Source organism: Cololabis saira, chromosome 11 (genome assembly GCF_033807715.1).
Source record: "Cololabis saira isolate AMF1-May2022 chromosome 11, fColSai1.1, whole genome shotgun sequence".
NCBI classification, from domain to species: Eukaryota; Metazoa; Chordata; class Actinopteri; order Beloniformes; family Belonidae; genus Cololabis; species Cololabis saira.
The window spans coordinates 32,344,669-32,589,426 of NC_084597.1; the positions used below are offsets into that span (position 1 = coordinate 32,344,669).

The 244,758-nt window shown below is 39.3% G+C and overlaps 6 protein-coding genes across 12 annotated transcripts; 2 read left to right on the forward strand and 4 right to left on the reverse strand.

Moving 5' to 3' along the window:
- Positions 1–1,410: 1,410 nt before the first annotated feature.
- On the forward strand, positions 1,411–31,075 carry LOC133455373 (chondroitin sulfate proteoglycan 4-like). The gene is made up of 22 exons (XM_061734368.1): positions 1,411–1,601; positions 3,926–4,089; positions 4,645–5,739; positions 5,828–6,235; positions 6,323–6,444; positions 6,575–6,683; positions 7,582–8,907; positions 10,947–11,039; positions 11,349–11,846; positions 12,862–12,996; positions 13,388–13,561; positions 13,721–13,903; positions 14,489–14,665; positions 16,416–16,614; positions 16,715–16,846; positions 17,248–17,423; positions 19,011–19,200; positions 19,296–19,467; positions 21,384–21,783; positions 21,986–22,138; positions 24,627–25,211; positions 29,727–31,075. Exons 1-22 carry the CDS (start codon positions 1,538–1,540, stop codon positions 30,828–30,830), a joined length of 7,659 nt encoding a protein of 2,552 aa, XP_061590352.1. The 5' UTR covers positions 1,411–1,537; the 3' UTR covers positions 30,831–31,075.
- A 2,665-nt stretch (positions 31,076–33,740) lies between these two features.
- LOC133455375 (sorting nexin-18-like) lies at positions 33,741–50,340 on the reverse strand. Its single transcript, XM_061734369.1, has 4 exons — positions 49,131–50,340; positions 47,341–47,634; positions 45,783–46,165; positions 33,741–36,334 (listed from the first exon to the last, which is right to left on the reverse strand). Exons 1-4 carry the CDS (start codon positions 49,892–49,894, stop codon positions 36,102–36,104), a joined length of 1,674 nt encoding a protein of 557 aa, XP_061590353.1. The 5' UTR covers positions 49,895–50,340; the 3' UTR covers positions 33,741–36,101.
- Positions 50,341–55,429: 5,089 nt separating this feature from the next.
- On the reverse strand, positions 55,430–57,602 carry inip (ints3 and nabp interacting protein). The gene is made up of 4 exons (XM_061733445.1): positions 57,316–57,602; positions 56,542–56,638; positions 55,726–55,813; positions 55,430–55,622 (listed from the first exon to the last, which is right to left on the reverse strand). Exons 1-4 carry the CDS (start codon positions 57,338–57,340, stop codon positions 55,524–55,526), a joined length of 309 nt encoding a protein of 102 aa, XP_061589429.1. The 5' UTR covers positions 57,341–57,602; the 3' UTR covers positions 55,430–55,523.
- Positions 57,603–62,286: 4,684 nt separating this feature from the next.
- Positions 62,287–73,335, forward strand: snx30 (sorting nexin family member 30). The gene is made up of 9 exons (XM_061733447.1): positions 62,287–62,543; positions 64,606–64,821; positions 67,441–67,551; positions 67,645–67,803; positions 68,025–68,214; positions 69,472–69,671; positions 70,444–70,533; positions 70,729–70,881; positions 71,888–73,335. Exons 1-9 carry the CDS (start codon positions 62,415–62,417, stop codon positions 71,963–71,965), a joined length of 1,326 nt encoding a protein of 441 aa, XP_061589431.1. The 5' UTR covers positions 62,287–62,414; the 3' UTR covers positions 71,966–73,335.
- A 4,152-nt stretch (positions 73,336–77,487) lies between these two features.
- Positions 77,488–86,632, reverse strand: LOC133454723 (solute carrier family 46 member 2). Its single transcript, XM_061733448.1, has 7 exons — positions 86,124–86,632; positions 81,918–82,088; positions 81,522–81,737; positions 81,107–81,278; positions 79,861–79,944; positions 78,005–78,161; positions 77,488–77,859 (listed from the first exon to the last, which is right to left on the reverse strand). The coding sequence occupies exons 1-7, from the start codon at positions 86,583–86,585 to the stop codon at positions 77,739–77,741; spliced, it is 1,383 nt and encodes a 460-aa protein (XP_061589432.1). The 5' UTR covers positions 86,586–86,632; the 3' UTR covers positions 77,488–77,738.
- Positions 86,633–88,976: 2,344 nt separating this feature from the next.
- Positions 88,977–202,806, reverse strand: LOC133455376 (PALM2-AKAP2 fusion protein). Of its 7 annotated transcripts, XR_009783497.1 has the most exons (18): positions 202,620–202,806; positions 183,335–183,386; positions 164,795–164,875; positions 154,834–154,955; positions 138,398–138,512; positions 137,873–137,894; positions 135,540–135,665; positions 132,805–133,635; positions 125,363–125,448; positions 103,852–104,070; positions 99,702–100,064; positions 97,851–97,949; positions 97,648–97,749; positions 96,070–97,510; positions 93,990–94,168; positions 93,248–93,286; positions 91,464–92,012; positions 88,977–91,372 (listed from the first exon to the last, which is right to left on the reverse strand). XR_009783497.1 is itself a non-coding variant. In XM_061734371.1 (17 exons), exons 1-17 carry the CDS (start codon positions 202,661–202,663, stop codon positions 91,851–91,853), a joined length of 4,071 nt encoding a protein of 1,356 aa, XP_061590355.1. In that variant the 5' UTR covers positions 202,664–202,806; the 3' UTR covers positions 88,977–91,850. The 7 variants fall into 7 exon arrangements, 6 of the variants coding, with proteins under 6 accessions (XP_061590355.1, XP_061590354.1, XP_061590356.1 ...); XM_061734371.1 differs by having other exon boundaries at positions 88,977–92,012; positions 93,260–93,286; XM_061734370.1 differs by having other exon boundaries at positions 88,977–92,012.
- Positions 202,807–244,758: the final 41,952 nt, after the last annotated feature.

The window sequence follows — 244,758 nt, forward strand, 5'->3', positions numbered from 1 at the left end:
AAAAATGCATGTGAAAAGTTTAACTCTTTTTCAAATTGATCTCCAAATAATTCTCGATTTGGCCTTTTATCTGCAAGTTGGCTGTAAAGATTTTTCCAGGCCAAGAGACAGAAGTGTAATCCTCTCAGCGTGGGATCTGGGCTCATTAAAGCCCACCACCACTCCCACCCGGAGAGGACCCGTAACCAGCTGAACTGTGACCCATTTTGGGAGTGACTCTTTCATTTAAGAAACAGGGCGGCAGCCAGGGTCTGTTATTCAGTATCCTGGGAACTAAACCTATACACAGTACCCATCTCAAGGGTAAGCCAAGCTGAGTTTGAATGAGCTCTGATTCACATATTTCCATCAATCAAAACATCCATTGTGCATACTCTCTTATCCTTTTTTGAAAGGTTACCAGAGCTGGACCCCGTCCTAGTTTACACTAGAGAAGAGACACTATATCCTTAATTATAATAACATTTTGATGGAATTTTTTCCCTGTGTGTCAAAGCAGAGAGAGAAAAAAACTACTAGAACAGATTTCATGACATTTGGTATAGTGCAGATAGGGGAACAAGATGTGGCTGCACAACCTGGTGGGTTTTTTTTAATTATTATTATTAAAACACCTAAATATGGCATTAACCAACTGGCGATGTTGAATGAATATGGAGTAGAAAAGGAAGATAATTGATCATAAAAGGAAATTGTAGTGTACTATTGCCTTTAGAATCAGAATCAGAATCAGAATCAGAAAAGGGTTTATTGCCAAGTTTTCACACGAGGAATTTGTTATGGGGATTGGTGCAACACAATACAAATATAAAAACAAATATATAAGAGATAAAATAAAATGAAATGTATAAACAATAAAAAGTATAAACAGTAAAATAAAATGTAGACCGGAAATGTACAAAATGAGGTTTTAAAGTGCCGGGTGAGTCTGTACAAAAGTGACTTAGGAACTTAGGATAGGTAAAAAGTATAGACAGAAATGTACAATGAGGTTTGTAAAGTGCCGGATGGTGGTTTTAAGGATGGTGTGTGGGAAATTCTGTAAAACAGAGCAAAGAAAACACACTGAACAATGGTCTTCTGTCAATGATGTATGTTGTTTCTCGCAGCACAGAGAGCTTAGACGCACCGGGATGTCTCCAGCAGTCAAACACCACCTGAGATCCGGTTACAGTCTGCCTGAAACAAGACATTCTGTCATGTAAACAAAGCGTGTGTATTCCTGTGAACCCTCCTGTCCCTGCGAGCTGCAGCACTCCCCTCTTGTGTTTCTGTCTGGTACTGACCGCCTCAGATGTGATGGGAGGATGTAGGCGGAGCTCCACCTTGATTCTGCTCTGCTCACACACCACAGGCAGGTAGATGGTTTGAAAAGCTGTAATCCAAAGCCAGCTGAGCACATACGAGCAAGTTGTCATTGATGGGAATGACGTGTAGAGCCAGAGTTGTACGCTGAAGATAATGGACTGCACAGTCAAGCAGCCAGATGTTGCTCTCAACTAAATCCAAACTGGAATGAATAAGAATCTAACTAACAATGAAAGCTTTCTTGGCTGATCTGTTTCTACTCCTGCTGCTCTCTTCAGGACAGGTTTATGGAGGTAAGGTGTTGCAGAGAGAGGAAAAAAGTCCTTCCCCTGCTTTAAACTGCTATACATGCATGCATTTATTAACTATTACACAAGTTGTTGTTGCTTTTCTAAAGTGCATTATATTAAAGTCTCCATAAATGCAATGGCAGCATAGTTGTGCAAGTGTTATTAAATTCCTTCGACTTACTTAAAATTTGTCAGACAGTTGTCAGCTTATTGTTTAATCCGGTCTGTTAGTGTAGACTGGTGACATATGGCAATACACTGGATTATATTTTGATTTAATGCATGCATTTGCTTGTTTTGATCCAGCAATATGTCTTGGAAGCATGCTTCACCTTTCCCTAGCTACAACTGTGACATTTTGTGAAAAAGATGTGGAACAGAAAACATCTGTCTTGTTCTGCCGATGTAAAACCACACATCTCATAATGCAGGGGATCATGAAACCACCATAGGTATTGGTTGGGACAGGGGGGGCATATCACTCTGTCATTCATGCACCGGACGCAAAGGGCCTGCATCCTCATTCAAGGTGTCTGTGAGTGTAGGAAGATTATTAATAATCCAGTGTCCAGATTAGAGATTCATGGGCCCACATTGGTTATGTGCTACGGTGACAGCGGGCTTATGGGTTTATGCAGAGGGGGCTGCTGACCGAGTGCTTCTCTTCTACACATACTAACAGAATTTATAACACACGTGTAGTCCTTGCAAGCAATCAACTTCTAAACTAAAGATAAGAAGGTGTTAAGAAGGACAAGAAAAAAGTGAAAAACAAAACATACGGTAAAGGATACCAGTGCAGGGTTTTCTTAGCAGAGAGAGCTTGAGTTTTCACAGGGAGGAAAAGCGTGTTTACCATTCTATTACTACTGATAAATGGTTTAGATTTACCTGGGAGTGGACGTCTGGTTTGTGTAACGTGTGAATGAAATAAATAGTTTTCTCATGTGTGCACAGAAACCTTTCATAAGTAATCATTTATTTTGGCTTCAGTTTACTAACTATATTGTTTCACTGACATATCAATACAGAAAATAGTAATCTACTGGGTTTTTTCTGTTTTTTTTTGTTTCTGTTTCTTTATTTGACTTATTTAATGCGCCTTAAACTTCTGTATTGTTGTTGTTATAACCCCTCTAAAGTGTTATGCTAATTGTTTCTATACCGTTTATTCCCTTGTAAAACCATCCTGACGGACACACACTTACACATCTCTCTGACCTCTATTTGCTCTGCGCTTCCACCAATTGACCATTGTTTTCCGCATGCTCCATTACTGTCGTTTTGTAGGTCATATCAATAAAAATAATGGCTTTACTTTTTTATTTTTCACAGTTAGTGTAAGGTATACCAGCCTAAATGCTTGATGCTGTACGCGTGCAATTTTATTGCATACATACACCATTGTAAAACTGAAGTGTTGATGATTTGTAACAATTTTACACGACCAAAGAGTGCTTGATAAATAGATGGAAATGCAGGGGAAATATTTTCTGCATCACACACACTGTAGTGCTCTACCTATGATCATTTTCTTCCTGCCACTGCTTTGGTTGAGTATTAAACATAACTGACATTGATCATCTTTGGATGATGTATCCTAATGATTTTCAAGACATCTAAATCCAACTTTTTTGTGCGCCATATGTCACCTGTGTGCCAAAACGGAGACGGACAGATGGATTATTGACTTAAAATCCCCAAAAATGTTGGATGGACGAGAATGTGGTTAAGACAATCAGATTCTTCTAATATCGTAATCTAGTGAATATTTCTGTTTTTACCATTTTTTTCCACATAAATTAAATGTTAACATGGTAGAGATTGAGTTCATAACACCTGGAGAAAAAAAAACCTAAATGCTTCGCAGGTTTGCAACTGTTGCAAGGTGATGTGCTTCCACAACAAACTTTTGGCTTTTAACGCCATCACTATGACAAAGACACCCTTTTATACATATTTGAGCTATGATTTTCTCATTCAAGTTCAACTGCAACACCCAGATAATGAGGTTTTAATTGTACTTTGCACAAGTGAAAAGGTTCATTCGCGTAATAAGGGTCAATAGTGAAGCCTAATTGGCATCAGGACATTTCAGTAGAAGCTGTTCCTGAATGCATTAGTTGCCATTAATTGAATTCAGATAAATGCTACAAAAGCACAAAGTACACCTCATTGACAAGTTAATCAATTGAGACTGATCGATTAGCGACTGACAAAATAAACACTTTTGACAAAATCACTGCATTGCAGTGGACTGAACGTGAGCTGGTCACAACTTTGACCTGAACTTCTCACCTACAGTATGTCCCTTTGCTTTGTTGCAGTTTCTTTCTATGGCAATGGCTACGTTCACCTGCGTACAGTGGAGAAGTCCCTTCAGACGTTTATCCATGTACGATTTCGTACTTCTAGTCAGACTGGAATGCTGTTTCTGGCAGCAGGACGCCAAGACTACTTGCTTTTGGAGCTGATCTCTGGACACCTGCAGGTATGGTAACACACACACACAAACAGGATCGTTTTTTTCAAATGTCCCAAACATTATGAGAGGAAATACATCACAACTTGGTGTCAGATTGCTTGCAGACAGAGAAAAAAGGCGGGAAAACCCCTGACATTGCCTTCATTTCAGAGCAAGTTCCTTCATGACTGAGGTTAAACAAAAAACAAAACAGAACTGCTAATGAAAGCTGGATTGTATTTGTGATTAAAGATCTATTGTTTAATGTTGGGTTAACAATTCATCTGATTCTCTTCTTCATGTGCACACCCAAGAACTCCATCCATGTGATATAATCCATGTGCTGATTTCTTGCCTCTTTTAGTCTTACAATTGTATTTTCCAAATTTGGCCTTTTGGGTAAAATAAATGTCTGACATCTATGACTCGTGACTGCCCAATTAAAGCTCACAAATGTTTGCTTAGACATTTCCTTAAGTGCATTCGCCATGCTTGACATCCCTCATTAATGTTGAATACCCTGGACAACCACAGCCCGATTTAGCCTCTAAGATTATTTATTATGATCTTTGTCTTCGTTAGGTCCGTCTGGACCTGGGCTTAGGTGAGCGTTCTCTACGATCAGTCAAGGGAACTCAACTCAACGATCTGGCATGGCACACGGTGGAGCTGAACCACACACAACATAATATCATCATGACTGTTGACCAAAACTCTCGCACAAGCGTCAGAATACCAGGACCAGATCTGGAGCTGAGTGTGGAAGATGGGCTGCTTGTTGGTGGGACTGCTGGACTGAACCATTCCTACCTTCTCAGTACCTCAAGAGGGTTTAGGGGTTGCATAGATGAAGCTATCTTCAATGAGCATAGACTACTGTCCAGCCTTAGGTCATATTCTGGGGACAAAAACATCAGCAAGGTTTCTCCTGGCTGTAGTCCACAGTTTTCTGCAACAGTAGGAGATCCTGTGGGTTTTTCTAGCTCTAAATCCTTCATGTCTCTCCCTCCATGGGAGGTACTTCAAGAGGGGGTGTTTGAGTGTGAACTTCTCCCTTCTGTAAAAGAAAATGGCATCGTCCTGTACAGCGCGGGTAGCAAAGGAGGATTCGTAGCTATTGAGATCAGAAATGGTCACGTGGTGGCTTCAGTGGCAAATGGAGAAGGGAGTAAAGCTGAACTGCACTCTCTTACGTACGTCCACGGAAACCACACCTGGTACCCCATCCAGCTGCACCTGCTGCCTCATAGTGTCCAGATGAAGATAGACAAGGAGTTGGTGAGGGCCAGCCTGAGTCAGGAACTTCAGATCAGCCAGCTCAAAGGGCCTCTCTTCCTCGGTGGACTGAATGAAGAAGCTCTTGTAGAAGCAAGCCGCGCAGGAATGTCTTCTATTCCACCTGAAGGGGGGTCCTTTAGAGGCTGTCTCCAAAAAATGAGGATAAACACTCAAAAAACTGGCTTACCACATGCCACGGTCAGCGAAGACATTACTGTGGGCTGTAAAATAGAGTATGGTCTGAAGACGGGGACAACTTCAAGTCCAACATTGCTTCCTGAGGTTGAGGTTACATCTCCACAAGCAAATACAGTCAAGAAGAAACCTAACTTTTTGTTGCTTAGAAAGCTGGAAGTAGCCGAGGGAGGCCAAGCGCCACTGGAACCCAAACACATGAAGGTAAAGCGTTTCTTCAGATTGTATTTTTTGTTACATCTTCTTGGATATTATTTGATAAACCTTTGATTCTGTTGACAAACTTTGCCAGGTCAGTCTGGACTTCCGTAAACTGGGCATGCATCCATCCCAGTTGATGTTCCGGATCGTGGAGCAGCCGGCTCACGGCCAGATCCGGTTGCTCAGTCCAGACTTGGATGGGACGCTGAATGAAGGACAGGAAAGGACTATAACAATAGGAAAAGCTGAGAACGACCAAACGTTCAGTATGCTAGACCTGTGGCAGGGTCGAGTGATGTATGTCCACGGGGGTTCAGAGGACCACAATGACTCCTTTATATTTTCAGTCTTCTCCAGCAATAAGAAGGAACTCCCTATATTTCTGAAGAGCAACCAATTGCACCAATTCGATATCAGCATAAGTCCCGTAAATGATGCTCCTGTCCTCAGCCTACCGAAGGGACACATGTTTACTTTGCTAGAGAAGTCCAAACGACAAGTAGGTACATCAAGATGACTGGATCATTTGACTATTTTTTGTAAATTCAGTATAAGAATGATCAAAATCAATCTGCAATGCCCACAGCTCACAACAGACATATTGAGAGTGTCAGACCCTGACAGCAGCCCTGATGAGCTTGTATTCAGCTCCATGGGGAACCAGGACACTGAAGCTGGGTACCTGGAGCACCAGGATTTCCCTGGCAGGTTGGTGTAATATAAGTTGGTAACTGCAGATGGCTGTGTCAATGCATGTAACGAAAAAGAAGGCGTGACATAAAAAAGCAACTTTAGGAGCGAAATATGGAAAATAATAGGAATGCATCTTTTTTTCTAGGCCCATCAACTTGTTCTCTCTAAATGATTTAGAGGAAGGTAAGATCAGCTTTGTCCACACAGGGGTTACTGTCTCCAGACTGGCACTCAGGGTTAGCGATGGGCAGAAGGTGAGTAATATAGTGGCTTTCCTAAGATGCTGTAAACTCAGAACTACATTCGACATATGCTTATTATCTTTACCGCAGAGAATGTTGATATTTTTAAAAGGAGGCTCAAGACACACCTTTTTAGTTTGGCTTTTATCTGATCTCATTTACCTAGTCTTTTTAGCTATTTATTGTGTCTACTTCTTTAGCTCTTTTATTATCTTTAAAACTTTAATCCATTTTAGTGACTTTTTACTTTATGTTATTTATTATTCATCTTAAGTTTTATATAGATTTCTCTAAAATTTTACACTTTTAGGCATTTCTTACTTTCTTTTAATCTTTTAGTTTTTAGCTCCAGTGTTTCCTCAGGGGGGTCGTCCACACTGGGAGGTGTGCCTGCTCCGCCCATGGGGGTGTCGTCATGGGGGTCCCTCAGGCCTGGGTAGCTGGGGGGGGGACTCCACCTTCTGTGTGGGGTCTGTCCTGGTCTGTCCGGGTTGGGGGGGTCCCTGTGGCGATGCTCCTTGTGGTCGTGGTCGGTGGAGCCTCTCAGTGTGGACGGCCACCCATAGGTAGTGTTTTCGTCACCTGGATCGTTAGTGCTAAGCCATGTCACCAGTCCACTTACTGTGTGTGTGTGTGTGTGTGTGTGTGTGGGCGTGTGAGTGTGTGCACATGTGTATGAGTGTGAGTGAGTGTGTGTGTACGCGTGGGGGGGGGGGGTCGTATGGAATGTTTTAAATTGTGTTTTTTATTGTTATTTTATTCTGCATGTAAAGCACCATGTGTTGCATTTATATTGTATGATTTGGTGCTATACAAATAAATAAAGTTTAAGTTTACAAATGGCATTGCAGAAGAGCCCAGACATTTAACTGATACATGGTTTTGCCCGTGTTTCCTCTCTTTTCTGCAGGTGAGCAACACAGTGGTTTTGAAGATCATGACAGTAGCGCTTGAACACAAACTGGTGAATAACACCGGACTAGAGGTGAACCAAGGCGAGGTTTCCACCATCACCAGCCGACACCTCGCGGTACAAGTCAATGTGGATGACGACACAGTAGAAGTCTGGTATGACATCATAGAGTTCCCCCAGTACGGAGAGATTCAGAGGTTGCACTCGAGTGGTGAGTGGAAACCGACAACAACCTTCCCTCAGAAACTTCTGGAAAAGCAGCGGATTCGATACATGAGCACCTATAACGGTCTTCAGAGTCAGGGCAACGTCACTGATCATTTCAAATGTAAAATCATCATTAATTCCCAGGCCAAAGAGGAGGTGGTTTTCCCCATAGTGATACGGCTGATTCATTTTAAGGTAACGCGAAGTAAGATGGAAGTGAATGGCCTTCAGACTGCTGTTTTAACTCCCGAGGACCTCCATGTGATTTCTAAAGGCATTAAACTCAGTGAGAGAGACCTCTACTTCAGGTTGTTGACATTACCCAAGAAAGGACAGCTTTTCCTGAACGGCAAACCTCTTCAAAAGAACTCAACCTTTAGCCAGAAGAACATCACTGATGGGTTGGTGAAGTATGAGCTGTTCAACAGGCTGCACGACGACACGAGAGACTCATTCAGCTTCCAGCTGTTCTCCGTGCAGGCCACCTCCACAACCTACGACTTCAGAATCAACATCAAAGCTGAGTCAACTGCCATCACTTTTGTAAACAGAGGCCTTTCAATCCTGGAAGGAGCAAGTAAAGTCATCACCAAAGACACTCTGTTCACTCACACAGCAAGTAATCGGGAGGTCCACTACAACATCACCGTGAGCCCCAAGCACGGACAGATAAGAAAGATCAACCTCTCCAACTCAACTTCAATTAATGATAATATTCTAACATTCACAAATCAGGACATCACAGAGGAGCGGATCATGTACGTCCATGATGACAGTGAGACGAAGCAGGATTACTTCAGCTTTCAGATCATTGTCTACAAACCACACAAACACACAAAGAAGGAGGAGCGAATCACAGCAGAGTACACCTTTAATATCACGGTGCAGCTCGTCAACGATCAGAGACCTGTCAGGGTTGTAGATAAAGTTTTCCATGTAGCCCGTGATGGCCAGAGGTTGGTGACCCTGAATGACCTCCGCTACCATGACGATGACTCTGACTTTGAGGACAGCTGGCTGGTGTACACACGCAGGGGGATTCCCATGGGAGAGCTGGTGCTGGCCGCTGATCCCAGTCACCGGCTGTACGAGTTCACTCAGCGCGACCTCCAGCAGGTTAGCAGTTTGTATCCTTGTGTGAAACCTTTGCTGATTCACGAAATAGAATCATTAAGTAAAGGTTGTATGGATTTATGAAGGCAAACAAAATGTCTGTAGTGAAGTTTGCTCTAAGATTGGGGGGAGAGGATGAGTTAGCCCCACTTTTCCAGGGTATCCTGTGTGATGTATGTGCTATTCCCAAGTATTTGATTTGATTTGATTTGATCTTTATTCATCTTGAACAAAACAAAAAAAACACACCATGCATCAACAACAATAATAAAGCACAACCAGTTTTGTTCAAGAAGGGACAGGAAGAAGCAAACGCTTATCTAGTCCGGCCCCTTCTTGCAATATAAGAATATCCGATAGATAAAAGAATAATAATAGCAATAACAATAATAATAATAATAACAACAATAATACATATATACAGTATTTACCCTTCTTCTTGACATATAAAAGTATATCAATATAAAAGTAATTAAAAGACAAGTGAGTCAATAATAAAAGTAGCTAAAACGAAAGGCATCAAGCACAGTAGCAAAGAAAAAAAGTCAATGAAAAAAAAAAAAAAAACAATCACCATAATAAAAAGTAGCTAAAAAAGAAAGAAAAGCATCATGCACATAAGAAAAAAGAGACAATGAAAAAAAATAAAATAAAAAATCATGGTCATTATAACATCAAATGATGGTAGTTCAGTATGAGAATCTGCTTATAGCAGCGTTTGAATAGCCTGATGTTCTTGCAGACCTTCACACTTTCATCAAGATTGTTCCAGAGTGTTATACCATACACTGAAATGCACATCTTTGATAAGTATTAAGTTATTTTACGACCTCCAACCCCAAATTCAATTTTAAACCTATCCAGTTCATATTTAGATAGATTTTGTTAACAATCTGAGGAGTAGGAAACTATGCTGAAATGCACATTTTCCAAATCTGATTTAAATAACGTATGGAAGTGGTTTCAAATGTATTTGCAATCAGATCTTCACAGTTGTGTCCCAGCGTGAATGTCCTGAGTCGTGCATAATGCGACACAAACATAAGCTATGTCTACCAGGACGACAGCGTGATGGCTTCTGAGAGTGAAAACTACTCAGTTCTGTGTTGATCCATGGTCTCCACCTGCCGGACGGTAGATTCCACAACAATAGTCCAAGATTACACAAAACAATACAGAGTAGCCTTGTCTTTCCTGTAACTTGTAACTATTTGGAACAATGGCATCTCACTGCCTTCTCTTCCTGGCTAGTTTACATCATTTCTATATATGTAGGTTACCATAGCAACCATGTCAATTAGGCAACGCCAGAGAGGACACACAGATCAGATCTGATCGCTTGCATCATATAATGGAAATGGTCAGTCAGGAAGATCAGATTCTGATTGGATATACCAAAAATAAATCAGATTTAGGCTGCCATCTAAACAAATCCTTACTCTTACAGGATTATTTGTTAGCCATATTTATGCAGCACAAGAGGGAAACTTAAGCACGTTCCCTTGCTCTGTGTTTGACTCTGTAGTCATATTGTAGAATGGTAAACATGGTCACATGGCTATATTTACATTTAAAAATGACAATATGTCAAAGTTTGGCATGACATGAAACAGCCAGAAAACCTGTTGCATTACTCTGCATGCTTCAAGATCCAAGTCTGGGCCTCCTCTCAACAAACTTGAAAAAACGAAACAATTTCTTCACTTTTGCCTTCAGTTGGTTAAATTCATACATTGAAATATATATTTTAGTATTGGAATTAAGAAAAAATGAAATATCACAGTCTGTATTGTGACCCAAGGACCATATGACCCTCAGGAATGTAAATGTTTAAGAACATGTTGGAGGATTCCCTCCCTAATGGTTTCATACTGCTCATCTTTGCTCATCTTCACTCACCTGCGCGGCTGGCTCTGTCACATTACCAATTTATGTAAAGATGAAAGAATGTTCTGTTCAGTACTTAAAGAATAATGACGTTTTTTGTAAAGATTGAAATCTTGAGAACTTTTCATCACTACTTCCTTTTTCTCTCATCTCAGAACAAAGTGTTGTTCATCCACAGCGGGGTGAGTTTTGGACGTTTTGTGCTTTTCGTAACAGATGGGAAACATTATGTTTCAGCGCTACTGGAGGTGAATATGATTTTTTAGCCTAATGTATTTGTTATATATTTGCCATTTATATTTTTGACATGAAGTGAGGCCAGAGTGATGACTCATGATGGAAAAGAAAGGAGAATGAATGTGGGTCTAATGACTGAACATCAATCGCTTTATTTCTATTTCATATCTTAAAAGGGTCATTGATTGGCTTAATTGTAGGGGGTTATCTGTTTGTATCAGTAGCTATATAACTAGATGTTATCTTAACCATTTGCATATCAATAAAAAGTAATGTGTTACAACTAATTGTCTTCCTCTTTGCATACCTGGCTGGTGCAGGTGATGGCTCAGGATCCGTACCTGCAGGTAGAGAACAACACAGGTCTCATGGTCCAGCAAGGTGGGATTACACTCCTGACTTCTGCTAACCTCAGCGTCATCAGCAACCTCGACATCCGAGACCCCAAGGAAGTGACATTTGAGGTCTTCATTCCACCTAAACAGGGCGTGCTCTGCTTTAGCGATGGACAGAAGGAGACCATAATAGGAACAGATGCCATTTCAGTTTTCACACAGCATGACTTGGTGGCAGGGCGCCTGGCGTATCACCACAGTGGAGGCCATGAGCTGTCAGACGTTTTTAACGTGACATCAAGAGCAAGAGAAAGGGAGCCTGTAAGGCGCCTGGAAAGAGGGAGGAGGGATGTACATCTGGATATTGGAGTGCCAATAAAGATATACCTGGAGAGTCATCACAGGCCGCCAACCGTCAAAATTAACCGTGCCGTAGTGGTGGCAGAGGGAGAAAATGTTTCAATTAGCAGGAATCATCTAGAGGTGAGAAAAAGTGGGTTTGTTTACATTTTTGCACATAACTGTAGTATTACTACTACTTTACTACATATTTTGTTCACTAAAGTTCACTAAAAAAATTTACAGTATTTTGTGCCATACTCACCGTTTCTTACTATTGTCAGTACTCGAGTTGTAAAAAAAAAATCAGGGGGGATGGTGGATTTTATCATATGGGGACAGATAATTTGTGCTGATTACAAATAATATATTACAAATAATATAATATATTACAAATAATAGCAGTGACCAAAACACCTGTAGAAATTCTGCAGGAATGACATAGCAGCAGTTAAATGCAGCCTTCTGTAAGCTTTAAATATCCACTGGGCTTACATCAAATACATCAAAACACAACAATAAAAACAGTTTTCTGAACTTATCAATATGACTCTGTCCTTCACAGGATAAATAAAATGGATCACTGCAAAAACTCAAAATCTTAACAAGAATATTTGTCTTATTTCTAGTTAAAATGTCTCATTTTAGTAAAAAAAATCTCATTACACTTAAAACAAGACTCATCACTGGAAAAAACAACAATTTTCACCTGTTTCAAGTAGATTTTTACTTAAAATAAGTAGAAAAATCTGCATGTGGAACAAGATTTTATTGCTTGTAATGAGAAGATAAATCTTGTCCCATTGGCAGATTTTTCTACTTATTTCAAATGAAAATTTATTTGAAACAGGTGAAAATTGTCAAATAAGTTATTTTTCTGGTGTTATTCTTCTGGTGATGACTAAATGTTGAAATAGCAGTAAAACCACATTCATTGATGAAATGACATAAGAGATGGAAAGGGGGGATGGCAGTTTTACAGGGGGATGATTTTGACCGTTTTTATTTCAGGGGGGATGCCATCCCCCCTCATCCCCCCTCAACTCCAGTACTGACTATTGTTGCTTAATGATGTCATGGTGAAATATCATTTCTACTGTAAGAGGAATGGTTTGTTTCTTCTGTAATATTTGCAGATCTTTTTTTTCGCCCCCACCAGGTGGTTCATGTGGACAGCCAGCCTTCAGATATAGTTTTCACCATCCAAAAACCTCCCGTGCTGGGCATCATTCACAATTCATCCCAGAGAGAAAAGCTTCAAAACATGAATGGAGAACAGCAGCCCCTCCATAAGGTACAGTCAATGGTGACCCCACTTTAAATAGGTTTAAAAGCTGGGTCAATACGCTTTAAAAGCTGGAAACATTTCAAACGTACCCTGCATGGAACAGGATACAAACTTACTCTGTCTAAATCTGTCAGTGACAATTTGGTGCTCAGTAAATACTGTACACAGTGATCAGAGTGACTTTGCTGCAATCAGCTTCATACACAAATAACAGGTGTAGGAAGAATTTGGATAGGAAAAAAGTGAGTCGTGGAGAAAAAACATGTAATTGTGGTACTTCAAGTTGATCTAGCAAGCCAAGCCAAGCCAAGAAAAGTTTTGCGGAGCAACACTAATGCTTTGAATAATTTGCATAGATAGAGCACACCATGGATTTCTGCTCTCTTCCTCTGTGCAGGATATCGGAGAGTCTTTCACCCAGGAAGACCTCAATCAGGGATTGATCATCTATCAGCAGCAGGCTGCGGGAGGCACCAATGACTCTCTTCTCTTAGATGCAACCAATGGCGTGACAAAGGTCGGACCGATCAAGCTGGATATTGATATCATACCGCTCCTGCTTCCTCTACAGGTATAAAATATTTGCATAGATAATCGATGAACCACATACTTGCATGAAATGGGGGCGAATTCATTTTCCAATTCTAAAAACATTCTTTAGAGGTCAATTTGCCAGTCGACCCAAGAGACCTAACTAATCTGTATTGTCCTTTTCCCATTGACTCTGCAGTTGTCTGACTTGACTCTTGATGAAGGGTCATCCCTTCCTCTCACACCTGACATCATCAAGGTTGGAAGTCATCACTTTGCAGGGATGAACTTCTTGTACCAGGTCATCATTCCACCAAGATTTGGACATTTGGAGCACAGCCGGATTCCAGGGATGCCTATTACTGCTTTTACACACACTGAGGTAAGACCAGGGACCCTGAAACCACATCAGATTACATCTGATGCACATAACTCAATGATTCTTACTCTTATTTTGACTGTTACTTCATTGAAGACAGCATGAACTCCTGTCTTATCCACTGTATTGTTCAAAGCAGGACAAAGGAGTCTTTTCCATGTTAAAATATAGATTTTTTTTATTTTATTCAGGCCAGTCCAGGATATAATGTATATTAAGGCAATACATGACAAGACAATGCATATCTTCTTTTAATTTGCCTTTTGCATACCAACTTTTAGTGATATGGGGTTGCATAATATCTAATGTTTAGTTAACATTAAGTTACATTTCATTTCTTCGTGTCAGTAGGTCTACAGAACAGCTCAACACTTTTTTTAAGCGGGTAAACCAGATTTAATCATTTTTTTATGTTAATAAATAAAAGAGGCTATACACATAACGCACTTTCCTGATATTGATACATTACAACCAGGAAACTGCTGTTAAAAATGTGCAGATTTTTTAAAATATGATTATTTTCTTATCCAGATCACGTTGCAGTCAGTATCTGCTATTTTGTACTTACCCACCAACATCTGTTTCCAGGTTGAACGTGAGTACATTTCCTATGTTCACGATGGCAGTGAGACGCTGAGAGACAACTTCACCATTGTGGCCAACCAGACAGAGACAAAGAAACACAGCCTGCCGTCCACTGTTCATATCAACATCATCCCCGTCAATGACGAGACTCCCGTTGTTACTGTCAACCGAGGCCTGAAGGTGAGAAATATCACTAGAGAACCATTTATACAAGGTCTACATTTAATGATCTTTTTTTTTCTTTTGTTCAGATTTTCTAAAAGGAGAAGCAAAATGTTGAGACTTAATGATATATTTCAGATTTTATCCACATTTTGCAGTTCTGACATCAGTTTAATTAAACCCAGATTCAATGGGACAGGTTTGAATATATAGAGAAAGAACATCATGAGACATAGTCATTTTGCATTATCATTGTTTGGATAAAGAAATTCTGGATAATACCGGTGTTCAAGTCAAAAGTGAAAGGAATACCAGTATTGTAGCTGTGATATTCTGAGGTTGAAAACAATATATTGCTTCAGGAAAACAAAAATACAATCAAATAAAAACACACATGAACAGAGCCATGGATGCTTCTGCAAATGTCTGAACCACAATACTGAACAATTAACAATAGTAAGGGGCTTCCAATGTTTTACATTGGCACCCCTCAATCATGTGAAATAAAGAAGTTCACACATTTTATTCTAAGGAATTATGTATTAGAACGTCATAAAATATTAACAAGTCCTCACCAGGTCCTAAAGTTGGTACAGTCCTTTACACTGTGGCAAATGCAGAAAGAATATGCTAAAACATTTCATTTCACATTAGAGCCAAGAATGAATCCCAGATAGTTTCATAAAAGTGGTGTAATCTATAAGCCTGAAGGGGGGCCCTTTGAGTTCATTTGTGCTACTTCAAGCTTCCTTCAGACCTGTACTGGGTCACTGTACTTCTTGATTTACTTCTTCAGTCATTTGCTTGTGAGCTTGGGATCATTGTTTTGTTGCATGATCAAGTTGATGACCAAACAAAACCTACTGGACAGATGTTCTCACTTTTGACTCTAGAATGCAAAGGAGTTCATGATCATCTAAATAACTGTAAGGGGCCCTGCTCCTACGACTACAAAAAAAAACAAAATAATTTCCACTCAGCTTTGAAATTTCCCATTTGCTATAGATAAATAAATAAATAAATAATTGCATTACAATGTTGTTTTTTTTAACGTTCCCTGTGTCTGCTGATTATTTAATTGGAGCTACAAAGTTTGTGGGTGTCAGGGTGTTCCCCTGCCTCTCACCTGTAATGAGCTGGGATAGACTCCAGCAGACCACAGTGGCCCTGCAATGGATAAATCGGGTATAGAAAATGGATGGATGGATGGATGGATGGATGGATGGATGGATGGATGGATGGATGGATAGATATTCCAGGTGGCAAAGGTTTTTTACGTTTTCCTTTTTTTTAAGCATAGGAAAGATTGAGTTCATTACAAGATAAAATCAGAATAACATATAAATCATCCTTCAAAACAACTGACTAAAAGAAGATGTGAGATCTGGAAAATGTGTCTCTGTTCTTTCATTTTTATTTATTTGGCATCAAATTAGAAATTATTAGATATTTGGAGAACCCAATCTATGTTTTCTTTCTAATTATGGAACATGAAACCAAACAGATGCTCGTTCACTGAAAATGAAGGAAAACTCAGTGGCTGATTAGCTTAGCTTAGCATAACATCACAACTCCACATTAACTTATCTTTTTTCTGTTTGTGTGTAATGAAAAACCCAAATAAATCATGGGTCTATATTATAACATCTGGAATTGCTGGTTACTTTATTTCTGTTTAGGCTAAGCTGATTTGCTGTATGCTTTACCTCACACTTCACAGAAAATAAGCTTTCTATAAACCCTATTAATTGGGTCTTTGTTTTTTCAGGTGTGGATGAATTCGGTAACAGAAATAACTACAGATGACCTGAGTGCGGAGGACTCTGACACTCCACCTGACGGGCTGGAGTTTGTCGTCACACCACCCAGTAATGGGCACTTGGCCTTGAAGAATGCTCCGTCCAGACACATCCTGAACTTCACCCAAGACCATGTATTAAGCAGACAGCTAGTTTTTGTGCATAGCGGTAAGCAATTCCAATTGGGGTGTCACTTTCCAAAGAATCTTTAGTTGTGGCCGATGAGTAAACGAGTCTTGATGATCACTCTGTCCTGTGTCCTTTGCAGGTGCATTATTGGGTGGGTTTCACTTCCAAGTGAATGATGGTGTTAACTTTGCTCCTCGCCAGATCTTCAGTACAACTGCTCACTCTCTGGTCCTCACTCTGCAGAGAAACCACCCTTTGGTGGTCTATCCAGGTACAGCTTCTCATTTCAATTGTGACTGATGCTTGGATCTGCAGGCCAAACCTAACAGTTATAGTTTAATCTGATGACCAGTCAGTTATGAATAAAAAGACATTTGGAAAGAGAAGCGTTGCTGCAGAAATGTAGTATTTGACATTACCACTAGGTGGTCTTGCTACTTTTAAAACACAGCCTCATGTTTCTGATCCAAACTGTGCCGCTTACGCCTATTGGTAATGGTTGTGTTGTTACTCTAACTGTTATCAGTCACTGTGATGTTCAACAATTGTTTTGTTTGTGTTTCCACAAACTTTCAACAGAGTAATCAAGATAATTTATGTATACATGGCATGGAGAACTGAGACTGTGGTCACTGTTGAGAAACTATTTAACTGTTTCTGTTACTATTGAAGGCTCTGTGACACCAATCTCAAAGCAAGACCTTCAGGTTGTAACCAACAACGTCAGTGACATCCAAAGAAACCAGTCCCTGGTTTTTGCACTAACTGCTCCTCCCAAACTCGGTCGCCTGGTCCAACGGATGCCTGACAACTCCACCAGAAACATTCACACGTTTACACAAAGCATGGTAGGGATGTGTGTGTTTGTTTTGTGTGCTGCTGAGTGTATATCAAGAGGACAAACAGCAAAGCTGGAGTCCCTCAGTGTTTTAATGTCTGTTATGGTTTTAGTATTGATAGAAAAGCTTTGAAATGTCACGCAGTGACTTTCAAATTCACAAACAAAACTTTTTTTTTTAACTTTTTTAAAATCACTTTAAATCTTTGCAGTCTGACTGGCTCATAGCAGCACATATCATTTTTTTAAAAGCCACTGTTTTAAACTCAGAATTGCATCTATTTTGGAACCAGTCACAATCAAGCACTAACATTGGCCTTTTAACCTTTCACAATTCAGAACTAGCCAAACGGACTGCAGAAAAACAATGGACAAAGGAATCTTTTTGAACATACTTTGTGCGCAAACTCTTTATTTTCCTGCTAAAATACAATATATTTGACAATATACAGTTTACAGTTGATGATTGATAAATTGTCTTCAATTTTGAATATTTGAAATAAGAAATTATGACCAGTAATTAGTACTTGGGAGATACCTGATTTATCATTCTAAACGTTGATTATGATAATTAAAGCTTCTGCCTCGGAATCTTGGTCCATAATCATTGTTGTGATTTAAATTGAATATGTAGCTGCACTTTCAACTCACTTCTGAAATGTGATGTGTGATTTTAGAGCAATGTAGAGTCTGTTCAGTTACTATCATTATTATTGAGCAATAGCATATCAGATATTTGCCATTAAATTATTACTGGTCATAGTTTCTCATTTCAGAGATCCCAAATTCAAAACCTTTATGGAAATATCCAGAATGTAATTTTGCAAATACACACATACATTTTAACTTGTATAAATGTCATCTAGAAATTCACAATTCATCTTATGACTTGGCAAATTCAGGGTAAATTTGGGGGCACAGCTGGTGGTGCAGCTGGTGGTGCAGCCGCCTCACAGCTAGCCGGGGATAATGTGGGTGTTGAGTCCGTGTTTACTTCCCCATGACTGCAGCACCCACACCCTTTCTGTGTGGAGTTTGCATGTTCTCCCCGTGTTCCCTTGGGTAGCTAATGTGAGCTACCCTCACAAAAACATGCAGCAGTGCTGGGCTACACATGCCCCCTCTGGCCAGCTGGGGGACAGATGGGGTGGGGAGGATCTGGCTGGAATAACGTGATCCTTCCACGCGCTACATCCGGCCGGAGAATCCCCACCCTGTCTGGTGAAAAGAAGCGGCCTGCTCACTCCTCAGGTTAAGGAGGAGACCTGAGCTCAGTGCAGGGCCCTCCCGGGGTTGGAAGAGGGAAAGCAATGCCCAGGACTGACTTAGGTAGGAGCACTGGGTGATAAAATGGGAAAAAAATAAATTAATAAAATAAAAAAATATTTCCAACTGGAATAATGGCTACAAATAATGCAGGTACTGATATCCACAAATGTTTTCTGGATATTTATTAAAAGATAAATGTGGAATATTTCAACATGAAGGGGTTTAAAAGTTATATTTCAAATATATAAATGACCATTTCTCTATGTCCAAATGAAATTTCTGTTTAAGTGTTAACCTTTCCTCATGTGATTATGTTTCTCTGCCTCAGGTGAATCATGGGGTTGTCCTGTATGATCAGAATAAGCCGGAGTCTGTGGGGTGGTCGGCTGCAGACTATTTTTCTTTCACTGTGTCTTCTCCACCTGCTTTCCTTCCATCACACACCTTCACCATTTTAATCTCCTACCAAGCAAATGCACCTCATGACAACCCCAAAACCAGACTGCTGAACAACGCAGGTACATTCTCACTGTCAGATAGACATGCAGCATCTATACTACCTGGAAAAAATAAGTTCAAGAGGTACGTTTTTCTGTCTGAATTTGTATATCAGGTGCGGTGGTTGCCGAGGGAGGCAGGGTGACTATTGACAGATCCAAGCTCGATGCTTCTAATCTCCTGGCAAAAGTTCCAGAAACCCAGCGGAAAGACCACCAGATCATATATCGAGTGATTTCTCAGCCGCGACATGGAGTTCTGTCCATACGAGGACATAATCTCACCAGGTGCAAGGCTGTTCTCTTTGTGTTTTGCTTAGTAAACTAAGACCAACATTGAAATATAAGTTTTAAATTAATACCAGATCCATGGCAAAAATAAAATTAACTTAATTTCCAGTACACCATTTTAGCACCCAACATAAGCTCTGCAATAACACCTGCTGGTTATGGGGTGTAAGAGAAAAATAATACAGCACAGCAGAGTTATATTTTTAGTAGCTTTTATTTATTTTTTGTTTAAGTTGTTTGATTATTACAGTGTGGCCTTAGTTAGTTTGTCAATTTTAGTTTTTAAAAAGGTATTGACTTACAGATACTGACAACAAATCTAGGACGAACAAACCCCATCCACAATGCCACACAGTACAAAAATACTTTATTCTTTTTTTTGAGTCATTAGAAAAAATAATTAGTGACAAAAAAGAATGGCCAAACTTTAAAAAAAACAAAGCAAAAAATATGAATGTAAACAAAGTCAATTAATATATATATATATATATATATATATATATATATATATATATATATATATATATATATATATATATATATATATATATATATATACATTTTAGCTGCATTTCTATTTTATTTTACTCAGTTTTGCAAGTTAATGTTTGTTTTTGTTGAGTTTTTATTTTATAAATGTTTTTATTTTTTATTCTTATTTCAGTTAGCACTGAAAAGATCTTTTTGATAAATATTATTTGGGTCTTCCATGTACGTCTGTACTATATACAGTGGGGCAAAAAAGTATTTAGTCAGACCAGTTGTGCAACTATGAGAGACAAAATGGAAAAAAAAAAAAATCCACAAAATCACATTGTCTGATTTTTAAAGATTTAATTTGCAAATCATAGTGGAAAATAAGTATTTGGTCAATAACAAAGGTTAACTCAATACTTTGTTATACACCCTTTGTTGACAATGACAGAAGTCAAACGTTTTCTGTAAGTCTTCACAAGGTTTTCACACACTGTTGCTGGTATTTTGGCTCATTCCTCCATGCAGATCTCCTCTAGAGCAGTGATGTTTTGGGGCTGTTGCTGGGCAACATGGACTTTAACTCCCTCCAAAGATTTTCTATGGAGTTGAGATCTGGAGACTGGCTAGGCCACTCCAGGACCTTGAAATGTTTCTTACGAAGCCACTCCTTTGTTGCCCGGGCGATGTGTTTGGATCATTGTCATGCTGAAACACCCAGCCACGTTTCATCTTCAATGCCCTGCTGATGGAAGGAGGTTTTCACTCAAAATCTCACGATACATGGCCCCATTCATTCTTTCCCTTACACGGATCAGTCGTCCTGGTCCCTTTGCAGACAAACATCCCCAAAGCATGATGTTTCTTCCCACCGAGCTGCTTACCTATTGCAGATTCAGTCTTCCCAGCCTGGTGCAGGTCTACAATTTAGTTTCTCACGTCCTTTGACAGCTCTTTGGTCTTGGCCATAGTGGAGTTTGGAGTGTGACTGTTTGAGGTTGTGGACAGGTGTCTTTTATACTGATAACCAGTTAAAACAGATGCCATTAATACAGGTAACGAGTGGAGGACAGAGGAGCCTCTTCAAGAAGAAGTTACAGGTCTGTGAAAGCCAGAAATCTTGCTTCTTTGTAGGTGACCAAATACTTATTTTACCGAGGAATTTGCCAATCAATTCAGTAAAAATCCTACAAATGATTTCTTGGATTATTTCCCCCCATTCTGTCTCTCATAATTGAAGTGTAGTTATGATGATAATTACAGGCCTCTCTCATCTTTTTAAGTGGGAGAACTTGCACAATTGGTGGCTGACTAAATACATACATTTTTTGCCCCACTGTACATATGCATTGTTTTATTTTATTTCTATTTTATAAAACACAAGCTTGCCAATAAGTGGGAAACATTAAGAATGTCTTTGTGCTATTAACTTTTCCCAGGAACCAACCAGATTTCTCACAGGCCACCCTAAACAAGTTCGGCATCACATACGTCCATGACGACTCCGAGACAACGAGGGACAGCTTCACCTTTCGGGCCTGGGTGGCTCCTTTGGATTCCTCCTCCTTTTCCTCCTCCTCATCCATGTCTGCTTTTCCCTCTGATTCCTCCTCCTTCTCCACTTCATTTCCCCCTTTATATTCTGCCTCATCATCTTCCTTGTCATCGCTGGAAGCTGTTCCTCATCGCCATCGTGTCAAAGAAAGAGGGGCCGTGACAGAGATGTTCAATATCACGGTGACACCCGTTAACGACCACCCGCCGCTGATCAGGAGCCTAGCCCCCAGTATGAAAGTTGTGGTTGGAGAGAGAGTTGTACTTGGACCTGACACTCTACAGGTAGGCGTGTGCATTACATTCATATCATTACCAGTTTATGTATTGTGTTTACTTAAAGCGAAAAAAAAATGTATGAATCCTAAAAATGCTTGCTAAAAAGCTTGATGTGCACAAATGCTAACCAAATGGTTTTGGAGAAGTGATCTCCAAAAGTACAATCTTCACCAAAGTCCTGTCAATCAATGATTCTCCAAATGTCAAGGTTGAGGATCATGATACACCACCAGAGGAGCTGCACTACCTTGTGATCAGTAAACCCAACAATGGCTACCTCACGCTTGGAGAAAGACCTGAGCCAGTGACCTCCTTCACCCAGTATGACGTTAACCACGGCCGGCTGCATTTTATACAGCAGGTGAAAGACACTTGAATGCCTCAGCTCTTTGGGTAGTCTTGTATAATAATATATATATATTTTTGTTTAAAGGTATTGTGACATGAAAAACACATTTTTCTTGATTTTTTGTGTTTTGTTGGGTGTCTTGACATCAATTACACCCAAAAAACAACGAACTTTTAACATTCAGTGTATTGTGTGCTTTCTGGGATGTGTGTGAAGACGGCAGAAGTGTGTAGCGGTTGGTTGGAGGAGGTTTGGCGGAGGAGCGGCGCAATGATTGACAGGAAAGGGGGAAAAGGAAGCATTTTTCACGGCGCAAAAAAACACTGTCATAAAAAGCCAGGAATGGAGTACTAGAGTGAAGTTTTTCTTGTTACACTCTTTTAGACACATTTGAGGGATGTTGGCCAAGACTTTTAATAGTGTTAAAAGCATGTTAAAAATGATGTCACAATACCTTTAAGGGTTGTCCCTCTGTAGCTATTGCTGGAAAGGAACATAAGGGACGATCTGGCAGATTTAAAATATTTTTTTCGATTTGAAGTGATTTTTTTTTGATTGAAGTGAAAGGTTTTGTGGCAGCCTACATCAGCTGAGCTTAGACTCTTATATATTGACTGTTATGCCTCGGGTATTGCGCAATACCAGCAAGAACGCATCGTCTCAAACTGACAACAGAGCGTTCTGTGTGCTCGTGATACTGCGACCTCATTCTTCCAAGAACGACTAGCAAGAACATTCTCCCCAAGAACACACGTCTATTCTTTGCGTTCTTTGTTTTGAGAAAGGCCCATAGTCTCTCCAGCGTGTCCTGGGTCTTCCCTGGGTCTCCTCCCGGTGGGACATGCCTGGAACACCTCCCTAGGGAGGATCCATCCATCCATCCATCCATCCATCCATCCATCCATCCATCCATCCATCCATCCATCCATCCATCCATCCATCCATCCATCCATCCATCCATCCATCCATCCATCCATCCATCCATCCATCCCTCAGCTGACTCCTCTCAATGTGAAGGAGCATCGACTCCGAGCTCCTCCCGGGTGACCAAACTCCTCACCCTATCTCTAAGGGAGCGATATCTTAAAAACTAAAGCAGCACATTTCAAGATATAAAATTTAGTTTTAATTTACAGAACACATCTTTCTTTTTTCTACTTGCAAATTAGGGCTGCACTTAAGGCGCAAGGTGTAATTTTTTTTTTTTTTTTTTAGGTCCAAGGGGTGGGTTTGGAAGGGGCTGAGAATGTGTTAATGCTTGTTTAAAATCATTGTGGATGCCACCTTTGATAAGAAAATCATGAAAAATAAATAAAAACATTTGATCACAAAAAAAAAACTAAAGCAGCACAAACAAAATTTCTTTCTGCACAAACCCGCGCAAACAATTGAGAATATTTTCACTGAGTTTTGCGTGGGGTGGCGGGGCAGCTTCACGCAGGTCTTGCGTTGTTAGTGTAGACTCTTAGGGAAGCATCCGCCCACTGCGGGATGTTTGTGTCAAAATGATTCAATCAAAACAAAATCACCTCAAACCGAAAAAAAAATATTTTAAATCCAAAATAAAAGTGTTTAAATGCAATTTTTTGGGTCTCAAATATTTCTTTGCATTCATACACTTTTTTTCTTTGATTGAAATTTTTTTTTTTATTGAAGTGATTTTTTTTTCATTGAAAATATTTTTTTTTCCTTTTTGAAGCAACTTCCTTTTTGATTAAATGATAAAGACACAAATGTCCTACCCATAATATGGCCCAAACACAAAAAAACTACTTCAATCAAAAAATATATTTTCAATTAAAAAAACCTTCACTTCTATCAAAGAAAACATTTCCAATCAAAGAAAAACAGTGTTCCAATGCATTTTTTTGAGTCTCAAATATTCTTTTACATTCAAACACTTTTTTTCTTTGATTGAAATCACTTTTATTGATTGAAGTGAATTTTCTTTTAATTTAAAATATATTTTTTGATTGAAGCAATCTTTTTTTTGATTGAATAATTAAGACACAAATCTACCTCCATTTTTGGACATGTCGGTTTTTGTTGCATTCTTGGACATTGAGCTTGTTCCACTGATAATGGCAGCTCTGCCTTTATGTAACTGCCTATAATAGTCCGATTACGCAAAGAGTATATAAGAGAAGCACAAGTGAAGACGATAGAAATAAGCTGAATGTCCAGCTGATTGACAGAAAGGGTGACTAACCAGTTCCGTTTGCACAAGTAAAGTAGTTGGTTATGTCTTTTTTTGTGATCTAAAACAGTTTTTATTTTAATTGTAAAATACTTTGGTAATTTGGTTTTATGAAATTTTCAGTGTGTTGGTTTTAAAAGCAATTACAAAAGATTTTTTTTGTATTCTCCTTGCAATAATCCCTTACTCCACCTTTAAACAAAGGAATCAATTACTATTTTTCTTTTTCACTTTGCTTGTTAAAATTTGACCTCCTTTTCCATACGATTCTTTTGTTATGCCTTTCTGTCTTTCCTCTGTCAGGGAGCGCCCTCAACAGGAGTTTTCTACTTCAATGTAACTGATGGCCATCACCGTCCTCTCTACAAACTGTTTAGTTTGGAGGTGATCAAACCTTCTGTATCCATGGCAAACAATACTGGCCTGTCATTGGTTCAAGGTCGCACCGCTGTGGTGCTGACGACCCACCAGCTGGCAGCACAAACTAACGGTCAGACGCAGGCTAATATCTCCTACACGGTTACCACACACCCTCGGCATGGACGCATTGCTATCAACGACCAGGAGGTCACCACCTTCTGCCACGAGGACCTCCAGTACGGCCGCGTTGTCTATCACATGACAGACCTCAGTGAGTCAGAGGACAGCTTCCAAATCTCAGTGTCAGCGTCCTCTCCCAGTGTGAGAGACTACGGAAATGTACCAGACCAGACGGTCAAAGTGACTGTGCGGCCTCTGATCTACTTGAGGGAGCCAGTTAGAGTTCCCAGTGGCATCGCCGTGAAACTGAGCAAGGCCATGATTGATGCCTCTGAGCTGGCCAGAATCAGCAGAGCCAACCCGGTCTTTGAGGTTCTCTCTCCACCAAAACATGGAAAACTGGTCAAGGTAAAGCTGTTTGATGCTATCTTTGACAGATTTGCTTGCTGAAATTTCTCTTATCATATGAACAATTCTCTTGATTGCAGTGCCTCATTACGATATAGCTAGGGTTGCCACCCGTCCCGTAAAATACGGAATTGTCCTTTATTTGAGAAAAAAATGTTGCGTCCCGTATTGATTTGTACCGTATTTTCATTAACTTTTACACCATATTCTAGTTGAATTATTGAAATAAATTAACTTTTACACCATATTCTAGTTGAATTATTGAATTAAGTTAACTTTTACACCATATTCTAGTTGAATTATTGAAATAAATTAACTTTTACACCATATTCTAGTTGAATTATTGAAATAAATTAACTTTTACACCATATTCTAGTTGAATTATTGAAATAAATTAACTTTTACACCATATTCTAGTTGAATTATTGAAATAAATTAACTTTTACACCATATTCTAGTTGAATTATTGAAATAAATTAACTTTTACACCATATTCTAGTTGAATTATTGAATTAAGTTAACTTTTACACCATATTCTAGTTGAATTATTGAAATAAATTAACTTTTACACCATATTCTAGTTGAATTATTGAAATAAATTAACTTTTACACCATATTCTAGTTGAATTATTGAAATAAATTAACTTTTACACCATATTCTAGTTGAATTATTGAAATAAATGAACGTTTACACCATATTCTAGTTGAATTATTGAATTAAGTTAACTTTTACACCATATTCTAGTTGAATTATTGAAATAAATTAACTTTTACACCATATTCTAGTTGAATTATTGAAATAAATTAACTTTTACACCATATTCTAGTTGAATTATTGAATTAAGTTAACTTTTACACCATATTCTAGTTGAATTATTGAAATAAATTAACTTTTACACCATATTCTAGTTGAATTATTGAAATAAATTAACTTTTACACCATATTCTAGTTGAATTATTGAAATAAATTAACTTTTACACCATATTCTAGTTGAATTATTGAAATAAATTAACTTTTACACCATATTCTAGTTGAATTATTGAATTAAGTTAACTTTTACACCATATTCTAGTTGAATTATTGAAATAAATTAACTTTTACACCATATTCTAGTTGAATTATTGAAATAAATTAACTTTTACACCATATTCTAGTTGAATTATTGAAATAAATTAACTTTTACACCATATTCTAGTTGAATTATTGAAATAAATGAACGTTTACACCATATTCTAGTTGAATTATTGAATTAAGTTAACTTTTACACCATATTCTAGTTGAATTATTGAAATAAATTAACTTTTACACCATATTCTAGTTGAATTATTGAATTAAGTTAACTTTTACACCATATTCTAGTTGAATTATTGAAATAAATTAACTTTTACACCATATTCTAGTTGAATTATTGAAATAAATTAACTTTTACACCATATTCTAGTTGAATTATTGAAATAAATTAACTTTTACACCATATTCTAGTTGAATTATTGAAATAAATTAACTTTTACACCATATTCTAGTTGAATTATTGAAATAAATGAACTTTTACACCATATTCTAGTTGAATTATTGAAATAAATTAACTTTTACACCATATTCTAGTTGAATTATTGAATTAAGTTAACTTTTACACCATATTCTAGTTGAATTATTGAAATAAATTAACTTTTACACCATATTCTAGTTGAATTATTGAAATAAATTAACTTTTACACCATATTCTAGTTGAATTATTGAAATAAATTAACTTTTACACCATATTCTAGTTGAATTATTGAAATAAATTAACTTTTACACCATATTCTAGTTGAATTATTGAAATAAATTAACTTTTACACCATATTCTAGTTGAATTATTGAAATAAATTAACTTTTACACCATATTCTAGTTGAATTATTGAAATAAATTAACTTTTACACCATATTCTAGTTGAATTATTGAAATAAATGAACGTTTACACCATATTCTAGTTGAATTATTGAATTAAGTTAACTTTTACACCATATTCTAGTTGAATTATTGAAATAAATTAACTTTTACACCATATTCTAGTTGAATTATTGAAATAAATTAACTTTTACACCATATTCTAGTTGAATTATTGAATTAAGTTAACTTTTACACCATATTCTAGTTGAATTATTGAAATAAATTAACTTTTACACCATATTCTAGTTGAATTATTGAAATAAATTAACTTTTACACCATATTCTAGTTGAATTATTGAAATAAATTAACTTTTACACCATATTCTAGTTGAATTATTGAAATAAATTAACTTTTACACCATATTCTAGTTGAATTATTGAATTAAGTTAACTTTTACACCATATTCTAGTTGAATTATTGAAATAAATTAACTTTTACACCATATTCTAGTTGAATTATTGAAATAAATTAACTTTTACACCATATTCTAGTTGAATTATTGAAATAAATTAACTTTTACACCATATTCTGAGTTGAATTATTGAAATAAATGAACGTTTACACCATATTCTAGTTGAATTATTGAATTAAGTTAACTTTTACACCATATTCTAGTTGAATTATTGAAATAAATTAACTTTTACACCATATTCTAGTTGAATTATTGAAATAAATTAACTTTTACACCATATTCTAGTTGAATTATTGAAATAAATTAACTTTTACACCATATTCTAGTTGAATTATTGAATTAAGTTAACTTTTACACCATATTCTAGTTGAATTATTGAAATAAATTAACTTTTACACCATATTCTAGTTGAATTATTGAAATAAATTAACTTTTACACCATATTCTAGTTGAATTATTGAATTAAGTTAACTTTTACACCATATTCTAGTTGAATTATTGAAATAAATTAACTTTTACACCATATTCTAGTTGAATTATTGAAATAAATTAACTTTTACACCATATTCTAGTTGAATTATTGAAATAAATTAACTTTTACACCATATTCTAGTTGAATTATTGAAATAAATTAACTTTTACACCATATTCTAGTTGAATTATTGAAATAAATTAACTTTTACACCATATTCTAGTTGAATTATTGAAATAAATGAACTTTTACACCATATTCTAGTTGAATTATTGAATTAAGTTAACTTTTACACCATATTCTAGTTGAATTATTGAAATAAATTAACTTTTACACCATATTCTAGTTGAATTATTGAAATAAATTAACTTTTACACCATATTCTAGTTGAATTATTGAAATAAATTAACTTTTACACCATATTCTAGTTGAATTATTGAAATAAATTAACTTTTACACCATATTCTAGTTGAATTATTGAAATAAATTAACTTTTACACCATATTCTAGTTGAATTATTGAATTAAGTTAACTTTTACACCATATTCTAGTTGAATTATTGAATTAAGTTAACTTTTACACCATATTCTAGTTGAATTATTGAAATAAATGAACTTTTACACCATATTCTAGTTGAATTATTGAAATAAATTAACTTTTACACTATATTCTAGTTGAATTATTGAAATAAATTAACTTTTACACCATATTCTAGTTGAATTATTGAAATAAATTAACTTTTACACCATATTCTAGTTGAATTATTGAATTAAGTTAACTTTTACACCATATTCTAGTTGAATTATTGAAATAAATTAACTTTTACACCATATTCTAGTTGAATTATTGAAATAAATTAACTTTTACACCATATTCTAGTTGAATTATTGAAATAAATTAACTTTTACACCATATTCTAGTTGAATTATTGAAATAAATTAACTTTTACACCATATTCTAGTTGAATTATTGAAATAAATTAACTTTTACACCATATTCTAGTTGAATTATTGAATTAAGTTAACTTTTACACCATATTCTAGTTGAATTATTGAATTAAGTTAACTTTTACACCATATTCTAGTTGAATTATTGAAATAAATGAACTTTTACACCATATTCTAGTTGAATTATTGAAATAAATTAACTTTTACACTATATTCTAGTTGAATTATTGAAATAAATTAACTTTTACACCATATTCTAGTTGAATTATTGAATTAAGTTAACTTTTACACCATATTCTAGTTGAATTATTGAAATAAATTAACTTTTACACCATATTCTAGTTGAATTATTGAAATAAATTAACTTTTACACCATATTCTTCACCTGTAGGCTATATTACACCTTGGCTGATGTGGACATACATAGCATAGGAGGATATTTCAGCTGCTATATGGTTGGCTGTCTGTACAGTCATGCAAGTTCAATTTTTAAACTTTAAACTTTAAATCAAAGCATTTTGTTTTTTCATATAAAATAAACACATTTTTATTCAGTTTAGAAGTTTTGAGGCTTTTTTTTGGCTCCTGCGCTGCTGAAATCGGGGCGTCCTTTATTTCTATTTCTGAAAGGTGGCAACCCTAGATATAGCACTGACAGAAAAATGAATGATTACATATATGGTTTTGTCCCAAATGTGTCCTCAACTCCTGTTAACTCTCTCCTCCTCTGTGTCTGTGCATGTATGCAGATTACCTATGATCCCAACCGAGCATTAGAGGTCCTGAAGTCATTCACATTCAGAGATGTTGTGCAGGGTCGAGTTGCCATCGAAGAGACTCTGAGCGACAACCAGATCCAAAATAAGTCTTCTCTGACAACAGCTCGAGGCCATGCGCCTCTTACACCTCTCAATGATTCCTTTATCTTCTTGGTGAAGGCAGGAAATGTCCAGCCAGCAAAGGGTGAGCTTCACTTCACCATCTTCCCCCACCACCAGATGCGTCAGGCCTCAAGTGGTTTCAGTAAAGGAGATGGTGGAAGTCTCGAACACACCACCGCCCGTGTCCGAACACACAACAGGACAATTGCAGGAAGCGAACAAGGAGGGTCCATGATGCACGGGGAGGTCAGGGAGCACCCCCACATTTTGTCACATAAAAACCAGAACAGGACGCAGCGTACGAAGAGGCCTCAGAACCGCCGGGGGAACCGAACACACAGCGGGAGTCACGGAGGAAGATCAGGGAACAGTGCAGAAGGAGCTGGAGAGGAGAACAATCAGGACCCGATGCCTCACACTCCTCCGGTCCCAGCGATGCACGGCCCAATAAACCGTCCTGATATTGAACTGGTTCAAGTTGAGGTTCTCCCTCGCCCTGCCGCTGACCCTCTGCTCATTATCTTACCACTGCTAGCCTGTTTACTCCTGATTATAATTCTTGTCATTTTAATTCTGGCGTTCCGTCACCGCAAAGAGAAACAAGCACGGCAGCGGCTCATGCATGAACTGGCTTCAGTGCAGTTACCCACTGAGGACGGCCTGTACCAGGGCCGGCCAGAGCGGAGTATGGCTATGCCCTCTGTGATGGTCACCCCACTGGGCTCTGCAAGCGTCCCCACCTCCCCCAGGATAAACATGAGCCCAAGGAGGAGTCTGGCTCCAGGGATGACCTTCTGGGGGCCATTTGAATCTGATTTAGCAGGTGGCGAGGGGAATATGAGAGGGCATAAAAGTAGTGAGAGAGATACAGCTTGTGATAGCGCACTTCCAGCTTCTCCTGCAGGGGTCAAGACCTCAGGGAGATCTCTGTCCCTCACACCAACTCTGAAAGACAACCAGTATTGGGTTTGATGAAAGTCATTTATACATAAACTGTGCCTTAGAGGTGTATTTTTTGGTGCAAAGGTTATTAAGGGTACGGTACTTATGTATGTGCTTACTATGGAGAACAAGTGGTCATCTTAGGTACAGCATACGTGTAGTTCTGTAAAAAGGACAATATATGCAACTATTCTTAGTTGAATAAATGTGGAGTGAGTGGTATGAATTGTATTATATTTCTGTAACTACTGCTGGAAAGGAACATAAACCATACCGTAGATCAGGGGTCGGCAACCCGCGGCTATAGAGCCGCATGCGGCTCTCTAGCGCCGCCCTAGTGGCTCCTGGAGCTTTTTCAAAAATGTTTTACCTTTTTTTCGCTTTCTTTTTTTCCTTTTTTTCTTCGTTTTTTTTTTCTTTTTCTTTTTTCCTTTTTTTCCTTTTTTTCTCTTTTTGTTCTTTTTCTTTTTTCTTTTTTTCTTTTTTAATCTTCTTTTTTTCCTTTCTTTCTCTTTTTTTTCTTTTTCATTTTTCTTCTTTTTTTCTTTTTCTTTTTTCTTCTTTTTTTTCTTTTTTTCTTTTTTCTTTTTTATCTACTTTTTTCCCTTTTTTCTTCTTTTTTTCTCTTTTTTTCTTCCTTTTTCCTTTCCTTTTTAATCTTGACATTTCGACTTTTTTCTCGAAGTGCATAATTAGAAAAAAAATCTTCCCCCAGTTCTAACTAATATAGAAACATGCAGCATGTGTTGCCTTCATTCTAAGGCTGATACAAGACTTTTAATTTTTTGCGGCTCCAGACATATTTGTTTTTTGTGTTTTTGGTCCAATACGGCTCTTTCAACATTTTGGGTTGCAGACCCCTGCCGTAGATGGAGGAATGGTACTTTTATAATAAACCATATACAATTAGATTTGAATTAGCAAAGACCGTTTCTAATAACTGATAATTAAACCTCTGAACTAAAGCTGTTTTATAAGTAACTTCTTGCTAACTTGCACCCATTGTTTCATGTGGTAGATGATTGTTTTGGTTTGTTCTGTACATTCAAGTACTCTACGTTTTGAGGTATATACACACAGAATATCTTATTCATCCTTCATGTATACCAGTATTATTCCCTTTTTTGCACGTTTTTGTGTCCTTTGTCTGGTAATGTAAGGTGGTAAGGCTTCTGATAGTTTAATACAATATTTGCAATACACCGTGAGATGTACTTTCCTCACTTTTTTTAATTAACTTTGACATTTTTGTCATTTTTTTAACCCTTCGGGGATTGATAAAGTATTTTTGAATTGAATTTTTGAATGATATACCTGCATTTCATGCCTGCATCTGTTTGCCATGTTCATATGTGAATAATGTTTTCAATAAAATATATTTAAGAATACTGTTGAGGGTGCACACTGGCTCTGTCGATGTATGTACAGTAGGATTGTGTTAAAGCTTGAGCTTTTGGCTGTTAGCCCAAGATCTGTTCTTTTGTGAGCTACAAACTGGAAAAGCTAACAAATGTTTCTGTGTATAAACCAACCTCCACTTTTATGTGGAAATGTAGGGCTCAGCCAGTAGATCTTTTATACTCCAAGAAAACCAAAAAGGGGGAGTTGTTCCCTCATAGGTCTACAAAAATGCACAAATATTTTTTTGATTTGACCGGATGCAAAACGTGTTTTTAAATGTCCTATTTCTTTGCCACAACACTTGGCACACACAAACAATCCTGATTAAATTCTTTGCAATATGGCAGATGAGGTGGATTCTCAGCCTTGCCTTGTATACAGTCTGGTTTAAATCAAACTGACTTTGTGCATGTAATGTGTTTCAAATTACCCTGCGACCAGCTTCCTTCTAGTTTGCAGCCTTTCAAGTGTAGGTTTTGTGTGATTTTGCTTTTTGCAGGGAAGTCTATATATATATCTAAAAGTATACTCCATAAAACTTATGAGAGGTGGCCAAAGAATAAAAATATTTACTGCTGAAAATGATTACTGAAAATTCACTGACGACAAGAAGGAAGAATGAGTGGAGAGGAGAAAGAGGCAGGACTAAATAATGAAGGGCTTGTGGCTAAAGTAACCTGATCCGCCGTCTGTAAACTGCAGCGTCAGATATCAGAGACACGGGAGCAGCAGGAAGACAAAGTGATCATAGGCATATCTACACGAAAACTTTGCAATGATCGCTCACAAACCACTGATCTTACGATGAATGAATGTCACTCACTACCTTCTGAAAACTACTAGATGGATGGTAAAACTGTTAACTGTTAAATACAGTTGTGGAAAGTTGGAGCGTCCTGAGGATTTTAGAAGAACTGTACCCATGCTGATTTTCAAGAGTAATGTCAATGTGCTTCTGAACCATTAAATGATAAGCTGCAGCATGATCCGGCTGGGATATGTAGGTTCATGCTTGGAGCAGCACAAACGTGACGTGGAGAAGCAGAGAGGCTCAGAAGGAGTTGTATTGTCTCTTGCTGGACACATAAATGCAGTAGAGGCAGCCAAATGTATGAGTTTAAATACTTTGGAGCAGATGTTCAACGCCATGTTTGTGAAGAATGCACTTGAGCTGAAGAGCTCATAGAAGAATTTCAGAGCTGATTTAGTTTAAAATAAGTTTGATCAAAACGGGTCAGAGTCATAACCACATAAATTAAACACGAGGCTGGGGATAAAGTATATTAGGAGAAGAATGCTTTGTTTGCCTACATCACCAAAATATCCATCTGCATTATTCTTATCTTGGGGCTAATGTTTTTTTGGAACATAAATGTGAGTAAAAATATTCTGTTGTTTAAAACAGCTGCAAAAACTGTGACTATGAAATACGCATATTGACTTTAAAGTCAAAAAGTCATAATTATGTATGAAAAGATGTTGTATGAGTGTGCCACAACAACTGAGCAGACTTGCAGTGCATTACACAGGTGATGTCACTGGGTAGAAGATCTTTTTGTTTTTGTTTTTGAGCTATAATATCTGAAAATCTCTTTTTACACTGGGAACAAACAAATACTGAGATGGTCTCAAATACAAAACAAATAACAATAATTAACAGCAGAAGACACAGATATATTAAAGATATATTCCTCAAGTTTTCCACTTTAAGAAAAAAAATGAATATAGTAAAGTCCCCAGATCGATACAAATACATGATACCATGACCACTGGCCTCAAACACTGCACATGGATGAGTAACTTTACAAATATTTAATTTTTCAAATACATATGCCCTTAAAATGTGTGTATTATAATACAATCTACAACTGGCTCTTTAAATCCGAGGTGTCTGTCTGTGACTCAGACTAATATTAAATAAGTACAGATTATAGAGTCATGGGGAAAACTGCAAGGTGACCAGGTCCTGTAGCTGCATAGAAAAAGAAAAGAAAATCATCACCATTGCACTACCATGCTTGACACTGGTACGTATCTACTGAATGCTGTTTGTTATTTGCTATACATGAGAATCAGGTATTAAAAAACATCAATTTGGTCTCATCGATCTATAGGACATTCTTCTGGGATGGTTTGTTCAGATTCCGTTTTGTGAACTTCAATCGTCTTCCTTGGTGGAAGAGACTACAATTCCAAACAAACCACAATTGTTCACTTGTGGAGTTTAACAATTAACATATTTAGTGAAGCTTGTAGGGGCTCAGATGTAGATCTGTCTTTTTTTTTCTTTTCTGGTCTGACCTTGGGGTTTATTTGATGGGAAAGCCGCTCCTGAGAAGACTGGTGACTATCTTGAATGTTTGTCGTGAATAATGTGATTGTACAACATTCAACTCCATTTGTTGTGAAATATATTTATTATTTTCCAGATCACTGCTCGTGTCTTTCCTTCCTTCCGTACTGTGTTAACACACTTCTGTCAAAAACCGTCCAAATGTTGTTTTTTTTTATAGATCTGAACACCTTCTTACATTAATGTATCAAGGGCTGATGATTAGCAGCACCATTCTGCAAAATACCCTCATCAATCCTATAGAAACAGGTTCTTAGAACTGTCAAGATATTTTCACTGTTATTAACCTTTTTGGCTTAATTACTGTCAAAATATGGTGGAGAATTTTATGTTGTTAATCTCAGTTTGTGTTTGCATCTACTTACCACTCAGTACTATCAAATGACTTTAATATATATATAAAAAAAGAGAAGGATTCACTTATTTGATTTGTTAAAAGAAAAGTTGAACGGTTTTTCCCTGTTTAGCAAGAAAATACTGACCAGGAAACATAGTTCTATGATTTTATTTTGGTCGCAGGCTGCCATACCAAGCAGAGCAAACACCACTATGTTGCTTTGTAGAATTTAAACATATTTGATCCCAGAAAGAAATTAGAAATGACACAATGGAAAATAACTAGCGGAGACGCTGAGGTGAATGGACTGACACCACCTTTCAACGCACATATATATATATGTTTTTTAAACAAAAAAAAACAAAAACAAAAACCTTCGCCCTTAAAAGAATTCCAAATATGCTTCAATCACACAAAGAGTTCCCAACATCTTGGTTACGTCTCTTTCAAGCCAGAAAACATCCATCACTAAGCACCGAGTGTCTGACCCCTGACCCCGACCGCTGACCTCACTCAGAGTAAGCGGAGGCAGATGTCACCATTAAGTACTACAATAACACCTGGAAAAAGACAGAACTGCAGAGCTGAGTCTAAATATGCTAAAACAATGCAACATCAGATTATAACTTAGTGAAGGAGTAAAGTATCAGAGTTGTGAGAGCTGTTACACATCAGAAGTACAGAAGGTCAAATTTTAAGTTGCAATAAAGTCCATTCTGGTGACCATACTGACTGGAGCAGCGTTTGCCTCTTCGCCTTCCCTAAAGATCTGCATACTGTAGAATCCGGCAACACTGTGGAGGTCATTCAAGTAAAAATAAAGATGTGGTGAGACTACAAAGATTATAAAAATTCATGTAGCCTTGTCCTTTAATCACCAAATCATTCAAGCAATTTAGGGAGTTTTGTGTCCTTGTTTTCTGTTGGGTTAAACATATTTCCCTGACGGGGGACTAGGAAGCAGTGGATGCAGGGACGCCACCGTTCAGACGTCTGCCAGTCTGAGCTGAGCTGCAGTGTGTGGAGTCTCAGCAAGGTATCAGTAAAGGATACATTCATCAGAGCTGCTCACGTAATCCAGCAAGTTGTCATGTCGAATTTTTCTTTTTTTTGAGTTTTTTTTTCTTTTAAGGAATAATAAGGCACTCAGTACCTGAGAGTGTTCCTCTCAATCAACCCTGTGTGATTCCCTACGCAGGCTTCTTTTAAGTCAAACCTCTCCCATGTCATCATATCTATGCAGTGCATCTTCTAGCTTGGCAGTTATCTTCTGGAAGAAGCTGATCTGCTGCCGGAGGTGGTGCTGCATCTGCGAGCGGAAGTCTCGAACACGTGTGCGGTGGAAGTGGTGGATTTCTGCCAACGTGGCGCAAGATATGATGTTGCACCGGTTGTTGAGCTCACTTTCCTGCTTTGGACAATCCTTCACCTTTGTCAGCGCACCTGGGAAAACAGGGTACAGACTGAAGTTTAGAATTATATCAAGATTTAAAAAGAAATATGAGCCCATCCTTTGTCTATCTCTACTTCGATCTTACTTACAGAATTGATTAACAAGTCAAAACCATTTTGACAACCGTGTTGATGTAAGATGCTAAAAACACAAGCTTGAAATTAAAATCATTTGTCCACACAGAGATGTCAAAATTCACATAATTGCTCAGTTTCTTATGTAGCTGTTTTTAGTGGAACAGAAATGATTTTAGCTATTTATCACCACGTTTCCTATAAAAAAAACAATTACATCCTCCTAACACTTGCTGTGGGTAGCTTAGCTCAAGATTAAAAAACAAAGACATATTACAAAAATGTTGTTATATTCTAAAATATTCTGTTCAGTCTGATGGTTACCCACACCACTCTTGAAACTCGTTTCTTTTTTTTAGGTCATTTTGGAAACTGTATACCGGTCCATACTACAAGTATGTGCTGATTTTGGGTGAACGCAGGATGCAGGATTCAGTATGCTGTATGCAAAAAGCTGCATAATCAATAGTAAGTGAAAAATTCACAAATGGTGATCTACTTCCAGGAAAGTTTCTCATGGACAGAAAGAAGGATCTGGTTGCAGACAGAGAGGAGCTCCATTTTATACTGAAAACATGTGACCTGCACACTAAATAGCAAACTGATTTCTTGTTACATGCTCCACAAGAACAGACATTTTAGACGTTTTCTCAAGGTGGCAAGAACAATAACAACGTTTTTTCTGGCAGGGGCATTTCATGGCAAAATATGAGTGAATCAACGTTGAAATATGGTCAGGCAGAAATATTCAATTCACGTTGAAGCCTGAAATTTAAAGTATACAAAAAGTGGTCGGCAACAAACAGCATGGCATTAAAATTAGACCACAAAATAACATTGATTCAGTGACATCTTTTCAACTTCGGTTAATGCGCTAGAATTGGATGATTGTTTGATGGTTGATCCATTATCAATCTTCAAACTTAACCAAAAATCAACCTTTTTGACCATGATTCAACATTAAATTCACATCTTTTGCTATCTGGGGTGAAACTTGTGCAAAACTACCAGAGATCCTCATATGAATAAGAACAATTTAGTCACAATACAGTGACAATGAAAGATATGGCTGATTTCGAGGTGATGGAAGAGGAGGAGGAGAACATATTTGAAGCAGAGGAGGAAGATTTTTTGTTACTTTTCACAACTGTCAGGGAGATGGAAAAGTGTCTGTGCCAACGGAAAAGCAGGGACTCTGTTTCTAACCTTAACCACGCCCACTTCAAGTTTCCGACCAATCCGACAACAGTTCCAGGAAACAGCACGAGAAAAAAGATGACTTCTTAAGAACAACCTGGGAGTACGCCCAAATCAGCTTTTTTCTTGAAGCTGTGGGAGTAGGAACACATTTCTCTGTTCCTGGGGAGTACGTAGAGATCTTTAGAGCGTCACGTTTTCAGCCCAAAGTGGTTTCACTATATCCACCGCAACCAGGCCATGTTGTTGGCAACTGACCAGTCTACTTCACATGCTCCTATCATGACTGCTTTCACAGAGGCATATTTACCCATGATGACCACCATATCAGTATGAAGTAGATGCAGCTAGCTTATCAGGTTTATTTCTACTTTCTTGCAGAGTTTTTCAAATTTAAATATCAACACTGAATCTTTATTTTTCCAATTTTGGAAAGTATCGGAGAGTATCAGGATCCGTTAGAACTGATGTAAATGCATTAATTGATTTTTTTTTAAATTTATTTATTTATTTTTTTTATTAACATACAGTGCAAACAACAGAAGACGACATCAGTTTGTGTGTGTGTGTGTGTGTGTGTGTGTGTGTGTGTGTGTGTGTGTGTGTGTGTGTGTGTGTGTGTGTGTGTGTGTGTGTGTGTGTGTGTGTGTGTGTAGATAAGGTGATGAAAGTAGATACATAAATTGACAATTTATCATATAGAGTGGTGTAGCACTATACAATGTAGAATAATAATATAGTAATATCCTAATATAATATAAATATTATAAAATATTATAACATATAACCAAATTATATCACCATACTATTATACGATATAATAATACTATATCGTATATATATATATATATATATATATATATATATATATATATATATATATATATATATATATATATATATATATATGTATAATAATACTATAGTTAAACATCCCATGAAATTTCATAACTTAATATAATAATAAACTATGAAATTAATTGATGTTTAACATGATATACAGACTTTCAATTAACCTTTACACTCTAAAAGCCAGCACAGGACGTTGCACCATACTGCATTGCAACTTCCTGTTGTGAGTCTGGAGATGAAGACGTAATATCTCGTTTCTTTAGTAGGGAGTTATTTTACACTGGAATCCTCATTACACAAGGCTGCGGTTTCCAAATGTCACTAAATGTAACACAACCAACCTTATAAAGCATTTACTGTAAAAGGTGGAGTAACCTCAGCAAGAAATCCTTCAGTTCAATGTTTAGGAATGAGGGAAGTTCCTCAAAGAAAGCCAGAAAAAAGTCACATTAGTAACAGACAATATTGTAGAATTCACTGTCTTGGATGTGCAACCCCTGTTGGTTGTAAAAAATACCTCTTTAGTTGAACATTTGGAGCCACTGTATATTTGAATGAAGGACTACTGTCCCAGAGAAGTGGGTGATGCTCTGGCTTTCAATCATTTGACAGTCAATCAACGTTAGAAGTAGTGACCGATTGTTCGGTAACCGAAATTGTTCGGCCGAAAATGGCAAAAAAACACTTTTGGTGTTCGGTGGAATAAGTGGGAAAAAAACCGAACAATTAATAACGGCGTTGTAAAATAAGGAAATAGACTGGCCTCTCCCGTAACGGTTACACCACAAACATAAATCGTTGGCCAACCAAAAAGTAACCACATAAGAATTTTACCAACATTCACCAGGAGGTGGAACCTCATAATGAAACCTCAAAAAAACCTCAAAACAACATAATGCTGGGAAATTAAAAAGTTTTTTTCATTTTTTTATGTTCAATAAATATTTTCTACCTTGTAATTTTGTAAAAGATTTTTTTCTTTTAAAAGCATGCCTAAATCAAATTTATTTGATTTATGCAATGGTGAAAAAATTGGCAAAATAAATGAAAAACTGCTGAAGAACCATGTTCGGTATTGTTCGGTATTCGGCCAAGTGTTTATTATTATTTTCGGTTTCGGTTTCGGCCACAAATGTTCATTTCGGTGCATCACTAGTTAGAAGTAAATATCACAGAGTAAAAAAAGGTGAGGTGAGGTGCAATTGCTCCTGCCAAATCTCAACTGGCTCTTTTTGATGCAAAATGACAGTAGCTTTGGATATGTGAGCTCTGTGCACCATCTCAAAGGTTGAACTGAGCCAGCGTACACAGAAGATGCTTGTACAGCATCTCTGCCAAATCTATTGACCTTAAGTGAAGACTGAAACATGTACCAGCTGGCTCGTTGTGAGCCTTCTGGTTTATGAATCAAACGAAAGAGGAAGTAAAAGTCTGGATTTTCTCTTTCTTGTTTTAGCTTTAAACTGTGCAAAAAAAGAATAATAAGATTGTAAGGGAGGAAAGTAGACACATTCCATGATCCCATATTTTTTTAATACTGCAAGAATGACTTAGACTTTTTATAGGCTTCCTTAATGTTCCCCAAAGCCCAGTCATGTCTCATAATGTTTGATGTGACTCATCTTTAGGGGGGGACTGGGACAGTGGACCGACTTGACCAATGAAGGCAGGAGGGTGAAGAGGAACTCAGAAAAAAACAAGAAAATGGCAGCATGTGAAGGAAATGATGAGCTAGTTGGTCCACCTCTCACCAACCTACATTCTTTCTCCCTGTCTTTCTTACACACACACACAGAAAGATCAGTGCTGAATAAGTACAAGGAAAGAGGACTTTGCTTCCTTCACTGCCAAGGCGATTATAGTGGTGTAATTTGAACTTTTGTACTTTTGTGCTGGTGAGAACTTCTACCACGGGGGAAGGAAGAAAAGACGGAGGCAGGAAAAAGGAGGGGGGGAATTTAATCCTGAGGTTGTTCTATTCTGCATTCCTGCAGTCCCAGGGCAACACCGGACAAAAGCCCTGGGATCTCTACATATTCAAATCAGACGTAACCTTTCCAAATCACAGACAGAAGTAAGACTGTTGATACTGTAAAGACATTACATCAACAAAGAAACACACCTTCACTTCCCATTTTCTTTAATACACTTCAGTGCAACAGTTGCATCTAGTCTGACCGTGATTGGCTGAATATGGCAATGGACAGATATTTATGGAACGCAGAGCTGCAGAAGCAAGAATGAAGGTCAATGTCTTTAACCCCCCCCCCCCCCCCCAGAGTCTGGTTGTTTTTGGTATGCAAAAGTCCTTCCAAGTTCCAAGTGAGACTAAACCATCCATCCATCCATTCATCCATCCGCTCACTTCCAGTTATCAGAGTCTGGGTTGCGAGACAGCACGAATGACCCAAGAAGACGCTATGCCGTCTAGGGTAGCTGCTTGGAGCACGGTACCCCACGGTAAACTGGTCCTGTGGGACGGCCCACACTAAAGACGATTTGATTGACTCATAGAAGGTGAAAAATCAAGACCTTGATGTCCCAAGCAGTCGTCCGTCGGCATCTTTGTCGGAGTTCATTTTGGCCGATTCAACATGTAGAATCAGCCACTAGCCGTCGGCCTCTATGATTAATCTGATTGGGGGAGAGCTAGCCCTTGACTAGCAAATCAGAGTTAACCGCAAATGACGATGGTAAACATACTAGATAAACAGCGATGGCACAGATGCTACACTACACTCTATCGAACTGTGTTTGATTGTATTATATTTTCATTATTAGCCATCAAATTTTCGATCCTTCTTGACTGATGACAGTGGGCTCAGTTCAGAACTCGTGACTAGAGTGATCCATCATTTCCGTTTTTTCTTCTTTTCTTTTCTTTCTGGGTGACATCACAGATTATCTCCGCCTGCAGTTAAGGGGACGTATAACGCTTCGCGCACATGCAGAACATGCGCTCCAGTCGGCGTCCGGTTGGTGTGTTTGGGAGTATTTTTTAAGACGAGAGCCGACTTTCAGTCCGACTGGTTTTCTACCGACGGTCAACCATTGGGTTGGGGTGTCCCGGCCTTTATAAACTTGAGGTCTGGCAAATGTTTGCCCTCCTGGGGTCGCGAGGTATGTCTGGACCTTGGCATGCTGACCCTCGCCTGTTGACATTGACTCTTAAGTATAAACAGCTCATCTTCTGTTATAGGTACAGTTGTAACAGTAAGGCTGCAGCTAACGACTATTCTAATAGTCAATTAGTCATTAACTATTGAAACGATCGGATTATCTCATAATTATTAAGTGGCTCTTATTTGACTTTCAGTGTTTAAATTTTGCATGAAGATGTTTAAATGATGTGCTAATTAACAATAAAAGACAAGAAACATGGACACTTCATTCAAAGATACATCTTGGTATGAACTTTGCTGCCGGTCGCCGTGGTGTTGCATCGGCCGGCGCCATATTGTCTACCTGGCGCTGTACTCCATTGTGCATGTGCAACTGTTCAGCAGAGATAGGAAGGGAGTGAAATGCCTCACTCTGCTGAAGAACACGTGTGGTGACAATAGCGGCTGAACACTATAGCACATGTGTAATTTTCACCAGAGACAGGAAGGAGGACAAAGCCTCTCTGTGTTGGGGAAATTTCAGGTATTTTGTATCAATAATTCCAGTTATAATCATTTAGTTATGAAGTGAAGCAATGTACTAAAGATGTTTCGAGCTAGACTGTTTTGTTTGTTGTAAGAAAGTTAATAGATTGGATTTTCCTGAACAAGGATATTTTTTAAGCTATGGTCTTTTTTGAGTTCAAGTTCAAGTTGAAGTCAGTTTGATTGTCATTCTGCTGCATGCAGGTCATGTAGGTGAATGATACCCCTTTTACACCAAGCTGGTTCCAGGGCTGGTTCTGGGCTAGAGCCAGACTTAGCACCAGATCTTTGGTTTTACACAGCCTAAGCACCGGCTCCTGGCTCTCAAAACTGGTGCTACTGTAGCACCAGTTTTGAGCTGGGCCAGGTCTAGAACCGCTTTACGTCGGGGGCTGGGGGCGGGGCTGGGGACGGTGTTACTGAACAACCAAAGCAGAATAAACACGGAAGAGCGCAGTTTTTAAACAACGGAGCGTTGAAGACGGCGGTTAAGTTAGCAGACTCTTTTATTATTACATCCATTTATTTAATAATGGATGGAAAACAGAAGCAGCAGTGGTCTACGGTACAATCCATCAACAGTAACGTCGGCGGGCGGAGTGGGAGCCTCGCGTCCGAGCCCGCGGGGGAGCGTTCCAGCCCTGGGACGGTTGGACGCGAGGCTGCCGCTCGATCGGCGGGTTCCCGGCCCGCGGGGACGCGTCCCAGCCCGCTCCCAGCCCGCGGTTCTGGTTCCGCGTTACACCAACGCAGGCTCTGCGTCGATGTACGCGGCAACGCGCGCCGTACGCTGTAATTTCTTAGCAGGCGTAGCTACAACTGATAGATTTCATCTATTAAACCAACATTTATCTGCCTAAATGATTTTTTTCATCCAGCGTAATTCTCAACAGAGCTGCAGGTTTCTCCCCCGGGAAGACGGCGCAGGTTGAGCCGGCTGAGGAGCTGCTGTGCCCCGGGGCTGCCGGCTCTCGAGTCAAATTTCTTAACAGGCGTTATTTGGATAAACTGAGCCCAGGTACGGGATCTTAAAGGTTACTTTTAAGCCTGAAAAAAATATTAAAACTTAATAAAGTGCCATATTAACAGCGCTACAGCTGAAATTAAAACAGCTTTTGGCTCTCAGCTTCCTGATCAGGGTGAAAACGAGGGGGAGTGGTGGTGACGTATACAGTAACGTGATGACGTAGCTCTCTGGCCAGCTGCTGGCCAGCACCAGCTTGTATAAAAGCAAACGGTTCTTACTTAGAACCAACCGCAAACCGCCTCTAGCACCAGCACTAGCACCAGCTTGGTGTAAAAGGGGAATGAGATGTTGTTCCAGGACCCTGGGTGCAACACGCACATTACTGATGAACACGGTAGTGTTGGGGGGATGTTTGGGTGATGTTTCAGAAGTAGTCAAGGTTTTTTCTAACAAAAATAAAACCCAAATCCCATTATTTTTTCATGTACAATGGAGATTCTGATGTTAGTGTAAACAGGATGTAGACGTTGCAAACTTCTTTCAGAAAAGACACATGCACACATTACCTCAATTTGTAGTTTTGAAAACAGTAAAAATAACAAATAGGTTTTTACTTTTTCCACTGTGAATTAACCCAGCCATCAGCATTACTAATGAAGGTTTAAAGATAAGAAAACTGAGCTGGTAACAATGGTCTGGAAAATCCCCTAAAATGTAGATCTGTCATTACAATCTGCATCTGTTTTGGTGAAACTTGTGAAGAAATGTTTTATTTATTTTGGCTAGTTTTTTTGTTTTGTTTTATTTTCTGTCCACTGCATGGCTGAGTCACTAGGTTTTATGCTCTTTGATTAGACGACACACAAAGTCCAAGAGATTCTGCAGCGTATCATGCTCCACAGACCTTTCCTTGTAATTAATTACACATATTAGAAAAGTGAAGAAATCTCTTCATCTTTATCTGCAGGACATGTTTGCCAGTCAAAAAATAAGGTGACGTCCAGTCAGTCACAGGCACATTTGCAGCTGAGGTTGTTTTTCATAGTTTGAAGCACCGATTGCATCATGTGAACAGAACTCAGTGAACTAAACGGTGCCTCTGGGTTTGGCAAACGTCTGGACTTTGCGTGCCAGCAGAAACTCCCTCCTCCCAAACTGCAGGGAACTAACAAACTAACTCCTGCTAAAATCCTTTGTAAAGGTCTGTGTGCGTGTGTGTGTGTGAGCATGTGTGTGTTCAAATGAACAGTACAGGCCTCACAGTACCTGGATTGTTACAGTGAACCATGGGTTTCAGTTTGCACTGCAGATTGACACAGTAACTTGGTAACTGAAAACAGATGTTGCTCTTGGTATGGAAACTATCAGAATGGATCTTAGTTCCTTTATGCATATGTTTGGATGGCTGTTATATGTAACAGTTATATGTTATATGGTAGTAATTGTTTTATTTTATGCAAGTAAAAATAAAGACATCTAGTGTCTTGTTTCACAAGTTACAGTCGACAGCAGCGAAACTTGGAGCGAGAGGCTTTCTGTCACTGAACTGGACTCAGAGTCTTCCTGTCAACTCTTTTAGCGTCACTTGAAACTAACCCTTAACTTTCCTATCAAAGCAGAGAGGCAAGCGCTTGAAACCATTTTCCCTCATGCAAACATGTTGAAGGTTTTACACTTTCTTTTTCATGTCAAACTTCCAAAACATACTTCTTTCATTTACTCAACACACGATTCAGGACCAATTAAAATCAAAAAGCTAAATTTAACCCTAAAAAAACTGCTTAACTTGTGTTTTTTTTGTTTTTAAAAACAACTTAATAACACTCAGAATTGCTTAACATTTGAACTAGTTGTGAGAAGCAGAGTGGCCAACATATCAACACACCTACAACTAGGGATGGGCGGTATGGACTAAAAAATGTATCACGATAATTTCTGGCATTTATCCCGATAACGATAAAAATGACGATAAAAAAATACCAATTCAACTCCACCTTTGTAACTATAAATCTATCACCACATTGAGTCTTTGGAGCCAAATCACTGCTCTAAAAGAATATTAAATACTACTAAACGTAATCAATGGGAATCTATCTTTCTTTCTTTCTTTCTTTCTTTCTTTCTTTCTTTCTTTCTTTCTTTCTTTCTTTCAGGCTCATTTCTTTCTTTCTTTCTTTCTTTCTTTCTTTCTTTCTTTCTTTCTTTCTTTCTTTCTTTCTTTCTTTCTTTCTTTCTTTCTTTCTTTCTTTCAGGCTCATTTCTTTTCTTTCTTTCTTTCTTTCTTTCTTTCTTTCTTTCTTTCTTTCTTTCTTTCTTTCTTTCTTTCTTTCTTTCTTTCTTTCTTTCAGGCTCATTCCTTTCTTTCTTTCAGGCTCATTTCTTTCTTCCTTCCTTCCTTCCTTCCTTCCTTCCTTCCTTCCTTCCTTCCTTCCTTCCTTCCTTCCTTCCTTCCTTCCTTCCTTCCTTCCTTCCTTCCTTCCTTCCTTCCTTCCTTCCTTCCTTCCTTCCTTCCTTCCTTCCTTCACGTACGTTGTGCGTGGATTTAACGCAGATCCATAAATCAGTTTTACACAAAAACGTCACAAACAGGAATTTATCGTTTTTACCCCGATATGACAAATTCTTACCGTGGGGAATTTTTTGGACGGTTTATCGTGAACGGTAAAATATCACCCATTCCTACCTACAAGCAAATCCTTACCTTTCTGCACATGGACGATGTCAGGAAAGTTGTCCAGGTGTCCTCTGTAGAGGTCCAGCAGGTCAGAGATGGGATCGAGGTCCTGCCGTGGCTGCTCTGCATAGTACTCTCCTATTGCCTCGTACGCATCGCCGGTGTAGGCCATGGCTTTGTTCAGGCCCACCGAGAAGGCCTGTTGGTCCAGCTCAAACGCCTGTGCCAGAAGTTTGATGGACTGCCCGACCTTCTGGTACTCCTTCTTGAACCCTGTCATCTGTTTGCGGGCAAACTCGTTGATGGTTGTGTTCACGACCACAATGTTCTCATCCATTTTCTTGGTGAAGGTCTTGAAGCCTTCTATTTTGTTTTCGACTTCCTGAAGGTCCAGAGGAACAGCAGGGGGGCTGATGGAGCACACAGGGGAAAAGGTGGTTTTTTTATTGCCTTATTTTGCTTTAATTTAATATTCAATCTATTCAACACATCACATACTCTCACTTAAATTTCTATATCTTGTGTCAGGGTTTTTTTTTATAACGACTACACACGGTGGTTGGAGGGCTGATGGAGGAATGAATCACAGAACTTAAGACTAGGAAACACGAATATGAGTCCAATGACTATTATTTAAATGAAACATGAGGTCATATTTGCCTGCCTTCAGTCTTCAAAACAAGGGAGAATATGTTTTCAACTGCTGGACGTAGATTAAACGAGAGGAGCACATACTGGCTAATATATACTTAATTACATGCTTTAAATCCTAACAAGATAGCTGTATAAGTACTGGAATGTATGAATGGACAAACAAACTATAAAACCAGGAAAAACATGGCGGTAACACCACAAAAGGACTTAATAATATCAAACATGCTTCTTCAGACTGTGAAAGTGTTGCGTGCAACCTTAAAATCACTTGTAAAATTATCAAGCAATGTATAAATTAAGCTTTAGGAAAACAACTTAATCTGGGTCAGGATAGGCCTATTTGATGTTTTACACATTTCAGGTGAGGTACTATTGAATGCTGAAAAGTTAAACTACAGGGCTAAAATTTGAACGTGAACAGGCAAACGTAACATAATAAACAAGTACCGGTAAATGTTAATCTTATAATAGTTCTTATCGCTCTCTCACAGACACGGACACTCCTTGGGAGGAAAGCCCCCCACAGTATTACAACCAGGAAAACTGATAACACTTCCCCTAAAAGGGTCAATATCCACATAAAGCTCCATAAAGGTAGTTACGGTAACTGTTGGTACTGTTGGTAGCGCTGCTGTGTAGAAATATGCCGGATTCATCCGTCATACGTCATGGGTTTATTTTTACAGCTGGTTTAAAGAGTTTATGATTATTGAGAGGAGTGGACCTGTTTTTCCTCACACTAGACAACCTTCTACCCCAAAAAACAATGAGTAAGCTTTGTTCGTTGTATTTCTTTCCGCTATCATCTCCACAAACAAGGGAGAAGTCTTATTCAGGAAGGGTGTCTTCCTTATGTTCTTAGTAAGATTTTAATAATGACATCCAGGGTTTCAACGTCACATCATCCGCAGTAATGAACTCAAGGTCCTACCTGATTGTGAGGAAGAAATTGGCCCCGACCAGGTCGTCCCTCTCAGCCTTCCTTTTGCCCATTTTCCAGGCCTTCTCATCTGCCCCGCATGTTAGGAAATGCTGGAAAACGTCACAGTGGGCCAACACAGGGTGGCTGGTCATGTGGTTCATCCACCAAATCAGACCCTTCCTCCTCTTGGAGATGAAGTCCTCCTCGAAGCGGCCGGTGGCCTGCTTCTCTGGCAGGCGGGGCACTGAGATGACGGGGAAACGCTCCACGAGCCGAGCGTAGAGCCAGTCAAAATGTTTATACCTGAAGGTAGGAAGGAAGAGGATGCCTGTTTTAGAGCTCATTGGTGAAGTTTTGCGCTTGGGCAAGCCAATGACCAAAGGAAGTAGGGAAACATGGAGGAGAATGTAGTGAGGAAAGAAAAAGACATGGAAATAGTTTAAGTGTCACAAGATTTTATGTAAAAGATGCAGAAGAAACAGGAAAGAGGAGCGGTTTCCAGTTAGTCAAAGTCCAAAGTAGGGGTGGGCAAAAATATTGATACGGCAATATATCGCGATACATAGTCTCCCAATACGATATCGATATTCAATGTATGTATATACTGCTGTATCAATATTTTTGCCCACCCCTAGCTGCACTTTATTTTGTGATTTCAGTGTGGGTGAGACACTGCATTTTATTTTTGTCATTTTAAGTCATGGGCAATTAGTAGGGCTGGGCGATATATCGAGATTTTAATATATATCAATATATTTTCTAACGCGATATGGTACGAGACAATATCGTTTATATCGATATAGCTTATTTTGTGACAAATTGACTTGAATGTTTTATTTGAGATTTGCACAAATGTTTTGTTATTTGCACAACTGTCAACCTCAGTGGAAAAGTCTGCCTGTTACTGTCTACGTTGTATTTTTGTACAGTGTATTTTAATTTAATTGTTATGCAGGAAAGGGATATTTGTTTTATTTTATTCAAGAAGCATTTTTATTCTATATATGCAGGCAGTTTATTTTTATTTCATTTGTTTTATACATTTTGATATTGTGCAGACCTCTGTTAATAAAGGAACCTGTGTGACATTTGGCACGAGGCTTTGTATTAAAACTGACAGTTTTTTTAAGGGGTGGCCTCAGAAAAAATGAAGCTAACAGAGATGCTATGCTATAATGCTTTGGGGGAAACCCCAATTATGGCACAGAAAAAATATCGATATATATCGAGTATCGCCATTCAGCTAGAAAATATCGAGATATGACTTTTGGTCCATATCGCCCAGCCCTAGCAAGTAGCTGTACTGTATTTTTGTGATTTCAATTTCAGTGTGGGTGAGACACTGCATTTTATTTTGAGTATTTTGTATCTAAGAATAATGCACACACTGCACTTTTCATTGTGTTTTAGTGTGTTTTTTCATGCAAATATGTTGCATAATTAAAATGGAAAGTTTGAATTACATTGTTTTGACTCAGTCTGTCCAATGCATTATCACTATCATCTGATGTACATATATACAACTTGGATTTTAAGATGTGTAATGCATTTTTTAATTTTTCGGTGAACTATGTAGAATATCGCGATATGTCGGGATATATCGCATAATCGGGACATTGCAATTTGTATCGTATCGTGGCTCAAGTATCGTGATGCGTATCATATCGTGAGGTCCTTCCCAATACCCACCCCTAGTCCAAAGTCCTGTTTTTGTCATTTTGTGGGAACTTTTGTGGGAAATGGATTACAATTGATCTGGTAATGGAAAAAAGGATGCTAAGGAAGAACAAAAGCAGTACCTGCGGTTGACTTGTATATTGGTGTGCGTTGGGGTTAGGCCATAGGACATGTAACTCTTCATGCCTTTGAACTTGGTCTGCTTGGTGGGGTCGTCAATGGTGCACGTGAATGGATAGGGGTCCTCCTGCCACTCAGGTCCATACTTCCCCATCACGACACAGATCTTGTCCCCATCCTTTACGAAAGCCGCGGCCTCCCCAAGAAGGAAGGCCTCTCCTCCAGACTTGACGAAGGTGGAGAACCTGTTGAGGTTCCTCCCCACCGTGGCCGAGCTCTTGGTCTGCTGCTGATGCTGCTGGGGGTTTCCCCGTGATGGAAGGGACGTTGTGACTGGGTACAATGGAGGGGAGGTGCCAAAACCACCCTGAGACGCATTTGCCGCAGGAGAGCTGTCATCCCAGTCGTCGTCCCAGTCGTCATCGCTGCCCTGACTGGTGTGGAAGCTGCTTCCTCCAATGTAACGGACTGCAGGTCCTCTCTGAGCATGGGCGTCAGGAGAGCTGTGAGAGGTGTTGGTGGAGGACTGGGCTTTGGTCTTGGGTGAGGAGAAACCATTGTTATTTGGGCTGGAGGTGATGGTTTCCTTGATAATTTCCACATAAGAGGCAGGGAAGAGGCCAGCCTCCCCCTTGCTGTTTTCCCCCTCCAACCAACCCTCCAGCTCCTCCTCACTGAACAGAGTCACCACCTCATTCTCCAATATAGAGATTTCCCCTCGGTTTTCAGAGTGAAAATCATACAATACTTTGGCCCTTAACGCCATTATTCCAATATGTCTTAGTCCCAGATCGTGCGTCTTTTTTTTCCTTGGAAAGTTTCCTCAAACTTTTCTGGCAGGATGAAATGTTCAAGACGTTTCTCGGTTTAGAAAGCAGCAGCGGCGACAGTTCAACTACTTTTTCTACTTTACTCCAAATTAAACAAGGTTGTCTCCGCGGTCCATGCACAAAACATCAAAAACAGCAGACACACAGCCTTCCACACCCAACACCCTCCTCGACAGTACCTCAGCTCCTTCTCGCCGGGTTCAAATATCATTTGTTTCCATGCAGAAGTCCAAGTCGGAAAAGTGCAGTGTTGTGTTTTATAAGTCCTGTGTTTTATCTCCGCGGAATCATATGGAGTGAAGTTAAAGTTGAAGGCTGTGGAGCATTCCTCCAGATAAAGGCTGCGGAAAGGAAAGGTCCTCCCCCCCACCTCCTCCTCTCTGCCGGAGATGCTTGTTAAAGCCAGGCTCCAGTCGCAACACGTAGTGACTAACGGAGGTGGAGCCAGCACCAGGTCCAGACAAGTCACTCATTGCAGACACGAAAAACCACTAACTGTACAGGAAAAAAACCCACATGAGCTCATACAGTTTGTGTCCTAAATCTGACTGCGTCGTTTTGATTATGTGATGACGTCTCCGACAAGACATCCGTGGATTTGTTCTTCTTTTTTTTTCCTCAGTCATTTTTTCCTGTGTTTTGAAGCTATTTGTGTTAGATGTTTTTGATTTTAAGAGCGCAATACAACCTGTAACTATGTATTAGTTAATTTTTCTGATTATTGGTCATATTTAAAGTCCGCGGTCAAAGCATTCATGAGTTATAATTTATGAGTTATAACTCTTAAGCAGACGACTTTTTTTGTATTTAAAACTGGACCCAGAAATGGAGTTTCTTCTTTGGAAATACTTCAAGTATAATTTGGAAATTATCAACCACGGTTGAATTGGTTTGATATTGGATATTGGATATTATGAATTCAACCCCCAAAAAAAACTTGTGATGTGTTCATGGTCATCTAAACTATATATCACAAAACAGTAATTATTAAAAAAAAAATCATATGTAAGGGCTGATTTAATGTGGTTTAATGAAAACAATCGGTGTTGTGTATCACAAGTTTTATGGGTGTTGAATTCATTAAACAACATTAAATCAGCCCATATATATGATTTTTTAATAATTACTGTTTTGTGATATATAGTCTAGATGACCATGAACACATCACAAGCAATATGACCAAAATCAGTGGTATGTATCACAAGTTTTATGGGTGTTGAATTCATAATATCCAATATCCAATATCAAACCAATTCAACCGCGGTAAATTATCACACTAGTTTCCTCTCGATCAGCTACTTAAATTACACATGTAAAATAATATACTTTTTTTGGCTTGGATTACATTCAGCAAGAACGATAAATAAGTCTAATCAAGCATATAACAAGATGACAGGAACAATTAAACAAATCAAGGTTCTGTGTGTCTTAAAAAAAACAGAAAAGAAGTCATATTATTACTTTTTTCAGCTTTTTTTTTTTACAACTTGGTCACCTTTATATGATATTATATGATATTATATGATATGATATGATTTATATTATATTATATTATATTATATTATATTATATTATATTATATTATATTATATTATATTATATTATATTATATTATATTATATTATATTAATGTTGAGAACTATTGTTTTGTGTTTCTCGTTTCATCCACTAGAGGCCGCTGTTTCACGGCGCAAACAGCAGATGACTGTTGTTGCTACCAGCGGTAAAACCATCGGTGGGATTTAGTCAGAGTAATGTAATGTCACATTTAGTCTAACTCTAATTACACATATATTTTCATCAAACATCATTGGACCTATTTTTACGTGATTGATATATATGTTTAAAACAGAACAATAATAATAAAATTCGCTTGTTGCTGAAATTTACTGAGGTTTACAGTTAATAACATCAAATTGAAAAAGGTTCTATTGGTCTGCAGGGCCCAAGACTGAATGACCATGGTTAAAGCCTGTTCTACCAGTTGTTTCTTTGTGTGTAAGTGTGTTTCTTTTATTACACATCTGTCATGCACGCTATGAATCGGTGTCAGAGTATGAGAGCAGGTGTGATGTTAATGATGACAGGAAATGTCTAAAATAAATTATAACCTGTTCTCAGATTGGGAAAAAAGCATTCATAAATAAGCAAAGAATACAATGAAAATACAATTGTTTAAAAGACACATTTACATAACTCGGTAAAACAAAATTGCATATTTGTCAATATGAAGTAAAATAAAAGGCACTATATAAAAATACACATATGTTTATTTAAAGCTCCTTTAATGCCCAATAAATAAATAAACATAATGTAACATGTTCCCTTCTTTTCTTTTCTCCCAATATTTCAGAAATTGTTAAATTGTTTTGTTAATGTCACAAACCGCCTTGGATCCAAATTAAGTCGAAATGATTGAAGGTCATCAAGATAGAGCAAAGAAAGAAAATTCTTAAGATAAGCATGAGTTTTATTTTCTTAATTATTATGTTGCTTCAAAATAACTTCATTTCATTTTTTTAAGCATATTCATTTCTGAATTTCAGGCTTTCAGTAGGAATGTAGTAGGGGTTGTCTGTCTGTCTCACATTAATCTGTCTGGTATTGATCTGTCCCAAAAAAAAAATCACATCAGTAATGTTTCATTAAAGAGAAAAACCCACAATGGTCACTGAAATAACTGACAAAAGTAATGAGAAATTATTTACTAAAAATTGACTACAGAGTAGCTACAGAGTTCTGTAATTAGGTGCAGAAGACTGAAGCTAAACATTGAGGGGATTATGTCCTGGAGTTTGTTGCATTGGGTGCAGAGTTTCTTGAATCTGTGCAGGTACAAAGAATTCTCAAGACTACCAAGACATTCTGGAGTGAAAAATAGTGCCTAATGTCAGAAAGCTTGGTCTTGGTTGCAGTTCATGTGTCCTCCAACATGACAAAGGTCTGTTAAAGCAATCATTTCCCCCATGTGGGTAGTAGCTTTGATGCAGTGCCATCTAATCAGGGGTGTTAAGCCAAACTCACCTGTGACTACCTGCAAGACAAACTGCTGCCAGGTAAACTGAACTTTAAAAATGCACATGCTGTTGAATTAATTATGTATTTATTTTCCAGTATCTTTTTTCGACTTTGTTTTCAACCTGCTGGAAACCTTGCATGAGGTGATAGTGAAAAAGAAGAATATGGAACTAAACTGCACCATGTAAACTGTCTGTATAATGGCAATAAAAGTTCCACCATACAGCTCACTTTAAAACCCTTTACCCCCTGCCTGATCTTGGGCTTATGTTCTTATATGGCATTTGCCTCCCTGTACCGGGGGCTCCAGCGCCTCTAGCGGCCAGTCGATGAACTGCAACTAAACTAGACGAGGAAGTAAGATGGTTGGCACTTTTAGATACTTCGCTGCTGGGTGATGTCAGTCTGGCACATCTTGCAGTACCACTTTTTTCCCACTAGAGGACATAATTAGGCCCGAGCACTGACAGTGCGAAGGTCCTATTGTATCTGTAGGAATTTTGCACGATATTTAATGGTTTGCATTAATGGGTGAGGCGTAATGGCTCAACAGCGCCCCCTAGAAAACTTTGTGCCTCAATCCCCACAATACGGTTTGACGTACATGCACGAAATTTGGTACACACCTGTATCATGTCGCAACTTAAAGAAAAGTGTCTTGGCGCCATGGCCGAAACCGAACAGGAAGTCGGCCATTTTGAATTAATCGTGTAATTTTGGCGCAATTAATGCCATTTCCCTCAGCCGTTTCTTCGCCCGAACCGTAACGTGCACCCAGGTGTGTTATACATCAAAATGTGCGTCTCGATCCTGCGATGATGGGCATTACCTTTCTCAGTCAAAAGCGTTACAGTGGCGACGATAGACGATAAACTTTTGAATGGTTTGACATAAAGACTCGTGGGTGGTGTCATCGGACTCGGTTTTGAGTCCTTGACCATAATTGGAGCAAATTAGCCCTGCCCCTTCTTCTGATTGGTCGATATCTGATAGTTCCTACTTTCTGCCATAACTTGAATGGTTTGATATAGAGAGTCGTTGGTGGTGTCATCCACTAAACGTCCAGGCCTGAAGAATCTACATGCAAGTCATACAAGCGCTTCCACTGCAGCACGCCTGAACGTGCACAAGGGTGCGAGGGCCCATTCATCGCTGCTTGCAGCTTCAATTACATTTAAAATTTTTGACCCGACATCTAGTCTAGTGTCATCTCCAATGCGTCTTCCTCCACTGAGGTGAGAAAATGATGTTTGTACCAGTCTTTAACAGTTTGTGGTGCTGGGTAGTTGGAAAAAGACACTGCTGGACTGAAATGCGGAGAAAAGTTAACGTACTCTGATTCCTTTGTTTTTTAACTAATACATTTTACCTTATTATTAAATTTGGAGAATGAGAAAAAAAACCATTACCAGTTAAAAAAAACAAAAAAAAAACAATCAGTTGAATTGAACAGAGATGACATATTTATTATCCAGAGATTAATTAAAAAAAATGCCCAGGACTGACTTAGGTAGGAGCACTGGGTGATAAAATGGGTAAAAAAATCGGGGATAAAAATGTAAAAAAAAAAAAAATTATAAATGTAAAAACCGGACCAAATGTGCACCAAATTGTGTTGTCAGAGCCACGATAGAATAGAGAACAAGAAAGCTCTTGCTGGGTTTCTGTGTATGCAGTCTCTGGACTGTCTAACATGATGTTTGACAGCTATCTGGAACCTCTTCCAGGTCTTTGGAAAGCAGGGGCGTCAATTGGGCATGGCAAGGTATGGCAGCTGCCACACCTTGGCTTCAGGGGAAAATGTAAATGTTTGTTTTTTAAATAAATTCATGGAATTACTCAGTGTCTATTTGTATTGATTATTCTATTATTTAATACATATAAAATAACTACAAATGCAAGTCAGAACAACATGATCAATTTCACTAGGTATTATCTTTCCCAACACTTGTACCCCCCTCATATCTTGAAATGTGGTGTCCCAGCGTCCCTGACGACAGTGGGCGCTAGGTCAATCTCGTTTTTAGCGCGCTTTGCAGTGTTACTAACTTACAAAAATGGAAAGGAGGCAGGCAACCCTGCAAACATTTTTTTCAAAAAAAGAAGGCAAGTGATGGGTCCAATGTTGCCCCGGCAGCGGAGGGAGAAGGACCGGGTAGGGAGAGCGGGAGTCAGGCTATTAACGAGGCTGTTAGCCACTCCATGTCCACGTGATATTGTTGCACTGACATAGTGAATGAAGTGAACAGAATGAGTTAAATTGTGTTTGTCAGATACGCTATTTCTGCTCTCTAACTCTGCCGCTTGCTGTCCGTGGTGCCGAAAACGGATGCGTATTGCGTAAAGGTGCATTGACTGAATTAATCAACACTGTTGGAAAGCTCTCCTGAACTCAGCTTGTGTTACTGTAGGTTGTGGGATGTAAGGGGCAAATTCACATTCCACTAAGATGGTTTACAATGTGACAGTCATTTATTAATCAAAAACAGAAAAGTGGAAACTGGGAGAGACATGGTTATCTTGTGCACTGGTGAGCGGGGTCAAAGGTCACGGCTCGGGCTCTAGCCGTGGCAGGACGGGGAGGATGAGGTTCCCGAATGACGAGTCCTGAGTGATGAAGAAACCTGAAGAATGTGCGTGTGCATGCTGAAATAGAAGACATGAGAAACAATTTGCATTACTGGAGGTGTATGAAGAGTTTTACTCCAAATAGTTACCAATTTAAACTGCTGGTGGTGTTAAGTCTTACCTGCAAGGCAGCTTTCTGCTGAGCAGCGATGTGCTGCTGCTCTGCGTTGTCTCTGAAATCCTTCATAATCGGCCTCGACAGTGAGATACTACAGGCAAAAAGGGACAAGTCAAGGCTCAATGACAGATATTTATAGTGTTATTAATGAGACTTTCCTCTGTTTTCACAAACTCAGTAGCACCAGGCCCTATTATGGTCAATGACTACAACTTGTAGTGATTTAATGAGCCTCTTGTTTATATAAGCTGTTACCTCTGTAAAAAGGTAACTGCTTTTAAAGGTTTCGGTGCCATATCTTTAACATAACCAAATGCTTTAGGCCAGGTTTGCAGACGGGCTACCATGGCAATGTTTTTTTGAATGAAGTGAACCTGCTTCTTTGCACTGAAAACCCTGGTTTAAATAAAAAAGCAAAATTTTACAAGGATAAATCTTCGTTCGTACTGCAGTTGTTTGATGTGGCAGACGAATCTTGGTTCTGAGGATATGAAATGTAGATTCTTTCATCTTTACAACATTGAAAAAAAGATCCAAAAGGCTGCAGTGAGAGTTCTGTCACATTAAAGAACTGATAGTTTCATATTTTCCCAACAAAGCACCAAAGTAGAGCAGGAGACAGAGCCTTCGGTTATCAGACCTGATTACAGCAGAACCAACTGTCCCAGGAAGAAGTGAGGCCTCAACCTTCAAGATTACGCTTAAAACTGTTCCTCTTTGATAAAGCTTATAGTTGACTCGGGCACCCAGAGCCAGCCCTTTAGTTACCCTGCTTTAGGCCAAGACTATTGTCTTTCACTGTACATCAGACAACCCCACCTGGCTCCAGGAATGTTCAAGTTCTGATTCTGCAGCAGCCGCCTCCGTTCTTTCTCCAGCTCAGCCAGGATCGCCACCCGAGCCTTGTTTGGGAAGGCTGCAGAACAAAAACAAGGAGTGATGAGGAACAGAGCATCAGCTCTCAGCTAACATCTCATTTAACACTGAACAATGTCAAGTGAGAGTAGATGATGGGTTTGCCTTTAAATAAACAAAAAAAAAAAATCAACCAAACAGCAAAAAACAACTGGTAAATTATAAATACGCAGAAGATATGACAGTGTGCACCCCATAATGTGCAGGATTTAAAAGCAAATATGCTCACCAAAGGGCTCTTTAATTCTGGTCCTGGAGGCCGGCCTCCTGCGTGTTTGAGATGTTTCCCTCCTTTTACTAATTTAATTGTAATTCATGGTCATCATCACCTTGTCACCAAAGTGTGCACTGATGCGGTTAGAGCAGGGAAACACCTAAAACATGCAGGACATGGCCCCAGAGGACCAGAATTGAGGACCCCTTGCTTAACATCTCATTTACAACCAGCTTCTACAAAAAAAAAGAAAAAAAAAAGTATGAAAAGAAAAAAATACAAAAAAAATGTCATTTTTTGGGCTGATTAAAGCTTAAAACATAGTTCGTCTTTCAGAAAACTAGTGCGACAACAGAAAGCCCAGGGTTTCTGTAGTTTGACGTTATGCCCCTGCCGACAGGACTGAAAACCACACAGGAAAAAAATTAAAAGTTACATCGTGTGGCCCAAATCTACAAGTGTACCTTGTCCTGGAGGATTCGTAGCCATGTGAGAAGATACAGGAGAAGGCGCTTCCAGAGTCACTCACAAAGGTGCAGATGACTTAAACTGTGTGTGTCTTTCAACCTCGATAATGTTGCAACACGGATGGGTTACAACGGGACAATATACATTTACTGCTTAACTGTATATTTAGATTGATGTTGATCAGAACAAATTACACACTACTTGCTCGGGAACACCGCTATCAGAGGTTTGGGCTGATTGAAATAATCATTGAACTGGTGTCGCTCATAGCGCTGTGCTGCTCCGTTCAGCTGGAAATCAGAGCGAGAGGTCTCACTCCGCTCCAAAAGTCAGCAAGAGCCACACAAAGTAGCAGCAGTCCCAAAATTACCAATTTAAATTATCTAAATAACACCAAGGATTCCCATTAAGAGGCCGTTTTAGTTTGTATATTCTAACACTAAAATAAATGCTATCTTAGATGTATTTTATATTCTCTGTGCAGATAAGAAACTTGTTCCAAGTGCACAAAAGCTAGTGCATTTTACCCCAAACACCTCACTTAGTAGTACTAAATACAAATTCATCATGAATGGTATTCTTAGCCGCTTTTAATAATATCTCACAAGATTATTAGACACGTTAGCACTGCCAGTGTTAAATGTGTATATCTACATATTTTTCATATTTCAAAAGTCCACGATAACAGAAATACACACAAGACATGAGAAAGGCAGGTAATTTTCATTCATCATCTCATAACGCAGCATTTCTGTACCCTCAAAGAGGGTAGCAGAGAAATGCATGACAGATTCAAAACAGACATTTTTATTCCACATCTCATACATTTGTCACAAATCAATTTTAAGAAATATCTCCTTCAACAACATATCATATATTATTCACTCTTTGCAGGTTAGGCATTTGAAAATAAATTTAAATAGAAAAGAATAGAATGTGTGTCCACCCAAGGTGGATACACATTGCATGAAAAATAAATAAAAAGGATTTTTTAGGTTTGCAGAAATGCTATCAAATATATATACCTGTTCATTTTTATTCTGACAATCATTTAAATCAGTGGTTCCCAAACTTTTTTTGCCAGGCCCCCCTTTTGTACGTAACAGAATTTTCGAGCCCCCCCCCGACCCCAACACAGACACACACATCTTTTGCATTCAAATGCGACTGCAATTGATTTCATATATTGAACATATGTGCGAAAAAACTGTCCATCTCTGTAAAAATTGATTTTCAACCTGACCAGCTCACAGAGATCGAAACAACAACAATACAAACAGGAGCCAAAATCTGAACATTTGCTCTACAAAAATTACACCTTTTATCTTTTCAGTGATGTGAGTGGGCTTGCTTTTTTTTTCCTTTTTACTGTACAATACAGTATGCATTACTTTCAACATATTTTTGAAAAACAGCAGCAACAGCTAAACAAATAATCAAAATTTCAACAATTGCTCTGCAAAAATGTCAGTTTAATCCCCACACCTTTTCAGTGAGTGGGGTAGGCTTGTTTCATGCTCCAGATCCTCTCAAACCGGTTGCAGGTGAGAGATTACCACTTGCATCTTCCTTCCAGTACCACCGGGTAGTTGTGGGACCTGAAGCAGCAGGTCCCCGGTTAGATTCCCGCCGGCCAGACCATTACTTACCCCCTATTTCTCTCTCTCACTGCACATATGTGTTGAAGGCAAAATCTTAAAGAAATAAAAAATCTTTAAAAAAAATAAATAAATAAAAAAAAATAATGAATCTACAGTACCTTCCAACCTCGCTGCGCCCCCCCTGCAATAGCGCCGCGCCCCCCAGTTTGGGAACCACTGATTTAAATGATATGAATTAAAAGAAGACACCGTTGGAGCATAGATTATGAGGTAGAAGATGTTCTGCTGCTGTTATAGTAAGACACTGTCAAATTGGAAGTTAAAGCATTATGGTAATGTTATTTTTACAACAGAAATAAACTGGACGTGCTGCATTTCTCTTCCTTTAGCATGAATAATCAACACTAACCCCCATGTACAACTTGATTGGGTGCCAAATGTCAAAAGTTGAAAATTCTTTAACATTTGACAGAAATATCCAACAATTCAGTTCGTGAACACTTGCTTAGGAAGTCTAAATGTGAGCATATGGTAAAACATCCATCCATCCATCCATTTTCTATTCCCAATTTATCCTTTGCAGGATCACGGGGGTCTGCTGGAGCTGATCCCAGCTCATTACAAGTGAGAGGCAGGGGTTCACCCTGGACAGGTCACTGGTCTATCACTGGGCCACACTACCTTAAATGCATATCTAAATGCATAAGTTACGCCACCTTTTCAACAGCTACTATTTGCAATAAAACACATTTAATTTTGCAACCCAGACATGATGCTTTCTTAGTGAACTTCTCCAAACCTGTGGAACAGCCTGTCGGAGGATCTGAGAGGAGCTGGAAATGTGGACATTTTTAAACGTAGAATAAAAACTCATCTCTTTGGTCTGGCTTTTATGTAGCATCAAATTTTATAGTTTTATTCTGTTTAACATTTTTTAGAGGTATTTGTTTCATTTATTTATCTATTTCTTGTACTGTTTTTTTTTAATTATATTTTATTGTTGTGGGCTGATTATTTTTTAGCCTTTATTCTTGAACTTTTATCATTATTTCATTTTAATTAACTACATTGTATGTCAATGTGCATTGGTCTCCCAGTTTTTATTTTTGTTTTTATTATGCTTATTTTTCAGTCAAAATGTTAAGCACTTTGTATTTCATGTACCTGGATGAAAGGTGCTATACAAATACAATTTGATTGATTGATTGATTGATTGATTGATTGATTGTACAGAAATGTGTCCACAGAAGAGAAACATCAAATAGTCTGAATCCGTTTTGTATCCCAGGCATGTTGTGTACATTGCTATTCTGGTAAAACATTAAAAGGCTTTAAAGACATGGCTAAATAGTGAGCTGTAGTACTAGTACTGTTGGTCACCATCTACTCTGCCATCATCCAGTCTGTTCTCTGCACGTCCATCACTGTCTGGTTTGGATCGGCCACCAAACTAGACAGGCACAGACTGCAACGGACAATCAGGTCTGCAGAGAGGATAGTTGGGACTAACCTCCCATCTATCCAGGACCTGTACCGGTCCAGGACCAGGAAACAGGCAGGTAGCATCTCTGCAGACCCCTCACACCCAGGACACAGTCTGATTGAACTCCTGCCCTCTGGACGGCGCTACAGAGCTCTGTAGCTAAAACCCCCAGACACAAGGACAGTTTCTTCCCCCCAAGCTGCTGCTCTGATGAACTCTGACAACTAATAGTCTCAGAGAAATCCATCACTGTGCAATAATAACAATAAGGCAAGGCAAGGCAAGACAAGGCAAATTTATTTATATAGCACAATTCAACACAAGGTAATTCAAAGTGCTTTACATTGACATTAAAAGCGGCAAGACAATAACAATAATAACAGTAATTATAATAACACTATCACATGCTGTAACAATGCACCTTCCAACAATAATCATGTCTGCCTCATTCTGCTGCACCTTTCACTTAAAAAAAAAAGTTGTATATATTATTTCATTCAGAGCTGTCATTACCATGTCTACCTCATACTGCTGCACCTTTCAGTTTTTTAATTGTATATATGTTAATAAGTGCCACATTTGTTTATTTACTGTTTGCTATTTTTAAATCTGGGCACAGTGAGCGAAATAACCAGAGTCAAATTCCTTGTCGGGCAATGTTCAAACTTGGCCAATAAAGCTTATTCTGATTCTGATGTAACCACACTGCCACACAGCCTCCATTCTTTTATAAATGAGTTCAAAAGTTTTTTTGTTTCTTTAAAAAATATTAAGTCAAATAACTCTAAACTAAAAATGATTAACTGCTATATCAAAGTATCTTCTATTTTAAGTCTCTTTCTGAAATGTCAATGCTATTTGCTTTAAAATGCCTTACTGTCCCTTTGTATTAACTTTACTTGTCTAAACTTATTTTGGTTTATGTCTCTTGTTCATGAAACCTCCAAGATGTTCTTTTTTCTTATTATATTTCCTCTACTAGCAGTTTTGTATAAAGTGTGTTTTTCTTGTTTAAAGCTCCTTTAATGCCCAATAAATAAATAAAACATAATGTAACATTCTTTTCTTTTCTCCCAATATTTCAGAGATTGTTAAATTGTCTTGTTAATGTCACAAACCGCCTTGGATCCAAATTAAGTCTAAATGATTGAAGGTCATCAAGATAGAGCAAAGAAAAAAGATTCTTAAGATAAGCATGACTTTTATTTTCTTAATTATTATGTTGCTTCAAAATAACTTCATTTCATTTTTTTTAAACATATTTATTTCTGAATGTCAGGCTTTCAGTAGGAATGTAGTAGGGGTTGTCTGTCTGTCTCACATTAATCTGTCTGGTATTGATCTGTCCCAAAAAAAAAAATCACATCAGTAATGTTTCATTAAAGAAATGTCAATGCTATTTGCTTATAATGCTTAATGCTTATATATAATATATATATATATATATATATATATATATATATATATATATATATATATATATATATATATATATATATATATATATATATATATATATATATATATATATATATATATATATATATGCTTATATAATATAATGCCTTACTGTTCCTTTGTATTAACTTTTCTTGTCTATCTTATTTTTGTTTATATGTCTGCATATAAATTTCCTCTACTAGCAGTTTTGTATAAAGTGTGTTTTTCTTGTGTTTAATTAAAAAACAAAAAAAAAAAAAGTAAAAAAAAACCCAGCCACACAGCCATCATCTTCTTCATAGACGATCTTCAGGCATGGATGTATTATGTCTTCAGGTCATCATTGGACACTTCTGGTCACGTGACAGCCATGTTTACATCCGGGGTGTGGTGTATTAACATCCGGGGATGCGGCGGTCAGCTGACTGTTGTGATGAAGCAGGGCTGGAACATCTCCTCCACTGACGTGCAGCCGAGCGGAGAGCCGCCTCTCCGGTCCCCGCTGTGAGCCCGCTGTGAGCCCGCTCTGGTCCCCGCTCATAGCCCGCTGTGAGCCCCCAGCCCCGCAGCCATGGCTGCTGCCCGAGGTCTGGCCAGCTCCGGACAGAAGCCCATCACGGAGATGCTGCACCCGCTCTCCGCCGCCGAGGAGCCCCGTCCCCCGGGGCCAGCCGTGCCCGGCACCGCCGAGCCGGACAAGGTAGCAGGCAGCACTGTTTATCTTTATTTTTTAGATTTTGTGAAGCAAACACGGGATAGAGACCAAACTTGAAGCTTGTGGACCATCCTGGTGTCAGACTGGAACCAAGTTAAAGGGGTGGCAGGTTTTTACAGCACAGCATCAGCCAAAAAAAAAAAAGAAAGAAAAAAAAAGAGATGATGATTTATACCTTCGCATCGAGAACAGAAATACGGGGTTTGGGGCAATTGCATATTGAATCTTTAGCACCAGCGGTGTGCTGTGTAAACAAACATGGCCCCAACAAACTAATCTCACAGCTTTCACTTTTACAATTATAGTTACAATGATAGCAGTCGTTTGGGTTGGTGAGTTAATTATTGTCAGTTTCTGTAACACATCCAGCATCTATCAAAGATTATGTTGGTGTGTGGAGTATTTCTTTCCTCTCCACACATGAAAAAGCAGAAAACTGAAGTCAGTCTTCTGATTCTTAAAGAATATGGCAAAAACTTTTTAGTGACATTTTCAGAATAGCCAACGTTGCTTTTACAGAAAGACTGAAACTGAATTAAGTAAATTGTTCAGATATGTATGGCTGGCTTTAACTCTGGTATCACTTTGTCAACAAGAGGTAATATAAGACAATCAAATTGGCGCAAAGCAAATGTTTTTTTTTTTTTTTATATTATAGGACTGACAGATTGTAAGTCTCTGCATGCAGTTTTTTGATCATATCAATTGCTCATGGATTTCTGTGACCCATTAGAAAACGACACATCTAAATGATTGGAAGACGATGGCTGAACTCAGTTTGGCTCTTTAATAGAGCAAAACCATCTATTTTTAGTAGCTTAATTTCTTTCTCTGCTGTTACAATCCATTAGTTTTACATTAGGCTGAAAACAGTTGAAAAACTGCAATATTGATGGGCCATACTTCTCCCAGCTGTGCTGGGGGGACGGGGGCACAAAGGAGAAACACATCAGCCTGATGTTTTGTGACTCCTCGCTGTCTCTGTAATGCATGGCTGTTTTTCTGCTCTGGTTGTTCATTCACAGAGATGTCATCACGAGATGCAATTATCTGAACCGTGAGAATACCAGACCAGGTTTGCACCATAGTGTTAAAGTAACAGAAGGTGTGTGTGTGTGTGTGTGTGTGTGTGTGTGTGTGTGTGTGTGTGTGTGTGTGTGTGTGTGTGTGTGTGTGTGTGTGTGTGTGTTAGGAATGGACGATATTTTACCGTTCACGATAAACCGTCAAAAAAAATTCCCCACGGTAAGAATTTGTCATCTCGCTGTAAAAACGATAAATTCCCGTTGACGTTTTTGTGTAAAGTTGATTCATGGAAGGAAGGAAGGAAGGAAGATATTAGCCAGAAAGAAAGAAAGAAAAGCCTGAAAGAAAGAAAGAAAGAAACAAAGAAAAGCCTGAAAGAAAGAAAGAAAGATAAATTCCCATTGATGACGTTTAGTAGCATTTAGTATCTTTTAGAGCAGTGTTTTGGGGGCTCCCAAGACTGAATGTGGTGATAGATTTATAGTTAAAAAGATGGAGTTGAATTGGTAATTTTTTTATCGTCATTTTTATTGTTATCAGGATAAATGCCAGAAATTATCGTGATAAATTTTTTAGTCCATACCGCCCATCTCTAGTGTGTGTGTGTTTTTGCATGTGCGCGCGCGTGTGTGTTTCCTTTCTGTGTCCACAGCAAATCGGGAGAAGCTGAGTGTTCATGTGTTGCTTCAGCGTCTGTGTGTGTGTGTTTGTGTGTGATGGACTGAGGAAGGAGGGCCTGAGTGAAACTGACTGAACTGGAAATCTGCACAATCTTTCCAACTTCAAAAAGGAAGATTCAAATTGAACTTTAACTTCTTTTAGTGCCTGGTATTTCTACAAACCCTCTGTTTCTCCCCAGCTCTCTGTCATTCATCTAAAAAAGACCATGTGGGTGATGTAGGCTGACAGACTTCTTCAACAAGAGACCTATTTACCCCCAAAAGCTTCACCAGCATCTGAATCCGTCTGTAGCTCTTTGTTTGCAGCATGTGAATGTGATGTCACTATTGTGTTCCTGCAGGAACAAGGGCTGACCAACGGCACTCTGGTAGAGACGTCCAGTCCCGCTGCTACGTCCTTGCTGCTCAGCAGGCTGCAGGTGGACGACACCTCGGAAGCAGAAGTCTCGGATCCCTATTCCTCCACAGAAACCCGTGACCTTTTCGTCACCGTTGACGACCCAAAGAAGCACGTGTCCACCATGGAGACCTACATCACCTACAGAATCTCCACCAAGGTCTGCTATTGGCCGGCTCTGCTTCTGTCCAGTGGAATTATAGTGGTTGTTCTGCAGCTTTCATTTCACCAACCAGTCATCCTTCATTTGTTTTCCAGTTGTATCATGGGAAATGTTTCTCATCCTCAAATCTTTTATTTTCTGGCAAGTTCTGCAAAGCCTCATTCAGCCAGTTTTTATTCTTAGTACACATATCAGCAAACTCTGGCCATAAAAATGGAGCGACCAGCTGGTCGCAGCATTGTGCAGCAGAGCTAAATAAAGGTTGATGTTTGCCAGACTAAAATGCCAGTCTTGTGTGAGTCGCAGCCTTTCAAACTGTGGATTATAAAACTGTTATAAAACTGCTCAGACATGTAAGCAGTAGAAGTGAGCTCTTATAACACAACACAAACTCACCTCCAGCGTGTTCTGGAGGTCGACAGACACAAGGTTGGCGTACTTTTTGTTGTGACATCAGTAAATCAATAGTTTGGGCTGGAGCAGCGTTTCAGGAGCTGCAGACGAGCCAATATTGCAAACCTTTAGGCAACTGAGGAAAAGCTGCTGTAGCTGGGACTTCAGGTCTGCTTTCTAAATGTGTCAAAACTATTTTCACCACATTCTGCAGGTTTTAAATCCAGTCTTCCCTGTTATTGAGCTCGGGTATGTCTGAAAAACAGGTGTTTTTGTGTGGTTGAATGATTAAATAAGAGCTCTAACAGAAATAAACCAAAAGGACTTAGTGCAGATGGTTAGATTTAGAACAATCATAGTACATTTGTTCTCGCTGAGATTATTGTCATAAAAATGTCATATTTTCGTGTCTCTTCTTGTTAGTAATCATGATGGATTGCAGATTTTGGCTTCAGTAAAAAACAGGTGTGTTTCATTCAGTGGATCGTGAATGTCCAAAGAGCTCAGTGCAGTTGGAGAAGTGGAGTTTTACATGCGCAATAGTGTCTGGTCTTTGGGGAAGATTGACTTCACTATGGACAGAGAGGCTGGTCTCCCTGCACCCTCATGACCAAACACGCATCCAGACTTGCTGCTTTTGGAAAGTTGACCCGTTTGAAAACACAAGGTCTCTCTTCAAGAAGCCGGACTAGAATCTACAAACCAAAAACGTTGATTTGATTACTTGATTTCTGCCAAAGATGAAGATATTCAGTCTTAATTCTGCAAGAAAAGTCTTCATGGACAACAAAAGTGTCTGAACGAGGTGCGACCTGCTGACTGGCTTTCAGTCAAATGTTATGTGTGCCATCTCCGTCATTTTTCTTTTCTTTTTTTCTTTTTGGAGGCCATTCTGTTAATTTTTACATAAAAAATATCAGTCTAAGTGAATTAATAACTCGTGTTAACCCAAGTGGATCTGGTTTTCCGCTCATCAAATGTGGGGTTTTGGAGAAACCACAGAGCCAGCGCTCCGTCCGTCTCACCGCTGCTTCATGAAGGACACGGATCCAAAGGAGACGCTGCCTGTGGCCGTTCACGGCTACCATGACGACAGTTGCCATGTGCACTGTTCTGCTCCGGTTCAAAGGCTATGGAGAGACATCCCAGCCCAAAATGAGCATTGTGTGTGTTTGTGTGTGTGTGGAGGAGGAGGAGGGTCTTTTAACGAGAGCTGATCAGAAAGCTGGTGTGTGTTTGAGTGTCTACAGCAGCTGAAGTCACAGTAAACATGAACAGGTAGTAACAGCTGTCCTCCAAAGTGTTGTGCCTTCATGTGTACTGGTGTTAGGTCAAAAAAGAGCAATAAGAATTGTAAATAAAGCGGCCTTTAGAGAATCAACAAACCCACTCTTCATCAAACTGAGAACACTCAAATTCAAGGATCTGGTCGACTTCAAAACTCTACAAAGCAAATCCTCATCAGTTGCCACAAGACGTCCAGAAGTTGTTTCAAATAAAAGAAAATAAACACAATCTCAGGGGAATATGCAATTTTAAAAAACAGCATGTACGAAAAAACATCAAAACCCATTGTGTATCAGTGATGGGAGTTAATCTGTGGAGCAACTGTAAAGATGAAATGAAATCATGCAATTCACTAAGTAAGTTTAAACAAATCTTTAAAATCAATACTCTTTATGGATACAACACGGAAATGGACACATGAACTGACAGCCAGTGACCAAAGTGCCTTGTTCAGCTGAACCACTTTTTCTTTTCTTTTATGCTTTTCTTTTAGAAGTTGTGTGAAATGAAGAAATTGTAAAAAATAGAACATTAGAAGGGGTAGGACTAGAAAAGTTTTTTGAAACTTCATCCTACACCCTTTCAAACAGGAAATATTTATCTACATATAGATTTGTCTCTTTAATTTGCTTTGTTTTGCTTATGTTTTTTTTTTTTCGGTATATACATTTTATGTATTCTGATAATTTTTTTTGTTTTAACCTGTTTGAATAAATAATTAAACGAAACGAAACTGGTGTTAGGTTGGTAGAAACAAAAGAAAACTGAATAAGAACTAAAATACTGTATTCATAAATTAACTTATTTCACCTTTAAAACTTTTTTTTGTACATTTGAACAAAAAAAGAGTGAATAAGCAGCTCAATCAGAGGAAATAAAATGTTCACACCTAAAGTTCTATGCAACTCATGCATGTGTATTTGTCTCCTACTTCAGACAACACGGATAGAGTTTGACCTGCCAGAATACTCTGTTCGACGACGGTACCAGGACTTCGACTGGCTCCGGATAAAGTTGGAGGACAGCCAGCCGACTCACCTCATCCCCGTAAGTCCCGGCGTTGTTGCAGACCACTGTCGTGCTTTCAACGGAGAAACTCCCCATGAACTTTCTTCCCCTTTCACCCGTTTTTTTCTCCAGCCGCTGCCCGAGAAGTTTGTGATGAAGGGTGTTGTCGACCGATTTTCCGAGGAGTTTGTGGAGACGAGAATGAAAGCTCTGGACAAGTTCCTGAAGCGAGTTGCGGATCATCCCGTCCTGTCGTTTAACCCGCACCTCAATGCTTTTTTAACTGCTAAGGTAAGACAACTAAGTGAGGAAATTAGGTTGCAGCAGTAAAATACTTTGATTAAGATCCAGGAATTAAGATGTACGTTTCCACCAACATGTTACAAGTATAACAACAGTAAATATAAGCAGCTTGGAGGTGAATTAGACACTTCTTGACTGAATATTAGAACGTGTGCACTGCAGGGATCTCACTGGGGCTCATCACATCACATGTTTTGTTGCGTCTGCAGGACCTGAACAAGCGCCAGGGCCTGGCCCTGCTGACCAAAGTGGGCGAGTCGGTGAAGCACGTGGCTGGAGGATACAAGCTGCGGGCGCGGCCGCCGGAGTTCTGTGCGATGGGAGAATACCTGGACACTTTCAGCCAGAAACTGGGAACCATTGATCGCATCGCTCAGAGGATCCTCAAAGAACAGTCAGGTATCAGTTTCACTGGACACTTCTCAATGCAGACACAGAGGGACTGATAACAATAAGACATGTAATGAAGCCTGCAACTTACTAACTGGAATTTGATGTTAGATGAATTTTAATTGAAAAAACAGAAGACGATTTAAATTATAATTTAAAAAAAAAGGAGCATCTGGTAGTGTGCGTAAAATGACATGCCATGTCACTTTCAAACTGGGAATAAATCATCTTTATAGCGTTTTAATGGTTAATTCATTGTTGACTCTAGTTTTATTGTTATCAACTTCATGGTTCCACATAACGTGATCCAATTCTTCCGTATCTTACCGTCATATGTTGTGTGGCAGTACGAACAAAAACATTGGATAGATTGTGGAGGAAACCTCTCTGAAGTGAGAGTTTCAAACAAGTTTGGCTCACATGTTTAAGAAACAAGAAATCAACACATAGAAAAAGATATCTGAACAACTTTAAACAACCTAAAAATAAAAAATAAATATTTACAATCTTTAGCTCCCCCTATAGGCGTGGAGGTTTATGACACTAAGATTAACTTTAGTTTCTGTTCATTTTCTCATTTTCTGTTCCACCACGATGTTTTTGAGTCTCTTCTTTGGTTCTGTTGTCCACTGATGCTTTGTGAGCTACGTTCATCATTGCTGATGCGTTACGTAGTGCTATAAGGTGATGCACAGTCTTTCTATTTACTTTAATTCAATACTACTTTATTAATCTTCCAAAGGGAAATGACATAACAGACTTATATTATATGTCTCTAAGAGAGATTTGCACTATTTTAACATGGAAAAAAAAGATCTTTGTGCTACTATAATGCCACTCTTTCTCTTCAAATCGTGTGTGCACATTAGTGATTATGGTTGCAGCTGCATATGTGGTTAGTCAGCAGCTTGTACCGGCAGGGTTTACTGAGGAGGCTGTTTGCTCGGACAAAGAGACCTTTGGGCCTCCAAGGAGCAGGATTGATAAGTGCAGGCCCAACTCATGCGTGACAAGTGATTCAGTAAATACCTGTCATGGGAAATCCTCCTTGTCACCATCTGTTGGCTGTGTTGTGCTGACAGCTTTGACTCCAGTCAGAGATACGATAGGAACCCTGGAAGCTGTGGATACTGAGGTGGTGGATGTACAGTAGATGCTGAGTAGTTAGCTGTAATGACAAAAGGGTTGGCTGTGACTTATTTTCATCTCTTTTTTTTTTTTGGTACATTTCTTTCTTACTCAATTTTTTCTTTTTTTTTTTATTAGAGTACCTGACAGAGGTACGGGAGTACGCAGCGGTTTATTCCAGCTGGGTGGTGTCGGAGGAGGAGCTGCAGCACCCCCTGGAGGGCGTGGCTGGCTGTGTGTCCACGTGCTGCGGAGCGCTGGAGGAGCTGAGTGACAACATGAGCCAGGACTTCCTGCCTGTTTTTAGAGAATATGTTCTCTACATAGAGTCCATACAGGTGAGAGGGCAGGAGGATTCAAACATGCCACAAAACCCCAGTGGTTAGTAGAGGTACTGCAACACAAACCCCCCCAAAATGTCATTACTGAGGCTACATGCGCGTACGTGTTGAACAGGGCAACACGGTACACAGAAAATCAAAGTTTAGTCTTCATAAAAGTTTACTAGCTTGTGTGGAAAGTTTATGGGATCAGTTAGAAGATGCACGGACAGAAACACACAAGTGCTTGTGCAGCTGGCTGCACAACTTCCTGGTAAACCATGAGGAGTTTCAACAAATGATCCAAGGGAATAAAGTGACGAGAGATCAAAAGATGAGGGGTATTTTGAAGTATTAAAAAAAAAAAAAAAAGGTTAAAGCTGGGCACCTGTTCTGTGTAAGCATTTTCAGAAAACATTCTTGAATTTACGAATGTGGGTACAAACATGAATGTGTTTAATAGTTAACCATGAAGTGCTGTTATTTTTACACCGTAGGGATCTAGAAAAGTCACATGCTCTCTCCCTTACACCATTATACAAAGAAATGCATACAAACAGCATATTTTGAATTCTTTTTCTTCCACGCTTTCAAAAGCAGCATCAGCTTTGATGGCGACTAAAGGGACTATCCTCTGAAATCCTGCTCGTCATGTCCTGTCCTCACCCCAGTCATGATTCAGCATGCATCTTAACGATAAAAACCGTTTTTATATTCTGTGTTTCTCAGAACGGTGACGTCATAGTAACGGTGGAAATGAAAATGCTGGATGTCATCTGTCTCATTGCAGAACGTTTTGAGGAAGCGAGACCAGAGTCAAGCGGAGTACGAGGGCCGTTTAGAAGCGGCCGTGTTGCGCAAACAAGAGGAACGAACGCCAGTAAGTGGCTCCTTCCTCTGACCCCTGACACCGTTTCAAAAGCTGCTGTCACTTTGTCACTTTTCTGCTGTTACAATATAGTTTGATCATTTTAAAAGACAAAAGTAGAGTCAAGAGGAGTTAACTGATCTTCATGCCACTGTCAGTGATTTGATCAAATCTTCTCCATCAAAATTCCCTTTTTTCCTTTGGTAGGTTCCAGTGGAGGTGGAGAAATGCCAGGATAAAGTGGAGTGCTTTAACGCTGACCTGAAGGCAGACTGGGAACGCTGGCAGAGCAACAAGAGACAGGACTTCAAGCAACTTCTCATCGGGATGGCTGACAAAAATATCAATTATTACGAAAAGGTGCGCAGGCTGCTAATTAGAGATGTGTATCAGCATTTTTTGTAGCACGCTATTTATTGAGTAGATTTGCTAAACATGACTGCTTGTATCAGAACTTGGAGTTCATGATCATGAACTAGCGCAGGGGTCGGCAACCCAAAATGTTGAAAGAGCCATATTGGACCAAAAACACAAAAAACAAATATGTCTGGAGCCGCAAAAAATGAAAAGTCTTGTATAAACCTTAGAATGAAGACAACACATGCTGCATGTTTCTATATTAGTTAGAACTGGGTCCTCGGCTGCAAATGTAAAAATAAAAATAATATTTTAGCGGAGGAAGATTTTTTTTTCATTATGCACTTTTGAGAAAAAAGTCAAAATGTCGAGAAAAAAGTCAACATTTCGTGAAAAAAGTTGAAATGTCAAGAAAAAAGTTGAAATGTTGGGAAAAAGGTTTTGACTTTATTACTGAAATTGTAACTCAACATTAATCTTGACATTTTGACTTTTTTCTCGAAGTGCATAATGAAAAAAAAATCTTCCCCTCTCAAATATTTTTTCTCCTGCATGGCCCTAATACTCTTCCGTATAAATCTTCGTTAACAGCAACGTTGAAATTTAATATTTATTCTACACATTTTTACAGCATTGGAAAAAGTTCAGAATGTTTGTGTCATGTTTGTCCTCCTACAGAAACCACATTAAAACCAAAAATATGTTTCCCTCCCCATCGATTTCCATTTTCAAATATTTTTGAAAAAGCTCCAGGAGCCACTAGGGCGGCGCTAAAGAGCCGCGGGTTGCCGACCCCTGATCTAGCGTATTCAACATTAGAGCAGCCTGATCTCTCAAGAGTAGGTGGTGGAGGTCCCACATTTCCTTTACGTAGTTTGTAGTTTACACCAGACAGTTTGTAGTGCAGAATATGAAATATGACAATTATTAAACATCATTTGATTTATGGTAGTCTTGATCAATCGTAGTCTCTGTGTCAACTGACTCTTCATTGATCTCCACTCTGCAGTGCCAGGCAGCGTGGGAGTCGCTCATAACTCTCCTCCAGGACAAACAGACTGAGGACAAAACCAGTGAGACGAACTGAAACATTTCTTTACGTCTCAGCCTCCCATTTCTCTGCTTCTGTTCAATTCTTTAATGCCAAGGGAAAAAAGACCAACCAGGAAGCAGATTTTTATCTCCAAAACTTTCCTCCTGCAAGATGCTCGTACGAGGAGGCGTTGTCTCCCACAAACATTGCCCTGTGAAAAGGTAACAATGGTGCATTCAAGAGCAGCTGGGAGAGAACGCGTAAAGACCTTTTTGATTTTTGTTGCTGTTTCTTCTTTGTTCCCAATTAACAGTTTGTTGCCAATGCTGCTTGGGATTGTTTACCCATCGTCCTGGAGAGATGCCTTTTCAGTCTGCTCTCTCTGTTTTCACATCAGCCCAAAAAAGGATAACTCTGGCAAAGATCTTTGCTTTTCATCCAGACGTTGCCATCACACAGGAATACGAAGTGTCTTGAGTTCCAGAGGAAGTTGGTTGTTTTGTTTTCTTCTCCTGCTAGATTATAACAGCCTGTGAATACATGATATTGAAACTTACCACTGAAGCGACAAGAAAAAACATTTTTTTAAAAGGCATATTTTTTTGCTGGAAAAAGCCAAGCAAAAAAAAGATAATAAGTTGAAACTTTAGTTTATTTTTGCATAATACACCATTTAAATTCCACAAACTCTCTCATCCTCGGCTGTTTGTAGCAGAGCTTCAACTTTGTTCCGGTTTCTCTTCGAACGGTTGTTATTCAAGAAGATCCCGCTGCAGAGACTTGCTGGCAATGTGCACCGTGTGTTTGACCAGAGAGAGCAGAGGTGCATTCACAGTTGTCATGGTTAAACCACTGCATTTTTTATTTAAAAAAAGAAAACCTGATGAATGCACTTCTCGTCTTGCCTCCACACCCAGAAACCAAGCTGCGTTTAAACACAACTACAGAAATATGTGCGTGTGACCTGAATGCTTACATATACCAGGAAGGTGAGTCTGTGGAGAGTTGTTAGCAGAGCACAAATTCAAATACACACGTAAAGAGAAGTCACGTGACTTGAGAGGATACAGAGAAGCAGCGCCATCTTGTGGTGATACTCTGGTTTCTCTTGTTGTCAAGGGCATTTTTATCCACTGTAGGGATGTTAAACAGATAAAGATGAACCTACAGGAGAAAAGCATGTCCAACTCTAGCTTGATAATCAATACTCTTTGAATACATGAAATGATCTGACTTTTATTAAGGAAACCTGCGGGATTACTATGTACCACTCACAAAAAGGTCTTCTTGAATAAAGGATGTGACAGCTGTCTACTTAAGAACTGCTGAATGTAGTAAACAGATTCATGCTTCATGCTCAGAGTAGCAAAGAGCACTGAGAAGGTGGATCAATTGGAGAAAAGTCAGCTGAGTTTGGTCTGGTGTGCAGAGCCAAACGGTAGTATGTTTACATCCCACATGTTTCTCTTTATCTTATTGTTGATTTGAAACCCCTCCTCCAAAAAAAGCAACAGAAAACCAACCTTCTTTGCAGTCCCCTTTACCTTCATTTTCTGACTTTTCACCAAAATGGCTTTGAGCCACCGAGGGGAGAATAAGATTTCACCATTATTACACCTAATCTCCCCCTCATTTATACTCCTGGATTGGTCTACTCAGCATAAAGTAAAAAAACCAAACCTGACTAGTGACATCGGGTCAGACTGGGTATTGTGATATGTTATCTAAAGTTATATATTTACAAAGTTAACATCCGGCACAGATGTGCGTTGTAGCATCGTACATATTTTCTGTTATCTGTGATAAGACATTAGGAATGAAGGTGCTGATTATTTCTTTTCCTCCTTTTGCTATGAAGTTTTGTTTTCTTGTGTTTTTTGCCTTTTACATTGAGCATACATGACTGTCTACCCTCCACATGTCCAAATGCTAAACCAAGTGTCTGCCGCTGTGTTAACTAGTTTTAACACTTTTTCTTTCATGTTTTCACTTTAAAAAGCTTGTTGCAGCTACTTGTTCTCCTTATGACCAGAATTAGGGAGAAAAATGAAGGAAAGTTACCTTTTTTCTTTTTGTAATTATATTTTTTAGACCAGATGGATAAAAACTTCTACTAACTATTCTACAGATCCCTTGACACTGAAATGCTAAATGACTGAATTTAATTGGGTTAATAACAAATTTCAAAACGTTTTGTAAAGGGCGAAGAGTCTGAAATATGTAACATGGATTATTTTTATCCCCACACAACTCCAGTAGTTTTAAGTGTTTGACAGTTTTCAATTATTGTCTTTGTTTTATTTAATATTTCAAATGTTCAAAACTGATATACCAACATATTTAACGCTACAATTAAAGTTATAAACAGGATACAAATGAAAAAGAAATACCATACAGACTCTGTTTGGAGATTAACTCCTGTAGGTAGTCCCAATTGAATTAATGATTTAAAAAAGGGAGTAAAAACAGCATCAAGAGGCGAATGTTGTATCAGGTTTTAGCTCTGAGGTGTAAATTTGAGATAAGCAAACATCAATAATGCCTCTGTTTACTCTGCTTACTGTACTCATATCTGTTTTAAAAGCCCCATCTCATACCGTGTGCCTGCTGAATAATCTTTCTTTGCACTATACGTGTAGATGCAGCCCCAGAAAACTGTTATTATTATTACTGTTGGTAACATTTAAAACGTGTCTGTCTAATGTCAAACCGATCAACGCAAACTTTTTGTTTAATTTTGGATTTAAGTGTCACACACTTGAGTCGATTCAGGTGAAATCCTTCAGCAGGGACGGTACATATCTGACTATGTGTCGGTGAGGCAGGGAGAGTTCTGTTTTCTGTGCAAAGCAGGTGTTTCTGAGCTAAATGTCTTCATTTTCTCTTCCCGTCCTCCCTGCTTAGATTCACATGTGAAGATCAAATCTCATTTTCAGCAGCAGCAACCAGTCAAAGCTGTGTAAGAGTCAGATGAGTAATGAACGTGTGATTCTGGCTTTAGTCTTTCTCCTTCTCTTCAGTGTGTACTGTTTACGTTCCTTAATGTACATTTGAATGTTAATAACATTTTGTTGTAATTACTAAATAAGCTTGTATACTGAGGTTTTGATGCAATTTATCTTTACCACAAATGGTTTTTCAGATATACTGGACCAATAATAAAGAGAATAAATGAGTTTGATATTTTTGTAGCATTTTATTTTATTTTGGAATTGAAGTTCACAGAGGTATTAGGATGTAGCAAAAAGTGATAACTTATGAATATTTATTTCCTGCTGTAACGTTGGATGTTAAAACATGAGGGTAGTGTGTAGTGATCAGTTGATGAACTGCAACTTTTCTTATTTACATGTTGGCTTCAACCCTATGGAGGATTTTTTGTGCCAAAATTAAATAAATAAATACATCATTAATTAATTAAAATGGGAATTAAATATATCATTAATTAATTAAATGCAGTTTTACATTTCATGATTCACACGCAACACAAAATCATTAATTAAATGTGTCATTAATTAATTAAATGCTGAAATAATAAATATATTTTTTTACTTAAAATGAATTGTATTTTAATTAATTAATGACATATTTCATTCTAATTTTAATTAATAAAATGACACATTTAATTCATTAATGATATATTTAATTCCCATTTTAATTAATTAATGATGTATTTATTTATTTAATTTTGGCACAAAAAATCCTCCATACAACCCAGATGTGAGAATGTTGGTGCTCTTATGGTTTTACACCCAGGACATGACAGATGAGCTTCCTTGTGACATCCTGCCCCCATGTGGTCACAACTGGTATTGCTACATATGGTGGCTGTGTAGATTATTATTGCTAGAATTATAAAAAATATACAGTGGAAAATTTTGAGAAAATATTTGCTTTAGATTGAAAATACATTTGATTGATTTTATGCAGACAATCCATAAAAATACACAGTATACAATATAAGAAAAAAAATACACAAAATCTATTAAATATCTGCAAAGTGCAGTACAATCATAAGCCAGACTTCAGTGTTCAGACTTAAAAAGTAACAGAAACGATACCAACAGAATAGAAAATAGAACCTAACAGTAATTTAACATGTAAGATGTAATTTTTAAATAAATTATCTTATTCTTGCAGCCTGAACTGCAGACGCGTAACAATCTGCGTGTAATTCTTGTAGCGCTCCCAGATTTCATACAGTTTTGCTTAAACCCATAACAAATGTACAGCTGGAGAGTCAACAGTATACGGCCATCTATGGGTAGGACCTTTGTTAGCACTTATCATTACAATGAGAACTGGATTTGGACAAAATCACCGGAGCAACTTTAACCGCAGCGTCGAGAACAACAGTCCTTGGATCGATGACACGAAAAGGAACTTGTAGCAGAACTATGAGGAAAAAACATTATGGAGTGACAATCTGAAGAATAAATATGATCTGTAGGGTGACTGAAGTTTACATGAACCTCCATGACCAAAAGGACACAATAGGCTATTGTGGAAAAAATAAATAAACTAAAGACTTAAAAACACCCAGATAAACACAAGACAGTAGTGGTAAAGTAAAAAAGAAAAAAGAGAGATTAAACTTTCTTTACGGTCAGTTCTTTGACATTAACAGTAGATGATTATCTCGGGATGATGAGCTCTCTGGAACTCTTCTTCCAATCTGAAAGTGAATTTATACTTAAATTCCAGAAAGCAGTGTCCAAGGTACCTTAAATTTTGTCTTCTACAATTCTAGATGAGCGACGCTTTCAGAGTCACAGTTTAAAAAGTGTTTTCAAGGGTAAAAAACTAAAGGTGATCAATGGAGGTTTGACATTGTGAACCAGTTCAAACTGATCTAAGCAAACCTTGATTCCAGATTTGTACAGATATGTTGGTGCCCTTCAAGCTCACTAAAATACAACTGTCTCACATATACCTGGAAACTAATCAAAGTATGAAAAATACAGCATGACGACAGCTAGAGACACTAAGTTAAAGCCAAAATATCTACTAACAAATGTAGAAGTCTGATTTGGAGCTACAAAGCTCTCATGTTGATGAACTGCAACTTTCCTCATTTACATGTTGGCTTCAACCTGGAAGTTAGAATGTTTGGTGCTTGGTTTTATGATTTTACACCAGATGACACATGACCTTCCTTGAGACATCCTGCCCCCATGTGGTCAGAACTGGTACTGCTACATATGGTGCCTGTAGAGGAGTTGGTGTCGGGACATGTTGGGAGTGGTAGCTGCTAAAGATTGTGTAACAAGATACCAGGCTGCTTACAGTGTGGTCCATGTGGTCTCATTTATTGTATTATATTAAACATTTAGCTGAATTGGTATAAAAGCAAAGTCTAATTTGTGGTAAAACATGGAATAAATAAAAAAATGCCATTAACTTGGAACAGATTCCAGTTATTTTAGAGATATCTGTGGATAGCCGTTTCTTAGTTTCATGAAAGGGTATCAACAAATCTGCTCGGCCCAAACACTTGTTCTTTCTGTGACCCCTAAACGGGGCTTTTTTGTGACACATTCCCTGACAAATGGAATATGTGTTGAAATCACTGTGTTCATCAAATGAGTGTTTTTTGCTGAACCTGAAACAAATTGGAGCGGCTGATGAAATCCCTCAGACATCTGCTTGCCTCTGTCAATAGTTCAATATTTTCACAGAAACCCCCATGTCACCCATCCTCGCTGGCCTCCTTCCAGTGCATTACAGTTGTATTTAACGATGAAAACATTCATATAAACATCAAACATTACTCTGCCCCAACAACAGAGGACGGAACTTTAAAGGCAGTGTTGACTTTTTCAGCACCTCAAGTCTCAGTTCCCGTCTGACTAGTACCAGCAGGAACTTCCTCCAAATGACAACGTGGCTGCTTCCCTCCTTGAGTCCTCACGTGGCACTTTCCCCCAGCTGATCTCCATCCTAAAATACTAGAGAAAACAGAGAAGAAATAGTCTTGAGAAGGCATAACAAGCCACACATTATTAGAGATGTTTGCCAACTCAGTTCAGGTCCAGTTTAAGACTCAGAGGTGAATCATCTACTTAATCCTGAAAATGAATCTGCTCAGAGTACCTGATGGGTATCATTCCAAGCACTGTGAAGATGCTGGAAAGCAGGAAAATGAAGCCTGGGAACCAGTCCAGGGTGTTCTGATAGAGCTTAGTGAAAGCAGGGATGTACGCCAGACCAGCGAACTTCAGAGTCAACTGCAGGAGAGTGAGAGCAGTACCTGATGAAGAGCAGAGAGGAATGTAAGAGGGGAAACTAGACTAACACTCCTATCCTGAGGCAACTGCATATCCATTTTTGATGTACAATTAGGGTTAAAATTACACTCGCTAGTTTGTAGACGGTTCTAAGATTGATTAACTCCACTAACAATCCTTTAACCCAGTTCGTGTGTGCATCATGCAGTGATGAAAAAAGCTGCTGTGGTTTGTGGCGGAGCAGGATCCTGACGATACGTCACCGCTCTGGTATGAACCGGCCTTACGGGCATTACGTGCAGGTTTCCTGCATGACCACTCCTTTATGACTGCTGTCATAAATCTGCTGGAAGCTTAGTGCACACTCCAAAAACAACACAGCTAAAAGGCTGATAAAATCTCAGCAAACTGAGATTTTTCTCTAAATCAATAAGCAACTGAAACCGCATGGTGAGGCATTGGTTCAAACACACATGCTCTGCATCATGCTCAAAAATTTAATTTGGCTTCCAGCTTCAGTGCAGATAACTCTTCCAATACAAACTAACAATCTACAGACTTTTAACTGCATGCTTTTGTCTAGGCTTCGACTGGATAAGCAGTCCTTGTTGAGGGATTTGCCTCAAACTTTTAATTGCCACATCTGGATTTTAGAAGCCACAGCCTGTTAAAGGAGCCTTATGTAAGAGCAATAATAAAACGAATCATAAAATGACCCCGATATGTCAACAGACATTTAAAAATCATGTTCATTTCAAATACTTATGTCACTGACAACAGCACTCAAGCCAGGATATTCCAGTTTAAAAAGAGGAGTTGCAGCCCTCAACTGATGTTTATGTTGTCATTTTTTGTTTTGGCCTGAAGCTCCACCCTCCACCTATCTCCCAATCCCCAAGTCAGTATTGTTTCTGAAGCTCCACCCTCCACTTATCTCCCAATCACCAAGTCAGTATTGTTTCTGAAGCTCCACCCTCCACCTATCTCCCAATCACCAAGTCAGTATTGTTTCTGAAGCTCCACCCTCCACCTATCTCCCAATCACCAAGTCAGTATTGTTTCTGAAGCTCCACCCTCCACCTATCTCCCAATCACCAAGTCAGTATTGTTTCTGAAGCTCCACCCTCCACCTATCTCCCAATCACCAAGTCAGTATTGTTTCTGAAGCTCCACCCTCCACCTATCTCCCAATCACCAAGTCAGTATTGTTTCTGAAGCTCCACCCTCCACCTATCTCCCAATCACCAAGTCAGTATTGTTTCTGAAGCTCCACCCTCCACCTATCTCCCAATCACCAAGTCAGTATTGTTTCTGAAGCTCCACCCTCCACCTTTCTCCCAATCACCAAGTCAGTATTGTTTCTGAAGCTCCACCCTCCACCTATCTCCCAATCACCAAGTCAGTATTGTTTCGGCATCCGGGTTGCCAGCTCGGCTCTAATTATCGCAACCATGGCAGCCTACGTTCCTGCTGCATTCTGCAGCCTACCTGGCAACCTCTGGTCGGGGGGAGGAGGGGGAGGGTACACGCCGCTCAACAATATTTTGAAAGTGACTGCAGTACCAGTTTTGGACATTTCTTACAGACGGCTCCTTTAATCCTCATGTAAAATGATATAAGACCTATTCAATATATAATAGAATATATTTTTCACTTTCACGGGCAAATTAAAGTAAATATTTTGTTACTGTTTTGACACATAAACACAGGTATGGCACTTACCACATGAGGATGGTTGGACCTGCTGTGAGAGCAGAGACCTGATCGTGGGCAGCGGGATCAGTGCAAACAGGTTGAGTATCCGAGCTGCAGACAAATGTTAATATAATATATCATTCTTTTTTTTTTTATACAATTTTCAACCATAAAAAGTCCTGTTAAGCAGTTTTTTCCTCTCCATTGTTGCCTCATGCAGCAGTGCAACAGTGGCGAGGAGTTTATGTGACGTGGCAATGAAATTTTAATTTTGGACTCAAGTGGAATGAATTGAATAATGCATGAAAGTGAATTGAGTTGAATTTCTAGTGACTTTACGTCATCGATACATCATTAAACTGCAGGAATTTCATGTGACATTTGAATTAGTGAAGAAATTAGTTTCTCATTAAGTTCTCATAATTACTATTGATGTAAAGTTTTTTCATGATAATAATCTAAGAAGAAGAATTGGCTATACTGTATGTTCTGTTCAGAGCATCAATTCTGCATTTCCCTCTTATTAGCACGGGGAAGCACCTGACTTATGGTTTTGGTTGCCCCTACTTCCTCATTGTGTTTCCTCAATTTTTTTTATAATTTGTGCTGATAACCTCCATGTCAGTTTTAATTTCAAGATGACGTGAAGCTGATATATATCTTGTTTTCACTAAGTTAAACTCCTAAAATGATGTTCTTTTGTTTGGTTATGGTTGTTTCTCTGAGAAATTGAAGATGAATGAATGAGGGTGTTTTTCTGCTCTGACTGCCTGACAGCAGCACCGTGACACTGCTGTCTGCTCAACACAGTGATTCACTTTGGAGTCATCAGTCACTTCTTTTTTTTTTTTATATTTTTAAATATCCTAGTGACTTCTTTTTTTTAACACAATCGACACATGGGACATTCTTAAAAATACAAACATAGATTTATTTCACAGGTTTCATAGTTACTTTATAAGGTGAAGCAGCCATTTGATTGATTTTTCATTATCATCTTTTGTTAAAATATTTGTTCATGTCTTATCAATAATTTTATGATCAGGCAATAAAACTGCAGATATAGACGAGAGGATGTGATAAGCAACAAGCATCATCTCTTCCAGGAAAGGGTGTAATTTTCACCCTTGTTAATTTCTGCTTTGTGTGTTTGCCAGTTTTGATTAATGTATGTTCTGCATTCGATCCACAACCTGATCTTACATCCCATGACCAAGTTACTTGGTCGTGGGATGTAAATCCTTGAAATGATATTATCATTTTTTTTTCTTACCGATGTAGAAGATATATGTTGTTGTTGCGAAGGCCATCAAATAGATGCCCGAGGCGAATGACAGCATACCAATGAGGATCATGGCTTCGTCGCTGATGCATCGACGGAACAAAATGACCCCAATGTAACTGGTGAGGAAAATCATGCAGCCCGCTGCATTCCCATAACCCACCTGTGACGGGACGAGAACCAAAAGAGATGGATGAAATGATGCAAGGAGAGGCGGAAAACAGAAGACAGCAGGCAGATGAAGTAAAACATAGGAGGAAGGAAAGAAAAAGTAACATTAAATGTGGAAAAAAAACCATATTTAAAATAATTAATTAAAAAAAGCAAACATCTATTCTATCTTCAAATGATTGAAATCATAACTACAACATCTCAATACATGCATAAAAAGACAGGAAAAGGTTACTTGTGTTGGACTCCAGCTGAGCGGCGCTTTCAGCGTGAAGGGGCCTAGCATTCCTATAGCTCCACCCACGGCGAAGTCGTACAGGAACGCAGCCACAAAAAGCAGAACTATGTTCACCAGGTTTGTGCTGACAGAAGCCTCGACAGCAGTAGCGTTAGAGGAGGTGGGAGGAAGGAGGCTCTTCTCCTCTGGCTCCTCGCTGCTCACATGTTTCACCTGTAATTGGGATTGGCATGCACACATCTGCATCATGCCCTGCACAATACTAGTCTCTAGTAATACAGCTGAGGTGTAACTCAGTATCACAGTAAGATATGTATCTTGTTGTTTTTAAAACAAAAGACTGTTAAGTTTTCTCTGTAAAAAGAACAAATTGCTATGTAATGTCACACTGACCTGAAGCAGGACAATAGCGAGTATGAGGCAAAGCAGGTTCAGCAGCGTGCCCACGATGAGGAGAATGGTGCCGTGTCCCAGACTGGCGGTGTACAGCTGGAACAGATGACCCGACACCAGGCTGCCCACCAGACCTGCCAACCCGTACAGCAGCTCCACCCTCATCATCGCCTGCAGGGACATCAGCACCTGTTACTTCTTCAGAAAGTACACCTGATATACCAACGTATTGTAAGGAAACCAGATTCTAAATCTGAAATCAAATCAGATTACACTATATATATATATATATATATATATATATATATATATATATATATATATATATATATATATATATATATATATACATATACATATATATATATATATATATATATATATATATATATATATATATATATATATATATATATATATTATATATATATACACATACATACAGTATATATATATATATATATATATATATATATATATATATATATATATATATATATATATATATATATATATATATATATATATATATACATTTTCAAAGTCAAAGTCAAAGTAGCTTTATTGTCAATTCTTCACATGTCAAGACATACAAGGAATGGAGAGGACGTTTCCCACTTCCCTCGGTGAAACATATAAAGTGCGCAGGCACAACAGATAGACAAGACATTCCTAAAAAATTCACATAAATAAATACAACATTTACTAGTACTAGTATTTTTTTCTGATAATCGGGTTCAATTAGGCAGCTATATTAACATTTGTATGTGTGGCCCATCTGGGGTGGAAATGGGTTGAAACACGGGGTCGCATTAAGAACTGACTCCCATTTTGGGCCCGTGGCCATTCAGCATAACCATAGTGAGTGATTCACATTGGGGCCAGCATGGACAATCTCATATGGGGCCCCTTTTTTTCTTAAAAAAAAAAAAGACTTTCGTCAGATGAGGTACATAAAAATGTATTCCTCATACAGTTTACATGGATGTGAAATCTATTTATGAAGACTAAAACCCTTTTTATAACCACGCCTTAAAAATATTCACTATGTTTGGGAAGTTCAGCCCTTTTTAACATGAAGGTAATTGGTGATTGGCTCGCTTTTGGAACTAGCTCGTGGTAATTCAAGGAACTGCAACTTTTTCCATAGAGCTCCACTTCCAGAAAGTGTTGCTCTGCTCTGATTGATTAGTTGATAAGTCAACAATGATGAAGCACCCGGCTCCATGTGGTGGATTTACTGCTGGGAATATACTGTACTTATCATTTATTACAGTAAGCACACGTATATTGCATCTGTTAAGCATCAATTTCCCACATCACCGACACCACAGAAACACCCTCCCCTCCTTAACCTCCAAATGTTTGATTTCACTAGAAACATGTTTTCTTTGGCTTCTTTCAGACCAGCCAAACATGAATACTTGTGAGTTTCTCATCTTTCCTCTTGTTTGCCTAATTCTGTATCTTTAAGTGTATATTTTACAACAGACAGATTCATTTCTTTTTGAATAAAGTCAAACAGTATTTTGTATGTGCCCATTCTTCTTATAATTCCAGTGATAAGAGTAATTATACGGTAGTATTATTTTTTGTTCATGCAAGTTGCTCTTTTTGTAATTTCTATTGCAATTTGTTTATATCTATGTACCTCTTAATCTGAGTTCAATAAAGGAAAAAAACACTTCCTCTCCCAACCGAGCACAAAGGTTTCACTTTTTGGATTGAAGAGAATGAGGAAGTAAGACAAATTACAGTTCCTCAACTGACTACTAGAGGTGACTTCAAAAATGAGCCAATCTCCACTGACCGATATGAGCCTCGTTCATTTGTGATGTGGCCCGTGATACGAGTGAAAAAGGAGGTCCTGTTGTAAATACTTGCCAGCAGCTCCATAGCCGCTCTGCCTCAGCTTTGACCTGTTCTCTGTGGCATTTCTATTTGTACTGAGACTAAAAACAAAGGTTGATATGTCGATCTATATCACTTATTTCAATATCAATTATTTTATGTATTTGTCAATGAATTAGGGTAGTTCATATTTGCATATAGTATTTGTATTTGCAGCTGATCCAGAACGCTGCCGCCAGAGTCCTTACAAACACCAGAAAACTGGACCACATTACACCGGTCATGAAATCACTACACTGGCTTCCAGTGAGTGAAAGGATAGAGTTTAAAATCTTACTGCTGGTCTACAAAGACCTCAATGGTCTTGGACCTAAATACATGGTTGATCTGTTAGTTCCTATGAAGCTCCCAGACCCCTGAGGTTCATCTGGATCTGGTTTGTTGTGGTTCCAGAACCAGAACCAAGCAAGGTGAAGCAGCGTTCAGTTATTCTGCTCCTCACCGGTGGAACAAACTTCCTGTAGACCTGAGGTCTGCTGCAACTGTCAGCTCCTTTATATCAGGCCTAAAAACATTACTGTTTACTGAAGCGTACTCTTAAATTAAATACTTATGATTTTGAAAACCGCACGAAGTTACATTGGTGATGGATAAGCCCTGAATGCAGGCATAGTGACGTAGAATTGTCAAATTGGTTTGATTCACCGCACAAATCGACACAGATTACTTTTTTAATGCTGTATTTGACCCGGTACGTTTTGACCGTATAGAAACGTAATTCTTGCCATTGTAAGAATGAGATGTGTACCTGCTGTACTCTACTGCCCTTACTTTTTAACAGCTTGGCTTTTTATTATTTTACCTATTTTCTTATCATTTTATTTCTTTTTTTTTGTTATTTACTGTTTAATTATGTCTTGCTGCTTTTAATGTTGATGTAAAGCACTTGTGAATTGCCTTGTGTTGAATTGTGCTATAGCTACAAATAAACTTAGCTTGCCTTGCCTATTTTATATATTTATTTATTTATTTTTTTCTACTTTGTCTGCACACATATTAATGGTTAATACCTGCTGATAAGAACCTAAGGCATATATATATGTGCATTTTTAATATAAAATACTTTATAATAATAATATTTTTTTTAAATATGTCACATATATTTATCGTCTTTATCTTCTATATTTCTAGTTCTAGTTCTGCCTGGTTATCTTCTATATATATATATATATATATATATATATATATATATATATATATATATATATATATATATATATATATATATATATGTATATATATATATATATATATATATATATATATATCTACAGTATATATATATATTTATAATTTATCTTTGCATTCTTTGTTCTCTACACATACACCGGGTTTCAGGACTATAAATCCTACATTTATTTTCTTATCCTCTGGAGACACTGGTATGAGTGTCTCTTGTTGTAGCTGTTGTTTTTATGTATTTATGTTCAGAGGTGGGTAGTAACAAGTTACATTTACTCTGTTACATTTACTTGAGTAAGTTTTGGGAAATGTTGTACTTTTAGGAGTAGTTTTGAATCACTATACTTTTTAATTTTACTTGAGTAGATTTGTGAAGAAGAAACTGTTCCTCTTACTCCGCTACATTAGGCTACATTGAGCCGTTACTTTTCTTTTATCCCTTTTATCCACGTACGCATCAATCTCATGACATCACTGAGTGATTCTTTGGGAAAAATGTTTGTTTTTGCATGTTTTGTCACATTTACACAGACTCAAACACACACAGAGTTTATATGAGTTCATGGGCTTGTTCTAGTTCTGCCTGGTTAAAAAAGAAAAGTACAAAGGCTTGAAATTTTGTGCTACTTAATTTATTTTTTTGTTCTGTTTTATTTATTTTATTATTTATTAATGTACTTGAATTTACTTTAGATTATTTAAATATAAGCTATTTTTTGATTAATTTTAATTTATTTTATTGATTTAATTTGCCTGAAGATGATTATTTTGTACTTTTTTCTGTTTGAATTGTTGTGTTAATAAATCAGACATTACTCAACAGTTACTCAGTACTTGAGTAGTTTTTTCACCAAGTACTTTTTTACTTTTACTCAAGTAATTATTTGGATGACTACTTTTTACTTCTACTTGAGTCATATTATTCTGAAGTAAAAGTACTTTTACTTGAGTACAATTTTTGGCTACTCTACCCATCTCTGTTTATGTTCTCTTAGTGTTTTTATGTGTCTGTATGTTTTTTAATGGACCTTGAAGTCTGCACCAATAAAGTGTATGATAATGATGATGATATGAAGCATGTATTTTAATCATAATTCCTGCAGGAGCACCCACCTTGGCTCGGTCCCCGGCCGAGGAGCGCAGCGCCACCAGGGTCATCACCCCGGACCAGAAGGCGCTGTATCCGCCGCTGAGGCCGAACAGAGCGGCGGCCCCCAGCATGAGCTGCAGCGGGAGGCTGAACACGACCACGAGCAGCAGGCCGAGCCTGGACAGCAGGTACCCGCACAGGGACGACACCACGGGGGCTCTCCTCCAGCCGCGGTCGCTGAGTCTGGCCAGCAGCAGCGACGGCAGGATGGGGGTCAGGCGGAGGATGAGGTTGTAGGTCATGAAGAAGTCCGTCATGGCTTTCTGCTGGCTGTCCTCCCTGGACCGGCCCGGGTCCGTGGCGTTGGCACAGCGGTCTCTCACCACCATCTGCAGGGCCGTGTCGAAGAAGGTGCTGCCCAGCTGCTCCAGCACGATGACCGGCTCCACCCGCCGCAGCGCCGCCAGGGCGGCCCGGAGCAACATGCTTCACTGTCCCGCTCCCCAGCAGCGTGGAGACGTGGAGAAGGAGTTTGCATCCGTAAATAAATAACTGGGCGTTCGTGCATCGGATATAAATGGGCAGGGAGGCGGGGAGGGAGCAGGCTACACTCACTTCCTTGTGAGCTGGTGGCGTGTCAGTGTTTTGGTTTTGAGGAAGCGGCCCCCTCCATCATCCTATGATGCACGGTTTGCATATCTGCAAGGCAAATACTTTACTTCCTTTCAAGAAAACCCTCATAATTATGCGCATTTTATTGTGAGCACGTGACTGGTACCTTAACACTTTGGGGATATTCTTTAATATATTGATTTGGTTTTCTAATTGATATTTATTGTATTTTACAAAATACAACAAATGTCTTATTTTTAGATTGTTATGATTCACTAGGGCTGGGGATCGATTCAAATGTCAAGAATCGATTCGATTCCGATTCTTAAGATTCAGAATCGATTATCAAGATTTGATTCGATCCAATTCCGATATTGATTTGGGTTAGTGTTATTAAAACTGTTTTTTGAGCTGTTGCATCAATTATATGACTGTAGTTATGCAAAATATTACTACTAGTATTATATTGAGATTAAACTGCAAGTATTGGCAGCTAATGATGCTGTAAGGACCAATCAGCTCCCAGAATGCTGATAGAACTGCTTTCAGAAACATCATGGGGCAGAATTATCAAACAGATCCAGGGCAGCAAACAGAGGACAAAAGAAATCGCTTTTATTTTTTCCCACATTCCGTTTTTATTTGTACCATTTTCGGTCTATTTTGGTTTTTAATTTTTGAGCATTTGGTTTTTAGCATTTTTTGCAAATGTAACCTCAAGACAGTATATAAAGTAATGAAATATAGACAATTTATGCAATTATAACCTAACACTTTAATGTTTTCATACCTTAAAAAAATATTTAAAAGCAAAAACATGGCACCAGTTATTCTTGTGTCCAACAAAACATTCCTTTTTTGGGGATAAACAAAAAAATAACCAAAAGTTGTAATGTAATGATGAAAAAAAAAACATAAATAAATAAAAGGAAAAAAAAATCGATCTTTAGACATATGAATCGATTTTTAGGAATTAATATGAGAATCGATTTAGAATTGGGAAATCGATTTTTTTCAACACAGGCCTATGATTCACTGTATGCAAAAACCTTTATTTAGAAAATGACATCTTACTAGTAATTACTTGTTGTTAGTTACTACTAACAACTAATAACTAATAATTTTACTTTTATTTCATTATATTTTAGCTAAAAGACTTGGCACTTGTTTGTAAAATTTAAAAAATGATACACATGATCACCTCCTGTTCTTCAGTTATTGCTGGGAATTAATTATTTATTAATTATTTAATTGTTTTTATTCTCAGAAGTTCTCTGTGTTGTTATAAGTGGTTGCGTTGTTGGTAAAATCCAGTCATACTGCAAGGTTGTCACCACATGAACTGCAAGGTACTTTTACAACTGTGTGCTCACCGCTTACAAATACTTCACCAACAACATGAACCTGCACATGAACATGTGGACATGAGTTAGAGTATAATCATTTGTTTGTTTCAGAGTTAAATACTAGAGTAAGATGACTGCAATGTTTTTTCTGATGTCAAGAAAGTTTCAGTATTTATGATCATTTCTCATGGCCGGAAAAAGTGAAAGGCGCCACTCATGTGACTGAGGGTGTTGAATCAAACACACAGTCATACACAACCACTGAATCCTTGTTCAGCCTTCTAATAGAGCCGTCAAATACTTTCACTTTTAATTTGCTCAGTAAGGTGTGTGGGGTTTGAGATGTAGTGTTTTTGCTCTCTCTGTTTCTCTGATTTAGCCTGACTTTTAGGTACATTTGCTGGGATGTCCATCTTCCGACTGGGAACTGTCTTGAAGTATGAAGAATCTTAACATTTCTCAAAAATAGTTTTATAACCCATCCAGACTTATGTGCAGCAACAATGGCTCTCCCTCCTAGCATTGTGTTAAGACACACATGAATAGAAAAAAAAACAGACAAGCAAATTGCTTAAACATCTGCACACCAGCTGATGATCAATCAAAAGCTAAGTAGCACCTGGCTGGAACTGAACTTGGAGCTACTTTGAATTGCCTATTATCTTTCTTTTTTGAGGGCCCTACTAAAGTGTGAAATGCTGTTTACAGGGGTTGTATTTGCCCCTAGAATGAAGACCGACTGTGATCAGATGATTTTATATTTTGACAAAAATGAAAAAAGGGGATGGTGATTTACAGATTAAAAGAGGAGCTACTTACTTCTTTACATGACTTTAATAAGTCATAATTATACAATACAAAACCAGCACTTATAATGGTTTAAAAATGGAAATAAACAAACCACTCAGATACCCCAAATTGACACGTTTTGCTTTTAATGAGAAAATATTAATAATATGTATTGCAGGAGTATAACTGTGAGCCTTACATATGCGATAAAATAACAAAGCAGAGTATGAGCATACAAGTGGTTAACATAGGAACAGAGGTTATATCATATACTTTATATGATCAGATTGCTTCAACACACACACAGACGGTGTGAGTCCCACAATGAAGCTTTGGAGCCTCTGCAGGGTGGAAAAAAGCCATCAGCATTTAAAATGATAAATACAATCATCTTTGCACAACGAATTCAAGCATCAAAAGCATAATATTAATAATAATAATAATAATAAATCACACAATGCAGCAACTCCTCTGTGTGCATGATGTCATTGTTACCATTTGGAAAAGGTTATAAAATTCATGATTCATGACTTCTTCGTGTCCTTTGAAGCATGATTGAGGGAAGGATGATCTAAAATGTGCTGCACCAACCACAGTAATATAGTGAGTCATAAATAAGTCTGGTGAAGTTTTGGAAAATGTGAGGAAAATGCAAAGATGAGTGCAGCAAATGTTTTTAAAATTGTGTGGCAGCAAAAATCATGTCCTCTAAGTCCAGAGGGAAACCTGGTTGTCCTCCCATTTTGCATTTCTGTCAGTCCTCTGTTGTGGTAACACCTACTGTTGCACCACATAAACATCTCCTGAAAAGGAATGCTTCTCTTTTAAATAACTAAAACAATTACAACAAGGTTTTAGCGAACACATCACAGATGCTTGACTTCTTGATTTTCGCTTTTGATGGTGTTAGTGGCACTTTGTTTTCTTCAGAGAACGCATTACAATACAGTCAAGTCAGAAAATGAACAAGAGCAGCTGGTCTTGGACTCGTCTACAAATATAAGAGCCACTATAGTTAAGGGTTAGTAGTACTGCAGTTCTCTGTGTTTTTGTGCAAACTTACCTCGGTGTGTAGTAACATTTCAGGCATTAAGATGAGGGTTTTATTCAGTAGGTTTTGTGAGCACAGATGTAAGTGCCTTGCTGAAGGACACTTGGACACGACTCATCACCGAGTTGCGACCTTTGGTTTTCAGGGGACTGGTTTCTCTCTGTGCTCCAAACGTTCTGAGAAAATAATTTCAACGGCATCGATGCACAACTGAACAAAGAGCGTATACATTGAGCTACTTTTCCTCTAAAGTGGTTCAGAAATAGTTTGCAGAGCCATTTCAACACATTTCTACTTCTGATCTCAGTCAAAAACGTTCCTCTGGGCACGTGGGATGAACGTCTTCTTGTTCTCTACACCGCAGCATCGTCACAGTCTGTGAGGCTGGTGTCACAACGTTTTCAAGAATCTATTTTCTTTAAACAATCATCATCTGGCAAAAATCATAACTTACAATACACAGCATTAAAAACGGACGTACAAGATGTGCAGGATTCAGTTGGAGCCTCTTAATAAGCGATAGTCAGTTCCTGCTGTCGTGTGCTTGGTTTAGGTACGGAAAGGAGTGTAAAGTAAATCCATGCACACTGTCACTATTTTCTTAAATAGACTTAAGAGCTTAGGCTAACTGGTTTCTCTAAATAACAACATTCTGATTTGGTATAACAATTTTTTATAAAAAGCTTTTTCAATACTTTTCATCAAAGTTTATCCTCAACTTGCAAAGTATAGAGTTGATACACGGCACGTGTTCATACATCAAATACACAGTCCTACCTCAGTATAATACATAAAACAGCTGCTTACATCAGAAAGCACAGGTCCATAAAGCCACGTAGCCAACAAAAGTCAAATAAGTGATTTTCAGAGTATAAAACCCCTGATCCAGCCCTTTAATTAATACACACACAGGCTTACTTTTTGTCTTCCTTGAATACTTCCATCAAAAAGTCACTAAAGAATAGTGATTATAGACAAACGTTCTATCTAATGTAGTTGCTTATTTTGTCTAAGGTCTACTGAAATTGTATTGATACAGGATAGGAGAGGAACAAATACATATTTCACACGGACAACTATTCATGGTCCAAGGCAAGGTTTTGCAGATTTCCTGGTGAGCGTTTAACCACTGAATGAAGCTGACTGTCAAGTCGGCACTTCAGATTTATTACAGACGCTTGAAAACAATGCAAAGGCTCACACCAACATGCTATCCTTGTGTTATATCTGCAGTGTCATGTATTATGACACAAAAGGATGCAGAACAGACTCTGAAAGTCGTGATTCATGGTGCCTTTTGGTTTAGTTCCTCAAAAACATTGCAGTGGTTCTGCAGCATCATCAAAGCTCAAAATGTTCCAGAAATGTCAGATATGGTGAGAATGTTAGTGTATCTTTCATTCACAACTTTTTCTTCTGAGAGATTTTTCTTTTTAAATCCACCTCCTGACACCTGCTTCTGTGTCGTGTCTTCCTGTTGGTGCACAAACATTTTCATCACACAGTCAAAACCTGCATCAAGTCCATGTTTCCAGAATAAAACCGTAGATCGATGAGCAACTCACCAAAGTCATTTCGTGTTTTCCATCTAGTAGAAACATCTTATGTTTAACTCTTGGACATCGTCCTCAAACCACCACAAAAAACTTCCAAAGTGTCTCTTCAATCACTGACTCTTGTGCCTCAAAATGCACCTCGATACTTCAAAAATCTCTCCCATGCTGAGTCACTCAACATACTTTTACACCTTCAATTCACAGGTCCCGAAACACCAACTTAATGCCTCCCATCGATGAACCTCACATGATTATCTGGATACTGTTAGTAAAATAAATACTGTTAAACTCCCTGTCCTGTTTCCTCCTGCTTTCATTATTTTCTTCAGTCTCTTCCTCCTCCTCTTCCTCCTGCTTTCCACTAAGCCACTAAATCGTCTCCTGAGGGGGAGCTGTTCACTCCTCCTCCTCCTCTTCTTCTTCTTCTTCTTCCTCTTCCTCCTCCTCCTCCTCTTCTTCTTCTCCTTTTTCCTTTCCGTCCTCATTGGCATAGATACCCGCCTCCCACTTCAGTGCCATGTTGCTTTTCCTCCTGGTCACTCGAGTGGCCTCCAGAACCTGACAAATACAAGAGATCAAATCAGATACAAGTTCAATCCAAACAACACCATGGGTGCAGAATGCATGCGTTTACCCAGCTTGAGGGATGTAGGAGTAACAAAAATAAACACAGAGCCTCTAATATTACATGCAGTATTTGTTAAACACTGAGGGAGCGTGTCGCTAATGCTTCCTACACTAAATCCTTTACTGCAAATCACTTTAAATAACCCCAGTCCAATAAACTAGCACAGAAAAGCGCACCCACAGTATTCAACAATGGCAACACGCAATTCTTCTCCCTATCAGGGAAAGTTTCATGCTCAAACACTGAGCACCTCTCAAACACACACACACACACACACACACACACACACACACACACACACACACACACACACACACACACACACACACACACACACACACACACACACACACACACACAATGAGGGGCTTTTTGGGGATCAGTTCCAGGTAACGTCAGGATCGGGTGAGGGGGAAATTAATTTTGGGTAAAGGTTTTTGGGTGCTATTAAGTGTGGCAGCAGTTTTTTTCCCCAAAGCTAAGGTCATGTATTGTTCTTGATCAAACAGTGATGACATTATACACCACATCCATGAACTACCGTTCTACGGTATCTAGCACTTTTTAAAGTCAAGAATAACATTGTGATATTTCCTTTTGGTAGAAGTAAAAATAAAAAAGTCTTAAGTGACTTATTATCTAATATTGTTGCCAAAAAATCTGTGCTTTTCATTCTTTAAAACATCAGGATTGTTGTTTTTAGGACCACAATGTTAGAAATCTGTATTTTAACTTTAAATAAGTATTTCCAAACTGATTATGAATACATCTGGTAAAAAGATAGCAAATGTTCATGGTAGGGTCAAAAGTCACACCTAATGCATGAACAAGCACATGCACAACCATCACAACAAAACAAAACAAAGCAGTGACACAACAAGCAGACCTGGGATCAGAAAACAGACATGTTTATGATTCCTTCACAGAAACTAATCTGTCCTGGCTTCAGATAGGATATATGCACAAACTACTGCAGAGTTTTACATGTTTTCCCCTGAGGGGATTAGGAGTATATCCTTAATCAATCTGTTGAACCATGTAGTGTAGTTTCCAAATATAAACAGAAATGTATCACTTTCACTTCTAAGACTGCTCTGAAGTCTGACCCAGGTCTGGGATTAAAAGCTTTTGAGGGTGTGACAAGGTTTTGGGGTGCAACAGGTACCTCAGTGGTTACCTCGCTAGCCAGCAACAAATGGGCATACTGACCAACCAATAGGAGAGAAGCAACAGTAGACCAAGTCAACATATGATGTCATCATGAAATAACAATAACACAAGCAGCAATACAATAACAAAACCCAACAGAACAAAAATGTCTTTAAGTAAAATAGAGCCCAGTCTTGTAACATATAACGCTTTTAAATTTGCCTTCAAGTGTATCTTTTTGCTGTATATCAATACTAAAAGGAGTATAAGCTGCTGATGAGTCATTCCATTAAACGTTTACTCCAATATGTAAAAACTTTGTGTCAAATTGTTTTAGTTTAATAAGTGAAGACAGAAAGCCCCTATTCTCAGTACTTTCTATTTAACTTCCTGCTTCAGGCAGGGAGTTTCCACTGTGGTATTGTGCAGTGCTGTATTAGCTCATACCAACATGACGTCACTCAAACATACTGACATTATCAGCCACATGAGTGAAAATAATCCTGAATGTTTTATGAACTGTTAGGGTCTTTGAAAATCTCCCTCACTGAGATAGTTCTGGAAAAATTATCAATATTCTGATAACGTTTCTAGATCAGGTTTATTTATCCAGGGTGGCAAACAAACTGTGATTTATATTACAGTACTTAATTCATATGTCTGGTGATGAAAACAATTATATATTTATACAGACATTTTATACATTTTAAGATACTCATAAATGGTCTGCTTATTGATCCCCCCCAGGAAATACTTACACTGTTGTCCTCCATTTTCTCCCTCCTCTTCACCTTATGTGTTTCATAGTCTTCCATAAGTGTCTGCATGAAGTTTTTGGGTCGTGATCCTCCAGAGTCCTCACTGCCCGCATCAGACAGAGCTCCTTCAGAGGGCGAGGGGGAGACAGGCGGCGCGGGGCGCACTTTCTCGATCTTCCCTAAAAACCATAAACAAATACCTCAATTGTGTCACTGAAGCAGTTATTTTGACCCACTTTAGTGTTTCCCACTCAGTTAGATCATACTTATTTTGGTACATCTGTACCCTGGGACAGAATCGACTTAAGAAGTGACAGAAGGCCTTTATTTTTCCATTTCTTTTATTGATATTTTTGTTTGTGTGTTGCTGCTCCTTATTCATTATTGTCAAATAGTTAGCCACATTTGCAAGGTCAACTGGTTCCCTCTGAACTGGGAGAACAGGTTTTAAGATCAGCATGCAGATAGAGTCTCATTCTGTATGTAAAGCAGAGAGACAGAAAGTCTTGAACAGAAGGTAATTACTGCTGTTCAAGAGTTTTTGCTGAGTGCTTTAAAACAATGCTTATGGGTCTGAAAAGGTCTAAAAGTTATTATACCTTGTGGGTGACTGAGTGGGTTGTAGGGATGGGCGGTATGGACTAAAAAATGTATCACGATAAATTCTGGCATTTATCCCAATAACAATAAAAATGACGATAAAAAAATATATATATTCAACTCTTTTTAACTATAAATCTATCTCACTCTCAGATCCACCTTCCGCCATGTTTGTTACACACAAACGTCAACGGGAATTTATCCTTATTTCTTTCTTTCTTTCTTTCTTTCTTTCTTTCTTTCTTTCTTTCTTTCTTTCTTTCTTTCTTTCTTTCTTTCTTTCTTTCTTTCTTTCTTTCTTTCTTTCTTTCTTTCTTTCTTTCTTTCTTTCTTTCTTTCTTTCTTTCTTTCAGGCTCATTTCTTTCTTTCTTTCTTTGTTTCTTTCTTTCTTTCTTTCTTTCTTTCTTTCTTTCTTTCTGGCTCATTTCTTTCTTTCTTTCTTTCTTTCTTTCTTTCTTTCTTTCTTTCTTTCTTTCTTTCTTTCTTTCTTTCTTTCTGGCTCATTTCTTTCTTTCTTTCTTTCTTGCTCATTTCTTTCTTTCTTTCTTTCTTTCTTTCTTTCTTTCTTTCTTTCTTTCTTTCTTTCTTTCTTTCTTTCTTTCTTTCTTTCTTTCTTTCTTTCTTTCTTTCTTTCAGGCTCATTTCTTTCTTTCTTTCTTTCTTTCTTTCTGGCTCATTTCTTTCTTTCTTTCTTTCTTTCTTTCTTTCTTTCTTTCTTTCTTTCTTTCTTTCTTTCTTTCTTTCTTTCTTTCTTTCTTTCTGGCTCATTTCTTTCTTTCTTTCTTTCAGGCTCATTTCTTTCTTTCTTTCTTTCTGGCTCATTTCTTTCTTTCTTTCTTTCTTTCTTTCTTTCTTTCTTTCAGGCTCATTTCTTTCTTTCTTTCTTTCTTTCTTTCTGGCTCATTTCTTTCTTTCTTTCTTTCTTTCTTTCTTTCTTTCTTTCTTTCTCTCTTTCTTGCTCATTTCTTTCTTTCTTGCTCATTTCTTTCTTTCTTGCTCATTTCTTTCTTTCTTTCTTTCTTTCTTTCTTTCTTTCTTTCTTTCTTTCTTTCTTTCTTTCTTTCTTTCTTTCTTTCTTTCTTTCTTTCTTTCTTTCTTTCTTTCTTTCTTTCTTTCTTTCTTTCTTTCTTTCTTCTTACGGCTCATTTCCTTCCAGCCTTCTGCATGGATTTAACGCAGAACCATAAATCAGCTTTACACAAAATCATCATCAACAGGAATTTATCATTTTTACTGCGAGATGACAAATTCTTACCGTGGGAAATTTTTTTGACGGTTTATCGTGAACGGTAAAATATCGCCCATTCCTAGTGGGTTGCCAACTATATTTGACTGACCATTATTGTACTTGTATTACTACTGAGTGGGTAACCGACCGTGGTGGAGTTTTACACGTAGAAAGGCACACTTGTTCTGTTCAGACATGCACGTGAGATGGAGGAAACATGTATGCGTGTAAAGTGTCACAGCAAAGCTAACCTGGAGCTGTTTTTGCTGTCAACGTGAGTCTAGTTGGCAGGCTGTTGCTCTTCATCTTATCAGCCGGGGTGATGGTGGTCTGCCGGATTCCTGTCCTCACAGGACCTTGAGTGTTGCTGCTCTGGACAACGATAGAAGGCTTCACCTCTCTCAGCTTCTTCAGCTCTTCTTCTCTCTGCTGCGCCGCTCGGATCTCCTCCTCTATCATGGACAGAGTTCGCTGCTTCTTAGAGCGCAGGCGGAAAGGTCCACTACTCGCCTCGACCTCAGGGGCTCGCGTCGCTGCTGCAGTGCTACGCAGTTCTGCTGCCTCCGAGTATTTACTGAAGTAGCTGAACTCTGGTTTCTCCGGACTGGGAGGAGAAGGGGGACGGTAGGCCGGGGTTGGCCGAGTGACGGCAGCCTCTGCAGTAGTAGCTGGATTTGGAGACGGAGCTGAAGAGGCAAGTGCTCTTGTGTAAGAGGACTGTATTTTGATCCTGGGGCCGCCGTTTTTGGGCCGCTGCGGCGGGGACACAGGCTGAGAATGTGGAGGAGACGGTGCCTGGAGCTGGGGTGATCGGGCTGGACTGGAGGGCTCTCGCTGAGGCCTAGCCTGTACTGGTTCTGCTGGATCCTCTTGGGAAACTCTTACCAGTGACTGTGTGTCCGGCTGTGGGGATGGGTTGGATGGTGCAGGACTGGAAGACACAGGTGACTGGTAACTGAGAGCTCCGCCAGAAGACACAGGCGAGGAAGAAACGGGCATTGGGCTGATTGTAGAAGCAGAGGAAGGGGACACAGGGGCGCTCATCTGTGGAGAGTTAAAATCAGATGGTTGCCACTCTCCATCATTCTGAGCCACAAGGGCATTCTGGATGGCATTCTGAACAAGCACCCCAGCGTGATACTCCAGATCATCTTCTGCTGGACTGCCATTGGTCTGCCCGTAGACCGGGGTGGTGGGCTGGGGGGTGGGTGGTGAGACCGGGGTAAGTGGCAATGGGGTTGGGGGTAAGGAAGCCCCACTGTCTGAAATATTATCCAAGCTGAAGAGAGTAGTGTCCTGAGAGCGGACAGATAACTCATCTAACCCTGAGTCAGACTCCTCCCGGTGGATGAAAGATGAATGAAAGTGACCTTTTCCATCCTCATCATCTGGTAGGATTGTCATTACTGCTCGAGCACACGTGAACTCTCCCGCAGTTCCTTCATCAAACCAGCTCACGTGACTTTCTCCGGTCTCTGCAATAATGTCTCTGTTTCCTGGGCTGCCCCTCGTCACCGATTTTGAATAAGGCTTGGCAGAATATAACTGAAGAGCTACATCCTTTTTGGTAGCATCCCCCAGCAGAAACTGCTTCCTGGCAGAAGAGAAATCGATCTGCTCCTCCACAATATCCTCCTTCCTGGTAAACTCTGGATCAAAGGTTACCATGGTGGGAGGACCTGATATCTGGGACTGCACACAAAGATTAGAGCAAAGAAAACAAAGAAAGTTAGAAGGAAGGTGTAGTTTTGCTCTTTTAAAGAATATGCCCCAGTGCATCATAAAAACCCATGTTGTTTGAAATGAATGCCTCTGTTTTTGTGTAATACCTGTGTGTAGGTGTAGATAGGACTTGATTTCTGCTGTTTTCTTTCCTGGTATTTCTTGAGAGACTCCAGCTGCTCTGCTTCCAGCTGTTCTTCCAGAGGGACCTTCACAGAATGAAACAACCAAATACCAAATCAATCAATCAATCTGTCAGGAAGCCACCAGAGTTCAGTTACAAAAACAATGACAAAGAGCGGGGGTTTACCTCTACTGGAGGATTCCACCAGCGCTGCGCAATCCCAGGGTTCTTCTTAACCGCCTGGTCTTTGATCAGCTCCTGGCGCTCACGCTCCAATTCCTGAACCTGACAGGAAAAATGACAATATAAATATGCACAGAGTACATCCATAAAACCACCAGCAACAATATCATTTTCACATTTATTTACATTATTTATAGCAAGTGATCACATTTGATCTGCGTGTCTTTGCGGATCTTCCCTAATCTACATGGTCACTTTGGTAGCCTACATGCAGAGGTGGACAGAATACTCGACCCCAGTACTTGAGTAAGAGTACAAATACTACTGGTCAAAATTTACTCCGTTACAAGTAAAAGTAGCTCAGTCAAAATATTACTCGAGTAAGAGTAGAAAAGTACTTGCTTTTAAAGGTACTTAAGTATCCAAAAGTAAATGCTTTTAAATTTACTTTAAGTAAGAGTAAGAGTAAGAGTAAGAGTAAATTTCTTATTTTCCACATCAGTAAATTACTATATTTTTTCTAAATTAATTTAAGGATCTTTTCACTCTTGTTTCTGAGAATTCGATGTTGAGTTGTTGAAAGCAGAGAGGTAGTTCTGCTTCGGCAGACACAATAAACATTTGAAAATAAATGTCTGTGGTTTGTCTGTGCCCTCGTTTTTTACTCGGTCGAACTCAAACATTGAGTTAAGATACGGCCAAGGATTTAGTGAAAGTCCCTGCTCCGAGTCCGGCTCATTATCAGACTCAGACGACTCAGCGGATTGTCTTTCTTCTCCTGACGCAGGCGTAGCCATTGTTGCGGCTCTGTCTTGACTTGTTGCGGCTCTGTCTTGACAAACGCAGGCTACTTTGGCGGTATCGTTTGGAGGAGGCTTGACGTATTTCTGCTTTACGTACATCCCAGTGGAGAGCGTGCACTGTGATAGGTCTCCTCCTTTGACAAAAACAGCTTGTGTCCAATAGGATTTTAGGGAAGAAGAAAAAAGAGCAGACCTGAAAGTAACGAGTACTTTTCAGCCTTCCTAGAAACTTACTCGAGTAAAAGTAAAAATATTTGCCTTGGAAATGTATTCAAGTAAGTACCAAAGAAATCTAATACTCAAGTAAAGTACAAATCCTCTGGATATGTACTTAAATACAGTACTCAAGTAAATTTACTCCGTTACTGTCCACCACTGCCTACATGTATAAATGAACTTACATGAACTGATGTAAACAGGTCGAAATAGAGGGTGAAGAACTGGCTTTGACATCTTAACTCTAGTAAATGTAGTTGTTTTGCGTCACATTGCGAATGACGTAAAGGACTATTTCAAATTACACTTGGATCAGATTGAGACACATTGCTGTCACATCATGTCCTCATGTTGCTTAAGGTCATCATCTGGTTTTGGTTTCAAAATGTCTTTCTTTCAGGCTGGATTCTTTGTTTTATGGCAATTATTTTAGAAATTGTGGTTATATCCCTGTAGATTAAATAAATGACAGAATTGAACATTACATTTTACATAAACAGTATTTTTAATTCTACAACTCACTCTTAGACCAAGTCACTACACAATTTCTATGGGTTTTTATATATATTATAGTAGTAATAATGATACTAATTGTTGATAGTGATAGTAATTCTGATTTTCTTTCCATTGTTCAACTTTGTGGGTTATAAATAAGGCACAGCTACAATAAATAAGAAGTTTATCTTCATTTACATTGTGCATATGTTGTAAGATGATAGACTGTACTTGCACAGTAAAAAGCCTTTTCCAGAATAATAAAAAAAAAGACTACAAATGGCTGTGTCTCTGAATAGAGGATCTGCTATATCTGATACATTATCAAACAGACTTTTACCTCTTCTGCAGGTCGTCTCCTCGTCACCCTAACCTGTTGCTCCGCTCCAGGGGTGAACAGCTTTGCTGGGCGTTTGTCCTCCTGAAATGGTCGCAGCTCAAACTTTAGCCTGCTGCGCTCTGACTCCTCTTCATCCCTATGCCCGTTGGTTCGAGCAGCAGACTCCTCGTGGTGGACAAATGTACTTTGTCTTTGTCCCTCTACAATGATCACCTCATGATTGACGGGCGGGGAGGCGGACACAGAGACAGAAGGACAGGTCCCATCGATGCTGATTGCCCTGATGTGCGGTGATGGGGAGGCGTTTCCATTGGTGGGCGTCTCTGAGGCCGCGTCTAACACCTGGTCTAAGTAGCAGATCTCCTAGGAACAAGTGTTTACAGATACAAGTTACTGTATATCATTATACAGATGAAAAGCAAGGAGCATCATACTTTCAGGGTTTATACAGCAATCCTTATGTTAAATTTAATACCAATTTAATACCTTTTTCATTACCTTCAGATTTTTTTTTAAAACTGTCACAACATTAAGTGTTAATCACGGACCTTTTAACATTAATACAGATTTTGACCTATAGAACACTATACAGAACAGATTTATAGACTCATTGATGTTGACCAGATGTTTCACATTTATTTCACTTTGTGAATGACAATAAAATAGACTGCTTAAAATGTAAAAGGTAAAAAATAATACCAATTTTTAAAAAAAATAATACCTCTGACAGTGAATTTAACACTTTTAATGGCCTTAAATTTGGCTATTTTCATTTATCACCTTTTAATACTTTTTAAAACCCTGCGGAAATCCTGTACTTTACAAGCAGAATTGAGAAATCAAACATTTAGGGCCAAATCCACAAAAGGATTGCGCGGCTTTTGCGGCCGCTAAACCGGTGCAAATGAGACAAAAAGAGAGCGTCTAATTCACAAAGCACCCGCAAAGGGCGAATTGCTCCACAAACTGCGCTGCCAAGCAAATAGTGGCATTGTGCGCCTGTGCCATTTGCATGCATGCAAATTAGGTAATATTCATAAATTCGGCTCAAAATTGCCCCCTTTCTATGCAAATAAGCCTCATTGCAAAAAGCGCCTAATTCAGAAAGGCCAGCGCTATTTGCCACACGCAAAAATAGTGGAGCAAATACCGTCTTTCAAGCGTGTATTAACTGTGCGCAAAATCACTCTTCACTCCCCCTGCAGCTCTTTTTCTCTCTCTCTTCAATGTGATTCAAGCCTGTGTGATACTGAATGATATTAAGGGCGAAATCTACATTCAGACATGACTGTAGACAATCAGATCAAGTGGGGTTGTGGACTTATCGGATTTAAAAATAAAAGTAACAGGACGGAGTTCAGGATTCATCCATACATAATTGGGGCTGCTTTATTACAAACAATTCCACCATATAAACATATAAATCTAGAATGTGTGTGTTTAACAGCTGACCTGTAGGTGTGTGTAGCAAAACACAGAACATGAATTACCGTCAGATCCTGATCTGGGACCTCATCTATAAAGCTTGCTTGCGCACAAAAGGGGCCTGAAAGATGCGGCGACGCGCACTGTACGGTGCGCGTTGCTCTGCGTCGATTTAACGCGGAACCATAAATCAGCCTTGAACAGCACTGAGGGAGGAGGGAGGAGGGGGAGCGGGGCTCTTCGCACGTAAATCCACAAAGATCAGATTGCGCCCGCAAATAGCGCTGTGAATTGCGCTGCATTTGCGCCCGCAATTTGCCCCGCTTTAAGGTCCTATTCACAAAAGATTTTGCTCTAATGATATACCGGCGCAAACACGCCCATAAATCTCTGTACCTGAGTGCAATTTGCCCTTTTCTGAGTAGGTGAGCGGAGCTGTTTCCAGTGTTCTCCGTAATTCAGCACACAGATTGGTCCCTAATGAAAACTTCAGAGAGCACAATAGACTCAACTTTCACGTATTTGTACTTCTCTAGTATTTCGCATGTAGCTAGATAGATAGATAGAACTTTATTCATCCCCAAAGGGAAATTCAATCGTCCAGCAGCTCATCAAAACATAAACATAAAAATCAACCACATTTCCATTCAGACAATAAAAGCACATTCATAATATTAAAATAAACATATAAGGTTTAAAAAAAAGAGTGCACTGGCCACCATCGTGTGGTAGAACATAGCCACCATCTCCACACACACATAAAGACCTCAGTTGTATGACATAAGCTAATGAAATTTCAAATGTTAAGAGGCTGTGCGCATTTACGCACAAGGCACAGCACCAGTAACTTCATTAACACTGGATCGGGATCAGATCAGGATCTAATGGTAATTCATGTTCTTTTTGTTTTGCTACACACACCTACAGGTCAGCTGTTAAACACACACATTCTAGATTTATATGTTTATATGGTGGAATTGTTTGTAATAAAGCAGCCCCTTATGTATGGATGAATCCTGAACTCCGTCCTGTTACTTTTATTTTTAAATCCGATAAGTCCACAACCCCATGATCTGACTGTCTACAGTCATGTCTGAATGTAGATTTCACCCTTAATATCATTCAGTATCACACAGGCTTGAATGACATTGGAGAGAGAGAGAGAAACAGAGACAGACGGGGAGTGAGGAGTTTGCGCGCAGTTTAATACACGCTTCTGAAAGACGGTATTTGCTCCACTATTTTTGCGTGTGGCAAATAGCGCTGGCCTTTCTGAATTAGGCGCTTTTTGCAATGAGGCTTATTTGCATAGAAAGGGGGCGATTTTGCGCCGAATGTATGAATATTACCTAATTTGCATGCATGCAAATGGCACCGGCGCAGACTGCCACTATTTGCTTGGCAGCACAGTTTGTGGAGCAATTCGCCCTTTGCGGGTGCTTTAATTAGACGCTCTCTTTTTGTCTCATTTGCACCGGTTTAGCGGCCGCAAAAGCCGCGCAATCCTTTTGTCAGGATTTATCACATATCACAACATATATCAGACTTATAATAAAAATAGCGCTGATCGTGTCCCTCTGTGTTTGAAGCGTCAGTCAGGACTCTGCTGGTGCTGCTGCACCTGCGGTGACACGCCGGGAACCTCCTCCACTGCTTTAGGACAGAACAAATGAGGGGCTTCCTAGAGCGTTTAGGGGCTCCACGGAGCCCCTCATTTCTTCCCTAAAGGGACACAGATTTTTTTATATATATAATGAGTTTTACGCGCGTGAAACCTTTATGTGCGGGTGTAAGCCTAAATTATGGTTCCGCGTCACCAACGCAGAGCCTACGGCGTAGGGTACACGGCGACGCGCACCTACGCCGTAGGCTCTGCGTTGGTGACGCAGAACCATAAACCCGCCCTGAGCAGCTCTGAGGGGAGACGGGAGAGGAGGAGGGGGAGCGGGGGGTGAAGCGGGTCTGCCGGGCCCTTCTCACAGGGTGTGATTTGCAGTTAATGGCTGATCCTACCGTTAGTTTTTAAACTGTAAAAAGTGGGGAGGACAAAAACATGATTTTGAAAAGACGGGGGGACATGCCCCCCCCCTGTTGCGCCGGGGCACTCACGGCGTTCCGCGCAGCAACGGCGTTCTGCTACTCACTCGCTTTATTTTATATTATTTATTTTTCTACTTTTACTGTGACCACCAAATAATGTCGTTTTCCTGTCCTCCACCTCATCCTCAACATCTAGATCTCAGATCTCAGTGAAATTCAGTGGCACTGTGGCTCGACTTTATTTTTTATTTCTGCAGTTTTCATTATGGACCAATCTGTGTGCTGAAATATGGAGAACACTGGAAACAGCTCCGCTCACTCAGACAAGTGCAAATTGCACTCAGCCGCAAAACTTTATGGGCGTGTTTGCTCCGGTATATCATTAGAGCAAAATCTTTTGTGAATAGGACCTTAAAGCAGGGCAAATTGCGGGCGCTAAAGCAGCGCAATTCACAGCGCTATTTGCGGGCGCAATCTGTTCTTTGTGGATTTACCCCTTACTGTTTCAAAAAAACATTTAATTTAGAATTAATATTCCTCAAAAAAAATTCCAAACTTATTCAAATGCAGTCTTTCAATTTTAAATGTATTCAAATAAATCTATGACACTTTCAAATTTGTATAACCCACACAGGTCAAAGTCAGTTTTCGTTGTCCCTGTAGACTAGAGAAATAATCGTCATACCTGTACTACGTCACTGTCAGGAGTCTCTGTTTTCGCACCAGCATTTTGGGCGCAGTTGCTGGGGCTGCTAAGGCAACCATGTTGGATCTGCTGGCTCTCCAGTTCCATGTCTGCAGGTCTGTCAGTGATAAAGCTGACTGAATCCTGAAAGCTCACGCTCTTCTGGGCTCGTTCTCTTGGTGTAGTTTCACTGACATCCTCGGCTGCCCACCATGGCTTCTGTGTCAACAAACAGACAGCTTGTGTTTCAGAGACTCAGATTGTAAGTGCAAAAACAACAATTTAGGTTCAAATTGAGCAACATTTAATTACCAGATTAACTTCAGACTTATTTTCCTACCCTCTCTCAAACACACACACACCCTGAGTGACTACAGACTGTCAGTCTGTCAGTCTGCAGCAGTGTGCACTGCCTGATTTTCACCACCAGAGGGCACTAAATCCCATGATGCTGCTTTAACGTCTAAAAACTAACTTTGATAGTATTTATGTAACTTGGTTAAGTGACTTTCATTGTTGTGAGATATAAAAATAATTCATATTCAGAAACTGATCCCCACACATTTTTATTGATTTGACAACACACCACTATTGTGGGATATTTTTTGCATTTTTGGGTTTTTACAAAAAGTTAAGAAATGCAAGGAAGATTTTTGCAGCTGTGGGTGGCACTGCAAAAAAACTTGTATTCAGCTGCACTCTAAGCAACCATACACTGTTGATTTAATCTTTTTGTTGAGAAGAGAATATACTCAATTACACACATTCTCTTCCCGTCTCTCCTCAACTCTTCTTTACTTGGGGAAGCTCCACTGAACGGTTTTTGAGGAATTGTCTGGCTCAGGACCAGATTAGTTGTTATGAAAAGAATGAACGTGACTGCCAAACCCTACATTTCCCCTTCTGACTGGGTAACAGGGAACAGTTGGACTTGTTTAACTTCTGATCTACACAGGAAAATAAATGGCCAAAATGTGGTGAGATGTCTCTCTGAATGTATCTCAGGTGGAATCAAACCTTTAACATGATTAGTAAACAAACACATTCATGATATTAACAATTAGCCATACTTATAACTTGTATCTGGATAATACTGTCAATTCACAAAAATTGTCTTTCTGGTTAAAAAAAAAGTCCATTCCACACATAATGTCAGTGAGTGGATTCGTTTACACACTTCTTTATTTATGATCTGTATCGTTCTCTGCATGTTTTTCACTCACAAATACTCTACTGGCTTCTCTCTTTAGGGCCTTGTATCCATTATGTCTTTTCCTTCAGGATGCATGCATTTCCAAGAGGAGTTGACTCATGTCTTTGTATGTGTGGAGATTTAATAAAGGTTACTTCAGGAAAATGGTTCACTAGTCCAATTGAATCACACAATGCTATACAGTTTTTGCTCTTTAATGCTCATTGGGGCCATTACTCAACTTTAATTTTGTAATAATTATGGAAATTTCATTGGCCCTTTTCATGTCTTTCCTTCCTTTCGTTTCCTCTCTCCAGTCTCGGATTGTTCAGATGCAGAAAGTGCCCACGTGGGGATTTCTGCAGCATGCCTGTTAAAAATCCTTCTTGTCTCTTTGATAATGAAACAATATTCTCTACACTTTAGCGCCATCTCCTCCCTCCTTTGAGACAGAAATATGTTTTGAGGGCATTCTCGTGAGCCTGGCTCAGTCACATGCAAGTTCTTTATTTTGTGCTTTCTCCTGAGGTTAAATACGATATATACACATACAAAGCATGCTCGGATGAAAGACATTTGATGTACACTTGAAGTATCTTCTGTTACCACTCTAAAAGCTGTCTTTGACAACATTTCTTTAGTTGTTGTTCTGTCACAGGAAAACTTGGTCATAAACCATCGGACCAGACCACAGAAGTGATGAAATCTGTTACATGTGATCCGATAGAGAACATCAGTGTCTGTTGGGGTTGAACAAAAAACAGTGTATGAAATGATAAATCCTGTCAAAGCAATACCTGATCATTTGCGATTGTATTTGCTTAATTTTAGGACCTAACAAGGCTCAGATCATTTCTTTATTTTGAACTGTGCTCCTTTTATATTGTACTTAAATAAGCCAGTATTGAATGGCTTACTTGGCAACGCTGCTTTTTTCCATCCATTCTTTTACTCCTGCTTCCCAAACCATATTTTTGGCATTTCTCACACAACAGAAGTTAGCATTGAAATAACATAGCATAATGTATGGTCTTGACTGTGGTTTCAAATGTGTTTTCAATCAAGATTTATATATATTTTTTATGAATACATGAAAATAAAAGGAATATATAATGTTAGCATTTTACCATTTAGTGGCTCATACAATTGCCAAAAACTACGTTGTCTGTCATTAATGCCATCACAACCAGGAACTAAGCTTCCAACATCAGCTCAAAATTTGTTATTGAATTGAATTGAACTACAGTGTTTGCAAACATTTGTTTTCGAACGATAGGGTTAGGGAAACACCTGTGTCACTTAATTTTGATAACACTATGTAGGACACTGACATAATTACATTCATTGTTCATTCTATGTCTAGGGAAACACACAGTACTTGTGTGGTTAATACTGTGTAAGTTGGAACAATTGTTTTGCATAGGTGTAGTAAGCAACAATGGTTTTGCTTGAAATGCAGCTTTATTTTGCAAAAGCAGGGTATTTCTCTCCTACAATTGGTACATATCTGTAAAAATGATATTCAGGTCAAACCAATAACCTAGACCAGAGTGAAGTCTTTGTTTGACCACACAGTGAACCCTTCTTAAAGTAAATGCTGCATAAGTTTCTGCTTTCCCCCTCATCTCAAGTATCTTTTGTTTTCTTCTTCCTCTCCCACTGTCTCTCCTCAACAAGTCAAATGATTTTTCATCCGTTTAATTACATTAGTGACGATGTGAGACGCAGATGTCTGTTCTGTTCTCACACTTACACTGATGAGGTCTTTTGACTACTATTTGAATCGCTATCTACTCTGAAAATTCACGTGAGTTAATGCGTGGAAAAATTTGTGTGTGCTTGTGTAGGAGTCCATGTCCAGCGGACAGTGCACAGGGGGAGGATATCCTGTTACTGCCTCAGGAAAACAGTACTGAAGTACAGGAATGTCTCATATGCAACACTATTCTCCTTGACACACACGGAAAAGAGTGTGTATGTGACTGTAGCTGTGCACCAGTGCATGTGTGCCACAGTGTGTCCTTCCAAGTGTGTGCATTTGCACAGCAGGTGTGTATTCATGTAAACGTCTTTGACTCTGCCTGAGGTGAACTAACATTCCAGGCATAGCTAGCTGTCTTCAAGGCTCAGACTCTAATACTAGCAAAGAAGGACACTGTATAACCTGCTTGTCCTAAATGGACAATTAAGAGAGTGAGAGTGTGTGTGTGTGTGTGCGTGTGTGTGCGTGCGTGTGTGTGTAAGATAATTCTTGTGAAATGAAACCAAGTAACTTAAAGTGAAAGGAAATAAGAAGAAAGTTATCCTTTCAAATTCCACCTCAGGTCAGATAAGATGGGATAATTAATTATGTTGTGTATTAAAAGGGGTGGGAGAAGGGAATTCTGTGGAAATTCATACAGTTAGTTAATTTGAGTCAGCTAGTTATCACAGTGTCATTTAGCATTTCCATCCAACACATCTGGAGTCACTTAGGTGATGACTGTTATGCATGAAAATCACAGATTGAATTTGACTCAACACAGTGTCTAAACATATGAAACAAGCTGCATGCCTGAGATACTGGGGAGTAGGAAATGGGGGGTTGGGGTGGAGGTTGTACATGGATTCACACTCACCACAAAGAGAATTATCTGAATACTTCCTGACCCGAAAGAGAACCACAATATTTATGTCTCATAGGCTTTACACAGGCTAACTTTTAATATCACGTCACAGCCTCCTGACATAAATTGCAAATCGGAAGTGAAAGTCTAATGATGTACATCTTCAAACACATATGGATGTATGCACAATGCCTCACTGTAACCCATCATGTTAGTTGCTGTGTTTCTTGTCTAAGTACGATCCTGTGCAGTGACTGGAACCAGCTGCAGGTACAGCCTGCTGTTCTCATTTCCAAACAGCCTGGGTTGTGGATCTGGGCCAGGCAGTGCTGTCCGGTGCATATTCATGATTTCAGTCAGTCTGTCCTCATGAACGTTTAGAGATGCTGAATAAGAGTACTAGCTGACAAAAACTGGATAACTGGTTCTTGATGAAACAGATACAGGCGTGGGCTCAGAGAAGGAGCTAACAGAAGAGATGAACATCAGGCCAAAACAGAGGTCAGCTTGCCAAAGTGTGAAGTTTAACAGTATGTTGTAACATCTGGACAAAAAGCAGCAGTACATCAGCACTTAATCTAGAATAAATCAGTTTGAGTGTGTGTCATTGGTTTGGCTACTTTCCTCCTCTTTTCCATTACAGTATTCAGGTTCATATTTGGATTCTTGAGTTGATACTTAAATGGGTTTTAACTTGTACAAGACATATGCTGAGAAGCTGACACTGAAAATATTGCTCTGTCATTAGTTTTTTTGCTGTGCGTTTTATTAGTAGTAGAATTAGTAGAATATAGAAGAGGGTGAAAGATGTCCTACAACTTTTAAAAACAGATTTACTACTCACCTGCTGCCCCTCCAAGTACCAGTGGATTAATCTTTTTCAGTGAGTTTTGTACATCCATAGTGTAGTCGTGAAAAAAGAAATCCTATAACATTAGAATAATTTCTACAATCTGTGTCTTTATCTTCATATGCTTTACTAATCAGTCCTGTCTACTTCAGCCCAGCCCTGGTCCGTCCTGTTCCCAATAGTGGGAGTGCTGGACTTTTCCCCGGCCAAACCTTTTCCTCCTCTCCTTCTCCTCCTTTTCCTCCCCTCCCATCTCTTTCCTCTCCTCCACAAAGCCTCTCCTTTCTGAGTAACATTCCTACCGGCAGCATGGTGAGCTGTGATGTCATGGGCTAAGTGTGTGCATTTAGACGTGTGTGTTTCTCCAGATGCCCACATGCACAAAGACCCCTTCTGTGCAACTACACACACACACACACACACACACACACACACACACACACACACACACACACACACACACACACACACACACACACACACACACACACACACACACACACACACACACACACACACACACACACACACACACACACACACACAGGCCAAAACCATCCACCCTGTGCCTCCTTTCCTTCCTGTACTAGACTTAGTGATGAATACACGTGGCTTTGCCCTTAACCTGCAGCTTCAGACAGAACTGATGACATGGAGAGAAGAGGCAGGCAGAGAGACGATGATGACAAGATAATGACTGAACAAATGGGAGGGGGTGATAACATGATAATGGTATTTTCTTCTGTCGTCAGTATGAAACTGTTGACTCAGTCTTTGATGGGGGCTACAAAGATTTACTGGTTGCATTCACCTTTTAATAAAAAGTAATGAACAGAAGAAATTAAACCAGCTCCTTCATCCTGCCTTAAATCTTCTAAGCCTTAAAATATTTCATTACTGATGTATTCAGGGGAAAATCTAAATGCAATGGGCTTATCTCAGTGTTTATGATGCTTGTCCACCTTGACAGAAATCAAACCAAAATACAAGCATAAACTATTATCTATTGCTAACCTCTGTGCCAAGATGAAGAAATAAGTCCTGATGAATATCGACTCTTTACATGTAAGTGTGACTTTCAGACTATCTGTGTGTGTGTTGGTGTTGGGTTTGAGTGGGTACATGTTGGGTCATTGGATCAGGGTACTAGAAACCAGAGCTGACCTGAGTCATGGTTCACTTTCTCTGTTCACAAACACAACACTCACACCGATGCAGTGAAACTGGAAACACTTTCTTCAAATTTACTAGAGCCATTAGCTGTATTGTGCTTCACAGCTGCTAAATGCTGGAGGACAGTGCTACAAGAGAGGTACTTATAGCAAGAAAGTGGTTGATGGAAGTACTCACTATCACTTTTCTGAAAATTATATTGTATTTGCTTTGACAAGCGACTGGAATAATGTGAATCAGTTGCTGCAAATGTGAAAGGATTTGTGTCACAGTGGACAAAAAAGAAGAGTCAATACTCAAAACTCATTTGAATTGCAATTTTTTAAAACAATTTTCAAAAGTCAGCAGAAAAGCAAAGTAAAAGAAATTATGCATTCTACACACCATAAGCCCAATGTGTAGGACTTATATTCCATCAGGACAGGCCACACAAACAAGTGTCCCTAATAATAACAATAAGAATAATTAATGAACATGCTGTCATTATACTATATCTTGAAGGTTGTGGAATCTCCAGAAATCAGAATGTATATCCTTTGGACTGGACTATTGTCTCTGATGTGTGACATCTGCTCAGACTCCTACACATTATAAACTAATGTTTTAGACACAGCTGATGCACTTTCCATGAGTTTAAAAGTTACAAAGCCAAGGAAGAATGGTAACAGATTTGAAGTGACTGTGTAAGCACTGCTAATTGACAAGCAAGTGCCAAATTCTGGTTTCCTTCAAAGTTTGGCCCCATTTCTTTATTTTTATAAAGTAAACCATTTATACAACTGTCAAATATGTTCTGCTGTGTTTATTTTATAAAATGGATGATCAGCAAGTATTTTAAGTCTCTATGTAGTGTTGTTCATCAAGATTGGCATTAATCTTTCCAAAATATTTAGAAGAATTTGCTTCAAAATCCATAATCCAGATGGTTAATATAGGATCCCTGCATATTCTAGGTGTGAGGACCTTACAATATCTAAAATAACCACATAAATACTGGAATCAAGCGGCTCACACTAAACTCCCTACAACAAAGCACGTTTTCTGTTTTTCTGTTTTCCAGGCTAGAAATAACATAATGAAAAGTAATTGGTCACGGAAAATTGGGACAGTGATCCAATAATGGCATATGCACTGGATCAAGTCCAGGATGCGTTGTAACGCAGCAGTCCAAGGTGGTAATGTCACTGAAGATGATTTATTGAGGAATTAACTTATTACTGAAAGCAAAGTCCACTAATGGACAAATTGAAAGATAAAAAGACAAAGAGATCTACAGATGGAGGAAGACAGCAGGAGCAAATGTGATGTTTTGCTCATGTGTTTGACCCTATGTGGAATACTTGCATCTGGGTCAACTCTATTGAGTCAATAGAGAGCAGTGCCCAGAGCAGTCTCGTTATGGACGTTGATTACGATCAGAGAAGCAACTAATGACGTAAATAACCACTGCAGCATTTCAGAGAAGAGGTGAACGGTTTTTCTCAAACTCTCAGAAGAGAAGGTGTTTCCGCATGTAAAACTAGAGGCACTGCAAGGAAATGTACTTGTGAATCGGTTAATCGACCGATTGATTCTATAGTCTACAATTTGTGATTGTATTTGTATATTGTATGTGAGTTAATGACTAATCTGAAATATTGTAATCTTTTTAACACTGCACTATATTATTCATGTATTTTGTTCTGTATTTTATACAGACAGTTCATTGACTAGGCAATTACCAATTACTGCAAAACGCACAAGTTTTTTAGTCAAAAATATGTGATTTATTTAACTTGTGTGATGAACAAACTTTGCTGCTCATAAGACTATAAAAAAACAAACCAAAAAAGTTTTGTAGAGTTAAAACAGGATTGAACACATAATAACATATGAACTGCTATTGAAGGTACTTCTCAACCCCAATTTCTTGCTCTATATACACATACTGTTTGTACAGAGGAAATATGTTCTGTATAAAACAGGCAACTTAAACTGGGTATTTCACCAGAGTGCTTCACTAAGATATCAGTCCCAAACCTACATTGTCTCCAGCGCTTTAATTTTATCTCAATGAACCAATATTTTATCATTCATTTCATTTGAAATTTCCTATGTGATTATTCTGAATGCCCCCCTTAGCAAATTAAACTGCATTATTTGGGAATGCAATATTCCTCTAAAAACTAGTCCCCCATTACGGAAGCTTAAACATCATTAGTTGTCCGTTCTTTTTAAATACAGAAACATTATACAAGTGGACACTATTGTGATCTCGCTTCCATAGTTAATAGGCTTACCAACTACTGTATGTGTTTGCAATTCATCTCAGTCATGTATGAACATCCTTGATGTGCAGCTTGTGAGAAATAATAAGTGGAAGATGTGAGGTTGGATAAGATATTTCTATTATGACCATGGCACTTCAGTTTGAAATAGATCACCCAAACTGAAAAATTATTTTGGTTCATATTCAGGAGACATTAGACATTTCCAGAACAGGAAGAACGACTTTGTAAGGACGTCTGGACTGAAACAAAACCTGTCAATTATGTATTGTGCGCTCTAATTGACAGAGTATCTGTCTCGAGCAAATTAAAGTGGTTGCAAGCAGTGACTTTTTCCAGGCCATAAAATCCTACAAAAAAGCAGGCTTTTTACAGGGCTGCTGCCAGCCGCTGAGTCCAGCAGCACTTGCAGTTCATTGTAACTGCTTTTGTCCTCTAGTCCCAGTTACTTTAGAAACAATTTTTCAGGGGGATGAAGTTTACTCTCACAAAGTTGGTGCTGAGGACTTTTTAAAACGTCAGACTAAAAGATGCTACAAATAAAGGAAATAGCTAATTGGATAAAATCCTATCAAAACACACAGGTCGTCTAAACAGGAAACCAGGAAGCTGCATTCACTTGAATCTGTGGAAACAGCCCTCAACACGGGAAATAAACTAAAATTTAGAGGCCACCTGCACAAAAACACACACAAACTGATAAAAGATGCTGGGGAAATCAACACTTGTCAACATTTGGCAAAACAACTGATTTGAAAGACAACAACTTAACTCTGACAACTGATTGCCTTATTACCGCCTTGAAACAACATCTATAAACCCAACATCTTTGGGGAGGTAAATAGTGAACTTTAAAACAACTGCACAATAATAATATTCTCTTTATTATCCAGAACCTGTACATATCTCCAGCTATAACACACATACACCCAAATCACAGTGACAGCATACTGCAGCACTTCATAGAATAATAATAAAAGCAATTTTCACCTACCCATTCCCAAAGAGCTTGAAACAACAACCAGAATGAAATCATATCAAGATCCTTTTTGAGGTCTAAGAGTGTCTGGACATGTCTGGACTCAGCATACTATTTGTGTCCCTTGCAGAACGTCTCAACACAGCACTCACGCAAACCCCGACCCCCTCAGACCTCCTCATGGAGCAACAACAAAGGGCCCCACAGGAGCTTCAGTGAGATTCTCTCTCAGCAGAATACTAATGCTCCAGTGCACACACGCACCTCCCCACACAGACACACATGCCCAGAGATGAGGGCTCTTTTGGTCTGGAGTGAGTGGGACTAGTTGTGTGCAGAAGCTCTCTAAACACATGGCAGACAGAAAGATTAATACTCCCAACAGACTTACAAGACAGAATGTTAACACTGAACAGCCTCTTATTGTTATTTATGTCTTCAGGTTAAGACAATGACTGTATTGCTTTAGTGCAGATTGCTGTGTATAATAATAGTTCTGGACAATCTGCTCATTGAAGGTTGCACTGAGTGTGCATTATGTGACAGATAATGACTAGTTAGTCAGCCACCAGTGCAAAAAACTAAGTCTCCCAATGTAAACTACAGGCTATCCTGAGCACCAACAGCTACTATACAGCACTACTAATTTGTCTCAGCATCTTTTACAAAGCCATCCCACCGAAAGAGAGTTAATGTATGCTGCTTTCAAACTGCTTTCTTTGAAAAGTTTTTTTTTTTTTTTGCAAAAAGACCAAACCTACTTTCAATGATCACATTTGCTAATAGCTACACTTGCCTGACATCAAATAACATCCTAAAAAATCTCAAATGTCTTTTTATTTGAAGTATTAATGACATATTGGAATCAAAAACACTTCAAATTAAACATTAGAATTATTGTTTTTTTTAATAATTATTGTTCATATCATTATGAATACATTAGGTAAATATATGTATTTTTATTTAGTTTGTATGAAACATTTTGGGGGCTTTTTTGATTAAGGTGCTTCAAAGGTCTCAGAATACCTATCTGTTGCCATTATAGGTTAATACCTATCTATTGCATTAATCATACTATACATATTGTTTATTAAAAGCAATTTAATTACTAACAAATTAACTTACTGTAGGTACACTGTTATTTGGTCATTCAGTGTAATAATAATCATTGATTAGATTTATTTTTTGTGCTTTTCAAGGCATTCAAAGCACTCACAATGGGTCCATCATTGATTCAGGCAAGGAGGGTTAAGTGTCTTTCCCAAAGACAAATGACTGGGGGAGCATGATTCCTTGAATCATTGGACAACCTACTCTACCACCTGAGCCACTGCCTCCCCCTAAACTAAGCTGATTTGATTAGTGTTTCATCAACAAAATTGACCAGAGACTGCAAAACAGTAATGTAGTTACATACAGAAATGCAACTATTAAATTCAGTTAAATGTAGGTAACCTCAAGCTGCAGAATTCAACAAAGTACAACCACAATATAGACAAAATGCAAAATGTGTTAATTTCATGAATACAAATTTCATTCCAACTCAAAAATATCAAATGACACTGAAGAAATCAGTAAGAAAAAAATATTTGGTAATTTTGATTTTGAGAGTAACAACATGCCTCAAAAAGCTGGTAATGTTTAGCTCTGTGTAGCATCCTCTCTTCTAATAACAGTCTACATACATCTGAAGACTTAATGCTTTCTTAGATTAGAACCCGTTATTATCCCTGGATGAAGAACAGCCGGGTAAATGCAAGACGTGAAGCCAAGATGAAGGGAGGGAACAAGACTAGGAAGGTGTTATCGAGTGATATTACACAACATGGTGGCCCATTGTCTGTTTGTCTGGCCTTTCTGGCTTCACCAACATCAGAAGACCTGACTGATGCTGAAGGTAGAGTGGGTGGCAGATCCATGCTGAATAACAAAAGGATTTACATAGCGACTTCTCCTAATCGTGTTGCACAAATATGACCATCGGTCTCCCTCGGCCACTCTTGCTGTTGTGTTTGTTGACTGCAAATAACCTCTTCCTGAGGCTATTCAGTTTGTTAATGACCTAGGTTTCGTGTCTTATAGAGGTGTATCTCAAACGGTACCAAACATCATGGTTTGGTAGGTACCTCGGTTTTGAGGTTACAGTTCGGTTCATTTTCGGTACAGTAAGGGAAAAAAAACACAAAACATACAAATTGCTTTTCGTTCAATTTTCAACTTTTGCAAACAACGGTTTACACATTTTCTTATAAAACTGAAAAATTAAATTTAAAAAAAGGAATAAAAAATAGAATACTGCTTAAATCTCTTACCAAGTCCTCCAATAAATAACATATTCTTAAATTAAACAAAATATAAAACATGTTATGAACAACTTAGTATGGTCTCAGATTCGCCGCTATAAAAACACAGATGGCATTAGATCTGAATTACTGACAAAAGCCTGTTTAGATGCCAAAGGTAGCAGCGTTGACACGGTGCTGTTTTCTTTCCTTGCAGCAGCGATATTCACATTAGCACAGTGTCGTTTCAAATGTGTTATGAATGTAGGTGTTGCCAGAAACATGCCAGATTGCTGGTGAACAACGTCGGCACACTGCTCTTGTCTTATCTACTTGTCTTTATCCATTGTTGTCTTTCACCGGGAAACCGAAGTGTTCCCAAACAGGAGACTTTAAAGATGAGGGACGGTCTTCAAGCTCCAGCTTTTTGTTCACATCAGCCATGACCTCTATTAGCGGGAAAAAACTCACGTGGGAGTCTGTTGCTGACTACACTACAACTTCCAGTCTGCCACTTAAGATGTCCGTGTGGGAACTCGGATTTGAAATATGCTCTGCACACAGAACAAGGCTGTTAACTAGCTACTGTTAAAATTGTATTCAGATCGGTACACATCTGCACCGTACGGGCAGTCCTGTACTGAAACATGCATGTACCATTACACCCCTAGTGTCTTTCATTTTATTTTATTAGCCAGTTGTGGATTACTGTTATGTACTATGGAGCTTTATGACATCTAGTGGTCCAAAGATTTGGAGCTCCCAGACATCATCGTCTTGTCATCAACAAATCCCACCCACAAATCGCTACCCTAAGTCAGTTCTGTTTACAGTACATTAGTCCTGATCTGCAGTTAAGGCTACGAGGATCAGAGTTATTGGCGGGGCCAGCTCGACCCATCACGTCATGTCAGTTAATGCAAAAAGGGCAGGCAACTCGCTAGATTTGAGTGTTAAATGTGGGGTATCTGCCAATGTAAAAGGGGATTATGAGGACCGGCTGCTGGAGTTTTAGGAGGAGAATGTTGTTCCATTTCTATCGGATATTATAGTACTGGAGCTGCCCAAAGGTCCTGGGTCTTATTTATGATATTTTTCATTTTTTTATGGACAGAATGTTTTCAAATAGTAATAGATGTGGATTGCAGACCCCAGTTAGGCACCTTGAGTCGTCCACTACAAAGTCCTGATTTTATACTGGATGGAGTATGTGGTTTAGTAATTTACTGTTTAAAGCCAGTTATCTGGATAGGCCCATGTTTCTAACCTTGATATACTTTTCAGGATTGATTTTTCCTTTCCAGATGTGCAAGCTGCCTATTCCACAGGCACTAGTGCACCGTCCCATCAGAGATCCAGGTTTTTTAACTAAACATGAATAATAAATCAAATCGTCCCTCTTCTCTTTGGTCTGGAGGATATGGTGTCTATGGTCTCCAAAGAGAATTTTGATTTGTGTGAAGGGCAGTTTTACAATTTACATTTGTCTGTTTAAAATGAAACTCAATTCAGGCAACAATCTTAAATACATTTCACATATGGTTTTGTTCTTGTCAAATATCTGTTGTGAAAATGTGGTATTATTAGATTTGAGTTGTAGAAACAATCCAGTCTCATGTTTAAACTACACTTCTGAACAGAATTAAAACAGTCCCTTATATATATATATATATATATATATATATATATATATATATATATATATATATGTATATATATATATATATATTTTCCCCACAGTTTACTTCGCCTATTACTGGAGGACTGATTGTCCACATCCACAATGGCATTTTCTTTCTGATCAAATTCCAAAACTCAAAATATAGGATTTCTTTTTTTTTTTTTTTTTTTTTTGTAAATTGCCTTTTCCTCCATTTGCTCAGCCTCCATTATCTCCCAGCTGAGTTCCTCCTGTTGTAAATCCAGCAGGGCTCAGATCGCAATGTCAGCTATCATCCCCTTTGCTTCATAATGAATTATAACATTATGCACACCCATTACTAATTTGTGATTAGTCATTGGGTTACAAAACACATTGTTTTATTGCATAAAGACTCACTGTTCCAAAAACATTCCTTCCTCAGCTCATCTATTGCTTTACTTCACTATCTTCAATTCTCTAGTTGTTATTGGAACTGAGCAAAGAAAACTGATACGACTTATCTTCTGTGGAATCAGCCAAAATCAGAAACAATAACTACAAACTGAGCAAGAAGGAGAAAAATTAAATAACAAATCATTAGTGAAGGATCAGGAGACACATGGATGACTGAGTCTGAGGGTTTTGAGGATGTGGTTCTACATATTTGTATCTAGAATGTGTGTGTGTGTGTGTGTGTGTGTGTGTGTGTGTGTGTGTGTGTGTGTGTGTGTGTGTGTGTGTGTGTGTGTGTGTGTGTGTGTGTGTGTGTGTGTGTGTGTGTGTGTGTGTGTGTGTGTTGTGCAAAGAAAAAGCCACGAAAGCATATAATTCTAATCCTATCCCAGCATGATACAACCTACTTTAGTTTTTTGTTCCACGGGACTCTTAGTGCAGAGACCACACAGTGAGGCTAACTAACAAACCAATGAGTTCAGTTTCACCATCCATTTTTGGAACAGCATAATATATGATTAGCATGTACAAATTTTGACAAAATTTGATATGCAGTACATGCACAATTGCTCTGGAGTACATATGAAAACAAATATGTCAAGATTTTGTACTACAACCAGAAAAATGAAACTGACCAGTCTACATTACATGCATTGCATTACTGTTCAAGCCACAGTTTGAACATATTGTTCGCTATGTTCACACCTACAGCACCAAAACTTAAAAACTTGTTATGGCTGCTTTCATGCTCAACATTATGTAACAAATCCAGGAAGGTTAGACTGAATGGAGGATAATGACAACAGCTCCAAAAAAAGGGAAGCACGCAAACGTAGGAAGTACTAAAAAAATAAAGTGAATATTCCGTCAGGCAATGAGGATATCCGAAGAAAGCTGGTGTCAGTATTCAAATTTAACAACTCAAATGAAACATCACAACAAATTTGTGATTGAGACCATACTATGCATCACCAGTGCATTCTTCTATCCATGGACTGATCAATCCTGTAACCACTGATCCCATTCCTGTGAGATTCCTTTCGTGTTGCAAAGTTATTGCTGCACCAGCCCAAGACAGCAAGAGAGCAAACCTGTTCCCACTGATAGCTTATAGCATTAACTAGCGTGGCCTTACCCTGAGAGGTGCAGTCTGCTCATCAGTGCTCTATTTCCGGAAACTAAGTATTAAGTACTAAGACAGACGAAAGAAGCTTCGTACAGGACAAAAAAAGCCTGAGACAACAAGCGTGTCTTATTTTGGCACCTAAACTGTTAAACTGAACTATACATTTTCTCATGAGCATGTTCAGTCTCTTCAACTGGATATTTTACTCATAAGTCTGATATTTATATTTGTATTTCACATGACATTTTCATCCACTTTATTGATGTGTTATTATTTTTCTCAGCCACTGTATGCAATGTTCTCTGTACTGCATTGCCTTTTTAATGTTTATGTACGTGTTTTGTTTGTTATAAACAGAGAATTTGTGCGAGCAGGCGATTTGTGCTTTACTTTGTATTCAGTGAATAGCCTGTGTTGCCCAGTACAACAATAGTCGGTGGATGTTCTAGACAATAGTGGGTACCGGAGGTTGTGTGTTGATGTGGCCATCACATAGCTGAATTGCATTGTTGTGTTTCCTGCATCCCTCAAATTCTCTTCCTCTATGGAACAAAAATGCAAACATAGTGGACAAAATACTTTTCTAAGATGGAATATGGGGAAAAATATCAGGTGTTTGATTGTAAAATGTCTGAATATAAAAAAAGAAGTGATCATTATAAATTATTATGGATTAGATGGTCATAGAACAATGTCATTATAAAGGTTGAACCTGAATTAAAAACTGTTCCTGGTGGGAAAACCTTTAGATGACCAGCATGCCAGGATATCTGCTTGTCTATACCCTGCTGGAGAAGCAATCAAGTTAATCAGAGCTTTGCAGGGAAGGTTAAGGTAATCCCTCAGGTGGGCTAAAAATGCATGAGAAAGCAATTCTGTAAATCAGAGTTTGAAGCAATTATGCCTCAAACTCTGATTTACAGGACTAACAATGAGAGAATGGCTTGTACTGGAGCTTCTGCGCTGACTGAAAATAAGTTTAAAATTACAGAGAATCTTGGTAGAGGGAGCCATGCCCAGTCAGTTAGGTAGGAGCACTGGGTGATAAAATGGGGGAAAAATTGGGATAAAAATATATTAAAAAAAAAAAAAATTACAAAGAATCTCTATTTATTAGTCTTATACGGATGCACCTGCTAAAGACTGATTCATAAAATATAAGTAAGCATGATCAGTCCAATTATCAGGCAGTGACAGGTAAAAAAAAAAAAAGATTACACACTATACTTATTTTCCTAAAACAAGAAAAGCATCTTTTCCCTGAAACAAAAAACAGTTTGTTCTTAAATTATACTTTTTAGGCACACTTGAAACATGATGTAATTTATTAAAACTTTCCTAAAACTTTTATTACTGCCTCCAAGGTAATTCTTTTTGATCCATTATCAAAGTTATGATGAAGAAACCAGAGAAGCACAGACACAACTGTGTCCTTTCATCACTTTTAGCTATCATCCACACCCACAGGCCGGGCAAAAATAGATGTAGTCACAGTCATTCACAGTCCAAAGAACTACTTCACTTTCCATCTATTTCAAACATGCAAAAACATGAAAGGGCTTTGTTTAAATGCTGGGAAATGTAACCATTTTTCAAGGTTCGGTCTAAGAGCTAGCCTGAGGGACATTCACATGACCCATTTTTATGACAAACACCAAAGCCACATGCTGTCTTTCTATTCATGTCATCCACTCATTGTCAGCTGATAGTATACATATTAAACTTGTGAAAAAGGAGAAGATATGTACCATAGCACAAGATGGAGAATCACTGTCTTCCTGCTGGACACCCAGTGGCGATCCGTGAACCAATCAGCCCTATTGCCCAGTTAATGTCAACATGGTTTTGTGGAGTGACGCAAAACAGGCTTCCTACCAGCATCCTCCACCTCTGTCCCTCATGTTTTCCTCACTCTTCTCATATTCTCTGTTCCAACTAACCTTGTCAAATTCACCTGTACAGGCTTTCATGTCCCTCTGTAGCTATTATCTCAATGTTGTGTCTCTTATCCCATTTTTTCCTGCATTAGCTCATTCCTATTCCTACCTACTAGGTCCCCCTGGCTCAGAGAGCTTTAGCATCGTCAAACACACAGCTGTTATATAACCTACGATTGTGTGCATGTGCGTCTGCATTATGGGAAGAGGGAGCAGTCTGGAGGAAGAGAACATCAGTGATAACTTTGTTTTTCCTGTCAATGATCTCACACACTCCACGGTGTTGAAAGGGGTGGAGATGGAAAATGTGCTTCCCTCAAATACACGCCACACTAATACCAAAAAAGCCTGAGTGTTACAGTGATGAACAGTGACTATCTCAATGGGAGATTTAGTAAGTTATATGCTCCTCTTATCATTGAGTGTTCAGTGAAATGGAGAGCTGGCTGTGATCCTGCTATTCCTGGGTCGAACAGAGGATTTGGCAAACAATCGGACTGATTCGGCAGTTTGCTGCTTGGCTTCGTTATTTCCAGAATCAGCTGCCGATTTCAAATGATGACCAAACAAAAAAGCGCAAATGATGAGCTTTTCTAAACAGAGTGAGAGCAATAAACAAGACTTAAACCTCAACCACAACCTAATCAGCTGATCAGTTTTGAAAATTACTAAATGTGACCAGAATATCACCAGCAATGAATTGACTGGTCTTTGTTTTATAAAGATACATCTAATGCATCAAGGTTATGCTCCAAAAACCAACCTGAAAAGTGACTGACAGATTGAGTCTTGCAATGGGAAAAATGACTCTAGCTAATAAAACTAAACTAAACTGAGAATGTAATTCTCAAATGGTTTGGATGATGATTTTGCGTAATTGTTTTTTCCTGCAGGTGGTTGTGTTTGTGCTTGCTTCCTCTTGCCAGGTGGCTGTGTTTGTGAGGCTCTACGAGCTAAACTAAGCTTTCAAAAAGGATAGAATCAAGAAGCGCACACGTCTCTTAAAAGAGCGATCCAAGAATATTCAGGATAAAAGCTTTCGAAGCCTCAACCATCTCAGAGGAATTGAGTGGCAGTTCAGCTGTGCTCAGGCAAAATGTCAGTAAGTCCAACATGAAGAGAAAAAAAAAAATCAATCTGTATTACCGAAAGCAATGAAAAAACTGGGTCAAGTTATTCATACTTGAAGCCACATTAGGAAAATATACAGTATATTTTTAGCAAAGGCGGTAAATAGTACTGATCATATGTTCTAATCAAATATATTAAGGAGCATTTTCCATTTTTGTACCATCAAGGACAGTGGATTTGATTCAAAAGCTCAGCACCAGCCAATACATTTCTGCAAGACTAAAATCCATCCCTCATTGATCATGAACATTGGTAAAGCAAACTGCAAGTTGCTTGGCAACAGCTACGGACTAAGGAATACATTTAAAAAAAAAAAATCTAAAATCAAATTAAATCTGGTTTCCTGTGGCTTTTTCGAAACATGTGCTACTTCTCACACTGGTTTTGATCCCTTACAGCTACTGTGACACACAAACGGAGTCGTGACTGCAATCTACTTTTCATCTTTTCAATATATATGGCATTAAAGGTCAAAATGAAGAAAGTCATCACAGGAACAGCACAAGAAGCAACATCAGCAAAGCTGTCTCCATTCCTCCACCAAATCAATCAGAGAAGGGGATGAAAAGCAGGTTAAGGTCATCCCAATATCTGGGTTAAAGTGATGCAGAGGAGGAGGAGCAGAGAGTCAAAGACATGAGACTACTGCAGCAAGCAGCCTGGTCCACTGACCTGCTTTTGTTGTCTCTGAGGATGCAGTATTCAATGTCATCCCTTCTTTAAAGCCAATCAGTACGATTACAGGACCTGCTTCTATTAACCAAGAGACACACACATAACTATTGCCCATCCAAATCGACCCAAAGGGACCCCCGACTAACACACACGCTCCCTCCATTTCAGCTAACGTTACTCTTCCATTAGATATCCCTTCCTGATTCCTTTTTCCAAAACAAAACTCAACTCAAAATACCTTTATACTCTCCGTGCAAAGGTACTTTCACTTTAATTCAACTTATCCAGTTGTACCTGTGAGCAGAGAGCTGCTTGGCTCAGCGCTGATTCCCGGAGCTCGCTGTAGCCGGATAATTATCCGGGATTAGTTTTTAACAGTGGAAAAGCTAAAAGCGTAACCGACCTGCTGATCTCTTCTTTCTTTTTAGTCCTCTGCGTCCACCTCGAGCAGACCGCAGCAGCGGACGAGCAGCCGCAGGCTCGTAGAGTCAGAAACGGACGAACCAGCCGTGTACTAGGATGACATTGGGCTCCTTTTACAGCCTTTCCAATCGCCAGTCTCCTCCTCCTCCTCCTCCTCCTCGTCCTGTCCCTTCTTCTCCTTTTCCTCCTCCTCCCTTCTCCTCTCCTCTGTATCTCTCTCTCTCCCCCTCTCTCTCTCTTTTTACCTTTTTTGTCTAGGCACGCGCGCTGAATAATGCAGGGCTCGCGAGGTTCCGGGAGACGATCAAAGAGCGAGCCGCCGCGCGAGCCCCAGCCGGACACGGCTCGGGTTACCGCCGTGCTGCGTTTCATTCATTCATTTATTAAGACGCAGGCTAGCCGGGGCCCCCTCTCCTGCTCCAGTACCCCACTGAATACTTCAGAACAGGTCATGTGCAATGTGCAATTAATTAACTTTATGACACTCTTACGTATGGTATATAATAATCTGGCCGTTTTATGTACAACCAACACATTTAGTTTACTACATTGAATGAAACCTGCCAGATATTACGGAAGCGTAGTGCTGCCACCCCAGAAAAAAAAAAAATTATCAGTATCACGTTATAACGTGATATTTTTCACGTTATTACAAAATACAAACTTATCACGTTATAACGTGATCATTTATTGTTAGAAAAATATACTATTTATCACGTTATAACGTGAAACGTTTATTGTCCTAACAATAAACCTTTTACGTTATAACTTGATACTGATATTTTTTTTTTCTGGGGTGGCAGCACTTCGCTTCCGTAAAATATAACTTGCTATGGGTATATTACAATTAAAAAAAATGCCATAACGGTTGACACCACAGAAAATCTTATGAAAAAAATACATATTATGACCCTTTTACAGAAGCTGAAACAGTTTTGTGGGATCTTCATCAAAGTTATTTGACGTATTTTGGTCAAGGTACCACAGGGATAAGAGTAAAAAAGCTCCCCTCTCAATCATATAATAGTAATCTGTTCTAGTATAATGTTCTAGTAATAGTGAGTTTTAGGGGGTGGAGTCACCCACTCAATTCCACCCACTCCCCGATTTGTGGGGATGTCTCTTTTGGAATCAGTGTTAAAGTTTTGTGCTATGCACTTCCAAATGCAGTTTAATGCAGCATAAATGGAAGTAATGGAAAGCAATGGAAAAACTGAATAATTCTGCTCTGGATTTGTGATGTCACAGTCTGGACTGCCCCCTGACACACAACAAGGACTGTGTGTTGGGCTTCATTAACTCGTAGTAGACTCGTTTTATGTGACACACTATATAAGAACTGCACAAACCCCAGATGTTATTTATAGGTACTCTGAAGAATGCTTCTGAAGTCTTGCAATGCTTTTAATGCACTGTACCGTGTTTAAAAAAACAGCAAAAATATAAAAAACATCATGAGCCATCAAAGACAGGAACTTTTAAGATGGAAACCGTCTTAATTTGTATTATGTGAAAATGGGGTGATTTATTTTATTTTATTTTCTCTGTTTCAAAGAGGATTGTAAATATTGTGGTGATGAAGCAGTAGTTTAGCCAGCTACTTGAAAATGCTGAAAAATAAGAAATAAACAGTACAATCATGTAAAAAACAACTTACCTTCCATTTGCAAGGTCTTCAATATGCAGACATTTAATATAAATATAAAACTAAATATATTTAAAAAAATCATATGATCCATTTTAAAATTAAGTAAATATAATTTCTGATGAACAGCAACACATTCATTTTGTACAAAAACTCACCTAAAATATAGAAAGCGTGTGGGAAAAACAAAATGCACTCCATCATGACTCATCGAGGCTGTTCTTTTCCCCAATTTTGTTATAGATTTGAGATCATTGTTTTGGTCAAGCTTCAGTTGCCTGACGAATAGCCTCACACTTGACTTAAGAATACTTCCATAAACATAAGAGATTGTGGTTGACTCAATAACATCCAGGTACTCAGGTTCTACAGCTGCAAAACATTCCCAAACCATCACATCTCCACCACTGTGCCTAACAGTGTGTTTGTGTTAATATGGTGTCTTTGGTTTTTGCTATCATGTACATGCAATTAGATCCTATGTAGTTTGTTTCATTCAAAATAGATTATTACAGAAGTCTCATTATTTGTTTATTTGTAACTCTGTAAATTTAAGCTGGGCTGCCCTGTTCTTTTTAGACGGAGAAAGCGTTCTACTGCAAACCAACAACTCTGCCATACTTGTGCAGAATTTTTCCAGTCGCACTGACAACTATATCTAACTAATATAAGTCGTACTGACAACTTATATTTAACAACTTTTATTTAACACGTTAACAGTAGTGAGATGTGATAACACTGTCTGGCCTACGGTGAAATTACTGGGATGCCTACTCCTAGGAAGGTTAGTGACCATCTTGTATAAAGCAACAGTTTGTTTGTATAAAGGCATATAGAGTTTCTTTCTGAACTCAGTGTTTCACATCAAGGCAAAAGAAAATTTTCAAAAGCAGATCAATGTGACACACAGAAAGCGCACAATTTCCGAGGCTGGAAACCCATAAATTAGATACTAGATAAGCCAGCCACTCATGTAGAAAAAATGCTCTCACAGATAGTTGCAGTCTGTCATAGTTTTTTCCTAAAACCAAACTCCCGCAGAGAGATTATAGGAAGAGAATAATTTCCTGTCCTTAAAAGTACCATGAAATATTTGCATTCATAGATAACTGACAATACATATTACTCACCATGGCAGTCTGGGAATGTGTGCCTGGAATAGGAGCTTGATAGCCATTTGCTGTTGTCCTGGTAACCTCCAATGCTTGACTGTACCCTGAGATCAAACAGAAAAATTGAGTTATTGTTGCCATAATGTATTTAATTAATATCCATTTGGACATTTTTCAAGTATTTGACATTGAGGTCATCATAGACCTTCTCTCCTAGAAATATATTCACCTATCACAGCAATAAAAGCACAGCTGTAATGAATGATATTAACAATGGCAAGGTTCCTTTTAGTGTCTAGTAAACTTTATCAATTAATACATAATCAAACAAGTTTACTGAAATTATAAAAATCAGGCCTTTGTGAAAGTCGTTGATAGCGAACTATATCAGAGGTGCCTTTTTACAGCAACATTTGGCAGTTTTGGAGTACCTGGGAACTGCCTACAATTTTGGATTCACTGAGGACTTTAGGAATCATTGTTGTGTATGTATTCTGGATCTGCTACATATTTCACATTATTTGTATATATACTGCACTGGACATGTATGATTTTAAAAATGTATGAAAAGAATGTTAAAAAAAAATTAGGCCTGATACAGTATATGCACAAATGTGATACTGTGATACACTGATGATGCAAACCTGCATCTGACAATGATGAGTTACACAGTACATAATAATAATAATAATAATAATAATAATAATAATAATAATAATAATAATAATAATAATAATAATAATAATAATAATAATAATAATAATAAAGTTACGGTTCATGTATTACTCTATTTATTCCATTTTAAGCATAAACGAAACATCATCCTACTTAAAAAGTCTTGGATGATCTAATATTTTAATCCTGACGGTAACCACAACCATGCAAAGTTATTCTGCATGTCACTGTTCAGCAACAGCCTCTTCTGTTGATATAGACAATATGCTGATACAACTATGATCATGCATGTGCACAAGACTTTCAACAAATCATTTGTCTTTAGCTCACTTTCTAAGTGTACTTTACCTCAGTGACCTGCTTGCACCTTAGAGAGTTCATCTAATTTCAGATCTTATCACCCACAGCCTCCTGACACCCACACTCACTGCAACACTGATGTAATAGTGAAAATATCCAAACTGATTCCACCACAAGTGCTCCTTCAGAACTGCAAACGCTCTTTCATATATTACTGCAACTGCTGCCATGACCGCTACTACTTCTGTGGAATACCATTACTGCCATTGCTAAAACTACAGTTACTGTGGAAGTCAGGGTGGTAAGTGGTTATTTTACAGGCACAAAATATTATTGTGAATGCAGCATTTGAATGTAGTCTTTGAATACTTGTGTTGTATTTCCACTAATTAACTTCACAATAAATGGTTCACAGATGGAAACATTTTACTTAATTTACATGACTCATTCTAGACATTTTTACTATGTGTATTATAGTAAAAGATAGTTAAAAATAGTAAACCATAATAAAAAAAATCATTAAAAAAATTCTTCTGTTTAAGAAATACAATGAGCAAAACTACTCAACTATCACATGCTACTTAAATCTCAAGTTTTCAGTAATTTTGCTCCTAAGTCATACACATGTCATACTAGTTGTTCTATGAGTTAAATGATTTTTGAGTTTATTTTTTCTTTCTTGGTGGGGCTGTGGGAAGCAGTAGATAAGGTCACATCTCTCCAGTTTAGTGAATCAGAGATTAATTATTTCTAGCTGAAAGTCCAGTTGCTTCTGTTATGATGCATATAAAGCTGAATATGAAGTTGAAGGCTACTCAGAATGATGACCAAAGAGTAGCATATTTTTCCATTTAAAACAAGTCTATTTATGTGCTGTTCAACCAAACAGAGTTGTCATACCATGTCACTTTTCAGTTACATAATGGATTAACACGATCCATTCTGTAACTGTATTTCATCATGGACATTATGCAGTAAAGATTAAAAATGAATGCAGTGACAAAGTAAAATAACCCCTGAGCAGTCACGACAGTGTAAAGACATCTAACACAACATTTAGAAGGTTTAGGTTGTTTTAGATGGAGAAAACCTGCTCCTAAATGACCCTCATTTTGGGTGTCTCACACAGTGATTTCTTTTTTAAACTAAACAGTAAAATAGAAGAAATCAGGGTAGCACGTGTGTTAGTAGTGCAGCATTAGTAGCAGCAAAGTTAAAAGGAGTTCCCATAGTTGCACTAGTACTATAAACACTTAGATAATCACTAGTGTGACTAATGAAAAGTGTCTGATCTCATTCTTGATGAGTACACATGCAATTATACAACTGAATTCTTACTCATCTCTGCTTTGACTTCTTCATTTATGCTTGTTTGCATCAGTCATTTTGTGTCATGTCACATGAAGTCTTGAAGTAATTTCTTAAAAATGATTATTCTATCTCTTCTGGTGATTGCATTTGTACAAAATCCGCACAGATGACTCCTGGCACATGTGCAATATTATCATCCTGTCTTGTGTGTGACTGCAGGACAGTGTCCAATAATTATCTGCGGTCATGGTTTCTGTGAAAGCTACCAGGCTGAAGATAACGTGGTTATTGTTTATTATCATGGAATGAACGCCCATCCTGTGCACTGACAGCAGGAGAGAGAGAGAAAGAGAAAGTGTTTATGCTGTTTCCAGATGCTGGTTGTCACAGTGTGACTAATGTTATCTTTTATCACCTTGTATTATATCTTCTGGGAGAATGTGGCCAATGTTTGTTTTGATGCTATGGATGATGCTTTTCTAAACATCAGCACTTCATCCAAGAGAGACACAAACTCAAAGAGAAATGGCAGTGCCTCTTGTATCTATTGAAAGAATGCCTAAAAGTCTTTCTTTTTGTCTATATTTTACATCAATAATACAGAGCAGAGAACTGATTAGAGTTGAATTCTTTATTGATCCTATAAGGGAATCGGATTTTTACTGGAAAAAGTTATGAAAGAAAAGAGAGGGAGGGAAAATTGCTGTTAAAAAAATGTATTATTTTTTCATTGCAAAAATGCTTTTGTAATCAGATTTTCATAGATGTGTTTCCTGTTGTGGGGATATATTTCATTTGATCACGTTTTTGTTTCTATTTTTGCTGCCCTCTTTCTTGGTTGCTGTGAAGCTAACAGTAAAGTGGGTGGGCAGTGCTAGCTTATGTGTGCACTGATGCCTGAGTATCCACTGGATGACTAACAACAGATTACCTCACCTACAAAACTAAACCTTATCACAGTGATTCAGCTCAATCCACCCTGCTTAAATTAATCTTTCTTCCTTTTGCTCCTTTCCTTCCTTCCTTTCTTTGTACACGTTTCCTCTCATCCTTCCTTTGATATTTCTCTTCCTAAACACTATTCAGTTCCAATTAACACAACGTATAACACATGGTCCCTTATTACAGAGAAATACATGTAATTACTTCTTATGTTGATATTTGATTAAACACAATCCTGTGTTTTTCGTAATTGCTATCATTATATATAATGTATAATATGTAGCGTAAACAATGTGCTTTCATGGACATGAACTATTAATGCAGTATGTCATTTTAAGTTATTTTGATCTGGGTCTTCACATTAGGCATTAATATTACTGCTTTTACATAACCAGGCAATTTGAATACCACCACTGGTTCCACCAGTTAATCTTTTCTTAAGAGTAGAAAGTCATTTGGTACCCCAGACACATTACGAGTCCCCAAGGGAATGTTGCATGGATATTAGAGCTGTTTTTCATGTGCAGTGGTGAGTCACATGCTGCTAAAAGTCCATTAAAAAGCATCCACATCCTAACCTGCTTTTATCTAATCTTAGGGCCTCACACTGTTTAGCAGCGCAGCCATAACTGGACACATTTGAACTTTGACATTGCTGTTGTAACAATAACTGAAATTAAAGTATCTTCTGCATTAAACTCAACTTTTACTTCTCCAGTTATTATAGTATGTAGCCTATAACATTATTTTACAGCTAGAGACATAGAGAAACAAATAAACGTCTATCTGAGCAAAATTAATGGGAAATATTTAGGCCAAAAGAAGTCTTCTGCATCTTGGACGACTGCTGGAAACACAATGTGCGCGCTTTGTTAGTGGCAGTGGGTATTATACCAGCTGGGTTCAGTAAGGGCAGCTTGTGATCTTTTTTGTCAGCAGCCAATGAAAAAGTGAATGTTAGAGACAGATGGAAAGAACAACAAGCAGGAGACAGCAGGGGGGGCACTGGAGAAACTCAGTTTTATTGACCAAAGGTAGAGAGAGGTTACAGATGTCCAAGCAAAGAGAGAGAGAGAGAGAGAGAGGGGAGGAAGTGAGGATGTAACAGAGTGAGAGTGAAGTACAGAGAGAGTGTTTAGAGAGGTGTGGACAATAGAAAATGGCTCCTTTTTTTTTTTTCATACAACCATGAGGGCAGGCAGACATGAAAACAGAGACCCCTACAGAGTGAGAACAGTACTGCAGGCACGGCAGTGGGGCTGGTAAACTCATCATATCTGTTGCACATGTCCTTGCTTTACATAAACACGCAAAAACCCAAACAAACAAACCCAGTGGCTCAGCTTTCATTTTTAAATACATCAGCTTTTGTAACTATAATAATTTTCTTTTTTTGAAGGTATATACTGAAAGTGTTGTTTTGCTCTGGTACTCTTTGTGCAATCATTGCATATAGAAGGAAACAGAACTAGACTTTCAAGAGTACACACTTCTGCATAGTCTTTAAACCCAAGCAGCTGTATAATAAATATGTTTTGTTCAGTCTACAACATTAACTTGGATGAAGTTTTTTCCTGTCCCTAACATACATGGCCTTACAGTCTATTTGTTTCAAATACTTCTCTGTACCATTTCTGAAACTTAACTGCTGTCCCCAAAAACGTGATTAGAGTGAGAAAAGTCATGTGAGGTTAAATGCAAAGGTGATTTCACAGCAAAGCAGTGGTGAGAGAGAATGAAAATACAGTAAGCTCTCATTCATTTGTGCACTTATGAAGTCACTAAATGGCATTGCAGAAGATTTGTATAATTAACTATAAGTATACACAAATATATATATATATATATATATATATATATATATATATATATATATATATATATATATATATATACATACATACATGAAAGAAGTAATCTCAACTAAGTATAATTTAGAGCATATTTACATTCTTTATCTACACAGGACACAGAATACTAAATCCTAGTGTTCTTGCTCAGTGATCATTCAAACGCCCGCCCTGGCTTGATTGACAGCAGCACTGACCAATCACTCTGAAGTATGCATATTTGAAGGATGATGTGCAGTTCTGCACTGACAGGAGCTATGTACAGAGTCACTTTAGGAGATAACTGATTTACCAATAGATACCTCTATGCTGGAATAATGCAGTTTATTGCCAGTTTATTGTATTTCTGTCCCCTATTGTTGTTTTATATTACCAGAGTCAGCAATCAAAAATGAAGCTGTGTTCTTTAGTTGAAGATGCGGATCAACAGAGCATTAAAGTGGTTCACTCCAGAAAAATAAACAGGTTACTGAGACTGTTATGGCCAGTCAAAAACTATATTAGGTCCTGTGTTGGTCAGTGTCTCATTATTCATTTTTCTGGTTTCATGAACTCTTGCTTGAAGTTGTTTCCTATGTTAATGAATAATATTAAGAGCCAGGCTGTATTTAAACTGAATGTATTAGAAACACTTGGTAAACAGCCCTAAATTACATCATTTTGACCTGAGGAGCCTCCTTTACTTCTTTGTAAGTGTTCTTCAGTGCTTTATCGACCTAGCTCTCTGTGTTATGGCTAAACATTGTCACTAACTGCCAGAAATTAGTCCACACAAATCTCACACTGAGCCCCACCATCCTCCATATTCCATCTGACACAGAAAAGACACTTGAAAATGAAGAAAAGTCCTCCAGGACTATTCACTGTCATTCAACAGAATGAGGACGATTGCTGTTTTTGTGAGATTTTCGGAAAACCCAGCCATGGGCAGCGTAATATATACAGAGTATGGTGTTTTAGTGACACCCAGGCCTTGATTATTTGTAGCACCCTTGTAAACTAGTGCCTGGAAGATGATAACAGCAAGAGCTGGCAGTGTTTTCAGTCTCTTTGTATTCAAAAAGAAACAAAAACAAAAAAAACCAACAGATCTCTGGTGGAGTTCTGCAGGAATGAACTGAATTTAATGGACAAAGAAATGATCATGGATTGCATGTAATCTTTTTTCTAAAAGCTCATTTGACCACAACCATCATAATGGTAATTTAGCAATATAGAAGTGATTGTTAAGAGTCATTATTCACATTTTGTGCCCAGGCTGTTTTGTTTCCAATGGCGCAGATATGTGTTCCCTCGCTGGCAGAGCATATCTATTAAGCTGCCATTTGCATCCTGTGCTATATAGTAAACACACTGGAAAAAGTTGGCTGGATAGATCCTACTGGCTGCCAATTGGCGATCCACAGTTTCTTATTGGCTGCTGAGATAGGAAGTACTAGAATAAGAGGAAATTACCTCAGCAGTGGAATAGCTGGAGTTAATGGAGGAAAGAGCAGAGAGAGGCATGGGAGAATAAGAGAATGCTAACACAAGTGTCAAAAAAATGTAGTTTCCCACGGAAACAGGCATCCCAACAACTCAATGGCCTTTTGAGTTTCAAAACAAAAGGAAAAAAAAAAATGTTCAGATTACAACAGCAAACTGAAATAAAAGCCTAATAGAAACATCTAATTATTTTTTCTAGACTTTGTTAGGACTATTAGTGTGGTAGAACAGGCACATAAAGAAAACCAAGGCAACAAGTGCCCACCCCTCCGCCCTCATTAAGGAGAGTCTGTACGAGACAAGGGGTGGGTTGGTTGAGTTCATACATTTGAGTGTGTGGTTGCTTTTGTGTGGGTGTGCGATGACAGCTGGAAGAGGGTTGGCAAAGGAAAGGAAGGGACTGAATAAAAAAATAAACAATCAATGAACCTGCGTTTGTCTGGTTGAAAGATTTGTAAACTGACTCATCAGAGGGGTTGGCGTGGTTGGTTGACCGAGCCAGACGTGAGTTACGGTTAAAGAGCGTGTGTGACTGACTGTCCAGAAAGTCTCGTATATATGGAAAGTTTTGTATGTATCACCATAACTATAGCAGTGCTTGTTGCTGGGGAGACAGCAGATGGGAATGCGAAGCCTCCACTTTGACAGAAAAAAGTAACGAGACAGTAGCGGTGATTATGTGGCTGAGCAAAGAGTCAAAAGTCATACAGTGTTTGCATGTGCATGTGTGTGTGTGGCAGCTGATCAGAGTCCAGAAGAGGAGGAGGAGGAAGGCAGGGCTTCTGTTAGTAATCATCCAAAGACAGAGGAGAGCAGGGTAATAATAAAAGTGTGGAAGAGGGAGAAAATTCAGTCACATGAGGATGCAGCACTGGCAGCGTTTCCTCTTGTCTGTACCTGTGGCGGGGGTGAGGCCGGGCGGGGGGGCCGCGTTGGCTTCCGGATTTGCAGGGGGTGAGGATGCGCTGTCGGGCTCACGGCCGTCGGATGACAGTTCCGTGCTGACGCCTTCGGACGTGGCCGGCCGCCCTGACACGAGGTCGGCCGCAGTGCCGTCGATGATGGAGAGGTCCGTGACCGTCTTCTCTCTCAGGGATTTCTCGTCATCTTCGTCGATGAGAACGACTTCGGCCTTCACGGCACCGTCGAAGCCGAGCAGCCGCCTGCTCTCGCTCGTGTCCTCGACGTCCTGGTAGCCGAGGAACACCATGGTGATGGGGTGCTCCGTGCTAGCTTGGGGTTGGGAGGCGAGCTCGCCGCCCGCGGGGCCTGAGGAGACCGGTTGGGTCGTGATGGGAGCAGGGGAGGGGGGCATCATGCCCAGGCGGGTTTCCCTCTGCAGGGTGACCTGGGCCGGTGGGCTAGAAGGGATAGATGGCGGGGCACAGGAGGGTGGGGACAGATCGTCAACATCTGCCGGAGAAACATAAGCCTGCGGTGCAGCTGGGGTCACTGTCACCGGAGCCCTCCCACCATCTACTCCTCGTACCGCGGGCCTGGCGGCTCGCTGGACCAGCTCGTCAACCTGCTCAGAGCTCCAGCCGTTCTCCACGGTCGTGGTGGACACGCCCCCGGAGGAAGTGACCTCGTAGACCACCTTTCTGCCATCGTCGTAGACTTTGACGCCGCGGGAGGCGGCCTCCAGCGGGCTCACGCGGCTGGCTGACAGGACGCGCTGCTCTCCAGTCTGTCGGTCGTGCTGCACATTGATCTCCATGGCGAACATTGCTGTTAGGAGGAGGGTGAGGGAGAGAGGGGTGGAGGGGCGGAGGGAGTGGGGTAATAGGGAAGGGTCAAAGGGTAGTGGGGGAGGGGTAGGCAGGGTGATGGGAGGACAAAGTGGAGGGGTGAAGCGTGAGGGCATGAAAATAGTGACTTCTAAAAAAGTGATTTACACTGTTATCCGTATAAAGTGCTTCTTATTCAAACTGTTTAATATGCAGTTAGTCAAACAGGAGAATGTGAGTTCATCCAAAAATCTAGTTAGCCAAAGAAAATGGTGTGGAGTGAAAAAATACCTCATCCTTGTAAAGAAAACAAGGAAAACATATATCGTTTTCTGTTAAACTACAATTATCTTACAATCAAACAGGGCAACTCTGGGGAAGCCTGTTTTCCTCTGGCCACATTTTGGTTATGGATTTTCCTGAATGTAAAGGACCATAAAAATAAACACTTGAACTATTTAGTCCAGTACGTACACTTTCCCGACTAAGCACTGCAAATCTGATATTATCACACTGCTCCTAACCCTGTACTCTTATTTTGTAGAGCTCATGGCCAGGTCAGCAGCACTGAAGGCAAAAAACTTACAATTGTGTAAGATGTGGGAATATCACGAATATCGAGGGTGAAAGTACTACTAACCCTAAAAAAAGGGGTTTATTGCCTAAAATGTATCCCATTATCTCACTATTACCAATAAATCTAAATACTTCACTAATAAAAAAACAGCTGTTCCTGATGTCTATTGCTCTTACACATGTGAATATTTACAAGCAAGGGTATCCCGATCCAAACTAAAGAACTGAAATGGGGTCAAGTATCAGAATGTGATCCCCCTTAAAGGTGTTTCTGATTAATCGGGATCACAGTCACCGATTACACCTCAGCTAATGTCTGCTGTTTTACGTCTGCTGCCCTGCAAGATGGATATCCTAAAGAGTTGTGTTGTCAACATGTCTGTTGTGTGGGAATATGTTAAAGTGTAACATGAGAGAAGTCCAACATCCACCTGTTATGTCTGGAGTTCACAAGGTGGCACTGACAGAGCTTCGCTCAATACTACCAGTCTGATTATAACCTGCTTGAGGAAGCAAAAAGGATTATGAAGAGGGGGACTGGTTTAACTGTTTTGGATAACCAACCCTTTGGACTGTTTTCATCATCTATTAGAGCTCCCTGTTTCATAGTATGGCCTGAAATTTGAATTTCTAATGCTTGACAAATGGCGTATTTTCATGTCATATATCATATTGCATACTGGGTTGATACCTATGTAGTGTCTATGTATTTTGGCCACAAGTTCAAATCAGTTTTGTGGACCTAAAACGACAGAGCAGACAATGGAGGAGATCCTAAACAAATGGGATCAGCAGTATGCCTTCACTGTTTTGCGTGATAAAGCATGGAACGAGAGGTAAGCGATGGACAGTGGGCTGCATCCTGCACACACTTCAGCTGGTTTTGCACGGAGCGACTACTTTACCAGCGCAGCATCACAGATGCAGTGGCTAGTTCAAGAAAGATTGTTTGTTATTTCAAGCTTTCACCACACGTCTATGCATAACTGGACAAAAAACTGGATTGATAGGAAAATGTCTTGAAAAGTCAGGAGTTATATACATTCTGCTGTACAATAACAGTTTGAGTATTGGTTTTGGCAGATAAATCACTAAGATTGATCTTGGGAACGAAAAAAAAGTAGCTTCTAAAGTAAACTTTGTTTAAGTGCTGAGATTTTGATGCAGAATTTTTGGCAAACGTGCATATATTTGCTTATCTGTTCTCAATGAAAAAATAAATCTACTTGGACCGATTTGGCTGAGGCCAGACTGTTTTCTGTCCTCCCTCCCTCCCTCTGTCCCTCCCTCCCTCACTCTTCTTTTCTCCTCTCGCTCCCTCAGTCTTACCAGGTCTTGGTACTGCGTGGTCTCCAGCTGCAGATGGGCTGCTTCGGGGGTACGCGGCCGGGACCAGGTGTTTGGGATCGGGCTCCATGCGGTCCGTGAGAGGGGCGGACATGCGGCCGGTCACATCTAGAGAGCAGGAGCACAGGAGGGGAAATGACACATGGTCAGTGGGATGAAGCCGTGAAGGATAATCACACATACACACTTTAACTTCAGCTACGTGCCGATACACAAAACACGCACAGCACACTGTGTATGTGCATGCATGCATGCATGCGCACACACATACACACCTCAGTGATGTGAAACCACACCCTCATACAAAACACACACACACACACAGCCCAGCCTCCCCATAGGGAAACTAACCACACCTCTATCCATCGCTGTTCTACACATGTGCACACACACACACACACACACACACACACACACACACACACACACACACACACACACACACACACACACACACACACACACACACACGTACACCATCCAACGCTCCCTGCTTCCGTGTCCACGGCAGAACTTGTACCCCTGAGGTTCAGTGCTTATGCAGCAGAAGCATGAGTGTGTATGTTTGTGCATTTGAACCTGCTTTATGTCTGGGTTTGTGTGTTTATGTGTGTGTGTGTATGTGTGTGACGGTAGGAACAAAGCTTCAGGGGCTTACGGGGCTTGTTGGTGAATAGTAGGGGGACAAAGCCAGCGACTGCAGGCTGCAGAGTCATGGCCTTGTGTGTGTGAGTGTGTGAGCTTCAATAGTCTCGCTGGGCCAGATTTTGTGAGTGCTTTAGTCCAGTGTGTGTTTGTGTGCAGCTAAACACACACATGCATGTATGTGTATGACTATGCCCGAGTGTGTGTTTGGAGGTTCAAGAGCGTGCTCTGGCTTGCATCTCTCCTACCTCAGCGAGACTATTATCCACACAGACACACACACACACAAGCATTCATGCACCCACAGACATATTTCAGGCATCAGTTTGTGTATATTTTTGTCCGTGTTTGTAGATACGACACTATTGATCCCAGTGGGGAAGGTTTGGATATGTAACTTGTTCTCATTCTCATGTTTTGTGCGAGCCAGTAGCATCTCTAAGAAACACACTGGGTGTCCTTTGTCTTCAGGGTTGTGACGCACCCAAATCGTGCCTTATGATTGAACCACAAAGTCTACATGAGGAGATAAGAGGAGTGGCAGTGGAAGAGGTTGTGCGATGTTTGTCCCAGATTTAGAGCTTAAAACCTATGTGACCACACAGTTTCTTAACTCCATGTGGCCTTTGAGAATCCTGTGAGGATGCACTTATTTACCGGTACTTTTATTTTTGGTTTAGTTTGAAGGAGTGTAGCACCCTATAATGTAACAATTTCTTGAAAATGTAATAACGCCTGAAAATGTAATAAAATTTGCACTTAACTCAATCAAAAATGTAATAAAACCCAATAATGTAATAACTTCCCCAATAATGTAATAAAATATCCTGACGAATATTGTAATAACATTTTTACCGATAATGTAATACCTTATTACATTATTGGGAATTTATTACATGGTACTCAAAGTCTGCAAAATGAACATATATATTACATTATTTGTCAAGTATTACATTATCAGTTTTGAAAAAAAAAAAAAAAAGACCCACCTGAAAATGTAATAAATTCCCAATAATGTAATAAGGTATTACATTATCGGTAAAAATGTTATTACAATATCAGTCAGGATATTTTATTACATTATTGGTGAAGTTATTACTTTATTGGATTTTCTTACATTTTCGATTGAGTTAAGTGCAAATTTTATTACATTTTCAGGCGTTATTACATTTTCAGGAAATTATTACATTATAGGGTGCTACAAGGCGGCATGCTGTAACCTGGATTTAAAAGTTGACACCGTGTCCAGAGTTGTTCATGAAATTTATGACAAAGATACAGTATGAAATCTGTGTTTTCAACCACGTGCTAAGTGATTTGTTGATAACAGCTGCTTTTAGGGGGTGGAGTCAGCTACTCCACTCCAGTCCTGCCCTTCTTCTGGGGGGGGGTCTTGTTTGAAAAAGGTTTCAGCTTTGTGCTACTTACTTCTAAAGCAAAGCACATCCAGCATGATGGGAAGGTTGGTGGAAACAAAGATGGATAATTGGAAGTGACCTAGGTCTAACCTGCAAACCACTCACTCACATAGACAGGCTTGTATCATATAGGTGTTTTATAATTAGGAGTGACTTTGAAACCCCCCCCCCCCTGCAAATTTCTTTTTATGTCTCAACATTGTCTGAGATACAAAATCTACTTAGTCATGTGTGTCATGTTTTTGGCCATACCTTCATTCTGGGTCATTAGACTCTGAAAGAGAAACAGGAGAAAATTCATTTGAGCAATTGCAGAGGGATACATTTCACAATATATCTAAGGTGTGTTATAGCAGCATAAGTGATCTTTGTCACTCTTGTTTGGCAAAGACTTGAATTAATTACCATTAATAGGCCTTTTTAACTAACTTCCCATCTTAGAAAAGTAAATAAGATGACCTTTCAGGTACAAGAAAGTGCTACACAAGTTACGTGACTGAGTATTCTGATCAGTTTTGTGGTGCAATTAAAAGATTAGAAGCTTTGAAAACTCAATAAAGACATCTCTGACTAAAAAAAATCATAATGTTGCAAAAGCAATGACAATACAGTGAAATTAAATTAGAAGCCTGTGAGAAACACATCGTTTCTGTGGTGCTAGACTTCTTAATAAACTACACAAGTCAATGTCAGCAGGTAAAAGGTGTAAAGAATTTCAGTAACGGCATGCTTCTTTCAAACTCAACAAATAATAGGATGACAGGGCTCTTGTAATACCTTCTGCAGGTCTTCTATCGAACGCTCTGTTTCTTTCAGACGCTCTCGAAGAACCTGCTCTTTGGCTGAAATTAGAGACTCCTCACTCTCAAGTGCACCAATTTCAGACTCCAACCTGCAAACACACATACAGACAAAACAAAACATTCTCTGTCAGCATGGGAAAAACAAGAAAGATCCTGTCTTGTACATTAGAAGTGTCTAGTATACACAATTATCCATTTTTACTGGATCTTATTCTCATATTGGTACATTTCCACCAACGCTTTGCAGTATACAATTAAATTAAAATATATAATCTAGTTGATATGCTATCTCTGCTCTGACATTTGCTTTAAACGTTTTCTGGAAAAGAAATCTGCACAGGACATCTTCACCAGTCCTTAAACTGTAACTGAAAAACAGACACACAAGCACACACACATCATATTCAAGGATATTAAAGAGATGGATGTAGCAACAATTCAAGGAAACAGCCTGGGAGGAGGACTCCAGCGTGCTTCCTTGCCTTAGATTATGCTCCTCAGGGACATGAGGAATTTGTGCGTCGGTGTATGTGAGCATGTTTGTGTGAAACAGATATTAAGCTTCAAAACAATACCATCAACAGGCCGTTTTCCCACAGTATTCATGTATCAGTGGAGCTTAAGGGATGTTTTATCTAAAGTGCATAACATGAATGTAAGCACAGAGGTTTTTGCATGTCTAGACCTAATTCAGCTGTGAATTTGACAAAAGTAACAAAAGAAGAACGAATCAGCGACTAACTGAAAAACCTATGATGAACTCATTAAATATGATCAAAGCGGTGGAAAAAAGGCTTTTTTCCCTCTTAAAATATCAGTTTCAATCTTCTTTTTTTAAGAAGTGTTGTCTAGTTCCAGTAGTTTCCTGTCACTTAATATCAGCAAAACCCGCCCAAAATAACTGGACTCCCACCCTGGTCACCCTCTACGTCAACTGCATCATGACTTTAGGGCATTATGTCACAATAAAACATTGATAAAACTAGCTCCCAGAGCTACAGTGGAATGGACATCATGGTAGATCCAAATTAAGAAACTCAAGAAAGGAATGATGAGGGAATGATTGAGCAAGAGACCGAACAAAAGTAAATCTTGGTCAAAATCCTTAAAGTAAACACAAAAAAGTTCCCTTTTGCTGCTTTAAATACTTGCTAAGTTAGCGATCATAAGAAACTGAATAGCTGATGATTCAAGTAACCAATAATAGTTAACTGTAGGCCTGTGTTGAAAAAATCGATTTCCCAATTCTAAATCGATTCTCATATTAATTCCTAAAAATCGATTCATATGTCTAAAGATCAATTTTTTTTTTCCTTTCTTTTATTTATTTATGTATTTTTTTTTCATCATTACATTACAACTTTTGGTTATTTTTTTGTTTATCCCCAAAAAAGGAATGTTTTGTTGGACACGAGAACTGGTGCCATGTTTTTGCCTTTAAATATGTTTAAAGGTATGAAAACATTAAAGTGTTAGGTTATAATTGCATAAATTGTCTATTTCATTACTTTATATACTGTCTTGGGGTTACATTTGCAAAAAATGATAAAAACCAAATGCTCAAAAATTAAAAACCAAAATAGACCGAAAATGGAACAAATAAAAACGTAATGTGGGAAAAAATAAAACCGATTTCATCCGTCTCTGTTTCCTCCCTGGATCTGTTTGGTAATTCTGACCCACATGATGTTTCTGAAAGCAGTTCTATCAGCATTCTGGGAGCTGATTGGTCCTTACAGCATCATTAGCTGCCAATACTTGCTGTTTAATCTCAATATAATACCAGTAGTTATATTGTGCATACCTACAGTCATATAATTCATGCAACAGCTGAAAAAACAGTTTTAATAACACTAACCCAAATCAATATCGGAATCGAATCGAATCGGATCAAATCTTGATAATCGATTCTGAATCTTAAGAATCGGAATCGAATCGATTCTTGACATTTGAATCGATCCCCAGCCCTAGTTAACTGTATAGCGTAAAGTAAACAAATTCACACCCTCAGTTTGGAGAATCATGTAAGTATGATGTAGCTATGATGTAGCAACGATAAGCTATGATAATGACTTCTCAGGGCCATAGAGGAGATGATTTTCACCATCTAAAGCAACTCAAACTCTGTATAATTTTATATTTAGTCACTTTTGCATTTGACACCTAAAAGGGTGGTACTTGTCATGCAGTCTGTATTGCAGCATAATATTACAACTCTGATGCTGGTAATTTGAGGACCTGTTTCATGGGGAACCCCCGCCTGAAAGAGCTGCAAGCACCATCAGCTGCAGGTTAGACACGGGAAGTACTTCACACAACCCTTCAAGTGACCAAAGACCCTTGTATAGTAATTCATAATGAGATAATTACAGGTCAATGTTCATCTGCGATTTAATGGTGGTGACCAACTTTGTCAAAAGTGGCTCTAAACTCTAAAAATGTGTAACAATTTCTTTATTACCAGTTATTTATCCCAGCAATGACACACAGGATATACAGTAGTTACTAAATAGTCCCAAATTACTTAATGACTGTGTGTGCCCTAATGTGAAGAGGGATATCCTACTGATTAGGCTATAAAATAACTATTTATACTTGCCCATAAGTTATCCTTTCATCATTACTAATTGGTCCATTAGGAATTAATCCTGGATTTGAACATTCCATAGTTAAATAATCGCTTACTAATTACTTATTTGATAAATAGTCATTAGCTGATTGTTAATTATTAATAGGTAATGAATATCTAGCTCTAGGGTGAATCGGCCACTTATAACATAATGGAGCCTTGTTTAGCTGTGATCACTGATACTTAATAAAGCAAATCCAGACGGTTCACACTCCCACATCCGTCAGGGCTTTTCCCCTCCACTTCACCATCATCTGTGAGTCGTGCTGCAGCCACATCAAAGTTGTAGTCTGGCATTAGAAATACTTTTCAAAGCTTTAATAACTCGCATTTATGCACACACAGACTTTAACAAAGTATTGCATTGCAAAGTTCTGTATGGACATGCAGCAGCAGAACAAGGTAATTAACAAGAGCAGACAAAGCATTTATTAGCTGGATCTGTCACAGACAATTTTTGTTTGTCCCTCCTGGATGCTATCATGTGCTTGGCTGCTTGTTGATTATATATGAAAAATAAAACCAGCTTAAAGCCAGCGTCTTAGTGCATCCTTAAAGCAATACCTGGGTTCAAAATAATAATAATAATCACTTCACTCCGGGGTCAGTCTTTGTTATCTGAAATGAGACAGCTCAAGGGTATGCGCATTAAAAAAGCAACGGTGGTTTGACCTCGCTGCAGAGAGATTACGGCAAATATAGCAGCATGCGAGACAGCGATTGTAACTTTTTCACAAGATATTTATCTTACAAAGCAGCACATGAGACCAGAGCTGATCTGGATCTTTAGATGCTTATTCAATCAATTACTCTATAAACCGTTTCAAATTTATTGAGGAAGTATAAAAATGATAATACAAATGTACATACATTTTATGCGCTTGCTTCAAATTCAGTGGTTAAGAGTTTAGAAGTATAAAACACTGCAATGTTCTATATTTAGTTGCAGTCTTGTAGGCTAAAGAAACAATTGTACCTGACATTGACCTGAATAGCAAGGATCGTGCAACAATGTGCAATACAAGTTGGCCTATTGTGCAGTACAAGTACATTTTGAAATGTATTTGTAGACTAATCTTGACAAGAATTTCTGAAAGGGATGCCCTAACAATGTCATGCACTCAGCTCGTCTAAAATAACCATATCATTGCAAAGATAAGGAAATGCAGAATAGGGGGCGAAAAAAAACAATGCAATGGGGCCAGAGGAAGTGTAAAGCGCTGCTCTTTCACCAGTTATTTCATTTAAACTGTCCAAAAGTCTTCTTTGTAGTTGAACATTTTCAGCATTAGGAGTAATTATATGGTACAACCGGTTTGTTTTAGTTGTAATAGTAAGTGTTGGTAAGCTTTCATGTGTGAAGAGCATATTGTGTGGAAGAAAAGCAATTTGCTTCCTTTTTCATTGTAAACTAAATAAGGCCGACACCTTTATGAGTCAATTATGTTTCTGAATTTATATTCCAGTGAGCCAAAGAAAACCTGTAGACCTGTGTGGGGGGTAATGATAGTAGGAGTAATAGGAAACCGGAGATTATGAAAGTGTTTTAATCAAAACACAAGAGTAATGTTTTAGTATAGGTTTGGCAAAAATCTGCAATTCACAATCATGTGCTTAAAGACGGAGAGTGCTTAGTTAATGCATTGTGTCATATCTGAATTTAGTTATGAAACCCTGTCACAGGGCAGAGTATCAAGATTTCATATATTACACTCAGGGGTGTCAAATTAGCGCGTTAATCGCTTAATTTATTTTTTAATCTCTACCTTAACTTTTTCTGTTTGTGAGTTGCCTTTATTTTGAAATCTGTGTTTGTGCGCTGAGCTTCTTGTGGGTGTAAAACAACAGTCAGTCCGGCCTTGAAGTGGACATTGATTGGCTGTCACTGTGTTTGGGCGTGTTTAGCTACACTGATAGACTCCCATTGTAGCTGGACAGGTATGGGGAGAAACGGTGAGTAGCAGAGAAGAGAAGTGAAGATGGAGGAGCATGTGAAAGTAGTCGGTCCAGTGAATGGGACATTTACATTTCTAAAACGCCCCGACGACACCATTGATAAAGGTAGAGTGATATTTGTTCATGTAAAGGATTTTGCTCAAGTTTAGCCACATAAAAGCAAAGCACCAAGGTACGAGCGCAGCCACAGCTAACGTTAGCAGCAACGATGTTACCACAGCAACGCTCTTCCCCAAACTAGACTGGAGGAGAGCAGCATGCGCACGTCTCCAACCAAGAGGCTGGCCAAAGTTCTTGCCAAGTGGATGTAAATGGCTAGGACTGCATCTGTTCAAGTCTTTTAAAAAAAAGAAACTTTATGAAGCCACTTTTTTTTGTTATATATCAATGTTTTGATCTGCCACAATAATGTAATGAATTTAAAGGAAAACACCTCAAGTCGAGGGCTTTTCTCAGCAATTTTTAACTGAGTGTAACTAATTACCCTATAATTACACTATAAAAGATACATTTGATAACTACTTAGACAGCTTTCTGCCTCAGCATCATTGCTCAACTGTCACCTGGAAGTCGACAAAGTCACAAAACTTTCTACAATCATATTGCTGGGAAGGGAAGGTAAAAACAAGCACAACCCCAGCCATCCCTCTCATCCTCAAAGGCCCTTTGATTCTTACTTTATTTAGCTTCTGAGCCGTTAAAATGCACAGGTGAACATTTAGATCACGACGCACTGCTCAGTGTTTCTCATGAAGAAAAGCTTCCTGTTACCTTCCCTTGGAGTATGTTTTATCTAACCACACACACCATGACCTCTCTGTGCTAACTAGTCCCTGCTCCTCCCAATACCATTTCCTCCCCCCCCCATTTCTGGTAGGAAATTGATCTTATTTCCTCAAAGCTGAATGAAGTCTGGCTAAAGCGAGTGAGAGGGAGCTGCAGGTTGTTTGCTTTGCTACTAAACCAGGTAGTGTTTAATATGGAGTATTACAAAGCACAGAGACATGTGGATGCTACAGCTCATCATCTATTCATCTACTGCACTTGTCTACTTCACTTGTTGCCTCACAAGACAGAATTAATCTTCTCATCATAAACACATTTTTAATCTCAAGGTGAATCAGATGCTGTGAGAATTATTTGTCAGCGCTGATAATGCTCGTTAAAAAAAATACTCCTGCAGTAATTCACTCTGTGTGAGTTGTATCTCATAATCTATACACTGTTAAAATACTGAGATGTAACGACTGCTAAGAGGAGGATTAATGAGAGGTTGATAAGGAGTAATGAAAGTATAAGAAGAGGAAGCAATATTCTGTAATTCATCATCAGTGTACATAACAAAGTCTAAAATTTTAAATATTCCAAAGAAAAAAGTGGTCAAAGAGTGTGTTTCAGTAAAACTTTACAATGGTAGCATGTGCTGTATGATGCTTAAACTTTAGAATTTAAGCTTCAAGTAAAAGTTTATTAGGACTCAGTTGAGGTGGTGATGCTTGTGTCTAGCTCCCTCTAGTGGTCACGATGGAGTAAAACACTGAAAGTATGTATTTAGTTCTTAACTGGTACATCGTTGTTCAATTATTATAATGATTTTCAGTCATCAAATCAAACATCTATCATGGAAATCCATAGTTAAGAATTTCCTGCCTGCCTCTCTCCCCCCATTCGCTGCTGCCTCTTTTAATTGTGCTTTTACTTCCATGTTTACGGTGTTACTATCTTTTAGTTGATATTAAAAGAGACCATTGACTGTCCCCACCCTGTCAACTAACCACACGCCGGTTGCCATGGATATGCCTGGGTGGGCAGCGACTGCTTTCCACATCATACAAGCAGGAAGAGCAGACATCTGTTTCGTATGCATGGCATAACGTTCATGTGTTTTAGTCAGAGTGTGTCCTTGTCACATACAGGGGGATGCAGAGAGAACAAAAGACGGAGACTAATGGTACACTGAGACGAGGAAAGTCCAGTCACAAGGTGTAGTTTGGAAAGATGCTGCATGTTTCACAGGGTGAAAGGTGCCTGTTCTTGCCACCATGCTGATTAAAGTTATGATAAATGGTATTGTAAAATAATCAACCTTAGGCTGACATAACAATCAAAATGTTTCAGCACCAGCCATTTTTAACAGACTCAGCTGATGTTTTCCTTCCAACAGACATCAAATAAAAAAGTGCCTAATGTAGAAGTAGTTCTAAAAATACTCAAAAACATATACCCTTACCTGAGACTTTTACCTTTTCCTGAGGCAAAGACCAGCAACCTAATGCAAATATGTCCATGACCTCCAACCCACAACGTAGCAGTGCTGAGCTTGTGTCAGCTGCTGCTGATGTTGGCCGTGTTTCTGCTGCTGCAGGAGGGAGACTCTTCCGGCTTCAGCAGATGTGACTTTCCAGGTTGCTAAGCAACGCAACCGCATCCGCTGAGTAGGGAGTGACCCAAGTTGACAAAGTTCGTAATTTGGCCTGTCCAGCCAGTCTCTGGCTCTCCAAGCACTTTGGCCATTAACCAAGTGGTGATTTATTTATTTATTACCCCACGGCTTCCTTTTCATTTGACGGGGCATTTAAGCAAGTCAAATTACAGTAGCAGTGGAATCAGGCCTGCTGGACCACGTCTCCCCATCCCCAACATAGTGAGAGATGCTCTTGTGCACAGCGTTTGCAGCTCCTTGCATCCCTGTTACAGGTTTCTGCATTGAGAATTCCCACAGCTTTCATTTCACCCCCATTATGCTTCTGTTACCACCAACCAAGGTAGAACAGATACAGGATGAAATGTGACAGCCTCGCGCCTCAATGTGTTTCAGCAGCACAGGAGGTCAGAATAAAGGTGCTACAGAATTTACTGATAATATAGATTTGCTTCATTTGAACTGACCACAGAAAGTATTTGGAATTGTACTTTAAATTAAAGCATACCAGTAATTTTTTATATCATATAGTTTAATTTGACTTTGTTACACTGTCCACTGGCACTGACTAATCTGTCCAATGGAGCTATGAATGAAGACATGGACCACACATTTAGAGAGCTCAGCTTAACCTCTCTAGAAAATCATTACTCACAGCAAAAGTCTGTACTTCACAGTTCAGGAACAGATATGTAAACAGTCATTTGCTCTTTGACAAAAGCATACTTGTTTTGGTGATTAATAGCGTCAACTACCAACAACTTTTCACGTTCGACAAGATCTACACTTCAACTTCAACAAAATACTTGTTTTAATTGAAGCTGCACGCAAGAAGAAACAAAAAGATACGTCAGCCGTGCGTGGAGCCTTTCCAGCTGGAAATTATTCAGAATTATATCTCAGTGTGCAGAAACTTCCACTGGCTCTGATGTGAGAGAAGAACAAAAACAAATGCCTTCTTGACAAAATCTCCAACATGTGGCTTGAAAAAGAAGGAATGGGTTCAGAAATAGCGTCTCGCTCTCCAAGTAAGAAGTAATAAACTATTGATTTACGAATTGGAAACATCAGAAAAGGAGTGTGTGACAAATATATGCACTCTTCTGAAGGAAAAGCAGCAGACACGACTGACAAGTCACTGTCCAACAAAGCTGAACAGATGTACAAGGAATCTACGTACAAGTCCATGAAACAGCTACGTTAACTGAGGAACTTCAGGATTCTGACCTGATGGAGGCCAGACTGCAGCGCAGCTTCAAGACCGTGAGGAGCACTTTGGGACTCAGGTTTGGAAACGGGACGGAGCGATTCAGGATAAAGACTGAGAAATTGCTAAACTGAAGAAAGAAGTGCAAGATCTAAAAGAGAGTGAGGAAAAGTGGAAGAACACATGTATATCTCTGGGCGGCAACGTCCAGGGAGAGATCCCTGAAAACCAGAAACGCAAGAGTGCAGTTTTATGTGTAAATAAAAACTGAATTCAATAGCATAAGAACATGTTGAGGTGCAGAGTACATGAGGAAGAAGTATTTATGTATCCGTGTGTGTAGGAATATGTTGTAGTTAACGTTTGCGTGTTTAGATCATAATAACCAACTTGGAGACTTTTTATCCGTGGTTATATAAGTTTGGCAACAAGTGCGATAAGTATTTGCACTTTTCTCTCTGTGAGATGTTGAAGTTCATGTCAACAATATTACAGAAAGACAGAACAAGTATGGCTTGTTTATAGGAGAAGTCCTAACCCCTCAACACAGAACATAATTAATAATAATAATAATGCATTCTATTTGTAAGGCACTCTTCATCCAAGAATCTCAGAGTGCCACAGAGCCAGTACATAGTTGAAACTAACAATAATAAGTCATAAAACTCAACTCAAAGAGTCCAGTGTCTGTGCTGCCCTTAGATGGTCAGGGAGACTGTTCCATAAGCGGGCGCTACTGAGCAGAAGGCCCGGTCACTCAAGGTGCGGAGCTTGGTTTTGGGAACCCGGAGGAGCGAGCAGTTTGTAGATCTGAGGGTGCGGGTAGAGGTTTGGGGAGTAATGAGTTCTTGTAGGTACGCAGGTGCATGTCCATTTATGCATTTGCGGGTGAGGAGTAGGACTTAGTATTCAATCCGGGGTGAGACAGGGAGTGGACTGAGTGGAGAACGGGTGTTATGTGCTCATATTTCCGGACTGTCATCAGGATCCTGGCAGCACTGTTTTGAATGTATTGCAGTTTCTGGATGTTCTAGCCAGTGATCCCAGGGAAGAGTGATTTACAGTAGTCCAATCTAGAGAAGATGAATGCGTGGATGTGCTTATCTGCATCTGACAGGCTTAAAGTGGGGCGGAGTTTGGTGATGCTTTTGAGATGATAAAAGGAGGTTTTGGACAGGTGTTTTATATGGTCATAACTTAGGACATGAGGTTTCAAAATGAAACAGTAACCTAAATACTAAAACTATGAAAAACCCAAAACCGTGACCCAACATAAAACAAAATACAGTCATTTGATTAATGAACAAACACTGCATTTGATTGAACTGTTTGTAATTTATGCATTTAGTCATTGGTCCTCAACGTCAAAAATGTAGTGGGATTCTTTTATTTAGATTAAACTGACTTGTGGCAGTCAGCTTAATAAATATCAAAAACTATTTGCTGACAAGAATTAGAAACAGTTATTATATACAAACACTCCAAGTACCTTCTCAGTCCAACCTGTTTAGTATGAAAAGATTTGTTTTGACTTCACAATTGACTCCAAATTATGTTTTTCTTTTTAATTTTCACTTTTGTAGAGATGAATCACAACATTTTATGTAAACAGAAACTTCGGTTCAAGGCAAAAACAAAAGAGGGGAACGGATTGGATTTAAAATTGGGCCGTGGAGCTGCAGGAAATGCATGACACGTGGAACTCTTGGGCTGTAAATTCAGTATATTCTGACTGGGCATGCTCCTTTAAACTATGTCACATTTGGGGACTAATTCCCTGCTTTGAAGTGTGTTTCATCTCCGGTTTTAGTGTCTACAGTTTGTTTTCGCTGCAGCTACATTTAGGTCCAGTGAAAATGGATTACATCTTGTCTGGTGTTAAAGCTTAGTCTATGAAAACAAACTGAGTGAATGTGCAGCATTTGCAAAGCAGCTGTGTTTAACTAAGAGAGCTGTGCAATTTTCTGAACGTGATCTATCTGGATTTAGCTGTGGCATGAGATTTAGAGGCTTTCACCATCTTGAACCAGCAACTGCCTGGGGTGAAATGAGCCTGCGGCGCATGCAGGCTTGATCTGCTTAATTCGTGCAAAGCTTAACTGCAGTGCAATGACCTGAAATGCACAACATTTTCTGGTCAGGTAAGAACTATGTGCACTCATGCTACCACTGTCAGGCAGGAGACAATTATTCTTAGAAAGTTATGTAGCACAGTATGGGGCCTTTTCATTAGGCTTGCTGCAATAAGTATAGTTTGCAGTAGCCAGGCTGCATCCTGGGTCTCATCTGTCCTCAGTTTAGAACTAAAATATTTTCTGATCTGATCTTTTCAATGTTGAACAAGATGACCTTTTGTATTATTGACCTGCTGTTGAATAAATAAGGTGGATGGACTCTGTTTGGAAACTAAAATGTAAGATGTGATTACCCAATACTATTTAAAAGACATGTTAGAGAGAGAGAAGTGAACCATAAACTGAAATACATCCCTGTGCTACAGCTACGCCTCACTCCATGCACTTTTAAGATGTCCTCTTTTCGCACTGGTCTGGTTTTTTTTAACAGAGCACACTGAGAAACCGTCTTGTGGCAGGCACACTCAGTTGGAAAACCACACAATGATGGCAACATCCGCACAGATCCGTCTGTGCAACATGAAGCAAGCAATAATCCAAAAGCGGCGCAGTGTGGGCGCACATGGGTCAGTGCCACCTTCTGAAAGGGCCTTTCTCAGCTATATTCCTCATTGTGTTTGCTTATCCTGTCCGTGTAATGATAGGGATATCTGTAAAAACCACCACTGTTGCCTCCACACTCTCTCATTCTGTCTCCTTACAGGCTCTGCAAAGTTACACTCTTCTTCTGCAGACAATGTACTTCATCACTCTGTTGTTTTTTCTTTTTTTTTTCTTCCTCAAGTCAAGTTTTGAAAGTATCACAGTACCTATCTGTCTCTGCACAAGCTCCCCGCCCCCCCTCCCCCTCCCACAAACCCACCCACACAAACACACACACTTTTCTTTTTCGGGCCTCAATGACTGCAGGTATGTGCAGGAAATAGGCTGCACAAAGATAGCTCTGTAGCTCTACGTGATTTGTAGTTTATGGCCAACAGCGGGCCGAACATCCAACGGCACACAAAGCCACGCTTGTTGTTGCTTCTCTTTGTGTTTTGTTTTGCGTATAATGTGTTTTCCATTAGGTTAATGCATTCCTATGGATATTCTTGAGCAGAAACATTCAAGGCATCCTGAAGAAAAAAGCAACTGCTTTGCCATTTTCACTCCATCATTCCAGTGTCCAGTGATGCATGTGATACTCATCTCAAAGCGGTAAGGAGCGACAGCACGTTCTGTGACTTCACTTACAAGTCAGAAATATTCATATGATTATAGAGGTAGCTGCAGTTTTTATCAAGGAAATCCAGGCTTTAGATGTGAGTCATCAGAGTGCTTATATGTCCCAAAAATTCACCTCTGTCCCTGTCGGTCGTGGAAAGCCTCCAGTTGCCCGGGTTACGGGATATTCTGGGATGGCGTCCCACAGAGTGTAAATATAGATGACACACCCTCTGCAACGCACACACATGCTGTGTGTCAGTGACCTCTCCTGTCCTGACTTCTAAACAGAAATATCTCTTTTTTTCAGACAAGTACATCAAAATGATGACAGGGTGCAGTTCCCATCTTAAGGATTATGTTTTATGTTTATTTGCGGAATAATCTTCTGGCATTGATTGTTAAGTTTAGAATATGTGGGGCTGAAGGCACTTTCTGGCCTCCTAGCAAGCTGTGTGTTACTTTAGTCTACCCGCTGGAACCGATTTTTATTTTGTGAAAGGCTCCAGAGTTTAATCCCAAACAGCTGAGCTCCCCCTCGAAGCACATTTCAGACATCTGACCCCCTTGTTCACAGTGGAAACCGCCTGAAAATGTAGCTCTTCAGCATTGCATTTATGTAAATGTGCAGGAATCAGACCGATGGACATGAACCGTACAACCTTATTTTTGGGTGGTTGATTTTGAAATGTCAACCCTCAACTCTTTCTTTGTTACACGGTTGTGCAAAGGCTCACACGAACCTGAGTTTGATCGTCGTTTTCTGACTCCCTCTGGCTCTCTGTTTCCACTTTTGTCAGCTCACTGAGGATTGAATGAACTTGCTGGAAAACATAAACTTCCAAACCACACTAAAGACACTCAAGAGTGCAGCGCTGTTAACAGTTAAATAGCTTTTGCAAGTAATTAAAACCGCAAACTGCAATGTGTTTGGTTTGAAAAGGCGCGTTAGACAGCGGGTCTATTTAACAGCTGCTGAACGAGGTGATTCACACGAAGCGGCTCCACAATCACAACTGTATGTTAGCTCACAATGCTCTCTCTGTGACCATTCACTGCTGCTCTGTTTACAGCAGACTGAACATTATCCCGGGCCTTCCCCACGGCACTTCATGCTGATGTTATTACAACGGTGGCGATAACCTATGGCAGGTAACTGAGTGTCTTTTATGCAGTATTCTAATCGACGATGAGGTGGAGTGGAAGCCTGACTCACTGCAGCCAAAAAGACCAACTGAGCATGCTCAGATCTCCATCTCTGAGGTACAGGAAATGATAAATCTGTACGGGGTCTTGATTGATTAGTTTTGACTTTGGTCCCACTATCTAAATAAAAAGAAGCCAGTTTTAAATAGGTTTTCCTGTCACTGATTGGGGTATTTTGTGGGAAGCTTTATTTTTTCCTCTGGTGCAGGCAAGATCATTGCTACTTTTTACTGGGGAGAATCTTTTTCCATTTGTCTCTTGCTCCTAATTTTCCACAAATTTTGTGAAATTTCAACATTGTTCTCCCCTATGCAACTTAAAAATCAATGATACTAAAATAAAAAATAAAAAAAAATAAAAAAATTCTGGATCAAGGGAAAAAGTGGTGACACACAAAGGTAAAACGTTTGGTGCTGATGAAGACACAACAGGAATATCTGGAATGCGATGTTAAGCATCCTTCGAGACACGGCCATTGGAACATATTCTTAACTCTGGAGCCACTCCATAAGGATTTTGTTACCTGTTAGTGGTACAATACAGCTGATGGGGCATCTCTGCATTCTGGATATTAAACTGTCGAGCTGTATGTTAACATGTTTTACCTTTTAACACTTTCTGTGACATCCTCCGCAGTGTTGTTGCCGGGCTACAAGAATTAAACCCCAATGCATTCAGGATGATCTCTACAGGACTGTCTAAGAAAATTAGATTTTTGTGATAAAGTTCTTTATTTTCTTTAATGCAATTAAAAAAACAAAAATGTCATACCTTTTGGATTCATTACAAATCAACTGAAATATTGCAAGCCTTTTTTTATTTTAATATTGCTGATTATGGTTTACAGTTTAAGATTAAGATTCCCAGAATATTCAAATTTTTTTAGATAGGATATTTGAGTTTTCTTAAACTGTAAGCCATGATCAGCAATATTAAAATAATAAAAGGCTTGCAATATTTCAGTTGATTTGTAATGAATCCAGAATGTATGACATTTTTCCATTACAGAAAATAAAGGACTTTATCACAATATTCTAATTTTCTGAGACAGTCCTGTAGACGCCTCTATCCCTGCTATCCTTCCAACACTTCACTGCAATAGAATCATTTCCCTCTGGAGTTCAGTGAAGTATGGTTGTCTTCATTTATTCTTCTGCTTTTCATTGTAAAACATGTTTTTTTAAAGCACATTTACTCAACTGCCTCTTGTGTGTTTGTCTGTCTGTTTGAGAGGAGACTGTGCAGCCCAACCCAACTCTCACAGCCAGCATCAGAATGGCAAGAGCTGCCTAACACTTTAGTCACAGCATGATCTCATGCTCAAAATGCAGTCGGGGAATAAGTGACAGTCTCGCAGCCTCTCTTGATAGGAATCAGGAAGCTCCTCCTAGAGACACAAACACGGGAAGTGCATGCAGAATCACATCACTCTCTCCTTTTTCTTTTCTTTTTTTTTCCTCTTCAGCGCTTTCAGTACCTCACTTGCTTCCTCTTACAGTTACACCCAGCTTTCACCCACTTCATTAACTTTCCATATGTCCCCCTGCAGCACCCATGTTTCCTTTAAATTCCTAGCTTTTTCCACCTTTGTCCCATCTTCCTTTTCTTTTCATCTCTTTTCATCTCTTTCCTATCATGTCTGGTTGTGAAAAAGCCACATATTCACGTGGAGTAGTGTTTTGTTGTTTCAGAGCAAAACTGAAAAGAACAACAGAATCCATCAATGTCCTTCCAGTTTCTTCCCACTTAATGTTTGTATTCTTTTAGGGCTGAAACGATTCCTCGAATAATTCGAGTAATTCGATTACAAAAAAGGTTGGAGGAATTTTCTCTGCCTCGAGGAATTGTTTAATTTTGCAGCTCAAAGCAGGTATTTCGCCCGGACTACGTTTAATGCGGCGCAACGCGCTGACGCCACGCAGCTAAAGGTAGAAGAAAGAGGCGGCGGATATGTTTGGTGTTTGTAACATTCCATGCTCAGGCATAGATATATATATATATATATATATATATATATATATATATATATATATATATATATATATATATATATATATATATATATATATTATATATCTATGTGCTCAGGCAGTCTGCAATGGCCCAGACAGGAGACACATGTAGCTCAGTGCTTAACTTTCAATCCACGCTATATTCTTCTGGTCCGTTCTCCTATATGTTCCCCCTCTAACCGGGTACATACATAGGTTCCTCTAAACATCTGTTCCCGCTACAGTTTTAACTAAAAGAAAAGGCAGAAAATGTCAAAAGTGTGAAGCATTTCAAGCTGACACCAAGGCAACACTGTTGCATGTCTTCACTGTAAGACAGCGTTGATACCACAACAGTATCCTCAATGCTGCAGCATCTCCATCGAAGGCACCATGTAGTCCGAGAGCGGAGGACCGTCACCCGAGACAAGGTCAAGTTAAGTTAACGTAGCGCTAATTAATGAGATTAACGTTACGGTACCTTGCTATCATAACGTTAGCCCTGTGAGGGCTAGGTTTCTATTAATTATGACTACTGTCAATGCGGCTAACGCATTTAATCTGTAAAAACACAGAGCTGTAGAGTGATGAGGGGGGGAAATAAAAACGTAATAAAGCTAACTGGGTAGTTGTCAATTTTAGCTCTGTAGTCATTGATGGATAAAACATCAAGTAGCATTGGTGGCTAATGTGCTCCAATACAGCAGGTCTCATCATTTTATTTTGAACACTGCCAAAACTCAACATTTTATAAAGACTTTAACTTAAAACTTACCTAGAACTTCAAATTTGCTTGACACAAATGAAAGTTCAATTGAAAAACCTTTTAAGTGATGTGTGTTATCAGGTGTAATGGCATTTTTAGGTTAGAAATAAGAACATTTCTTGGTAAGATCCTTAGTTTTTTGAGTGAAGGCAGTGAATTTGGTCAACTGGTGTAAGTTCAGGGTTTTTAAATGCACAGCCATGATCCTACTGTATTATATAATTTAGTCTTAGTGATGTCAATTAACATCTAACATCTTATGTATATAATTGCTCTTTAACTAAACAAAAATATGTTTTTATCCGATTACTCCATTAATCGATGGAATTTTCATTAGAATACTCGATTACTAAAATATTCGATAGCCCTATATTCTTTAATGCGGTTGGCTCCAACTGTACATAAGTATCCTGCTTGGGACACTGGATCTATCTGATAAATAGGAAGGTTTTCTTGAGGTTCTCAGTTTCTTTTTAAAAAAGCATTCTGCCTCATGCACCCTTTGCAGCTGCAGCTCTTCATAATGAGCATCACATGTGACACAGACTGTGGTTGTTGTTTACCAATCAGAGAAAAAAAAACAAAAAACAGATGCAACTATACTATTTTGGGCCCTGTGGATGATAAGACATAAAAATCTGTCTTACTGAGGCTCGAAGGTGAAGCCAATTAGATAATAGGATCAGTGTTTTGAAAAGTATCTCTATCCATTTAAGGCTACAGATGTCACAGAAATGGTTATAAACACACATCTGCTCAGTATCAGACTGTCTTCCTCTGATCACATGATCAAACTGGAAATGTATTTGAGTACCTCATAAAGAAAGATGTAACTAACAAGCAAAATAAAAGAGCATTAAATGTAGAATAAACTGCATGAATGCATGTGCAGCACCTGTGTATCATGTCTTCCAGCCTCCTCCCTTGTGCTTCATCCAGTTCCAGCTGTTTTCGTCTTGCTTCCTCTTCATGTGCTCCCGTTCCTTGCAGAAGCCATCGCTCACGCTTGGCTTTAGACTGAGGAAGACACAAAGATGTGTTAAAGGCTTCAAGAGAGAAAATATGGCAAAGGTTTGACTAAGAGTGTTAGAAAACCAACTAAACAACTAACAAGAATGAATTCCATAAACAAAAAGGCTTGGAAGCTATTTCTTTACTTGGTTCTTATGCAGCATAAGGATTCAACATGTAGCCCCGTGATGTGTTTATAGAGTACAAAAACAAACCAAAACACATTGAGAGTGGTTCAGGGATCAGAGAGTGGAGTAGTTCAAGTATCTCTTGTTCACGAGTGAGGGAAGAATGAAGCAGGAGATTGATAGGTAGATCAGAGTCGGCATCGGTCTGTCATGGTGAAGAAGGAGCTGGGCTTAAAGGCAAAGCTCTCAATTTACCAGTCGGTCAATGTTTCTACCCTCATCTATAGTCAAGAGCTGTGGGTTGTGACTGAGGCCCCGTTTACACGGGGCAAAAACGGAGGCGTTTTCATGCGTTTTGGCCGTTCGTTTACACGAAAACGGAGGTCAAAGCCCCCAAAAACGATCATTTCTGAAAACTCCGGCCAAAGTGGAGATTTTCAAAAACTCAGTTTTCACGTTTGCGTCTAAACAGAGAAAACGGAGGAAAACGGAGATTTACGTCACATTATGCGACAGAAACGTCACCAGCGTCATGAGTGCGACCTGTGTTTACAATTTGTTTGGCCACCGTCAATATTTTCTTTTATTTTACCTGTTTTAAATTCTCTCAGACTCTCGTTCCGTCTTGGAAGTAAAGCCTGAATTATGGTCCCGCGTTAAATCGACGCAGACCCTACGCCGTAGGCTCTGCGTTGGTGTAACGCGGAACCATAAATCAGCCTTAACTGGAAGTTACACGTGTCATTTGTTGATGTTTTTTCCAGGATTCTGATTGGCTGGCATGACGTTAACAGCGTATTCATGCAGGTCCGTGTAAACGAGGATATTTTTGAAAACGTAGAGGGGAAAATATCCATTTTTGTAAATACCCGGCTATGTGTAAACGTGGCCTGAAAGAAAGAGATCTTGGATACAAGTGGCAAATTGAGTTTACTCAGCAGGGTTTTATGGGTTCTCCCTTAGAGATTGTGTGAGAAGCTCAGTCATCCAGGAGGGCTCAGAGTGGAGCTGCTCTTCCTCCGGCCCCTTACAGGGGCCACATGAGGTGGCTCGGGCATCGGGATGATTCCTGGACACCTCCCTGGTGAGGTTTTCCGGGCATGTCCTACTCGGGGGAGACCCCGGGAAGACCCCGGACACACTGGAGGAACTTTGTCTCCTGGCTGGCCTGGCAACGCCTCGGCCAATGAGCTGGGCCAAGTGGCCACAGAGAGGGAAGTGTGGACTACCTGCTTAGGCTACGTATACACTCTAATCACAAAGTAAAAACCTCCACTGACATAATATACATAACTTAAATCGTAAAACATTATAACAATGTCTTATGAGAGCCTGTTAATAAGTATAACATCCCAGAAACACTTCAGATATTCAGGATACAAGGTTATTTCAGATGATTCTGCAGTTTAGATCCAACAAACAGTTTGATGATTTTACAAAGGCAATTAAATGGATAACAAAATAGCTAATCATTTAAATGACTACCTGTAGCTGTGCAACTATGGATGATGGCTACAAAGCTGATGTTTTGTTGTACAACCTTGGGATTTTCTGTCTCAGTTTATGTCCTGAGGGTCTTTTTCTTAAAAATCTTCAATACTATATATTTTTGATGATGTACTTGCATTATGTATTCATCCAACATCATTCAACAGTGATATATTTTATTCTTTAATAGACCTGCTCTATTATATACACCGAAAATCCACTGGAAAATCCCATTTCAATCTGTTCAGCTTTTTCAGATCTACAACAACACTGCAGCATTCACATAGCCCCTCCTCTCCAGCCTGTCTGGAATACTGCATTTCAGGACATTATCCACCATCAGTGGACTCTGATAATGAAGCATAATTTCTTAGAGATTGCTGTGATTACTTCCAATTCCAGCTGGAACATATTAATAGCAATGTAAATCTGCTTATTTGGTTTTTGGAGTATTTTCTACAACATTCTGAACAAAGCTGTCAAGACAAGAAACCACTGTTCTCTCTCTTTTTGCCATGAATATGAATCCATATGACAATAGACTCCTTTTCTTCATTCATGAATGTATTCTTGTAACTTAGTCAAACTAATGTTTTATAAACCTCCTAAACATGTGTTTTTTGTTAAATTCTAGTGAAACCTGCCATTCATATCGTGAAAATGTCCTGTTTTCCTCACTTTACTGCTCTGTGACGAGGCAGATGGTGTTTTGTTCTACACCAACATTCCCCAGAGGTAGAACTGCTTGGGAATAAGACAGAGCACAAAAACATGAATAGTTCCTCTTTAGAGTTTGGCTGCAGACACATCAAACTCTCTGATCGGGCATAAATTAAAACTTGCATTTTCTACTTTCTTAAAGTACCTATATCCTGTTTTGAGTGACTTGTCTGCAGCTGATAAGCTTGTGAAATGTTGGCTCTTTGACAAACCCAGCAAGGCTTTTCTGTCTGAAGCTTTACATGTGGACAAAGTGACCCTTGGTGCTTATGTTATTAATCAATGACTTGGTCATGAGCCTTCACCCTTTTCCTCATTCTGGGTCAGAGTTATAATCCATCACACGTGCTAATTAGATTCCTCCTACTACAATATGTCCCTGACCCTTTCTTTATATATATGTTCTTGTCTGAAACTTTGTTCTTGCGGACTTGCAAAATGACAGCAGACACAGTTAGATTACAGTCCCAGTTGAAGGGCTGCACCTAGTCAAGTTGATAAATCCATAATAGACAAAGTTTCCCAGAATGCATTTCACTTCACCTTGCGTCAAGAATGTAGATCTAACTTCACATTTTTGGTTCATTTTTCCAAATACAACCTACAGGAAAGCTTCCTCCAACGTTTTTGGAGATGTGTAGACACACTAGCAGACTGAACTGGGTCTTCACACTTTCCAAAGTACTTCCCAAGAGTCAAACCTCTGAAGAATGAACCCTCACCTTCACAAATCAAAACATGGCACACTTGCTAACATCCAATGTCCTGCCCCTGTCTACACTTTACAGTAAGTAGTTCTAATATTTAGGTAATTCAGCTGTAAACAATTGAATGGGAGAGTGATCTCCAGAAAAATGAAAAGTTAAAAAAGGTGATAGGCAAATCAAAGCTCCTAACAAACTAAAAAACTTAACAAAAGAAATTAGATGTGGACTTTTCTAAGATTAAAAATACAAATCACGAGTCAGATCTGATATCATTGTTGATTCTAGTCTTCTCATAACCCAGAGAATTCTGGATGTCTCCATATTTGTTTTTAATCGATGACTGCATACATTTAGTTTTTGTCTCAAATGTGTCATACTCTCTGACGTCTTGCTGGAGCACTTTGCCTCACCCTTGGCTGTTTATTGCCAAACTGTATCCCGGCTGCAGGTCTTAAAGACGATAATTAGCAGCATGAGTGCCTCCGCACAAACACACAAGACGGGCAGAAACCGTGACAGAGCAGTTTACCACCTGCCGCCAGAATGTGGACTCTGGCTTTGTTTGGTGTCGTTTGTGTCTCACTGCTGCACACCCACAGGGTTGAGCTAACGGTTACCTCACGTAGGCGCATCCTGTGCACTTTTTGGATAACTATCTCTGATTAAACCAGGCTGAACAGCTTCAGTTTTACCAAAAATTACATACTGTCTTATACTTGCAGTTAAAAAGTATTTTCTTTGATGGATTTTGGTGAATTCTCAATTTGCCCTCAGCTAAATATTTTGGATTTGTGCATGAGACAAGTTTGATGTGAGTGTATAATTCAAACTAAATACAGGACACTTTAGTTAATTCTGACCTTCATCTTTCACCTTTTTTATATTATATTTGCATGTTTCATGTAACAGTTATATCAAAACTTCCGGTATATTACAATGTTGCAACTTGGTGTGGGGCTGTTATGATTTTGTCCTTCATTGGGAGGGATTTATAAGGTACTGAGGCATCAGAGACCCAGTCAGAGTTCAATTATTCAGCTTCCCAGTCCCTACCAAAAGTTCCCATCATCCTGCATTTGCTGTAGCTCAGAAGTAAAGGGAGTGCAAAGCTGTAACGCCAATTCATACGGAGGCTGTAAAGACATAGTTGAGAAGAATACCACATAATACTATATCAATGTAAACTCTTGACCAAAGAATATCACAGATATTCTTTAAGAAGGAAATACAATTATAAAAATGTTCTATTAACTACCCTTGGTTTGTACTCAAAATAATACATGTATGTGTTTTAACATAAACGGAGGATAGACTCTCATATAATGTACTTTTTGCATTTATTGGGCCAGATTTAGTGCGACAAACTGTTTAGGATTACAAAGTGTCAGAATTGGTAAACTGGCATCTGGAGGCAGTGGACAATTATCTTTTAGCCTGATTCATGTTTGGCATGGCATCATGAACGTTTCACTTTCAGAATCTGAATGCCAGAGAGGATTACAGTATATGCATGCTTTGAACTAGGAATTCACTAACAGTTTATAAATGTATTACCACACAAACTCACACAACATGTGAAAGGATGGAGTCCCCACTCATCTAAATATATTTGTAAAGTCAGAAGTTGGTACTTGTCACAACCAATTGATTGCAAAATAAAATAAATGGAGAAAGTAAAAGAAAAAAACAGATATTGTCTAACATATCAGTCCAAGTTCGATAAAAAATAAATTGTGAAAGTTAAACATGCTGTTTTTGAAGTTTCAGCCCTAATATAGCTAGCTTCATGCACCCATGATGTTAAACGGATAATACATTTCAATACAAGTTACATAGTTGTTACCCAGAGAGGAGGATTCACCAAGTCTATCCTCTAACCATCACCCTAGACAGTTTTTCTCCCATTTCTGCTATTAGTGGTGAAGATAATATGGTTGCGTAAAGTAACAACCCCCCTCTCCTTTTTTTCCCTCTGAGAACCAGCTTGCTCTCTGATCCCTCTCATGCTGCTTTAACAGACTTTCCACTTCCTGTTTAGCACTGACGCCAACCACTCTGAGCTGGACTCTTAGAGAAAAGGTTTGCGGCTGTTTGGAAGTTCTACGCTATTCATCGGAAACTGAAATAGCCTAGTTTCACCAAGATACACATAAGCAACTCCATCACCTATTGCAGAGAGAACTGGAGCTTCAACAGAAAGTGCTTGCTCAGCTTGGACTCAGCTCTGCAGTCATGATGATGTTTACATGATTCCAGACTCAGATCAACGCCTCCATTCTGAAGGCTCTGAATCACACAGCCGTAGAGGTCCTTATCAAATCTCAGGGCTCCAGTTTCCATTTCCTCTCCCAGGCCGCTCTGCCTCTGGAGACCCAACAACAAAGCCAGCTCCACGCTGCCTGGCTGTGTGGCACTTAGGAGTAATGGCCATTAAATGGGACTGTGTTACCACATGTTGATTACATCTGGAGTTCAAGCCTGTTGGAGCTAAATACAAAAGAATCCTAAACAGAGCAGTATAGAAACAGAGATGGGTGAAGATCGGTGAAGGCTTGTTTGTTTGGCACAGACTTGTTTGGATCAGGATAAATCTATGTAGCACTGTGCTGCATCAGTTCTTGAACAGCCGAGGCCTCAAACGTAGCTCCTTCAAGGCTTATAGGCTTCAAGGGTCAGACCATTAACACAATTGTGTTCATTAATTGACCTTTTGTTTGTGCTTCCTACATGTTATCATCTTCTTATCACCTCTGCACTGCTAGCTATCTTGCTTTGTCCAAACCATAGTGGATGTTTGTTTTTTCTGCTTTTCACCGGAGTTGATCCTCGCCACGCTGAAGGACCAGTTGCCAGCCCTAACCTGCACATATGGTAAAAATTAAACATTAAAAATTGCTGGAGCTGATAGCCCATAGCGTCTGAGGTTGCAGCATGCGGAGCACGTGCTGTCACCGGAGTCTCCCATTACTTGTGAGCATTGAATGCAGCTCTCCCTGACAACTTAGGGCCCGATTTACTAAAGGTTTGCGTGTGTTAAAACGTGTGCAAACTTGACAGCACCCGCAAACCAAAGTGCCAGCTGATCTACTAACAGCGTGCAAAGAGGACTGCGTCTCTGAAATGCGCAAAATTGCACACGCAATTCAGTTAGTACTTTTGCCCTGATGAATAATCAATATGGGGCGTACCCGGCAGAAATCCTAAATACTGGGAGGGGAAGATGCAAATATGTCCATTTACCACGCGCAATGAGATTTACCAAGCCTGAAAGTAATTGCGCGTATTGTGATTGCGTCTGTATTTAATACGTTCGAAAGGAAGGTGCTAATCTGCTGCTGCTGTTATTGTGGCAAGGAGGCGACATCCAAAAGGCCAAGCCTTTGTGCCAAAACTTTGTATTTTATTGATTACTTATCTTATTGAACGTGAAATCATCCTTCGTAAATTACATTTAATTAAAACCTGTGCTTATTAATCACAAAACACAGGTTAAACATCATGACCAAATCCGCTCCGACCCGCTGTGTCTGTGATCAGCGCAGGCAGACTGCAGCTTCGCCTGAATTATGGTTCTGCGTTAAATCGACGGCGTAGCCGACGCGTAGGGTCGCGGTGGGGTGTGCGTCGCCGCGTACCCTACGCCGTCGGTTCTGCGTTGGTGTGACGCGGAACCATAAATCAGCCTTTAGTGTGCGCTGTGCGCTGTTCTGAACACTTCTCTTCTCTTCTTGCCATATGATGGTCCCGTCTGTCACACATTTACTGTCATTGTTTGCTATATAATATATAATATTTTCAATATACTGTGGACATCTGAATAAAAACTTAACTCATAAATAGATGAATCAAAGCGCTCTCCAGCTCTGTGTCTGATTGTCTTTTTCTCCTCAGATCATGCCGAGCACCGCCGGCTCACGTAAACCCGACCAATTAAATATTAAAAATCAAATTCAGTCCTGTGGCCCGTTTTTCTATTTCGTATTTTTGATCTGTGCCTAAAATTGAAATATGAAAAACCAGACGTTTTTCCGTTTTTTTGTGTTACCAACAACTGCATTTATTCTATCGCAGGTTTTCTCCGATATTGCGTTTCTTTTGGTAATGTTTAAATTTATTTGCTGTAGTTCATGAATGTGTTTATTTGCCTCTTCCACTAATATCTCTAACTCCAACTCGTCAAATTTCATTTTGCGCTTGTGACTTGTGACTGTGCATTCCATCCAGACTCTCCATGGCGCAGAGTTTGCACTCGCAAACCTTAAGACGCGCAACAACTCATTTAAATACTGCTGTTTGCGCCTGTTATCAATTGCGCACGCAATCTTAGTTGATCACCCGCAAACCACACGCAAACAGCACGCGCAAACTTTTTCAGTGCACACGCAATTTAGTAGCCTACTCTTTATTTAGGATCTTAGTAAATCGGGCCCTTAGTGTCCACAGCAGTTTCTGTGATGGTAGGTGTCATTCCCACAGCATGACCTAGTTGTGTAAAGTATATTTGCTGTGTCTGAAAAATCATTAGCTACTATGCACTCGATCAGAATGTACGATCACATGGCTTAAATCAATCTCTGTTTTTTTGGCTATATTTAATACGGTGTTAAATGCTGGAAAACACAGGTATAAAGAACCAAATTTATTTGACAAAGGATTTGTTGGTGCCATGTTTGTTCAACGGCTCTAATTAGTCAAAGGAATGTATTTTTATTGCAAATATTAAACCTGGGTATTTGTAATATAATGGTGTAGCCACACATATTACTGCGCCCACCCTGTGTTTGCAAGGATTTTATGGCTCCAAAATGTTCCAAATAATTTTCTTTGAGAGGAAAACATGTATAGCAGCACAGCGCATAAACTCATTAAGTGAATTCATGAATTAAACCTGAGTCTCTTCTTTTGATTCTAATTAATGTAAGCCTTCTTTGATTGTCTTGATTCAATCTACCAGTAACCAAAATATGCAGGATGTAAACATGGCAAAGCTGATGTTTGTGGAAAGCTTAAACAGAGAATTGTTTTTCTTTGTGGTTGAAAGGTTCAAGAACTCCATATAAATAAATGGCTAAATTATTATTATTATTTTTTTAAACCCACAATCTGTTAGAAGCTTGTGCCCTCTTTACTGCTTATTATTTGTTCATGGAATCTGTTTACTTGAAAGAAAATCTTGGCTTCCCGGTAATGGCTGGCAGTAAGTATTAGGGGTTTTTATTATTATTATTATAGTCCTGTCCTCCTCAGCCAAGGGAAACTCTCTGCTGACGGTCTACACACTGGCAGCTCTGAGATTTGGACATTTGGGATGGAAGCTCTACCTGTCAGCCAAAAACTCCACACATTCAAGCATACGAGTGCTGAAAAATGGTGCAGAAAGATTCATCATGCATCTTTGACGGTGTGCTGTCTCATTATGTCTCCTTGATATTTCGGGTCAAGGTTTGAATAGACTAAGATAGATTGAATGGACACAACATGCACATTTGTGGAGCTCACATGTGGGTTTTAACCTCTAATCCTAACTTGAACTCTACCTCACCGTCACCGTTAATCTACTGTACATCTGATCATAAAATAGCAGCTACCTCTCATCACAAATAATGCATCATCTCTTATTTCTTACATTTAGTCACCTTAGCAGTTTGTGCAGCATTTAGTTCAGCTGTTGATGAAACATTATATCAAAGCCATAAATAAACAGCTGCTTACTAATAAGCAGAGAGGCTTAAATCATAAGCTAGATCTTTTCTGTTCATTCACACGTTACATTTATGGTAGCACTAAAGAACTATAACATTACATACGTCTTTAATACATTTTTTATATGTTTGTTGGCTGTTCGCCTTTATCTGCACTCAAGTAAAACAGCATAAAAAGGGAACTAATCTAACCTTGGAGATATTGAGTGACTGTGGATACGTTTAAAATGCAATGGTTATGAAAACGCAGGATGACAAAAGTAGACCCCGTACAGCAGATTTATTACCCTGGACAAATTAACGTGTGACCACCAATCATAAATAGTGCCCATGAGATGGTCCAGCTCTGCTCAATCAGCTTCTTTCTATAATTACCAGAGCAGACTGCCAGGAGCAGTTCAAATTAGCAACTCGCTGCAAACAAATTGACATGTTGACAATCAGAAGCCTGTAGTCCACCAACAGACAGGCACAGTTAGTTCTCTTATTCCAACACAGGGATTATTAGAATCAACCTTCTTAAGGTAAAACATGTAAACCCTTGTTTCAGATCCACAAAAATGGGATTTGACGGTAGCTGATATAACTTTAGAGAGGAAGAGTCAAGTGTTTGGACTAACTAGCCAGCTATCACTGCAGACCTTTAAAATACTCGCAAACTGCTGCTATTTCAGAAAAAAAAGGTGTGTCCATTGAAGCAAACTTAAATAAAACAGAGGACATAAATGTGAACACCTGTAATAAGTTTTGCTGTGACTAGTGTGGCGTGACTCCATCTAATCCATTACTTAAATTATTTAAGAGTTACTGGAAGAAAAACATAGTTTGGCAACTTTTCTAATGATGTCTTTTTCTAGCATTAAAAATACATTTACTCAAATGGAGGACCTCAAATTTCACACGCACGCACGCACGCACGCACGCACGCACGCACGCACGCACGCACGCACGCACGCACGCACGCACGCACGCACGCACGCACGCACGCACGCACGCACGCACACGCACACGCACACGCACACGCACACGCACACGCACACGCACACACACACACACACACACACACACACACACACACACACACACACACACACACCTACCTTGACATGTTGGAGCTGTAATACCAGGTCATCAAGCTGGTTTCTTTTCTCTTCAATTTCAGTTTGCCGTTTTCGCTTCTCCTGAGAAATGAAAAATACGTTAGAAAAATTATTTTCTTTACATCTGAAAAGTAAAATTCATGGAGTTCATTTTTGCTCATTGTTTCCTGATCAGTGAAATAAGAATAGTATTCAAAGAAAAGAAACAAAGAAGAAAACAAACAGAAGGACGTGAGGATGATCCTGCATGTGGTGGTGATGTGTATTGAGTTTGAGACAAGATCCACTCAGGGAAATGAAGGTTACATTGAACAGTAATGCAAGACATTGATGCAAAGCATAGTCCGACTAACCGAATGTTTCGTTCTGGGGAAACAGAGAGATACAGAATTATGAACATAGCCTGGGAGGAAGTGAGGTTTTAGGGGGATTGGATGTCAGAGTTTATCAAAGGCTGAAAGAGGATAAGGTTCACAGGTTACAGTATATAGAGAGGATGGATTAGACCCAGAATACTCTACATGGAACAGAACATGTGGGCAAACAATGCTTAACTTCATGTGACAGTAAATGAGTCTTATGTATTGATATTTTAGTGGGAAAAAAATTGAAGAGACCGAGTTTCATGTAGTCGATTTCCTTAAATGGATGTAAATGCATGGAAACATAAACAAAGTAGACCCCAGCCCAAACCCACTTGGGGCTGGAGGGCATGAAATACTGAGAATATGTTGGGGTTTTAGCTTTCCCTCCCTCACAACCCTTCCGTGGGAGGGGAGCGAGGACTTCTACGTTTCCTGTTTGCTAAATATAACTTTCAAGGGAAAACCCCCAGAATGTTAATAAACCCTGGACCACGTCTCAAGCGAAGCAACTGTTGAGTGATGCAGGAATGGACGCAAGAGCAGAGAACCAAAATTGCAGGGAGCAAAATCGAACGCTTTCCCCTTTTAAAGCAGGAGCGATGGCAGATAGACTAAGAAGATGTTAATCTTCAGGAGCATCTAACTGAAGAAAGTAATCAGGAAGCAACCTTATATCCAGGGCTTCATCTTAATCTGTCAGGACCCAAAGCTTGTGACCAAACATGAAGGTTGGAATGTAGATAAATTAGTGAACTGAAATCTGCACCATTTAGAGCAGCTCCCTTCGTTAAAGCAGCACAACGTAACTTTCAGCTTTTCTGAGTTTGGCGGCATCTTTTGGACAAAAGCGGTAGTGCTTTACCAGAAAGAACACTACGTTTCCCATGAGCACCAGCGCGTACTGCCGGAAAACTCCTGTCCCGTCGCTGCATTTGTTTTGAGAGAAGACGGGACGCTTTTCTGTTTCACCAAGTGAACAGACGGAACGCAAAAAAAAAGATGTTAAACTGCTGGAAAGGAACTGGAATTTACCGGGATACCTTAAACAAGGAAGCCAGGGAGCGGTATATCGAGAAAATAATGATTATTAACAGTCTGGATCCATATGAAATCCCTACTGAAGAGTGCAGCTCCTCGTCGGAGCGCCACTTTTTATAAGGGATTACTGCCGCAGTTCTGCAGAACCACCGTCTCCGGCTACCTTGTTTATGTAAATGTAAATGTTTGACTCACCATGTGTTTCAATAAATTAGTATAATAGTACAACATACAGTACATGTTTTGTATTACTCTTACTTTTCTTTTCTTTTTTTTGACTGCTATATTATGCTGAAGAGGCTCTGAGGCGTGAGCAATATTTTTTTTTCCTCGTGAGATTATTTTTTTCCTCTGCAGCTACAAATCAAATAGTTAATATTTTTTCCTCAACAAAATTAATTGCACCGCAGAGAGCTGGCCAACAACTGCGTTTAGCTGGAGAAGTGGGGAATAAAACCCGTTTGAATGATCCGACCCCGGTCTGTGAGTGTTTGTTTGTGGTTTAATAAACCCGTGTTTTGATCCGACGCCCGTCTGTGTAAGTGTTTGTTTGTTTACTGAGGAACGTTATGTTTGGTCGGACTCGTTACAGCCGCGATCCAACCGAGCCGACAACTCTTTTACTCTTTTAATTTGTTATCTCAGATAATTGGCCTCCGTGGTTCTGCCTCCGAGCAGGAAAGCGGTGAAAAGTTAAACCATTAGGATCTTTTCCCCACGTCTGTTGTGTGGAGCTGCTGCAGCCACAACGCAGCAACGGGTTACCAGCTTCTGCGGAGCTGTGCTCCACGCCCCGCCCATTTTCGTCTCGACTACGAATCGGGAAGGAGGGGGAAGTGACGTATGCCGTAAAGCAGTCAAAGCCGTAAAGATTTGTAGTTTTTTAGTGTGGCAGGGTTCCTACCATGCTCCTCAAAGTTACATAGTGCCAGTGAAGGCGATACAGACCCCTCAGACCATGACAGAGGTTCATTAAACCTGTTGGAAGTTGATGTACCATCACAATGACTCTGGAAATATTATATTAAGGTGGAAAAGTTACATAGTGCCGCTTTAATGCCAGTGGCAATAATTTACTTCTGCCTGTGAATAAGAGATGTCAAGCTACTGCAGCCTTTTTTCAAATGCTGACACTATTTTGTGGGGCCTTAACGAAAGGTATGTGAGATGCTTCGCTCAAAACAACAGAAATATACTATACTCTTATCAGCCATGCTTTTACACTACTGTTCTTAGCAGCTGGCAGGTAGGAGACTTATCCGCTTAAGTTAACTCCACCCCGTTCGTCTTTGGGTAGTGCATCTTCTGATCCTGGTGTTGCAAGTTTGTGCTGACCATTTCTGAGGTATAATGAATGCAGCATGATATGGCATTTGCTGTGATAACTATGGGAGAAGCTGGATAATTCTACCCTGATCTGAATGAGTGACGTCAGAGCATCCTGCAAACCTGAATGGCTCACTAAATACCAAAATATTTGGTTTCAAACTGAAAAGGAAATGTTTCTCACATGCTCCCATTAAACTTCTTTATTGTGGGCAAAAATGTACATTAACCAGAGGGAGTTTACAGTCTGATGAAATGAACATAACTATATCATTTGCCAAAAACAGAGGGGAACCTCTGACGTTTCCAACAGAGTTCTTAGCTTGGCTGAACACAGAGAGATCCTTTCCATGAATATCCTAAACACGATTAAGGACAAGGTGCAAACAGGGAGAGTCTAACTCTCTGAAATACAAGCATAATTTATAATGAAATTTACTGTTTTGGTTTTGCAAAAAGCAGATAACTTGTAGCAAGAACCTTGGCATCTTTGCAGTACTCCAAACCCAATTCCCGGTGGGACACTCCCATCTCCAACCACAAAAATCCCATTCAGATGAATGAAGCTCTCAGAATCTCCCAAACAACACATGCTAAAGATTGAGTCCACTCTCTAGCAGGTATTGTCCATAATTCATAGATAATATGGAGACAAAGGATCCCCTGTATTAAATTACAGACTACAGCAATTGTTTGGTTATGTGGGATGAGAACAAGTCTTATTAAGGTCATAATATCAGGTCTTTCTTTCTTACACACATCACTCAGCACAAAACTTTACTGTAGAGAATTTTACTGTAGAAAACTGTACTTATAAAGAAAGAATATTATTTTGTGATCTGCATGTTTGCCACTTAAATCAAATATAATAAATGATGCAAGCAAGCGTAAAGCCTATTTTATGGTTAAATTTGCTTCAAAAGTGTCTTTGCTAATCAATCAGCACAGACCACTCTCAGCTTCCTCTTGCCTCCAACTTTAATGCAAAGAGGCTTGTTCGGTGCCAGAAAAGCAAGTAAGCAGAGCAAAGAAGAAAATGCAGCAGTACTAGTTTTTGCTCATGCAGAGCCTCTTGCCTTTTAAGGAAGACAGACGTTAAAAAAAAAGAAACAAGAATCCTTATGAGCTGAAAATAGCAAAACCTTGATAGTATCATACCTTAAAGCTGCACACGGGCCTTGAAAACATCTGCACCAACAACTGAGGTAATGTCCCTCCTTTTCTCTCTCTCTCTCGCCCTATTTCTCTCTAAGCCGCACACACACACTCCACAGCAGCAGTTCCCATGGCTTGTGAATTACGAACAGAGAGCTGCAGCAGAGGTTTTGGCAGCCATATGTCAGGGACTGTCGAGGACATGTGGTCGATGAATGGCTAAAACACACGTGAACGTCCAAGAGAAAGAAGGAAAAACACAAACACAGAAAAGCATATGTGCTTACAACGCATAGACCTCTAATTCATTCACCCGGCTGATCTACATTCAGGGCGTGTGTCTCCATTTACAGGATTCATGACATCACTTGATCAAAGATGGTTTGGGTGCTATTTGGTGGTAATCCTGTTCCAGAAAGAAAAAAATGGAAACTTGTCATAGTAAAGCTAAGAACAGTTTCTTACTTTATATGACATCTTAGGTTCTCACGTCCTTTTAGAAAAATGATAACTCTGTGGCAATTAGGGCTGCAACTCCTGATTCTGTTATCTATTACCAAGCAATGACAGAGTGATCATTTTTAATTTCCATTAGAAAAAGAGTCTGTTATGCAGTTACTAACTGACATTTGATTTGAGCAGATGGAAGACCTGCCCAACAATTATTGAAAGAAGGGTTAATAAGATTTATCTGTTATCAAAATATTCAATCTATTATTCATCAATAGTTTTCAGTTGTCTTGATGTTAGGTTTTCGGCTACCTGTGGATACACAGCTATCTAATTATCAGCTTTCTCTTCATTCAAAATCGTCTGTGTGTCTGTGTGTGCAAAGGCAACGGACGAGTCATTGAGTTGAAATGAGCTGCTTGCCTTGGACAGCTGAACTGGCAGGAGACAGTCCACTTCTGTTTACTGTACTCCCCCCAGAGAAAACATCCACCTCCTCACAAAAATATGTTGACATTCTTGGTGACACACTCATGACTTCCCACACTCTGACTCAGTCTTCGGCCCCACTTGGTACGCTGCTAAGCCCTTAAACACAAGGCATCACTTTTCCCGCTACTGTTGACAGTTTACGAAGAGCTGGGACAGAGAGGAAGAAATGTGTCATAAACTATGTACTAGGTAAGTGATTAAGCTTCAGTGAAGACGATTACTCCGTCACACTGCATTTACACGTTTAGACACTCTCAAAACTGAATTAAGGGAAACATTTGTGTTGTTGCTAAAAGTTTTGACAGATTAGGTCAAAACTTGCTCACAGTTCCTGTAAGTTTAAACCTGACACAGTGAACCCTCACCCTTTATCTGCAGCATTCATGCCTGAAGTGACTTAATAAATAGGCTTCAGTGTTATTTCCTGATTAAAGTGGAAAATCTCACAGACAAATAAATGAGCACAACTTGAAGCAAATACAGCATTGATCTGAATATAAGAGAGCCCTATTTAAAGGACACCCATGCCCCCCTTTCAAGACATTTTTTGGGGAAAGAAAATGACATGTGGACCAAATCTCAGTTTGTCTTAGTAACATTTCTTTTTGATCCAGGCCTGAGGTATTTATTTCCAGGCATTTTTATGAGTTAATGACATAGTGAGGAAAAGACTGCAGTCTCTGTCCAAAGTCTGAGGCAAGTGCTGAAGGAGACAGTCTGTGTGTTTTAGGAAGTATTTTGTCTGTGCACAATAAAAATATTAAAAAATATATAAAAAAAAAATATTAAGAATATTTACTTCTAGATTTTGCTTATTTCTTCATTTGTTCAAATTACATAAAGTATTTGAACGTGGTGTGAGTGGTGAAAGGTATGTAGTTTATCAAAAACATTTGATTGTGTGCAAGAATGTTGGACAAATATGTGGTCCCTTGACGGCCCCTTACCAAAAAAGGTGAAAGTGTCTTGAAACTCGTTAAAAATGGAAATGGAAGGTGCCTTTTTTTAAAAACGATCTGGATTAAAAGTGCCCCTTTTCAGTCCCACTTTCACATTGTATTACACTACATGACATCATATTTTATTGATGCTTGACGACTCTGCAAGCATTGTCTCTTTCATCTTAAAGATAGCACCCAAACTCCTTCTCATTTTTTTTCTTCACTTGCCCCATCTTTCTGCATCTTTCAAACCCACTGAAACTCTTTTGAGGTTAATGTTTAAGGCAATTGTGATGCCACACTCAGGCAGCTTACTCTGCACCACCATTTCTTGCAGATGCAACTGTTCAAAAGTTCAAAAGTCCAGATCCAGAATATAGCACGGCATAACCTTTTCTGATGTATTTGATAGGGGTGTAATGATTCATCGATATACAATGATACATTGATGGATGACATTAGTGATGAATGACTCAATAGCATTGATACAAAATCTCATCAATACACGTAATCCTCAATTGTCTATTTTTATTAAAAGAATCGCTTTTCATTTAACTTAATAATAGAAATGTGGAAAAAAATGTGTTACTTATGCAATTTGATACGAATAGAAGTGATTGTGTTGAATCAGCGTATGATATTGTCAAATTTTAACTGCTAGCTACTAATTCAAATCAAATAAAACTTGTGAATTTTTTTCGTAGCATCAATCACTCAAAAGTCTTCACTCTCAACAGGACTAAAATGACAAATAATGAAATAAACCAACAATCCAACAATGAGCAACTCCTCAGGGAAACTGTTTCACAGGGAAGGCAGCCAGGGGCATTGCACAAGCTACATAAATGGTTTATAATGCTGTAATAATAATGCACATTGGGAAACCCAGCTCCACATGCTCTTGTGAAATGCAACCAGTTTGTCCTTTGAGTGTTAACCATGGCCTCAGTATGGGCAGAGGAAAAATCCAGCTGCAGCATTTTGAATGGTACCCACTCAATTTGAGTCAGCCTTTGAGACTGCAAAGTAAACTCCCCGCTTTAAGATATAAGCAGAACAACAGCTCGTCCACTTTTCATTGCATGAACAAGCTACACAGTTATGAGGTAGAAGCTGCAAAGCTTTGGAAAAAAATAATGATCCTTCTACATTTTTTTCCCCTTAATACTATTTGTGCAGCAAAAACCGCAACGAACAGGAAAAACCCCTATAAAAAAAACAAAAAACCCCGACAAAATTAAAGACTTGGTCCAAAATGCTCCCCAGCAATCAGACTCCAAAATCACGATCATTTTATTCTCTAACATCATGATCACTACATTTCTTTAACTTTTTTAATGAAATCCATGTTTTTCTTCTCACGTTTTCTCTGTTTCGGACCTGAAATTCAATAATTTGAGTCGTCACCTAGTCTCACAAGGTCAAATGAATTTCCGTTTCCTTACAGTGCGAAGGCCCTATTGTATCTGTAGGAACTTTTCTCTTTTTTTTCAGACCAAAGGAGGGCCTTTTTGCCCGCCTAAACGTGCCCCAAAAGTCACCAAATTTTGCACGCAAGCCAGGCCTGGCGAAAAATTTGATATTTAATGGTTTGCATTAATGGGCGTGGCCTAATGGCTCAACAGCGCCCCCTAGAAAACTTTGTACCTCAAGCCCCACAATACATTTTGACGTACATGCGCGAAAATCTGTACACACCTGTATCATGTCGCAACTTAAAGAAAAGTCTCTTGGCGCCATGCCCGAAACCGAACAGGAAGTCGGCCATTTTGAATTAATCGTGTAATTTTGGTGAAAGTTATGCCATTTCTTCGGCCATTAATACTGCCCAAACCGTAACGTGCACCCAGGTGTGTTATACATCAAAATGTGCGTCTCGATCCTGCGATGATGCACATTACCTTTCTCAGTCAAAAGCGTTACCGTGGCGACAATAGACGCCAAAAAGCGCGCCCCCCTTCATCTGGTTGGTCCATATTTGCATAACTTTCTAACTGGTTGTGATAAAGACATGTGGGTGGTGTCATTGGACTCGGTATTGAGTACTTGACCTTCATAGGCTTGAATTAGCCCCGCCCCTTCATCTGATTGGTCGATATCTGATAGTTCCTACTTTCTGCCATAACTTTTGAATGGTTTGATATAGAGAGTCGTGGGTGGTGTCATCCGCTACATGTCCAGGCCTGAAGAATCTACATGCAAGTCATACAACCGCTTCCACTGCAGCACGCCTGAATGTACACCAGGGGGCGAGGGCCCGTTCATCGCTGCTTGCAGCTTTAATTTTGTATTTAGTCTGTATGATATAGTGAAATGACTCAATTGAGCTTTAATATTTGGTAATGACTGACTGAAGTCTCCATCAAATTCTACAAACACCCTATGGAACTACCATTTTTCTGGACTCCCACTGGAAAGTGTTTACCTCACTTCTAGATGTAGCCAGTTTCTATCTTATGAATATAAATGGTCACCAGTCTTAATTCCAATGCTACCAAATCTACTACAGACATTTTTCAGAAATGTCACCACTAGTTTTAAATTGTTCTCAGATGCATCACAATTTCTTCCAAATTGATATTCAGAATTTCCTGTTTCACTAAATTTTAAATATCTAACATTACACACAAAACCAGCAGAATGATGAGATTATATCATCAATCTTTTTAACTGCTGCAGTCAAAGATAGACTAAAAAAGCCTCATTTGTAACACCACTGCCTCAATTTGCGAGAAGACGTGAAAAAACCTTGTCTTCCGAGTACCACAGCGTGTAAGTCATCTTACGTCCGGGGTTCAAATTTCCAAGTTGTCCTTGCCAGTGAAGTTTTTAAACGCTCAAAGACGTCAGCAAATAGTTCATACATGTGCAATCTTCTTGGAACCAGATCATAACAATGACTTACAACACATTTGTGGCCACATTTTCCTCTCCGGTCTGTTATCTGTGGGAGGAGATTGAATCATACCTTGACAGTTTTTTTTTTGTTTGTTTTTTGTTTTTGGGGGTTTGGGGGTTGGCAGCTTTTCCCGAGGGTGTACAGGAAATTCAACGCAATGCAGGTGAGGTCCAACAATTCTTAGAGTACCGCACTTATTTAATGTATTGTCTGCAGTCTGTAGATGATGATGAATGTGATCCATCACAAGAGCCCATAGGGAACATGCTACTTAGCAACTACTTTAATCAGGAATTGCTAACAATGCAGTTAGCAAACCTGCCAGCAACAACAGCAGATTGTCATTTGTGCTTAACATTAGATGTACACAATATTTGCTGAATGCAGTGTTTGAATCTCAAGTCCAATAGCTCAGTGTTTTTTCACTTTATAGGATACTGAAAGTTATTAGGGATGTAAATTAAACAGGGAAGTCTGCAGATCATCAAAGTCAGACTTAAAAAGAGAAGGGAGTCTGGACAAACCACAATTTGCACTGAGGGCAATTGTCCATGTGGGTAACATAAAAGTATGTTAGGGAGCTGGTGTTTTTGTAGATTTGTTGTAAATTTCACTGATTTTTAATGAGTTTAAGAGACTCAAGCTAAACATGAATACTTCTATGAAAAGGAAGTGTTTCACATAAAGGCAGGAGCAACCTAGATCAAGCACATTTAGGATAAAACTGGAAAGGTATGAGTGATCCCACAGTGATCCAGCCCTCAGAGAATATTGCGTTCTGCTGATGATGACTGTGTGAAGAGAAGAGGGCATCAGATCAGATGGGTCACATTCTGTACATGCCAACACACCCTGCGGAGAAATCTCACAGTGAAGATCATCTTCCATTCTGTGGGCGGCCATATTTTAATGTTACGAGAACACAGACTGAAATGGACCTTTGCCTCAAATGTCACGAGTTTCATCCTGATTTGGCTGACCAAACCGAACATATTTACATTTACTTGTGGCATAAGTTCAAATGTCTGCAATAAGAAACCACTGACCAACTGAATAACAAAATACATAAAAAATGGTGGGGTCAGTGAACGAAAACTTAGCACATAACTGAAATGTCCTGCATGTCAATGTAATACGATGGCAGCAGGTGATGGCTATAGTCATCATGTCTATCTGTGATCAAATACATACATGCATACCTTTAACTGATGGATGCAAATACATGTATACATACACATAATTACTTTTTGTTTGTTTAGAGAAAAGTTATGAGAATAACATTCATAACATTGGTAGCTAAAATAACGATCAATCTGTCTGCCGCCTGCAGTCCGCTCGCTGCCTTTCATGCATTGTTTATTTTTCAATTAAGCTCAAAAGTGATGAAAATAATTCCAAAAGCAGCAGTGTCCACTTTAGCTGCATTCCAGCCGCTCACGTCTCAAGTCCCTGTGAACCCAGCTCCAACTAAAATACACACAAAGAGGCACGCAGACGCTACAGACGCACACAAACATACCAGAATGCCTAGTAGGGCCGAGGCAGCTGCTGCTAATTTTAGAGGGCATGTAACGCCTGCTGAGCCCCAGACCCCATGCTACTCAACGAGACACACCCCCTCTTCCTTTTCTAAATGACTTTGCCCTGAGCGCACTCCCCTCCCCCGTGAGCCAGCGTCCATGAAACAGCCGTCTCAGCCCACATCAGCTCTCTGGGATCCAATTTGCTCAGTTGGTATTTGACAGCACCCACTCCTAAATAAATATCCATTACCTATTATACTAGTTCAGGAAGTCTATTAAGCAACTGTGAGCAGTCTAAACCCTAAGGGCCGGGACACACCGACCCGATGGCCGACCGTCGGCAGAAATGCAGTCGGTCTGAAAGTCGGCTTCCGTCTACCCGAGTTGGTAAAAAAAATACTCCTGAACCCACCAACCTGACGCCGACTGGAACGTACGTTCTGTGTGTGCTCGAGGCGTAATACGTCCCCATAACTGCAGGCGGCGGTAATCTGTGATGTCGCCCAAAAAGAAAAGAAAAGAAGAACAACCGGAAACAACGGATTGCTTTAGTCACGAGTTCTGAACTGAGCCCACTGTCATCAGTCAGTGTTTTCCTTTCTGATCAAAGTCAAGAAGGATCGAAAATTTGATGGCTTATAATGAAAATATTATACAATTAAACACGAGCCAAATTCAAATCGACGTGACAATAGAGTGTAGTGTAGCATCTGTACCATGCAGTGTAGTTAGTATGTTTAGCTTGGTCATGTCCCGTTCACTCTGATTTGCTAGTCAAGGGCTAGCAATCCACCAATCAGATTAATCGTAGAGGTGGACGGATAGTGGCCGATACTACACTTCCAATCGTCAAAATAAATGCTGACTGACTGATGATGGACGACACAGCAACTCAACTCTAGTCACTGACCTCGCCCGACTGCCCGACTGCCAATACTCGGGTTGGTGTTTCCCGGCCTTAACATGTATTATGTTGAAAATGATTGAATAACTTCAGCTGTAGCGTTTTTGGTTGTTTTTTTAAATACAAAGTCAATTCAGCTGATGAACCATCAACCCACTCCATTCTCACTTCAAGGGTGCTTTTATTTGCAGTTTAAAGTTGTATCAATAAGAGCTAAAAGATTATGAGGTTGTAATCTTTTATACAGCCCCAGATCTGTATGATGCAGTTGTCTTGGCCATCCATGCAATTCTTAGTTCAGAAGGTGTTGAGATTAAACCACTTTTACAACGCTGCCTTGGATTTGTTGTTTCTGGTGTCTTGCTCTGTACCTCTCTTTGTATTCACTTCTGTTGCTACTTTCTCCAGTGTCTTAGTTGTCTCTCTAAAGTGATATGTAATTGTTGCAAGAGGAAACTGGGATGGAAGCTCACAATTACTTTTTGCTTATAAAAAAAGATAAAGATGTATTTTATTAATCCCAGGACTGGGAAATAATTGAATAATAATATAATAGTAGAGATGGGAGACTGTGACAGCAGGACGCTACCAAAGAATGATCTAATACTCAAAAAGAAAAAAATGCCTCAGTGCTGCTTTACTGATTTTTTATTGCTAATTCTTGCTTTCACAAGTGACAGCAGAACTGAAAAGTGGAAAGAATTTGACACAGTCAAATCAGATGGGGCCTGAATAAGTGAAAATGTCAAATTATAATAGTGTTTTCAAGGCTTTGGTGCCATCAGCATCTCTAAGTAGGCAAACTACACAAACAGCCGGTAGCCAAGCCCTCCACTTAGTGCAGCCCATTACTACTGGCCCTCCACTACATCCCACAATCACAAATCTCTGTGCATGCCACAGTTCAGCTATAGAACCCCCCACCACTCCTCCCCTCACCCTGTCTGTCAGACTTCCCTAAGTGGATCCAGGGATTTGTCCAGCCTTTACGGCAACTCCACCTACAGAGATCACGCTTGCATCTGAAGAAATCAATCTGAGGTTCAATCCACAAGGAGAACTAGTTAATCGATGCATTAATCTTGCAGGAATCTTAAAAACACTCCTGAGGCAGGAACAGAGACAGCAGGCATCGTGAAGCGGAAAAAGATTTCCGCTTTGATAGTGAGCTTTTTGCAATAAAACCTCTAAACTGCTGTGATAGTTACTGTTAGTTACTGTCTTACTGTTACCAGAAAAGTTTCATATTCTGTCAGGCACATATACACACGCACGCACGCATGCACGCATGCACGCATGCACGCACACACACACACACACACACCACACCACACCACACCATAATCTCAATCATCGTGCGCCAACTCCTGGTTCCCCCTGGGATGCAGCTCCAGTAAATTTGTGGGCTTGGGTGGATTGTGTGTGTGTTTGAGGGGACAGCTAAGAGTCCAGAGGGCTGAGGTCATCTATGAAAACATATACCAGACAGAGGAGAAAGAGTGCACACACACACACACACACACACACCACACAGTTTTGCATGTATTCTGCCATATTGCTTGCGGTTGGACGGCCACATGAGCGTTGGTTATTTGGAAACGTGGAAATGAAGAGGCACTCACCATTCACCATGATGTTAGAACCTCACACATGGCTTTGGTGAACACATTTGGGAAACACACACACACACACCCATAAACACAACTTTTTGTGTGACCAAGCTCCATCTACAGTAACTGCAATAATTACATGGTGATAATATACCAATTGCAGGTCTGAATTTAACAACATGACATCACAACTGTTACTTAATCTGGACAATTAGTAACCATGGAAACCTGCACAGCTGCCAACTGATGGGCTTTAATTGCTATCAGCCTCTGCTTGTGTGAGAGACAAATGACTGTTCAATTAAATGCTCTTTAACTATTACTTTGTATTACCGAATGAAAACTGTACTTTAATTTACAAACTGTTGTTTGAACGATCGTTTAAAAGCCTTTGGGTTCAGGTTGCAAACAATTGCTGTTGTGCAACTTACAACCATTTAACAAACTCTAAAGTTTGAAATAAGCAGCTTTTTCATTGTTTTGAGTAGTCGTGAAGAGGACTAAACCTTCAAGCTATCTCACTTTAAGTATATGCATGCTTTATTCATGAGTCACTGGAAAATGAACATTATAATGACAGCTGTCTGCAGCCTGACACAGACAGTTTTTTTTTTTTTTTCCTTTTTAGTAGGGAATTCGCTGTAAAAGTTGTTACTACTTGACACGGTAACCTGGTTGGCTTCAACACTTATGGCTCTAGATGGCTCAACTATAAATGTCTCATCTTACACAGCTCTGATCTTAGAAAAAAGCTTTCAGTTTGGCTCAGGATGCAGTTAAAGTATTGATGGTGACAGACGCTGATGGGGATGACAAGGAAATCTCAGCATATCAATTATTGATGTGGAGATTAGCATGTCAGCTGCAGAGCGGGGCTACGTGAGTGACCATGAATGTGGCTACTTTACACCTCCAACATGGAATGAAATGAGGACTGCAAAACAGAAAGAAATTCAAAAAACAACAAGAAAACGAATGTTGAAATATTGGGAGAACTAAATAAAGAGTAAATAATTGTGAATATACTCATAAGAAAATATATTGTCTTCTTAACTTTCTTATACTTTATCTTTTAATCATTTTTTGTTCATCTTTTTCTCCATTGCATTTTGTTTTCCTCTAGTTCTATTTTTTGCTATTTTTTCAATTGCTTTTGCCCTATTACTACCTACTATTTTTATTTTTCAATCTCTCGAGCCCCCCCGACCCCCACCCTTACTGAATATTAGGCACTAAAGTTTATCTGTTACTAACTGCTGCTCACGAACCTTTAGTGTCTAACCTTCATGTCAACAAAACATGACCCAGGGTGATATTTAAATTCTTCATTCACCTGACCAGAGCTCGGTACCTCATTCACACAGCTGTTAAGTTCCACTGTACTGTTGAAACTGTACAGCATTTAGTTTTGCTGCTGGTACGCCCTTATTCCACCTCGATTGGTAGTAACAATGGTAAAATGGAAGAGAAAGGAGTGCGGTGTGATTTGGCAATACTGAAAGTCCAAGAAAGGTGTGAGGATGACTATAAACTAGGGGTGTAACAATATATCGTTCTGGAAAAGAAAAAGGTCAAATCATACATGAGAGAAACTATTCAGTTTGTGGCAAAATATTTGTACTTGTATGAAACTGAAGATGCATAATGCAAACCTGACATTTACTTTTAGTTCAGTTTGTGGAAAATGGTTGGCCTGGCTTTCTCTTTAAAACTTAAACAGTTATAAAGCATTACAAACTGTAACAATAGGTCAAACGCACAGCATTGTTTTGTATTTTGTGTCTTTCAAATAAAAGACCATTTTTTCCAGTCATATGTTCCTCATTCAAGGCTGTTAAAAAAATACTGCTATAATATCGTATCGTTATCGTGACCTCAATATCGTGTATCGTACCGTATCGTGAGATTAGTGTATCGTTACACCCCTACTGTAAACAGAAAATCTTTCTGTCATTTCTATGGTGCAAGACGCTCTTTCAGTGGCATTCAGGACGCTGTCAGAATGCTTAGCCGAGTGACAAACAAATACGTTGTCGGGGTGAAAAGTCTGTTTCATTGGGTGGTTTTGATCAGAGTGATCATAGAGGCAGAGACTGACTGGATTTGCAGTATCATGAGCTCTGACTGCCTCCTTGGGCCACCAGCTACTGAGCCTGGCAGAGCCAGCACCAGCCGAGGCTCCAGCTGCCATAAACTCCAGCAGTTATAGAGAACCTGACACCACTACTGCTGTGTGTTTCCTCACAGGTAGAAACATGCTAGGGCTGGGCGATATATCGAGATTTTAATATATATCGATATATTTTCAAACGCGATATGGTACGAGACAATATTGTTTATATCGAGAAAAAAAAAATGTTTTAATGATTTTTATATAGCTTATTTTGTGACAAATTGACTTGAATGTTTTATTTAAGATTTACACAAATGTTTTGTTATTTGCACAACTGTCAACCTCAGTGGAAAAGTCTGCCTGTTACTCTACATTGTATTAATTGCACAGTGTATTTTAATTTAATTGTTATGCAGGAAAGGGATATTTGTTTTATTTTATTCAAGAAGCATTTTTATTCTATATATGCAGGCAGTTTATTTTTATTTCATTTGTTTTATACATTTTGATATTGTGCAGACCTCTGTTAATAAAGGAACCTGTGTGACATTTGGCACGAGGCTTTGACTTAAAACTGACTGTTTTTTTAAGGGTTTGCCTCAGAAAAAATATAATGCTTAGGGGGAAACCCCAATTATGGCACAGAAAAAATATCGATATATATCGAGTATCGCCATTCAGCTAGAAAATATCGAGATATGACTTTTGGTCAGCCCTAAAACGTGCCTCTTATTTTTTTTTTTTTATGTTTTTTTTACCATTGTGTTTCAATCAGGAAAGACTAAATAAAGTGGTCAGTGTCCAGGGACAAGAGGCATTCTGCTGTGAAGTTTTGTGAAAGCATGCACTGGGGATGGGATATTGCGCCTTCAGGGGATCACTGTAAATGCACAGCTGGGAAGTGGAGGCAGAGGGAAAAGGGGATTTACACGGCATCTGGATAAATATTTGTTTACTTTACAGTATGTGTGTACCCCATTTTAATGTAGAAGCAACACAGACTGCAGGAGTGCCATTTCTATAGATCTGTGTTGAACACTGCAGGACAAGATTTACTGGGAGTATCATTAGCTTGCAGAAATTGCAGAAGTGCTTTGGGAATCTTGGACTTGATATCTCTGCTTCTTGGCCTCGTCTGTGACTAACAGAGAGCCTGGCTCCTCTAGAGAGTTGTCAGTTGTACTATAGTGTAATCGTAACCCTGCTCTATTTGAGCGCCTGGTAGGGGTTGAAAGCTATTAGCGCTATTACTGTATTTGAAGTAGTGTTTACAAGCTCGGCTGAGGTGAGACAGATGTAGATTTGGATGAGACAAAAAGGCTTGAATCATTTATTTGTGTTAAATACAAGCTCTTGCTTAAATGCCAGAATACTTGGCACTTAAAGTAAAATCGCTAATACAAGTTTATTACTTAGTGTGAGGTTAGCAACAGCCACGACCACAGCATTTTGTGGCACATGTAGGCCTGTGTTGAAAAAATCGATTCCCCAATTCTAAATCGATTCTCATATTAATTCCTAAAAATCGATTCATATGTCTAAAGATCGATTTTTTAAAATTTTTAAATTTTTTCTTTTTTTTCTTTATGTTTTTTTTTTTTTTTCATCATTACATTACAACTTTGGGTTATTTTTTTGTTTATCCCCAAAAAATGAATGTTTTGTTGGTTATAATTGCATAAATTGTCTATATTTCATTACTTTATATACTGTCTTGGGGTTACATTTGCAAAAAATGCTAAAAACCAAATGCTCAAAAATTAAAAACCAAAATAGACCGAAAATGGAACAAATAAAAACGGAATGTGGGAAAAAATAAAACCGATTTCATCCGTCTCTGTTTGCTGCCCTGGATCTGTTTGGTAATTCTGACCCACGATGTTTCTGAAAGCAGTTCTATCAGCATTCTGGGAGCTGATTGGTCCTTACAGCATCATTAGCTGCAATACTTGCTGTTGATCTCAATATAATACTAGTAGTAATATTTTGCATAACTACAGTCATAAAATTCATGCAACAGCTCAAAAAACAGTTTTAATAACACTAACCCAAATCAATATCGGAATCGAATCGAATCAGATCGAATCAAATCTTGATAATCGATTCTGAATCTTAAGAATCGGAATCGAATCGATTCTTGACATTTGAATCGATCCCCAGCCCTAGGCACATGCACAAGAAACTTCAGCTTTTCTTGGCTCAGCAATAAAAAAATTAAAAAATATATTATATTATATATCAATATTTACTTTTGTAGTAAATATATTGCAAAAATAAACACAATAGTTATGTAAGAAGCATTCATATTTCTTTTGGTCTGTTTAAGCCGTGAGAACTTTCCTCTGCGGATGCCACACTGGTTTACGTGCATCAGCCTGGTACGGCCACCGGGTTTCAACATAGTCCAAAATAGTTTTGCCATCTGCTGCTGCTGTGTAAATGCACACATTCATACAAGCCCAACACACACACACACACACACACACACACACACACACACACACACACACACTCACACACACACACACACACACACACACACACACACACACACGCACACACGTGTGTGCTTGAATATGTGCTCCTGTGCCTCTGTGTGTCCCAAGTGTGTGTGTGTGTGTGTGTGTGAGTGTGTGAGTGTGTGTGTGAGTGTGTGTGTGTGTGTGTGAGTGTGTGTGTGTCTGTGGTATGCTGAGGTTCCTCACTGGCGCCAAATTTAGCCTCAGGCAGCGAACCCCAGTGCAACTGTTGCTCTGTCCTATCAGCATGGAGCCAAACATGGATTCCTCCCTGATCATGAAACCTAACAGTGAGTATCCAAACATATTCCTGTTCACCTTACCGCTGAGCTCATTCCACACAGTGAAGCTGATGTAACTGCAAGCTTCAGACACATCGCCAAAAGACAAAGAAAAAAAACAACCGAACAGATTTTTCCACCAACTTCTCCATAAGTTGGTGGAAAAAAAGGCATGGAAGAAGATGAAAGCTGACATGAACAGCAAGACCAACACAGCAGCGCTGCGATGCACATTACAACAGCTACAACAAAAATTACTTTGTTTAATGGCACGAAAACATGTGTGGGAGACTGTGATGTCATGCCCTAAGGCTCCCAACGCATTTCACTTTTAAATCTGTCAGTTAAGAACCAATCCTTTATGCAACGACCTGACATGTGTTGCATTCATTTGGACTGACCGCACAGAAACAAAGACAAAACTTGTGACTACTTAACATAAAACATACGCTACTGTCAGTATATCGCCTACCACTTTACTGATGGAATTTACCCTCAGATTAAATTGCAAAAAAAAAACGAAACAAAAAAACAACCAACAAACAGATAAAGTAGCCAAGTTGTGTATTTACAGTAAACTTCAGAGAAGAAGAATCAATACAATTGTGAGTACTTTTTCCTCATCTTTTACAGTTGTTTTAATGGGATTACAATGGATCGGGAAAGAGTTGTGTGACAAAGCAGCAAAAGCATGATGAAAAATGTAAGGAAAACCATAGAGAAGGCAGAGAGAGAGACAGGCAGAGTTGTACTTTGGATGACAGACGGGGATGAAGTCAACGTGGGACACAAGCGTCTGACAGATATGAAGGCCCTGGTGTTTCAACGGGCAAACAGACAGTAAAGCAAACAGACAGAAGGTCAAAGAAACAGATAGAGGGGGCGAGCGGGAGTAAAACAGACAGTTTAAGCGCACTGACTTACCGCCAAGGCCTGCAGCCTCTCTTTGTGGAGCTGAGCCTCCTCACACGACATCCTGAGGGGGGGAAGCAGGGGGAGAGGGAGGTGGAAGGAGAACCAGAGGTGAGATTTGGGGAGACGGAGTCCCTCGGAGAGAGAGGTGTAGCAAAACCACAGCGGGGAAGGCAGAGGTGTGAGGTAAGCGGGGTGGAGGAGGAGGAGTGTTCGGTGCTGGTCCTTCCTCAGCAATAATCCAGCCAGACGGAGCAGGGATCTCTCACTCTATGGCCATGTGTGCCTCACACTCAGCCCACTCCTTGCATTTTCTCTTTCTATCTGTTTGTCACTCACTCTTTCTATGGCTCTCCCTGTCTCTCCTCCCATTTGTCCCCTCCTTTCCTCCCCTCCCTCCCTCCCCTCTTTAGGCATGAGCCATGTGTGATTAAACAGCTGGGAGGAGCAGCTGAGGGAGGGAAGAGGGGAGGAAGAGAGAGCGGGGTGCGTGAGAGGAGGGGAGAGAGAAAAAGGAACGAAGGGAAAGAGAGAGGAAGAGCAAAGTAAAACTGCCGAAGTCAGGAAAACTTGAAGCAGAGGTGTAATTTGTCATATCTGAAATATGTAGGTGATCAAAAACAGATGAGGACACAGAAAAAGAATCACTTTAGACTTTTTTTTTACCTGAATCTCTTTGTTTTTCCTCATCTTAACGGGATCTTGAGTGAGAGCTAATGTATCATTCAGATAAATATGAAGATCAATAAACAAACTAATCCCCTTCCCATAATCACCCATGATGCATCAGGCCAAAAAGCTTGCGAGCAACAAAAACTTTAAGAACACTGTTTTCACCCCCAATCTTTACTTTTACATATTTCATATTAGGCCTTTTTGAATTTTCATCCCAAATATATGAAATAAAATAAAATGGAATATTGAAAATTAACTGTTTAGTTTCAAACTCACTTTCAAAGTTGAATTTTGATGAATATTAGGAAAAAAGAAACAAAAAACCAAAAAAGAGGCTAATTGGGACTAATCAATACTTTACCTGCTCAATACACAACATGCATGTGTTTTATCTCTGATATAGAGCAGGACTATCACTCTTGGGATTGAAAAAGGACCAGAATGTGCTGAGTCACTTTGCTTTACAGCCATCCAGATATTCCAAATAATAATTCTTTGAAATGATTTCCGGTTACTCAGCGGCTGTCCCACCCACGCAGAAGCAAGTCACTGCTGACTTTCTGGGCTTCACTTCAGCCTCTCTAGTCACGCTGCACACTCATTCTAGCCCAAATAAAACTGATACAAACATCAGAGGATGAAGTCAAGAAAAAAACGCTTTAAGGGAATTAATTGTTACTGAACTGTGAAGAAAATCAGTGGAACAACCACTCCAAACATCTAAATTCATTGGAAGCAACGGTGCACACATTCCCACACTGTTGTCTCTAGCTATTGTTCTTTTCAGTTTTCATCTGTTCTTCCTCTTCTTCAACCTCTCTGACATCCGCTAAACATGTGCTTTCTTCCTCACCTATTCTTTTTTCACTCCGTTTCCATCTTTCACCTCTTGTCCTCACTTTCCTTTGCTGCTGTCCTGCTTCTTATCCACCTCTTTAACCTGTCATCTTCTATCTCCTGTTCTTCATCTCTGCGACTTTTCTGTCATATCAATCCCTTGATGCCTCTCACCCCTCCGCCACTCCTCACTTTTTACTTCTCATTGCCTTTTCAACCATTGTCCTCTGACTTTCTATCCCCTTCGTCAGGGGCGAGAATCCCGGGGGGGACAGGGGGGACAAGTCCCCCCCATTAGTAAAGCTGTCCCCCCCTAGAATAATTTGAGACAGAATTAATAATTTTGGAACAATGCAGTAGTATTTAGTAGTGATGCACCAAAATGAAAATTTGTGGCCGAAACCGAAATCGAAAATAATAATAAACAGTAAAATCTCATTACACTTAAAACAAGAGTCATCACCAGAAAAATAACTTGTTATTTGACAATTTTCACCTGTTTCAAGTAAATTTTCATTTGAAATAATTAGAAAAATCTGCCAGTGCGACAAGATTTATCTTATAAGCAAAACAATCTTGTTCCACTGGCAGATTTTTCTACTTATTTTAAGTGAAAATCTACTTGAAACAAGTGAAAATTGTTTTTTTTTTCCAGTGATGAGTCTTGTTTTAAGTGTATGAGATTTTTTTTAACTAAAAATGAGACATTTTAACTAGAAATAAGACAAATATTCTTGTTAAGATTTTGGGTTTTTGCAGTGTATTATGTCAGATGTGCTGTATTATTGCCACCTTCCACCTAATACCATTGTTTTGTATTACTCTAAGAAAGGTCTTCTGTCTGTTTGCGAGATAGAGTTGAAAATGTCAAAATGCTGTATTAAAGGAAGGCTAAAACTTTTATTCCTTGTCCCCCCCTGGATTTATTCTTTAAAATTTTACTGTTTATTGTCCCCCCCAACTATGAAACGGGATTTTCGCCCCTGCCCTTCGTCATCCATTTTTCTCGTCTCAGTCCATTCCCATTCTACTCTCCCACCTGCTTCTCCTTCCGTCTATTAAATGTATTAACATTTTCTTCACTTTCTTCCATTCGTCTTCCCTCTCTTTTCTCAACATCCCTCCCTCCACAAGCACACATCCTTATAAGGAGAAACAGCAGCGGTCCCTGCTTACTCTTTTGGGAAAACAGAAGCATGTAACACACGCAGACACACACACACACACATTTGCACACAAACACACTGAGACGTAACAGCCACTGCTTTACTCCGAGACAAGAAAAGTAGTGCACAACAAATGCAGCTGAACAAATCAAGGGTGGCTTATATCCAGGCCTCCGCTACGGTTATACATGTAATGATTCTGAGTGGTTTTAAGGCGTCGGGGTGTGAGTGAGCAGCTGCAGGTCGAGATAACCGTAAAATCATGGTCGTCTTTAAATAATCTTTCGATTCTAACACATACCAACCAACCAAGTCGAATACAAAAACTTTAAACCTGAGGAATTCAGGATTGCTGAGACGTCTCTCCATGTTTTATTGTTGTTTTATTTCAAATATCATCAGACATGATGTCATCCAGAAATCATTGACTCTGCCTAAGTATTATTTAAGAATGTACATTCTTTTTTAATAATAATAATCCTTTCTGCACAGGTTTGGGATATTCTGTATTTTTAGCTAAAAAATGAAAATGCTCCTGCCTCTTCAGAGCCTCCTCCACACACTGTACCTGTAATGTGGGGTATTGGACAGTAAGGTTAAAGGCTGCACACCTGCAAACATACGTGTATTTTTAATTGCAGTCCTTAATTTCCTATCATGTTGGGACTGAATCATTAAGGAAAAAATCTAATATATGACATTGATTTAAGGGGCAACCACAAAATACTGTGAAAAAATGTGTATTCTTGGAATGAGCATCTTGTTATCTATGTTGTTCCCATGCAGGACGACCCATCAGCTGATGTAATCACTTGCAAACGTATCTTTTCAAAGTCATCTATTTTTATGTGCAGGTTAGGAAGGACTTTCTGTCAAACGGAGCTGTTGTAAATATAGATTATCCCACAGATCTCCATACTCCATCCTAGGAAGACAATCGTAGCCCATAAAAATGGGAGTGAAACCTCTAGGACATCTGAGATCCATTCAGCTATACGGCTGTTGTTAAACAGAGTCTCTGTTTGACCTGGATCCATACCAGTTCCTTCATTATGTTCACTATGACTGATGCTTGTTAACATACTCAAAATCATTCATTTTTACTTTCTTCCTAAGAAGTTTTCTAACCTTTACTGTCCGTTTAACTCTCTTCTCGTCCCGTGAAGTACGTCCACCTTTCCTCCCCCTTCAAGGCCTTAATTCTGCCATTAGCAAGGCTGCTCGGTCATCGTTGGAGACAACAGCATCATTGTTCCTCTGCATCGCCGCAACGACGCGATGACCTCACTACACAGCTAGTCCAACACCTCCCCTCCACCCCCTCACCAGCCCCAGCCTGGAGGTAATGGTCTCCAGATGTGGAACCAGAAGCAGGAAAACACACACTCACACAAACACACGCAAAAAATATAAAAATATTACAATAAACCAAGTGTGAGTTGACGGAGGAGGAGGGAATGAACAAATATGGACAAAGAAAGCAAGTGAAGAAAAAGCTGCATGTGCTCCAGTGTATCTGTGTGTGTGTGCTACGTTAATGTGCTTCAGTTCTTTAGCTTTCCTCTCATCAGCGTAGTACTCCCACGTTTCAGTTCTCCTCAAAATAACTGCAACACATGAATGAAGCTGCACATCTGGTACACGCGGGTTTCTGCTGCTGACTTATGTGTGTATATATGTGTGTATGTATTTGTATGTGGATGACTTAGGGATGGGCGGTATGGACTAAAAAATGTATCACGATAATTTCTGGAATTTATCCCGACAACGATAAAAATGACGATAAAAAAATACCAATTCAACTCCATCTTTTTAAATATAAATCTATCACCACATTCAGTCTTTGGAGCCCCCAAAACACTGCTCTAATAGATACTAAATGATACTAAACGTCATTAATGGGAATTTACCGTTCTTTCTTTCTTCCTTCCTTCCTTCCTTCTTTACTCCCTTCCTTCCTTCCTTCTTTACTCCCTTCCTTCCCTCCTTCCTTCCTTCCTTCCTTCCTTCCTTCCTTCCTTCCTTCCTTCCTTCCTTCCTTCCTTCCTTCCTTCCTTCCCTCCCTCCCTCCCTCCCTCCCTCCCTCCCTCCCTCCCTCCTTCCTTCCTTCCTTCCTTCCTTCCTTCCTTCCTTCCTTCCTTCCTTCCTTCCTTCCTTCCTTCCTTACTTCCTTCCTTCCTTCCTTCCTTCCTTCTTTACTCCCTTCCTTCCTTCCTTCCTTCCTTCCTTCCTTCCTTCCTTCCTTCCTTCCTTCCTTCCTTCTTTACTCCCTTCCTTCCCTCCTTCCTTCCTTCCTTCCTTCCTTCCTTCCTTCCTTCCTTCCTTCCTTCCTTCCTTCCTTCCTTCCTTCCTTCCTTCCTTCCTTCCTTCCTTCCTTCCTTCCCTCCCTCCCTCCCTCCCTCCCTCCCTCCCTCCCTCCCTCCTTCCTTCCTTCCTTCCTTCCTTCCTTCCTTCCTTCCTTCCTTCCTTCCTTCCTTCCTTCCTTCCTTCCTTCCTTCCTTCCTTCCTTCATTCCTTCCTTCCTTCTTTACTCCCTTCCTTCCCTCCTTCCTTCCTTCCTTCCTTCCTTCCTTCCTTCCTTCCTTCCTTCCTTCCTTCCCTCCCTCCCTCCCTCCCTCCCTCCCTCCCTCCCTCCTTCCTTCCTTCCTTCCTTCCTTCCTTCCTTCCTTCCTTCCTTCCTTCCTTCCTTCCTTCCTTCCTTCCTTCCTTCCTTCCTTCCTTCCTTCCTTCCTTCCTTCATTCCTTCCTTCCTTCTTTACTCCCTTCCTTCCCTCCTTCCTTCCTTCCTTCCTTCCTTCCTTACTTCCTTCCTTCCTTCATTCCTTCCTTCCTTCTTTACTCCCTTCCTTCCCTCCTTCCTTCCTTACTTCCTTCCTTTACACGTACGTTGTGCGTCAAATTAACGCAGAACCATAAATCATCTTTACACAAAAACATCATCAACGGTAATTTATCATTTTTATCGCGAGATGACAAATTCTTACCGTGAGGAATTTTTTTGACGGTATATCGTGAACGGTAAAATATCACCCATCCCTAGGATGACTACAGTTTGTGTATGTGTACATGCATGGTTATGTGTATGTGTGTAGGTGTAGTATTTGTAGTGTTTGTTGTATTCTTTGTATGTGAATGTGGAAGTATGGTAGGGGTATTACTCATTGCATGCACTTCTGGGGAGAATGAGCAAGTCTCCATATGCCATTAACAACATTTTAAAGCCGCGTTTAATGGTTCAAGGTGAGGGAAGTCACGGTTAAAGCTAAAGCGAGACAGCGAGATGGAGAGAGAAGAAGGGAAGGGGAAGACTTAAAGCAACCTCAACTGACATATTTCTAGGTAAAGGGCTGCCAAACCTTGATTTTGTTCATATTTTATACATCACTAAAGGTCCATTGCTGAACATCCTCCAATTTATTGACCCATTCTATCCCTAATTTAAAATCCCACATTTTTTGATTTTCCTTTACTTCTCTATTCTCTCTCGCTCTTTCTTTTATTTTTATTGGTTTACAAAAACAATTCATGAATTTGGTTTGAAGCATTAACAAGGGTCATTCAAATATAGATAAGCTATATGAACTTTTATGATAGACTCGCATTGGCTAATACTATATGAGCGCCTTTCACAGTGATGAGTCTATTTCAGTAATCAGACTGTTTCCGCTTGGAGGGAATTTTCATTCAGCTTTTTTTCCTCTTTAAAATGCTATGTGTAATATTCATTGTGCAAAAAGGCAGGGAGATGGTAACATGAATAAGTGTCATCATGAGGGAAATAGATGGTCGGTTGCTTTCTGCACTTTTGCTTCTATGTCACTGCACAATAGGCCTGGGCGATAAACCGACATTCACTGCGATGACCAACGTCAGTTTTCCCTTGTGTTTTGATAAAAAAAAGAAAATTCACATCTTTACTAACTTTTTTTCTGTTTTGACTGTGTGCTTATAGGATATTTTCATTCCCCTTTAAGACGGTGTACAGTGTGTGTGTTTAATCACGTGACTCCACCCATCCAGTCTGAACGAGAAGGAAAACCCAATAAAATGGCTGATGGTTCAAACCAAGAAGGGGCTGTCATAGCCAAAGAATAAATAACAGGGCTATCAAGTGTCGCACATTGAGCATGAGACTTGTACATTTCAACAAGTTCACAGGCTCTCACGCCACACGTGGCATTTTTCACGCTGAGAAATTAACTTTACCGCACAGTAATTCCAACAGATCCTCTACAAACAAATGAAGGTAAGCTACTGTGCGCTGTGCTCTCAACTCAGACCAGTTGTCTGGAGTTACCAACCAATCATCCAATCAGAAAATAGATTTGTTTCTGTTGCCGGGTAAGGTCTGAGCATTTGATGAATGCTTAGGTAACCTAAGTTACAACACACATCACTCTTAAACACACACAAACACAAACGGGGACACACAAACCACCACAGTTCAGTGAGCCAATTTGGGGCTAAATGTGTTTTTCTTTATTTCGTTTTTTTTGTTTGTTTGTTTAGAGCAGAATGAGACCACTGCTGTCAATAATAATAATATTAATAATAACAACAACAATAATAATGAATACCTCCCACTGGGAGGGAGACATTCTGCACACAGGGTTTAAACTCCCCATGAAAGTGGCAACAAAAGTTACACCATACCATCGCGTTTATCATGCATTTATCGTTATCGAGGTAAAACCGAGGTATCGCGATATTGATTTGAGGTCATATCGCCCAGCCCTACTGCACAATGCACCTGTGGCTACTTTCAAAGCTACCAGTATTTAGATATCTTAAATGCTCCAAGAAAATGCACACAAAAAACAACCTACAGTACATTAGTGCTGTTTGGGATAGCTGTATATTGTGAATGGAAGGAGAGGCTCTTGTGCTGTTCAAAGTAATAAAAAACAAAATAAGAAAACTCATTAACCTCATTCACACACTATGCACAACTGAATAAATAATAAATAAATAAATAATAAAAGAAGCTGCATATATATATATATATATGTATATATATATATATATATATATATATATATATATATATATATATATATATATATATATATATATATATATATATATATATATATATATATATATATATATATATTATTATATATATATTATTATAGTATTTTACATCATAGGAAGCATCTCAGGAATATTAATTATAATCTCAGGAGTATTAATCTCAATGATTTCTGTTCTTTTCCCCTTCAGTTCTTTCTGTTACACAGACTGTGATGTAAAGCACTGATGTTTATTTGTGTCTTCAAAGGTAGAGCTCTGAACAAAGGTTTTAGGCACCCCTATTGTCGTTATTTTATCAATGTTTAAATCACCATCAAAAAGTGTCTCCTGGATATTGATATACAAACAGAAACCAGTAATAATATTAGGGCTAGACTGATCCATTGATGGGCTGATTATTGGCATTTTTTGCTCCCTGGGATTATTCATTGATATACCATTTCCAGTTGATATCAAGGGTACATGAACGCAACATAAAACTACACAATGGACCCGAGTCATGAAACGTAAGCAGAACAAAATCGTACTTAAACTGTTCGTAATTGTTCATCAATTGCGATCAATTAACGTTCATAAACGTAAACACGTTCTTTCTATCAAATCTGAGTTTTACTCGGCAGTTGTAAATCTGGAGTAGGTTGTTAGTAAGGAGGTGATTCATGCACAAATCTACTCAAGTGATTGAGGCCCAGTGTTCAGAACATAATGTCTCCAGCAGCAAAAGGCAGTACTCAGTGTAAACGTCCTGAGTAGGGTTTTTTGAGGAGACGGTCCCATACAGATGTTTGCAATGATAATTAAGATTCCTTTGTGTTTAGGTTTACTGTGAAAGGTTCCTGTATTTTCTACTTGTATCTTACAGAGACTGGGGACAGGTATGGATGTCATTAAAACTAAAAAGAAACTAAAAAAGACAAAAAGGCCTGGTGTGCCTATAAATTATTGTACATAAATAAATAAATGTGAATAAAACATGCAAGGAAATCGTTTAAATAGATGGAGATGAGAAACAGATGTCTCGTCTCCAGCCTTTACACACCACCACAACCTCTGAGTTTTCTTTCATCTCGTGTTTTGTTTGGATTCATCATTTCGTTTTCCGCATTTGCTTGTATGTGTTCTCTGAGTGTACTTTTTTGAATTTGAGTTATTAATTCTCACATTTTTAAAACACTAAGGGCCTGATTTACTAAAGGTTTGCGTGTGTAAAAACGTGTGCAAACTTGACAGCACCCGCAAACCAAAGTGCAAGCTGATCTACTAACAGCGTGCAAAGAGGACTGCGCCTCTCAAATGAGCAAAATAGCACACGCTATTCATTTAGTACTTTTGCCCTGATGAATAATCAATATGGGGCGTACCCGCCAGAAATCGCTAAATACTGGGAGGGGAAGATGCAAATTGGTCCATTTACCACACGCAATGAGATTTACCAAGCCTGAAAGTAATTGCGTGGATTGTGATTGCATCTGTATTTAATACGTTCGAAAGGAAGGTGCTAATCTCCACATGCAAAAGGAGAAATATTTTATTTGAATGTTAAATCGAGTATTATTCAGCAAAAGGTTGCCACAGGAGGCACCTTCATTTTTTTATTTGTGATAATAAATAAATCACGTGTTTTCATGGAGAAAAAAGTGTTTCTTATTGTGCGCCTACCTTGTTCTGCAGTCATACCCAGGTGTTGTGCCGTATTCAGCACCCCTGCCGTGAAAAGCACCCCCTCGTCTGACAAAAATGATATTCTCATTCTGTGTCACGTTCTGTTTAGCGTCCAGTTTTGTGTTAATGATTCATGTTTAAATGCGCTCATGGATTCCACAATAGTCATACTTTCCCACAATCACAGTCACAGATAACAAAAATCGGGTAAATGGTTATTGATGTCATTAATTAATAGCCTGCTTACTGTGTTGTCTTCCATAACATTTGTAAATATATATAATATAAACTCCTAAGTATGTGTTTGTGTGAGTGTGTATATATAAATATATTGAAGTGTCAGTGTGTTGTTTTTTTTCTTGGTCTACTTATCATTGAATATACGAGGGGGTGCTTTTCACGGCAGGGGTGCTGAATACGGCACAACAATTTGCCTCGTCCACTAATATCTCTAACTCCAACTCTTCAAATTTCATTTTGCGCTTGCGACTATATCCTGCTTTCCATCCAGACTCTCCATGGCGCAAAGTTTGTGCCGCAAACCGTAAGATGCGCAACACCTCATTTAAATACTGAGGTTTGCACCTGTTATCAATTGCGCACACAATCTTAGTTGATCACCCGCAAAACACACAACAACAGCACGTGCAAACTTTTTCAGTGCACACGCAATTTAGTACTCTTTATTTAGGATCTTAGTAAATCGGGCCCTAAGGGGAGTATTGGATTTTTCGTATAGCAGTTTTTAGTTAGTGTTAAACCTGCAAAATCTTGTATTGTTTTATATGTCCACCACAGCAATGAATAAGTTAATAATAATGATTGTCCTGAATTGCTATCTGATTAGGCATGCACATATCATCCCATTAGCACATTGTCCCTTTAATTCTTCTGAGTGAATTTAATAAAAAGCCAGTGGATGAACCATCTGTCACTGTGGTGTCTGCACTCCACAGGATGACAAATACCATCCCGTCTTTCTGCTGAATCAGTTGACAGCCAAAGAGAAGCACATGATGCGGAAGAAAAAGAGTCCAAGTGCAAGAGAGGAAGGGCGTGACAGACAGACTGAAGCGTACCTCATCGCCTCATTTTCCCAATTAAGACATTAACTATTGATGCACCAGCAAAGCATGCCCGCATCATGCCTCACTGCACTTCTCCTGCCTGCTTTGTGGACGTGTTTCTTACAGAGCATGCATGAGAAAAAAAAAGAATAATAAAATCCCGATGAGCTGTCACTCAGACTGCCTGTCAAACTGCTGATTGAAGCTCTTAGCAGGCAGTGAGCCGCTGTATGCCTTGTTGGTGATCAGTCTAGTTATGTGACTGCTCAGCCTCTGCTAATCCAAAACATCTAAAATGATTTCTGGGCGTTCAAATTTAATCCAAACAGCACAGTCTGTGTGATAATAACACTCAGCACATCTTGCCCAACAACAGCAGACTCTGCAACTCACCATATATGGATGAGCCAAGCTGTGTAGACCCACAAAACAGACGGATGTTTATTAGGAAAAGCAGCAGCATGTAATAAGCTATGACGGGGCATTTCTAAGGTGTCTGCAGACCCTGAAAATACTGGGGAGGCTTCTCTGATAAGTTTACATTCAGAATGAATCCATTGCCTCTCTGAGTTTGTATTGGAAGTCTGGACATTGTCCAGGATTCTGCCTGTCACACAAAAACAGGTCGGAGCAATATCATTACTCAAACCACATGCAGATCCATGCAGAAACTATAATATCAGTTGTTTATAATGTGTGTTTTACTGATAAATTAATTGTTTGCCCATACTGACAGAAGTTCCCAAATGTTGTCTCTATAGCAGGACTTTACTTTCCTTCTTTGTCCTTTTCTTATGTATTTTTTCCAGCTTGGTCTACTGCAAAGACTGAGGCTCACCTGAACATTATAAGGACTGTTGATGACAGTGGTAAAGTCTGCATTCATTTTCATTTTTGCACAATGCTTCTCAGAGTGAGGTCTAAGCAAGCTCTGGCCTGCATATCTGAATGCAACATAACACCAGCATCAGAATATAAAACCAGCATGTTAAAGAACAACCCCCACTCTTACAGTCTTACTAGTATCCCTGCCATTACGTCTTCCAAGGCAATTCATAAATTGGCAGGAAGGCAGCTCAGATGCCACAAAAATAACTAAAATCTGGAGATTTTTGTTTAGCTATTGATCAGTTTCCTAAGGTTTTCCTGGGTGTTTGGCTTTCCACAATCCATGAAATTTCTAGTAAAACATTGACGGCTGGGAACAGCTCTTTACTGGATTTGAAGAGGGTTTATCTGAGATAAAGGGTATCGTGGCAGTGGGTCCTCATCCTCAAACTTTTCTAAAAGTTAAGACTTGTGGTTCTCTCTCTGCCTCTCCTTTATCTCTCGTAATTGGCCTTTAAATATTATAAAAACCTGTAAATAGTGGGCTTTTTTTCCTGTTCACGCAATTGCTATAATAACACCTGATTTTGTTGTCTTCTTGCAAAACACTCCAACCAACAGAAAAAAAGAAAGCGTAGTGTTGTATCAGTGTTGTCAGCTTTGGTTGGTATTGTAAATAAATAAGTCCATCCCAGTTTCTTTGGAAGGATTGTTTCATTCATTTAGGAGTTTTTGCAGAGCTCTTATGCCCTCCCATCCCCCAAACAATCCAAAGGAACTTTAGTCTCCTGTCCTGGTCAATTGCAATTGCATTTTGCTTCTTGGCACCATCTGCACTAGTGTCATCGGTGCTGTTACACGTCAATCATGTTGGCACCAGCTCACAGAGAGATGTGGAGATCGTCACAGAAGCAACTAAGGGCCCGATTTACTAAAGGTTTGCGTGTGTTAAAACCTGTGCAAACTTGACAGCACCCGCAAACCAAAGTGCCAGCTGATCTACTAACAGCGTGCAAAGACGACTGCGTCTCTGAAATGCGCAACATTGCACACGCAATCCATTTAGTACTTTTGCCCTGATGAATAATCAATATGGGGCATACCCGCCAGAGAGCGCTAAATACTGGGAGGGGAAGATGCAAATTGCTCCATTTACCACGCGCAATGAGATTTACCAAGCCTGAAAGTAATTGCGCGTATTGTGATTGCGTCTGTATTTAATACGTTCGAAAGGAAGGTGCTAATCTGCTGCTGCTGTTATTGTGGCAAGGAGGCGACATCCAAAATCAAAGAATACGCAGAGAGAGAGTCTTTATTCTGCTGCATGCTATTTTAAAAATGGTTGCACAAGTTTTATTAAAGGCCACTTTTTCTTTAGTTCTCCGCCTTATATCTTGCGACCTCTTATTGTGCCCCCCTCCACTCGCCCACAAGCAGGCCAAGCCTTTGTGCCAAAACTTTGTATTTTATTGATTACTTATCTTATTGAACGTGAAATCATCCTTCGTAAATTACATTTAATTAAAACCCGTGCTTATTAATCACAAAACACAGGTTAAACATCATGACCAAATCCGCTCCGACCCGCTGTGTCAGGATCAGCGCAGAGACTGCAGCTTCGCCTGAATTATGGTTCTGCGTTAAATCGACGGCGACTGGTCGCGGTGCGGTGTGCGTCGCCGCGTAGCCTACGCCGTCGGTTCTGCGTTGGTGTGACGCGGAACCATAAATCAGCCTTTAGTGTGCGCTCTGTGCTGTTCTGAACACTTCTCTTCTTTCGGCCATATGATGGTCCCGTCTGTCACACATTTACTGTCAGTGTTTGCTTTATAATATATAATATTTGCAATATACTGTGGACATCTGAATAAAAACTCATAAATAGATTGAATCAAAGCGCTCTCCAGCTCTGTGTCTGATTGTCTTTTTCTCCTCAGATCATGCCGAGCACGGTCACGCAAACCCGACCAATTAAATATTAAAATCAAATTCGGTCCTGTGACCCGTTTTTCTATTTCGGATTTTTGATCTGTGCCTAAAATTGAAATATGAAAAACCAGACGTTTTTCCGTTTTTTGTGTTACCAACTGCATTTATTCTATCGCAGGTTTTCTCCGATATTGCGTTTCTTTTGGTAATGTTTAAATTTCTTTGCTGTAGTTCATGAATGTGTTTATTTGCCTCTTCCACTAATATCTCTAACTCCAACTCGTTCAATTTCATTTTGCGCTTGTGACTTGTGACTGTGCATTCCATCCAGACTCTCCATGACACAGAGTTTGCGCTCGCAAACCTTAAGACGCGCAACACCTCATTTAAATACTGCTGTTTGCACCTGTTATCAATTGCACACGCAATCTTAGTTGATCACCCGCAAAACACACAACAACAGCACGCGCAAACTTTTTCAGTGCACACGCAATTTAGTACTCTTTATTTAGGATCTTAGTAAATCGGGCCCTAAGAGTCAAGAAAGCTATGATGGAAGAAAGTGAACAGTGGTTGGTCTTGGACACAAAAAAAGATACAAAAATGTATTTCTGATGCACACACAAATATAACCCGATTTACAAACGTTTTTTTGTTTGTGGATTTCGCTGCATTTCTGTGTGAATGTTGAGACTCCCCTGATTTGCCTCAATCCACAAATGTCTTTTTTTAAACAAGGACTGATCTGTAACCAATCAGATATCTTCCTTGTTTCTGCCAATCATAAAAACGTACACCACATGGGGGACAATATACTCATAAGCCAATCACATTAAGCCATTCAAACTGCACTATATCCATCTGAATTTCAGTCAGTTCAACATGGCTTCCAACAAGGACAGCAGGGTGATAAGTCAGACATCTAATTTAATATGTTTGGCTACTTAATCCCCTTTGTTTGCTATGAGAAGTGTTTAGTTATTAATCTCAATCTTGCTTTAATTGTGCAACTCTCAATACAAGCCACATATTATTGTAGGTGGGATGGCGCAGGGACTCATGGGATGCCATATTACTTTAGAGGTTTCCTTCACTAACTGTGGTTTTGTGTGTTTCATATGTGTGGGTTTTGCCGTTTTGTTTTTTATTGTTGTTGTTTGGTCTCCCACTGGCGATAGTTTTCATCGGTGATGTACTCGTTGCTGGTGCACCATGAGTCCTTGCTTGAATTGTTAATACAATCTTACTTGCAGAATTACTTGCCTGTCAACTCAAAGCAGTCAACTAACTCGGTCTGAATGAAGCAGTGCTTCATTCAGTGCTTCATTCAGTGCTTTAGCAGTACTTAATTCAATGCTTCATTCAATGCTTCATTCAGTACTTCAGCAGTGCTTCATTCAATGCTTCATTCAATGCTTCATTCAATGTTTCATTCAGTGCTTCAGCAATGTTTCATTCAGTGCTTCATTCAATGCTTCATTCAGTGCTTCAGCAATGCTTCATTCAATGCTTCAGCAGTGTTTCATTCAGTGCTTCATTCAATGCTTCATTCAGTGCTTCATTCAGTGCTTCATTCAATGCTTCATTCAGTGCTTCAGCAATGCTTCATTCAGTGCTTCAGCAGTGTGTCATTCAGTGATTCATTCAAAGCTTCATTCAGTGCTTCATTCAGTGCTTCAGCAATGCTTCATTCAATGCTTCAGCAGTGCTTCATTCAGTGCTTCATTCAATGCTTCAGCAATGCTTCATTCAGTGCTTCAGCAATGCTTCATTCAGTGCTTCAGCAATTTTTCATTCAGTGCTTCAGCAATGTTTCATTCAGTGCTTCAGCAATGCTTCATTCAGTGCTTCAGCAATGTTTCATTCAGTGCTTCAGCAATGCTTCATTCAGTGCTTCAGCAATGTTTCATTCAGTGCTTCAGCAGTGCTTCAAACGTCATCAGTGACGTCACATGAATCTTCCTGTAACTAAGACGGAGGACAGCTGCTACCTGGGCTCAGGGCAACAGACTCTGTCACCCTTTTCATTGATGAAAAAGTCAGCTTTACAGATAATGTAGCACCAGCAGAACTGAATGTAAATAGATTCAGAAAACTTTATTTATTTGCAAAGAAAATAAAAGTGTATAAAAAACAATTACGGTATATCTAAAAATAATAACGTGTTATAAAATCTAGAGTATTTGGGGCAAAAGCATGGGCAGCACGGTGGCTTAGTGGTTGGCACTGTTGCCTCACAGCAAGAAGATCCCCGGTTTGACTCCCAGGCCCAGCAGGATCTTTCTGTGTGGAGTTTGCATGTTCTCCCTGTGTTTGCGTGGGTTTTCTCTGGGTACTCCGGTTTCCTCCCATAGTCCAAAAACATGCATATTAGGTTAATTGATCATTCTAAATTGCCCGTAGGTGTGAGTGTGTCTGGTTGTTTGTGGGGACTGCGGGTGGAAACTAGCATCTCTGCTAAACCCGGTGTATTCACACTGCTTAATGTAGTGTGCATTAATATGCATTGTCCCGTCTAAATAAACTTTGAACTTTGAATTGTTTGTTAGAGGTGGGTTAAGAATATCGATATATATTGATATTTTATCGAACGATACATAAATGGATACTTGGATACATAAATCCAAGTATTGATTTAAAAAAATATATATATATTTTTTTACAGTTTTTTCTGAAAGCTTAGGCGCTAATTATGTTCTTGTAGCACAATTTCTAAAACTATTAACACACATAGCAAAACCACTCACTGAGTTAGCGAAATTAAAAGCACAAATACTGCTTTGCACTCAGTTTGTAATTTTGTAACACACACTTTTCAAAACTGTAGGCACAATTCAATGCTTACACTCAATTGCCAAATTTCCAAAACACTCCTAGCAAAATTTTACACATGTATGGCTATTATTTACACTATTTTGCCAACTGTCTGGCACACTTTCACATGTGAAAACAATTTTAGAGAATTAGTTCACTTTGCAATCAGCGTAAGCACTATAAATAAGCCACAGGTAAGCTGTCTGTGTGGAGTACAATGGAAGGAGCAAGAAGAGTAAGAATCAGAGGAGTTGGAGGAAGAGGACGTGGAGGTGAAGAAGCAAGAGTTTTAGAGGAAGTTAGAGGAAGAGGACAAGGAGCAGCAAGAGGAGGACGAGGAGGGGGAAGAGGAAGGGCCAGAGCAGACCTGATATGTCATCATATGGGACAATGTTAGTTTCCATAGGGCTGCTTTGGTCCGCAACTGGTTTACCAATCACACACTCTTCATGGCACTCAACCTCCCCCCATACTCTCCATTCTTAGTGTAAATCCAATTGAAGAGTTCTTTTCTGCCCGGCGCTGGAAAGTCCACGACCGCCTTCCCCATCAACACGCAGCCCTTTTACAAGCAATGGAGGAGGCATGTGGAGATATTGAGCAGGCATCATGTCAGGCATGCAAGGAGGTATTTTCCCCGGTGCCTTGGACCGGAGGACATAGCATGCGATGTGGATGAGATTTAGTGGCCGGATCCAGAGAGACGGCATGATGTAGGCTGATTGTCTTTTTTTTGTGAATGTATTATTTTGTGTTCTGTGCTGTGTCTTTGTTTTGACGAGTGTGAATAAACACCAATACTTGAAGTTTGGATCCCTGTGTGTTTACAGAACTATGACAAAAGTATGACCTCAAACTGACCTAGCCTACCTTGTGCACAGAAAAAGAAAAAAGCCAGATGTGTTTTGTATTCATACCATCAGTGTATAGTTGGCACATTATGTGCTTAGTAAATGATGGCATGTGTTTACTGTCTGATATGAAAACACCATTTTTACTAAGGTGTGAAGAGTTAATCAAGCTGTGTTTGATTTTGCAAGAGAACTATAAAGTTTTGATAATTTGGTGAAAGGTTTTCTCATTTGTGTGTAGAGTTTAGCAAAAATAGCCAATGTTGCAAAAAATGTACTTAAGGATTCAGAAAAAACTGTATTATTTTTTTTAAAATCCCGATTTTTTCCCCCAATTTATCACCCAGTGCTTGCTCCCTCTACCAACCCCGGCAGACCCTGCACTGAGCTCAGGTCTCCTCCTTAACCTGAGGAGTGAGCAGGCCGCTTCCCTGATTGAACCCAGGACCTTCTTGCTGGGAGACGGCTGCACTACCAGCTGCACCACTGTGCACCGCGATTTATTTTTATTTTTTTTGAGAATCCCTTCCATTGCCAAATCAAAATTGGTATTGTAACTAGAATATCGTATCGGAATCGTATCGTATCGTGAGGTCAGTGATGATACCCAGCTCTATTGTTTGTACAAAACTCTCCATCCTTTCACTCTGTCTGTTCTGGCACAAGTCTGTTCAGACACTAGCAAAATAGTAAAAATACACAAAAGCAGGAGGATTCATGGCCCCCGCTTCTACAGAGCTGGAACAATATTGACACATTTATGACAAATAAGCAAGTGTCAGAAGCAGAGACCGTCAACTCTCCTCCCTTTGCTGTGCTAATTCTAACTATCGCCTAAGTGGGATGACTTTTGTGATTCTTCTCGGAAGCATCTTGTTTTTATGGAAGAGTATTAGGGCCAGGCAGGATAAAAATAAAAATAATATTTTAAAGGAGGAAGATTTTTTTTTCATTATGCACTTCGAGAAAAAAGTTGAAATGTGGAGATTAATATTGAAGTACAATTTTGAGAAAAAAGTCGAAATGTATTTCAACTTTATTCTCGAAATTTCAAGTTTATTCACGAAGTTTCAACTTTATTCACGGAATTACGACTTTTTTCTCGAAATTGTATTTCAACATTAATCTCGACATTTCAACTTTTTTTCTCGAAGTGCACAATAAAAAAGAAATCTTCCCCTCCCAAATATTTTTTCTCCTGCCTGGCCCTAATACTCTTCCGTATGTTTTAGCTCATTCGCCCCGAGTGTTGACATTTATTACCATTTTGCTGGAAATACATATTCTGTTCTGTATTCAAAAAATTAGATGACCCCCCCCCCCCCCCCCCCCCCCCCAGAATCCCATGAAGAGCTTCATTAAACTTGTTAATTCAGCTTTAGGTGTCTTGAATACTCACTCACATAAAACAGTTTTCTGAGAAAAAAAAGCAAAAATTATTTTGGAAATATGTAAGAATACGGTAACTAAAAAAATAACTAAACTAAAAAAGACTTCTGAAATAGACCCAGGGTATCCCTTGTGTATGAGGGAAGAAACCTCAAATAACTGACTGTCATCATCTGGACCAGCAATTACATTATACAGTTACATTATAATCCTCAAAGCACTCCCTGTGTTTCTTAATGTTTGTCTTCCCTGGATGTTGTGACTACAGACACGTGAGTCAGAAATTGAAATAAAAGCTGCAAACCTTTTTTGTTTGACTTTTTCCTGCACTCAGACACTGCCCAGATATGATCTGTTGGTCTTTGCAAAGCATCTGTTTCTTCTGTATCTTGTGACTATATTCAGACACAGGCACAGACATCACATGCGGGAAGAGGTGGCATGCAGCATGGCGGACTTTGCTGCAGCCTGCAGCCTCCACATTGACTATGCTAGAGCATACCACGTCATACATCACACACATACACCCACGCACACACACACATGCATAGAGTATATACTGCACCATGCTGCAGAAACACTGCACTGGAAAATGAGCAGGACTGAATTCTTTTGGGGGGAGAAATAGAAGACACAAAAGACATGGGCAGAGAAAAACAGGGCAGGAAATATTCTCACAATGTGTGTGTGTGTGTGTGTGTGTGTGTGTGTGTGTGTGTGTGTGTGTGTGTGTGTGTGTGTGTGTGTGTGTGTGTGTGTGTGTGTGTGTGTGTGTGTGACGAGGTGAGATGTTTGTGAGGGGAGCTGCGGGGATGAGTGGAGAAAAGACAGATGCAGTGAGGAGAGGAGAGGGAGGAGTGTACATGGTGTACCGCGTGCCCCCTCTCTAGTCATGACTGAGCAGCAGCTTCTCCATGACGGGGCTCCCGTTCCCATGACAACCCTGGTTGTCAGATGGAAGAGAGACTGTTGTAGGGATGCAAGCTAAGAGAGGCGTGATGGTGCGGTACAGATTGACATATAAAGACAGAGAACATGTACTTACGGTGCTTTTGCTGTGCCGTTTCTTTGCAAAGGTGTGTCTGACATGGCTGCAACACACCGCTTTTCCCCCTCTCCCTTGTCCTCCTCTTGTACTCCTGATGGAGTTGTGTCCTTTTCTCTTCTTCCTTCTTCTCCTCTTCCTCCCTCCTCCTGTCCTCCTTCTTCTCTCCTCCTGCTTTCTAGGTGTGCGTTTGTTACGCCAAGATGTGGCGGAGCAGGTACTGCTACCGCTCCTGCATCACGCTGCTCAGCTAGCAGGAAGGAATGGCTGTAAGTGTGTGTGTGTGTGTGTGTGTGTGTGTGAGAGAGAGAAAGAGTGTGTATGAGAGAGAGGGAGAGAGAGAGAGAGAGAGAGAGAGAGAGAGAGAGAGAGAGAGAGAGAGAGAGAGAGAAAGAGAGAAAGAGAGAGAGAGAGAGAGAGAGAGTTTGATTTGTGTATTTTTATGGTTGAATACATCCTCGGCTGTCATGGACTGTTGGAAATGGGTATAATCAGAACGGCAATTAATAATATAAAGCAAAAAGATGAAAAAAGACAATAAAGAAACAGAAGGACAGAAGGAAAGAGCCATGAGGGAGTTTGTGGTTAATGAAATGTCTGTGGGACTGCAGCCTGACATCAACCTCTCCCCCTCAGAGACTAAGGAAAGATCCATTTAAAGCGGGAGATAAGAGACACAAAAATCTTATTGTAAAAATGAAAAGAAAGAAAGAGGTGAAGTCGTTAAGTGTTTTAAATGACTACAAGCACTGGGTGACAATATCTACTACAAGAAGCAGGTCATGTAACCCCACATGCTCACACAAGCATTAGCAGTCACCAAACTGATTAGTCAATTACATTTTTGTTGCTTGTAGTTAAGCTAAGTTAAGCTAGGCTAAGATAACTTGATTATCTAAATTATTGAGGGTAGGCCTGCGTAGTGAATAGGAACTCTAAAATCAAGTAGCCTATATCGTAAGTCGGCAGGTAAATCTTCAACTTCACTATCGGTCAGTCAAAAAGCCACCTACAGGAGGCTGCTACTCGTAACTGGGAATAATCAAAGCCTCTACTGCACATCCTGCTGTTCCTTCTGATTATTGTTCTTGTTTTGGTTTTTGTTTCTTTGTTTTGTTTTCTGCTTTTGTTTTGATTACCTAGCTTATTCTATTTGTCTCATCACCTTTTTAGTCTCTCTCGGTGCAAAATAACAGTAATTCCCCCCTTTTCTTTTTTTTTACAATCTTCCCTACAAAGTACTGCTTCTTACCTGTATGTCATTCAATGTTATATGAGTTAAAAAAGGTCTCCAATGTAAAAAAGTGTAATGCTTTCTTGGAATAATGCCTTTTAGTTGACTTTGTATCAGCAAATCTGTACTGTCATGAAACTGTACCTGATCCAATGCAATTCTTCTAATAAAATCTTCAATCAATCAATCAATCATCTGATGTTTTTGGAATTGAATATAAAATATTGCCAATATTGCATCACTTCATTAATATTTCATACTGTTTTTGTAAAGGTAGAACTGCTTTTGTGTCACAGGCACAAACAACAATGCATAATATGGAGCAGAGGGGGTTTGGGCTAGATTTACCCCCCCCCCCCCAAAAAAAAAAAAATAATAAAAATAAATAAATAAATAAACCAGTTAATTTACAATTAAGATAAAATATGTAAGATCCCACTTACATCCAGCATGCATCAGTTACGCAATTAAAATGACCATAATGCACATGTTATTAAAATGTGTTAACATCCTATTAATTAAGCATTAACACACTACACATTGTTCAAAAAGCTGTGTCACGTGTAGATTACAAAATGCCATGTCAATGTATATTAGAAGTTATTTAACCCAGCATCTACCAAATGCTATAGGCCTACTAGCAATAAAACCTTCCACAATAAGCACGTCTGTGTGACTTAGCGCTTGAGGTGTTGCAAACACAAACCAGACCAGGTTGTCTGTGGGGAAATTAGTTGCATGACACGATGCCTCAGTCTTTGTAGTTTCTAGTTCTGCATAACTAAAAAACAAACAGTCGTCTTCTGTGGCTAATAGCAACATATTAGCAAGAGGCTTATTAATAAGCTGTATCCTACTGTCACTCACGTCACTCATAGAAATCTGCATAGGCCTACCTTTATCTTTAGCCCCTTTCTCCTCTTCTTCTTTTTCTGAACTGGGCACCTGATGCTTATTCACCAGTCAATCAGCCGGAATCGCTTGAATCACGTAGATGACTGCACATATTCTTTAGATTTTTTTTTCTTTTTCATTTTTTCACCTTACCCAATTAATTACATGTAGTTATATGGCTCTATTTTAATTTTACAATTTATTTGGGAGCAGTTTGTGTTGTGTGGCCTCACTGGCCTGGGATCAGTCAATCCCTCGCCCCCCTCCTCTCCTTTTTGCTTGCAAAAATTTGCCCCCTGGGCGGTTTGTTAATTCCTTTTTTAAGTTAAGTGAAACTAAGACTGCTAATGTCAATTTTTGCACATAAAAAAGCAATAACAAATATTTCCAGCTTCTCCTTTCCAAAGTTCAGTGGAAAGCAACATGATTTGATGTTGAAAGTATGCGTTGATAAAGGTGAGTAGTCTGATTAATTCTTATCTGAGCTGGATCCGTAAGTGATCAAACAATCTGATTGGCTCGCTCGTTACAGATTTTCAGACTTGACCGCAATCAAAGAATTTTTTTTTTCCTGACTTTTTGTGTTTGTTAATTCAGACACCAAAGAATAAAGCATAGCCTATGGTCTGTAGCACAGGCTAAACCCTGAGCAGGTGATCAGCCCACCCAGCACAGATGCAAACAAGACAAACAAACATGCCAATCAACCTGACATGCATGTTTTTGGACCATAGTGGGAAGCTGGAGAATAGAATACCCTGTTGAACGTGGGGAGGACATGCAGATCATTACGTGTAACACAAGTTCTGGTAAGCTGCAACTCTACATGAGACACCAGTAGTTTATGGGTTCTTGCTTTGGATACATGATCAAACAAGAGGTGTAGTCATTTTATCTGGTCTCCTGCTGAATCTGTTTTCTCCTTTTCCTCCTCACATTCTTCTAAATGTTACCATTATCACTTTTTACTCATATCCCTTTATGTATCGTCCTTCAGGAGGGCGAGGATGTAGGACTAGGGCATGTTTTCATAGGAAGTGTCCACATGAAAGAATTCTTTGAATTCTTAAAGACAGGAACTGAATGATCCCAGATACCGGCAACAGTGTTCTTGACCTTTTAAGTATTCATTGTTGTGTACCATCAGAAGAGCAGACAGCATATTCTCTCAGTTCACAGCACAAGCTGAAAGACGCATTTAGGTGCTTACACTTGTGCAGGCTCTTCTCTGCTTATCTACCACTTCTGTGCTCCTTCAGTCTCTCTTTTTGCCCTCCTGACAGTCAGTGTTGAGCCCGTGGTTATCATATTCCCTGGTATGTTAGTTATTCAGAGGCTGCTCTGGATGTTTAAGTAGTGACCTTAAATGGAGATCACACATGCACCCTCTGCTCCCACACTCCCACACACATCAACACTTATTTCCCATTCTGCAAGATATATGTTACAAGGGCGTCAGAGCGCATTAGTCATTTATTTTGCTGAGTGTATGCTGTAGAACAGCATACTTAAGACGGAGACTTCTACACACAAACATCCCGTAGACTTGGGTCTGGATGAGTTCTTGCCCCGGTAAGCAGGAAATGTGCAGGTGTCAAACCTGACTAAATACTGTGAAGAGCCATCCCCAAACCTGTGTTTTGACTAAAGATTTTTCTGTACAACAACAAAAATCCTCAGCACAAATAATTAGCCTGGTTCCTGCACTTTGATTTCCAGGTTACAGTACCAACACATACAACCAATCAAAATGATATGAAGCATGTGACAACAACCATCATGTTTTTGTTGTAGTTTTAGTTTTGTTTTAAATTGTGGCTCTTGGTTGCTCCTGTAAAGTCTTTGCAAAATGCCTGCCTGTGCCCGGTTGCAGTTGGTTCAGTACGTTCTGCACCAGTGTCTGTGAATGTGAGGGGTAGCAGACTTGCTTACCAAGAAAGAGCTTCCAGTAAGTCAATAATTCACATATGCATAGCTTTAAAAGCGTATAGTCATATGTACAAAGGAGGATTGAAAAGTTTTAGTTTTTTTTTTAAATTATGGCTATGTGAAGCTCCTCACAGTAATTATAAATACGTATCTGATTTATACAATAAATTAAAACAACAAACAGACAGAGCAACATGAAGCTACCTCATAAAACAGAAACAAACATGTAGCTACAAACATGGCAGATTTCCTAAGAGTGCAACGTTGCACATTATTGTTGTTGCTATTTTTCAATCTTTGCCCTGTGTGACAGTGGGAAAAAACTGAATGTCAAGGAATTGTTGTATATATTTCTCATACTTTTTCTTGCCCTGTACATTTGTATGAGGACACCAGAACCAGGCAGTTTGTCACGTGGGTTCTTATTACTCTGCCCAAAAAGGTTTTAGTTTAGTTTAACATTTTAGTTTTCTTTTGAGTGAAAACGTTTGGACGACTGATTTTTTTCAGAATTTGAATATGTCTCGCATGCAGAAGCATGCAGGACCATGGGGAATGGGTGATTGATGAAAAAAACAACAAACAAGTTACGGTAAGCCTTAAAACTGATTGAAAATATTTGAAAGCTGAGGGGACATTTTGTCATTTTTATTACAGAGGAATATAAAGGGAAAATCCACAAGTATTAGGCATTTCTTCAGAATAGCTTGCGGTAAACTTCTATAAATTGTATATTTGAACATTAAATCAATAAAAAAAAAAAAATAAATAAAATGAAAACCAGGCCACAGCCAGGGCTGCTGACTGAAGTGGGAAACTAAATGAATCAATTTGTCTGAGTGGATGTAGGAATGCAAAAAATCAAGAATAAGAAGAAGTACAGACAGATGTCGTGCCAGATAACAGTATAATAATTACTTTAATACCTTCCAAAATTCAGGAATATTCTGCCATCTTGTGGACTCCAAAAGCAAGTGAAAATGCTTTTCTTTTTTCATTTTTAATCCAGCTGTATTAAGTTTATCATGTGTAATTCTTCTCTGTAATTCTTCCCAGTGAAAAAGATGGCAAATGAATCAGCCAGTGTTCTCTATTGACATAATCATGAGTCATTATGTCACACTTAGGTTAATTGACAGAATAAATCATGCATTCTGCAAAAGCAGAATATTAAAACATTACATCACAAAATTACAACAGTACATTAATGTGTCTTCCTGTGATGTAATATTTATGAGTAATAAATTATGCTGGCAATTGCAGAACCTTTGCATGAAGTCACTTAACTTGCACTGCCAGAAGACGTCCAGCAGGGATCACTGTATGACTTTAAAGTAAGGATTTATAAGGTGGTGCAGAGCTACCTTTAGACAACAACAATGAGTAGAAAGACATCCTGAAAATGAGAGGATGCTTCCACAGGCAGAGCTCAGTTAATTTTACTTCACTTAACTGTCTCAATTGTCTTCTGACCGGTCGCTGCATGGAGACCACAATGTTTTAAGGAAATTCTGATCAATCTTCTAAGACAAGCAGGTATTTCGATGTCCTCTAAAGATGGTCCATGAGACTTCTCAAATCTTGTATCTTGTTTCCATGACATATGCCCCTCATTTTTTGACTCTTCTGTCAAGTGTAAGATAATAATTCATCGTTATAACATAGCACCTTTAAAGATTTTCACACTACATCATCCTTCTATAATAATTTTTGGGGAAATTACAGTAAACCATAACCTTTAATCCACTACATTTATTTTTAGCTTCTATCTAGTAGGAAAAACGTTTAATAAACACAACTGCCAAGTTGAGAAGCAACATTCAAAAGTTAAACCTTTGCATTAGCATTTAGTACTAAATCTGTTCTCTACAAAACAAACAGTGAAGAAAGAGAAAAATGGGTGTAATTAGTAGTTCTTGTGCTTTTTTCAGAAGAGCTTTTCCCAGAATAGATGAGACTTACAAAGGTTTTTTTTATAAAACAGAGAGACAGAGAGGCCTCTACTCTGATAACATTTGGTAGCTTTTCCATCAGTGTGAAACCAAAAATAAAAAGTGGTCTGGATTGAGAATGTGTTGTACACGGCGATAGTACTCTATAACAACATTATTAGGAGGAACATGACTGAGTTTAACCAGTCAGACTCACACCCTAAATAACCTTGTGTTTGATTCAAAAAGCCATGGTTAGAAATGACTGTACAGTGAAATGACATGCTTTTCTTGGCTGGCTGAACACCTGATGTGTTGCAACATTGTGGGTCATCTGGAGGAGTTTCATTGCTCCAACAGGAGACTAGAATAGCATTGGAGCCGATGTGTTCTTTCTACTATAACACACCAATGAACACATCGGGTCAATGAGGCGGTCATCATTTTGTCCAGTGATACTTCCACACAACCCACTCATCCATGACCGGTATTACAAGTTGGATCTCACAACCTTGGATGAGGACAGAGATGACAGAACAGTTTGTAGACTTAAAGTTTGGGGATGTACCATCTAGGATAACCCCCAGGAAAAAAAAATTAAACCGTATTAAATCACAGTGAGAACTTTATAGGTGAATAACCATCAACTGTCAGCAATGCACCAATCAAGCTTTTGTGGCAGAATTATTCACTAAAAGGCAGACAACATGCCAGTAGTTTGGGAAAAGGCATATATATAACTTCTAGCAAATGAGAGGTAAAATCCACCACTGAGTAGGGCTGGGCAATATGACCTCAAATGAATATCTCGATAAATTGGGCGGTTTTACAACCCATCCCCACCCCCCGGTTAGCGAAAAATAATATACCTTTTGTCCACTGCTTTCATGAGGCGTTTAAACCCCTTGCACGGAATACCTCTATCCCAGTGTCCCATTGACCCCAGCTTCTTTGGAAATAACTATTTTGACTACGGTATATCAAAGAAAGAGACTCAGAGAATGGTCAGATAGAATAGTTAGAAATATGGATGCAGAAAAATATGGAGGGATTCAGAGCAAAAACCATTTCTAGGATTCTCAGGATGGCTTTACGTTGGGGCATAGGTGTGCATTTCAACAAGACGACGCTAAGTAAACTGCCAAGAAAGAACTAGAGTGGCTCTGAGAAAAAAATCAGTGAAACTCCTGGAGTCATCCAATCAGATATCCAAGAGGCCTGAGGATGGCTATGCATTGGTGCTCCTCATCCATCTTGGTTGAGCTTGGACAACTCTGCCAAACATAGCTTTCAAAAGAAAGTTATGGTCAGTGTGTAAAGTCCTTGCAACACTGGTGCAAAATGTGCTTTAACCAAGTGAAGGGTCAGAACACACGGATATGAGCGATGTCATGGTATACTTCTTCATCTTTTTTTAATGCTGGTCTTACTTTGGCATTGAGGGCTATAGAGTGGAAGTTGATACTGAAAGAACTATATAAACTGAATCCATTCCAGCTCATTAAAAGTTTGAAAACCTTCATTAGGCACTGTACTTTAATGAAAGTTGGATTTATCATTCGTCCATCCTCATCAACTTATAAATACGTCTCATATATTACGTTTCTCTTGTCATTACATTAATACTCGTGAATTACGCAGTGATGACATAAATATAACACTATTGGGAGTCCATATGTACACTGTCAAATATGTTATAGTTGCTCTATTTTCAATAACACAGTCCGGTGCCTGGTGTAAAGGCACACATATATTTGTGTTTAAGAATTATTTTGAAACAAAGCAAGAACAAAAGCAGCAGAAACCTACACATAGTGAATGATAGTGACCTGAACAAAGGCAAGCTCTGCTATTTAACTTGGATACAGCCAACAAAGAGTAACACTGTGTGACCCACTTCAGCTGTGGATACAAGTTTATTTCCATAGTGGTGATAAACAATTCATAAACATCCTGGCACAGATTTTAGGGAGGAGGATGGATGCTGACATCTTGAATGTTTGGGAAGAATTCATTAATCCAAATAAAATATTCAACAAAAGAGCTCTGTTCTCTTTGCTGTGTTGCTGCTACGCAGGTACACTAACATGTGAATGCTACTGACTTTCTTGACTCTTAGTTTTAAATATTAGTACCCCCATTTCCCTATAACTGTTTCGTGATTTTCCGGCATAACCAGCATGAGTCAACCATGTACACTGCTGTCTGTCCACATACCATGGATAGATGTTTGGACCGTTTTAGACATTACACAAGGATAAATAGCCTGTTTTTTTTCTATTCCTGGATAAAACACAGATGCACCTGTAAAGGCAACAATGCTCCAAATACCACAAGAACAATTAATAAACCTGCAGAGATTTTGACCCTATTTTCAATCAACAAAGAACGTGTTCATTAAAAGATACCTAAAAGTGAAAGAGCTCATCAATAAAATCTGAAAGAACATACATTTTTCTCTCTCCACTGAGATCGCCTTGTCCCAAATATTGACTGATTATAAATTGGCAAGAAAACTCATTTTACAGCTGTTTGTTTAGAGCAAATGACAAACAATCCGATCCAGGACAAAAACTCCCTCCAAGCTTCTGTGTGAGGACAGCGTTTAAGTTTGTCTTTTTGTGATTTGATCAATATTCCAGTATGTTTTTGTTTCCTTCACTGATTAATTAAGTACTGAACTGAATTAAATTAAATTAAATTAAATTAAATTAAATTAAATTAAATTAAATTAAATTTGCTAAATTTGTATATATATGTTTTTGAATTGTACAGTTTATATTTTAATATTTACATTTGATAAACTATAAAAATGGTTTGTTAAATATGTTTGTCATATCCACAGTAAAAAAAATGTTGTCTTGGGACCATTATACAGTTTTATTTATGACAGCATAAAGCATAAACTAATCATTAATCAGTTGGTGGTCAAATACAGCTTATCACAACTTTTACAAACCAGAAGAACCTGGTTAATAAGATCTTCCTACATGGTAGCACTTTGTATGCAGTTGCTAGAAGGGGGATCATCAAAAACAGATCATGTTATTATTTGTTTTTATTCTGTTTCTTTTGCATCTTGTTCTATGTTATATCTAAAGCACTTTGAACTGCCTTTTTTGTGAAATGAACTTTACAAATAAACTTTCCTTGCCTTGCCATCTGATGTCATTGCAGCCTGCAGCAGATTTATTAGGGAAACAAACTTCTGTGGAGGTCTTTAGCAACAATCTCTGTAAGATCTTTGATGTTTTGATGTGACGCCATTACGCGTCACATCACATGAAAAAAGGTCTGGATCGCTGCCATCTGCAGGGAGCATCTCTTTTACTGAGCTAATTTTAATAGAATAGATTAAAGATAAAGATTTCAATAGAATAGACTCAGCACAGAGGCAAAAGAGCAAAGTGGTTGTTAAATGTTCAACTTCAGACAATGAGCTATCACTTGACTCCACTTTAAGATTATCTTCAGGTGTTTATCTCTTAGCATAAGTGGGGGAAAGTGGGGGAAATACGTTATTTCCTTTAAGGGTAGGATATCATCTGACCTTACAGTCACATTGTCATCAGTCAATTCTTAATAATATTGCCACGCTTCATCTTTTTTTTTTTTGTCTGCACACATATTAATAGTTAATACCATGCTGGTAAGAACCTAAGGCATGTATATGTGCATTTTTAATATAAAATACATATGATATATATATATATATATATATATATATATATATATATATATATATATATATATATATATATATATATATATATATATATATATATATATATATATATATATATACATAAAAACCCAATTTTTTTTTTTTTTCTTGGGAAGGGGGGGGGTGTGACATCCGCTGCTTAACCAGGACGCAAGAGCACATATGGAGGCACACACTGGAAATCTGCAAAAAAACAAAACAGACACGGAACCGGCAGAAACACGAGCAGCAACCGTCCCAGGTCCCGAGACCCAATCACAACTAAGCTAAGCTACCGTGATTAACTAACCCCCAAAACTACAGAGCAAGCAAGCAGGTGTATATGTCGCTGTGTGTGTGTGTGTGTGTGTGTGTGTGTGTGTGTGTGTGTGTGTGTGTGTGTGTGTGTGTGTAATAGTCCTATCAATGCTCGGCCTGAACTATATCTATAGTGGAGGAGGGCCCAAGCCCAGGCCACCAGCAACCCCACAGAGGGCGAGAAGAGGGTGGGATGAAACCCACCGCCAGCGAGGCCCGTCCCCTCCCAGCGGCGGGGCCCCCACGACCATTGGAAGAGACAGCCAGGGAACTCACGGCGGCGACCGGGACCCAGGCGAACCCCGACCACCCGGCCCTGGCCGGACATGTAGCCAGGAGGCCCTCACCCTCCAGGAGGCCCTCACCCCCCAGGCCAAGGACCCCCACCCGGCAAGAGGCCAGCCTGCCCGGAGAGACAGAGCAGCCCTGGCTGCCGACGCGGGCAGGTGCACCCGCCCCCACGAAAGTGGCCCCCAGGACCAAAGGAGCCCCCGCAGACGCAGAGGCACGTGGCCCCCGCCCAGCGAAGACGGACCAAGGCAGCAATGCCCCCCCCAGCACAGACAGCCACCCCCCCACCCAGGCAGAGCAGGGCCATCGAGCGGGACCCCCACGCCCACAGCCCAGCCTACCCGGAATGGACCGTACACGCCCAGGCCATGGCCCCCAGCCGGGCCCTCCCCAGCCACCCCACCCACCGCCACGAGGTAACCCCCCCATAGACCCCCAAGGCCCCCTCCAGTCAGAGACAGGGCCCCACCACGACGACCCTCACCCCCCCCACTCCCCACCCCCAAGGGCCACCACAGGCCCGCACCCCAGCCCCCCAAGCCGACCCCCAACCCCAAGGGCTACGGGATCACCACCCCCCGCCCCCACTAGGTAATGAAGCCTATTATCGGGGACCAGAGAGAATGCAGTTCGGCCGAATGTTGTTCAGTGGAGGCAGACATTATCTCACTAATATGATCTGATAGAAGATTCCTAAAGTGGTTAACACATAAATTGGACTTTTGTTTCCAATTCATTAGAATGGTTTTCTTTGCGATGCATAGGGCAGTGAGAACCAAGTGGACAAAGTTAGGTTCCATGTAAATGTCTCCCAAGTGACCTAGTATGCATATCGTGGGGCACACTGAAATTCTGTAGTTTATCCATGTGGATACTGTACATCCTCAAATCCTCAAAATCGGACAAATCTCCATCCAGAACTTCCGTACTGGTGTACAAAACCATAAAGCATGCATATAATTATCAGGGGTGTTCTCTGTGCTCTGTGAACAGATATTAGAGGTGACAAAACCCATCTGGAACATCCTTTGTCCTGTATAATGTATTCTTTGAAGAACTTTGTACTGTATAAGTTGTAAGTTTGGGTTCTTAGTCATAGTGAAAGTATTTAAACATATTTGTGGCCACGCTTCATCTTAAACAGCTGGTATGGTGATTCAAAACCTTAATCAATGCACGATATGAACACTAAATCAAGAACTGTTGAAGACGGACTCAGCACCTGGGTCAACCTTATGGTAACTGAGGTAAAGGGGATTTAGTCCAAATGATTGCCAGGCTTATTTCAGAGTCCAAGGTGGCAATGATTAGAGCTTGTACCATTGGGCTTCAAGAGCACTGTTTATAAACCTATTGATGATGTTGCTGATGGTTTTGTTTCTTTTTGTTTTTTCCATCAATGTTTCTGACATCAGATCCTACCAATTATTACAGAAATGTAAAGTCACTACTTTACATTTCTGGAAACTGTAATCATTTATCATATGTCAATCCTTCAGTCAAAGGAGTCTTATGTCTGTTTTCTCGAAATAACACAAAGAGACAGCTTGTGAAAGAACAGAGGGATTATTTAAGTATCTAACACCAAACCTTGTTTATCCTCAAAGCAAAAACCCATGTCCTTAACCCTTTAAACCAAGTCCTAACCTTTAAAAAGCTTATGGAAGTGTGATGGCTCAGAATATTAGATGTGCTTTCTTCTCCAGATTAATATGCATACAAGCACAAATGCAGTAGATATGATGCATTAATTGTGATATTGAATTCTGACTGGCTTGCAATATTACACAAATTTTAACAAACCAAACACATCTTTTATGCCAAAACAATAATCCTGGCACGGCTGAACCTTCTAAGTGCTTACTCTTGTTTATCGCTCTTGTTTCTAAGTGCAGAGGTCTTCTGCCCGCTTTGTCTCCATGTGAATTCATTGTGTGGATGTGCAGGCATGCAGTGGTTCACTGCTCTCCATTTTAATGGCAATTCCGACAGAGCCATCTCCCTGTCGTCATGGCAACGGGTATGCGGACACATTTGTCTCGGGGGCCTTGGCCTTCTTTTGCATTCCACAGCTGGGCACAAATGTGCACACACACACACACACACACACACACACACACACACACACACACACACACACACACACACACACACACACACACACACACACACACACACACACACACACACACACACACACACACACATGAACCTGCAGAGATTGCAATTTTGAGTACACTGATCCTAAAAAGCAAACATTTGCTCCTCACACACATATAGCCACTGTACACTCTCACAGCACAACCTATCCACCCTCTGAGCAAAGGGATTTCCACATAATTATCTCTGTCCTCCAAACCAGTGCCTGGGATTTCCCAGTTAAACACTGAAAGGGCTTTCCCCGTCTCTTCCTTTCTCAAATGCTCTATTAAGTCTCATTTATATATACTGTAGATCATCAATACAAAAGTGTGTGTGTGTGTGTGTGTGTGTGTGTGTGTGTGTGTGTGTGTGTGTGTGTTCATTTTGGTATATAGCAACACATTTTGGTTGCATATGTGAGTTAGAAAGACTTTTCTTATCTTGCTTTTTTTTTTGGTTTCCAGTCACTAATGTGAATTTCAGAAAGGACCTTTGGAAGGCTCTTTTCTTGCTTTATCTTATCTGCCAACAGGTTTTGAGTGTGTACACAAACACACAACACTTCTGCAGCTTATACAGTCCTTCTGGTGGATTGAAGTTGTACTGTACGATTCTTCAGTAATCCTTGCACATTGATGGTTGACAGGACAGCAGCACCAGAGGCTCATACTACCACCACCATGGTAGAAAGTTGGTACACAGTTCTAAGGATGCTTCACCTACTGTATAGTCATTTTGACTCCGGGAAGCTTTTCCAGGAACTAAACATTTTGGAGCAACCTTTCACCGGACCTCTATATATGATTTCAATACATTGTGTGTCAAATTAATCAGGTTGCTTCAATGGCTATTTGGTTTAGTCATTAAACTTTTTGGTTTCACTGTCATCTAAATGCAGTGCATGCAAGTGACCTTGGAGGAGTGTAACTCTGTAACCATGACAGTGCTTTAGATGCAAGTTGTTTTGTACTGTGTGGAAGCATGTCATTTCAATGCGATACGCCTCCATGATGTACCGTTTTGTAATTGTCACCAACATTAGTTCATATTTCTGCACCACCTTGTTGCCTCCAGTGCAGTCCCTTCCAAAATGGTAAATGGCACTTAAAGAATATATTTGTGCAAATTCAAATACACCAGCTTGATATGGTACATCCATGGCTTCAGTTTGAAATAGTTTCACACAGCAAACCTTTACAAATGCACTTTCAAACTGCAACATTTTGCCTTGTGGATTATTCTGGTTGTTACATTTTGTGCAGTGAGATTGTATTAGCTACCCTGCAGCATATCCTGGGGTCCGTTTCACAAAGCAGGTTTAGTGAAAACTCTGAGTCTGTTAACCCTGAAATGAGGGAAACTCTGAGTTTTCCGTTTCACAAAGGGAGGTAACTCAAACCAGAGAAAGAGGAGTAACTCTAGCCTGTTTCACAAAGAGAGGTAACTTAAGCTCTCGGTCAGTTACCGTAGTAACAGACGCTCTGAACCTAACCTGGTCGGGACCGGGTTTATATCGTGAAACCTGGAGTTTCTCTGCGTCTCCCCCTCTTTCAGAGCCACACGCACATTTGATTTCCTCATTCATTCAGTCAGCAGGCGAGTTTTGGCGAAGTTCTGCCGTCTGTCATTAAAAACAGAGTCAGTATATATATTAGAAGTCCATTGTCACGAACACGGCATGTCCTTTTGATGAAGACACAATTGATGAAGGTGCAGCATTAATGCGCAGAGAATTAAATATTCGTCGGGAGATGGTTATCAGACCGCTTAATACATGTTTATTACATAGTCTCATTACAGGCAAAGCAATATATGTTAATCCTTTATTTGTTATAATTTTGATGATTGAATTGTTTAATGATTTCATAATATATTCAATTTTTTTTTATTTTTATTTTTTTTTTATGGCTCATAACCTGTGAGCCATAATCATCAAAATTATAACAAATAAAGGCTTGAAATGTCTCACTTTGCATGTAGTGGGAAATAATATTTGTTTCACCTTAAGTTGAATTTACTGAATGAAGTTTTGCAATATATTCAAATTTTCCGACCTCCACATGTATATTATTACATAAGAGCATAATATGTTGCTCATGGTGAATCGTTGTTTCAGGGTTCCATTAATGCTGGCTTTTGATAGTTGTGGCGCACGCGCTCAACTCCAGGTGAAACTACTTAGGCCGTTTTCGAATTCAGACACTACCGCACTATATGCTACATACTGCAAAGTATGCACTGAATACTGCCTACTGAATGAAGGATTCAGTACGCTGCTCCAGCAGACCGTTCACACAGCAGTGTGCTACAGTGTATCCCAGAATGCATCTCGCACCAAAACGTCAGCGAAAGATGAGATTTAAAAGCAGACTAGAGTGTTTCTCAATCCTGGTCCTCGTGTTCCCTGTCCTGCATGTTTTAGATGTTTCCCTGCACCAACACACCTGATTCTAATTAAAGGTCCTAATTAGCTGTCACCAAGGTCTGCACAACTGTGTTGATGACACACGTACTTTTATCACGGTGCGCTGAAGCAGGGAAACATCTAAAACATGCAGGAGGACCAGGATTGAGAAACACTGGACTAGAAGCTGTTGTAATTCCAGCTGTAGCGCTGTTAATATGCCACTTTATTACGTTTTAACATCTTTTAACATTCAGGCGTAAAAGTAAGGCGTAGAAATTTGATCCGATGTTTCGGGGATCAAAAGAGCCGCCGGTCCGGCCGCATCAGCAGCAGCTGTTACCATGGTAACAGCAGCAGCTCACGGCCGGAGAACAGACGCGATCGCCGGGTCAACCCACGGCCTCGTCCCGGGGAGAAACCTGCAGCCCTGTGGAGAATTGTCGCCGGCTGAAATAAATCATTTAGGAAATAAATGTTGGTTTAATAGATGAAATCTAATTGTTGTAGCTGTCACGTTAGTTTGTGTGAATATAAAGTGAAGCTGTACAGAGCTGTATATCTTATAGCTCAATGGGTTGATTAGTGACTTTCGTACAGCTAACGGGGGTTTGATTCCAGTTGGGCCATATTTTGCAAATTTCCCCGATGCGGGACTAATAAAGGATTATCTTATCTTAAATGTTGAAATAGCAGTAAAACCAAATTCATTGATGAAATGACATAAGGGATGGAAATGGATTTTAATAAATGTATTGAAATGAACATATCAGTCTATTGAAGTTAATTTTATTTTATTTATCTTCTCCTCTCTGTCGGGTAGCTCTCTCTCCATCTTCTCCTCCTTGTCCAAACCCTCTCTCTGCATCTATTTATTTCAGCTCCCGGACAAATTCTCTGTCAAAACACAGCAATGAAAAGTAGTTATTTCATGAAAATACAACAAACTACCGATATATAACGTTGTCATAACACTTAGTTCACTTTTATTTACGTAGAAAGCACGCTAAGATAACTAACAAAAACCTAACATACTATTAAAAACCCACAATTTTTAATCGTTGTCCTTACACTAACTTGAATTAAAAAGGTTATATATTAAAGTTACTTACATTTATATTCCTCCTTCTCCCTCTCCACAGTGCAATTAGTCCTTTCTGCCTTCACATCACATCACTGTCCGATTGCAGCTGTTTTCTCAATAAAGTTTTGAGAAAAAAAAGAAAAAAGCGCTGCCCGGCCGAGGCCGCATTGCATTCTGGGATATCGTAGGCAAGGTAGCTGGTTTGAAGCATGCTGCGGATTTTTTTCCAGATCAGTACAACATCCGAGTATTTTTCGCACACTGCAGATTTCCTTCTGTTCACATACAGCATACTACTTACTACACTTTGCCCAAATCAGTGTATACTTGTAGTACAGTATGCAAATTCGAAAACGGCCTTAGAGTTGAGTAAATTAGCTCAAATCCGCTGTTCTGGAACCGAAAACTCAGAGTTTCCGATCTCAGAGTACATCAACTAAGAGTTCAGGATTAGACTCAAAGTTTGTTGAACCTGCTTTGTGAAACGGACCCCTGCTGTTTTCAAATTACACTAATTATATTTACTCAGAGCTAGATATTTGACGAGGCCTTTGAACCTTCGAAATGAAGCAGTGATTGGCTGTGATATGCCAGTTACTACTGATTCTTTTCACCAAGAGCTGGCATATCATAGCCATTTAACTGCTGTTCACTTAACTTACTGTTATCAGAAAACGTGCAACACAATTTGTTCATGTTTTTTTCTTTTTTACAACAAATGTCATGAGAACTAGTTTAAATATGTACCTCTGGCTGTGAACAGTTTCATTGGCAGCTCAGTCGCTCATCATGTGAGGTTTTATCTCAATGTTTAGAAAAACTTAAGTGTTGAAATATCTTAATTTTTATATTCACATAAGGGTTTTAACACTTTTTTCTTTTCCATCCCAAGGAAACAGGGAGTAAAAATGAGAGTAAGTGAATGCCTTTCATTATATGATAACTGAAAAAAGCTCTTTAATATAAAAGATTGAGTCAGTTTATTGGACTATCATAAAAAATATATATCCTTTTATATAAAGCTTACATGTTAGCTGCATAAATCCCTCAGAAAAATGCATGCAGTGACCTGGCTGTGAGTGTATCCCTGAACCGAGGTTTTAAATGTTGTTCGTGCACAACTGAAACATGAGTCACGGCTGCATGACACTGGTGGTTTCTTGTGCCTGACAGAGGAAAAACAATGCCCAGTTTTGGTCGTCAGCAGCTGCTGCCCTGCATGCTTGAAATGTTTCTCTTTTCCAACACACTCAGTTTAAATGAACGTGCCATTAACAGCTTTGTGCACCAAATTGTTTATAATGCGTGTCAGTTTATTTCTTTGGTTATTGTGCATGTTAGATCCAGCAGATTCACTTTGTCTTGGCTGTAGCTAAAGAAGCACAGTTTCATAAGACTCCTGCGTTTGCTGCCTACATAATCTCTTTTTCACCAGTCCCAGATCCCTCTGCCTTTATCTTTTCTTCTTGGAACCTCTCTCCCTAATTTTGGCTGCACTTCCCACTCTTTTATCTCATTGTCATAAATTCTCACAGCAAAGGAAAATGTCTTTATTGTACGACCGCCCTTCACTTCAGATATCTTTTCAATAAGATAACAGCTTTTCTGCCTGATATTTAAACTCAATGTTGACACTGTTTCAATTGTATTTATCTAATTAGCAATAATTTGACATGAAGCTCTTTCCTATATCTCACATTCATTTGACTAAAATTGACTCTCAACAGCATTGATATTAGGGTAAAGGACATATTTTGCATACACAGCACCTGCAGAAAGACGTGGTGATACTGTTGCCGGTATTCCACCCTTCTATGCTGAGCCGGTACTAATACAGCATTAAGGTGGTCTGTCTGAAAGAGTTAAAAAAACATTGACTCATGATCCAGTTGTAGGATGAACGGTAGTTCCTTAAAGCAGCACAACGTAACTTTCAGCTTTTCTGAGTTTGGCGGCATCTTGTGGACAAAATCGGTAGTGTTTTACCAGAAAGAACACTACGTTTCCCATGAGCACCAGCGCGTACTGCCGGAAAACTCCTGTCCCGTCGCTGCATTTGTTTTGATGAGAGAAGACAGGACGCTTTTCTGTTTCACCAAGTGAACAGAAGGAACGCAAAAAAAGATGTTAAACTGCTGGAAAGGAACTGGAATTTACCGGGATACGTTAAACAAGGAAGCCAGGGAGCAGTATATGGAGAAAATAATGATTATTAACGGTCTGGATCCATATGAAATCCCTAAGAGATCCCTGAATCCCTGAAGAGCCATGTGTTTCAATAAATTAGTATAATAGTACAACATACAGTACATGTTTTGTATCCCTCTTACTTCTCTTTTTTTTTGACTGCTATATTATGTTGAAGAGGCGTGAGCAATATTTTTGTTTTCCTCGTGAGATTATTTTTTTCCTCTGCAGCTACAAATAGAGTTAATATTTTTTCCTCAACAAACTAGTTTTATCTGAAGATTGGGGTTAATTGCACCGCAGAGAGCTGGCCAGCAACTGCGTTTAGCTGGCGAAGTGGGGAATAAAACCCGTGTTTTGATCCGACGCCCGTCTGTGTGAGTGTTTGTGGTTTAAGGCTGTTTATGGTTCTGCGTTAAATCGACGCAGAGCCTACGGCGGAGGGTACGCGGCGACGCGCGCCGTACGTTGCGCGTCGCCACGTACCCTACGCCGTGGGTCTGCGTCGATTTAACGCAGAACCATAAATCATGCTTTACTGTGTGTTTGGTCGTTACAACCGCGATCCAAAGCGAGCCGACGGCTCTTTCACTCTTTTACTTTGTTATATCAGATACTTGGCCTGCGTGGTTCTGCCTCCGAGCAGGAAACCGTTGAAAAGTTAAACCATTAGGGTCTTTTCCCCACGTCTGTTATGTGGAGCTGCTGCAGCCACAACGCAGCAACAGCTTCTGCGGAGCGCTGAGCTCCACGCCCCGCCCATTTTCGTCTCGACTGCGAATCGGGAAGGAGGGGGAAGTGACGTATGCCGTAAAGCAGTCAAAGTCGTAACGATTTGTAGTTTTTTAGTGTGGCAGGGTTCCTACCATGCTCCTCAAAGTTACATAGTGCCAGTGAAGGTGATACAGACCCCCTCAGACCATGACAGAGGTGTCATTAAACCTGTTGGAAGTTGATGTACCATCACAATGACTCTGGAAATATGATATTAAGGTGGAAAAGTTACGTAGTGTCGCTTTAAAGCGCGCTGAATCTGAAACAGAGTAGCCTAGATAGATGGTTTACAGCGTTGTGACTGGATGGCGTTTAGTGTAAATAATGACAATCACTGTGTGACGTATCACTGAAAGAGTGCCACGATCCATCTGAGGGCTTACTCACCTACAGAAAATACCAGAAAACTGGAATGAGAGTGAAATAAAGTACATTTCCTCAAAAGAAAAACATTGCTTGAACACCGGGGGCAGACTCGGGTTGTGCTTTCCCCTTTGGGGTCATGGTTCTGTCCTGGCCGTAAAACACCGGACCAGCTCTGTACCCTTGCAAGGCTCCCGGAGGGAGCGTGAGAGTTTGTCCGAAGAGCCTACATGAGCTTGGCAGACTTAGAGAAGGCATTCAACCGTGTGTGTCGAGGCTGCTATGGCAGTTTGGGCTACAAGGTCAGTTGATCAGGACCATCCAGCCCCTATACAAATACACAAACAGAGTGAGACTTTGGTCCACATTCCTGCCTGCCTTTTATCAGAATCTGTTCTGTTCGTAATAAGTGTGAAGCTGTGGGGATGAGAGTGAGCGCGTCCAGATCTGAGAGCATGGTTCTCAGTCAGAAAACGGTCTGAAAAAGGGCCTGCTTCAGGTTGGGAATGAGGTGCTGCGCAGGGGCGTCAATTGGGTATGGCAAAGGTATGGCAGCCGCCACACCTTGGCTTCAAGGGAAAATGTAAATGTTTGTTTTTTAAATACATTCATGGAATTACTCTGTCTATTTGTATTGATTATTCTATTATTTAATACATATAAAATAACTACAAATGCAAATCAGAACAACATGATCGATTTCACAAGTTATTACACTGCAAAAACTCAAAATCTTAACAAGAATATTTGTCTTATTTCTAGTTAAAATGTCTAATTTTTAGTCAAAAAAATCTCATTACATTTAAGATAAGACTCAAAAACTCAAAAAACAAACAATTTTCACCTGTTTCAAGTAGATTTTCACTTAAAATAAGTAGAACATTTTTTTTGCTTGTAATGAGAAGATAAATCTTGTCCCACTGGCAGATTTTTGTACTTATTTCAATTGAAAATTTACTTGAAACAGGTGAAAATGGTCAAATAAGTTACTTTTCTGGCGATTACTCTTGTTTTAAGTGTAATGAGACTAAAAATGACTAAAAATGAGACATTTTAACTAGAAATAAGACAAATATTCCTGGTAAGATTTTGAGTTTTTGCAGTGAGCAAGACTGCATTTGAAAAAGTTCCAATGTTCTTGCCCACACAGATCAGCTACATAGCAGACTTCTGTGATGAGTATTTGCTGGACGTGTTGATTGATACTCTAGTTAAGTTCTGTGACTCGTAACCTTGCCATACCTTAGCTTTGACTGAATTGACGCCACTGGTGCTGCGTCAAGCCCCCAAAAATGGGAAGAAAAGAGCAGGAAGTTGACAGGTGTATGGATGAGGCATCTGCAGAATTGTGGACTCAGTACTATTCTGCTGTAGTGAAGAGTGACAGAGAGAGCTGAGCCTAACAGAAGATTCTCTATTTACCCAGTGATCAGTGTTCCTACCGTCACCTATGGCCAGCAACGGCAGAGAGAGGCTGAAGGAACGAGGGTGAAGACCGAAGCTCAAATTAGTTTCCTCCTCAGGGTGGCTGGGCTCTCAATTAGAGATAGGATGAGAGGTTCTGGTATTTGGAGATACACTATCAAGACATTTTAAAAATAATCATGTGTGCCACATTCAGATTTATTAGTAGTAAAATCTACTTTAGAGCTTCCAGGCACTGGAAGCTGTGTGACTGCTCTTGTCACCCATTTTTTGCATTCCATATTCAAATGACCCACTAGATCAGGGGTCGGCAACCCGCGGCTCTAGAGCCGCATGCGGCTCTTTAGCGCCGCCCTAGTGGCTCCCTGGAGCTTTTTCAAAATTGTTTGACCTTTTTTTTCTTTTTTTCCCCTTTTTTCTCTTTTTTTCTTTTTTTTCCCTTTTTTCTCTTTTGTTCTTCCTTTTTCCTTTCTTTTTTAATCTTGACATTTTGACTTTTTTCTCGACATTTTGACTTTTTTCTCAACATTTCGACTTTTTTCTCAATATTTTGACTTTTTTTCGAGATTGTCCTTCAACATTAATCTCAACTTTTTTAATCTTGACATTTTGACTTTTTTTCTCGAAATTTTGACTTTTTTCCTCGACATTTTGACTGTTTTCTCGAAATTTTGACTTTTCTCAACATTTCAGATTTTTTCTCAAGATTGTACTTCAACATTAATCTTGACTTTTCGACTTTTTTCTCGACATTTCGACTTTTTTCTTGTGAAAAAAAAATCTTCCCCCAGTTCTAACTAATATAGAAACATGCAGCATGTGTTGCCTTCATTTTAAGGCTGATACAAGACTTTTAATTTTTTGCGGCTCCAGATATATTTGTTTTTTTGTGTTTTTGGTCCAATATGGCTCTTTCAACATTTTGGGTTGCCGACCCCTGCACTAGACTCACTGACCAGCTGTTGGCCTGAGTGGAAGTGCATGTCTCCTATAAAACATGCCCAGCTTTCTCCCCTACTGCTCCTTTGGTGAGATCATTATGATTACCGCCCTAATCTTTTTAAAGTAATGTAAGTCTATCAGTTACTTAGGAATTGCTTCTGTAGACACATCTTTAATGAAACGTTTCAATACTTTCATGATAGATGACTGCAGAGGAAGTCTGTCCTCAGAACAAGCAGCTAGAAGTTTATTGATTTTGTTGTCATTCCAGTCCCCCCCGCCCCCCATTGTAACTTCTCCATGTCTCCGCATGTGTGCTCTGTTGGACTGTGATGCTCTTATGTGACACAGCAACTTCTTTCACATTACTGCTCCATCCAGCCTCCGCCTTTCAGCATGCTTTAAAGCATTTTCTTTTATTGTATCAAGGGCTCTCAGGTCATGAGCTGCTGGCCTCTTAAATGTTTTGTATGCGTTTGGGTAAAGAACCTTAGTGCTATACGAAGAGTTTGCAGTCTGCCTGAAAGGATTCATCCGAAATGTTCACTTACGCACAATGTTTTTTGTTTCTATTCATATTTTGCTGTCCGTTTACATCATATAATGTGTTTTCATATCATTTTAAAATATGCCAGATTACGGTAGGAAACTTAAAATCATTCTTCACTTTATATCCTTTTTTTCTTTACCTTGTCTGCACACATATTAATGATTGGTAGAAACCAAAGGTATATATATGTGCATTATTACTATATTTAATATATATACATATATATACGCATACATACACATACATAAATATACACATACAAACCCAGTGTTTTTTATTATTTTTATTTTTTTTTGGGGTGGGGGGGGGTGACGACATCCACTGCCAATCCAGGAAGCAGGAACACACGGAGACACACGTCAAGCACTGGAAATCTGCAACAAAAAACCACAAACAAAACACGAAATCGGCACGGAGCCAACCAAAACAATAACAGCAATCGACCCAAATCTTGAGATCTGATCGCAGTCTGAGCTAAGCTACCGCTACCGCTACCTAACCCCAAAAACTACAGAGCCAGCATGCAGGTGAACAAGCCGGTGTATGTCTATGTGTGTATGCGTGTATGTATATGATCATGCGTGTGTGTGTGTGTGTTCACTTTATATCCTAAACACTGTTGAAAAATTAAAACTGACATCTCGAGGCTTTCGTGTCTGCAATTATGCAAGGACAATTGTGTTTTATTGTTTTGTTCGGCAGCAGATGAGTCAGTTCAGCAGCATCAGTGGAATAGTGATGTCACACCATAAATCCAATGTTTGACCATGCTCTGATGACATTTAAACAGAACAAATAATTTACTGTTGCAGGAAAGCATTTCATTTATATCAGTGCACTGGTGTATGATGACAAAGTCATGGTGGAGCAACACTGACCTTTGCTGAGCAGGCCTGAATCACTGCGAATGGAAACACAAGCTGTCTTCTAGCAGGGGATGTTTTCATGTACCGAACAGTGGCTAATCACATTCCACCTTGTTCTGTGATCACTGATCCATGTCACCCTAAGAGGTGACAACACACGAGGAAAGGTTAGGAAGAAAGAAAACTCCTGATGCATAAGAGAAAGAACAGGTGGAACAGATGATTTGTTGCTGTATTATTAATCTCCTGAAGATGTTAGTCTGCATTATTCAAACACACGGGAAAGACATTCGTGGCTTGGCCGGTAGTAAATCATTTCTTTAGTTTTATCATAGGTCAAATCATCTGTGTTGAACTTCAATGACTCCTGTGTACTTATGGTGCTCAATTTAATGGCGCCAGCTCCTCAAACTATGAACTCTTTAGGCATTTGGTTATATCAACATTTTCATATCCCCGTGGACAAGTCAGTGCCTCAGGCAAACTTTGCTACCAATGCATTTGTCTGTCGTCATTTGTCCTTGTGTTAGCTTGTTTCCATGTGTGTGTTGAGTCATAGTGTTTCCATGAGCCTTCTGCTCTCTGAATCTAATGGAGGTGAAAGCTGCCTCTTCTAGCTCACAACAGTGATTTAATCACACAAATAGGCATAACAACTCACCTTTGTCTGCCTGGGTACCGTATGAGTCTGTATGTGTTTGCATGAGTCCTTGGGCATGTTTCGTTTAGACCAGAAGTTGCAGAGTTTCTGAGAATATCCTAAGGTCTTGGCATGTTTTTGTCTCCTTTTCATTCCCGAGAAGACAGTGTCCCCACAAGGGTTGATGACCTGAAAGCAACCTGTGTGTTGAAACCCCTTCTATCCCTCAACTTTTTGGGTCACACTTTGGATTTGCAAATGAGATTATAATAATAATTAATTTGCCTGAGGTTGGTTTAAGCATGGGATGTGAGAGTTGGGTTTTAAATGAAAATATGAGGCTTACATGGGACTAGGATTCATATTCAGCCTGAAGGGCCACATAATTCAGAGAATCAGTCTTTGAGTTTGTGTGTGTCTGTCAGCATGTTTAAAACTCAAAGTGTATAGCTTAATTACTGTTGCCTCAGTAACCATTTAAACCCATCCTCTGCTGACATCATAACCCCATTTATGCATCTTGGGAACATCTGCTTCTATTCAATTCAAACGATTTACCTCAAGACATGTGATCATCTTCACTGCTCAGACCTAGACTCAGGGTGATTTAGAAGTGCTAGCAGGAGAACAAAGATGTGAAAGCTTCTCCAGTGTTGCTGATATACTAGATGAATGTAGAAGGAAGGGGGTGGGGGCACAGAAAGGGGGTCCCTCTGCAGCACTGGGCTTTTGTCTTGCCCCACTAATCCTTCCCAAACACCCTGCCTCTCTCTTCTTTAAGCCCACATCTCCACATCTCTATCTCTCTCACACACACACACACACACACACACACACACACACACACACACACACACACACACACACACACACACACACACACACACACACACACACACACACACACTTCCCTGCTGCTATTTCCCCTCAAACACACATTAGTTGGTCCGTATCTCTTTGACCCATCCTTCTCACAGATAGTGGCCCCTCCCACATCGGTCCTGCCCCACCACAAGCTCCGGCTTCCCAGCTGGATCCAGCTCTGCTTCCCTCCCTGAGATCAACATCAACATCTGTCTTTCCTGGTCACAGGAGTGAGGAAGAGTCTGTGTCTTTGTACAAGCAGTTTGTGCGCTGAAATGTCAATTAATATATCATACACACACACTTAACCTTCAAACCTTATTGATCATATATAAAGCACATCATAATCTCCTCCCAAGATGTTCTCAGAGGCTGTTCCAAATCCACAACAGTAAATATGAACTAAGGAACACAGGTATGTTTAAGAAGGCATGGGGAAGAACCAAAAGTAAAGAAAACTGTGTACCCGTGAAAGGTGTGAAATTGTGGAATTGCTGTGATGAGGATTTAAGAATGTGTACCTCAATTTATGTTTTCAAAAAAATGTTTAAATATAAAATGATAAACAGTTATAAAGAATTTTTTTAATTATGTTGGTATAGCTTATTATAGATTACAGTTTTTCTCTATTGCCAAAACACAAAACCCAGTACTCTAAACCAAATGACCAGTTGCCTAAACACATTTAGTAAAACTACCCCCCTTTTGCCACAACCACAAACACAATTCACCTGTAGACACTTTTCACAAAACCCATCCCCTTTTTCTCAAAACTCTAAACACATTTTGCCGTGCTAAAACACATTTTGCATATAACTCTGCTCCAATATCCATTGTGAAGCTCATGTGATGCAAAATGCTACCCACAATCAGCAAAACTTGAACACAATGAACATACCTGGTGTCAATCAGTAAACACAACGACTCATAATTGAAAACACCTATTGCAAATGATGTGACCACACCTATATAAGTCAGTGCAGTTTGCTGAAGCCTCAAAAACAAAAATAGATGATCAAGACAGGAGAAGAGGAGTTCGTGTCAGATGTGTTTGGCATTTGAGAAGGAAATACCATTTAGTGAAGAGTTACTGTAACACTGTTTTGAGGGTAGAGTGTGCTTTTGCAAGAGAAGTGTAGGATTTTGCATTTTGTGTGTGAGTTTTGTAATTTGTGTTTAGAGTTTTGAGAAAGTGAGGTAGTCTATCAGGAAATGTGTTTAAACAATTGTGAAAAACTGTAACATCAATCAGCAATTCATTAGTGTATGTCTGCCACCCTACTCTCCGTTCCTAAACCCAATAGAGGAGTTCTTCTCATCATGGCGGTGGAAGGTCTATGACCGCCAACCTTACACCAGAGAGAACCTTCTCTGGGCTATGGACCTGGCCTGTGATGATGTGGCTGTGGAGGTGTTCCAATGCTGGTTGTGGCATGCCAGGGCATTCTTCCCACGTTGTTTGGCTATGGACAATATTGCCTGTGACGTTGATGAGGTCCTGTGGCCCCACCCAGCCCAACGTGATGCCGCCCCATGATTTCGGTGTCAACATACTGTGTCAATTTTCAAACGTACTGTAATAAAAGAAATACCACCCTGAACATTGTGTTCTCAATTGTTACTGTACTGTATCTATTGTGTGTAATGGATCCTCTATGGAGTTTACGGTACTAATTTTTGCATTGAGTTGTGATATTACTGCATTTTCTGCATTATGTAACTATTCCCATGAAATGCACAAATCTATAGTAAATGCCCAAAACATATTTGAGAATAAATAAGGGTTGCTCAAATGCATCCTGGCAGTTGTGAAACTGTAAAAAGAACAGTCTCACACTGTGAACATTGTGTTTTAAATTTTGTTTGGTAATGTGGTTAATGATGCTCAGTAGTGTTTACATTTTCACAGGCCTTGAGTGGTATTTTGGTGTCAGAGTTTGCTTTTGAGCATATGAGCAACTGTTTTGGTGTGATGGGTTGGTTTTTGTGCATATGAGCAACTGTTTTGGTGTGATGGGTTGGTTTTTGAGCATATGAGCATCTGTTTTGGTGTGATGGGTTGATTTTTGAGCATATGAGCATCTGTTTTGGTGTGATGGGTTGGTTTTTGAGCATATGAGCATCTGTTTTGGTGTGATGGGTTGGATTTTGAGCATATGAGCATCTGTTTTGGTGTGATGGGTTGGATTTTGAGCATATGAGCATCTGTTTTGGTGTGATGGGTTGGTTTTGAAAAGAAACTGTGAGGTTTAGTGTACGTAGCTTTAGAAAAGTGTTTTGTGTTTAGAGTTTTGTGAAAAGTGAGGGCAGTATCGTGAAATGTGTTTAAGCAATAGTGAAAAACTGTAACATGAAAATAGCACCACTATATACCCCTTTTTGCAATATTGGTTTTACTATTTTTATATAATATAATGCAATGACAGTTTCTCTTTGTTTTCTTTTTATATATTTCTTTTCTTATTTGTGTATTATCATCCACCGAATGATACACACTGCACAGGATAGGCTATAATAAGCCCTTGGCTTCAGCCTACTCCTTTTTCGGACATTTCTATTTACCTTTTTTTTTATTTGCGAAACTAACATGTAAATGTTTCAATGTATTCTGTCCGAAATAAACCATTCATTCATTCATTCATTCATTCATTCATTCATTCATTCATTCATTCATTCATTCATTCATTCATTCATTCATACAGATTTCAAAGAAATGATTTTTGGATGTGCCTTGTAGAGGGAGTACACTTACACCACTTGTCCATTCAGGCATGCCCTTCAAGTGGCAAAATATTCAACATGAGAATGGGAGTTTAAATAAATGTCCTTTTAAACTAAAAGCTGTTGTTCTCGATGTGGACCCGTTATTGTCACTCTAATGCCCCCAACAGCAGCTAACATCTGTCTACGGTTAGTCACGATACTCGAAAGTCTAAATTAATGGATTTAAAACATTCACTTTGAATCTGATTTTGCAAAGCTTGTATCCCAGTTGTCTCTATGAAATTCTAAAAACTCTTCAGGTCTCCTGTTTTTACTTTTAGGATGTTTGTAAAAGGAAAACGCTGACTTATTAAGCTTTCAACACTGTTTCCCAAACATGGGCACAATGAGCTTTCAGACATATTCCTGCAGGATTTATTTAATGATTCATTTTCACAATATTCTCTGTCAAATATTGTTGAGCCTCAAATATGGATGTTTGAAAAAAAGAACTGACAGTTTAGTTCTTCTTACGGGAAATTAACCTAACTTGGTGAAAAAAGAAGAAACTTTGCATACCCTTATATTTTGTTGAACAAAAAAAGGGTATTGGCTGCAAAATATGGACTGAATCAGATCAGAAATTGACAATGTTTGATTAGAAGTGAACTGTGATTGGTCACTTATTTAGCTTGTCCTGCCCCTGTCGGTATCGATAAGAATAGTAGTATACAGTTCTGATTCTTTAAAGCAGTGCTGAGTTGGAACAGGTTTTTGATTCGTACCTCTACTCCTGGAGAATATGAATGCAGAATCGTACAACTTGCAGGAAACAAAATGTTTGCTGTTAGTAGGGGTATTTTCATTTTTTTTCATTAATAACTGTAATCTCTTCATTTGGGTATGTAAAAAAACCTTGCATAACTCCACATAACAGAGGATCCCACAGTATGTGACAGTGATTCGTGGCTTGTTGGAAGGCTCTCAGATTTTTTTCAATCATATTTACACATTTACACAGCTTGAATACTAGCATGTCTTTTGTTCGATTTTCTGATTTTCATATGAGACGTCTTATAGACGAACTTCCCTTTAAGCAATTATTTCCTTCCCTTTCCTCAACCTCCTCACTTTCTTTTTTTCTCCTCCCCATCCCAGTTCTGTGGTTTCAACCTTGATCTTCTTCCAGTCCTATTTCTCATCCCACTTTTCTTCCTTCTCTTCAAAAGCCTCCTTTATATTCTATTCATTTGCTTTGCTTGCACATTATCACCCTGCCTTTTCTTCTTTTGCCACCCCACCTTCTCCATGCATTCAAAGGCTTCCGTATCTGCTCTTCTGCTTATGTGCACATTTACTTCTCCACGTGTGCCACAACTCCCCTTCCTTTGTACCTCATCCCCATACTAAATGCACTTCTCTCTTTTAGGAACGGAGCGTTCCCACCCTGGCATCAGTTTGTTGGTTGTTATGACAACCTCTTGAGCCAAGTTATTTTTAGCAGTGGATCAGCATGAACCATATCCAATACAGGGTGTGTATGGACACACTTTGTTTCTCTCAAATATTTATTCATTTACATTTGTGCCCATTTAGGATCTTGTCTTTCAGAAAATACCATTGCATAAATGTTAAACCCATGTGCTAGAATTATACTAGTTTATAAAGGACACTAGATTCTGCATTCTAGCATCCTTTTATGAAAAAAAATTAAAATGACTTTTTCAACATGAATTGAATATTATGCATTTGTTAATGAGGACCTGTTTCAAGAACAAAAGTAAGAAAAAAAAAATACATTTTGATGAATGAAGCCCACTTGTTCTTCATGTTTCAGATCTGTAAATGAGCTGTTGCTGTTTATCATAGTATTTGCTACATCCGCTTTACAAAAATGAAGGTTTTTGTTTTGCCTCAATGTCAAAAACATTAATATATCTTCAGTGATCCTTGACAACACAAACCATAGTTGAGTTCAGTCTTTGTTGTGATCTATTTAAGCATAGCCAGGCAAATATTGGTTACACTGTTTGTCATCCAAAGTCTAATTGCACAAAACAAGAAAGACAGGTTACAAAAGTAAAAAGCAAGCTTTACTGATGAATGACTTGTTCAGGGGGTACGCATTTGTGTATTTTAAAGTATCAAATCACAGAGCTAAATAACAAGGCACATTAACAATCCCACCGAGTAATGGAGACTTACAGAGTACAGAACTGGGCGAGTGGAGTGATCAGATAATAAATCAGGTGGACGAGGAAATGATGGGAGGTGATGGGCTGAAGGGAGCTGGCTATTTCCTTAAAATTCATGATCAGGATCAAGATCAAGATTCTTTATTTTCATATAACAACAAACATCTTTACTAGTAATTAATTTTTTTTTGCTCAGCGCCAACTCAGCTTTGCACAGTTAAATATGAATGAGCAAATTAGAAACGTAAAATATTTACAATAAATATAATGAAAAAAAATTGACAAAATAGGATTACATTATTGCTGGAAAATAAAAAACTGATACAGTTCTCATGGGATGAATTTCCTCTAAAACAAGCTACTGTGCTTATAGAAGTGTAATTGCTGTCAAATCAAAAGCCTATGTAGTTACTGTAAGGGGATACTCTATGAATTTATTTACTGTGTTGCTTTGGAAACAGACAGCATCTCATTTAAAATCTCCTCATTGTCTGGTCTTTAGGATGTGTGCACATGTCTGTGTGCATGTATGTGTGAGTAGCCCCTTCTCTCCAACATTGATTGCAGCCAAGGCTGCCGTTTCACGACCAGGCTGTTCTGTTACCACGGAAACGAGCCTCACCGCTTGGGAGCCACCGAGAAACCAAACACCCTTCGATCAATAAATGTCTTTAATGATGGTGCGGCAGACACACATGCAAAATGCAGACACCCAGCAATCTCAAAGCATCTCTGAAGCTCCATCAACAAGTGTAGTTGCACAAATGCAGTCCTTTAATAGGATGAGATAGTGGAGTGACTAGAAAATAGCAGGAGTTTTTCGAAACCCACTGAGACACTTTACTGTGTGTTGAAAGAGAAGTTGTGGCAGCTGGTATAGTGGTGGAGAGGGAGTTACCACCATTAGTCAAACAAATGTTGCACAGAGCAGAGACTTGAAAATACAAAACACACTCCAGACATTTGAAAAGAAGAAATAGGAGTTTTCATCCTCTATTACAGTTATATGTACAGTTATATATAAGTAAAGGATATGACACTTAAAAGCTTGAAAGGTTTGAATGTGATTGTCTTATAAGTAGACTGTTGAAGGTACAAGAGAGACGATTCATGGATACTGTTCAACAACTCAAGGTAAATGTGTGTGTGTGTGTGTGTGTGTGTGTGTGTGTGTGTGTGTGTGTGTGTGTGTGTGTGTGTGTGTGTGTGTGTGTGTGTGTGTGTGTGTGTGTGTGTGTGTGTGTGTGTGTGTGTGTTTTATAGGAACTAAGCCAAAATTACGGAGGCGGAGCACAAGTCTTTCCCCGACCCTGCACCCCAACCTGGGACTTGCTGATTGGGCCGGAGCTTCAGGAGCTGCGTGCTGGCCTGCGGTCCCCACCCCTGGTCATCCCGTTGCTGGCCCCCCCTTCTCCTCCCTTTTCTCTCTTTTGTCCTGCAGGTGGTCGTGGGTGGCTTGTAGCTTGCATTACGGAGCACAAGTCTTTTCCTGACCCTGCACCCCAACCTGGGACTTGCTGATTGGGCCGGAGCTTCGGGAGCTGCGTGCTGGCCTGCGGTCCCCACCCCCGGTCATCCCGTTGCTGCTTCCACCTGCCTGCTGTGCTGTTGCCGTCCCTGACCCACCAGTCTGGCCCTCGGCAGGAGGGTCCCCCCTTATGAGCCTGGTCCTGCTCAAGGTTTCTTCCCTCCTAAAGGGGAGTTTTTCCTTGCCACTGTTTGGCTTAAGGTTTTTCTCCCACTAGGGGAGTTTTTACCTGCCATTGTTTATGTAATAACTGCTCGGGGGTCATGTTCTGGGTATGGGTCTCTGTAAAGCGTCTAGAGACAACTCTGTTGTATTAGACGCTATATAAATAAAATTGAATTGAATTGAAAAAAATTGATTTGAGCTGATTATGTAAGGAGCTGTTTAGCTGTCTTTTAAGCAGGCATCCAGATTGTGTCTACTAAACACATTAATCTCAATCTTAATCTTTCAAATGTATCTGTATTTATTTACCTCTGCAATAAGTAGTACAAAGCCATTATACTGATTTCTAAAAAGACACACCCCATAAAAGATGGAGTAAAGAAGACTTTCTAACTTCACTTAAACCAGCTGCTATAAATGTAACTATTAAGCTGATGTTGGAGAGGGTGCTTTTCTATAGTATCTCAGTGGTATAGTATAGTATAGTATAGTATAGTATAGTATAGTATAGTATAGTATAGTATAGTATAGTATAGTATAGTATAGTATAGTATAGTGGTGATGATGTATTTCTATGCAAAATAAACAGTATGTCAGTGTTTCACAAACTTTTAATTGCAATATTTCTTTTTACATGTCAGCAGCAATGTGCCTTTGCCCGTCTTTGAGAACTATCTTTAATTTCCATCTTGTTTTCTTCAGGTTCCTCCTCATGTACATTCCACTAGGAATGGGGAGTGACTTTCATTTAAACTTTGGATAAGTACACTAAATATTTCAACAATATAAATTGACTCATCGAGCATGAATAGGTTTAATATAAAACAATTAATTTCTCGAGTGCAACTCAAACTATCTTTCCGCTTTGTCATACTAGTGAAAGACTGCACTCTATTACTGGCCATGTGTGACGTTTCTTTGCCAGATGGAGAGGCTACATGAGATGACAAGCATAAAGACTGTGTGATGCCGTGAAAGCTGATATCCCTTATGCATGTGTCCCCAAAGCAAAGCCTGCATATGGATCCAAAACACATGCCTGACAATTAGGTTGTTCCTGATACAGCTGGGACATATCACATATGATGGACCAACATTTAATGTATATGAACATGAAACAAAAAAATCATTTTATATGTTAAAGTGTGTTGGGGTTTGAATACTGTTGTGTTGTTGGGTCATTCTTCAATCCCTGGCTAGTTGGTGCCCAGCAAACAATGTGGCGTACATAGCTAACCTGCAAACCCGGGTCTGATTAGCTGAGCATCTTATCGTACTTTGGACGAAACAGCACTCTAATCTAGAAATATGACCACATTTATTAGTCATCCTAAAACCTGGCAATCCAGGGTTAACACCATGCAGGCACAGAGTCATAGTTGGACACACCTTTCTGCAGCCCCCTACATGCTGCCTATACTCCTGCACAGCTGGATTATCTTGTTGATAGAACCATGGCTTCAGTGTGTACAATGTTGGACAATGTCACCCATCTGAAAAACAAAGTAATCAGTCAGAGGAAGTTGGCACCATAGTTTAATTCACAGCTGTGGGTTTTGAAGCAGACCTCAAGAAAGCTGGAAAGGTGTTGTTCCATCAATTTAGACGAATGTTGCTTAGTTTAGAAAGACAGTCTGATGGTATATGAGAAAATAAAAACTATTAGAGATACCATTTCTAACTGCATAACTGTGGGTGCCGCTTGATCCGCCCATTAATCTCCTATTCCATTCTTCCCTCACTTGTAAACAAGACCCCTAGTCAATGAACTCCTCCACTTGGGGCAGTATCTGATCCCTGACTCAGAGAGGGCACTGGGGACCATGGTCTTGGATTTAGAGGTGCTGATTCTCATCCCAGCTGCTTCACATTCAGCTACAAACCTGCTCCAATACAATTTGTGGCCTGATGGAGCCAACTTAACCACATGATCTCCAAAAAGCAGAGACCCATTTCTGAGGTCAAAACAAGACCATCTCCACTGCTCGGCTGCGCCTAGAAATTCTGTCCATAAAGGTATTGAACAGAATCGGTGGCAAAGGGCAACCTTGGCGGAGTGCAACCCTCATGGGAACCGAGTTTGTCTTAAGGCTGACAATCCAGTGTAAATTAGTATTTCCCCAAAATGACAGAAAAGACTCTTTGCCTCTGAGAGCCAAAACAATGTATGTGACAGTTTGCAAACATAAAATGAAAAAGTCTCAGAATCAGAATCAGAATCAGAAATAAGTTTATTGCCAAGTCGTTTAACACACACAAGTAATTTGTTGTGGTGATTGGTGCAATACAAAAGAACAAATAATATTAAAAGAGAAAATGTACATCAACATGTTGGTTTTAAAGTGCCGGATTAATGAGTTTGTGCAAAGATGACCTAGGTTAATGTGACACATACGATGGGGGGGCAGTCTGTGGTAGACGGGGGGAGAGGGGGGACCGGGGCCTTGTTGATGAGGACAGCTGCAGTTGGGAAAAACTGTTCTTGTGGCGTGAGGTTTTGGTCCTGATGGACCGCAGCCTCCTGCCAGAGGGAAGAGTCTGAAACAGTTTGTGTCCGGGGTGGGAGGGATCTGCTGCAATCTTTCCTGCACGCTTCAGGGTCCTGCAGGCGTGCAGGTCCTGGAGAGATGGAAGATTGCAGCCAATCACCTTCTCCGCAGAGCGGATGATACGCTGCAGCTGCTCCTGTCCTTTACAGTGGCAGCAGCGTACCAGATGGTGATGGAGGAGGTGAGGATGGACTCCATGAAGGCAGTGCAGAACTGCATCATCATTTTCTTTGGCATGTTGAACTTCTTCAGCTGTTGCAGGAAGTACATCCTCTGCTGGGCTTTTTTAATGAGGGAGGTGATGTTCAGATGGTCTGTATCTGACATTGGGACTATGGGTTAAACACAAGACCTTCACCAGTGAGGTTGGTTTCCTGTGTGGTGAAATTTTTTTTAATGTTTTTATAATAATCCTAAATGTATTTATTTTGCTTGATGCAGCCAAACAACTTGGTGAGGATGCTTTGTATCAAATTAGTTCCTTCCTGTGGTCAATGTATAATCACTAATAAACCTAGCACATGATCAACCTATGGCCTGGGGGGAGGGCCAGAGCACTGAAGGTAGAGGTGGGTTTTCCCGGGGTTTTCCCTCATGCATTGAGGCAGCAGCATAACTACTACACCACCATGCTGCCTGAGATGACAGGTGAATCCACAACAGAGAACAACATGAGAATATTGAGTTTAGTCTCCATAGAACAGTGCACGACACAAAAGTCAAAATATTAAAGGGACCTTGAAATTTAAAAACAAAAAACAAAAAATGCTGTTAAAAAAAATACTTAATTTGAAAGGTGACAGTGATCTGATCTTCTGCAGTCACTCGAGCTCAGCTCTCAGTTGTACATAAAGCAATACAACCATTCTCTTTCAAACTAAAGAACTTCTGAAGTAAATTTTTATACCATTTCATCAATAATACTTTACAAAACACCCATAAACAGTCAATTTTCAAAGTTGTGGATCTTGTTCTCTTTTCATGTTATTTCATATTTAAATTATATATCCTTTTTCCACATTGAGATTAATCCATAAATTATACATTAATTAATATATTCTTATGTAACTAATCTTAATGTGTTTACTTTGCTACAAAGAAACAATTGTTTATGCAGTCTGCAGTTTGAAACTAAACTTACTTCAACATTTCATTTTGTATTTGAGTGCAAGAAGCAGACTGAAGATGGGGAAAATTATGAATTATTCACAAGTGCAAAAATAGGTTGCATGGAGGAACAGCAACAATAGTTGTAACAACTCCATTTAACTAACTTGAACTGAAGGTTACTCCTAAACATTACCTCTGCACTGCCTCACTGCTGGAAGTGTACAGAGCCCAGTCCTCCATGAACCCAGACAGTACTGGTTCCACAATGCCTGACTTCGGCCTAGGGCCATGGGTGACATCTTCTGCTGCCACAATCAGAAGGTTCGTGCCCACAAGAAACACGTTTAAGGAGATGGTACATCCTGTTGGAAAGCCCCTTTGGAGATCCAGGTATAGTGAACTGGCCAGATGTGAATCTGAGCTGGATTCCACCCAGGTAGCTGGTGATTTTGTTACAGACAGCTGCTGGGATGTAATAGTGCTCCACTCCTTTGTGGATCAGTTCACATGGAATTGACCCATAGAACTTTTCTAGGTCAAGCTATGCAACTGTTGCCTTTCTTCTGCTTAGCCTCTTGGATCAGCCAGGCGGCCTGATGTGTGTTCAAAACATCCTGAAAGACCTGGGATACCTCCTTTCTGTATGAATGTATTGATTCTGTGTTAAGTATGAGGTCAATTTTCTTGCAAACACAGAAAAAAAAATCTTACATTCCACATTTAACAAAGTAATTGTACTAAACTCATCAATTGTGATAGCACGGTTTTTTTGGAGGAATGAAGCATACCTCTACCAACTTCCAGCTTGATGAAAAGGCACCTTTGGACCAAATCTTCCTCAAAATATTCCACAAAGACAATTTAGGCTTTTTTTGTATACCGTATATGGTATACCACTTGAGCCTGCTGCAGGAGCTTTGGGTTTCTGGATGATGTCTTGAATTTCCTGCCATGTTGGTTCCTTCTTGTTTAGCTCTGTTGTTAGCTTCTCAGGCTTGTGAATGGTGTGGTTGGCTTCTAGGTCATGCTTCCTATGGGGATGGCTATGTGCATCCCACAGACGCTCCTCTGTGTCAGATTTGGGACTACACAGTGTGCCAGATTTTTGTTGGCAGAGAAGATTCCTGGTAAAGCTTTATGGGTCTCTTATGAACTGTGCTTGCCTCTTTTCCTTCTTCCTCCTCTGCTTACAAAGATACTCTGCTGTCCGAATTTGCACAGTTGTCCCCACAGACTGCTTGTTAGGTCCTCAATGCCTTCTCTTGCCCAGTGAGACTCTTAACTTCACATCTCAATCAGTGAATTTCCCATTCTCTCCTATTTGGTTGCTAAGGTGGCTGAGGTTCCCTTCTCCACTGAATTGTACACTATGGTTCAGTGAGCTGATCTTCCTGTGCACAGGGCCAGCTAAAGAGCCTTCCAGAATGCTGTCTGTGTCATTATCCAACTGTGTCCATGCCATATTATCTGTTGACGTGGGGCACTTGATTCTGTCCTTCTTGGGCAAGCAGATTTGGGTAACTATAGGGGAACTCACTTGGTCCATTATATGAAGACGGGGATCCTCAAGTACAAAGAGACCTTCAGCGCTGTTGGATAATTCCTGGCTGTAGCTCTCCTGTATCTTGAGCCCTTGGATGCTTTTGCAGAGTTTTTCCACAGTGACACCTTGTAGTGAATTCCTTTCCAGTTAGCTTTGTTTGTTTCAGCTTACTTCATATTATATATCTGTTATGCGCTCCCTCCCCCTCCTTGTTCTTGTCTTCCTTCAGGTGCTCCACATCAGGCGATTGTCTGGCCCCGCCTGTATTTAAGAGGGATGGGAGGAGCAGGCTTTGAGGATGGGTGTCTGTCAGTTTGGTTTTCTTTCCTCAGTTTTTCTTTCGTAAGGTTCAACACATTCTCACTCCCAGCTCGTCAAAAACCGACGCTTGGTCAGGGCCCTTCGGTGTCAGTTTCTGACTCACAAGGTCGCCCTCAGCGTCATGCACCGACGCAGTGGGCTCTCAACAGATTCTAATGTAATTCCACCCAACCCGGCCGCGTCGTTTCAAGCCGCTGAGAGCATCATTCCCATTGGATAACTGAGGATCAGACACACGGAAGTATTCTAATTACTGTCCGTTTTGACGTTAACGGCCGGGTTGGGTGGAATTACATTAGAATCTGTTGAGAGCCCGCTGTGTCTGTGCTTGGACGCTGAGGGCGACTTTGTGAGTCAGAAACTGACGCCGAAGGGCCCTGACCAAGCGTTGGTTTCTGACGAGCTGGGAGTGAGAATGTGTTGTAAGGTTAGGTTCCTGTTCTTGTCAGGTTAAGGAGGGAGGTTCTGGGTCCGACGGCCTACTGCGTGGTTGGCTCAGGCTTCCCTCATGGTCTTTTCCTTTGTTTATTATTTTGTTTGGTCAGGCCTCCAGACTCTTGTTAAGTTATGGTGTTTTTTCTTTGGTTTGTGAAATAAACCTGTTTTATATATACGCAACTTGAACTTGAGTGTGGTGTTCCTTTAGATATGTTCTGGTTACAGAGTTGAGCCGGGTGTTCCAACTTGTGATCGTAACAATATCATAGTCATATTTCCTTTTCTGGCTGTTACTGGTTTATCTATCCTATTGAGTCTCCCAATGCCCTCATTTATACATGTATATATGTGTAACAATTTACATATAATATTGTGCCAGTGAACAGTTTGGACATGCATATTCATTCAAGTAAGATGCGTGTACAAATTTCTGATTGGTACTTTTGTAAATAAATAGTTAATACCGAAATAAGATTTATTAGTTCCCTTTGACCCTAAATAGCTTAAAAAAATCTAAAATCGAAGTAAAACCAAAGCTTGGGTCCCAAGAAGTTAAAGGAAGTTTAATTTGCAAAGAATGTAGGTCAATAAAAACTGATAAAATTAATTTTTTTATTGCTGCAGTTTTCAGAAATGTTTTGTGTCTCACCAGTAACTCAGAAGTTTCCAAGATGTTGCCTTAAATTCCTCTGAGGCCTTGGATTACTTTGACAAATGGTCCCCATCTCCTAGGTGAATGTGGATCGCATGGGAGGTAGCAGAACAAGACAACCCCAACACTCCAGAGACCACCCCTTGAGGTGTCATACAAGAAACATGAAGCTTTCAGTCCTGTATCCACACCTGTCTACAAAGACTGGCCTTTTAAAGGATGATGCGTCCGAATTGAAGTGTTGGGCTAGATGTTTTTGTCTTGAGTAAACTGACACGTCCTGTGAGCCATTAGACATGGAAATTAAGTTCTGCTGTTCATCTTTAGCCAATTTTCCTCAAAATAATCTGGGAGTTTACCCCCAGAAAAAAACCCTCTGGTCACATGGTTAATTGTCTTCCTTTAGGCTGCTCTTGTCCCAATTTCATCCCTAAAACAGGATCCAATTTTAGTACGACAATTACCCATCACATTTCCCAACCTCTACTGCTCATCAAAATGTGTGGTTACAGCACATTTCTTGGTTTTACAGTAATATCTGTTTTTCTGCTCAGTTTGTTTAATTGGACAGACGGCAGAAGAGAGATACGGGGCGTAGCGAGAGATCTGGGCTTAAAAAGCACATGATCGGAAAAGGGGAGCCTGAGCGTGGAGAGTAATGTACCATGCACGCTGAATCTAGATCACTGAACACACTAGTGTTTCTTCTTTAATTTCTAGTAGCAGAGATGGGGACAGTGATTATACTTCAATGTTTCTGTCCCAGTTATGGCAGCAGTGCATTAACAGTGCTAATGTTACATGTAACCAGGTCATAGAGGTGGGAGTTTTGTCTTTCCTTTGAGAGGATATAATTATCTATCAATGGAGAGAGACAACACAGACGTAGAAAACAGCTTTAGTTTCACAAGGACTTAGGATTACTTTCTTCTATCGATGTGCAACACTAGAATCTTTTTTCTTCATCTGAAATTATAAAAACTCAACTAAATCTGTATGTCTGAAGTGCTATGTAATTAGATAATAATGTTGATTTAAACACACCTGAAAAGCTAACGTGACATCACAAATTAGCTCTATTTATGTAACAGATGTCTGGGTGCACCTGAAAAACTAATAAAATAATGATAAGAAACTTGCAAACCAAGATTATGCTTCTATAATTCTAATTCTCCGTAAGTGGAACTGCCCTGCAGGTAACTGTGTGTGTTATTGTCTGACCAAAATCTAGGTTTTTATAAGCTGTTAAAAATAATCTGTAAACAAACAATGATGCATGAATACACTGCAAAAGTCTTAGCCTTGATGTCCTTAACCTGTTTACCTGTTGTTTGGATATAGTTGGCTTTTATGAGAGTGTAGATGGGATCTACATTTAGTGATAATTTAATATGGTAATTTCAATATCATTTCAGGTTTTTATTATTTGTTTGTTTTGGGGTTTTTGGGGGTCTTTTTGGCTTTTTAACCTCTTCTGCCCAACAAGAAAGAAATAGGCTACTACAAATATCTGCCTCTATTAAATTTAAAACAATTCTGTAGTGGCCTCTAATTCACCTGTAACCAATCAGATCTTTAAATGCTCCAATGTTCCAATCAGTAGAATCAGCTCACTCAGCTCTATGACATAGAGGGGATTTATGAAAGTAGACCTGTCTACTTTCATAAATCCCCTCTATGTGTCAGCTATGTGTCAGCTATAGAAAACAAAGGTAGTGCCGAAAAACAATATATATCCCCCCTCACAAAAATAAGAAAAATAGAGAAACATATTATCTCATTAACAAAGCATATTTTACATCTTTACACATTACATTACATTTTATTGTTATTGTTATTTTATTGTCTGAAAAATGGTTCAAATATGTTATTTTGTTATTTGAATTTTTTTTTATTTGTTTTGTTGATAAAAAAATATGTCTCTATTTTTGTGAGGGGGGATATATAGTTTTTCGGCAGTACCTTGTTCTTCTATAGCTGATATAACATGAATTACTCCTATGTAGGATCAATAAAGTTCTTATTTTTGCCGTCTGAGAAAATTAAATATATTATATTTGGTGCCTAACTGTTTCCCAAGTATATTAGTGCGTGTGTGAATGAATAAATGAGACGTAAAACGTAAATTTCTTTGTAGAAAGGTGCTTTATGAAAATAAGTCCATTTACTTGTATTAGTTTGCAGCCCAGTCTTGCCACATCCAATATGGCGGCGACGTCAGTAGGCGATGCAATGATCTGATTGGCTATCCAGAAACCCTTTGAAACCCGTGCCAAAGATCGCTGATTGGCTCTTAGTTTTGGCACGTCAAAACACTGCCATAACTCGTAGTTGTAAAAAAAAGTTCGTAGCTTTTGAAAAAAAGTTTGTAGCTTTTGTAAAAAAAAGTTTGTAGCTTTTGTAAAAAAAGTTTGTAGCTTTGTAAAAAAAAGTTTGTAGCTTTGTAAAAAGTTTGTAGCTTTGTAAAAAGTTTGTAGCTTTGTATCTAGAAGTACAAATATGTTTTGCAAGTACAAATATTTTTTGCACACGCACAAAATATTTCTACAAGTACAAAGTTTTTTTACAGATACAAAATACTTATGGGATTAATTTGAGCCCATAGACATGGTCCTCTGTCCAAGCATTTTGGAAAACCTACAATTTTACAGACATTCTGTCAAACTTTGCATTTATGTCTCAGTATTCGCAAGGCAAGTTTGTTTGTATAGCACAATTCAACAACAAGATTATTTAAAGAGCTTTACAGAGACATTATAACATCACATAAATAAAAAGCATGATTTAAAATGCAAACAAAAAAAGAAAAAAAAAGAACAATAAATAGATTTGGAGCTTTATCAAATGCAGCTATGAATAGGTGTGTCTCCAACCTGGATTTAAATAAACTAAGTGTTTCGGATGATCAGAGGCATTCTGGGAGTTTGTTCCAGCCATGTGGAGCATAGAAGCTGAAAGCAACTTCTCCATGTCTGGTTCTGAGTTTGGGAACTGACTCCGGATCTGGATATAGGAGAAAATCCCCAAAGTGATTGTGATCATAAAGCAACAAATCTTATTGTCTGTCCTTTCATGGAGCTTTTGAGTCTATAATCCAACAAAGAACAAGGAGCTATTGATGTGCATACATATACAAGTCACTTATAGTCTGGATTTTAGATAATATGTTTGGCCTCCACAAGTGTTAAGAGTGAAAGTGATTTTAATGCCTGAACAAACATCATTGGGAGTGTTATCTGTCCATATAGATCAAACCCATGAGGAGATACCTCATAATTGTAGAGCTGTCAATGATTTATTTTGTATATGTCTGGGTGTGTCACACCTCACAGCAGGCACAGCCTTAAGGGGTTAAGCTGCAACTTTCTTTGGCATATGGATTAGTTCAAATGAAGCTATTTTTGATTTCCCTTTTTCTTGTTCATTTACAGCAACACATTTCTGCCATAACTAAAAATAAGGTAAAATGAGGAAACAAGGCATTAAAGCAGCACAATGTAACTTTCAGCTTTTGTTGAGTTTGGCGGCTCCTTTGGACAAAAGCGGTAGTGCTTTACCAGTAGTGTGGCAGGGTTCCTACCATGCTCCTCAAAGTTACATAGTGCCAGTGAAGGTGATACAGACCCCTCAGACCATGACAGAGGTTCATTAAACCTGTTGGAAGTTGATGTACCATCACAATGATGATGATGAAATATTATATTAAGGTGGAAAAGTTACGTAGTGTCGCTTTAAAGTTGGATATGCCACATTTCACATTTTCACATCTGACTATATCGATGCAAGCTAACCCCTCATATATTCAAAGCTCATGGGCTCATATTATCCCAAATGTATAAAGTTATATTTACTTTACCTTAGTTATATTTACCAGGGTTACCAGTGCTCTTCTGCTCTTTTTCACTTCCGAACTACCTAAATCCTTGAACCAGGTGGTTGTGTTGCTGGCAAAGTTCTCTTCCCGAGAGCGTCGTCCACCCTTGCTGTTTATGCTATGTTGCTACCGCCACACATGGCAGAGACTGATATACAAGCCTAGATGGACCGAAGCTAGTTGTTTAGCATTCCTACCTCAGCAGCCAAATACATAGTCATCATTTTTGTGACATGGCTGCAATTATTGTTCCTCATTCCCTTGCCGTTTCTAGGTTATGTTGGGACATTTTAACTTACAATCTTACAAATTTCTACCTTAAGTCAAACATAATAATAAGACAATAATATGACTAAAAGTAGATACTTTGAATATTGCATTTTTCATTCTTTCTGTTTGGGATAAAGCAAGATACAGTTCTTGTCATCTGATCAAGGTGCCAATTACTGTAGTCTGCAGTTCTGAATCCTGAATAGCAAAGACCTGGTGCTATTGGAGGAAACAAAGGCTGAAACAAATC

Bases quoted from the DNA above. Each gene is read 5' to 3' on its own strand.
- snx30 (XM_061733447.1), top strand. From the start codon at position 62,415: ATGGCTGCTGCCCGAGGTCTGGCCAGCTCCGGACAGAAGCCCATCACG. The intron at 67,804-68,024 runs GTAAGACAACTA...TTGCGTCTGCAG, and splicing joins ATGCTTTTTTAACTGCTAAG to GACCTGAACAAGCGCCAGGG. The intron at 70,534-70,728 runs GTAAGTGGCTCC...TTCCTTTGGTAG, and splicing joins AACAAGAGGAACGAACGCCA to GTTCCAGTGGAGGTGGAGAA.
- LOC133454723 (XM_061733448.1), bottom strand. From the start codon at position 86,585: ATGTTGCTCCGGGCCGCCCTGGCGGCGCTGCGGCGGGTGGAGCCGGTC. The intron at 81,279-81,521 runs GTAACCTTTTCC...GTCCCGTCACAG, and splicing joins TCAGCTGGAGTCCAACACAA to GTGGGTTATGGGAATGCAGC. The intron at 77,860-78,004 runs GTACTCTGAGCA...TGTTTTCTCTAG, and splicing joins CTTGGAATGATACCCATCAG to TATTTTAGGATGGAGATCAG.
- LOC133455375 (XM_061734369.1), bottom strand. From the start codon at position 49,894: ATGGCGTTAAGGGCCAAAGTATTGTATGATTTTCACTCTGAAAACCGA. The intron at 47,635-49,130 runs GTACTGCTTTTG...TCCTACCTTCAG, and splicing joins AATATACAAGTCAACCGCAG to GTATAAACATTTTGACTGGC. The intron at 46,166-47,340 runs GTAGGACCTTGA...GTGCTCCATCAG, and splicing joins AATTTCTTCCTCACAATCAG to CCCCCCTGCTGTTCCTCTGG.
- inip (XM_061733445.1), bottom strand. From the start codon at position 57,340: ATGGCTACGAATCCTCCAGGACAAG. The intron at 56,639-57,315 runs GTACACTTGTAG...TTTGTTCTGCAG, and splicing joins TACGAATCCTCCAGGACAAG to CCTTCCCAAACAAGGCTCGG. The intron at 55,623-55,725 runs GTAAGACTTAAC...CTTCTATTTCAG, and splicing joins AGCAGAAAGCTGCCTTGCAG to CATGCACACGCACATTCTTC.
- LOC133455373 (XM_061734368.1), top strand. From the start codon at position 1,538: ATGAAAGCTTTCTTGGCTGATCTGTTTCTACTCCTGCTGCTCTCTTCA. The intron at 16,847-17,247 runs GTACAGCTTCTC...TTACTATTGAAG, and splicing joins CCCTTTGGTGGTCTATCCAG to GCTCTGTGACACCAATCTCA. The intron at 25,212-29,726 runs GTAAAGCTGTTT...GCATGTATGCAG, and splicing joins AACATGGAAAACTGGTCAAG to ATTACCTATGATCCCAACCG.
- LOC133455376 (XM_061734370.1), bottom strand. From the start codon at position 202,663: ATGTCAGACACACCTTTGCAAAGAAACGGCACAGCAAAAGCACC. The intron at 154,956-164,794 runs GTAGGTGTGTGT...TGTCTTCCTCAG, and splicing joins TACAGCTCCAACATGTCAAG to TCTAAAGCCAAGCGTGAGCG. The intron at 92,013-93,247 runs GTACCTGTTGCA...TGTATTTGTCAG, and splicing joins CTAGCGAGGTAACCACTGAG to GTTCTGGAGGCCACTCGAGT.